At 33.7% G+C, this 288,358-nt stretch overlaps 2 long non-coding RNA genes and 1 pseudogene across 5 annotated transcripts in view; 1 reads left to right on the top strand and 2 right to left on the bottom strand.

Moving 5' to 3' along the window:
• Nucleotides 1–48,199: 48,199 nt before the first annotated feature.
• LOC134731642 (uncharacterized) lies at nt 48,200–214,894 on the bottom strand. 3 transcript variants are annotated; one of them, XR_010114090.1, is made up of 10 exons: nt 214,859–214,894; nt 191,727–191,978; nt 191,456–191,590; nt 189,668–189,767; nt 160,800–160,864; nt 98,790–98,831; nt 73,566–73,677; nt 68,384–68,453; nt 50,354–50,504; nt 48,200–48,354 (listed from the first exon to the last, which is right to left on the bottom strand). It is a non-coding gene; the product is annotated as an uncharacterized lncRNA (long non-coding RNA). The 3 variants fall into 3 exon arrangements; XR_010114089.1 differs by lacking the exons at nt 189,668–189,767; nt 191,456–191,590; nt 191,727–191,978; nt 214,859–214,894 and adding an exon at nt 180,295–180,519; XR_010114091.1 differs by lacking the exons at nt 48,200–48,354; nt 50,354–50,504; nt 68,384–68,453; ... (2 more) ...; nt 191,727–191,978; nt 214,859–214,894 and adding exons at nt 69,807–70,104; nt 180,295–180,519.
• Nucleotides 214,895–215,825: 931 nt separating this feature from the next.
• LOC129492322 (la-related protein 1B-like) lies at nt 215,826–218,106 on the top strand (annotated as a pseudogene).
• Nucleotides 218,107–229,325: 11,219 nt separating this feature from the next.
• LOC129492323 (uncharacterized) overlaps nt 229,326–288,358 on the bottom strand; it is a 126,241-nt gene continuing 67,208 nt past the window's right edge. For both annotated transcript variants that reach the window (XR_008660789.1, XR_008660788.1), the window contains 2 exons: nt 231,737–231,877; nt 229,326–230,019 (listed from right to left, as the gene is read on the bottom strand). This is a non-coding gene — a long non-coding RNA (uncharacterized lncRNA). The remainder of the gene's footprint in view (nt 230,020–231,736; nt 231,878–288,358) is intronic.

Below are 288,358 nucleotides of genomic sequence, written 5' to 3'. Positions count from 1 at the left end.
AGGTACACATGCTGGCACCTTGCCCTATTGGCAGAACACCAAACTCAGCAACACTCAGTTGATCTACTTAATCTTTCTATTGAAAAAAGATATTATTAAAACTCTTAGGAGCATTCCTGGAATCAGACTAACAAAAACAGCTTGACACTCAGTATGCATTTTTTAAAAACCCAGATATATACGTACAATGGTATTTTTATGAATACTCTGTTGCAAAAATATTAACCTAACAGATTTTCCTTACATAATAAATGCTGAAAATACAAATATATAGGATTTCAAAACTTTGTAAAAAAAGCCTATGACTGTTATATTATTTATTTGTGTATTGTAGAGGTTAACTTTGATATAGTGAAATGGAATTGAAGAGACTGTAAGACACTGATGAGTTCAGAGGTTTAGATGCTTTTTTCATAAATAGAGATATATAATGACAAGGGAATTTTGGAAATTAAGGAGGCAAGAGTTAAAGAATGTACTCCATGAAATCAGCAAGATATAATATGACATATTTCTAAGGACTGTTAAAACAAAGAAGTGGGTTGAAACAATGAGATACAATACAATGAGACAGTGTGAAAAGCACTAGGCAAAATGCCTCTGCTATTATAGAGTTTATAATCTCATAGAGAAAGGGAACACTGAAAGTAATAAATCATATATACATATATAACATATATCTGTAAATCTCTGATGAGTGTTATAAAAGAAATATAAATATGGCAATAAAAATTTTAATAAGAGTACTGATATTCATTGAGAGGTAAGATTTCAGTTAATTGAAGTGCATTGTGCAGCTTTTGTTTTCTGAGAATTTACCAAAATAAGTTACTCAAAGTTAATCCTTTCTTTAGAACATTAATTAAATTTTCCAGTCGTTATGGTAGGTGACTGATTATCATTGCTTTGAAAATATTTTAGTTAAATATATCTCTATTCATGCTCTTCAGGATAAAATATATAATAGTTAATGAAAAACTGTTCAGAAATTTCTTGTGGAAAATTATAATTGTTTCTGTTGGGACCCTTAAACCTGTGGTGCAAAAATGGCCTCTCATTAAATATCAATTCAAGCTTATTTCTTTAAGCTCCATAATAATATAGATTTGTTTCTGATCTCTAAAATTTGCTTAGATTTTCTTCTCCCTAGAATTTTAATCTCAGCAAGTCCTACCCGTTTTGGCAACAATCTAATATCTTCAAATAGATTTTTTTAAATGCCCAGCTTTTCTCAGATAATTTTGGCTTAAGATATACCCAGTATAATATTAAAGGAAAGATAACTACATAAAGTTACATTTTACAGTTTTCTCTTCTTTGTAAATTATGAAATCTTTGGGAAAAAAGGTATATGACATACTTGACTTTGAGTCTCAACGAATAATGTCAGAAACATAGAATCTCCTTAAATTTTTCTGGGGCTAAGTTAGGTATCAGACATGATAGAAAGAAAATAAAATGTTCTGATTTGGGAATGGAAAAAGTTAAAATTTATATGTATGGGTCAAGGAGAAACGATATAGTTTAGATGTTTACTGTCTACAAGAAAACATTAATTTAAAATAAAATAATTATTTTAGCACTTCAGTCCTATTAAAAGCATGATGTTGTTAAAAGACAGCCTAACAATGGCCCATTTTTTCAAGGGGCTCAGAATTTATTTAAAGCAAAAGAACCAATTAAACTTCATACAATTCTGTCATTGCTAACTGCACAGTGTATCTCGAATGGACCCTTTATGCCACTTTCACTGCTTCCACCTTAGTTCAAACTGCCATTGCTTTAGCCTAGTTTAGAGCAACAACTTCCCAGATGGTCTCTCTCTTTTCAACAAATACCATTCCCTCCAATCCATTCAAATGGAAAAGTCAGAGTGATATTTTTAAAATTGTAGATCATATCACATTGCTTTTATCTCTGCTTAAAACTTTTTATTTGATTTTTTTACTTTTGTTGGAATCTAAATTCCTTAGCCTGTAATGCCTGAATGAACTTTCTTCTGCTTTCATTTCCAACCTCTCATCTCATGAATCTTCTCATCTAGCTCAAAAGTCCACTCCATTCTGGTCTCTTTTGTCTTCTCCCATTAGTTCTGAATTATATCAAGCTCTCTCCTGCCTCAGGGCTTTTGTGCTTTCTGTTCTCTTGATGTGGACTGTTCTTACTTGCGTTTTCTCATGTGGGCCAGCTCACATGCTGCAGGACTCTGATAAAGCTATACCCTTTAGAAAAGCTTTTCTTGACTGTGCTGTCTAAAATAGGCTCCAACATATGGCTACACGGCGGCTTATCAGATCAACACCCAAGCCGGATATCTGGCCAGCAAGCTTACATCACACCCAAAACATTCCTAATTATGCTCATGCCAATTTACTTGGTAAGCCAATTTAGTATATTCTAAGAATATACGGGGTAATTCAAATATTTATTAGTTGGTTTGTTATTTCCACTAAGGTACAAGACCTGCAAGTACAGAGGATTTGTCTGTTTGGACTATATTTAATCTCTAGTGCCAACATGTTGTTAGTTAAATAGTATGTGCTAAATACATTTGTATTGAATCAATAAATGCAAACATGATGTGTAACAGCCATTCTGCTGTGCTGGGGACCCAATAATCAGCACAGATGGTTTCAACCATTAACTTCTTCCCAGTTTAGTAGAAAAGAAATATCTGGAAATAAATAATATAATAATCTAGTAATATAAATGCTACACAAGATGAAATAAATGCTCAATAAAACCATTCTGTTCTTATAAGTATTAATGTTTACCACGTATCTTTCATCAAAGCAAATTTTCTTAAGCTTTAGATCAGAAAACTTGCAAAGGCATTTAAACAACCATCATAATGGTTACCCAGTAGCAACAAATTTCTCCTTGCTTTCAGAGATGTAGAATTTGTGTAGATGTCGAATAGTGTAGAACAAAGTGCACTTATCTCTAGAATAATGTGCAGTGATTTCTGATAGCTTTGACATTAACCATTTGGGAAGTTGTTGGTGTCTCATTAAAATATTTTCATAATGTTAATATATAAAGATGTTATATATACTTTAAAATAGGCCTAAATGTATATTATAGTGTTTGAGAGTATCAACTCTCAATTAAGCCTGAATAGATTTAAATCACAGATTACTCAATTTTCATTTAAAATTTAACAAAACCGTGGGCAGATTGTTCAAATGTTCTGTGCGTTACTTTTATTAAATGAGAATTATAAGAATATCTATCTCATAAGGAGGTTTTTTTGCAACTTTAACAAGAGTGTTTATATAAATACTTGCAATATGTAATATGCATGTAGATAAAAATTGTAGGTAAAGTAATTAATTGTAATGACTTTATTTAAAATTTAGAAAGAAGAAAAATTAAAGCCCTTACTTGAGGTCAGTTGGGTAATATGCTTGAAAAGTTGGAAAAATATGCATTGCTTTGCACCAGATTTTTCACTTTGATGACAATATTATAAACATATACTTGAGTTTCCTAGCAAAGTTAGTTGCAACAAGTTTAATTAAAATATTCATAACATAGAAATAATAGTCACATCTAATAGTTTAGCACACATTAAATAAATGTGATGCATTCATTTATATTTAGTTATTCAAAGTTATGCTAGATAAACTGATTTTTAAGGAAAGTTACACTGTCAGGTTTAAACATGTTTTCAGGCAGCATGTTAACTTACTGCTGTATACATAGACTAAATTCTGTTAGGATATGCAGCAGGCGATTATTATTGAAATAAATGGTTAATAAAAGTGTTTCTTCATATTTTACTTATTTCAATTTTTATTATTTCTACAATGTACATGATTTTGGTACACTGATCTTGATTTATTTAAATGAAGAAGTTATCTTAAATGTAAAGAAGATAGCTAAGTAGGATTCTGTAACCAGGAGGCAAATTATAAAATCACTCATTTGGGTTCCTACTTATGTGCCTATTTTGGAAATAAATGAGCAGGAAACAGATTAAGAGGAGGATATCATCTGTATTAGAATGCTATCACTACTTTGTTGGTCGTGTATATGCTTTTAGTGGAATAAACAGTGTTGTTTTTCAGGTTTTTCCCAGGTCTACTAAGAGAAAAGATGTATTCTAAAATAGTAATGCTCACGTATATCTATCAGATTTTTATAGATAGAACTCTAAAAGGTTACATACAGAAGTTTCTGAAAAAATAAATAACTATACAAATAAAGTGGGTGGATCTGTTGGTAACTTATGTAAAACAGTCTGGCTGATATATTTGGAACTGATGAATAATCTGGTGCCGAACATAAAACCAGCACAGCAATAAACAAGAGTACGTGGAATCAGAAAGGAATCTAGTATAGGTGAATAAAGTTTTCAGATCTTTTATTTTCACAATACACCACACTTACATCATGAAGTACTGCATATCAAAAAAGAAAATATGATAGTATTTAAAGGACAAAACACCTTTAAGTATGTTTAAGGCTACATGTAATTTAAATTCAATAAGTTATTGTTTAAAGTCAATTGAATGGTGCTGTTAAAAGAAAATGTTTTGAGCTATACATTTTCACTACGTATTTTCCCCAGAATATACAATTTATATTTCCCATAAATATATGTCTGGTCAATATGACCTTTTTAGGCTTTGATTCACATTTTAATTGTATATTTGTTTTCTTAGCTATAACAGAATGCTCTTTCTATGCCTCTGTAACTTAAGGCATATACTGATACATGGAGCTGGTCATAATATAGTCAGGCACCATTTCATAACTGGAATACACTGAGAAATATGTCATTAGGGAATTTTATCATTGTGCAAACCACATAGAGTGGACTTACACTAACCTAGATGCTATAGCCTAGTATACACCTAGGCTATATGGTGTAGCCTATTGACCCTAGGCTACAAACCTGTAGAGCATGTTACTGTACTGAATACTATAGGCAATTGTAACACAATGTATTTGTGTATCTAAACACATCAAAAGATAGTAACGATAAATTGAAAATGCAGTATAGGTGATTTTTTAAAACTGTATAGGGCACTGGCTAGGAATGGAGCTAGAAAGGCTGAACGTTGCCCTTGGTGAGGCAGATTTTTCTGGGTGAGTGATGAGTGAGTGGTGAGTGCATGTGAAGACCTAGCACATTCCTGTACACTACTGTAGATTTCATAAGCACTGTAGAGGTAGGTTACATTAAATTTATTATTATTTTTCTTTCATAAGAAAGTAACTTTAGCTTACTATAACATTTTCACTTTTTAAACTGAATTTTTAATTTTTTTGACTTTTTTGGAATGGCACCACTTAAAACACAAATATGTTGTAAAACTGTACAAAAATATTTTCCTTATATACTTATCCTGTGAGGTTTTTTTCTATTTTTAAATATATTTTTAAACTGTTTTGGTTAAAATCTAAGTCACACCACACATACTAGCCTAGGCCTCTACAGGGTCAATATCATCAATATCACTGTATTTCACCTTCACATCTTGTCCCATTGGAAGGTCTTCAGGGACAATAACATACAGGGAGCATGAAGCTGTCATCTCCAATGATAACAATACCTTTTCTGGAATATCTGATGAAGAACCTGCCTGAGACCATCTTAGAGTTAACTTTTTTCAAAAACAATAGAGTGCACTCTAAAATAACGATAAAAACTATAGTACAGTAAATACATCAACTAGTTGCAGTCATTTACTACCATTGTCAGGTATACTCAACCCTTCATATCTATGGGTTCTGTGTCCGTGGATTCAACCAACCATGGATGGAAAGTATTCTGTAGAAGGAAAAAAAAAATCCACAAAGTCCAATAAGCAAAACTTGAATTTGCCGTGCTCCAAGCACTATGTTGAATTCATAGGAATTAAGTGATGTGTAAGCATTATATTAGGTATTACAAATAACCAGAGATGATTTAAAGTATACGGGAGTATGTGTGTAGGCGATATGCAAATACTGGATGGATTTAGGTATAGGGAGTCCTTCACGTATATAAAGGGAGAACTGTATTATATACTGTATATATTTGTATGTGCTCTACTTTTATGCAACTGGCAGCATCCCCACAAACATGTGAATAATGCATTATGCTGCAAATTTGCAATGAGTATAACTTCACTAGGGTATAGAAACATTTCAGCTCCTTTATACGCTAATGGGAGCATTGTTGTATATGTGGTCTAGCATTGACAGAAACGTTATGTGGTGCATGACTCTAGCTAAAGGTATGTTATTTGATGATATAGGGTCTGGCTACTGAAGAGTAATTTTAACATTAATTGAATATAAACTATCTGTTGTGCACCACAGGGAGTATGATTATTTTACTGTGTAATTTTAAATCCACACACTGTAAAGCAGGCTTTGTGAGCATGTGACATCTACAGTCACAAGGGCCTCATGCTCAGAAGGATCCTACACTTCATTTAATGCTCTGCTGTTGTTGTGTTGAAAGTTTTAATGATTTTTGAATAAAAGAATCCACATTTTCATTTTGCCTGACTCAAAAATTATATGCTCAATTTTGTGTAACAAAAAATCAATCAATAAATATAACTCTACCTAGTCTTACTTTAGTGGCCATAATATTCTAACACATCAATTGATTCAATCCTGCCCTTTGGCATCCTTACTATTTCCCAAAATTATATTTTCCTATTATCTATTAATGCATAACAAACTGTCTCAAGACTTGGTAGCTTAACAAAAGTACATTTGTTTTTATATCTCATGACATTTTGAGATGACTGAGGTGAGGAGTCTGGCCAGGGTTTCCATGGCTGTGACTGGGCTCATTTGGTGTTATTCAGCTGTTAGCTGAGAGGTCAAATATGGTGTCATTCGCATGCCTGTCACCTTGATGAAGAGAGTAGAAAGCTGGGCTCAGCCGGCGTCCACTATCTTCCCATTTTGTCTTAGGACTCTCCCATGTAGTCCCCTGAGCAGGTGTATCAGACTTCTACAAGCTTTCCAAAGAATGCTACTGGAGACCGGAAGTGGAAGTTGCCAGTCTCTTAGTGCCTGAGAGGATATTGGTATAACAGAATTCCCATAGTACTCTCTTATCAAAGTAGCCACAGAGCCCACACATATTTCAGAAAAGGTGTGATAGACACCATCTCCCCTGTCAAAGCATTTGCATCTTTCTTTAATCTGGGAAACTAGTATTAGGGTAATATAGACAAACAGAATTTACTCTTAAACATAAATTACTTTGTCCGCACCACTTTTAAGCCACTCATGTCATTTTATATACATATAGATACAGGCATAGACATAGATAAACAAAATAAATATATATAGATAGATGAACATAGATAAATATAATTAAATATGGATATAAATGGATATACAATATGCATGTATAATTGCCACATATTTCCTCACTAGATTGTAAATACTATCGTAGCCATATTGGTTTTATTGTTCAGTATCTCATATCTGCATCCTCAGTTCCTATAAAGCTACATGGCATCAGTTTGGACTATATATTCTGTTATATATGTAATGTATAATGTGAGTTTCTAAAATAAAAACTGGTTTATATGTGTTAGGTAATATGGACATCACGTTGGTGCGTCATGAAAGTCACAGGGCTTTACTCATTGTTAATATTTGCACCAGTAGGTAATGGCAGCTGATCACAAATTCCACGAACACAAGTGAATGCAATGAAGGTTTCAACATGGTGCATGAATGCCAGGCACCACGCATTCTCCCTACTGTCTTTATTGTGTGGTCCCTGTCAATTTTCACCTGGCGTCTATTTTAACATCTACAAGCACTCTTTACACTCTTTTCCATAATGCTGCCTTCACATTAAAAAGACACATTTTGTGTAAAACATTTATTTGATAGAAATTTAATATATAAAACATTTAAAATTACTCATTATTTTATTAGATATGTGAATGTTTTTGTGCTTTGCTGTAGAGGTTTTGAGAGGCATGTCCTCATATTACTTTTCCCTTATGCATAAAATTTGAAATTGTACTAAATATGATAAATATTGAAATGATTGCCAGTTGACTCCATAAAAGCAAGAAAGGGTTTTTATAAGTAGAGCCTGATTGAAAACAATGTGCTTTAACTTGAATTTAAATTTTTAAATTAATTATTTAATCTCCTATTTAGTAATTCTTTTAAGTAAAGAAAACCAATTATACTTTCTTTGTAAGTACCAGAAAAGCATAAAGCCAGGCCACTTTTGAGAAAAAATTAACAGATAAAGCGTATTAGGTTATCACATATTTTTGCCAAAGGAGGTCGACTATTTAATATAATTTTTCTAAAGTGTAATTTTAAATCACCTGACAAAATTTGCAATTTCTTAAAAGCATATTTGGAGGTACATTTTTAAGTCACAATATAAAAAATAATAAATTTACATCCAGGAAGTTAAAAATAAAATTAAAATAAACAGAACATAATTTAAGGAATTTATGAATTTAATCTATGTAAAAGTAAAAGTATAAATAGCATAATATGATCTACTCTGTGACTGCCAACAATAGAAATAAGAAAGCTCTTACTTTTTCATGTGCAAAAGTCTTATTACTTTTTTAAAATATAGGTGTATATTAAATGACATATTACCTATACAAACAATATAAATTCTTCAAAGATACAGGAATAAAATATGTTTATCTAACACAAGCTTTAATTCACATTATTTATTTTTTTCAAAATTAGGTTTTCAGTATTCAGTGAGCCCTAATTATTATTCTGCATTGCTGCAAAACAAAACAAAACAAAACCAAAATCTCTAGTTATTTAAGTATTGTACTTTGCATGTTGATTAACACAGGAAAGTGGACGGAAGTGTTACCATTAAAAATGATATTGAGAAAAGTAAGTTGCATCAACAGTTTCTATTAAACTTTTGTAATAAATGTAAAACAGTAAACACTTTGCCAAAACTAAATGTTTTACTGGAGGGTTGCCTTTACTTAATTACTATTAAATAATATCTTTGCCACGGAAATCAAATGTCCTTAATTACCTGGTGTGGAAGTGGAACACTCATCTTGAAAAAATAACAGAATTAAGTAAAAACAGTCATTTATTCTGTTTATTTTATTTAGAACTACAACATTGCTTTTTTTACTAAAAATTATTTAATGTTCTAGGTGAAAAATATAAACTAGTATGCGATGTAAAAAATTAACTATGACATTTCCACCAAATAATGTAAGATACATAATTTGGAAAATGGGGAATACTAATGTATCTCCATGGAACCAGTTTTCAGAAATAATATACCCGAGTCAAATACACTGAAGACTTTGAGAGTATGAATTAATGGAGTCAAACAAGCTTGTCTTTTCTATCCTAAAGTTTTTGACACCATTTTGCCATATTACACAAGTTGTTTAATTTCCAAAGTATGTAGTATACAAAAAGTCCATGTTGATAATTTAAAAGAAATGTGTGAGCAACAGGCATTATTATACAATATTTTATTAATCTATACAATTATTTGTTATGATTATTAGCTTATTTTTGAAATGAAAAATTAAACTTTTCTACTAGATTTAATTGCTTGTTAATATTAATACAATTAGTGTATTAGTCCATTTCCACGGTGCCACAAATAAATATCTAAGACTGAGTAATTTATAAAGAAAAGAGGTACTCACAGCTGGGTAAGCCTCAGGAATCTTACACACAGCTGGGAAAGCCTCAGGAATCTTACAATCATGGTGGAAGGCAAAGGGGAAGCAAGCACCTTCTTCACAAGACGGCAAGAGAGAGAGGAGAGCAGGGGAAACTGCCACTTATAAACCCACCTGATCTCATGATAATTCACTCACTATCAGGAGAACAGCATGGGGGAACCGCCCCAATGATTCAATCAGTTTCCACCAGGTCCCTCTCTTGACACGTGGGGATTATGGGGATTACAATTCAAGATGAGATTTGGGTGGGGACACAAAGCCTAATTGTATCAATTAATAAATGATACATCTTAGATTAAACACGTATTCAGCTAATTGCCCCCAATGCCTGATCACATCGTATAGTAGGGCACTATGCTATACATAGTAGATGAATATTGGTACATTGTTCCAGTGGGCAGTGTCAATAATATATATTGTAATATAGTCTCCCAAATTTTTACCTAGGTCATGAATGTCAATTCCACTTAATGTTTCGATCAACTAATTAAAACTGTAGTGACCAGAAGATAATTTATTTCTTAAATAATACTTTGAATGTTGTGCTATTTACTAGTTTTCAATTTTGCTAGGTTATTCAACAACCATACATTAAGTATCTCCTTCCTATGAACTACAAACAGCTTGGAGAGGGAAATGTGAATTAATCTTTCTGATGGCCACAATATACTCAGAGTTTATTAAAGAAAATTGAAATACAAATAAAGTTACATAATACCTTACTGTTTTACATTTATTTTAATTAATTATATAGAGATTGTATGATCAAAATGAAAAGGGTATATATAAATCTTACCCAAAATAATGCATATAATAATCTTTTGAATATTCTCCAAAACTCTGTGTTTGATTTACATTTGTTATTTGTGACGTGTTTGGAAAGGCACCTTCCAGATTAAGATGAATACTATCTATAAATTTCATCACTCAGGGAAAGACAAAACAGATGCAAAACAGAACAATAAACTTATTGTATAGGTTTGACTGCTGGGAGTGAAAACTGTTCTCTGTCACAAAGACTGAAAATCTAAACTTCAAATTTTGGTGTAAGTCATGGATATTGAGATCTAAGATGCTGACACTGACAATTCCAAACTAAGTGAATGAGATAAGCATTTTCACAGACGTTGATAGTGAGAAATGAGAGCATGGAGAGCAAGGAGCCTCCCCAACTCTGAATCACCTTGAGGAGGCTATAGAAATTCTTAAATAGGCTGAAGAATGAACCCATAAGTAGAGAGGATTCCGTTCCTCTTTGTCCATGGATAGCTACAGAATCAAATCAAAATGTCTTCCTGGGCCATTAGAGTTCCCTTGATTGAAAATGGCACATTGATGAATTGAAGCAGAAAGAGGAACAGGTATAGAGTCTCTGAGTCTCACTCCACTCTTCCACAATGAGAAAGGAATCCCACTGAAGGAGGCAAATTAATGTATAATTCACTGGGCCTGTCAAATTGTCATTGTGGTAATAAAGAATGTGGCTCCAAGACAGACACTGCAACATGGGCTACTTGGGTCAGTAATGAGTCAGAGACAGCAATGAAGACTCAGATGTGCTGGCACAGATCAAAACTAAGACTCTCATTAATCAATCAGGAGGGAATTACTTGAATCTAACAATGCTGAGAGAACTGAGCACTGCACAAAATACCAGAGTTGTACCTTGAGTGGCAGATGTCGCCATAATGTCCAGTGGGCAGTAAGATTAATAATCCCTCCTCATCACTATAAGTAAATGTAATACATTACAATAAAAAATACATAATAACAATTTTTAACCCGATTTTTTCATTTATAACCCTTTGGTATTTTTAGGATAATTGCTTGGTTACTGCTCCATTTTTAACATTTATATACCCTGTATTTTACCAATTCCCTAATCGTTGCTTTATAGACTGTTTCTACTTTTTAACTATTAAAAATGCAGGTTGGATAATTGTGCATCCACTCTTGTAGACTTATTTAATTATTTCCTTTCAGAAGTCTTGTAAGTAGAATGAATGTATCAAAGGTTTTCAGCATTTAAAATTTTTGAAATATTATGCTGGTTTTCCTCCAGAGAAATTGTTACCAATTAGTATTACTGTAAGATGTATAAATGTTTCTGAGATATACCTTTAGGTGAAGATACATTTTAATATATATATAATTTCACAATATATAAAACATACGTGGATATGTTTATATAATATTTGTATGGGTGTATTTTTTGGCTACTGTATCATTTCTATGAATTATCTATAGATTCATTATTTCCCCCATTGGCATGTATCTCATAATCATGTTTTTCATTTGTATCAACTTGTATTAGACTTTTACAAACTAAATGTTAGTTCACTTAATCAGATTAGGTAATATTAAAATAAATAAATGAATAAATAGAAAAAAACTAGCTCTCGAAAAAATTCTGAGACAAAAGAGGATGCACTGTTGAAGAAATCTAAAGCTAAACAGTGTGTCTACTTTTCTTATAAATCTGATTTTTATATGATTATCTGCAATGTGCTCCATAGTTCTTTCCAGGGTGTATTACAGATAAATATCCTCTCAGTAATAAAAGTTATAGTTAATTTAAAAATGCCAGGTTTTCTTTCTCCAAAATTTGAAGGGACACAACTCATTGGACAAAGACTACCAACAAGAAGTAAGTTTGCTCAAAAGACCACTGCTTTTGCCTAGTGACAGACAGATAATAACAATTTTTGTTGTATATGAGTGGTTTATTGCTATATTAGAATACAAAATAAAATTTCAAAAATGTAGGTATTAGGCCATTAAGATAGATTTATATTAGATTTACAGGAAAGTTTTCCCTCATGGACACGGAGCTTTTGTGGCAGATCTACACAACGGATGGAGCTTTTTCTATATATTGATAATTACTACTTCTGTGATGCTTTGAGGAATGTTAGAATAAATAATGAAAGAAGAGATAATACAATATTAGTTGTGAATTCCAAGTAACTAATACTCTGGAATGCTTTCTCATCAATACATTGGTTTGAAAAATAGTTAGATTTTTATCTGCTTAAAACTGAGGTTAAGAATACAATATTGCTAGTAATAATGTAAAATTACAAAAAGGTAATTTTAGGATCATAAGTATAAGATATGGAAAATTTGACTAGTTTTTATGAAGATCAAATCATTGTCTGTTACATTTTTTCAAAAAGTTATCTTCATGTATTCAAATAGAAAAATAATATTAATGATTTTAATTTGTATTCATCTAATGGCCTCTTGTAGAATAAATTTTGAGAAGTGATTTAATGAATTTAAATCTCTTGGTGAGTTTTTTTAATTGCAGTTGAGCAGACAAAAACATCAAGGTCACTTTCCTTTTAATTATATTTATCTATACGTGTGTGTGTGTGATTTGCAATGCAAACATAAGAAACTAAATAATGAAAAGACTTGGACTGTTGAAAATCATGAGAAGTTTAGTAAACCACAGGGATTGGAAGCTCAAAAGCAAATAGGATTTAGGATTTCTGGTAGAGAATTATCTTCTGGTTAGATGCTATTAAAAATTGAACATTTTAGGAATGTTTAAAATCTGTTAGTGAAACATATCAATTGTCTAGTAGTTACCTAGGAGATAATCTTAGTTATATAAAACAGAGAGGAACAATTTTGCAGATGCTCATAAGAACCTATATTTAATCTATTCCTGTTTATACCTTGCTTGTTTATTCCTCACTTGCCAAATCAAAGCAAAACACCAATTTAAAAGTATTGGGAGGCACACATATGAATAACAATTCTAAAACTCAGGCAGAAGATGGAGACAAAATAAAATGTTAACCATTGAACTCAGAAGATGTAACAATTTAGAGAAATATATGTAGGAAAAATAGAATTCCAGAGTAGAAATTCTTTCAGATTTCACCTTTAGTTCTCAAATAGTTGGAACATTGTAAGAATAAAAGTTAAAGGTAAGATCCCAATCTAAAGGCAGTAGTACTAGATACAGAAATTTTGAGTAACCCAAATTATCTGTGTGCAACTCGCTTTTAAATTCAACTATTTTAACATTGTTTTAGTTTTTAATTATATCATTTATATTTTTCACCCTTTGGAACTTCTTCTTCTTTGTGCTCATTCGAGTAGATTTGGAATAAGGCATTCTGGGATTGCTCTTGTTTGAGATACATTTCCCAGGAAATGAGAGCCAATATTAGTGAGTTTATTGGGGAAGGGAGAGATGAAGCTTCGGATTGGAGACTTAAAAACAGGAGTTCTCTAGTTTATCATAATATCGGGGCTATTTTATCAAGATGCTAAGGTTTCTACTTACATATATTTTATTTTTAATCTCATAGTCTTAAATATTATGTATTTGATTCTTCTTATTTAAGCGACGCATTTTTTCCTGTCTAAGCGAAAGTGCCTCGCATCATGTAAGACGGTAGGTTCAGCTCTCTCCATTAAAGATATGGCTAAAATAATACTCTCTGGGGTTAAAGCTCAGGCCAGTAACTGAGATTCATAAATCTCTAAGCTATATCAATTTTTTAAAAATGATAGTACATATATTCCAAATTTCATATGCATTGTTACTAAGAATAGTATTAGCACAGTAGTTAAAAGCATAAACAGCAAATCCAGAGGGCTTGGACTAGAATCTCAGCTCTGCTTTATTAGGTGAATGGCGTTGGTCAGGGAACTTTATGTCTGTGTATCTTGGTTCTCTTACCTATAAAATGAATAACTAGTGTAGACCTCACAGGCTTATGCTGAGGATGAAATTGGTTATACATGGGAAGTACTCAGACGGATCCCTTTCCCTATGATACTGGCTTTGTCAGTGTTAGCTGTTACCATAAACTGTTCAATTTAACTTTTCTGAAATATTCACTGACTTGTCAGATTTATAAAATACTACTTTATCATTGAAGCTATTGAGTTACATCATTTACATAGCCAAATCTTTTATTAATAACCTAATCTTTCTGAAATAACCTAAAAGGATAATAATATGAGAAAGAAAAGCTGAGCTTTCCCCACAGCTGTTTGCACGGTGTGCAATGAAAGATATGTTAATTTTGAGCAATTTATTTAAAAAGTCCATGAAGGAGAGAATAATTTTACAAGAAAATCTATTTGAGCATTTGTTTGCCAGACCCTTTGCTTTGCAACTATTTAACCCTTAACAACAAAGTTAGAGTTAAAATGCACTAATGAGGCACAGGAATAGCTCAGTTAATATCTCAAGGTCAGTCAGATTATAACATTTCAAGTTCAGTAAGTGGAAGGAACCAGGATTTCAGCACAGGCAGCTGCATTCAAGGACTCACCCTACAAGAGTCTGGAGACTTGGCAAAAGTGACAAGGAATGTGACCCTACTTATGGAGACAAGAGATATGGTAGAGAGATCAGAAGTGCCGAGAAAATCCCATCTGTTTTTCCAGAAACATAATTGACAGAAATACATATTTAAAAGACTGAGTTTGGTAGGATTTTTTTCTTGTTTAAATTTGTGTCCTGCCACCAGTTAGCTTGAGACATTTTGTACAGGACTTAAAATCTCGAAATTTCAGTTTTGGCTCTTGTAAAATAGGAAAAATACTTTGTCAATCAAAAGGTCATTTTATGGATCAAATAACGTAAAGTACAAAGTACAGTGTGGTGCATATTACACAAGGAATGCTTAACATATGATTAGATATTAGTGTTATTATTAGCTTTTTTTTGTGATTGCTAGTTTCACAGGAATTATTATAATTTTTATCATTTAAAATGCATGTATAAATGTGGAAAAGGCCTTAGATGTGATGGCAGAAGAAAGAAAGGAGAAATAAAAGGTCTTCCCAAATTATTCAGCTACTTGTTAACAGCATAATAATAAATAAAATTTGAGCCAGCCAGAGACCTAAGTTTCATTCTTGTCTTCTGCCTCATTTTAGTCTTCTACCTTTGATCACTATACTCGTTTAAGGTCTCTTGAATCTCCTAATGTACTTTAAAGAATATTTTCAGTTATTACTTTGGTTTACTGTTGTATAACTTTTCATGAGTATTAACAGGATTATTTCTTGTATCCTTGAAGCCACTCTGGACTTTTACAGTCCCTGTGTCATATTATAGCTAGGCCACTGTTTAATTAATATTTTTTTCTTAGGCCAATAAATTCAAGTACTGCCATCAGTATTTGGTCTCTGTTTCTTAACATAACTTTACATCACATCATGTCACAACACATCGCATCATGTTATAACATGACAAGATGCTGCACAGCACAATAGAAAACTTGACATTCCTTTATCTTCTTACTCTAACCTCCTATCTCACCAGTACCTGCTTAGGAATTACCTATTCCCTTCCACGAAAATATTTTTATTGTTTCCTCCTTGCTTTTGTCTTACCACTATTACTATCCCACAGCTATATTATCATTGCACCATAAGCTACTTCAGGACAAGAAGTGAATCTTGTTGAATATGGATATTCTGTTTATTTTACTATACTAGCAATTTAAATTAATTAACTATAAAAATAAAGTGTCTGATGTTTATTTTACCATACTTGCAATTTAAGTTAATTGACTGTAAGAATAAAGATATATAAATACATTTATTGAAGAAATGATACATGATGAATATGTTATCTATATAGGCATACCTAGATAAAAAAAATTGTTTCTTGCTCCAAAAGTAATTATTTTTAATGTGCCAGTCATGTTCAATAAAATCTACAGAATTCAGTTTAGTTGTTCAGGGGCCATGCCACACTTTACTGTGTGGTATTGTCTTTTAGATAAGACTAGATTCAGTTTGCTAAAATTCTGACCATGTGTTCATAAGAGAGAGAATGTCTGTCTTTCTCTCTCTCTCTCTCTCAGTGTGTGTATGTGTGTGTATATATACATATATATAGAGGAGAGCAAAGTTATCTTGAGCACATATATGACTAAAAAAAGACTTTTGTTTATATGTTGAATTTTAATGAAAATTTCTTTATTTATTCAACATTGGAAAGATATTCTCTGTGAGTATAGACCTCTAGTTTTGTCTAAAGGCAAAACTTTAAGTCTTTAAACTTTTAACTTTTAAGTCTTTGAAAACACTTAAAGATTATCATTTTATTTTTATCTGACTTTCATAATTTATTTTGGAAGTCCTCTCCAAGTCTTTCTTAGCACCTTTCAAAGTAATATATATTTCATTTTCTTTCAGTGTTTTTATTTTTCTTCAGAGAAACACCCATTGTGCTCTTGGTGAGTCATAGTATGTCAATTTAGCTTAATCCAAGAAATTCTCAAACTGACCTCATGCTAGTTTTAGTTTTTAGAAAGCTCACTAGACCTTTTTCTCCCCATTCTCCCTACTTCAGCAAGTAACTCTCCAGTAGAGCATGTTTATTACTGCCATTTTTTTTCTTTAACAGTATTAAATCCCTCAGGAACATGACATCATGGAAAGCCTCACTCTAATTTCCATTCACTTTCCGCTCATTTCTTCACATCCTTTACCTGCACAGCTTAAGAATCAATAATATTTATTATTTTATATTATTATTATTATATTATGTTATTATTATATTTATTTTCCTGTGTCTCTCTCTTGTTTGAGGGATTTTTGCCAGTAAGTCCTTGCAGGCTTGGCAGTCTTAAACTTTGATTTTCTTTAGTTATATGAAATTTTCAAATCCTCTGCTGTCTTCTCTGCCCGTTAGAGAAACTGTCTGCCTCGTTTTTCAAATATTCATTCTAGGTCAAGACTCATCAAATGTCTTCAGGGCCCAACTTTATATACATCATCTAGATTAAGCTTTCTACCCACGCTGCAAATTATAAGTTCTACTCTTATTTCACGGACATGGTCCTTGAAGCCCAAAGAGGTTACCTACCTTGCCCAAAATAGTACAGGTAGAATTAGAGGCAGTTCTCTCTCTAATCTTCACAGTCACTTCACTATGGAAGAATGCCTTCCAGATGTTGTTTAAAATAAATGAAGGAAGTTTGGTGACAAAAATGTAAGTAGAAGCTAAATTTATGAGGACGTTAGTTAATTTTAACTTCTTGAAACACTAATGTATTTTGTTCTATAACTGACAATGATAGAGATTAAGTATTTTAGAATTCTAAATATTTGGCCTCTTTGTTAAAAAATTATGATTATCACATTAGCAGTAAGCATTTTTAAAATTTACTGCAAATCATAGGACTTTATTAAGTTGTTATTCTTCTTTGATAATAGTTTTTGAAAGACAACATTTTAATATAGATAATATAAATAGAATTTTATAGAATATCATAGTAAGTAGGTAACATAAGCTACAGCTCCCATGGAAGTTTTTATAATATTGCCCACCATAATTGGTGATCACTGCACTTTTGTACCATCTCTTGACATTCCATTTTGGGACAATTTTTTTCTTATGTTAAGGAGTAAATAAATCTATATTTGTTGCTATTGGTTATTCTTTTGTATAGAGAATAGATTTTGACAAGTGAGCATGTCAGAGAAATGCCTGCACTTTGAGGAATGTAAAAACAAGCAAAGTATATTGAAAGGGTAAGATTTGCTTCAGAATAACAGGGTGATAATTTTAGCCAGAACAAATAGGAGAGAATCAGTGGGAGAGGTGATAATGCTATGCTGTCATAGTTAAGACTGCAATGCAATGAGCAAACAAATAGTTCTACTCTGGAATTTCAAAGAGAACTAAACAATCAAGCAGGTCTTTGTGAAACAGTGTAGGAGTAGTTGGTCATAAAATTTTCCATTCTAATATAGTCTGAGACTTTTTCTATAAACTATATTAAAATGCTAACAAGATACTGATATGAATATGCTAAATAACTCTGGTAACTCTAGTAACATCAGATATTGACATTATTACGGACAGAACAATACTGATATCTTGGATTTTAGAGGGTGTGGAAATAGCTAGTACTCATTATATCCAGACATTTATTCCATATTTGTTATGTTAACAAAAATCAAATAACCAAGCCAAACAGGAACTCCAGTATTACAATGCCACTGTACAATTCAAAATCTTGTTCTTGCTTGTTATTTGTTATTGACATGGCTGGTAACTCTTATCAAAAGTCTCTGTTCTTATTCTCCTGAGCAGCACCCACTCTTGGTACTTCTCTCACATCTCAAAACACTCATTGTGTTTCAACTTCTCTTCCTTGGCATGGTCCTTGGAATTACGAGTTAGATCCTCTTCTCCATCCATTTTACAAAGTCCTTATGGTAAATACCCTCTATTTTCAGAGGTTTCCATATTTATTTTATATGCCATTATCCTTTTGTAATGATTTAGAGAGTGAGGGTCTAGCTAGGGTCCAGAATCTACTGGACTTGGGTTCAATCACTGAATTGCTAATTAAATAAGATAAGTCACTTAACCATGAAAGAAAAAAAAAAAAGAGTGAAGAAGAATTGTTACTACACGATGAGGGCTTCTTCCTCTTTCCTGAGAGGAAAAAAACTAATAATCTGCCTTTGAACAGATTCTAAGACAATAACCAAACCATGGTTATCTGTGAATTGGATCACTAAACACAAAAATGAGAGATTTTTCTTTTCACCTAAGGCCAACTCATTTTGCTTTTTTGTTAACACATTTCACTGGCTTCCATTGGTCTTTCAGCCATGTCGTAGACTTTGAGAATCACCACAGAGTCATCTAGGGTTCTGGAATAAACCCTAGTTTAACTTAATCCTGTGTTACCAGTTTAAACCCACCCATTAATAAAATAATATATTGCATAATATTTGCACTGATTTTGGCAGATATATTTTACCAGAGATCTTAGAAATGGATGCAACTGGGCAAAGGTAGAATTCAGGCATTCATCTGTGTCCAAAACAAGTTCCAAGTTATAGTATCAGACCTTTAACACAAATAATAATAACACTTGCCTAACAGGTTTATTTTGACAAATAAATGATATATCTTATATAAAACACAAAATGCACTGGGTGATTCTAATTTACCACTTAGTTTGCTCACTGCTCAATGAATGCATTCATCTTTTCATGCTTAATTCTAACAGAGAAAAACATAGAGACAGGAAGTGCATTTTGTGATAAATGCTATGACAATCTAATATAGAGAAGTCCAAAAGATACAGAGATCTAACCAAGGTTGTTGATGAGGAGGGTGCTGATGCAGAGAACAACAAAGGAGTAATATGCCAGTGGTAAAATAAAGAAAGCAAGTGCCATATTAAAACTCACTTGACCTAATAGAATACTGCTGATGGGTCAAGTTAATGAAGACCAAGAATTGTCCATGGGGATTTAGCAAAAATGATGCCATCGTTGACTACAGCAAGACAATACAGCATCAGATTTCATGAAGAGATGTGGATAAAATATGGATTCAAATGAATTCATGAGAGAAAAATTTGAAAAAACTTATCAAAAGGAATAGACAAGTCTTTTCAAATGTTGATGTAAAAGGTTTTCAGAGAATGGAGCATTAAAGGGTTTTATAAGATCACAAGAGAGCTGTTTCAGTTTGTTTTTTAAGAGATAGAAAGAAAGCTGGCAAAGGAAAATGAGCTTATTTCAATGGCCTCAACTGACGCATAAGGGCTCACTTACATTCAACAATAGACCAACACTCACACTCTTATTTTGGTGCAGTAGACAAATATGGATGCAGTTGTATTGCCTACTACTCCCTTAACACCTATTTTTTAAACTTTTAATGAAAGATTAATATTAGATTGATGTTAATATTAATTAGAGATCAATAAAATATTTAGTTAATTTAATCTTTTAATAAAGCCATATATTCTTATTGTTGAAGTACTATTATTGTTATTTTTACTATTTTGGAGGGACTATTCCTTGTGGTTGGCCATGTTGGTGACTAATACTGAACTTGGCTTGACTACCATTATATCTCTATCTTTAAATGTTTATTCAAATAAAAATAATAATAACTAGGTCTTGAAAGTCATTCTAGTCCAACTAGGTGTCAAAAGTCATTCTAACAAGCAGAATTATTAAGACTGTGTCTTGTACTCCATTATGCAACGAGGAACAGAGATTTTTTTTTCTCATTGGCTCAGTTATTCTGTAGAATGTTATATCAGAAGCAGAGGCTTATTTCTTATTGGCTTAGTTTCTCTTAAGTTCCTTTCCTTGGAGGTAATGTCTTATTTCTCATTGCTTTGACTGTTTAGTATTGCACAGGTAAATAAATTCAATATCTATAGTGGCTAAAACATTCTTGCAATGTGGTCAGTATTTTTTTGTCATAGTACTTACAGTTCTTAAGCAATTTTCAATTTCTTCTATATTTCAAAGGTGAGAAACTCACCTCTTGTTCAAACTCTATGTATAACTGATCCTACAAATACCACCCCTTACATGTCTCCTAAAACTTTCAACCCTCTTTACTACTACAGCTTTCATTCTAGCATAATACGTGAGTATGTCTTATTTGGTCTATAACAATGCATTTCTACATCCCTCTCATTCTTTTTAACTTTTTTCTCTAAGTTGATAGGGTTACTTTTTAGACAACAACTATGTTCATGTCATAACTCTATAAAACTTTCATATTGTCTTTATTATAAATTCAAATTCTTAAAAATCTATTCTTTTAAAAGAAAAACTGCTTCTCCAGCTCCAGCTTTAGCAACTCCAGCTCCTCTTCATTTTTATTTTAGCAATGCCGAGATATTTTTAGATCTCTGAAATACCAGTAAATACTAGTGCTCTTCCTAGTCTCTGGGTTCTTTTCCCAATGCAAAGAATACTCTTCCATTGCCATTCTCCATTTAAGTAGTCAATTTTTGTTCAAATTCAAGTCACACCTTGAATGTGTGGGTTTTCTTCAGACAGATTAAAAATCACTTTTTAATATTTCCATAGCATACTGTAATCTTTGTTATTGTAATTGTTTAATTTGCTTTAATGTATTATTTTGCCCCTCATATTTGAGCTACATTGAAGAAGGGCTCATTCTATCTTGCTCTCTTTTATAGTCGTGGAACATAGAACTGCGCTTAGCCCTGAGTAGGCAATAAGTTGTTAGTGACTAAATGAATATGTAAATCTATCAACAAGCAAAACATCCTGAAATTATTTTTCATAGTGAGAAAATCAGTTTTTTTCCCTCTCCAGTTAGGTGAGTCAGGGAGGAAGTGGTATGCACTTATCAAATAATAAATCATAGGGAAGAATAAAAACTTTTTATATAGTGCTTTCAGAAACCTTGTGAATAAATTTTTTTTCACATATAGTTGACCCCAAGTAAATTCCTCATCAAATCTGAGACATCAAATCTGAGGCAGTATTAGATTTTTAATTCACAGTTTCTTAAAAGCCACTGGTAAAAACAAAACTACTTCAATTTTATAAAGAAAGATGAGGATAAGTATTTAAACATACATACAACATATATTGAATGTATTAGTTCAATTATTCATATTACTAATGAATATTAGTAATATTATCAAGTATAAAATATTTCCCGTACCTTGTGTCCTGTATTTTACAACACAATACTGGAAGTGAACTATTGATATGGTTTGGCCATGTCCCCACCCAAATCTCATCCTGAATTGTAACTCCCACAATTCCCATTTGTTGCAGGATGAATCTGGTGGGAGGTGATTGAATTAAGGGGGTGGGTCTTTCCAGTGCCCTTCTCGTGATAGTTAATGAGTCTCACAAGATCTCATGATTTTAAAAATGGGAGTTTCCTTGCACCAGCTGTCTCTTTGCCTACTTCCATCCATGTAAGACATGACTTGCTCCTCCTTGCTTTCTGCCAAGATTATGAGGCCTCACCAGCCATGTGTAAGTCCACTAAACCTCTTTCTTTTGGAAATTTCCCAGCCTCAAGTATGTCCTTATCAGCAGCATGAAAATGGACTAATACAGTATATTGGTACCAGTGGAGTGGGGCAGTGCTGAAAAGATACTCAAAAATGTGGAAGTGACTTTGGAACTGGGTAACAGGTAGAGGTTGGAACAGTTTGGAGGGCTTGGAAGAAGACAGGAAAATTTAGGAAAGTGTGGAACTTCCTAGAGACTTCTTAAATGGCTTTGACAAAAATGCTGATAGCAATATGGACAATAATGTCCAGGCTGAGGTGGTCTCAGATGGAAATGAGAAACTTGTTGGGAACTAGAGCAAAGGTGACTTCTTCTGTTTTAGCAAAGAGACTGGCAGCATTTTGCCCCTGCCTTAGTGATTTGTGGAACTTTCAACATGAGAGAGATGATTTAGAGTATCTGACGGAAGAAATTTCTAAGCAGCAAAGCATTCAAGAGGTCACTTGGGTACTGTAAAAGGCATTCAGTTTTATAAGGGAAGAAGAGCATAAAAGTCTGGAAAATTTGCAGCCTGACAATGTGATAGAAAAGAAAATCCCATTTTCTGAGGAGAAATTCAAGCTGGCTACAGAAATTTGCATAAGAAACAAGGAGCTGAATGTTAATCCCCAAGATGATGAGAAAAATATGTCCAGAGCATGTCAGAGGTCTTTATGGCAGCCCCTCCCATCACAGGCCCAGAGGCCTAGGAAGAAAAAATGGTTTCATGGGCTGGGCCCAGGGTCCCCATGCTGTGTGCAGCCTAGGAACTTGGTGCCATGTGTTCCAGCTGCTAGAGCCATGACTAAAAGTGGCCAAGGTACAGCTCTGGCCATGGCTTCAGAGGATGCAAATCCTGAGTCTTGACAGCTTCCAAGTGGTGTTGAGCCTGCAGGTTCACAGAAGTCAAGAATTGGTGTTTGGGAACCTCTACCTAGATTTCAGAGGATGTATGGAAATGCCTAGATGTTCAGGCAGAAGTTTGCTTCAGGGCTGGGGCTCTCATGGAGAACCTCTGCTAGGGCAGTGCAGAAGGGAAATGTGGTGTTGGAGTGTCCACACAGAGTCCCTACTGGGACACTGCCTAGTGGAGCTGTGTGAAGAGGCCACAGTCCTTTAGTCCCCAGAATAGTAGATCTAGTGACAGTTTGCTCTGTGTGCCTGGAAAAGCTGCAGACACTCAACATTAGCCCATGAAAGCAACTGGGAGGGAGGCTGTACCCTGCAAAATCACAGGGGTGGAGCCGCCCAATACCATGGGAACCCATCTCTTGCATCAGCATGACCTGGATATGAGACATGGAGTCAAAGGAGATCATTTTGGAGCTTTGAGATTTGACTGCCCCTCTGGATTTCAGATTTGCATGGTGCCTGTAGCCCCTCTGTTTTGGCCAATTTCTCCCATTTGGAATGGCTGTGTTTACCCAATGCTTGGACCCTCATTGTGTCTAGGAAGTAACATAACTTGCTTTTGATTTTATAGGCTCATAGGCAGAAGGGACTTGCCTTGTCTCAGATGAGACATCTTGCCTTGTCTCAGATGAGACATTGGACTGTGGACTTTTGAGTTATTGCTGAATGAGTTAAGACTTCGTGGGATGTTGGAAAGGTGTGATTCGCTTTGAAATGTGAGGACATGAGATTTGGGAGGGGCCACAGGTGGAATGATATGGTTTGGCTGTGTCCCCACAGAAATCTCATCTTGCATTGTAACCTCCACAATTCCCACATGTCATGGGAGGAGTTTTTTGGGATGTGATTGAATTGTGAACGCAAGTCCTTCCTGTGCTGTTCTCATGATAGTGAGTCTCACAAGATCTGATGGTTTTAAAAATGGGACTTTCCTTGCAGAAGCTCTCTCTTTGCCTCCTTCCATCCATGTAAGATGTGACTTGCTCCTCCTTGCTTTCTGCTGTGATTGTGAGGTCTTCCCAGCCATGTGGACCTCTAAGTCCACTAAACCATCTTTCTTTTGTAAATTGCCCAGTCTCGGGTATGTCTTTATCAGCAGTGTGAGAACAGACTAATACAACAATTGCCTTCAATTTGTAGGTGATCAAAATGATGCCTAAACAATCATTAATAATAAGGGAAGAGATTTATTCCTGGGTCTGTCTGATTTCAAAGCCCATGATTGTAATACAAAAATCAAGTTAGTTCCTCAGGATAAGTTTCAGTGACAATGGATTGTTGATACTCAACTACAGTGTAATTTGAGACAGATTATGTTTTTGTCTTAATTAGGAAAACTGATATAATAACCTATTCCATTATCTGAATGGAATTTACTATTCTATTTCTAATCATTGTTGCAATGCAGGCAACTTTTCATGTCTATATCTAATGTAAGAAATACAAAGTTATCACAGTGTTGAGGAAGGTAAAAGTTAGACTGATACTTGTGAAGAAGGAGAATTCCAGCAATTTATTTTTTCTTCTTCAGAGTGGCAGGTCACTCTTCCTTCTCTACTAGGGAGGGGCTGCCTACACTCCCAATTGCCTACAATGTTTCCAGGCAGGCTATGGCATATATGTAACTCCTTCTAATTTGTTGCACTTAATGTTTATTCTTTAGGAGGAATTGTGACATATGGAGTTCTTCTCTTGGAATATAACCTGTGATGAGTCCAAGTGTGCCCTGGCTCGTGAGTGCTTCTCTATGGGATTACGAAAACTCACCTGACGTTATGCCTCATCTTACCTAAGCACTGCTTTTTATAGAAAGCCTGCTCTGTGCTTACACTAAAGGTTGAGGTTGTGCTTGCCTCCCCAATTTACATGTAATAGATACATGATCATTATACAGAGATACTGACGTAATAGATTGAAGTTTACTGTGATATTATGCTTAATTTAATAGTGCTTTTATACTTGTTATGTGGCGAAATGAATGAACATTTAAACATAAAGTACCAGAAGTCCTTTTTACTTGCTTTCGGCAAATATGAGGAACATATTTTTTTTTAACCAATCGTGCATAGCATAAAGACTAGCACTTTTCAGATTGTGGCCAGACATGATGTCAAGTCATTATTATTTTTCAGGGTTGCTGATAATCCTAGTATGAAGAAATGAAATAATTTTCAGTAATTTCCTACAGTAAGGAATTTAAAACTTCGAAATTTGAAGTCTAATGTTAATAATGTATGCTTAGATCAACTTTTGAGGCACTGAGGAAAAGAGTTGTTTTAACTTGCTGAGCATATCTTCCCAAAGTTATTTATTTAGATAATTATTTTTTTCAATTTTTAGGTTCAGGGGGTACATGTACAGGCTTGTTACATGGGTATATCACATGAGCTAAGGTTTGTGGTATGATTACTCTTACCACCCAGGTAGTGAGCATAGTACCCGATAGGTAGTTTTTTCAGCTTATACCCCTCCTCTTCCTTTTACCCTCTAGTAGTCCCCAATGTCTATTGTTTCCATCTTTGGGTCCATATATACCAAATGTTTAGTTCCCACTTATAAGTTAGCACATGTAGTATTTGGTTTTCTGTTCCTGCAGTAATTCACTTAGGATAACGACCTTCAGCTGCATCCATGTTGCTGAAAAAGACACAAGTTCGCTCTTTTTCATGGCTGTGTAGTATTCCATGGTATACATGTACCACCATTACTTTATGAAATCCATCATTTTAATGGGAACCTAGGTTGATTCAATGTCTTTACTATTGTGAATAGTGGCACAATAAACATACAAGCACGTGTGTCTTTTTGGTAGAACAATTTATTTTCCTTTGGGTGTATACTCAGCAATGGGCTTTCTGGGTCAAAGGGTAGTTCTGTTTTAAGTTATTTGAGGATTCTCCACATGGCTTTCCACAGGAGCTGAATAAGTTCACATCCCCACAAACATTCATAAATGTTCCCTTTTCTCTGCAGCCTTGATGGCATTTATTATTTTTTGACTTTTTAATAGTAGCCATTCTGACTGACATGAGATGGTATCTCATTGTGGTTTTGATTTGCGTTTCTTTAATGAAACGTAATGTTGAGCATTTTTAAATGTTTGTTGGTGACCTGTACGTCTTGTTTTGAGAAGTGTCTGTCCTTTGCCTACTTTTTAATGAGGTTATTTTTGTTTTTTGCTTGTTATTTTGTATAAGTTCCTTATAGATTTTGGAAATCAGATCTCTGTTGTATGCATAGTTTGCTAATATTTTCTTTCATTCTATATGGTGTCTATTCTTTACACTTTTGAAAGTTTTTTTTTTTCTGCACAGAAGCTCTTTAGTTTAATTGGGTTTTGCTTGTCAATTTTTGTGTTTGTTGCAATTGTTTTGGGGTCTTAAGCCATACATATTTTTTGACTGTTAGCCTATTGCCAATGTCCAGAATGGTATTTCCTAAAATTCAAAATTGCTAAAATACACGCAGCCATGCTACAACTCTTATTCACACTATACTGAGGTATATAAAATAAATATCACTTTTTTTTTATTCTCATAGCTATGTTGATTACTCATAAGCCAGCACCTGGCTATTTATCAGAGAAACAAATACAATCAGTCAAACTTTGAAATATATAGGATTTTAGTGCCTCCCAGTCTCAATGGTTTCTTTTTCATGGATTCCTCTCTTTTATGTCAAAGCACTGTTTCTTAAATTCAGTGCTTTGTTTCTCTCCATCATGGTATTTTCTTAAGGGAGAAGTCAGGTTTGTGTGACATCTGGCAGTTGAGGAAGATAAAGACCATAAATCCTTGCAGTACCTTCTAAACCATTCAAGCCTTCGGTTAAAAAAAAAAAAAAAAAAAACAGACCGATATGATCTTCCCTTTGACCTAGGGATCTCTGAATTGTGACTCACCCAAGTTTGTCTTTTAGAGTGTTGTACTAACCCTGCCATTGGAATCCCTGGCCTTGACCATTGCCTTTGTCTTGAATTCCCTACAAGTAACACATTCATTGTGCATTGTGACTCAAGACATTCACTGGACCTTGACTCTGATAGGACCTTATTACATTGTCACCAGGGCATCAAAGATTTCTGAATCCTCTTCTTAGTTTACATAGTCCTTTGGGAAACCAGAATTCCTGACTCAGTCTATTTTATCCATCCATCTCCCCTCACCACTCTGGCATGGTTATCACCTCTTCAAGTTGGTTGTTCCCTTGAGGACACGTCCAGAACCCTGGCATATCCACAAGATTCTTAGAACTGTGCACTTTTAGCTCCCTCCCTCCTCCTTCCCAATATTGTTGGGCCTCCTGTGTATCTTTTTGGAATCTGAAGTGAGGAAGATAGAACAGGCTGATGTGATATCTTCTCACAACTCTCTCTGTCTCTTCTTCCCATAAGCCATCCAGGTCAGAAAGAGTAGCACGTCTTTCTTTGTCCTTATGCTGTATTCCTGTATTAGATTCTCCCACTTCTCTAAATATAATTAATCTTTCAGTCCAATTTTGTGCCATCATAGCAGATGGAATTCAGTAAAACGATGAAGAACACAGACTTTTGAGCCAGCTTGTCTGGGTTTGAATTCCAGCTTCATAATTATTGCATATATGACTTTGATAAGTCACTTAACTGGACCTCAACTTTATTTTCACTGAAATATGGATTATTACAATACCTACTACATGAAAAAGTGAAGATGAAGTGAATTGATGCAAATAAATATCAGAATAATGCCTTGTACATAAACCTCAATATATATGAGCATTTATGATTAGTGCAAATCTTATAGAAAACGATATTAAAAGAACATTTCAATTTTGCATTTCTTTTGAAGTACTCCCTAATGTGCTTGGCTTTCTCTTATACTTTCCAAACTAACTAGAATTCTAACCCTTAGCCACCTCAAACTCATCCACATGTATGATTAAAACCTCCTTAAATCCAGGAAAAACATGAGATATATCTTGTTCAGCTGCATTTGTTGAAACTTATTGGGAAGTGTCTTAGTTTCTAATCCCAATGTTATGCCATATTCTTTTTTGACTAAAAAAAATTTATAATCCAGACTCTGGTCTCAGTTGTTAGTTTAACAAAGAAATAGGTTTCAAATGAATCTGTTCTTCAGAGATAAAGGCATGGTTTTACTCTCTGAATTTTCAAAACCTTGGCCTTAAATTTTCTGATTCTGCAGAATACTGGCCTTAGATACTGCAATAAAATACTTTCTTTCTTTTAACACTTTTTTTCTTCTCCATTTCTTCTTCCTTCTTCTCTTTCACTCTCTCTCTTCTCTCTTTCTAATTATATATAAAATCTGAGGTCTTTCTCTAAAATAAGGTCATTTTATCATATCCCAAGGCAATCAGAACATTGCAGCCTGAGTTATTGCAACTGAATCTGGGCTTCAGTTCAACTTCCTTTTTTGAAAAGCGGCTCAGTTTCTTGAGAATGCCAGCCCCTTTTGCAATTGCTTTTTGAGATTTTGTCATGATGTCTTTGCCCATGACTGTGTCCTGAATGGTATTGCCTAGGTTTTCTTTTAGGGTTTTTATGGTTTTGGGTTTTACATTTAAGTCTTTAATACATCTTGAGTTAATTTTTTTGTATAAGGTGTGAAGAAGGGATCCAGTTTCAGTTTTCTGCATATGGCTAGCCAGTTTTCCCAGCACCATTTACTGAATAGGAGATCCTTTCCTCATTACTTATTTTTGTCAGATTCGTCAAAGATCAGATGGCTGTAGATGTGTGGTGTTATTTCTGAGGTCTCTGTTCTGCTCTATTGGTCTATATGTCTGTTTTGGTGCCAGTTCCATGCTCCTTAGGTTACGATAGCCTTGTAGTATACTATGAAGTCAGGTAACATGATGCCTCCAGCTTTGTTCTTTTTGCTTAGGATTGTCTTGGCTATACAGCATCTTCTTTGATGCCATATGAAATTTAAAATAGTTGTTTCTAATTCTGTGAAGAATGTCAATGTCAGTTTGATGGGAATAGCACTGAATCTGTAAATTTCTTAGGGCATTTTGGCCATTTTCACAACATTGATTCTTCCTATCCATGAGGAGGGAGTGTTTTCCCATTTGTTTGTGTCCTCTCTTACTTCCTTGAGCAGTAGTTTGTAGTTCTCCTTGAAGAGGTCCTTCACATACCTTGTTAGCTGTATTCCTAGGTATTTTACTTTTTGTAGTGATTGTGAATGGAAATTCATTTGTAATTTGGCTCTCTGCTTGTCTATTGTTGGTGTAAAAAATGCTTTTGAATTTTGCACATTGATTTTTTATGCTGAGACATTGCTGAAGTTGCTTATCAGTTTAAGGAGATTTTGGACTGAGATGATGGGGTTTTCTAAATATAAAATCATGTCATCTGCAAAGAAAGATAATTTGACTTCCTCTCTTTCTATTCAAATATGCTTTATTTCCTTATCTTGCCTGATTGCCATGGCCAGAACTTCCAATACTATGTAGAATAGGAGTGGTAAGAGAAGGCATCCTTGTCTTGTACAGGTTTTCAAGGGAAATGCTTCCAGCTTTTGCCCACTTGATATGATATCAGCTGTGGGTTTGTCATAAATAGCTCTTATTATTCTGAGATATGTTCCATCAATACTTAGTTTATTGAGAGTTTTTAACATGAAGGGATGTTAAATTTTATTGAAGGCCTTTTCTGCATCCATTGAGATAATAATGTGGTTTTGGTTTTTGGTTCTGTTTATGTGATAGATCACATGTATTCATTTGTGTTTGTTGAGCCAGCCTTGCATCCCAGGGATGATGCTGACTTGATAATGGTGGATAAGCCAAAATTGACAAATGGAATCTAATTAAACTAAAATTCTTCTGCACAGAGAAAGAAACTATCATCGGAGTGTACAGATGACCTATAGAATGGGAGAAGAATTTTGCAATCTACCCTTCTGACAAAAGTATAATATCCAGAATTTACAAGGAATGTAAACAAATTTACAAGAAAAAAAAAACAGTCCCATCCAAAAGTGAAGAAAGGATATGCACTGACACTTCTTAAAAGAAGACATTTATGATTCCAGCAAATATATATATAAAAAAAGCTCAACATCACTGATCATCAGAGAAATGCAAATCAAAACCACAATGAGATACCATCTCACACCAGACAGAGTGGCAGTTATTAGAAAGTCAGGAAACAATAGATGCTGGCAAGGCTGTGGAGAAATAGGAATGCCTTTACACTGTTGGTGGGAGTGTAAATTAGTTCAGCCATTGTAGAATACAGTATGGCGATTCCTCAAGGATCTGGAACAAGAAATACCATTTGACCCAACAATCCCATTACTGGGTATATACCCAAAGGAATATAAATCATTCTACTATAAAGACACATGCACACATATGTCTATTCCAGCACTATTTACAAGAGCAAAGACATGGAGCCAACCCAAATGCCCATCAATGATAGATTGGATTAAAAAAAAAAGTGGGACATATACACCATGGAATACTATGCAGCCATGAAAAAATGAGATCATGTCCTTTGCAGGGACATGGATGAAGCTGGAAGACATTATCCTCAGCAGACTAACACAGGAACAGAAACCCAAACACCACATGTTCTCACTTGTAAGTGGGAGCTGAACCATGAGAACACATGGATACAGGTTGTGGGGGAGGGAGATGGAGCAACATACATTGGAGACTGAAAGTAGGGTGGGGTGGAGGGAGAGCATCAGAAAGAATTGCTAATGCATGCTCGGCTTAATACCTAGGTATGGGTTGATCTATGCATCAAACCACCATGGCACATATTTACCTATATAACAAATATAAGAAATGTAATCATTAAATATGATAAGAAAATATTTCTATAAAAAGGTATTATTTTGCACTTGAATGAAATAAGAGTCATGAATTTGTGTGAAAGGTGAAACAGTATATACAAAGGTAAGGGTCAGAACATTACTGGTGTGTTTTCAGAAAGGCAAGGCCAGATTAATGGTAATAAAAAGAGAAAGGGGGAAAGTAATAGGAGATGAAGGTATGGGTGAGGATCGCGATGGAGAAGCAGATTGCAAATGGCTTTCAAGGCCAATGTAAGACTTCGGATTTTAATTTGCGAAAGGAGGATAGCCTCAGAGGCATTTGGGCTAGAAAGTGAAATGATTAGATTCATGTTTTACAAAGGTCACTCTCATGGTGTGTGTAGAATAGGGATTGTATCTGTGACACAAAAGTTAGAATAAAATACCACATAGGTGGCTATTACTAAAATTCAGTAAGATAGCATTCCAATCAGGGTCATAACTATTGGAGATAGTGAGAAGTTCTCAGATTCTGAATAGGTATTTTGCATGTAGAAAATACTAGATTATCTGACATATTGAAAAAATGCTGTCAGTAAAAGAAAACACTCTTAGGCTAATAGATTTGGCCTGGAAAGTGTGTGTTTGTGTGTGTGTGTGTGTCTATTAATGGTTTGTATCTGCTACTAAAATGTAGAGCCAAGAAGATATGAATTTTTATTTTCTTAATTGCTGAATCTTCAGAGCCTAGAATGAGCATGGCACACAAATGCTCAATAAATGAATGAACTGATGAATGAATGGGGTATACCTGAGGTGGGAAGAAATAATTAAGTTTTCAAAATGGAAGTCTGAAATACCACTGATATATCCAAATACGGAAATTGAGAAGGAAGCCCTATACATAAGACTGGATTCAAGGAAGAGATCAAATTATGGATTTAAACTTGGAGTGACCATTATATTTATTAGTGGTTTCCAACCTTGGCTGATTACTAGAATTACTCGGTGATATTTTTATATACATATGTGCCTGGATCTCTGGGTAGAATAATGTATTCAGAATTGAAAAAAGGTGATCTGTGCATTAGCGTGTATGTGTTTGTAGGTGGGTATATTTAAATAACCCATATAATTCTAACGTGGAGCTAGTATAAATGCCATTTAAAATGAAGGATTTGCATGATTTGACTTAGAGCTGTGGTTCTAAGTCTTGGCTGGAAATTAGAATCTGCTGGGGGAATTGTTTAATAATACTTATGGCCAGGTTATTCTCTAAGCCAATAAAATAAAAATCACTTATTTTTCAATATGTCAAGGTTATTCCAACATGCAGTCAGGTTGAGAAGCAATGACCTAGAGAATGGTTGTTGATAAATAAGTGGAACATGTCTGAAATCTGAGCCTGAGGCTATTTCACATTTAACAGTCAGAAAAATGGATAAGCTCCAACAAAGAAGAATGAAAAGGACCAGACAAGTAGGTTAAGGAGAAAGTGTGAGTGCACTGCCTATGCCAAGTGAAGATGATGTTAGATCAAGTGCGTTAAAATGCTGCTGACATTGAGTTTAATCATAACTACGGGTATAGGCTTGTGAAGGTTGTTGTTGAGCTACACAAAAGCACTTTTGGTGAAGTTGTAGATCGAGTATTGGAGGAGGTCAATAGGCAACAAACAAAGGAGATAGACAGTGAGTTGGTGCAAAATTTGTAGATATTGTTTCTGTGAAAGACAACAGGATATTGGGGTAGTACTTGGAGAAGGAATGATGGACAAGGGATTAATTTTTTTATTGGGATACATTATATTTGTTTGATGGGTCTGATCAGGTAGAATGTGAAAAAATTGAGAATGCAGATTAAAGAGGGAAACATTGTATGTATGGCACTTGAGTGGGAATGAGCAATGTTATCCCCATGTGCACAAGTAGAGAGATTGGTCTGAGAAAGGTGCAGAGAAGGTTATCCACTGTGACAGTAGGCAGGTTAGCATACATGGAACCAATCTAGGGAGGTTAGTAGCTTTGTTAGTGTGGAAATACAAAAGCTGTTTTCATACTGATTTCAATTCTTCACTGATCATCCAAGCAGGAGTCAGGTTATTAGAGGAAGATTGTTGGTGAGTAAAGAAGGTACGATAAAGTCATCTGTGAAATAAGAAAATAAAATGATGGCGAAATTATAAAATTTTGTCTTCTATTCACATTGTAAAGATTTTGTACACATTCAAAGTTGCTGCAGTAATTTGTAGCTACAGGTTCGGTGTGAAAAGTGCTTGCCTAATGCCATTTGTCAGTTTTAAGTTAAGATATTTAGAGGAGGCAAGAGTTATAACAATGTTTTGAGATGACCAAAGTTTTCAATATGACTTGTTAGCCTTTTCTCATCAGTAATTATCCAAGAAGAATGTCCTCTCCCAAAATGTCTCAAAATATTTCATGCAAAAAATATTTTTTTACATACCTGTTTGGGATGAAAATTTCTCTCTATGACTGTCTACTAATTAGATAAGTGTTTTAATTGAAAAATTTAAAAATATTGCTTTTCTTCACATTTGCCATGCTTTTAAAGAAGAAAGATTCTTCTTTACTGGAGGAGAGGTTATTTCAACTGATATAACAAAAGACTACCAAAATTGGATTGGTGCCTGTCTTGTCTTATGGAAGGTAGCTTGGGTTATGGAGACTATCATCTCAACAGCTCTATGTTAGGACAGCTGGTAAATATGAGAAGTAGTTTTGTGGATGGCTGTTGTGAAATCTTGGTTCTTGTCTTCTTGGTTTAAAACAATTTAAACAAGAGACACACAGCAAAGGAGATGCAGCATGGAGCAACATATTGCAAAGAAGAAAGAATATTCTGAAAGTTAGGTGCAGAAGAGACAATTCAGAATGGGTTGCTTGTAAAGATGAGACATTGTTCACTGTTGCTGGGGAAACTCCCTTTATGGTAATCTTACATGATTATTCATAAAGAGCTGCGAAGACATACTACCAGTAAGCATGTTTTGGGTGGTCCTCTGAGTGCATATGCACAGTAGCTATACATGCTTGTTCATACATCACATGTCTTATTTGCATTTTAAATCTCCCCCTGCGGTGTGTTTTTTACCATTGTTATGAGCAAAGGGTGAGTTTGAAGATAGGTAAAATCAAAATGTGCAAGCTGACTACAGGGGAAATTCCATACTGGAGGTAGCTCTGCTTTAATGAGCTTGATTATGATGTGAATGCTGAGGTTTATTGTGTGATGAGGACATGGTTACTTCCTTAACTACCTATCCTGCCTCAGTTTGGCAAAGTGCTAAAATGGAATCATAAACCAAATGCCTTTTGTAAAAAATTATATTCGTTCTGAATTGCTTTTGAATATTTAACTATGCCTTTTTTTTTTTTTCAAAGTGAGAACTTTGAAAATGAGCTATGTGCTACTGGGTTCATCAAGGTAACTGTCAGGTACCACTTAGAATATTGGGACTAAAAGCAGTTCCTAAACTTTGCAACTTTTTGTATAATGCTAAAGAATTTTAATTATTATTGTTATTTGTTTTTGGTCAGAATATATTTATTCTGACCAAAAACTTATAATTTTCAAAGGAAAATTATATTCAATTTTCCTTTGAATTTTTTTAACATTTATGATTCAGATTTGTTTACTCCTTATCTCAGCTGTTAAGATTTGGTAATTTACATATACACACACCAAAAGAACATCTGACAATGTTAGAACAAACTCTCTTCTGACTTAGAATACTAATACCAAACTTTCTACATAATAATAACATCCCTTCCATAAAATATATGATAAAGAATTAATCAGAAAAAAAATGCCTAAGATTACATTTTGAAATAAAAGAAAATACAAAGGAAAAAGTGGGAGAAAGCTAAATTTGAAACAAAAAAATCCATGAAATTATTTTAATTTCATGACAATTACTAAAATTTATTATTTTATTAATAGGCATTAATAATATATCAATAAGTTATCTCATTATTTTAAATTATTTTTATATTATAACTTTATAGTAATTTAATTAAACTTGAACAATTGAGACATTTATTTTTAAAAAATGTTTTGATGAAAAACTATGAAAAGGAAACATTTTTGTGCTCTAAGACTTACTAGATGTAAGAATGTAATTTAACAGTCATATTTGAGGAAGCTACCAATACAATCCTTATTTTCAAGATAAGTAGATAGAAAATGAGAAAGCTTCATCAACAAATTCAATTCTAAGAGGCAGAGTCTAACAATGTTTCTAATTGTAAATTTAACACTCATCTCTATGATATATAATTATAGAAAAATATTTAGGAACTTAAGTTATCATATTATGTAATATTCTACAGATAACTTTTCTGTATTATATATTTTTTGTATGTAAGAGAAATATGATAAATGTATCAGGGACCAAAGTAAGCATATTCACCACTCTAAAAACAAAGCATATCTATCTTTTTAGTTTCTAAAATTATTAACACATTAAAATTATGCATATTTATTGAGATATTTAAAGTGATATTTCAATACACGTATACAAGCTATAATTAAAACTGCATAATTAGCATATCCTCAAAGATTTCTTCAAACATTTATCATTTATTTGTGTTGGAAACATTCAAAAGCTGTTCTTGCTATTTGAAAATATATAACACTACAATGCTAAAGAACACTAGAAGTTATTCCTCATAACTAGCTATAATTTTGTACCTGTGAACCAACCTGTCCCTATACTCCTGTTCCCTCTACTCTTCCCATCCTTTAGTAAGCAGTATTCTACTCTCCACCTCTATGAGATAAACTTTTTTTAGCTTCCATTCAATATATTATGCTACAGAAAAAAGCTGGTTTTGTTATTTGCCTTTCAAAATTGTGTATGTGTGGGAAGGAGCTTCAGTAAATAGCACTCCCCAATATAAGCCACAATAATTTATTCAGCTAATGAATCAATAAAAAATTCATTAAGTTTGACACTATGCTAAGTTTTTAGACATATGTTGTCCATTATAATATTCACACTAACCCAGTGAGCTGAGCATTAATTCCTGTTAATTTCTCTGGGCTTAGGAAGCTTCAATGACATGCCCAGGTAATATTTCTAGAATGTGACAATAAAATTATAAAATATATAAGCCTAGGTCTTTCTTCCAGTTCAAGTACTGTGATGTCTCTCATATACCACATTAGTCCTAGATAGTCAGAATCAATATATGTAACAATTAGTTTATGGCTATATTTGACACTGTGATAGACAGATCAGTGCAATCATGCTAATACAGTCTGTGATGATAAAACAGGAGCTGAAATTAAAGAACAGATAATCTAAGACCTGTACTTAGGAAATAGATGGACAAGAAATAATTTGTATTTCATTCAGGGAATGAAAAAAAATGAGATAATTTCAGTCTCAAGCAGTATAAGACAACGTATATAAAGAAGATATTTAGAAAAGAGTAGTAGAAGTAAATCCATATAGTTATTGATATGGTTTGGCTCTGTGTCCCCATCCGAATCTCATCTCAAATTGTAATCCCTACATTACATGGGAGATACCTGGTGGGCAGTTATTGAGTCATGGGGGCAGACTTTCCCCTTGCTGTTCTTGTGATAGTAAGTTCTCACGAGGTGTGATGGTTTAAAAGTTAGATCTGATGGTTAAAACATCAGATTGTTTAAAAGGCACTTCCCCATTCTCTCCCTGTTTCCTGCTGCCATGTAAGACTTGCCTTGCTTCCCCATCACCTTCCACCGTGATTGTAAGTTTCCTGAGTCCTCCCCCACCATGCAGAACTGTGAGTCCTTTAAACCTCTTTTGTTTATAAATTACCAAGTCTCAGGTAGTTCTATACAGTATGAAAATGGACTAACATAGATCTATTGTTAATTTTCTAATTTCTTTATAAAAATATTTTGTGCCTCTCATTTAAGATTCCTGGCCATGATCCTGGAAATTATACTTCAATGATTGTCAAAAATGCATAGTATTATGCAACAAGGATCAATCCTGTTGTACTCTGAAAAGAATAGTACCAATATTGGCCCCTCGTACAGATACTATTCATTTATTGCACAATGATTCATCAATAACAGATGATGTAATATTTATGGAATACTTATGTTGCTTTAATTGGATTCTCTTTTTAATGACACAGACGTAGTAAAGTTAAAAAAATGTTTTTAAGGCAACAGCAACACACACTTTTTTCTTTTAAAATACTTTTACTAACTTAATATAAGACTTATACTTAGGAAATAGATGGACAAGAAAAAGTTTGTATTTGATTCAGGGAATGAAATAAAACATGAGATAATTTCAGTCTCAAGTTGTATAAGACAATGTATATAAAGAAGGTATAAATGTTACTGATTTCTTCTCACATTTACTCAACTGACCCATAGTTGTTAGGTCATAGATAGTGTATATTCTACTTTACCAAGTAGATTATTTTTCTTAATTATATGCAAATAGCTTTCTGAGCAGAGATTTTTCTGATTACCTGTGTAAAATCTATTGTCCACATTTCTTATAGCCTCTTAAGAAAAACAGCATTACCATACAAATATAATCATTTGCTTTTAAAATTTGATGAACTTATTCATTGAGAAAAATTAAGTATTAACATAGTGTGTGATATTTATAGCTGAACCATTCTTACGCGGATCATATCATTTCCCAATTGAAATATATAGCCAGAACCGTCATCTTGACAGAAAAATAAGGAAAGGAAACATTACGATGCAAAGAAACACTGCGATGTATACATGTTCAAGAATAAATAGATTACTTTCTCCACAAAAGAAATGTGTTGTCTTATGAAGCTCCTTCTTCTGGGTCATGTCTGCATCAGACAGAGATGAGCTTCTCCCCTTGTCCTTGTAGACAAGTATAGAGGTGGAACTATCCATAGTAGTTGTTATCGGTAGCTACTTATGTCTATTTAAAGTGGCTTTCTTCTTCATGTTTACTTACAATTTTTTTCTTAGTAAACATAAGGAAAATAATAAAGCAAAGAAAACACATATTAATTCATTAATTTTGGCTAAGCACTGATTTATTATAACCATAAAAAACATTATATTTTCATTTAAAAATCTTAATATGTGCAAATACAGAGGTAGAACTATCAATACTAGTTGTTATCAGTAGCTAGCTACTGATATCTATTTAAAGTAGCTGTCTTGTCCAATTCAAAAATGTTGCATAAGTAAATTCACTATAGTAAAATATATATAGGATATTCTGATCTTGGATTCACATATCTACTCTTCTACTGATGAGTATTTTTTATTAATGTAATAATGCAATTATTTATATAATAATACAATGCATTTGAAGAAAAACATACACTCTCACAAGTTATATGCATTTAACTTTCAACAACTAAGTAATTTGGTTTTAATTGAGAGATTTTTTTGAAACTAAAATATGTAAGTATAATAAAATAAAAGTCACAGTGTTATAAAATATAAACCCAACTAATAACAGTATATATAATTATTTTGTTCTATAACTCAATTAATGTATCACAAATGACTTTTTCCTTCTTAACGTGGTTTGAGAATAAACTTTTATAATTATAAATATATAAAATATACCTAGGTATTATGTAAAAAACTTATAATAGACTGCCAGAGGCTATTATTAATATAATAATGTGATGAGAAAATAATAATATTTATTTTAATCTTGACCTAGTTACATCTCTTCTCCAAGAAGACTCTGAGATTTCTAGTAGACATTTATCTCTTTTTCAATATGCAACACAAACTGAATGTATTTCTACTTCATACAAGGAAAGGTTGCACCTCCACATGTGCATCAAGCAACAGGTGCCAGATTTAAAAGATAAGACAGAACCTTTATTTGAATGCTAATCAATAAACTGAGAAACTCACCACACGTCTCCTTCAGGATGAGGCAGTGGTCTGGGCCATACTGTCACAGAAGTGAGTCCAAGGGCAGAGATACAGGGTCTTTGGGCTCTTACCTCTCAAAATAAGAAGATAGAGTTGGAAGAATATACTCATAGAAATCCTTACCTTTATTTTTATTATAAAATCCAACGTTTGAAAGTGTGTGTCAGTACTTCCAGCACTTGAGCAAATAAACAATATTTCAAGTGAAAATTCACCAGCTTTCTAACCCTATAATTTAGCTTTGTCATTTCTAGAGTTTCATATAAATGAAACCTAGAGTATAAGCTTTTATAGTTGTCTCTCACCCAGCATAATGTTTTAGACAGGCATTCTTGTTTGGGGAATGTGTCAGTCTGTTATCGCATTGCTATAAAGAACTACTTGAGACCGGGTAGTTTACGAAGACAAGAGGTTTAATTGACTCACAGTCCCACAGGCTGTACAGAAAGCATGGCTGGGGAGGCCTCAGGAGACTTACAATTGTGGCCAAAGGCAAAGAGGAAGCAGACACATCTTCACGTGGCGGAGCAGGAGAGAGAGAGCAAAGGGGGAAGTGCTACACACTTTTAAACAACCGGATCTTGTGAGAACTCTCTCACTATCATGAGAACAGCAAGGGAAAGTCTGCCCTCATTATCCAATCACCTCTCACCACGCCCCTTTTCCAACACTGGGGATTAAAATTCAACCTGAGATTTGGGTGGGTATACAGAGCCAAGCCATATTAGGGATGTATCAGTAGTTACTCCCTTACTGGTTATTGGATGGTATTTCATTCTATAAAATACCACAATTGTTTATTCATTTATCTAATAATGGACATTTGACTTGAATCCAAATGTGGCTTTCGTAAATAAATTTGTGATGAATATGCATATAACAAGGCTCTGTATGGATATATGTTTTCATTTATCTTGAGTAAGTACTTAAGAGGGAAATTCTGGGGCACCACATCAGATATGCATCAAAAAGTATGAAACTATCTCCCAAAATGTTAACTGCATCAAAAAGTCTCAAACTATTTCCCAAAATGTTTGTACATTTTTACATTATGTCAAGCAATGTGTGGAGTTTCCACTGGCTCCAAACCTTGCCAGCATTCAGTTTTGGTGGCCATTTTAATTTTAAATATTCTAGTGGGTGTGTGTGGTGTGTCATTGTGGTTCTCATTCACAATTCTTTGATAACAATGGTGTTGTGAATCCTTGCATGTACACATTGGCAATTCATTTTATTTTTGAAGATTTAAGTTATAAAAAAATGTTTAAACCATTTTGCCTTTTCATTGTTGAGTTCTAAGAATTAACTATAATTTGATTAGTTAGTCCTCTATCATGTGTACAAATTGTAAATATATTCTTTCAGCTTTTTACTTGCCTTTTTAGTTCCTTAAGACTTTTCACAGACTGGAAAACATGGATAAACCTCATCTCTAAGTAAAATATATAAAAAATATATAGCTGCATGTGGTGGCTTGAATCTATAGTCCCAGCTACCTAGGAGGCTAAGGTAGGAGGATCACTTGAGCCTGGGAGATGGAGGCTGCAATCAGCCGTGATTGTGCCACTGAACTCCAGCCTGGGTAAGTAGTGAGATCTTGTCTCAAAAAAAGCAAATCTTTTCAAGGAGAGAAATTTTTAAACTTGGTAAACCATGATTATTTTTCTCATAGCATGGGCTTGTGTTCCATTTTGGAAATATTTACCATCTTCACGTTATAAAGATGCTAAAATTTTAAAGCTGTGTTCAACAAGCAAGGAGAAATGTACAAGTGACAAAACCATAGTATGAGAACATAAAAAAAGCAAAAGGTCAGATTGGAGGGGTATAGACATGGACTCAGTTGACCTTCAGAACTACACCAATCAGTGGGAACACTATTTGCAAATTTGTTTTTGGAATCTGATCTAAGGCCAGTCATCATCAACTGCAGTCTGACATACTCATGTCTCCAAGCAAATGGAATGAAATAAAACAGTTTTCAGAGTCCCTAGGACAAAACTGAAAAAAGGCTGTATAGTTTTGAAAAACATGACTAAAACAAACTTTTTCAATGACTTCTCTCTGATAAGACGTTTTGAAATCTTTAGGACTTAGGGCCATATTAAGGGTAGATTTAATGTATATGTGACCGTTCTTGTACTATTAGCTTCTTCTCATAGATATACAATTGACCCTAGAATAACACCATTTGAACTGTTTGGATCCACTTATATGTGGATTTTTTTCAATAAGTTCTATCAGTCCTCATCAATGGTTCTGGTCTATAACTGTGGGAATTTTGGTTGAAATTCACTGTAACCCATTTTTTTCATGAAGCTGACCAACGAAAGTTCACTAGAAACATACCTGTACTCAGACAAATCTAGGTTTATTTATCTTGCTGCTGTAAGGGAGGATACACTGCCCAAAACAAATAAAAACAAAACCTGGGAACATTTTGCTAAAGAATAGTACGAAGGAGCCTTTTACTAGTTTCTATTACTGCTGTAATGAAGTACCACAAACTTCGTACTTAAAACAGAGCAAATGTATTATTTTACAATTCTGGAGATTAGAAATCCAAATGTCTCATCAAGCTAAAATCAAGGTATTGGAAGTTCTGTGTTCTTTTTCAAGTCTCTAGGAAAGCCTCCATTTACTTGCCTTTTCCAGCTTCTAGAAGTCACCTGAGTGTCTTGGCTTGTGACCCATTTCTCCATTTTCAAGGCCAGAAATCATATCATTCTAACCTCTATCCATTGTCACGTGTTCTTCTTTGACATGAATGTGCTTGCATCTTTCTAAAACATATAAACACTCTTGCAATTATACGAGGTCCACTGTGTAATACAAAGTTATTTTTCCAGTTTGTATCCTTAATTTAATCACACTGGCAAGGTAACTTTTGCTGTATAGGGTGATATGTTTATAGGTGCCAGAAATTTGAAGGAGGACATCTTCAAGTGGGCAATAATTCTGCCTACCACAAGCTTCCTACAGACCTTTTAGTTTTTGCTGGGCTAAAGAAGTATCCAGTAATTATGAGAGTTTTGGATTGAGTAATGTCTGCAAGTTTTATTCATGATGAAACCAGGAATAGGGTTATCCTTTGTAAAAGGAGATTTACATGGGAAAAAGGAATTTTTACACCTATCCCATGCATGCAGGTAAAGACTTCCTTTAAATGAGAATATGATTATTGCTGAATTTATGCAAAATATGACTCAAATGAAGAATAACAGAATGCAAAAGGAAGACTCCAAAACATTTAGAATGTAAATACAATCAATTTTTTAATGTGTTTGGGATTTATTCAGAGAAATGAAGTGTAATCCAGACATCCAAAATATTACCAGTAAAATCAGTTTAATGTATTTGTTATCTAGATCTTAATAAAGTAAATCTATAGCTATTACATTTTTTAAATATCAAAACATTTACTGTCACAGATGGTTTTCAGATGGCAATCTACTTGTAAATATTCAAGTAGATGAGACATGTTCAGGAAATAAAGAAGTAGCACAAAGGCAGTTTTAGAAAAATCATGTTTAAGAATAGATGGATATAAAGTGAATAGTGAGATTAAAAGTTTGAGATAAGATTATGCGTTGTCTGAAGTACCAGATGATGGAAAATAATTTGATCTTATAGTCCATGATAACTGAAAACTGATAACACTGAGATAGGTAGTAATTATAACAGAAGTGATACTCGGGAACACTGATCTATGAGTGTCATTTGTGATAAATTAGAATAGACTCGGATAAAACGTTTAGAACACTACTATGATTATGCAGATATGAAAAGATTAAAAACAGAGTTAGACTGGAAAGAAAGTAATAAATTTAAGTAATGTTGAAAGAAAAGTTTGTTTTTTTTTGTTTTTTTTTTTTTTAGATTTTGGTGCAAGACTCTGAATGTAGAATAGGGGAAAAGAAAATAGAAAGAAGATTTTGCATTTGGAGAATAAATTGGTAGACAAATAGACAAAAATGATTGTTAAAGTACAAAGAGAACACTTTTAGCCATGATGATTTTAGGTACATTTGAATGGACAAAAAAATGTATTTGCTTGTATGTTTGATACTCATTAGAGAAATAAGAAATAGGAATGTAGGTATTTTGTTACATATTCACATGTTCAAATATTCAGTAACAGACAATATGAGCATTGTATATACAAACACACAGAAAACTTGAGTAGTCCCTTACCAGAGGTGTCTGATGAAAGGAGACATTAAAGGGACCGTGGGGAAACATGAAGCAAAATGGAGGGCCTGGAAATATAATGGGAAAAAGATGAGTTTATCGAGAAAAAAAAAAAAACATGCATGGACATTAAATGCCTCAGTGAAGCAAAGGGAACTATGACTGCAGGAAAATGCCATTGAATATAAAACCATTATTCAGTTATTTTAAGCATCAAAAATCCATTAAAATTTTAAAAATTAGCCTCTTTTTTCTACTTTGTCTGACTAATGTTGTTTATGAATTATATTTAGGAAAATATTAAGACTGTAAAAAAGCAATGGAATAAACGCAAATTCTTGTTAAAATATGAAGTTTTTTTTTTTACTATCTAAAGAAGATTAGCTAAATTTTATTAAGCTGAAACGTTAAGAAATATTAAAAGGTATAAAGTATAAAAATTCTGATGTGTTATTTGGGTTTATTTTTTGAATTGAATAAACTATTTGTAATTGGACAGGAATTTATATTTAATTATAGACATTTTTACAGTTATTAAACATTTAGCAGCATCCAGCATAGTGATAGAAAACAAGTTATATTGGACAAGGAAAAACTTTTTAATTTTAAGTTGGCTATTCTTGTAAAAGTTTATAAACTAATGTTACTTTGAGTTTGAGCCTTTAACATTTATACTCCAAATATCCCTTTCAGGTTATTTAGGGTCTTCAGGTTATTTACAGGCTAGTGAATTAAAGTAAACTCTTTCCCAGAATGCTTTAAAAGCATGAAAAGAAAAGTTTGCATTTCTATAGAGAGACAATTATGAAGGACCGATACTTCTTTCCTTTAATTCAATCATTGCTTGAGTCTCATCACACTCTCAACAGCTGGAGCTGGACCAATAACAGTATATGTACTATGCAATCTTGGAAGATTTAATTGTTTTATTGGAAAATGATTTAAACTTCATGTTGGAAGTAATTATTAGAAGCATCATTTGAAAGTATCAAAGTAATAAAATATTTTAACTTTTAATTTTAAAATACACAATTTTAAACATGAACAACTCAAAACATGTTTCAGAGTTATCATACTAAGAAATAGTAAGACCTTAATAATAGATTTGACGTACTTTATCCTTACTAAAGTTGGACTTTACATTTTAAGGACTTCATCTGCTCCATCTACTATTCTGAAACACTTCAATGGATATTTAGCCATGATGAACAGTTACCCAGTGACTACATCTACCTTCTTATTGGGAGACAGGACTAGCTGGATTTTCCAGGCCGACTAAGAATTCCTAAGCCTATATGGGGAAGGTGACCACACCCACCTTTAAACACAGGGCTTGTAACTCAGCTCACACCTGACCAATCAGGTAGTAAATAGAACTCAATAAAATACCAATTAGGCTAAAAGCAGGAGGTGAAGAAATAGTCAATCATTTGTCACCTGAGAGCACAGGGGGCGGGATGATTATCGGGATATAAACCCAGACATTCATGCCAGCAGTGGCAGCCCCCTTAGGGTCCCCTCCCATTGTAAGGGAGCTCTGTTTTCACTCTAGTAAATCTTACAACTCCACACTCTTCTGGTCTGTGTTTGTTCCAGCTGGAGCTGAGCTTTTGCTTGCTGTCCACCACTGCCGATTGCTGCCTTCGCAGACCGCCACTGACTTCCACCCCTCCAGATCCAGCAGGGTGTCCTCTGCACTTCTGATCCTGTGAGGCACCCATTGCTGCTCCCGATTGGGCTAAAGGCTCGCCATTGTTCCTGTGCAGCTAAGTGCCCGGGTTCATCCTAATTGAGCTGAGCACTAGTCACTGGGTTCCACGGTTCTCTTCCATGACTCACAGCTTCTACTAGAGCTATAACACTCACTGCATGACCCAAGGTTCCATTCCTTGGAATCTCTGAGGCCAAGAACCCCAGGTCAGAGAACAAAGGCTTGCTGCCATCTTGGGAGCAGCCGCCGCCATCTTGGGAGCTCTGGGAGCAAAGACCCACCAGTAACATTATCTTGTCAACTTAGCATTGCATGTAATTTATTTTTATTAATCAAATAGACTGTTATTTATTACTATTTCAAAACATAGTTGATGTTTCATTACTTAAACATTCAAACTTGAACTAATGAGCTAACGTTAATTTCCAAGTTTATTTTACCCTTTGACCACTGTTTCCCTTCATAATAATACTCCCAGTATTGTTCTTAACACCTTAGTTTTTCTTCCTCCCCAGCCTATGCACCTCACACTCCATCCGACTTATTGCCCATATATTTTATGCATCATGTCTTACATGTCCCTTCTCCTGGCAGTACCAAAATCCCAGCTCTCAATATCTCAATGTAATCTCAGCAGTCTTTTTCATCAAGAAGCTATCCTTGCCAGGCGCCATGGCTCACACTTGTAATCCCAGCACTTTGGGAGGCCGAGGCGGGTGGATCACAAGGTCAGGAGATCGAGACCACGGTGAAACCCTGTCTCTACTAAAAATACAAAAAATTAGCCGGGCGTGGTGGCGGGCGCCTGTAGTCCCAGCTACTCGGAGAGGCTGAGGCAGGAGAATGGCGTGAACCCAGGAGGCAGAGCTTGCAGTGAGCCGAGATTGTGCCACTGCACTCCAGCCTGGGTGACACAGCGAGACCCCATCACAAAAAAAAAAAAAAAAAAGAAGTTATCCTTGAAAATCCTGCAAGATTATCTTCCCATAACACAGCCCTGATCATATCATTCCAGAGCTCCAGTGACCTACAGAATAAAATGTAAACCTACGGAATTTCAGGACTCAGTTGTAATCTCAAAATATAATGTTATAAAGTGATTTTGCATACTCTTTGTTTACATATCATTTACTCAAACACTTCCCCATTGATGTATGTGTTATGTAATTCTAATTTCCATCATAGATTTTTCATGCTCTTTCCTTTTTTGTAATATCCTAACTTGCGCCCTGTGTTTGTTAAGAATGGGTTCAAACAGCTGGTACTAGGTACTTGACTACAATCTTAACAACAATAGAAGTTTCATTTTACTCATTTAACAAGATGTTTTAAGGGTAATAGCATTGGGCTTGTATTAGTGCTTAAGAAAGTCAACAGAGATCTTTTTTTTTGTTTTTTTGTTTTGTTTTTTTTTTTTTTTTTTAGATGGAGTTGCACTCTGTCACCCAGGCTGGAGTTCAGCGGCACTGTATCGGCTCACTGAAACCTCTGTCTTCTGGGTTCAAGCAATTCTCCTGCCTCAGCATCCTGAGTAGCTGGGATTACAGGAGGCCACCGCCACGCCCAGCTAATTTTTAAAAAGTTTTTAGTTGAGAGAGGGTTTCACTGTGTTAGCCAGGCTGGTCTCAAACGCCTGACCTAGTGATCCACCCACCTTGGCCTCCCAAAGTGCTGGGATTACCGGCATGAGCCACCGCGCCTGACCCCAGATCCTGCTCTTTAATTCTCATGCTATTCACTCCCTATTCTTGATTGATGGTTACTGTCCTCAAGTTTGGAAGGTGGTGCCTCCATCAATCATATCTCACTCTAGGAAAAAAACACAGAGAAATAGACAAACTAGGTGTGTTTGGTCTTTTATGAAAAATGTAATAAACTTCCCGGAACTCCTATTCAGGAGAATTCCCAGAAGTCCATTCAGAGTTAGTTCCCATATGCAACCCACGCCAAAGAATTGGTGCGGCGGCTGACCGCAGGGAGTGACAGAGACTTGGACTGAGAGATTGAGCAGTAGGTTTTATTGAGCAGAGCAAGGGTACAAAGCTTCCACAGCGTGGAAGGGGTCCCAAATGGGTTGCCACTGCTGGTTCTGAGTGACTGCCTTTTAAGCTCTTTAAGGCGGGAAGTACATGAGGCGGGAAGATGTTACCAGAGCGAGAAATAAAGGCAGTACGTTATTTTGTGACATGTTTTACATTTTGAGGAAAGTCAGAATTGCGCCTTAGGTTTTATCTACTTTGTGACCTTGCAGCGGCATGGCAAAGGAGAAAGGATCTTACAGGACTTTACAAAGTATGTTTACAAGGAATTGGAATTGGGAGTATAGATAAGGTCTGCTGCTCACAGAAAAACAGGCAGGTAACATTCCTTTAACTTTAGTTTCCGGGGAAGGGGAAGGGAGAGAGGGAGAGAGGATACAGGGAAACTTAGAGCAAAATGTTCGCTGTTTATAGCTTTCTTGGGGAAGAAAATACATGCACAAATCCTGGTGTTAGGAATATTTTAAGCGTATATCTTCAATATTATTCATCCAGGTTCATCTGCTTGAACCTGGGAGGCAGAGCTTGCAGTGAGCCGAGATTGCACCATCGCACTCTCCAGCCTGGGCTACAGAGCGAGACTCCTTCTCAAAAAAAAAAAAAAAAAGAGGAACGAATGTCTGTTCAGTGGATGATGATTCAACGCGACATTCCCACCTTGCCCCACACAACTATAATTTCATTTCTTATCCATCATGTAAATTCAAATCAAGTTTTCTCCAAAGTTAATCATACCCTGATTTTACAATCCGTAATCATCATTCCATGTTCGCAAGTCTCGTAGAAATTTATTTAAATTTCTTCCAGGATACTCTCTTCTACTTGAAAATATTAATAGTATGTACTCATTCTATTCTATGCATTCATTTAAGTTTATAAATTAAAACCAATGACACTAATACATGCTCGATTCCTCTGCTGTTCTGTGAAGCGCTCCAACACTCCATTGGCTTAGTGAGTTTACAATTTCTGTGAAATACCTTACAGTTTCATCTAGGTTAAGAAGCCAAAATATCACTGCACAGAATATCCCTATAAGTTATTCAAGTGTTTTAACAAGATAAAGCAAAAAGACCAATCTTTCATGATTTTTTCTAGGGTCCGAGAGTTCTGGTATTCTATTTCTTTAGACAGGATTTGTTCACATAGGCTGATGAAGAGCTGTAAACATTTTGACCCATAAAGAGTAACTGCCCCCAAACGCCCGCAATGGGTAGTTTTCACAGGATACTTTGATGTCATTGACAGGTCCAAATTTTCTGTCTGAAGCTCTTCAGGACTCATTATCCCTCAGTAATTTTAACACCTTCCCAAGGCTGCAGTCATGTATCTGGTTGCTGAGAAGAAAAATAAAATGCTTTTTAAATCTAATTTTTTTTGGTCTGTCTCTACAAAGAGCAGCTCATTTAGAAACTAAACACAGAACATTTTCAGTCTTCTTTTTTTAGTTGTAAGTGGCCTTATTCATTCCTATGTGTAGATTTCTGTAGAAAGGGATTTTTCTTTTGGCAATGAAAGCATTTGGTGAAGATAGTAGGGAGTATAGCATAGAAATAATAGGCATACATATATGTCATCTTTACTGAATTCTCAATACATTTGTTTCTGAAGACCAGTGAATAGTACCTAAAATATATCAGTAACTATTACTAACCAAAAGCCTTAGGACTGGTAACCAAGCAGTAAATCCACTTAATATCTCTGCAAAAAATAAGTTTAAAATATGAAAGTTTGCAATATGAAAAGTCTTATACTGTAGCACAAAGAGGAATTTTTCAATATATCAAATTTTATATTTAGGGATACAATTTTGGCATTTTTTTGTATAACTAATAATTTACTGAAATATGTTATTTTAAACAAAAGAATTGATTCTACCAAGGATAATGCTTATCTCTTTGTCAACAAAAACTAAAATTATTTAACTTAAAAACAAACATCTAATTAAGAAAAAAAATCAGCCTATTTCTGATTTATCTGAAATACAGAGATATTTATGTGTAAAACGTATGCATCTCTAAATTATAAAGAAATTATGTGTTTGTTATTAGAGTAAACATATGTCCTCGTTGACCTATCTCTGATATAGTATTGATTTATGCCTGTTGTCCCTGCATAATTCTTAAGAGAACCTTCTTTCATTTTCATAATTGAAAATGCCATCATTGAATAATTTTCTTTCTTCTTAAAGAATATACTGTATGAATTAATCATGCCGTATTTTAATGTAGCCCTTGTGTATTTATGATTTTGTCTCCACTATACAAACTTAACTTTTAATTCTGTAATCGTTGATGTTGTTAATTTGTTAGCCTTAGCAATTAACGTTTATACCTATCAATAATGTACCTACTTTTATCAGTTATTTTCTAATGCATTAATTTTAACCAGCTATGGCCTGAACATTCTCTTTCTTGAGCTTAAAGGATTGCAGCAAAAAAAGATCTATGTGACAAATCCAATTTGACAATTTTTAACCCATATATCTTTAAACATTTTTAAATATTATGGGTCTTAGTATAATCAAATTGAATACATTTAGGTATTGGTTTTAATGTTAATGATCTCTAGTGTCTTGTTGGCCATAAATATTTATTAACCAAATTTTAGAGGAGAGTTTAGAAGAAATGATTAACATATTCAGATGTATCTCTCTTTCGTGAAATATATCACAATATTAGTTGAGCCATCTCTCTCTAGAACCACTTTACTCCTTTTTAATATTCTCACCTACCTAGAATGTTAGTGAGCCTGAAAAATATTCATTCATTCACTAAATTGTTTTACCTATCACTATTAGGTGCAATAAAAAATATATATATATGGATATAAATGGATATGAAATGGAGAATCTGTGGTTTCTACTTTTTAAAACTTTCATGGAATAATTGAGAAGAAAAGTATATATTATAATGTCACTGATTTTTGTCAAAGCCCTGCTTAATGCTTAACAGATGTGCATACAAGCATGTGCATACAAACAGACCACATATACATACAGATCTACTCCACTTCTATGCTATAGTCAAATACTAAGTTTGGACAACAAGCATCTCCATCCACATACATCCTTGTTGATTCACTAGGGTCCCCTAAGAGCTGCTGTGGATATTTGACTGAGAACTTTTTAGTAACTCTTAGTACGGGAGGTATAGAAAGCAATGTTGAACTGAAAGCAATACTTTATAATGTCTTTCTGGTATGCAAGAAATAATTTGTTCTGCTTAGAAGAGTATTGCATTTGGAAGTTACTGCCCTGTACTTGGCTAATCAAAAGCATTTGTACCTCCAGAAAATACAGTGACTAGAACCCCAAAGACTGTATGTTTGACTCACTGTATTGAGGATCCACATTAATGATATGTCCAGATGCGGGAGTTCTTGGCCTATGATGATTTGCAAATGTTATCTCACAAAACATGTGCATCTTTTCAGTAATTTGTCATTGTTCACTGAAAATGCATAGATTGCTTCTCTGGTCACTTAGCTGAAACAAGCAATGATTATAATACAGTATTAAATGATATAATAAGAATATGTTCAAAATATTTTGAGAGTTCAAGAGTGAGCATAATCATTTTTTTCTAAATGAACCACAAAAGACATTAGATAGAAGCAGTTATTAGAGCCATATGAGTGAGTTGCAACTCTCCAGACAGAGAAAAAGAAATAAACATTTTTAGAGAGATATTCCTAGCACTTGGCATAGCTCAGGCCACTTGAAAATGAGGTGCCATAAAATTACACAGATATACATGCAAATACTTTCATATATTCTTATTTAATAATAAATATATTTGAAAATCTGTTTCCAATATTCCAAGTGAAAATTATATTTTATTTTGAGCTGCAGTGGATTTAAAATCCTCAATCACAAATAGCATACTATATTGCATCTAAATTGGCATTTTGAATATTAGATTCAATATTTATTTATGCTTCTCTTGGCACTATTTCACATTAAATGGAAGTTTTTGAGAAATAAAATATGGCATATTTGAAAATAAAAGCTTTTCTATCTTATTTAGTGTTATTTGTATGTATTTCAACATAGCCAATATCCCATTTTAACTTCCTCTTTCTATATACAGCCCTGAGTTTTTCTTTTTATTTCTAACATATATTTTGCAATAGAGAGCAATGAATGATATAATGTTCTGAAAAATGTCATTTTATTTTATTAATGTAAAGTAACATTGATAAATCTTTTAATTTTGTTGCCAATACCTAGCACATCATCATTTGCTTTGTTATTCTTTAACCATTATAGAGTGTAATATTACTCAAGATGAAGACACTGAATTTTTTATATTTAAATATACGCATTTAAGAGGGAAAAAGGTCTTTCTTTTGCAGACAATTTTCTCACTTTCCGATATAATCAAGTGAATTGCAATTGTCTTCTCTGATTTCTGTTTATTTGTTTCCCTTTAGAGCACATATTTTCATTTTTATTTTTCCTACAAGGGAATGAGTCTAAAAATTTCCATATCTTGACTAGTTCATGAAAATACATATAAATCTAGTTATTATGTTATTAAATTTCAAAAGCACTCACAAGCAATTTAGAAACAAAGCAACCAGTTACGAAAACTTCAATAAAATAACTTTATTTCATTTCCGATAGACATATGCTAAACAGAGACATACATAGAAATCAACAGACCAAACTCCTAAAATCTTTTAGAAACATACATCATCATCTGCTTGATTAAAAAATACTTTGAATTAGATATTTTAGACTAATTTATATTACTCTTGTATGGCATAATCTTTGGCATAGCACGTCTTTATTTAATTATTATTATTATTTTTTTTTTTTTTGAGGCGGAGTCTCGCTCTGCCGCCCAGGCTGGAGTGCAGTGGCGCAATCTCGGCTCACTGCAAGCTCCGCCTCCCGGGTTCACGCCATTCTCCTGCCTCAGCCTCTCCGAGTAGCTGGGACTACAGGCGCCCGCCACCACGCCCGGCTGATATTTTTTTATATTTTTAGTAGAGACAGGGTTTCACTGTGGTCTCGATCTCCTGACCTCGTGATCCGCCCGCCTTGGCCTCCCAAAGTGCTGGGATTACAAGCGTGAGCCACCGCGCCCGGCCATTTAATTATTATTATTATTTTTTGAGATGGAGTCTCACTCTATTGCCCAGGCTGGAGTGCAGTGGCACGGTCTTGGCTCACTGCAACCTCTGCCCAACCTCCACCTCACAAGTTCAAGAGATTCTCCTGCCTCAGCCTCCCGAGTAGCTGGGATTATAGGTGCCCGCCACCATGCCCAGCTAATTCTTGCATTTTTAGTAGAGATGGATTTTCACCATGTTGGCCAGACTGGTCTTGAACTCCTGACCTCAGGTGATCTGCCCACTTAGGCCTCCCAAGGTGCCGGGTTTACAGGCATGGAGCCACTGCACCCAGCCCTATTAAGTTGTTTTTAATTGTAAAAAACAATTAAGGGAATCCAGATATAATATTATATAAATATAATTTATACATACTGGTTTACAATAACAATTTAAAATCAAAACATTTACAAAGAATAAAATTAATCAAATGTTTGACATCTGCTTAAAGTATGGCCTATGAAATGTTATTAGACTTACATATTTGTATGTGTATATATGTGTTTGTGTTTATATTCTTATCTTTTAAAGAATTAAATCTACTGAAATAAACCTATAAATGGAATGAAATTCTTTCAAATGACATTATATTTTATGTAACTTGGTAGAAGATCCTCAGGTTCATTTGAAAGAGACTATTTGAAGAGCAGACACTATTTTTTAGAGAATTATATTTTCACTTAGCAAAGCTTAGTATTTAGCCAGAGTGGTACTAGCATAAAAATGGAAACTATTTAGATCTATATAAAAGTTTACAGGATCTAGAAACTGATCCTATGTCAATTTAAAAATATACTATTCTGTCCTATAAAATATTTTTCTATAAGGATGACATTTAGCTCAGTAGAAAATGAAGATTTTTTTATTACTTGCTTGGAGGCAATTGTCATTCTACGTGGAGAATAATAAAGTCTCAATTTATACCTCACACTCTTTAGAAATCATGAATTCTAAGTAGATTGAGAACTCGATATTATAAAAAACAAACTACAAAATTGTGGCAGTACATATTTTATAAATTGAGTTTGGCCTTCCTACAAAAGACAGAAAGTGAAAAAGTTATTAAAGATAGATGGCAGATAAATGAACAGATAGACAGGCAATCATATGCATATATGTGTACAGACATAAATAGATACAGTGGCCATTCTGATATCATATATTACATGTATTCCTAAACAGTCTTGAATCCCAAAAACTCATACATTAAATTTCAGGGCTTAAGAGAAATCACACACACACACACACACACACACACACGTGTATTTATATATACATATACACATACACGCACACACAACCCAAATACTATGCAATTTTATAACAAAAGTGATGCAAAAATGCTTATACTTACCTAAAAAAAAAAGAAAATAAAAAAATAGCAATAGTAATTGAGAAGGTAATTGGACTACCGAAGAAAGCAGGAAACTGCCTCTGTAGGTATTGAAAATAAAACAGTAGAGTGAATATTCTTATCATCCTTTAACTCAAGCAGGGTAGATTCCAAGGCAAGACTGGTAGGGCTGACCCCTAAGACAGTGGGGTCATCTTTAACGTAGGCAAGGTTGGCATTGTAATTTCCAATGAATCCAAAGCTTTCTGTGTCTTCATATAAATGTCTATGAGGGAGGATTTCTGGAGACAGACATGTGTTTGTAATTTTATTTAAATATAGCACAACAGTCTGTACCACCAGTGCAGCAGTCAAGCTGTTTTTTGTTTGTTTGCTTGCTTGTTTTTATTTTCCATAGAAGAATATAATGCAATTTCTGCTATTCTGGCAGCAATTGCCCATGAAAAAGCACATATGGAAAACAGTAAGTCTGCTTATATGACATGTTTTTCATATTTTCTAATCACATGTGAGCTAATTCACATTGCAGAGGTCTCTATTGTATATGGAAAAGACCGAGAAAAGTAGTAAAGATAAAGACATAGACAGAGATAAAGAAAGAGACAGACGCCAGGTAAAGTGGCTCACGCCTCTAATCCCAGCATTTTGGGAGGCTAAGGTGGGTGGATCACTTTGAGGTCAGGAGTTCAAGACCAGCCTGGCCAACATAGTGAAACCTCATCTCTATTTAAAATACAAAAGTTAGCCGGGCCTACTGGCATGCACCTGTAGTCTCAGCTACTCGAGAGGCCGATGCCGGAGAATTGCTTGAACCTAGGAGGTGGAGGTTTTAGTGAGCCAGGATCACGCCACTACACTCCAGCCTGGGTGACAAGGTGAGACTCTGTCTGAGAAAAAAAAAAAAAAAAAAGAATAAAAGAATATAAATAGATGTAGGTGTGTAATCTACTTATGTAAGAGTCCCTGCAGGGAACAGATGACACAACAAAATGGTGTAATTGAGGATAACATAATTGAAATTCTATTTTTAAAAATATAGGAAGATTTGGGGAAAGGACAAAAAAGAGGACAGTAGCATGGTCACTAAGAGCTTTTCCCAACAGAACCCTTAAAAAGAACAATATACAAAGAGGAATCATGACAAAAATCGTGGAGATTTTCACAGAGGGAATGAACTGACCTTTGTCCACCCAGCAGAGAAGGAGCAGGGAATATAAAAACTCACCTCACCCTCTTTCTACTCTCTGATAGCTGGTAGCAGAATGCTAGTAACTGATATAATCTACGTCACTCTCATGGGTTAGAGAACAGAGTGTAGAAAGATGGACAGGCCTTCATATTAGTAAGGAAAATATAGACATGTATAGGGAGTGTGTGCATGTGTGTGTGTGATAAAATTCTTTAAGGGTGATAGTTATAGATTTGAATCTGAGAGAGTACACTTGCAGAAGAGAACTTTGCCTCTATACTCTCTATCGCATTGCATAATCGAAATTTTTATTAAAAAAGTAAATTTGTTCAACATTTAAATATGTGAATGGTTCTTTAAAAAACAAGTGCTACTGAAATATTTTATATATTCTTGTTGTTATTTCTTAGTATTGCAGTTTTCAGGGTTCGTTAACTCTTAAAATTAAAGAACAAACCATCTTTACACTAAGGCCTTTAGGAAAAAGCCTTTAAATAGGACAGAGAAAAGTTTTATATACATTATCTGAATTTGCTTTCCAAAGCTGGGAGAGAAATAATTGCATTTTTTAAGAGAGGAAGTTACTGTCTTTGTATGGTTTTATAGCTACTTGAGTGAAAAAGAAAATCTGTAATTTTACTGCTTATATTTTCAGGAGTAAATGCACATTGAAGAAACTCTTTCAGTAGAAAGGGAAGCTATAAAAATCTGTCTTACATCAAAGAAATACAGTAGGTACATCTGCCAGACTCTGACTTTCCCCAGCTCTGAGACAATAATTGTTCTAAGCACATTATTTCTAGAAGTGACATCAACAATAGAAAAATGTACATCCTTTAAAATAACATCTTGGTGTTTTATTATTTCTCCAAAAGCAAAAACAGAAATACTAACTCATTATTATTCTTACAAGTTCGTTTGTTATCATGATATGACAAGTCCATTTGTTCCAAAGGTGTTTACCCAGAATCACAAAGACATTGTTTCCCACCAAATTATCAAAATTGTGCCAAATTTTTAGCTATTTTATTTAAGAATTCTGCACGAGACAAAAGACATGTATAGCCTGAAAAATAATTGTATTTGTATGTAGTTTATTCAGCCTAGCTTACAAGATGAAAAATGTCAATTTTATGAACACAAGTTTTTATGGAATTATATTATTTAATTTGCATCACAACTTTCAGCTTTACACAACTTCTCAAGAGGATAATAAGGATTACACTATCGCAATTCCTTTTGGAGTACCCCTAAGGGTAGCACTCAGGTAGAAAATAAGAAAATGCAGATTTATTTTATTGTGTGTGTGTGTGTGTGTGTTTTCTAAAACCTTTTTTAAAGTTCATGGGTACATGTGCAAGTTTGTTACGTAAGTAAACTTGTGTTATGGGGTTTGTTGTACAGATTTTTCATCACCCAAGTTTGAAGCCTAGTACTCATTTAGATATTTTTCCTGATACTCTCCCTCATCCCACCATCCGCCCTTTAATAGGCCCCAGTGTGTGTTGTTTCCCTCTATGTGTCCATGTGTTCTCATCATTTAGCTCCCACTTACAAGTGAGAATATTTGGTACTTGGTTTTCTGTTTCTGCATTAGTTTGCTAAGAATAATGGCCTTCAGCTCCATCCATGTACCTACAAAGGACATGATCTCATTCTTTTTTATGGCTGCATAGTGTTCCATGGTGTATATATGCCACATTTTCTTTATCCAGTCTGTCATTGATGGGTATTTAGATTGATTTCGTGTCTTTGCTAGAAAATAAGCAAATACAGTTTATGTAATAAACATGTACTAAATTTAGATAATGAAAACATCTATGAATCTACAACTACATTTTTCTTTAAAAATGTCACGGACATGTTACTGTGTTCAAAAAATTCAGACTGAAACAAAAGTAAAATGTAATTTCTAAACAAATATATTGGTTTGGTGAATATTTAAAACATTTATAAAATATAGATGACCATTTTTGGAAAGAAGCACTTTAATTCATTTTCACTGAATATAATAATAGTCAAATATGAAAGTCATTTTATTATACTTTAAATTTAATTTTCCTAGCCCATGAGAAACTCAAATAATGAAAAAGCAACATTGTTTTATATCTAACTATAACAGGATATATTGAGGTTATTTTTAGAGTTTTATTATTATGCACGGTGTTTAATATGTATTATGTGTATATGTATATATACATGCAAACAGACCCGTACATATTGTTTATCAGAGATATTACTAGCTGTGTTACATACTAAGATTTCTTACCAAAAACGATTGTATATTTAACAATAATTTTGGCATTTATGAAGATAAGTTACCTTTTGTCATTTTGACTATTAAAACTGTACATTGTGATTTGTAGCCAAAATGATTTATATTGAGACATAAATGTATATAATTTACTTATTAGTACTAATATAATATCTGTAATATTGGTACAGGCATTCATAATTTGCATGATGCTTGGTCAAAAGTATATTATTTTAATATACTACTGGAGTTAATTTGCCAATCTTTTTATTACTTAAGCAGCTACAGTCAAAAGTGAGAAGAGTCTTTTTCCGTATTAATGACATTTTCATATCAAATATAAAAAATAGAAACGTATAATCTCTGATAAGGAAAATATAAAAACATGGACTTTCTGTGAATGAATATTCTGAAAATAATGCACAAAACACTCTGAGCAAGATTATTTTTTCACAAGGTCCTCATTGCATATTAATAGGATTCTCTATTTTTTCCATGGCTATCAGTCTGGATTCCTATTGTATCTTGACTCAAATTTAATGCTTCATATTACCCAAGAAAGAAATTACTTTTACACAGGTATTTAAATACATTAATATAAAATTGTGCAGCAATAAATTAAAATTAAGTATACAACATACATATGGCTATTTGACCTTTATTTCCCTTTGAGCATATATATGTGTAATTGTTGTGTTTTGTTTATGTGCTTGTTTTTTATTTAGGGCTTTTTAGCAATCTCTTGTTATCTTTATCAAGTGTCTTACTGAATATTATTTTATTGATTTGTTTAAGAAATTGCTCTAATTTCTCAATATTTAAGGGAATTTTGTTTCCATATTTATTCCTTTTCTCTGCCTTCCTTTTGATTGAATATTGATTGGATATTGGTTTTATTTGGATGAGATATTTTAATCTCTAAGGATATAATTACAAAACAGGACTTATTCTTATACCTGATCATGACTGGAGCAGATCATCACCATCTGCCCCCAAAACAGCCACAAAGGTGAGGAAAGGAGCTCCCAAGAGAATATGTTTGAAGGTCAGCTAAGGAAAAATAAGATTTTTTTGTGTGTAGTCACAGAGAAAATACTCGATAAACTTCACATAGCGAGGAAAAATAATATAAGACCCTTACTCTCATTGCACTTACAGTCTGATTTTTAAAAGAGAGAAAAAGATTGTTAAATTTCTATAAAATCTGATGCATGCTAAGGCAGAGAAAATTCATGGTTCTAGGGCAACTCCTAAAAGTTGCATCTAATCAAAACATAAAGAGCTTGAGAAAACTTTCTGAAAGTGATATCTAAATTGAGAGCTGAAAAATAAGTCGGCATTACACAGGTAAAAAGTGACAGAAAAATAAATATATATAGGAAAAGAAATAACACATTTCATGACAGAGGGACAACATAGCATAGTATATGTGATCAGTACAAATAACTTCCACACATTTGGAGCATAGATTTTGGGTGCTGGAATTTACCTAAAGAGTTTGGAAGTGGGAGAGTCTTCAAAATTACAGTAAACACTTTGAAATCTATCATGAAGACAATTTGAAGTAATTTTTTTTAAAATAGGAGAATGTAATAGTACTACTTTAATTTTATAATGGCCTAGAGTTAAAAGAGGAAGAGAGATGAGTTAGGGTGCTGTTATAATTTAGATAAACGTGCTCTGGATTAAGGTGGGGCCATTGGAAATGAAGAGAAGTAAGTGAATTCAAAGTATTTGGAGGACTTGGTGAATTATTGGACATAAATTGGGTAAAATAATGAAGTAGACTGTTATGGATTTAATTACAGTCCCCTAAAGTTCATATGTTGAGATCCCAATGACCAACACCTCAGGATGTAACCTGGTTTGGCTATAGGGACATTGCAGATATAGTTAGTAAAGACAAAGTTATTACAATGGGCCTTAATCCAGTATGATTGGTGTCCATATAAAAAGAAGATATTTGGACAAAGATACCTGCACATAGGGGGAACACCATGTGACAGGATCAGGGGTGATGCTTCTACAAGCCAAGCAATGCCAAAGATTGCCAGTAAACCACCAGAAACAGAAAGAGACACTGAAAAGATTCTTCCTCACAGTTCCTAGAAGGAACCAAATCTGGTGTTACTTTCATTGTGGACTTCCAGCCTCTAGAGCTGTGAGACAATAAATGCTTTTGTTTATGCCTTCCAGTTCATGCTACTTTGTTATGACATCCTTGGCAAACTGTTTCATACACAGAAAGCTTGAATATAATAGCCATCTTTCTAGCTTGGGAAACTGTATGAATAATGGTGCCTTTCACTTAAAGGGAATATTGAGTGGGTGAAATCAGTTCAAGGGAGGTTAAGTGTTGAGTTTGATATGTCTGTTGGTAAATCAGTTGGAAATGACACTGTGCTTTTATATATATTGGAGAATTATCAACATGTAGATATATACTCATTTCTTGGAAGTAGCTAAGGAGAATGTATGGAATTAAAAGGGAAGAATATTCAGGATTGATTTCTTATCAACACCAAGGAACGTGCTAGGCATATAAAATAAAGAGGATTATTCTGTGAATTCCAGACAAACAGAAGACTATAAAGGCATACATATAGGAAAATTAGATATTAAGGAAAACACTTTCAAATAAAATTTTTAAAAATGGTTGAGGATATATATATAAATACATAGTTTCAATAACATTAATAACTATGCATTAAACCTTTGACCCAATAATCTTCTATGAAGATTTAGATCAGTCCTGTTTTTTTACATCACAAACACACACACACACACACACACACACACAAATAGGTGATAATATTGCAGACCTTTTTAAAGTTACAAAATAAATTTAAAAAGATAAACTATTTATAATCATAAATCTAAGACCTCAAATCATATTTTGGTATAATTTCACAGGATGTATTCTATTAATAAAGTCAATATTTTTATAAAATTGGTAAAGCTCTCCATATGCTGATTAATTCATAATTTTACTTTATAATTTGATTACCTTTCCTATTATTGTATAAATTGGACATTATTATGATTTTTAGTTGTGTAATACTCCATTATTTGGATATTCAGAAGTTATATAATCATTCTGTGCTTAGAAGGTTGAGTGCAGGTTTTACATTTTGTAAAAAAAGTGATAAATATATTTTATTACCATTAATATGCAATGCTTTTTATTAAAACAAAAGTTAAAAAAGGTTTTCAAGATCAAATAATTGTGTAAGGCCTGTTATATAAACACGGCAATCCACAGTCTCACCTCCCTGCACTTTTGTCCCATTCTACTGAATTAACCTGTCCCAAATCTTTTTACTGTGTTTTTTCCTTGTTTTCTTTTTAAGTGTAAGTTTAAACAACATAATGACACGGCTCCATTTTGATCTTTCATCTTGATAAATCATCTAAATATTTCTAATTTTATTCAGGGAAATATAACTTGTAATAAGCAATCTCAAAATCTCAATGGCTTAACAATATTTTAAAGATTATTTGCTGTGTTGTGCTAAGCAGGATTTTTCAAAAATGATCCTTGGGGCTCACTGTTGATTGGTTAGACAAAGAACCAACTGGGATTTGGGGCTCTACTCTTCTTGTTGTATTCAACTTCTTATGGGAAGGAACACCGGCTAATTTTCCATGGTAGAACAGGCTGCAAAATCCGCAGGCCTCCAAGTCTTCCAAAAATGAAGCAGCTGGATAACAGCTTCAACTCCCAATAGGAGCTGGTATCTTAACCCAGACAGCTTGGATTCACATGGTCTATTTGTACTGCCAAATGACTGCTGTGCTCCTATACTTTTTCATAAAGAAGCTACAGCAAAAACAAAAACAAAAAAAAATGGAAAAAGTGAGGGAATAGGCAAAGACCCTTCACTTACCAAACATCATTCAGGTTGCCAAACCATTCTATTTCTGGGATGCATCTTCAGCTCTAGCACACCTCTGTAAAATGATATGAGTTGGGGAACTCACATGTCTTCTTGTTGACCCTTGCTTGATATATACTCGTCACCACCAAAAACAAACAAACAATAATGTATTCTTTAACCCATAACATCCAAAATATTGCAGCATATCACCTGGAGGCACACATAGTCATACTCATGCATAATCCAATCATATAATCCTAGTTGAATAGATCTCAAGGTTGGTTCTCTACTGAGATATGATCTTAAGCAAAAGCTTATAATCTGTTGCTAGATTGTCTATAAAGGCTGGTTAATGAGGGAAGGGAAGTGAGAGAAAGGGCCTTAAAGCATGGAGTATTTGTAGGGACAAGGTTGACATATGTTATTTATCACTCCAAGCCATTCTCCGATACACAGAAATAATCAAATGACCCACTTGTAGGTATAAAAATACTATATAACTGTTGTTTAGCTATTTCCCAGTAAGTAAATGCTTGAAGATCTAGCCAGCTTCTGCCAACCACGTTTGAAAAGACTGAGCACACTTACCAGTCTCTGCATATATGCACACAGATGTCAGTCACCTGAATTTTCCAGTATTTCTTGTAACAAAATAATGTCAGTAATTACATCATAGTTATAACTGATATTTACAAATGGAATAAATAAGGATGTGTATTTGTCTCCCAGGGCTGCCATAATAAGCTATCATACATTTGTTGGCTTAAAACAACAGAAAATGTATTCTCTCTCTGTTCAGGGAGTCAGTATTCTGAGTTCAAGATGTCAGCAGGGGGCTGGGCACGTTGGCTCAAGCCTGTAATCCCAGCCCCTTGGGAGGCTGAGGCGGGCGGATCATGATGTCAGGAGATCGAGACCATCCTGGCTAACACAGTGAAACCCCTTCTCTACTGAAAATACAACAATTAGCCGGGCGTGGTGGCAGACACCTGTAGTCCGAGCTACTCGGGAGGCTGAGGCAGGAGAACGGGGTGAACCCGGGAGGCGGAGCTTGCAGTGACCCGAGATCGCGCCACTGCACTCCAGCCTGGGCGACAGAGAGAGACTCCATCTCAAAAAAAAAAAAAAAAAAAAAAAAAAAGTCAGCAGGGTTGCTTTCTTCTGGAAGCTTTGAGGAAGAACCACTCCATGACTCAACCAACATCTAGAAATTTCTGGCAATCCTTGGCATTCCTTGGCTTGTAAATGTATCTCTCCAATTTCTGCCTTCATCTTCACATCACATGCTTCTCTGTGCCTCTCTGTGTGCTGTGTGTCCCTTTGTCTCCTATAAAGACATTTCCGTTGGAATCAGGGCCCAGTCTGGTCCAGTGTGATCTCATCTTAATCGTTAATTACATCTGCAAAGAGCTTATTTCCAAATACATTTTCTGAGGTTCTGAGTGGACATGAATTTTTAAGGGACAATATTCAACCCATTATAGAGATATTATTAAATTTATTTTATTATACAACTTTAATTTCTCTGAAGATAATATTGCTTTATATATTTCCTTTTAACTTTCTATGTACTCAATAATTTAGTATACAATTTTCCAGTGGTTTCTAAAACACTTCTCGACATAGTAAAACACAGGAGGGCAGAAGATCTGTTTTATATTTAGCTCCCTTTTAGAGCATCCATATCTCTGATCCAATCTGGAATGTACTTTAATCATATTGTAAAGCCACATTTCTAGAACTCTTTTCACTATATTCTAGGGAAAAATTCCTTTGATTATTTCTCCCTCTCTTCTGTACTTTCATTTTGCAAATGTGTGTCTGAGAGCAAGTATTTTCAGAATTTGAATATCTTTAAATTCCTCTATTTACCTTCGTACTTGATTGATAAGCTGGCTTAATAGGGGCTTCTAGGATGAAAATCACTTTCATTTAGATTATTTAAAACTTTGATATTAAGGTGCTAACTCTCAGTGTTGGTGTTGAATTTGTGATTCTGGCTCCTCATTTCTTCTCTCTCTCTCTCTATATATATATATATTAATTTCTGGAAGCTTGAAACGCAAAAGTCCGGCAGTTTAATTGGATTCAAATTAAATCATTGGATGTAAATTATCATCCATTTCTGGAATTACTTATGTAAACTACATTTTCATTTGTGTAATTACTGAGCAGAATCGCACTCACAATTCTGGATACCTTATTGCCACAGTACTTTTCTGAAAGACTGTAGTAATACTGAGGTTATGAAGACCACTAATCACCATGAACATTGTAACATTGAGTGATACCGTTTATTTAAATATTTTCTCATTCAACATGCCTAAAATGGTGTATAAGTTTCTTTCACTTTCTCACTGACAGCTGATTATCATTAAAGCTGAAAATTCTTTTTTTTTTTTTTTTTTTTTTTTTTGAGACGGAGTCTCGCTTTTTCACCCAGGCTGGAGTGCAGTGGCGCGATCTCGGCTCACTGCAAGCGCTGCCTCCCGGGTTCACGCCATTCTCCTGCCTCAGCCTCTCCGAGTAGCTGGGACTACAGGCGCCCGCCACCACGCCCGGCTAATTTTTTGTATTTTTAGTAGAGACGGGGTTTCACCGTGGTCTCGATCTCCTGATCTCGTGATCCGCCCGCCTCGGCCTCCCAAAGTGCTGGGATTACAAGCGTGAGCCACCGCGCCCGGCCAAAATTCTTTTGTATATTCACCTGGTCGTATTTCCACGTTTGTAGACATGGCGATTTCTTCTGTTGGGTGCCAATTTGTATGGATTTTTGGTTATTTACATTGGGTATTTGTAAATTTAATAACAAATGTCTTTCATTTATTGTCTGCTTCTTAATTTTTAAAGTTGTTTATTGTCTGCTATTATGTGCAAAGGTGTTTTGTTTGAAGTTTTCTATTTCTGCATTACCTCATATAATGGGCTTGTTGCGTCTCCTCCTTCTGTTTTGAGTCCTGCTCCTCCTCTGTGCTGAAGGGTGGCTTTTATCTCTGAGTGCTTTCTCCTAGAAAACCAGCTAGAGTCAAACGCTAGAGTCAACACTTCTAATTTGACCAGTTCCTCTACTGTGCTCTGTCAATTACTGACTATCCAAATGTTTTGATTATGGGTTCTTTAGATGGGCTCTTTTAAGATAATCAGAAGAGAAAGTTATTTTGCTTTGGGAGGGTATCTTTCTCATAAACACTACCATCTGTTATTCAAACTTACCGTATTTTGTGAGTGCCTGTGTTGACTACCCTGGTTAGATGAACAAGTGTTCCATATGATCCTTTCTACCTTTAATTCACTGTAACAGTTAGATTGAACTTGACATCATTTCCAAATTAGTTGTCCATGCAAGGCAATTTGAATAACTGACACATGGTGAGACTGAAAAATTGCTGCTGTTATTACCTTTAACTAAATGATATGGTCGCCTTTGACAGTATCTTGCCATATCTATGAGATGAGGGATGATGAATCATCATATTTAGAATGAAAGATATTGGAGTTTGGGTTTTATAATACTAGTTTTAGATGTGGGTTCTCTGTCACTTAAGAGATATAAACATGAACAAAAACTTACCTCATTACTGAAGTAAATATGGTGATATAAATCTCATAGTATTGTTTAATTAACTAATTTACCCATCCATTAATTCACAGATATTTATTAAATGTTTACTCTGTGGCAGGTACCACATTAGATAAAGATTTTACATGAGATACCTCTCTATCTTGATGAGTTCAATTGCTTTAATTTTTAGTTCTCACAAATGAGTGAGAACACGTGAAGCTTATCTTTCTGTGCCTGACTTATTTTACTTAAGGTAATGATATCCAGTTTTTTCCATGTTGTTGCAAATGACTGGATCTCGTTCCTTTTTATGGCTGAACAGTACTGCATCGTGCATATGTACCACATTTTCTTTATCCGTTAATCTGTGATGGACACTTAGGTTGCTTTCAAATCTTAGCTATGTGCATTGCGCTGCAATAAACATGGGAGTGCAGATATCTCTTTGAAATACTGATTACCTTTCTTTTGGGTATATATGTATCTTTTTTATTATTTTATTTATTTAGAGACAGGGTCTTGCTCTGTTGCCAAGGCTGTCATGCAAGAGGCGTGATCATAGCTCACTGTAGCCTTGAATGTATCAATAGGATTGCTGGATCATATGGTAACTGTATTTTGAGTTTTTTGAGAAATTGCTGTCCTGAGCAGAACAAAAATCAATTGAATACTGAGAAGATACTTTGCCAGATCTGGAAACAGTTCTCCATAGTGATTGCATTAATTTATCTGCCCACCAACAGTGTACATAGGTTCCCTTTTCTTCACATTGTCACCAGAATTTGTCTTTTGGATATAAGCCATTTTAATTGGAGTGAGATGATATGTCATTGTGTCTTTGACTTGAGTTTTGTTGATGATAAATGATGCTGAACATCTTTTCATAAACCTGATTACCATTTGTATGTCTTCCTTTCAGAAATTTCTATTCAGAACTTTTGCCCATTTTTAATTGGATCATTAGATGTTTTTTTCTATTGAGTTGAGAGCTTTATATATCCCGGTTGTCAATCCATTGTCAGATGGGTAGTTTGCAAATATTTCTCTCATTCTATGTGCTGTCTCTTCACTTCGTTGGTTGTTTCCTTTGCTGTGCAGAAGGCATTTAGATTGATGGGATCCCATCTGTCCATTTTTTGCTTTAGTTGCCTGTGCTTGTAGTGTATTACTCAAAAAATATTTACCCAGATCAATGTTCTACAGTTTCCCAAATCATTTCCTATAGTAGTTATATAGTTTGAGGTTTTATATTTAATTCTTTATTCAATTTTGATATGATCTTTGTTTATGGTGAGGGATAGAAGTCTAGTTTCATTATTCTGCATATGAATATTCAGTTTTCCCACTACAATGTACTGAACAGTACAATTTACAAACTGTCCTTTCCCTAATGTAAGTTCTAGGCACCTTAGTCAAAATGAGTCTATTATAGATGTATGGATTTACTTTTGAGTTTTCTATGCTGCTACTGTTCTATGTGTCTGTTTTTATGCCAGCACCATGCTGTTTTGGCTACTATAGCTCTGTAGTATAATTTGAAGTTATGTAATAAGATTCCTCCAGTTTTGTTCCTTTTGTTTAGGATAGCTTTGGCTATTCAGGGTCTTTGGTGGTTCTATACAAATTTTAAAGTTGTTTTTTCTATTTCTGTGAAAAATATCATTGGCATTTTGATAGAAATGGCATTGAGTCTATAGATGGCTATGGACATTTTAACAATATTGATTCTTCCAATATGTGAATATAAAATATATTTTATTTTCTTGTGTCTTCTTCAATTTCTTGATTCCATATTTTATAGCTTTCATTGTTTACATATTTCATAGAAATCTTTCACTTTATTGGTTAAGTTTATTCCCAGATATTTTATTTCACTTGTAGCTATTTAAAATGGGATTTTTCCTTGAATTCTTTTTCAGATTGTTCACTGCTGACATATAAAATTACTACTAATTTTTGTATTTTGCTTTTGTATCCTGCAACTTTACTGAATTGATCAATTCTATTAGTTTTTTGGTGGAGTTTTTAGGTTTTTCCAAATATTATATCATCTGCAAACAAGGATAATTTTATTCATTTCCAGTTTGGATTCCTTTTATTTGCTTACCTTTTCTAATTGCTCTAACTAGAACTTCCAGTACTATTTTAAATAGTAGTGGTAAAAGTGTTCATCCTTGTCTTGTTTTGGATTTCAGAGGAAAGGTTTTCAGTTATTTTCCGCTGTGAGTCTATCATATATGGCTTTTGTTGTATTGAGGTATGTTCCTTCTATACCCTTTTCTCTTGAAGTTTTTACTAAGAAGGGATATTGAATTTTATCAAATGCAATGGGATCTAAACTAAAGAGCTTTTGCACAGTGAAATAAACTATCAACAGAGTAAACAGAAAACCTACAGAATGGGAGAAAATTTTTGCAAACTACACAGCTTACAAAGATCTAATATCCAGCATCTATAAGGAACTTAAACAAATGTATGAGAAAAAAAAACTCCATTGAAAAGTAGGCAAAGGACATGAACAGACACTTAACAAAGATTTATGGACAAAAAAAGAAAATGCTATACAGAAAATGGAAGCGAGGCACACAAACACCCAGATTGGTTATAGCTTGGTGTGCTTGGTGTTTGCCTTATTTGAACATGGTTTGAAAACTTGGACACCTTTGATTGGCCAAAACTTGGTGATTGGCACAAAAGTAGACTGCGGTCTGTACAGAACTCTGTTCAGATTATATCTCACTATGTAAAGAACGACCTTTAGGCTAAAGTTAGAATATGTGAGGAGGCAGCTTTAGGCTATACTTGATTTAACAATTCCCCCCGTTTGGTCATCCTCTCAATTTTGAGAGATTGACCAAAACTTTAGTCATTGATGTCACTATCACCATTGTAAATGCACTCATTTGGTCTTGAAATCCATGGGGAAGTAGCAGAATAGTGTTTTTTTGTAATGTGGGAACAGTGATTTCAGGTTATAATTATTATTTCTTTTTGTAAGAGTTAGAGCGGAGAGTACTTCCTTATGCAGGAACGTCCTGTTTACAGGAGAAAAAACAAATCTGGTCTGGTCTAGGATCTATGTGTTTCCTTAATGTCTCAGTTTGATTATGTCACATTCAGCACAACTGACTCCATTTTAGTTTGCTCTGGTTTGTTGGGGCCTAGTGCGTGAGTTCAGTCCAAAAACAACGACCTCTCATAACTTTGTTTAAAAATTTCCCCGTTTCGGCCAGGCTCTCACTTAGGTGAAAGCATGACCAAAGCTTAGGGCTTTAGTTCCACTCTCAGTTACCATGATTTTGGGTTTCCAGTCTCAGCACATCATTCATAGTTTGTGGTGTCCTCATGGTCACACATTTCTTTCAGCTCTTCTCATTCCAGTTGAAAAGAGACCATTGGACAATTCTAGAGATGGCTGCATGCCAACATTTAAAACTTTAAAAAGAATACAGTGAAACAGGGAGATTACTATTATAACTATCAGGAAGATAATACCAAGAGTTTGGAGTATGCTGCTTAACCAGGGTCCCCACAAACAAAACCAACTAAAATAAAATAGATCAAAGAATGAGCTAGATGAAGAGTCTACTCACCTTAAGAAGTTTCTTTGTTAATTCCCTAAAAATGAGTATCTATAATTCCTGATGTGACGTATTTCTCCATTGGCAGCAAGTACCAGTTGCTGCACAGATACTTCTCTGTTTAGCCAGTAAGTAATGTAGAGCAATTATATTATTTCACCTAACTTCCACAAGAAATTTAAGTCTTTTGTGTAATGATAGTCTTTATAGTAGAATCTGCAATAGAGCCTATTATGAGGGATACATTTCTAATTATTGCTTTATTTACTCCAAACAATGAAAAAAGGACCTAACACATGATGTCCTTCTAGAAGAGTTTAGATCTTCTGGCAATATTCTCTTTAACACATGATGTATGTTAAGAGGAGTGAACCAATGTTCTGTTTCTGACTGATTATGAGGCAACATATATACCATTAAAATATCTCACCTATGTTTTGGGCCTTTATCTTCCATCTATCAAGGCATCTTTATCCATGTATAAGGCTGGCTTCTAAACCCTTTAAAAATAAAAGTATATTCCATGAGTGCACATAGCAGACGACCTTTTCACTTCTATTGTTCACAGAGGCATAAAGAAGGTAAAAAATCAAAGATAAGAGTCTCCTGACAGAGAAGTTTTGATCTGTGATTTTGGATAAAAAAGCTGTCCACATCAAGGATGCCATCCCTTTTGGGGGATAAAGTTCCCTGGTTAGCTTTATCTTAGGTTCCTTTTGGGTGTACATTTCCAAGAGTGTAGAGGGACCTTTCTGATTTGTGAGATTATGAACCCAAAGTTCAAGCTTGAAGTTTTTCTGCAGTGTGGATGGCAAGGCAGTCTTTCTCTGATGTTCTCAGAAGATCCAATCTTCCAGTTCTAGACTGTGAAGCAGCTACTTGTCCTCAGGCAGTAAATCATGAAAAGCTTTCTTTACCTTGTGAAAATCCACTATGGCATAATGAGCTACTTTAATAATATCAGTCCTCTCACATGGGGAAGCTTTTATAAAACCAGAAAACATTCATTGAAAATGACAATTGAATGAAATCCCCCTATAAATGTTTAAATGGCCCATCAGCTAGCAGAATTTACCTGAAGTTCTTATTGTCTTCCCAAGAATACGAGTTTGACAAAGCAAACATCGGCCATAAACTATTTTAGCAATTTAGAAGCACCACAAGAATATATATACTTAATTTGGATAACTTTTAATAACAAAAGCTTTAAGGACTCAGAAAGGACAAGGCAGCCTTCCTGGTTCTCCATGAATCCCTGCTTAATGTTAGACTAATGTCCTCTTGAATACCAATTGTTTCTCCAATTTAGAGGCATAGCGTTGATAGCTGATGGGTTATGATAGGTAGTTTGACATAGACCATAGAGTTCATTTCAATTGTAAATCTAAAAAAATTCAATATTGGCTGATTTAGCATGAAAATCTGGCAAGTATCTTCTCAGTATTCAATTAATTTTTGTTCTGCTCAGGTTAGCAGTTTTATACACCCTGTATACAGAAGTGCTTCTCTCAACGTCAGTAGTTTTCAACTCTTAGTAATCCTAATTTCTAGTGAAAAGCCTAGAAAGTGATTTTGGTGTATATGTCAGTATCTGTAGACAAAACCATTTTATAACTTTTAGAAAAGTAGTCTTTTAAATTATTTGTTAACAGGTCTAAATATATTTGACTTTTCTATACCATATGAAAATAACATGTCAAGATACAGAGACTTAAACTCATGTTTAATAATTAATATTTTAGTATCTTAACTTATAGATGACTTGGACATTTCATGATTATTTGTTACTTTATTTAACATAACATGACTCTAAGATTTTGAATTGCTGAAAATAATTTTGAAACCATGACCCACGTAGCTTCCTTAATATCTTTTCCCAGTAATCCTAGGTCACAAATAGCCACGCAGCACCCAGGAGGACTATGAAGTCCAGGGTCTTTCTCACTCCATCAGGGCAGAAGATAGAGCTTTGAAGACTCCATCTGGAGGACCTAACTGCTCCCAAAATAGCCAGGAGGCGAAACAGGGAAGGCAGAGGAAGATGAGGTCATATTGAGCTTGATTCTGGTTTGTAGTCTTTTGTCTAGGCACTAAGAACATGTCTCCAGACCTCATCATGGTCACCGATCTGGAACCTGGAATCCGGATACTCTAAATAAAAGATATAATCTCAGTCAATTCGAGCTTGTGTCTAATTATATTTAACTGATAATTTTGAAACCATTTCTATTTTACCAACAATTTCTAAACTAGCTTTATTTACCAAATATCACATACATACACATATAGACAAACAAACACATAGAAGCAGATCTGATAGCTCTCATAAAGGATTTTCATTTGCTGCCTTTTAAATAGTTTTCCTTTTCCCCTTTCAGTCTATCAATCTTCCAATTACTTGTTTCATTGCCCCAAGCAATTGTTAACTAGGCAATTTGCATTTCCTAAAGGAACAAGTCTTAGGTAGAACAAAAAATATACATATTTAATGAGCACAGAACTAAAATATTAGGTCTAAATAATATATCCTTATTCTTTATCATTTGCTCAAACCAAGGGGGAAAAACTGCGAAATAAAAGTTCACTTAAGACAAGATGGCCAGAAAAGCACCTTAAACAAGAGGTATGACTTATTATGTAAGTTTAAAAGAACAATAAGTATTTTTAACATACATAGGTGGATATCCTTAAAAATGGAGTTTCCCTTTATATGTGATTTTTTTTTTACAAAAGATGGTCAATATAGGCAATTTAATTTCAGAAAGGTGCATTTTAGTTCAATAGAGTGTTCTTTTTAACTTAGCTACTGTTTCTAAGCTAAAATTGCTAAATTCAGGGTAATGGGAGGAGCCCATTAAGGAACGGGCAAGAAAGCATTGTTATCATTGTTATGCCAAGACTCAGCATGGATAGATCTGGAAAACCAGCAAGCCTCTTTTACCCGAGAGCCTATCTTTTATAAACATCTTATCTAAGATAGCTTTCCACTTTTTGGATGGGATAGTAACTAAGCCAAAAGGTTAGCAGATTTAATTTTCTTTTAATCAGTTAGTCACTTAAGCTTTCTACTTGCCTTTCATAAAGTCTGCAAATAAAAATATTGAAATATTTTTAGAAGCTTCTTCAGTGTTTTTAATTTAGAATGTTCTACTGTAACTCTAATCTTCAGTAAGATTTTGCAATTTCTGTAAGACTCTGCTGCTTCCAGGGCCTAATATTTATGCATGTATAAGCCAGAAGGAGCTCAGTTCTTCAGAAATTAAGGATCCCATTTTACTTCACATGTTGGCTTTGGCTCTTAGGTTCCCTTGATCAATGTAGCCAACGATTTGTTTTCTATACCTAAGTCTGCAGGAAAAATGAAACAAAGGGGGTAGAATACAAAAATCCTTGCAAATTTCCAAAAGCCAAATTTTACACCCTTTGCAATATTGCCATTTATTACTGGTTCTTTTTGACCCAGTCAGATGTAAGAGGCCTCTAATTGAATCCGAGCCAGGAAATTATCAGATCCAATCCAATCCTGTACCTAGTCCAGTTTTAGTCATGGCTTCCAAACCCAGTTTGGATCAGAAATGTTCAGAGAGCTCAAAACTCAAATCTGTGGAGCTTCAGAATCTTAGAGAGAACTTACCACAGTCCCTAGCTGCTCCTAGAGAGCCATGGGCACAATGGGTCCAGCAGGTATCTGATCCTGGGGGTCACTGGAAGCTCTACTTCAGATCTCACTTCTAATGCCATCTTTTTTAAAAAAAAAATAGCCAAATTAAATTTAAATGAGTTTAGTTGAGCAAAGAATAATTCAAAACTTCATTAATAATGAGCTAGAGTCATCTAAGAGACTCCAGTACAGCCACATGGTGGAAGATTTATGGACAGAAAAAGGAAAGTGTCAAACAGAAAGTGGCAATGAGGCACAGAAACAGCTGGATTGGTTATAGCTTGGTGTTTGCCTTATTTGAACAAGGTTTGAACAGTTGGCCACCTTTGATTGCCCAAACCTTGGTGATTGGCCCAAGAATAGACTATAGTCCTTAGGCCATAGTTCATGATGTACAGAGAAACCTTTAGGCCAAACGTAAAATACATGAGTAAGCAGCTTTAGGCTAAACTTGATTTAACAATACCTATTGGTTTCTACTGAAGAATCTAGAACTTATCTGTAAGAAACAATTATCATGTTTCAAGAAAGACAACATATGACTTAGGTAAAAAAATAATGTGCAGTATGTTGCTTTTAATGTGCATTTTTATTATATATGTATATGTGTTTGTGTGGATTTTTATAAATAATTTCTCAAGTATTTTTAGACAAAGAATTATCATAAAAAATTCCCATTTTATTGAGCTAAAATCTTTGAAATTAACATTGAATAACGTTTTCTTTCACTCTGTATACCTAATTAATCAGAAAAGTCTGTTGTGCCTGTCATAGGAAAGTTAAAACTTTTTCCCTGAAGGTTGAGTGTAAGTCTGTTGAAATGAATTGCAAAAAGACAAATTAAGTGGAAAAAAGGTATATAAATTCATTAATGTGTACATGAACATAAGAGTCCCATAAATATGAGATTCAAAGGAAAGTCAGATGACCGAAGTATTTATATTGTACAGAAGAGAAGAGAGGTGTGGAAGATGAAGACAGGTTAGGGACAGGGGAAACCAAGAAAGGTGGGGTGAGAAAATGCTGCCTTGTTATGCAGATAAAATCTCCCATGTAATTTTCAAGGTGCCCTGAGAAAAAAAAATAGATGGTAGCTGGTAATAAAAATTTCTTTGTCATATCTTTAAAAGTGTAAGATTTTCAGTCTCTTTTTGCTGTGAGTTAATCTTTCCTAGATCCACATAAGGCAGATACGGGAAACTCAGAGAAAGCCTATTGTATCTGCTATTGACCTCACTAATATAAATTTTCTCTACAGATGCAGATCTTCCTTACAAATGAAAGCTTTTCAGAGCTATTCTTGTGGTCTGCAGCCCCTCTAAATTCCCATATCAAAATATGCCAAGGACGTATATTCTGCGGTGAAACATCCTGATTTCCATTACTATCTCCAAAATCTATCCTAAATCTGATACTTTCTCAGCAACTCCACTTCTCCCACCATCTTCTCCCACCATCATCTCTCACCTTGATCATTCCAACTATGTCCTGCTGAAACAGTTATCACTCACAGACTATTATCCAAAAAGTAGCCAAAATGAACATTTTAAATATAAATCTGATTTATGACAACCTTCTCATTCTTAACAGGCTTAGTATGTTGTATATAATCTGGTTTCTGCCTACATATCCAAACTCTCCTCCTAGGATTTCCCTCCAGCTTTCAAACTGGCTTCTTTGCCTTGAACACACAAGCATATTGCTTGGGAATAGAGAACGTTAAAGGTTTTTCTTTTTTCCAAAGTCATTTTCACTGGGATAGCTACATGACTATTTCATTTATTTAATCGTGTTCTTTGTTCAAATATTATTTCCTCTGAGAAAACAGCATTAAGCAAACTCCTTGTCATTTTCCAGCCCCTCACTATAGTTTTTCTTTGTCTTTGTTTTATTTCATTGACAGTACATGTTCCTGCCTCATCTACATAACGAAGTTTGTCATTCTACTTACCTTTTTGCAGTTTTTCTTAATTGCCTTTCTTGTCCAGTGGAACACCTATATCATGAAAATGGGAAGTTTATCTCTTCTGTTTATTGTTACATCTCTAGTGCCTAGAATGAAGCTTGACACACAGCCATTATTCAGGTTATATTTCTTGGATGAATAAGAAAATAAGTACAAATTGTAAATGTCTACTCAAACATCAAACAGATATCAGAGATACACATGACAACTCCATCATAATGATTAGAAGTTACCCTAGAACTTGTGCCATTTATATTCAGGACAGTAACACAAGGGTCGTATTCATAAAGTGTGACAATATATGGAACTTATTTTAGATAGAATAAAAATATAAATATGAATAACATGCTTTCTAGTATTTATATATAGTGCTACTGTTAGATTATTCATTATTTCCTAACTCCTAGTTTTATATACAGTTTGCTTTTGATACTGCACTTTCTGTTTGCACACAGCATGCACCCTTGGGGTTCACCTTACATGTAGTGTTTTGCCTGAAGAGCTGAGGTTGTGGAAAAACATTCAACTTTTCTCTCCTCTGATAAGCTGTATATTCCCTGTAACCTCTGTGATCCTCATTCATCAATGAACAGATAGATCTGAAGCACTGCAGGATTCAGTGCTACAGCACTGGAGCTGAGAAAACATTACCTGCATTTCCAAAAATGGACCACTTTGTTAAGGAGTGCTTTAGGGAAACAAAAAGCATGCCCCAAACTATCAACAGGTTTATAGTATTAATGACCTAATAAAATACTTTTTAAATATAACATTCCCTGTTTTGAAACATAACTATATCTTTCAAAAAATCAACAGTATAAGGAAGTATAATTTAGTGCCATTTTAAATTTATTTATTGAGTGCTTACTGGAGGCATTGTTCTATATGCTATATATTCTGGCCTTATATTGGATTAGTTAAAAATGTGAATTGTCATTTTTACATATTTCTGGTATCTTATATTATTAAGTATCTCCAAACAAAGTTGTTACAGATAAATTTTATATTACGATTCATTAGATATATTTTTTAGTTTAATAATAGGTACTTTTTCTTATGTTTGACATCTTACTGTAACTATATTATTAAAAAATAGGGAAAATAAATATTTAGATGACATGGTAATTTAATTTATTTAAAATGTACTAACTAAAGACTTAAAATATTGAAGAGACTATGCTAGTTGTATAAGATAAAATGAAAAGCATGAAACGAGATTCCTCTCATGAAGTTTGCAGTTTAAAAGAATGATAGATACTAATGAAATAATCCATAATGAGAGAAATCTAAATAAAAATAAGTGCAATGAGGAAGCTTGCAAGGTACTACATATACATTAATAGGCATCTTGCCTTAAATTGCAGCATGTGGAATGAATTGTGAATGGCACAAATGTTGTTTTTAAATATGAAGGCTAATTAGAAATTAATTACATGAAAAAATTGAGGGAGATGGACACAGTTTCAGGTACTGGAGAGAGCACTTGGAAAGCCTAAGATTTTGGAATAAGTGCTGACATTTAAAAAGTTCAAATATTGTTCTTACTGCATTATTAATGGAACATAGAGTGTTCCATAGAGAGAGGCACGGAGTGAACTGAAATGGGTCTGGAGTGATAGGCACATGCTGAGATGTGGAAGATTATACTACCTAGGCTAATCTTATTGAGAGCCCTTGTTAAGTACTCCGGTGTTTTTATCTTAAGCAGAAAGACATTAAAAGACTTATAGGAGAAAAATGACATAATCATTTCTAAAAGATCATTTTGGACCTAATATGAAAAATGTCTTTGAGTAGAAAATTGTTAATATAGTGAGGGCATTTAAAAGGCTATTTCAGTAGTTTAGACAATCAATAACCTCACAAATTTTATGTAATATAATTATTAAAACCCAGAAATGAAGAAGGCATAGAGAATTTGTATGTATATAGTCCTATTTTGACTTAACGTTAGACATAAGAAGGAAAATATGGCAGGACTGATCAATAAAGTAAAACCATTGAACAAACCATGAGGCTTTCAGATGATTTAGTGAGAATAAAAGACTTGCAATTTGTTTTAAAAGTCAAAATGATGGATACAATTTCATAGATCTCTTTCATATATTTCAGTAATAAAATGGAGACACTAAGTTCCAACAATTTCATAAGAATATTGGATTTCTAAATCAACTTTATATTACTAAATTATGACAGGCATTTATAGCCATAATATAATGAATACTTTGGAATCTAGAATCAAGGAACCGACAAAAAAAATTGATTGATTAATTCTTTTTTTTTGAGATGGAGTCTCGCTCTGTCGTCCAGGCTGGAGTGCAGTGGAACGATCTTGGCTCCCTGTAGCCTCCACCTCCGGTGTTCAGGCAATTCTCCTGCCTCAGCCCCCCAGGTAGCTGGGATTACAGGTGGGCACCACCAAGCCTGGCTAATTTTTGTATTTTTAGTAGAGATTGGGTTTCACCACATTGTCCAGGCTGGCCTTGAACGTCTGACCTCAGGTGATCTGACCGCCTCGGCCTCCCAAACTTCTGGGATTACAGGTGTAAGCAACCATGCCCGCTTGATTGATTGATTATTTTACTGTGCAATAAAAAGTCTCAGTAGTCTTTAAATAATCATTTTTGTTGAATGATACCTATAGTAGAAAACTAAACCAAATGTTGAAATAATTAAAGATATTTTCAATGAGAAAAATAACTGATTAATGATGTTTTGACAGTAGGCTACAAAAAATGGAATATATATTAAAGAGTGGTAAACTGTATTTTGGAAGAATTATGAAAATATTTTATATATATCATAATATTCTGCTGAGAAAAGTGTATCTAGTATATGGTCATTCTAAAGCAAAATATTAAGAGATGAGAAACATATAAAATGAAAAATACATTGAAATTCATTAGGGTTTACACACATTATGAGAAAGTGTTTGAAAAATACTTGTTCTGAACAAGATAAACATTCTAATTATAAAATATTTAAATAGAAATGAGCAAAAATCATCATTCTCCACAGCCCATTTCTAAAATTTATCTTTTGTATGTCAAGATCAATGAGGCCAACTGTCTGCACCTAATACACAACTGCATGGATTAAGATTTTGCACTACATGTACAAAGAATGTAAAGATAAGTTGGTGATTTCTAGAGGTTTTCTTTTAAAAAAAAATTGGCCAGCTGTGCAGACTGTTTGATAATTTATCACAACAGATATAAGCATACTAAACACATAACTAGGCAAACAAGAAATTTAATTACATTGCGAATGAATATAAGTTAAGTAGAAGAATATATCAGAATCCATATGTTGTAAAACTTAGAAATTGTTTTGTCCCCTTTTCCTTTTGTTCTATTTCATGGTAAGTGCTCATTCTGGAAAATAACTACTTACAGAGAATTCAAGGACTTGCTATCTAATGTTTACGGTTCTGTGTAAGAATGTCCATTGACTCCACTCTTCCTTATGGTTCCCAATTAAAGGAGCATTTTATTTCACCTGCTGTCAGAAGCTATTCCCAAGAACAGGTCCTGACAGTTCTCAAAAGTACCCTCTGCATCTCCATTTGTTGCTTCATTTCTATTGATTCTTCAGTACAATCTACTATAAACTGTTAGCTAGATTGCTACTAGAGTTTCCGAGTTTTGTTTCTCTGTAATCCAATTTCCATTTAGCATCAATAATGAAATTTTATGAGGGTATGTTGAGATATAACACTCTATGTTGCACAAATATTAAGAATAAAGCTGTCATTTGGTCAATTTATAGAACACGGATAGCCACCAAAGGGCTTTCATGAGTCACATCCTTTTCAAGCATTCCCAGAAGTAACCACAGCACTGACTTCTATCACGATAGGTAAATGTTCCTTGTTCTTAAAATCTACATAAATAGAATTACGTGTCACATGTCCCTTTTGCTTCATTTGCCCAATATTAGGTATATAAAGTCTACCTGTGTTTTGTGTAGTTTTTAGTTTTCATTGCAATATAGTCTTCCAATAAATATGCCACAATTAATTTATCTATTCTATTGTAAATGAACATTTGAGTTTTTTCCAGTTCAGGACTATTATGAGTAAAGATGCTATGATCATTCTTTAACATATTTGTTGGTGGCTTGAAAGTCACTCATTTTGTGGAGTTCATATCTAGGAGAAGAATTGCTAAACGACAGAATAGGGATAGGTTTGACTTTAGTGGATAACACCAAACACTTTTCCAAAATTGTCCATTTATATTCCCACTAGCAAAGTAAGATAGTTCTGATTGCTTTGCACTTTTACCAGTGCTTGGATATATCTAACGACATTAATTTTGCATATTTGATTAATTTCAGTGATTAAATTCAATGATTGGTACCTTATTGTGGTTTTATTTACACACTATAATAACTCCATGTTGAACACCTTTTCATATGCTTATTGGCTATTTGTAAAAATGCTACTATGCAGTGATCGCCCGAGATTTTTCCCCATTTTTTCTGTCTTCTTATCGATCAATAGATACTCTTTATGTGTTCTGAATAGAACTCATTTGTTGATGTAGACAGTTAGAAAATATATACACATAAATATATCTACATACATATATGTATAGCAAATACACACATCTGTATATTAATATATTTGGCAAATATGTGTTCTCAGTGTATACCTTGAATTATCATTCTTATTATGTTTCTTTTGTGAAAAAAATTTCATTAAAAAATTCAATTTTTATAGTTAATTGAAAACATAATTTATATCCTAATATTTTCTTTTTTCTTCTAGGGGTTTATTATCATCTTTCACATGTTGGGCTATGAAGCTTTGTGATTGAATTTGAGGTTTTAGTGTGGAGTTTATGATTCATTCTTTTTCCATTAGAAAATTATTTGAAATAGCTTCATTATTTAAACAAAAATCACAATTTTCCCATTGAGATAAAAAGACTTTTTAAAATTAATCATGTGGCCCATAGAAGTGCGAGTCTGTTTCCAGGCTATGTATTAGGTTTCAATGGTCTCTCTGTTTATCCTTGTGTATGCATTTTACTTATCTAGGACATCAAGTAAACTACTTAAAAGTGCTGATATTACAACCTTGTCTACTTCCGAATATATTAAATATGACATTAACTGAAAAATTTTCTAAGATACCCTTTAAGAGATTCCAGATTCTCTCTTCTATTTCTAATTAACTGAACATTTTATTTTTTATGAGAAAAGGGTATTGGATGTTATCAAATGTTTTCTTGTGTTATCAGTTAAGATAATTATATAGTTTACCTTATTTAAATGTTAATGAACAAAATTACCTTAAGTGATTTTCAAACATTAATCCAAACTTGCATTGCCAGAATAAAACCCACAATGTTATTAATTCATTTAAATTTCTGGATTTACTTTGTACATATTTGTTTGGAATTTTTGCATCCGTTATGGTAAAAGAGACATTTAATATTCCCTTCTTATGACTTGGTCCAGTGGTGCTGTGCTTACACTGACCTTGTAAAATGAGTCAGTAACTATTTTCTAGTTTTTGACAGATTTGATTTTTTGTTTAATATTGGATAGAATGTATTAGTAAAACTACCAGGATAAAGATATTTCTTTCTTATTTTTAATTTTTTTAAATTTTTAATTGACAAAAATAATTTTAGAGATTTATGGGATAGAATGCTATGTTTTATGTATGTTTATATCATTGAATAATTATATTGAGCAGATTAACATATCCAGCACCTCCCATACTTAATCTATTTTTGTGATGAGAACATTTAAAACTTAATCTTTCAACAATTTTGAGGTATACAGTGGATTATTATTAATTATAGTCAATATTCTGTGCAATAAATCACTAAAACTTAATCTTCCTGTCTAGCTGAAATTTTTTACCCCTTGATCAAAATCTCTCATTTTCCCATTCACCCTTCTCCCTCAGTCTTGGGTAACCATCCTTTTAGTCTCCACTTTTATGAGTTCAACTTTTTTAGATTCCCCATATAAGTAAGATCATGCAGTATTTGTTTCTTTGCCTGGTTTATTTCATATTATATAATGTCCTCCAAGTTCATCCATGTTGCAAATGACAGAATTTCCTTTTCTTTCAAAGCTGAATTGTATAGCTCAGCGTGTGTGTGTGTGTGTATGTGTGTGTGTGTAAGTGTGTATGTGTGTGTTGATAGGTTGATTCCATATCTTGGCTATTGTGAATAGTTCTGCAATGTACATGGAAGTGCAGCTATCCTTTTAACACACTGATATAAAATCCTTTGTATCTATACCCCAAAGTGGGATTCCTAGATTATATGGTAGCTCTATTTTTAATTGTTTGAGAAACGTTTATACTATTTTTCATAATTGACGTACTAATTTGCATTCCCATCAATGGTGTACAAGGGATCCCCTTTCTCCACATCTTTGCCAATGTTTATCATTTATCTTTTTTAATAAAAGCAATTCTAACATATGTGAGGTGATACTGTTTTAATATAAATTAATTTAAATGTTTTAATTTACATTTTCCTAATGATTAGTGGTATTGAACATCTTTTCAGGTATCTGTTGCACATTTGCATGTCTTCTTTTGAGAAAAGTCTGTTCAATATCTTTGTCTATGTTTTATTGTTGCTTTATTTCTATAGAATTCAGTTGATTATGCATTTTGGAAATTAGCCCCTGATCAGATATATGATTTGCAAATATTGTCTCCCGATTCCTGAGTTTTCTCTTCACTCTATTATTGTTTCCTTTGCAATGCTGAAGTTTTTTTTAGTTTGATGTAATCTTATTTGTTTATTTTTGTTTTTGTTTTCTATAATTTCAGGATCATATTAAAGAAATACGTTCCCAGAACAATATTGTGGAGCTTTCCCCTGTGTTTTCTTGTAGTAATTTTATATTTTGAGGTCCTATGCTAAGTCTTCATACATTTTGAGTAAATTTTTGTATATGCTTTGAGATAAGGGTTCCATTGGTTAATGTTCCACTGGCTAATGTGTCCTATTTTTATGCCAGTATCATGTCATTTCTTTTATTATAGCTTTGTAATAGATTTTGAAATCAGGTAGTGTGATGCCTTCATCTTTATTCTTTTTGTTCATTATTTCTTTGGCTATTCAGGGTATTTTGTGGATCTATATGAATTTTAGGAGCATATTTTCTAATTTTTGAAAAATCACATTGGGATTTTTGTAGGGGTTACATTGACTTTGTAGGTCACTTTGGGTTTTATGGAAGTTTTAACGTATTATTCTTCCAGTATGTGAACACAGGATATCATTACACTTGTTTACATGATCTTAATTTTTTATCAATATTGTATAGTTTTCAGTATACAAGCCTTTCAGTTCCTTGATTAAATTTAAGTATTTTAATGCTATTATAAATGGGATTAATTTCTCAATTTTTTTCTGAGAGTTTATTCTCAGTGTAAAGAAACATTACTGATTTTTGTGTGTTGACTTGTATTGGAGATGGTTAAGACTGAACAACCTTGTTTTGTTCCTAATCCTAGAGGAAAAGCTTTCAAGTTTTCACCTTTGAGTATGAGGTTAGTTGTGGGTTTTTTAATACATTTCCTTCATTATGTTGAGGTACGTTTCTCCTAGGCCTAATGCGTTAGTAGTTTTTTTCGTGAAAAGAGATTAAAGTTTGTTAAAGTCTTTTTCTGCATCTTTTGAGATGATCATCTGCTTTTTGTTCTTCATTCTGTTAATGTGGTTTATCACATTTTTTGGTTTGCATATGTGGTATCTTTCTTGCATTCCAGGGCTAAATCCCCACTGATCATGGTAAATGATATTTTCAGTGCGCTGTTTAATTTAATTTGCTAGTATTTTGTTAAGCATTTTTGTATCTATGTTTATTAGGGATGTGGGCCAGATTTTCTTTTTTAGAGGAATTGTCTGACTTTTGTATCATAGTAATGCTTGCATCGTAAAATTAGTTTGAAAGTATTTTCTCTTCTTTAACTTTTTAGAAGAGTTTGAGGATGATTGGTATTAGTTCTTTCAATCTTTGCTACAATTCTGCTGTGAAGCCATCAGCTCCTGGGCTTTTCTGAGATAGGAGATTTTTAATTATTCAACTTCCTTACTCAGTATTGGTCTGCTTAGATTCTCTGTTTCTTTATGATTTCATCTTGGTAGGTAAGTTTTTAGAAATTTATCCATTTCTTCCAGGTTATCCAATTTGTTTGTGTACATAGTTGTCTTTTATGATTCTTTGTATTTCTGTAGCATCAATTGCAATATCTCCTCCTTCATTTCCTATTTTATTTGAATCTTCTTTCTCTCTTTTTTTTAGTCTGGTTAAAGATTTGTTGATTTTGATTATATTTTCAAAGAATGAGCTATTTTTCTTTTGACCTTTTTTATTGTCTTTCTAGTATTTATTCTGTTTAGTTCTGTTTTTCTTAAATTGTTATTTCTTCCCTTCTACTAATATCAACTTGGTTTGTTCTTTTTCTAGTTTCTTGGAGTGTAGTGTTAGGTTATTTGAATTTTTTTATATATAGGCATTTATTGCTATAAACCTAGCTCTTAGAACTGCTTTTGCTACATCTCTTAAGTTTTGACATGTTGTGTTTTTATTTTCATTTATCTCCAGGTATTTTCAATCTCCCTTTTAACTTTTTCTTTGACCGATAAGCTGGTCAACAGCACATTAATTTTCAAACATCTGTGATTTTTCCAAAATTCTTCTTGATATTGATGTTCAGATTTATTCCGTTGTGGTTAAAAAAAGATACTTTATATGATTTCAACCTTCTTAAATTTGTTGAGACTTGTTTTGTGGCCTAAAATATAATTTTTCCTAAAGAATTTTTCCTGTGAACTTAAGAATGTGCATTAGGCTGCTGTTTGATTAAATGCTTTGCAAATGTCTGCTGAGTCCATTTGCACTGAAGTATAGTTCAGTTCCAATGTCTTATTAATTATCTGTCTAGATAATTTGCCTATTGTTGAAAGTGGAGTATTTAAATCTCCTGTTATTGTATTGCAGTCTATCTCGCTCTTCAGATCTATTAAGATTTGCTATATATAGTTGGTTGTTGCTCCAGTGTTGGATGTATATATATTTAAAATATTATATCCTCTTGATATATGTAACCCTTTATCATTATATAATGAGTTTATTTGTTCCTTTTTAGTTTGTTACTAAAGTCCATTTTTTATATAAGTATTTATGGGGCTTTTCCCTTATTTTCTTGATCAGTGTTAGAGTTCGTTAGTTTTATTTATTCTTCTAAAAACAACTAAAATTTTACTTTGTTTACCTAAACTTGCTTTCTATTTTACTAACTTCAGTTCTTATTTTCATTTTTCCTGTTTTCTACTTTCTTTGGCTTCCCCTGGGTATATGTTGAAGATTTTTGAAAAAATTTAGATATTTGACTTTTATGTGTTAAACATTTTTATTTCTCTAATATATTCATTAAAAATATACATTTTCTGTAAGCACTACTTTAATTTCATTCTGCTAGATTTTTTAGGTCGTACTTTAATTTTTATTCATTTCAATGTTTGCTTTTCTAATTGCTACTATTATTTTTATTTTTCTTCCTGGATGATTTACAACAATATTACTTAATATTTAAATATTTGTGGATTTAAAAATTATATTTATGTCATTAACATTTAGTTTATTTCAAACATAATCTGGATATTTATTGTTCATTTAAACTTGTTTTATGGCTAACATATGACTGACTATAATAAATAGTGCTCTTTTGGAGAATTATTTTGCATTTTTAAGGTATAGGATTATGAAATGTCCGGTTGATTTGGTTGATATGGTTATTCCAATCTTCACATACATACCATTTTTTTTGGTGATGGGGGATCTGCTTGTTCTCTGTCAAAATCTTTATGTCTATGGATTTTCTTTCAATTTTAGTTCTGCTTTTTTTTCTGTGTATAACTTAAAACTATGTCATACAAGTTTAAAATTTCCATTGGGGTAGACTTTTTGCATTACAAATTTTTCTTTTGACATTTATAACACATACCACCTAAGAATCTATTTTGATATTAATATGTTCACTCCAACTATTTTGTTTTTTAGTAGCGACTGCGTGGTATGTTCTTTTCGAGGAAGGAGAATGACTTTGGGCGACTCAGCTCTTGAATCTGAAGCAATCCCTGAAATGCTGAAAGCTGAAGGCTGTGGCCCAGTGGCACTCAGCAGTTGAAGCAATAAAGATTTCAGTTAGGGATAGAAATTGTCCGTTCCAAATATGTCAAACTCACCCTAAAACTCTAAGGGCCTAGAGCATCTTTTTTTTTCTTGGTCAATTAAATATTTTTTTTTAATAAAGCTAAAAACAAATAAATACCATGAAAGAGATTTTATTGAAGATCCTTTACATGCATTGTGAGTGGCACTTGTCCAGTATCAAATGGATTTTTTAAAAATAATTGAGTGTTCTTCTAACCCCTTAACATACTCTTTAGGTCATAATAAAAAAATTATCCATAAAAACAAACAACAACAACAACAATAAATCATCTTTATCTTTTGATGGCTGCTTCATTGTCTGAAAAGAAGGCTTTAGTCTAACTCTTAGCTAAGGGGTTTGTGCGTGTGTACAGGGTGGGGGTGGGACATCTCACAGCCATATTTTTAAAGCTAACTTCCTAAATATCACTATCTAATTGGTTGCCATTTCTCTGAACCCAGTTAACATTTCTGTGAAAGTTCTATTACATGTTGAAGATATAGTGGAAATATGTATGTTATACATTTCTACTTATAGACAAGTTGCTCTTAAATTTCATACGTGAAATCTCTGAGGAGAGAGCCATTCACAGTGGTCTCTCTATTCTTCTTACCTAGGGTAAGATTTGTGTTCAATCAGTATTAATACCTTTCTGACTCCCTCATCCCCAAATGTCTGTTTCAGCAGAAATCACTGGTCCATGAAAGAGTCCATACAGAAATTAAAGTATTAATACAATCGGAACTCTTCTGTCCTTTAATTTCTACTTAGCTCTCTCATGCAGTTGTAGACTACTTGACTAGTTCTCTCTCTCTCCCTAAAGCATTTTGAGGCTGACCTTAAAGCAAACAGGTTATTCTTTTTTAAATTATTATTACTATAAATCATGCTGCTATAAAGACACATGCACACGTATGTTTATTGCGGCACTATTCACAATAGCAAAGACTTGGAACCAACCCAAATGTCCAACAACGATAGACTGGATTAAGAAAATGTGGCACATATACACCATGGAATACTATGCAGCCATAAAAGAGGATGAGTTCATGTCCTTTGTAGGGACATGGATGAAGCTGGAAACCATCATTCTCAGTAAACTATTGCAAGGACAAACAACCAAACACCTCATTTTCTCACTCATAGGTGGAAATTGAACAATGAGAACACATGGACACAGGAAGGGGAACATCACACACTGGGGCCTGTTGTGGGGTCGAGGGAGGGGGGAGGGATAGCATTAGGAGATATATCTAATGTTAAATGATGAGTTAATGGGTGCAGCACACAAACATGGCACATGGATACACATGTAACAAACCTGCACGTTGTGCACATGTACCCTAAAACTTAAAGTAAAAAAAAAATTATAAAAAATTTAATTTTGATGTAAAATATTTTTTCAAAATTATATGAGTACATATTAATGAAGATTGAGATATGTTTTTCTATGTTATTTTCACTGCAATAATTGAAGAAACTTGCATATTTATAGGTAATTAATTGCTATCTTAAGCCAGTGATAAAATAATTATGAACCTTATGTAAGTTCCCAGTTGTACCAAAATTACTGTACTTTTTACATATTCCAATGTCATTGATTAAAAATTATTTTCTAGTGTAATTGTTATAGAAACAATGGGTAACTTCAGTGCCTTTGAATACATACTGGGCTTATAACATTTCATTTTTGTCATTTAAAGTGAAGAGGTTTACTGTTAGTAGATAAAAATAGTCAGATATTTGACAAATATACAGGTATTTCTGAAGAAGAATGTTATTTTGAAAACCAATACTATGATATTTTAAAACACAAAGGGCCACAGTTTTTCTGAAGAACCTTTTTCAATTTATCAAAATATAGTTATTGTTATTTCTGCAATGCTTTATCAAGCAATTTATGTTTTGCATACTTTTGTAGTGTTTAAATTCTGGAAATAGGAGATACTTTTAAGAACTCTGCTGTATACTTTGGTAACATTTAATCATTACTGAATTTTAAGGCATTGTCTTTAATCTGGATAAATATTTATACATTATACTAGCTTTTAAAAATATGCATACTTACAGTAAGTATACCTAAGATTAACTAACTCTTACTTCATTAAACTTTTCCTTGAACTTTGTTAAATACAACACTTTTTATTCATTGAATTACTCTTAACAGTAATCAAAAGCACATGAGGATACTAAGCAGTTGGCTTTATTTAACATTGTATATTAAGGGAATATCTTTTTAATTGGGAATTTGTAGACATTTTAAGCTGATAGTATTTTCTTTAGGAAGTAAAGACACATGTTTACATATAGAGAAACATGAATTGTAATATTCATGTGATTCCTGATATTGTTTTGTAACTTATCCTTGAAGGAAATAATATTGTATCCACTTCTTAGAAATGTGCCTGATATTTAAGAAAAGCTCTTTTCCAGCATATTAGAGTCACACATTCGTGAAAAACTAATATTTCAATTATGAAACATAGAATATTTACTATAGTTCAGGTCCAAGCTCTTGCCCTTCAAGAATCTACAGGAGTTGTAGGCAAATAAAGACAGGTGGCTGGGTGCAGTGACTCTCACGTGTAATCCCAGCACTTTGCCAGGCATAGGCAGGCAAATCATGAGGTCAGGAGTTCAAGACCAGCCTGGCCAACATGGTGAAACCTCATCTCTACTAAAAATACAAAAATTAGTCAGGGGTGGTGACAGCATGTGCCTGTAATCCCATCTACTCGGGAAGCTGAGGAAGGAGAATTGCTTGAAGCCCGGAGGCAGAAGTTGCAGTGAGCCAAGATGGTGCCACTGCACTCCAGCCTGGGTGACAGAGTGAGACTCCATCTAAAAAAAAAAAAAAAAAAAAAAGAAAAAAAAAAGAAAGGCCTCAGATAGCTCTCCTGGAAGAGAAAAGTAGCAGACATGAGGTGGAAGTATGAGACAGCCATCCTCATTTCTGGAAGTTGACACATATTAAAAACTTGCTAGCATTTAATAATTGAATTTATAAAGTTTAAATATAATAAAGTATTATAGGTATGATAGTCAAAGAATGCATTTAGTACAGTTGATACCTATGATTAAGTTAAATATTATTAAAGAGACTATTATTATTAATTAGCTATTATATCTCCTTTTGACAATAATTAGCTATTATAGTTGCAGTTGATAAAGTAGACTCACATATCCAGGTTATTTCAAACACATTTAAATGTTTTCAAATTACTGGATAAAATAGGTATAAAAGTTTAAGTTTAAATTAACTAAAATAAATAAAATTGCAAATTCAATTTTGCCACTGTTCCAGCCACACTAAGAGCTAGTCATATGATTACATGGTGAGTAACTACCATGTAAGACAGTGTAGGTTTAGAGAATATCCAGGAAAAAAAAATGTTTAAAAGAATACAGCTCCATGGCTTACTTTTGTAGAAATTATTTCCATCTCACACTAAATGACAACATAACTCTAATTTACTATTGTTAAGATAGCAATACTCTCCAGATTGATCTACAGATTCAAGACATTTCTATCAATATTCCAGATGGCTTTTTGCAGAAATTGACAATTGCATACTAAATTTATGTGGAAATGCAGGGGACTCAGAATAGCCAAAGAATCTTAAAAAAGAGTTACAAAATTGGAGAAATCGCATCTCCTCATTTCAAACCCTAGTATAAAACTAAATATTCAAGACAATGTAGTACTGACATAAGAATAGATATGCAGATCAATACGACATAATTTGGAGTTCAGAATTAAGCCCTTACATTTATAGCTAATTGATTTTCAATAAGCATGTCAAGACAATTCAATGGGGAAAAATCATCTTTTTAACATATGGTACTGTGGCAAATAGATACATGCAAAGGAATAGTTTGACTTTTACCTTACACGATACATACAAATTACTCAAAATAGATCACAGACCCAAATATAAGAGATTAAAATTATAATACTCTTAGGAGAAAAGTTACAATAATTTTTTGTGACCTTGAGTTAGACACTGAATTCTGAAATAAGACACCAGAAGCACAAAAGACAAAAGAGAAAATGAAATAGATAGAATGAATTAGTTGATATAATAAAAACAAATTTTGTGCTGTGAACAATACCATCACAAAGGTGAAAAGGCAACCAACGGAATGGGAGAGAATATTTGCAAATCCTATATCTGATAAGGGACTTCTATTCAGAATATATAAAATACTCATAATTCAGTAATAAAAATTATACAGACATGGACCAATTATATGAACAGCCATTCATCCAAAGGAGGTAAACAAATGATCAACAGCCACTTGAAAGAATGCTGAGCAATATTAGTCAATAAGAAAACCTAAATAAAAATTATAGTGGATGATCTTCACACCCAATAGAATAGCTAAATAATAATACACAAACTTTGAAAAAATTACACTAAGTGAAAGAAGCTAGTCACAAAACACCACATAGTGTATGATTCCATTTCATTTATATGAAATTTCCAAAACTGTTAGATTTTTAGAGACACAAGTTAATAAGTTGTGGCTTGAAGATGGGAACAGGGAATATGGAGGGGAGGGAATGTAATAGATGTAAGTTTTCTTTTAGAGAGCACGAAACTATGTCAGATCAGATTGTGCCATCATTTTCAGAAGTTGCAGACATACTACAATACATTGAATTAATACTTTAAATCAGTGAATTGTATGGCATATGAATTATATCTCAGTAAAGCTGCTCAAAACAACAAAAGCACAGAACTAGCACATAACGTGGTTTTCTTTAAGTCATCTTACATAACCATAGTATTGCATTAAAGCTAAGAAATTAACCTTAGTCTGATATTTTTAACAAGTTTTCAAAAGGTATTTGAATTTCCAAGTTTTTGTGCTAATGCTTTTCTCTCTCACTCTCTTCCCGGATTTCCCACTGAGTTTAATTTTCTTCCAATCTGTGACAATTCCCCAATATGTTCTTGTCCTTTATAACTCTGACAATTTTAAAGAGAACCACTGAGCTATTTTATAGAATGCTTTCTATTTGGGTTTGTCTAATGTTTTCCTATGACTGGATTAAGTTATTGATTATGAGGAAGGATATCACTTGGATGATGTGCCCTTCTCAGTGCATTATACCGCGTGGCACATTATATCACCTTGCCTGGTTATGTTCACTTTTATCACCTGGCTAATGTGGGTCTGCCTGTATTACACAAGACAAAATTATCACTTTGCCTCTTGTAAATATCAAATATTTGGGGGAAGGGAAGTCTTTGATATATGTAAATATCCTATTTCTGTTTCAACTTTTTCCCAGCAATCTTAGGATCCTAGAAGAATTTTGCTTGTGAAAATTATTATTTTAACTTAGTTGTGAAATTCTATTTCCCTTAATTCTTCTATATGTATTAATTGGTTTTTTGTAAGAAAAAGTTGACACTTTCTCCTTTAACCTATGTATTCATTTATGTATATACATGTGGACTAAGGGTTATTTATTTTTGTGGGGATTATAATCCAATACTGTATTTATTTAGTTCAAGTTGTTCTAACTTTGGCTGTTGGGGAAATGTTCAGGTTGATTCCATGTCTGGAATCCCAGCACTTTGGGAGGCCAAGACAGGCAGGTCACGAGGTCAGGAGATTGAGACTAGCCTGGCCAACATAGTGAAACTCCATCTCTACTAAAAATAGAAAACTTAGCCAGGCATTGGCCAGGTGTGGTGGCTCACACCTGTAATCCCAGCACTTTGGGATGCCGAGGATGGTGGATCACAAGGTCATGAGATCGAGACCACCCTGGCTAACACAGTGAAACCCCATCTCTACTAAAACCGAAAAAAAATCAGCCTGGCATGGTGGCAGGCACCTGTAATCCCAGCTATTCAGGAGGTTGAGGCAGGAGAATGGTGGGAACCAGGGAGGCAGAGCTTGCAGTGAGCCGAGATCACACCACTGCACTCCAGCTTGGGAGACAGAGACTCCCTTTCAAAAAAAAAAAAAAAAAAAAAAACAAAAACAAAAAGGTATGAGGGCTTTCCTCTTTGATTTGTTAAGGCAAATCGGGTTTCTTACACTTATGTTTTGGTTTTCTTTTTTGTTGCTGTTGTTACAGGTTCTTTTGGGGATTATTGAAATAGCAGTCTTTTCAAAAAAATCTAGAAGTAACCATGATATATTCTAGAAGCCTACACAGGCAAACTGTCAGGTAAAATTTAGAATCCTGTATTACAGGAAAAATTAAATGAGCTATATTTTTTCTTTTTTTAATTAAGTATTATTATTATTTTTTTTGAGATGGAGTCTCACTCTGTCACCCAGGCCGGAGTGCAGTGGCATGATCTTGGCTCACTGCAACCTCTGCCTCCCAAGTTCAAGCAATTTACCTGCCTCAGCCCCCCAAGTAGCTGTGATAACAGGTGTGCGCCAACATGCCTGGCTATTTTTTTATTTTTGTATTTTTTAGTATAGGTGGGGTTTTGCTATGTTGGGCAAGCTGGTCTTGAACTCCTGACCTCAAGTGATCTGCCCTCGTTGGTCTCCCAAAGTGCTGGGATTACAGGCATGAGCCACCGTGCCTGGCCTATTATTTCAATTTTTTCTTCTCCACGATAGCAATCCTAATTTACTATTTAAATTTTACTGCTTTAATTTTTATTTTCCAGAAATTAAAATCATCAAATTAAAACATTTTGGAAAAATCCAATATAATTACTAAGATACATACAGAGAGAGAGAGAGAGAGCATGTGAGAGAGTATATAGTATGTAATATATATTTGTATACTTATTCATGTACACACACTAGTTTGTGAAACTGAATTTGAAGACAATTGTTATATTAAGGAAGTAGTATTAAATAAATTTCAATGGACCACAAGTATACATTAACCAAAAACTCTTAAAGAAAGTTTTAAAAATTAAAATAAAAATTACTGATTATTTAGCGTTGCTCTTACAGAACATTACTCAACAATGCTACCATTAAAAAAATGCTTTGCATTTATGTATTAAAATTCATTTAAACTAAAAAAATTTATACTCAATAAATGTTAGTATTTATTTAGTAATTATTTAGTTTAAATATTTAATTTAAATACATTTAAACAATTTTTTTATTTATTTGAATGTGTCTTTAAACTAAACATTTAAAGATTCTAGGAAATTAAAATGCAATGCATATATAAATGACTTATTAAACCTAATGAGAAATAAGATACATAGAAAATAAAACTTATAGATTTAATAAAATAAAAGAATTTTTTTCAAAATACTAATAAGATAAATACATTTTATTGACTTTTAAATAAATGCTTTGAGATATTCATATTCTAATATTTCTTTTAAAAAGTTTGAATTTCAAGTGAATAAAAAAATATTAATTACAAAATATATCTTGAAAATTATAAGATAATAATTCATGCAATATTAAGCTAATAGATTTGAAAACTAAAATTAAGCTGTTACAGAAGATAAATGTTACCAAACCAGAATTAGGAGACTTTAAAAGCTTGAAGACCTCAATAACCGAATAAAACACGGATTTGGGATTCAAATATCTGCTTGCCTACCACCTGCTTTAATCCTCTACCTTCAACTCAAATATACAAGCTCAGGTCATATACTTTTTTACAGATAATCCATTTTCTGCTTATTTTATATATATATAGACATATATATAGACATATAGACATATATATATAGGCATATATATATATATATATAGGCATATACATATGTATAGACATATGCCATGGATGACTGGTAAATCATTACTGCTTGAAATTGTATTTATACATTAAAATTGTTTCAATAAAATAATTAAAAGAGTTGATGGCCTGGCCTATGCAGTGGATTAAAAAAAGTAAGTAAAATATTTAGAGAGCAGAGGATAAAATGTTTTGAACTTTCAAACAATATTTATGTATTTAGACTATCAAACAAAATTAGTGTTATAGTTTAAAAGTACTTTAGAAAGTACTCACCACTCCCCCCACACAATAGAATAGACAATTAAAAAAACATGATTCATTAAACTATATCCAGTACGACTGTACCATAAAATGCACACACACACACACACACACACACACACATACACACGCATATATAAACTACACAAACGTGCATACATACATATACATGCATAGAAAAGGGAAAGCTATTAATATCTGTAGCGTGGATACCTCTGGAGAAGACTGCCATGGAGAATGGTAATAAGCCAGGTATCTAAAATCATCCTAAAATTAGCTTGTCAAGGGGAATGATGTAATCTTTGAAAGCTGTGCCTACTTTCGTTTTCCTTATTTCCAGTGAATGAAAGAGTAATCCACTCACTTAGCCAGGGCAAAACCCAGATGTCATACTTAATTCCTCTACTTATCTCATAATCCATAAAAAAGGGTAAACTAATGCCCATAATTTGTATTATTTTCTCACAAGTCCGTTCTCTACTCCAGGACAGTGTCCTCAAAATTTCTTCGTCTTCAAACTTTTCTACACTCATTTCTCCCCTTTTAAATTTTTGTCTCTACAGAAGATGTCAGCTAATGAATAAATACTAAGTTATTTTTCATTATCTAACAGATGGTAATTTGCATCATGTCAAATCTTTAGAAGGTCACTATTATTAAACTAAAATAATCATATAAAAGAGGGGAAATACTGTGCAGGTAATTATAGAGTCAACCTAAACCTCACATGTGCTTAATTACATGACTCAATAAGCCTGAAAAGCGCAGCATCCATGTAGAGTTTGAAATAGAAATATATTATTATTATTATTTGATGACATAGCTTTAGGCAAATTATTTGGCAAGTATCTATGAAAATCAGAAGTACAAACAACTTTATCATAGTGACTTTAAAACTGTCTAAGACAACTATTTGTTCATTATGTTATTTTATACTATAACTATCATGATGTTACTTGCCTGTTGACTTAATAAATAATATATACTGCTGGTTGGGAGAATCGCTTGAACCCAGGAGGCAGAGGTTGCAGTGAGCCGAGATCACACTATTGCACTCCAGCCTGGGCAACAGAGCAAGGCTAAGTCTCCTAAAATAAATAAATAATTAAATTAAATTAAATGGAAAAGTTACTGTTAGTGGAGTAAGAGATGGCTTCTGATGGCAGATGCTGCTAGGATGGAATATAAGAGAGGGGCGATAAATTGTTCCAAGAATTCACTCTGATTCCTACTTACTCAGCCACATTAGACATATTAAACAGTTAATACTGAACATTGTTCTCTTTCCAGTTTACTTTGGAAGACAAAGAAAAGAAAAACTTTTGCCATTCTTTATGGGTAAACTAACTCCTACCAAAACTTGAAATTTGGTATTTCTACATCGTATTTTGATTACTGCAATAGCTTAAACTATACGTTGTTGCCATTCTTACAGATTGAAATGGTAATGTCAGCAGCTTCATGTGGTTCAATCTAATTTAATGTTTTTCTTTCAATTTTGCATTTCTGTATGAATAACTTCATGTGCAATATTATATATGTTTTAATGCTATTAATAATTAGCAAGTAAAATTTAGGGAATAATTATTTAACACCCTTTTGAAATGATAAATTTTATTTTCAAAGATACCCTCCTCTCTGGCCAATTAACAAAATACAGGTATATTCAGCATAAACACATTCTTAGAGGCTCTAATTATTAAAGTAAGCATTAATTCTTGACCAGATTATTACCACATGTCTTTAAAAAATTACTCGTCATATTATTTGTCCAAATAAGTGATGTAATATTTGATGCTATTTTATCATAAAATGAATTTATTTAATAAGTAAAATTCAAATTTATTTAATAGATATATTTATTGCTCATTGGAAACCAAAAAGCATTTTCAAATATGATTAGGACATGGAATATTATCATAATTTCAGATTTTTACATAGATTTTCTATTTTATCATTTTTCAAATACCAAACTTTATCTATAAGAGAAGGGAAATCAACATGTATTCTAAAAGAATATTTTTAAATATCCAAGATCAGTGGATTTATACACACAGATACTAGTGTAATGTTGTTAAACATTGCAATAATGCAAATACAAATTTTCATCATTTATGTATGATCGACATTGAAAAAATGTTAAAAATTTTTAAACGGATAAAGCTATTTTAAAGTGAACAGTGAACAATAAATAGATTATAACTTTTTAGTTGTAAAGCAGACAAGGATTTAATAGAGTATAGTCATTACTGTCATTAATAAAATTGGCTTAATTGGTGGTACAGCAATTTATGACACACTAAAAGTTCTCATAAATTAGAAATGCAATCCTATGAATAATGTAGCCATTATCCAATACTTTCTTGCTTATTTTATTCCCACAAAATTTTCTCTTTTAAAATGAAGTTAAAACTTTTGTGTTGGACTTTATAATATGAAAATTTGTTATTAGTGAAGTGCTGTTGTAAAAATATATAATGCCCTAATAAGAAATATTTTACATATGTTTATGTGTAAAAAATGAATAAAATTGATAGAGTAGAATAATATAGTTTGGATATTTGCCCCTGTTCAAATCTCACATTGAATTGTAATCCACAATGCTGAAGGTGGGGCCTGGTGGGATTATGGGGGTGCATCCTCCGTGACTTGGAGCTGTCTTTGTATAGCGACTTCTTGCAAAATCTGGCCATTTAAGAAGTGTGTGGCACTTTCCTCCATCCTCCTTCTCTCTTGCTCCTGCTTTTACCATGTGACATATTTGTTGTCTCCTCGCTTTCTGTCATGATTGTAAGCTTCCTGAGTCTTCCCAAGAAGCTGAGCAGATGTCAGTACTATGCATCTTGTAAAGCCTGAAGAACCATGAGCCAAATAAACCTCTTTTCTTTATAAATTACTCAGTCTCAGGTATTTCTTTAGAGCAATGCAAGAACAGCCTAATATATAGGACTTTAATATTTTGCTACATAATAAGTTTCATTTTAGTCACTAGTATTTATCTTCAGATGATAATCAAGTGTAGATAAAATCTCTAAGAATTAAATAACTTATTTTCATATAATTTGAATCAATATCTGTATCTATTTTCTCTAGTAACCTAGATTTCACCTTATTTTCCTATTTTTTTCTATTTTATACACTAATTCATTCCTTTTGCTAATAAAAATAAACTATTTTAAATATATTTACTGTACTTCAAAACTACAACATTGTACTTCAATATTCTTTCTTATGCAGATGGATCAATTCTGACCCAATATCAGTAGGGGAGAGTTTAAGTCATTTTTCTAATTTTGTTATATTTGCCTTCAAACAAAATGAAGGACAAATGGGACACAGTGGAAAATTGGACTTTTCTCAGGTAATGTCATTTGATACCTACAGGTTTAATTTTTTTATTTTCATAGATCAATCTCTGCTATTTCTAAGAGCCAGAATTAGGTGGTGATTGTGAGAGGAGCACAAAAGATCCAAAGCTAGAAGATAAATTCCCTCCTGTGCTCACACAAATGAGCTCATTAGATTTAATTATTCTAAATATTGGTCAATATCATATCTCAGGTCAGAATAAGCATGACTGCAGGTACTCAGCATAGAATAAGAAAAACTACACAGAGCTCTAATACAGAAATTGATGAGACTATTGCGTAACCAGAGAATGCGCTGGCAGTTGTTAACAGAAGGATCAGTGTCATATAAAAGCACCATATCAAAAAGCGTGCCCTCAACATTTGATGTGTTTTGTTGTTGTATGTCTAAAGTATGTTCTTCCATATCCTTTTTTATACATAGTCAACTTCATCAATCTTTTCATCAATGGTTTCGTAGGTATGAATCTTAATTCTATATATTTTTGCTACTCTAAAGAATTCTGTTTTCTTCTAAGACATTTTTTAAAGTTAAATTGAAATTCTAAAGTAATCATTTATCTAATGTCAAGTATGTGAAAAGAAAAAATAGGTGACAATATTAGTCATTATTTACATTTAAAATGATTAACCTTACTAATTATTTCAGAATACTAACAAAAACAAAGTAAAATCTATTTGACTGTAGCAGACAAACTTTTTAATACTATCAAGGATGTTCTAAGAGTATAAATTGTTCTTGAATGTTGTTTGAAAATATTCATTAAACATTCAAAAATAAATATAAATATTAATAAATGAATATCATTCCTTGTTATGTCACCAGTTGTCTTATATGATAATTTTTCACCAAAAGTAATCACTACCAATGGCTAACAATGATAGATGGATTGTACTAATTGTTAAGTATTTATATATGTGTAAGATGGTAGCTATTAAAATAATGATTTAGAATATTTCAGTGACATAACTTTGTTACTTATGTTACTTAAGTGAGTTGAGTTTATAGCTTCTATGCTTTCAGATACATGGATACATGTATCTAAATGCATAAACATGTATTTATTAATATATTATGTGAGTAAATATGTTAATAATGAATAACTAATACAAAAATACATTTTAAAGTTAGTTTTATTATTTATGAATTATGGAGTTATGTTTCTCATTGGTTGTTGATAACAAGAATACACTTAAACTAATTTAAGCAGAAAATTTTCAATTCAAGGAATTGGGAGGCTTACATTTATTTGAAAATCTAGTAACCTAGATTTCACCTTATTTTCCTATTTTTTTTCCATTTTCTACATTAATTCATTCCTTTTGCTGATCAAAAGAAACTATTTGCATGAGAGGACTATTTCTCCCAGAACAATAATGCAAACTTAGTCTTTCAAGGGAAAAGGGATGTAGTCCAAGATATCAAAGCTGAGTGATCAGGTAACATTGTCAAACATTCTGCCTCCAAAACCACACGACTTTTTCTACAATCTCCACAACCAAACTGTTGAACCAACTATCACATCCACAAAGCTAGCTAGTAAACTCTGAAATTCAGTTGTAACTCAGCTTCTGCATTACTTACAACACCAAAAGCATAGCCTTTATTCCAAAGTATCCATGTTGGTCTTCAAAATCTATTTCACATGTAGCTACTTGGCAGTAGCCATATCCCATGCAAGATCTGAATTATACAAAAGTTTGGGAAGCCGTCTTTAACATCCCAGTTCCATGCACAGTAAAACACATGAGAATGGGCCAATCAACAGTACTTACCATACATATATTTTCAATTGTTTCTTTTAGCTTTCATGCCTTTACCCAATAGTCTGAAACAAAGTTTTGTTTTAAATCTAAATATTCAAACACTGTCAGAGTCCTTAGAATCACACAGTACCTGTATTAGAAACATCAATAGAAATACAAATTCAGTAACATCCTCCCAGTAGGATCTCATTCTGTCACCCAGGCTGGAGTGTAATGGCATGATGACAGCTCACTGCAGCCTCTAAGTCCTAGGCTCAAGCATTGCTTCTGCCTCCCAAAGTGATGATGGGGTTATAGGCATGAGCTGCAGTGCCCAGCTGCCTCAACATTTTTTTAGCACTCTGTAATGGATTTATAATTTTCTTTAAAATGTATGCTGAAAGCATTAATCGTAAGGACTAAAAATATCTGGAACTAAATGGTCAGTAACTATTTTCAGCTATTATTCTGTGGTTAACTATATCCTACATTTTGTTTCATAGGAGTTTAAATCCGTTTTGCTTAACTTTTACTAATTGGCATACGCTATGGTATTTTATCAGTAATTTCTTAAAGAGTAGAGAAATTGGCACTTTGGGTCATGTGATTGGCTATCCTCTGATGAAAATCAAATGGCCTGGGTAAATAATGAAATTAAGGCAGAAATCAAGAAATTATTTGAAACCAATGAGAACAAAGCAGCAATATATGTACTAAACATAAGATCTTATAAAATTAAGTCACCTACAATCACCCCAAAATAAACACCATTATAATTTGCTTATATAATATTTATAGTAGAATAGTATAAATATCACATGTATGATTTTAAATTTTCTGTTATATAAAAAGACATGCAGAGACAAGTGAAATAAATTTTAACAGTATATTTTATTTTACCTAATACTTGACAAATATATAACATGTGTAATGGTTAATTTTAATCATCAACTTGCTGGGTAAGGGTGCCAAGGAATTTGGTCAAACATTAGCCTATAGTTGGGCAAAGCTATCTAGCACAAAGCCTATTTTGTAACAGTATATGAGATATTCAACACTTTATTACAATTAATTACCCAGGCGTGGTGGCGGGCGCCTGTAGTCCCAGCTACCTGGGAGGCTGAGGCCGGAGAATGGCATGAACCCGGGAGGCGGAGCTTGCAGTGAGCAGAGATCGTGCCACTGCACTCCAGCCTGGGCGACAGAGCAAGACTCCATGTTAAAAAAAAAAAAAAGAGTTTGTCTGTGTATATATATGTGTGTGTGTGTATGTGTGTATAAATATATATGAGTATAGTAAGAGACTTGGACATATTTAAGGTAGGGTAGGCTAAGCTATGATGTTTATCTGGTTAGGTATCTTAAATGCATTTTAGAATTAACAGTATTTTCAATTTACAATGAGTTTATTGGAACACAAGCCTATCATAAGTTAAGAAGTTAAGGAGCCTCTGTGTGTGCGTGTGTGTGTGTGTGTGTATCCTATTGGTTCCATTTCTCTGAAGAACAATGACTAATACAACATGTAATTAATATGTTATTAATATAAATTATTGAGTTATTTCACTTTCTTTTTTATACTAAGTCATCAAAATCCTGTGTGTATTTAAGACTTACAACACATTTTAATTTGAAGTAGCCACATTACAAGTGTTCAAAAATCACAAGGGACTAGTGATTACTATAATAAATGTCACAGGACTGTGGTATCTGAAGCTTGTCTTTTTCTCTCTTTTTCACTTTTTAATATATATATTTTTTACATTAGCATATGCTTATAAAAACATTATTTTGATATCTACCTAGTACTCATTCATCATATAAATGTAGCATAGTTTATTTTATTAATTTGTGTTTTCATTGTTTAAAGTGTTTCTCATTTTTGAATTATAAACACTTGTGACATCAAAATTTGTTTATATAAATGTTATGTTCACCTTGGTTGATTTCTTCAAGTCAAAATTTCAGTAATAGAATTCCTGGAAATAAAAGAGAATCAATATTTTAATGCTCCTAATATGCATTGGAACTGAATGTCAGTGACAATGTTCCTGTACTCTTGCTATACTAATATACAAAGGGTTCAAGGATGCTTTTCAAATGTCATATTTATTTACAGAAAAAAAATCTAAAATGGAAGGGCTTTACCCTAGTATAATTTTATTAGTATTTTTTTTAAACTAGGGGTTTGCCATTAACTTGTGACAGTTTGGTGCGCTAGCTAGAATATATTCCTTTAATTATCCCAGACTTTAGTGCCCATAAAAATAACCTGATGTTTGTATCAAACACAAATTCCTGGGATCTATTAACAAAAGACTCTCATCCAGCAGAAAGAAGGAGATCAGGAAATGGAAGGTCTGATAAGTCCCAGTTTTATTAAATGTAACAATGCTTTCTCAAACTGTGACATGGAGTCAATTTTCATTTTTCAGTGCTGTTAAATATTTTAGGTAAGCCATAGCATTTGCTTTAAGGGAAACAGTGCTGTTTCCTGATATTTTTTTTCCAATTTGAGGCCACAAAAGGAAGTATAATTCTGTATAATGGTGATGGTTCACACAAAATCACAAGATATATTTAGATATACAGGCTAAGTAATTGAAATCTATAAAAATTGGGTAATTATTTCAATTAATTACCTCTGATTTCTATCACCTTGAAAATTGTTTTTGTTTTAACTGGTAGATACTTTGCTCAGAATACATCAAAATCAAAGTTTCTTCTGATATTTTTTAATCACAAGCCAATTTTCTGTGAATTTTACATGACAAGGTAGATTTCTCAATTGCCAAGAATACGTACTTAATTAGTGAAAGGTCTGATAAATTAAGTACACATTTTTCAGTCTTTTTTTCCATTATTTAATTTCAAAGACATTCATTTATATTAGCTATTCCCAAGTTACTAGTCAAATTTAAAAATGCTTGAGTCATGTTTCCTAAAACTGTATATAATTTATGACCTGTTTCTCATATGTTAAACTTACAAGCAAAACCATGTTTTCTTGTAATTTGTAGGAGTCGTTGATGTTTTTTGGTAGGGTGGGGCAGGCCTTGTCTTTTCAAGTACCATTAAGCTGAGTAATGAGTGTAGCAATTTATAAATTTTATTTCCTCTCAATGTTTTCCTGCAGAGATACATTTTACAGCCTGATGGAAATGATGCAGAATCTCCTTTAACACCATTCTTTTGTCTGGAATCCTTTTTATTAGATAGTCTCATTTTCATGTAATCCCTCATGCATCATTCTTATACATTTATTTTCAATTTGATTTTTTTTTCTACACCGATTAGTACCAACTGGGTGCTTTGTTTGATGATTGCTTTTTGAAAACTGTCTTCCACACAGTGCAACTGTCTCTAGCAAGAAATGGGAAGGAATCCTGATTATAAAAGCATACAGCAATTTTTACTGAAGAACAGGGAACTTATTTATTCTTTCAAAAGTTTATTTTAGAACATGCAGTTGCAAAGTATTGTTGGTTCAAGCAAGCCTAAGGGACTGTGGTCTCAGGTGATAATACAAACTGCATAACGTCTCAGCCACAGATCATTTCTCAAGCTCATAAAACATAAAATATTTAAATACGTGTCAAAAAAGATTTTCCAGTTTTAAAATAACAGCTTTTATCAAGCCCTGTTTCTGAAACTTCCCAGTGCATTCTTTATATCTTTATCTAGCAAAATATGAAAGTATTAAACAAAAATTTTTTTCATCAGAAACAGAAGAGTGCCAAAACTGAAAGTTTTTAATTACAGTCTACATATATTCATATTTTAATGTGTAGAAGGAAAAGTAGCAAAAGATGAATCTGAAAATATAAGTTAAAGATCACACATATCACTAAATGACAAATAGGAAGTTAGGACTGTATTCATTAGACAATGGGAATATTTACAAGTTTTAAGCCAGAAAAGTAGCATGATTATAATTGAGTTTCAGAAATGTAACTCTGAAGACAGGTGGAGAATTCATAAGGAGAGAGTCAAGGAAGTAAGTACCTGATACACTATACTATTAGTATAAGAAAGCATGAATGAAGGACTAAAGATTATAGTCTTGAGTGTGGAAAGACAAGGAACAATATGGGAGTATATTTCATATGTTGAATAAATTTGACACAGTTTCCAAATTGTGATGCACTGAAGGAATGGAAGAACATGAACAACTAAACATCACAAAATGTTATTGTTTTAGAAAAAAGTGTGAGCAGTAACTTTTAAGAGGCATTTAAACTTAGAATGAAAAAGCTTAGAAATAAAAAAAAAGTTTACTGCAAATAAAATTGATGTCATAAATTGATCAAAATTCTTTTTCAAAAACGTTATGAGAACAATTTCATATCCTATGTAAAGCATAATATTCTAGTGTTTGAAATTAATGCCCTTTGGAAATAGATCCAACTAATACCGCCAATCTTCTCCTACTTTACAGGAACCCACAGATATAGCCATGGTATTTTTTTAAATAACTTTTTTTTGAGACACAGTCTCACTCTGTCGCCTGAGCTGGAGTGTAGTGGCATGGTCTCAGCTCACTGCAACCTCCACCTCCTGGGTTCAAGTGATGCTTCCGTGTCAGCCTCCCTAGTAGCTGGGACTACAGGTGTGCACCACCACAATTGGCTGATTTTTGTATTTTTGGTAGAGATGGGGTTTCACCATTGTTGGTCAGAACTCCTGACCTCAAGTGATCCACCCACCTTGGCCTCCCAAAGTGCTGAGATTACAGGTGTGAACCACCACACCTGGCCTCTTCTTTTTCTTTTCTTTTTTTTTTTTAGTTGAGTCAGGAGTGTGTGGAGGTTTTCTTCCAGGTAGAAAGATGTTAAATAATTTATCTTTGCTGGCCATTCTCCCCTCTACTCACATACTTCTCCCCAGTTACTGGGGAGAGACTTATCTTATTATTAAAGTTGTTAAGAGAAACTAGACTCCTACCACACAGCACCTTTCTTCTGTTAGGAGCAGACAACATATATGAAATTTGTGTTTTCTCCTTTGCTCCTATACACTGCAAAATTCAACCCCCATTCATTTTGGTCTCTGTTTAAATAAATAAGTCTGTATACCCTGGGTTTCTATATTAGGAATTTTAGAGGCTATAGCTTCTTATCTGGCCTCTATGCATTCTTCAATTCATTAATACTTCCATTTTTCACATTTTCCATAAGTATTCGTTGGGTAACTACTATGTGCCAGCACTGTTCCAGAAATGGGAGATACACAAGTGAACTTAAACAAATAATACTACTTTCTGAGTCTCATCTGATATATGTTAAAGGAGATAGATATGTTGATTCCTGTCTACCACCTTCTTATCAATTGTTATAGAATTTGAGAAAAAGAAATGTCACTTATTAAATTTAATTTCCACTCTTTTTATCTACAAAAGCAACCAATTCTGAGAATTTTATTTCCACTCTCATGTCTTAGTTCTATGTTACTCTACTTGCAATACCTTTTCTATTTAACCTTCGATTTCAGTTGACATGCCACTACCTCAATTTTGTCACGGACAGTGAAATTATATTTTCTTTTCTGTGCTTTTTACTATGTTTTTACTGTTTTACTTTGTACTTTTTACTATGTTCACTTATGCTTTCACTGTATCTTTTAGTTTATACATAATTTAGATAAGTAGATGACAGATTAAATAAGCAGATGATTTTTATTATGAAATACTTAAAAAATAAAAATTAGATGTTTGTATATTCATAATATACTGACTATATTGATATATTGAATGCTAGCTCAAAATCTTATATAATCAATATGCAACTTTAATAATTATTAACACATGGTCAATTTATTTTATACAAATCATCAATGCCTTTCCAAATATATTATTTTGAAATAAATTACAGGGACCTTATCATTTAATTAATAAATATTTTGGTATTTATCTCTGAAAGATAAGAACTTTAACACACCCACAATTTCTCATTCCTGAAAAATAAATAGAAATTTCTTCGTAGCTTCAAATATGTAATTAATGTTGCTTTGTTCAAAATTTCATTTTTCTCGTAACTTTTTATTGTTTTCAATTTAATTAAATGATTAAATAAGTCCACACATTGTGATTACTTGATATGTCTTTCAAATCACCTTAATATATGAATTCTCACTCTATTTTTTTGTAAGTTTAGTTATTGAAAACTCTGTCTCACTTGTCCTGTAGAGTTTCCCACTTTAAATATTTTGCTGGTTGCATTCCTTCCCCTACCCATATCCCAAGGTATTATTTAACATGTTATTCTCGCTTCTTTATTTATCATCAATTTTACTTGAATATAGAGGCTTAATTTAGCTTACGTTAAATTTTTTGGTGTTTTTCATAAATGGCCAGTAATACCTCCATCAATATATGTATTATGTCTACCTGTCTCCATTTAATGATAGTAGTAGTTGTTGAATATCAATGCCTAGATTCGTGAATTTATGTGCATTGCAAATAGTGATATTCTAATTCCAATATCCCTTCTCACTGTACTAGTCGAAATACTTCTCTTTACTTACTTTTAGGTTACTCAGTGATATCAAAGGTAAAATAAATGTATTCTTTCACTTAATTTACCAGTTTAGAATAAAAATTACATTTTTTTACAACCACAAAAGTGACCAACTAATGTTGTTCATTTGGTCAGCATGAAATCGTGGATACAATCATACGTGATGTGTTTTAATCTACAGCAATTATTACAGAGACTGATACTGTTTTTTGTATTTGACCAATTGCTCCTGGGAAATGTTGAGGTGATCCTGTTGGTGATTGGTTTCCTCATCATAATGTGGTATGACAATATATTATAGTTTTATATTCTACATTCCTGACTCCACCCCCATGAAGAGCCATGTTTCAAGACCACAGAATGGTCAATATGGGATTAATTGCTAATGGACTTAACATTGCTAAGTGAAAGGGGCAAGTTGGAGAGAACTGTATGTCACTATCTAGTTAAGGTCAAATATGTGAAGATACATCTGTTTATAGTTTTTTTTAAAATAGAAGAAACAATAAAATAAATTTAGATGGCTGTCTAGTTAGGGGAGAAGGGGAAACAGCTAGAGGAGATAGGGCAAAAAGCTAGACTTTTTTGAAAATAACTGATTTTAATAAAAACATGACTGTGAAACAGTGTAAATATGTTAATTTTAAAAGTATAATCAAATACAAAGGCAATACCTAAATGTCAAAATAAAAAGAAACAAATGAAGAAAAATATGCAACTAGTAAGTGGCACACTATGCAGAACGGGAATATTCCAAGGGATTCCTGAATGTAGGCATTTAGTTGTACTGTCAAAGTGAGTAGTGCACTGTGGTCAATAAATAAACAAAATAAAAATGTAAAGTAAGGTCCTAAACTATTTTCAGTAATTAGATGCTTGTTATTAGTGTATACATGGTTCTGAGAGTATTGATTATGAATAAATTATTATATAAAATAAGCAAAATATTAATTCAAAATACTACACCAAATGTTATTGACAACTGGGAACTCTAACATGGGAGAAAGAGGATATAAGATGTAAGATAGGAGAATTTAAAAAATGTTTATGGGAAAATGGGAAATTTTGTTAGAAATTCATTATATATTTTATTTATATCTGTCTATTTGACACATGTATAGTTTTTAACTCTACATTCAAAATACCTAGAAACAATTCCATGTGATTTTATTCTGATAATTATTTTCTACTCATATTTTTGTCTCCCTTTCCTTCTGCCCATCACTTTAACTTAGGATCCTGCTTCTCAAATAGTAGAGGCTCAGAAATAATCTTTTTAATGAATTGAACCTAGCTAGCATTAAATTTGAGAGACCAAATAAGCAGTCATTTGTTTTATTTTATTTTTATTTTACTTTGAGTTCTGGGATACATGTGCAGAACGTACAGTTTTGTTACATAGGTATACAGGTGCCATGGTGGTTTGCTGCACCTATCAACTGTCTTCTAGGTTTTACGCCTGGCATGCATTAGGTATTTGTCCTAATGCTCTCCCTCCTCTTGCCTCTCACCCTCGACAGGACCTGGTGTGTGATGTTTCTCTCCCTGTGTCCGTGTGTTCTCATTGTTCCACTCCCACTTTTGCATGAGAACATGCTGTGTTTGGTTTTCTGTTACTGTGTTAGTTTACTGAAGATGATGGCTTCCAGCTTCACCCAAGCCCCTGCAAAAGACATGAACTTATTCTTTTTTATGGCTCCATAGTATTCGGTGGTGTATATGTGTCACATTTTCTTTATCCAGCCTATCACTGATGGGCATTTTGGTTGGTTCCAAGTCTTTGCTATTGTAAATAGTGCTGCAGTAAACATACATGTGCATGTGTCTTTATAGTACAATGATTTATAATCCTTTGGGTATACCCAGCAGTGGGATTGCTGGATCAAATGGTATTTCTGGTTCTAGATCCTTGAGGAATCTCCACACTGTTTTCCACAATGTTCGAATTTATTTACACTCCCACCAACAGTGTAAAAGTATTCCTATTTCTCTACAGCCTTACCAGCATCTGTTGTTTCCAGACTTTTTAAGGATCACCATTCTAACTGGTGTGAGATGGTATCTTATTGTTGTTTTTATTTGCATTTCTCTAATGACCAGTGATGATGAGCTTTTTCTTCATGTTTTTTGGCCATATAAATGTCTTCTTTTGAGAAGTATCTGGTCATGTCTTTTGCCCACATTTTGATGGAGTTGTTTGATTTTTTCTTGTAAATTTGTTTAAGTTCCTTGTAGATTCTGGGTATTAGACCTTTGTCAGATGGGTAGAATGCAAAAACTTTGTCTCATCCAATAGATTGCCTGTTCACGCTGATGATAGTTTCTTTTGCTGTGCAGAAGCTCGTTAGTTTGATTAAATCCCACTTGTCAATTTTGGCTTTTGTTGCAATTGCGTTTGGTGTTTTAGTCATGATATCTTTGCTCATGCCTATGTCCTGAATGGGATTGCCTAGATTTTCGTCTATGGTTTTTATGGTTTTGGGTTTTACATTTAAGTTTTAATCTATCTTGAGTTAATTTTTGTTTAAGACGTAAGGAAGGACTCCAGTTTCAGTTTTCCGCATATGACTAGCCAGTTTTCCCAGAATGATTCATTAAGTAAGGAATCCTTTCCCCACTGCTTGTTTTTGTCAGGTTTGTCAAAGATTGGGTGGTTGTAGATGTGTGGTGTTATTTCCAAGGTCTCTGTTCTGTTCCTTTGGTTTATATATCTGTTTTGGTACCAGTACCATGCTGTTTGGGTTACTGTAGCCTTGTAGTATAGTTTGAAGTCAGGTAGCATGATGCCTCCAACTTTTGAACATCAGTGAGAAAATCCTCAATAAATTACTGGCAAACCAAACCCAGCAGCACATCAAAAAGCTTATCCACCATGATCAAGTCAGCTTCATCCCTGGGATGCAAGGGTGGTTCAACATATGCAAATCAGTAAATGTAATCCATCACATAAACAGAACCACTGACAAAAACCATGATTATCTCAATAGATGTAGAAAAGGCATTCAATAAAATTTAACATCCTTCCATGTTAAAAACTCTCAATAAGCTAGACATTGATAGAATGTGTCTCAAAATAATAAGAGCTATTTCTGAGAAACCCATAGCCAATATCATACTGAATGTGAAAAGCTGGAGGCATTCCCTTTGAAAACTGGCACAAGACGATGATGTCCTCCCTCACCACTCCTATTCAACATAGTATTGGAAGTTCTGACCAGGGCCATCAGGTAAGAGAAAGAAATAGAGGGTATTCAAATAGGAAAAGAGGAAGTCAAATCATCTCTGTTTGTAGGTGACATGTTGTGTATTTATAAAACCCCATCATCTCAGCCCCAAAACTCCTTAAGCTGATAAGCAACTTCAGCAAAATCTCGGGATACAAAATCAATATGCAAAAATCACAAGCATTCCTATACACCAACAATAGACAACCAGAGGGCCAAATCATGAGTGGACTCCCATTCACTATTGCTACAAAGAGAATAAAATACCTAGAAATACAACTTACAAGGGATGTGAAGGACCTCTTCAAGGATAACTACAAACCACTACTCAAGGAAATAAGAGAGGACACAAACAATTGAAAAACACTCCATGCTCATGGATAGGAAGAATCAATATCATGAAAATGGCCATATTGCCCAAAGTAATTGATAGATTCAATGCTATTCCCATTAAGCTACTATTGACTTTGTTCACAGAATTAGAAATAACTCCTTTAAATTTCATATAGAATCAAAACAGAACCCATACAGTCAAGACAATCCTAAGCAAAAAGAGCAGTCACTTATTTGTTAAAACTTTATTTTTCAAAATATGCCCATAATCTTGCAGGTTGCTTGGCATTTTTTGGTATATAAGGAAAAATTGCAGACACTACTCTCTCCTTCCTGCCCGTTAGAGCATCTTTCTAAAGAAACACACTATTTGCAACCTACTATTTGCAACCATATCTTAATATAATATACTTAATATAATATATTTAATATAATAAACTTTTACTGCTATCTTTCTTTTATAATTTTAAATATATTTATTGACTTTCTATTACAAAATGTAAGTACATAGTAATTTTTTTGTTTGCTTGTTTTTGAAATGGAGTTGCTCTGTGGCCCAGGCTGGAGCGCAGTGGCGCAATCTCGGCTCACCGCAAGCTCTGCCTCCCAGGTTCATGCCATTCTCCTGCCTCAGCCACCCGAGTAGCTGGGACTACAGGCGCCCGCCACCACGCCTGGCTAATATTTTTTGTATTTTTTAGTAGAATCGAGTTTTCACCGTGTTAGCCAGAATCTTCTGATATATAGTATATATTCCTATATACCCGACCTGTATATAGCAATTTTTAGACATCTGCCTCAGCCTACACATTACCATCTCTTGAACTCCCCAATATACATGGATCACAAATTTGGCTAAATCAGTTTATTTACTGCTGATTCATTCGAAAGATAATGATTGTTTTATCATTCTGTAACTCTCCCACTGGACATGGTACATGTATTCCTTTGTTTACATCATTTTCTATATACTTCTCTTTATGACTTTCAAAGTTCTCAAACAAAACTTTGAGAACTCTGCTGATTACTTTTGACATTATTAGACTTATCAGAAAATCTTTCGGATTCTTTCTTTTCCTTATAGAGATATTCCACATGAAACTTCCTGTTTCTTATCAGATCTTGTAACTATTGTATTAATTTTGATAACTTGCCTTCTGTTCTGTTTGCCTCTTTTATTTTTAGGTTGCTTTTTCCTTAGAGTGGGACTCTTCTGATACATCATGGAGAAAGACTACTTAGAGATACATTTCTTGCATTTTTACATATCTAAAATATGATGGGCTTAACATTGAAAAGACAGGTTTTCCAAGTATAAAATTTAAATTTGAAAATAATTGTCTTTACAAAATGTTGAAGATATTTATATGCTCTTTTCAACTATTGAGAAGTCTGATCACAATATGTACCTTAATCTTTGTAAGTTTTCCATGTTATCTATAATTTTTCCTCTGGTAGGTTTTAGATTTTTCTGCCTGAAATGGAGTTCTGAAAGTATATTAAGAAATGGCTGGATGTGGTGTCTGTCCCCATATGCTCATCCTAGATTTTACTTTTATAAATATCAAGTAATCATATAATTAAATTATTTGACTCTCTGGGATTTTTACTGTTTGTTTTAGAAGTTTTCATATTTTTATTTTGGAAAGTATTCTTGTCTTTTCCTTCTAAATCATTTATTCAGCTTTTGAGGCTTATAAATACCTTCTCCTTCTCTGATTGTTCCTTTTAAATCACATATTTTTTTAAAAGAGATTCAGTAACTTATTTAATATATCTTAGAATATTATATATATTAATGAAAACGGTTTCTGTCTTCTATGGTTTGTTTATATTCTTCCTTTTTCCTTCTCCTTCTCTGTCTTCTTCTTCATCACTCTGTGCGCGTGTGTGTGTGTGTGTGTGTGTGTGTGAGTGTGTGTCGGGGGGGTCTTCATTTTCTTTATATTTGTTTTCATCGAGTTCCAAAATTTATACTAGGACCTTCATTCAATATCTGGCATTCCTTTTTTGTTTTCTTCTTGAAGACAGAAGCACTAAATCAATTATTGGAAGCTCTACTATCATGGACACATTATTTTTTTTTCAATAGCTTTTGGGGAACGGGTGGTTTTGGGTTACATGAATACGTTTTTTAGTGGTGATTTCTGAGATTTTGGTGCACCTGTCACCTGAATAGTGTACACTGCACCACATGTATAGTTTTTAATGCTCACCACTTTCCACCCTTCCCCCAAGTGCCCCAAATCCATTGTATCATTCTTATGCCTCTGTATCCTCATAGCTTAGATACCACTTATAAGTGGGAACATGCAATATTTGTTTTTCCATTTCTGAGTTACTTCACTTAGAATAATGGTCTCCAGCTCCATCCAAATTGCTGCAAGTGCCATTATTTCTTTTCATCTTATGGCTGAGTAGTATTCCATGGTGTGTATATACATTTTCTTTATCCACTCATTGGTTGATGGGCATTTAGGTTGGTTCCATATTTTTGCAATTGCAAATTGTGCTACTATAAACATGTATGTGCAAGTGTCTTTTTCAAATAATGAATTATTTTCCTCTGGGTGGATAGGCAGCAGTAGGATTGCTGGATCAAATGGGAGTTCTACTTTTAGTCTTCAAAAAATCTCCACACTGTTTTTCATAGTGGTTGTACTAATTTACATTGCCATGGGCAGTATAAAAGTGTTTCCTTTTCACCACATCCACAACAACATTTATTGTTTTTTGATTTTTTAATTATGGCCATTCTTGCAAGAGTAAGGTGGTAGCTCATTGTGGTTTTAATTTGCAGTTCTCTGATAATTAGAGATGTTGAACATTTTTTTCATATGTGTTTTGGTTATTTGTATATTTTCTTCTAAGAATTTTCTATTTATGACATTTGCCCACTCTTTGAATGTCTTTTTTTTCTTTGTGATTTGTGTGGATTCCTTGTAGATTCTGGATATCAGTCCTTTGTAAGATTCGTAGTTTGCAAATACTCTCTCCAACTCTATGTGCTGTCTATTTACTCTACTAATTATTTCTTTTGCTGTGCAGAAGCTTTTTAGTTTAAACAGGTCCCATTTATTTATTTTTGTTTTGGTTGCATTTACTTTTGGGTTCTTGGTCATGAATTCTTTGCCTAAGCCAATGTCTAGAAGTTTTTCCAATGTTATTTTCTAGAATTTTTATAATTTCAGGCCTTAGATTTGTTTTTGATCCACTTTGAGTTGATTTTCATATAAGGTGAGAAATTAAGATCCAGTTTTATTATTCTATTTGTGCCTTGCCAATTATTCAAGCACCCTTTAATGAATATGGTGTCCTTTCCCCACTTTATGTTTTTGTTTGCTTTGTCAAAGATCAGTTGGCTGTAAGTATTTGGCTTTATATCTAAGTTCTCTATTCTGTTCCTTTGGTCTACATGCCTATTTTTGTACCAGTGCCATGCCTTTTTGGCAACTATAGCCTTGTAGTATAGTTTGAAGTTAGGTAATGTGATGCCTCGAGATTTGTTCTTTTTGCTTAGTCTTTCTTTGGCTATGAGGACTCTTTTTTGGTTCCATATGAATTTTAGAATTTTTTTTCTGTGAAGAATGATGATGATATTTTGATAGGCATTACATTGAATCTATATATTGCTTTGGGCAGTATAGTCATATTCATACTATTCATTCTACTCATCCATCATTATGGGATGTATTTCCATTTGCTTTTTGTTGTCTCTGATTTCTTTCAGCAATGTTTTGTACTTTTCCTTGTAGAGATCCTTCACCTCTTGGTTAAGTATATTCATATGCATATTCATATATATATATATATTTATATATATTCAACTGTTATAAAAGGGATTGAGTTCTTGATTTGATTCTAAGCTTGGTATTTGTTGGTATATAGCAGGGCTACTGATTTGTGTACTTTGATTTTGTGTCCTGAAACTTTACCAAATTTATTTACCAGATAGGAGCTTTTTGGATGAGTCTTTAGACTTTTCTATGTATATGGTCATATCATCAGCAAGCAGTGACAGTTTGACTTCCTCTTTTCCATTGTGGATGCTCTTTTTTTTTTTTCTTTTGTCTGATTGCTCTGGCTAGGACTTCCAGTAATGTGGTGAATAGAAATGGTGAAAGTGGTCATCCTTTTCTTGTTCCGGTTGTCAAGTGGAATGCTTTTAACTTTTCCCTATTCAGTGTGCTGTTGGCTATAGGTCTGGAGGTAATATTTTCTTCTCAGTTGTGTATTCAAAGTTTCAAATATTCCAGGAGAGGTTCTCTAGTTTTGTGTGGGAGAAGTAGGAAAAATAAACTCAGATATTTTATTTCGGCATAATATTATGTATGCCTCCTCTGTGTGGCTTTTTTGTTTCTTTTTAAAATCACCACTGTCAATCTTTATGCCCTTGGAGGCTTTCATTCTTATGTATTTGTCAGACACACTCTGTTGAGTACTTTACAGAAAATAAATAACAGTGCCCTACATCAGTGCCATATCTACATTTAAGTGGTGAATTCATAGGTTTGTGTATTAAATATACAAATCAAAATATAAAGACATATTTGGAATAAAGGTAGTATATTTCTGACATTATAAAAGTACAGCATTAGAATATATACTTGTAAAAGGATATGGCATTTATTTTAAAAAGTTTATCATAAAAACATTATTCTCTAGGGAAATGCTGTGTTGTCTTTGGAGCACTCAATTGTGGGCTGAATTCCCCAAAGAGATTATCTGGATCACTGGAGCTTTAAAATGTAGGCTAATCCCCTGAAAGGATTATTGAGTCCCCGGAGTTTCTAAAATGATTTGGAATAAAAGACTTAGTGTAAATACTTTCTGAGCTTCCACTGAAACAGTGATAATAATAACAATTTAACTTTCATAAAAAATAATTTCAGGTACAAATTCTGCATTAAAACCTTCAAATAAACAATTAAAATAATTATACATGTGGTTTTAGATCTGAAGTTCAGGTCAGAATTCAGTGGTAGATAACTAAAGGATTCGTGATTATCTCCACTTGGAACAAAGGGCAATGCATGTCATTCTGGATATTAGAAGACCATTGCGTATGCCTCATCCAATCACAAATAGAAGTAAGAAGGTGATTGCTATTAGGTCAATTTCCTCACAGAGATAAAATGCACAAGTTATAGAATAGATGCACTTGCCTTGAGATCCAGTAACCACTCACTGAATATATAATTTAATCAAACTATTTTGTATCTTAAGATCTGTATTTAAGTGTGCATAATAGGGACAAGAGAATCTATTTTACACATTAAAGGTGATATCCTACGTAAAATGACTAGTACAATGCCTGGAACACATGTAGATGTGGAAGCAATCCTATATTTTATTTGTTATCAGGTTATTACAAAATATCTCACCAGCAACACAACCAAGATGTTGAAAGCCTTGATAATCTGCTATACTTACAAGAGTTATGCAAATGTTTCACTAAGAAAACATTTTAGAATAATTTTTTTAAGTCTGTACCTATACTATTTCCAAGACAGAAATGTATTATTCAAAAGTGTAGTTTTGGTAAAAATCATTAAAAATGTCTTTACTATGGGAAGTAACTTTATAGCAGAGAACTGTAACAAACACACAGCTATAGAGAAAAAAAGTGTAAAATGATTACTTATTTGGGCTACATTTTTACTACATTTTTATTCAACAGGGAACCAGAGCAAGACATTTAAAAAAATGCCTTTTGGCTGTGGAGCATGACAAACTGCTTCCCCCGTTTCCCAATCCGGTTTAATACATTGCATGTAGTTTAGGAAACAATGGGAGACGGTGAACACCGCTGACACCCATATTTGTTGTGAACTTTTAAAATCTTAGAAAGTTTATAGTGTATTCTAAATGAGTCATGATGTTTATAGACATCCCACTTTACATTAAAATAAACCTTAGAGGAGTACAATTTTAATTTGTGTTTATTTTCTAATTATTGGTGCATGAATAAAACTACTGTGGTACCCATTTTCAAGTAAAGATGCATAATACAACAAAATTTTCTTTTCCTCTATCAACTCTAACCGAATTAGGCAAGAGAAATAAAAACATATGCATATTATGAAAACGTGATCTTAGCAATTTCTCTGAAGTCAGGTGGAATGAATCTGCCAAATGAAAGAATGTGAACCACAGCTGCTGCCACCAAATTGTTCTATTTAGTAGAGCATATCTGTTTAATCTTTCATGATGTATCATGACACAAAAAGCATCTTGACATGAACTAAACTTGACATTTGCCAAGTTAATTTCTCATTTTCTCTTCAGAAACAAGAAATGTTGTTAATTTGCAGCATATTCACAGCATATACCAACATTTATGTAATTATGTAACATATGACAAATGATAAAATGTTCTGTGAGACATTGTATTCAGAATGATCACTAATTCGAATAGGACTTTACTCAATTCCAGCTAAGTGCCTATATGTGATTCCGGTAAAGTACTCGGTTTTGAATATACATGTTGTTGCTCTTATTCTTCGTCTTTCTAACTTTTCATCAGAGAGGGAGGTTTGTTCAGTTTGTGTCATCAATGTTGACATAAAGTTAATGTATTTTCATATTAAAACAAATTAAAAGTGAATAAGAAATAATATAATAATTGAAAATACTTCAAAGAATCTTTTCTCTTTTTTTTTTTTTTACTTTGGAAGACATGTTAATAGATAAGAAGGAGAAAATACGAATTCATGAAGCCAGCCCTCAAATGACACTCTGTTTGGGAACAGGGATAATTATGATGCAAAATTGTATTAAACTGATATTGAATGAGAACCAAGTAAAACAGATATCTCTACATAGGTTTTTTTTCTTTTCTTTTTTTTTAAGGAAGGCAGCATATTCAAATTGTAGTTTAATTCTCAATGGTATGTGTATTAAAGATCTAAAACAAATAAGCATAAAGCAGATAAACCAGTAAGAAAGCTATTTGGTGAGGTCAAGTGGAAGATGATAATGTATTCTGCCAATGTGACAGCAATAAAAATAGGAATAAATTTACAAAAAGGGAAGTTTTCAAAATAAATAATGAGTTAAGGCTTAGATATGTTGATTTTCAGATACCTAAATTTAACTCTACAAATGAGTATAATTTATCATGGCTACAAGAGCCTCTGTCTGAAGTTAGTGTGAATCTCAAAGGAAAAACAGCATGAGAGTCTTAATTGTCTAGTGCAAGATTTAAGTCACTGAGCACAGGTGAGATCACTTCAGAAAAAAAAGACACTCTCTTTTATACTGGGTGAATCATTTTTCATTAGTAGTGCAGCTGCTATCAGCTTATAGCTCATAGGCATTCTGCAACATTATTTTATTGGGAATTCGGTACGCTGATCTAGTTAAATAAAATAATTGCCTTTCTTTAAAGACTTTGCTTCCAAGAGACTATACTTGAAAACCTCATCTTGGAAAATGCGAGTTGGATCCCATGTACTTTATCTTACACATTTGCTGCTGCTTAACAATATACAAGTTAGCTTGTCTTAAAATTATACGAAAGAAGCATTATTTCAGTATATCAAAATATTTCAATCATTCTCTCTCTGATAGTACTTAATTAGGTTTTACCAGACCAAGCTTTATCTATAAAATAATTATAAATTTGGATAAATATTTTGGAAAACAGCTATTTGTAGGCATTTTTTTTCAGAAACAAATGGGCAAATCTAGAGGAAAAAATATGATTAAAGAAGAGAACTAAAATTTATACTTAATGAGAATTTTTACTTGAGTACTTCCTAAACCATAGGTATCAGAGAGTTTTGGGAACTCAAGCAAAATACCATTTTTTTCTTCCTAAATAGTAAAATATTAATAGTTTGGGATTACCAGAGCAACTGAAAGGTGAAGATGAAAGTCACAGAAAGGAAGGACTTGCAAATGGAGAATCTACAAGTTTTCATATAACTCTGCATAAATCCATGGATGACCTCATAAACTGTGCATTTACTGAAAGAATCCAGGGAGCTATTAATAGTAGAAAGTGTGTGTGTGTGTGTGTGTGTGTGTGTGTTTATGGGTATATAAATACACACACAATTCTGTATATGTATTAGTCTGTTTTTATGATCCTGATAAAGACATACCTGAGACACAGAAGAAAAGGAGGTTTAATTGGACTTACAGTTCCACATGGCTGGGACGGCCTCCGAATCAAGGTAGGAGGTGAAAGGCACATCTTACATGGCAGTGGCAAGAGAAAATGAGGAAAAAGCTAAAGCAGAAACTCCTGATAAACCCATCAGATCTTGTGAGACTTATTTACTATCACAAGAATAGCATGGGAAAGATTGGCCCCCACGATTCAGTTGCCTCCCCATGTGTTCCTCCCTCAATACTTGGGAATTCTGGGAGATACAATTCAAGTTGAGATTTGGGCGGGGACACAGTCAAACCACATTTATATATTTCATATATATATATATATATATAATACACACACACATAATTCTCTTCTTAGAAGAATAACGAGACAGAAGTGGCAGAAAAAATGTATGTGAAGAAATATTGACTGAATATTTCCCAAATTTGATTTTAAAATAATTTAATTTACAAGTCCAAGAATTTCAGGATGCTCTAAACGGGAATAAAAGAAGCAAACAAACCGAAAGCACACCTAAGCTTATCATAGACAAACTGCTGAATACAAACAAAAAGTCATTGAAGAGTTTGTGGTATATATATAAATATATGACGAAGAGTTTATTGTGGTATATTAATATACATCAAAAAGAGTTTAATGACTTTTGTGTGTCTTTCGTCTGGTAGGTTCAGGGTGGGGCTGGTCACCAGAAAGACCAAAGCAAGATTAGAAGGTTGGGACTTGCTGCTCCAACCACCGCAACTGCCTGGGAGAGAGAGACGCTGAAGGTCACATTGATCACCAGTAGCTAATGGCGTATTCTATGATGCCTATGTAATGAAACCTTTACAAAAACTCAAGAGGACAGGGTTCAGAGCTTCTGAATAATTGGAAATGTGGAGGTTTCTTGAGGGTGTTGCATCCAGGGAGGGCATGGAAGCTCTGCACCCCCTCCCTCATTCATCATCCTACACGTATCTTCATCTGTATCATTTGCAATGTTCTTTATAATAAACCGCTAAACATTAAGTGCTTCCCTGAGTTCTGTGAACCATTCCAGCAAGTTAATTGAACCCAAAGACAAAGCCATTGGAATATCAACTTGAAGCTGGTCAGTCAGAATTTCTAGAAGCCCATACCTGCTACTGGTGTCTGAAGTGGGAAGCACAATGTTCGGTACTGAGCCCTCAATTTGTGGGATCTGTGACACTATCTACAGGTAAATAGTGTTGAAATTGAATTGGTTGACACTCAGCTGATGCCCCTGTTTGGTGTGTGAGAAGGATCCCACACACATTTGGTCACAGATGTCTTCTGCGTCAATAATTGCTGGTGAGAGGTGAGGAAAAATGTGGTTTTGGATAGAGATGTTTTTCTGACACATTCTTGTATACTGACAGAAAGCAAAGAAAAAAAATCATATTACCTTCACGGGAATGACCGCATTAATGAGGCTGACTTCTAATCAAAATAATGGAAGCTAGAAGTCAAAGGAATGAAATATTTTAAGTACTGAATTAAGAAAAAAAATCAACCCAGTGTTGTATATCTAGTGAAATCATCCTTCAAAGATAAAAGTAAAATAAAAACATTGTCATATGCCAGGTGGAGTGGTGCATGCCTGTAATACCAGCTACTTGGGAGGCTGAAGCAGGAGCATCACTTGTGTACAGGAGTTCAAGTATGCCATGAGCTATGATTGTGCCAGTGTATAGCCACTATATTCCAGCTAGGGCAACATAGCGAGACCCTATCTCTTAAAAAACAAAAACAAAATTGTCATGTAATTCGTAACAGTAAGAATTCATCACCAGCAAATTTGTGTACTGTAAGATATGCCAAAGGAAGTTTTTTAGACTTTGGGAAAATAACATCAGACAGAAACAGATCTTCAAGAAGGAATGAATAATAGACATGGAAAATTAAAAATCATTATACCATATTGTGATTTTAAAAATATATGTAAAGGTAATGTACATGACATTAACTACACAAAAAATAGGGTGGTAAATGAAATTGTATTACTAAAAAGTTCTTAAATTTTTTGTGAGGTAGTAAAATATTAACTCTAGGCAAGCTGCATAGGTTAATGATGAATATTATAATATACCTAAATCAAGCACTGAAAATAAAGCAAATAGGAGTAGCTTCAAGTTAAATAGAGTAATTAAAATGCAGTATTATTTTATTAACATACAAGAAAAAAGGAAAGAGTAATTAGGAACTCGTACTCTGTTCGGAACAAAATAATGAAAAAATAAAATACAAGTAGCAAAAACAGTAAATTTAAATCATTATATTAATAATTATATTATATTTAAATGCATTAAACTTTCTAAATGAAAACATAGAAGGCATGTTGGGAAAGGACAACTTCTCTGTTCTTCTTAGTGTTTACTTTATGTCAGTTCTTATTATTGATCAAAGGATCTTTCCTTCTTACTCTTATGGCTGTACCATGCCATGCCAAATCATACTTGTTTAATGAATTTTATCACTGAAGGCCACTCAGAGACTTTGTTTTAATATTGATCTTTGAATTTAATAGCTCATGGAAATTCCTCACAGATTCATGGTCTTTTTCAGTCTGAGAATGCTCGTTGTAGTAGGAGTTTTTACATTTTCCATTGTTATATTTTTATAAAGATTTTAATAAGAATTTGGAATTAATTGCAATACAATTCTATGTGTTCCATTTTCATTCAAATATTACAGTATATTATTATTATATTTATTATAATTTACATAATCAGCATATTTGTAGCTATTACAGACAAAGGATGGTTTACCAAATACTTTCCTAAGTTTTCTTGCAATTCTTTTAGAGTATGATTTTCTCTGAATTTAGATTGCAATAATCTGAATTTTATTAGAAAAAGTAAATTATTTAGCACCCATAAGTACTATTAATATTAGTGTTACTTTCTGTTTATGGTACATAATTTTAATTTAACTTACAATTGTATGAAGAGGGAATAACCAGACAGAGGTTTGGAAATTGACTCTGTTTATTGATTCTACTTTTTCCCCTTAGTGTTTTACAAAAAATTATAAAAATTTTTCTGTGCATCTGAAGCCAGATTGCATATCAATGTAGACAGATTACAATAATGGTGAGATACACATACTCTAAAACCAAAACGCTACTACCTAAATCTCAACTATACTGTTTGCTGTTAATGCAGGCAAATTACCAGTTTTTTGCATTGGTACAAAATGATAAAACAGTACCTGTTTCATAGGATGAATTTAAGAATTAATTATGTTAACACACATGAAGCTCTTTGAAAATTAGGTGGCACAGATTGAGTCACTTTTGTTTGCTAATATTATTAAAATATTAATGTATTAGGGTTCTTCAGAGAAACAGAACTAATAAGATGTGAATATGTAGTTGGCCCTTGAATAACACAAGTTTGATATGAACAGGTCCACTTATATGTGGATTTTTTTCCAATAAATACATTTGTCTCTCTATATCCTTGCATTCACAAGGAAACATAAATAGAAAGAACAGTATTATTAACAGAAGAAACCCATGAATACAGAGGGCTGACTTTTCATATACATGGGTTCCTCAGGACCTAATGCAAGACCTGAGTATGCATGGATTTTGGTATATGCGGGGGTCCTGGGACCAATCCTTCGATCCTTTGGATATAACAAAGGATAATTTTTCTGTGTGTGTGTGTGTGCATGTGTGTATGTGTGTATGTGTGTGTGGAGAGAGAGAGAGAGATTTATTTTAAGGAATTGGCTCATACAAACATGGAGGCTAGTAAATCTAAAATCAGAAAGATAGAACAACAGGCTGGAGACACAGGGAAGAACCAATGTTTCAGTTCAAGTTTAAAGGCAGTCAGCTGACAGAATTCTTTCTTGCTGAGGGGAGGTCAGGCTTTGTTTCAGTAAAGCCTCAACAAATCGGATGAAGCCCATTCATGTTATGAAGGTAATCTGCTTTGCTCAAAGTTCACCTGACTTAAATGTTAATCTCATCCAAAAACTCCTTACTAGAATCATCAAGAATAATGTTTGATCAAATATCTGGACATTGTGGCCAAGTCCTGTTGACATAGAAAATTAACTATGTCAATTATCACAATTACTAACATAGCATTCCCTTAAATGAAATAGTTCTCCTGACAAAGAAAAAACCTCCATCTTTTGCATTTTATCCTCTAATAAGGAAGCACTTGATGCATTTAATTATTTTGCTAATAGAGGTATATAAGGAGTAAAATTTCTTTATTTCACTACACTTAAGTTTGGCCGTTCAGTTAATTCACTCCTCAGAATTACTTTGTATCTCATTAATAATTGTGTTTTTTCCACACTATCATGAAATTAAAATATAAATTTTATTTGACAATATGGGTAGCAGAGTGAATATAGAGTTAAAACTTGAACAACACTGGGATGAGGTGTTTTGACCTACTCCGTCATAGTTGAAAATCTATGTATAACTTTTGTCTCCCCCAAACTGTAACAACTCATAGCCTCCTGCTGACATTATTGATAATTTAACAGTCCATTAACACATGGTTTATGGGTTATGTATACTGTATACTGTATTCTTACAATCCAGTAAGCAAAATAAAAGAAAACGTTATTGAGAAAATCATAATGAAGATAAGATATGTTTATCATTTATTAAGTAGAAGTGAGTCATTGGAAAGGTTTTCATCCTCATAGTCTTTACACTGATTAGGCTGAGGAGAGTCAAGAGAAGGTTGTCCTGCTGCTTCAGGTGTGGCAGAAGCAAAAGAAGTGAAGGAGGAAGCAGGAGAGGCAGTCACACTCAACTCACTGTAATTTTATTGAAAAATAATCTGCATATAAGTGGACCTGCTCAGTTCAAACCCATGTTGTTTAAGGGCCAACTGTATTTGCAAAATATAAGATCATTCCAGACCTAATTATTTTATTGTTAAAACTGTGAAGGGAAAATATCTTGTGTCCCCAAAGTCACTAAGGAAAACTCAAGCTGGCAACTGCTTAGGGTAAACCTGCCTGCCATTAGATTCAAAGTCACTCCTCTGCCCACTGAGATAGATGCATATCTGATTTGCCTCCTGTGGAAAGGCTAATCAGAAACTCCAAAGAATGTAACCACTTGTGTACCACCTGTCTGTGCTTCCCTCCCAGCTTTGAGTCTTCCTGCGTTTGCTTAAAGTTGGCCCATCTTCCCAGACCGAACTTCTTACATATATTGATTCATGATTCATGTACTTCTTACATATATTGTACTTCTTACATATATTGATTAATGTACTTCTTACATATGTTGATTCATGTACTTCTTACATATATTGATTCATGATTCATGTCTCCCTAAAATGTATAAAACAAAGCTGTGCCCCAACCACCTTGGGCACATCATCAGAACTTCCTGAGGCTGTGTCACGGAGTGTCCTCAGTTTTGGCAAAATCAACTTTCTAAATTGACAGAAATCTATCTCAGATATTCTAGGTTCACAAAACACTGAAATGTATTGGGTGAGTCCTACTATGTACAGGGTTTAGGCATACGTTTATTAAGCAACAAGGCACATATGCTAGCTATAGAGGAAAGGATGACTATCCTGGATATATATATTTTTTAACAACATGCTTAGTATTTAGACAAATGACTTTGTGGAAAATGTAGATTCATATAAGAAGAAAATTTTTAAAAACTACAATAAAAACAATTATATCATACTGGTGTTTAAAATTGTTTTTAATTATAAAATACAGCAAGTTTAATTAGAGCAGACAAGTTTTTTAAGTTCTATACGTCAGTTAAGCAAATCATTGTTAATGTAAATATTGATTTATATTTTGATTTATCTTGTTTTAGTGTATGCTTTCTAAGTTTTATTTATTCGCAAGCAAGTTTGTAATTATTATCCATAGTTTACAGAATATCTATTAGTGCTCATATCATTTATTCAATAAAATTCATAATTCCAGTGAAAATACATCAGTAGAAATAAAGGAAGTTTTTTTGTTTTTCGTTCCAAATGTTTTAGTACAGGAACTACCACATTATATCAGGAAAATATTTGAAGAAATTGTTATTACATTTAAAACATGTAAGTTTAATAACCTGTACCAAAATTAAATGTAAAGCTAGCTTCCCCTAATATGATATTTGTATGGTTTAGAGTTTTGTTTTCAGCAGGTTGTACTTAACTTTTTTATTTCATCTTTGCTCAACAGTCTGCTTACGTTGCCACTCCCCTTCCCACAAAAAACTGGGTCTTTACCAACTTAACCTACCATCCTCATTATGAAGGAAAAGACCCTTTCTGACTTCTAAATATGCAATTGTTAGCTGACTTTCCCATCTCTGATAGGACCAAGAATACCCTAAAATGACATGCAATCCAACTTTTACGTTCTTACATTTCCAACCTCACCTACTACACAAGCAACGAAAAGCCCATACATGGCCCTGTAACTATAAATACCATCTTAACTTTTCAAGCTCCTTTATTCATCCAATGCAACCTGTTATCAGTCCTGCCCCTGGGGCACCTGCTATCCCATCAGTGTAATTACACCCTACAACTTCGAGCCCCACCTGATCATAGTAACTTCCGAGTCACCCAAAGAGCTCCATTCAGACGGTTTGTCTGCTTCTCAGGGCCCCCCAAAATCATCACCTCCTCCCTGCTTAACAAACAGTCCAGGTTTTGTAATGGCAAACATACTCCCTGCATGGCCATTCACCCCTGGACTGCCTGCAGCAGTGCCCCCACCACTAGTGAATGCCTTCTCATCCCCTCTTTCAATCACTTTCTTGAATGGTTCCTAGTAGATACAAAACGTTTTTTTCTCCAATGGGAAAATAGAACACAGGGAGCCACTCAGTTTGCTCCCAACACCCCTTTCCAGCTACTCACTGGAGCTACCTTGGCAAGTACTCCAGGAGTATGGGAAAATGAAAACAACAAATTCGTACACCTTTTTAACATACACAATCAGTTCTGTCTACCCAGCCAAGCTATATTCTTCTTATGTGGAGCATCAACCTGTATCTTCCTTCCCACTAACTGGACAGGCACCTGCACCTTAGTCTTTCTAAGTCCCAACCTTAACACTGCCCCAGTAAATCAGACCTTATCAGTACCCCTCAAAGCTCAAGTCCCTCAGTGTAGAGCCATACAGCTAATCCCCCTACTTATAGGATTAGGAATGGCTACTGCTACAGGAACCGGAATAGCCAGTTTATCTACTTCATTATCCTACTACCCCACACTCTCAACGGATTTCTCAGACAGTTTGCAAGAAATAATGAAATCTATCCTTACTCTACAATCCCAAATAGACTCTGGCAGCAGTGACTCACCAAAACCACCAAGGCCTAGACCTCCTCACTGCTGAGAGAGGAGGACTCTGCACCTTCTTAGGGGAAGAGTGTTGTTTTTACACTAACCAGTCAGGGATAGTATGAGATGACACCTGGCATTTACAGGAAAAGGCTTCTGAAATCAGACAACGCCTTTCAAACTCTTATACCAACCTCTGGAGTTGGGCATCATGGCTTCTCCCCTTTCTAGGTCCCGTGGCAGCCATCTTGCTGTTACTTGCCTTTGGGCCCTGTATTTTTAGCCTTCTTGTCAGATTTGTTTCCTCTACAATCGAGGCCATCAAGCTACAGATGGTCTTACAAATGGAACCCCAAATGAGCACAAAAACTTCTGCTGAGGACCCCTGGACCAACACACTGGCCCTTTCACTGTCCTAAAGGGTTCTCCTCTGGAGGACACTACAACTGCAGGGCCCTTTCTTCATCCTTATCCAGCAGGAAGTAGCTAGAGCAGTCATCAGCCAATTCCCAACAGCAGTTGGGGTGTCCTATTTAGAAGGGGGATTGAGAGGTGAAGCCAGCTGGGCTTCTGGGTCAGGTGGGTCTTGGGGAACTTTTCTGTCTAGCTAAAGGATTGTAAATGCACCAATCAGTGCTCTGTGTCAAGCTAAAGGTTTGCAAATGCACCAATCAGCACTCAGTGTCTAGCTAATAGGGTGGGGACTTGAAGAACTTTTGTGTCTAGCTAAAGGTTTGTAAATGCACCAATCAGCACTCTGTCAAAATGGACCAATCAGCTCTCTGTAAAATGGACCAATCAGCAGGATGTGGGTGGGGCCAGAAAAGGGAATAAAAGCAGGCCACCCCAGCCAGCAGTGGCAATCCACTCGGGTCCCCTTCCATGCGTGGAAGCTTTGTTCTTTCACTCTTCACAATAAATCTTGCTGCTGCTCACTCTTTGGGTCCATGCCACCTTTATGAGCAGTAACACTCACCGCAAAGGTCTCCAGCTTCACTCCCGAAGCCAGCAAGACCACAAACCCACTGGGAGCAATGAACAACTCTGGATGTGACTCCTTTATGAGCTGTAACACTCATTGTGAGGGTCCATGGCTTCATTCTTGAAGTCAGCAAGACCAAGAAGCCACCGGAAGGAACCAATTCCGGACACATCAGCAGTTTGGGAGGCTGAGGCAGGAGAATTGCTTGAACCTGGGAGGTGGAGGTTGCAGTGAGCCAAGATCACGCCATTGCACTCCAGCCTGGGCAACAGAGCAAGACTGCATCTCAAAAAATAAAAATAAATACATAATAAACTGATAGAAAATTGGAGAAATTTGGAATTTTGCTAATTAACATTGCTCATAGTTAACAGTCTTAGTTTTGATGAAGATAAAAAATAAATATTATAAAGAAGTACGTTGAGAGTTTGGCAATTCTTTTTTTTTTTTTTTTTTTTTTTTTTTTTTTTTTTTTTGAGAGGGATTCTCACTCTGTTGCCCAGGCTGGAGTACAGTGGCAAGATGTTGGCTCACTGCAACCTCCACCTCTGAAGCAATTCTCCTGCCTCAGCCTCCTGAGTAGCTGGGATTACAGGTGCCCACCACCATGCCCAGATAATTTTTCTATTTTAGTAGAGGTGGCATTTCACCATGTTGGCCAGGCTGTTTTTGAACACCTGACCTTAAGTGATCTGCCTGCTTTTGCCTTCCAAAGTGCTTCAATTAAAGGCACGGGCCAGCACACCCTGCCTGGCAATTTGTTTTTAATGTAGTTAAGCATGAAGCCAAATTTCACTCACATGCTTGTATTGCTTTAAGCTATATTTGCTATATTGCATAGATGGTCTACCACTAAAGTAATTACTGGTCATGTATCTAAGTAAATTTTTTAATTGCACAAAATGGATAGTGTTATCAGTGGATTTAAAGACATTAATTTGTATACCAGGAACAAAATATCTACTATGTGTTCTTTTAGGCTCTAGATAATACTCTAGTCTCCAAAGTAATTTGAGTAGGAGAAAAATTGGAGGTGGGTTTTCTGTTTGTTTTTGTTTTAATTGTTATTTATTTGCTGTATGATCTTTTTTGGGTTTTATTTTTGTATGCATATGTTAAAACTATTTTTTTTTTTAGTTTCTAATCGAAGGTTTTTATTTGGTTCTATGGATAGTCATTATGTTTATTATGCATTTCCAACAATTCATTATTTGTTCTTTTTATTTAGAATCCTAAGCTACCTTTGTCAAACTTGAAAAAATGATATAGGACACCAGCCATTTAAAATTTGGTTGGTTATGCTTACTTCTGCTGCTCTAGCAAGCTACAAAAGCTTTAGGAGTCCTGGCCAAAAAAATCCCCAAAAACCTATTTTACAAGCTCTGAGCAGAGATAGTACACTATTTTCTTGTTTAAAAAACAAGGGAGAATAAAAATGTTTAAGTAGTGTCTATCTCCAAGGTAATTCAACTTAATCAATGATTTGTGTTGGTTTCAGATCTTTCCCATTGGGTAATGAAGAAAAACTGTGATGTGGGTACAAAATTATAATGTTAAAGAATTATTGGCCTTATATTTAAGGAAGTTACATTGATTGAGAATTTTCTCAAACTACTTTAGTTGTGCTTACTATTATTAAAATTAAATTACATTCATTAGCATTATGTAGTGCTAAAACTGTGAGACTTTCTAGTGACCTTTGATCCTGAGCCATTTATCACTGATGGACCTTCATGTGTGTACTTGAAAACAAAAGTATTCAAGTGTGACACTGGTTTGAAGATTTTAGTGATGAAAGTGACCTAATCAGTTGTCAGTATTGTATCTAGAAACCAATTTTGGAAATGCATGATGATGCTCTTTTAAATAGTTGAAAAGGAATTACTGTGTGCTTTTGTTCTTAGTTTTTCCTTGTTTTATAGTATAATATTTAAATGAAAGGAGATTATTTATCCTTATATTGAACTTTCAAAACTAAAACTTGCATTTACTTTTTTTTTAATGATGGAGAGAAAAGTTTAGTTGTCTTACTTAAAGTTTGGCATAGATAGGACTTAGTACGTTTTCAGTGCTCTTGATCAGAGTTCTGTCACTAGAATGTCAGCAATTGGACATATGCAGTGAGTAATCAAATTACTTAAATACAGTGGTTTGAAATGCTAAAGACAGTAATTCATAGACACCAAATTACAGTGTTTTAATTTGTGACATGTTAGAGAATATGATAGAACTTTCTGTAGTATAATTGTTCTTTTAAATAATTATTGTGCTGTTAAGTTACTGGGCTTTGACTCTCTGGATCTGAAGAAGGCACCAATCCCTGCTAAACTGTGAGTATTGAAACCAGCTGCAGCATGGTCTTCAGACTCAGGAGAAGCTGACAATCAAAATGAACTGCTTTTGTGAGACACGGGGCCAGAAATTGAAACTATTAAATCATTATTAAATCCCTCTAGGACCAGGGAGTATTGGGGAAATGTGAGCACATGTGATTGTAAGGGCTGATTTTGAGGGATAAAATTCACAGTTTTTCTATAAATTAAACATTAATATCAAAAGTACCTTGATGCAAGTCTAGCATCTGAGCCTGTGTGTCAGAATAATGGGGTTCTTTTGGAAAATTAATCTAATTTTTTGTTTTATTGATCTTCTTTTTAATAGAAAATCATAAAAAGTTATAAAAAGTTTATGGAAATCTTACCTATGGTCGATCTGATTTAAATTAGATTTGTTTAAAATATTTTATTAAAATTAGCTTTAACATTAATAATATACCATACAAAGGTAAAATTTGGTTTTCTCTTTTGAAGAAAATTTTTATGTAAAAGAGGATACAAGATTTGTGTTTACCTTTTGAGTAAATTGCAGGAAAACAATGGAGGGGGGAGATACAAATTTAGTTGGCCTATGCCTTCTTAAGTATGATGTCTTATTGTTTGGGAAACAATCTCCTTTCTATCAAAAGATAAATGTTTTGTTTCATCATATTGGCTAAATGAATGACCATTATATAGTGACCTGTTATTCTATTTTGTCATATCAAGTGTCTTAAAACTGACATTTTCAGGCGGGCATGGTGGCTCATGCCTGTAATCCCAGCACTTTGGGAGGCTGACGCGGGTGGATCACGAGGTCAGAGGATCAAGACCATCCTGGCTAATACTATGAAACACCGTCTCTACTAAAAATACAAAAAAATGAGCCGGGCGTGGTGGTGGGTGCCTGTAGTACCAGCTACTCAGGAGGCTGAGGCAGGAGAATGGCATGAACCTGGGGGTGCGGAGCTTGCAGTGAGCAGAGATCACGCTACTGCACTCCAGCCTGGGCAACAGAGCCAGACTCCGTCTAAAAAAAAAAACAAACAACAACAAAAAAAAACCTGATATTTTCAAGAGCAATATTTCAAGTTCTAAATTCAGTCTTTTTGATGTCAAACTAACTTTCTGGATATGAGGTTCCCTGAAGTCCAAGAGACACATATTAGGTTTACTAAGCTTGTGTGTTATGATAGAATTATGCAGGAAGCCTTGTTAAAATTCAGGTGGTGTTTAGCTTCCTTGTATGTTGCAGGATTGTATGAGATTTCTAGAATTCTGGTATGTCTTAGTAATAATTATGATTATTATGTCAACTTGTGGTATGCTACAGAAATAACCAAATTTCCTTGTCAACTGTGTCTTTAACTATGGCTATCTTAAGATTTTTGTTATCCAAATTTTATGTTTTGCTTTGATCCTTCTCAAAATAATGGCATAATCAGCTACAGTCCAGGGCTTGCTTTATGGAGGGAATTCATGAAAAGGACTCTTTAATGCAGGTTTCTGATAACTTTGGATATTGTGCCATTACATTAGGGAAAAAACATCCTCTGCACTAATTGAAAGGCTGAGGTGTTTATAAAGATTACTAATCCAATATGAAACAGGAGCTGATTGCATGGACTGAACTATTAGAGGAGTGAAGTAATTTTTATGTCTTTTTTTTTTTGCTTGGAATATTGCTGATTCCTTTTTTTTTTAGGATCTGTAGATTTTTTTCCTTTGAGCTATTTATAGCCTTGATATATACTTTAAGTGTATTGAGTATACATTTTCTTTTCCTTTCTTTTCTTTTTTTTTTTTCAGATGGAGTCTCACCCTGTACCCCAGGCTGGAGTGCAGTGGCCTGATCTTGTCTTACTGCAACCTCCGCCACCTCAGTTCAAGTGATTCTCCTGCCTCAGCCTCCTGAGTAGCTGGGATTACAGGCATCCGCCACCATGCCTGGCTAATTTTTGTATTTTCAGTAGAGACGGGGTTTCGACACTTTGGCCAGCCTGGTCTCAACCTAGGATTGCAGATATGAGCCACCACACCCGGCCTTCAGTATACATTTGTAAACAAAATTTGAGTCATATTTCTCTCTCTCTCTGTGCCTCAATGCCCCAGAATTTAAAAACTATTTGTGAATATTCATAATTCATAGCAATATGTTTGTTTGCATACATTTAATAAGAAACTGTTTCTTTTATAATGAGACTGAGTTAAGTTAAGAGACCTGGTTATTTTTCCAGGGCTTAGACTAAGATGACCTTGTGAGAGGTTCCAGCAAAATCAGTTTAGGAAAACCTAAATGGGCAATTCTTATTGTACACTGAGTGGGCAATCAGGCCAAGTATACGGTACCATTGCTATTTTGCAGGTAGATTGGTCCTGCTGTGATTTGTTTTTGGTGGAAGTAGGGGATCGGAGAGAAACATTGTGTTTCAGAAGAAAATTCTAACATTGGATTAACTTTTGATTCCTGGGTAGCCACATGGTCACCCATTGTATGGAGCTCCCTATGATAGTCCTCCTCAGCATGAAGCAGTCAGGAAGATTGATGACCAGATTCCCCATGCTGGAGTGCAGTGGTGAGATCTCGGCTCACTGCAAGCTCCACCTCCCGGGTTCACACCATTCTCCTGCCTCAGCCTCCTGAGTAGCTGGGACTACAGGCGCCCGCAACAACACCCGGCTAAATTTTTGTATTTTTAGTAGAGACGGGGTTTCACCGTGTTAGCCAGGATGGTCTCAAACTCCTGACCTCGTGATCCACCTGCCTCGGCCTCCCAAAGTGCTGGGATTACAGGTGTAAGCCACAGCGCCCGGCCTATAGTTGTTTCATCTAAGTTCCTTCCTCAGGAAAGGAACTTCAGGCCTCTCAAAAAAGCACTAAAGAACCAAAACTCACCAAATCACCACATCCAGACAGTGAGATGGCTACCCCTCTTTCATCATGATTGCCTTCTTGCCGCTCATTTGTTCCTGTTTGGTTATACATTGTTTCATTTTTTTTTTCTGCTACATAAACTACTAGTTTTAGTTTTTCAGGGCGATGGATTTGAGATTGAGTTCTCATCTCCTCAGCTGCAACGACCAATTAAAGCCTTTTTCCTTGGCAATACCCCTCATCTCAGTCGTTCGATTTCTGTGCAGAGAGCAGCAAGACCCACATCAAACTCTCATGTTTTGGTAACAAAATCACCACAGATTTTTCATTTATAATTAAATTATCTTTTCTCTACAGTCATGATGTTCCATGTGTCAAGTGTAACAATGAAAATTATAAATTAAACATTAAGAATATGATAAAAGACTGTAACACTTTAAAACTAATATTAAAAGTAAAAGAGCACAAACCAAATTTATGAATTTAAATAAATACTAGGATTAAAAATAATATATAACTGTAAATAAAAATTATATAAAGAAGATGAACAAAAATGACATAATATTTTCTCACAAAACTAGAGATAAGATTGTTAGTATATCTAAAAGAAATGCATCTTTAGTGAGGTTAAGTTACTATATTAAATAGTTTAAAGAAATTATAGTTTCTAAAGGTTATAATTTATTTATTTATTTTTATTTTTACATTTATTTTATTTATTTTTCAGACTAAGTCTCTCTGTTGCCCAAGCTGGAGTGCAGTGACAGCAACCTCAGCTAACTGCAACTTCTGCCTCCTGGCTTCAAGCGATTCTCCTGCCTCAGCTTCTCGAGTAGCTGAGATTACAGGTATCTGCCACCATGCCTGGCTAATTTTTGTATTTTTAGTAGATACGGGCCTTCACCATGTTGGCCAGGCTGGTCTCAAGCTCCTGACCTTAAGTGATCAGGCTGCCTTGGCCTCCAACAGTGCTGGGATTACAGGTGTGAGCCACTGCACCTGGCCTAAAGGTGATAATTTAATTAATCTAATCTTCCAGTGGGAAGTTCCTAGCATAGGGCCATCAGCATGTGGAGTGTGGGCCTTTGCAGTATTAAGCCTTCAGCATGGTCTCATTAAATATTACCTTTAGGGAATACATATTCTCCTTTCACAAACACACTTCAAGCTCCTATATCAAAATAAATATTGCTTGCCAGATTATTTATTGTTTTTTAATTGAACACCTACTAAAATTATTTAACATAGTTGTTACTAAAGTTTATTACAAATTAAAAGATTTAAGTAAGTATTTAACCTGGAATTTTTTAGTAAAATTAGTTTTCTAGAGGTAATGTTTTAATATATTTGGAATAATTGAGGGACAACTCAAAATAATATGCCAGGGGGAGAAAAGTGCATAGTGTTTTTAATCCATATTCTTTACATAAAACTTTAAAAATATTGTTATATTTTTGGGATTATTTATAATACAATTGACCCTTGGACAACACGAGTTTGAACTGAACAGGTCCACTTATACATGGGATTTTTTTCCCAATATGTATAGTGAAACATTTTTGGAGATTTGCAACAATTTAAAAAATCTTACAAAGAAATGTTATAGCCCAGAAATATTATTTTAAAAAAGAGAAAGTTTGCTGTTTATGTATGCATGCAATAGTTAGAATTATGTCTATTTTATCATTTCCTAATATAAGATATACACAAATCTATTATAATAAGTAATTTATCAAAACTTATACACACAGACTGTACATGGCATCACTCACAGAGAAATGTAAACAAATGTAAAGATGCAGTATGGAATTATAACTGCATTACATTAACTGTAGTACATATTGTACCACTGTAACAATTTTGCAGCAATCTCCTGTTGCTATTGAAGTGAGCTCAAGTGTTCCTAGCATCTGCTTAAAACACTGTGTGATGCTAATCATCTCTTCATGAACAGTTGTCTCTACAGTAAATTGCATATCCCAGTAAAAAGAGTCTATTGCTCTTGTGTATTTTTTTATCGTGTTTAGTGCAATACTGTAAACTTTGACTAACACTGTGGGACCCATACAAAGTGCCACTGGTGATGCTGGAAGTACTCCAAAGAAGCAGAGAAAAGTTATGACATTACAAGAAAAAGTTTAATTGCCTAATATGTACCATATGTGCACGTGTCCCATAGAGTGAAGTCTGCAGTTGCTGTTTCCCACTATTCAGGCAGAGGATTCACTTCACAAACAGATGACAAAAATAAACTTACATTCATAGAAATTTCTAGAGATTGAGTCTATGAAACACTTAAATCTTGATAATCATATATTAAGGTATTGAGCAACCAGGTTGTGCTGGTCTACCCTATATACTAAACTTAAAACACTGCTATGATTGTTAATACTAAGTATCAATTTGATTGGATTGAAGGATACAAAGTATTGATCCTGAGTGTGTCTGTGAGGGTGCTGCCAAAAGAGATTAACATTTGAGTCAGTGGCCTGGAGGAGGCAGATCCACCCTTAATCTGGTGGGCACAATATAATCAGCAGCCAGTGAATGTATAGCAGGCAGGAAAACATAAAAATGAGAGACTCTGGAGGCTGAGACAGGAAAATGGCATGAACCCGGGAGGTGGAGCTTGCAGTGAGCCGAGTTCATGCCACTGCACTCCAGCCTGCTGGGCGACAGAGCAAGATTCCATCTCCAAAAAAAAAAAAAAAAGGGAGAGACTGGCCTAGCCTCCCAGCCTATATCTTTTTCCCATGCTGGATGCTTCCTGCCCTCAAAATTGCACTCCAAGTTCTTCAATTTTGGAACTTTGACTTGCACTGGTTCTCTTTGCTCCTCAGGTTGCAGACAGCCTATTTTGGGACCTTGTGATTGTGTAAGTTAATACTTAATAAACTCCTATATATATAGGAGTTTATATATAGGACTTATAAATCGGTTTCTATATAGGATTTAATAAACTCCTATATATATGTATATATAGGAGTTTACTATATATAGGTATGTAAGTATATATTATATACTATATATCTATATATAGGATGTAAGTATATATATACTATAGATAGTATATAAGTATATATATATATAGTGTATATATATTGTATGTATATATATATACTTATATACATATATATGTAGGATATATAGTATATATACACTATATATGATACTATATATATGATACTCGTGTATATATAGGATATATAGTGTATGTATATACCTATATACTACATATATTATATAAACTCCCATAGATATATAGTTCCTATTAGTTCTGTCCCTCTAGAGAATCCTAATACAAGTGTATATATATATGTATATAAGTATATATATATACACACACTAGATATCCTATATATAGGATATATTCACTATATATCCTACATATATATGTAGGATATATACACTATATATGCTACATATACACTATATATAGTATCATATATAGTGTATATATATACTATATATCCTACATACATATGTATGTAAGTATGTATATAAGTATATATATACACACATATATATATCCTACATATATATGTACATATATATAGTGTATATATCCTACATATATATGTAGGATATATAGTATCCTACATATATATGTAGGATATATAGTATATATATCCTATATATAGGATATCTAGTGTGTGTGTATATATATATACTTATATACATATATATGTAGGATATATATAGTATATATATACACTATAAGATACTATATATAGTGTATATGTAGGATATATAGTATATATATATATACTTATATACTATATATATTATATAAACTCCTATATATATATAGTTCCTATTAGTTCTGTCCCTCTAGAGAACCCTAATACAACTGCCTTTTATCTCTTTAGTTCAGAATATGTTGTCAATATGCATTGAAATAACCATTTCTTTTTAACTTCAATTCCACATTAAAAAAAATAATTTTGTATCTATCCCAATGTGGTCAGTTTGAGAAATATTAGTAGAAACAATATTTTTTTTTCTGGTTGTATGGTTTCTACATATGTGGGTTTAATAAAAAAAATATATTTATTTGGGGAGAGATTAAAATTACAAATATTAAAAATCAGAAAAAATAATCTATTATATCTTTTTAATTTGTAAATGCCTTTCCAATGTCATTTTTAGTATACTATAATGGTATTTTAGATAATTTTAATCAAGCTACTTTTTTACATTTTTACCTCCATTATCTCAGAATGTAAGAATGTAAAAGCAACTTTTAATGACAATAATGCTGTACTGTACTTGTGCTGCTTTTCCTCCTGCTTTGTGCAAGACATAAACCATGAGTGCACATTTTATTAAAAAGAATGTAAGAAAAAAATTGCATTCAGATTTTAATTTGGGTGAGATTGACTTTTATGAAATTAACTTTTCAGAATCCTTTTAAATTTCCTTAAAACTTCTCTATGAATTCTCCTTCTCAAAATTTAATTATAATTTATATATATATACATATATATAACGTACATGCTGTAATCCCAGCACTTTGGGAGGCCGAGGCGGGCTGATCATGAGATCAAGAGATTGAGACCATCATGGCCAACATGGTGAAACTCCGTCTCTACTAAAAATACAAAAATTATCTGGGTGTGGTGGCACGTGCCTGTAATCCCAGCTACTCAGGAGACTGAGGCAAGAGAATCGCTTGAACCTAGGAGACTGACACTGCAGTGAGCCGAGATTGCACCACTGCACTCTAGCCTGGTGACAGAGTGAGATTCCGACTCAAAAAAAAAAAAAATTCATTTGGAGTTAATGCTTTACAATAAGAAATTGCTAAATTTCATACAGAAATAAATTATTTAAATTATATTATTATAATTTATAAAATTTAAAAAGTTTATTTTAAACATAGGTATATTTTTAAAATTCTCAAATGTTACATTCAGTGAGAAATTGAGATAGGTTTCTCATTTTTATGAAGGTAATTATATCTTCCCTTGATTATTTTATTTTTTAATTACAGAATAAGATTTGATTTGTTTTTATTTTTACAATTGGAACATTTAGTTTGTTAAAAAGTTGTGTTGAAAATTAGCATAGGTTTTTTTCTATCATTATTTTTAATAAAATATAGTTAACTTGCATTTTTACTTCAGGCTTCAATTAGGGACCTACTATAAAACCATTTATCTACCAGGGAATTCTAAAATATCCCTAGGAAGTTTCATTAAGATTATTCATTTTAAATGAATAGGATTTATATTTAAAGATGATAATACATATTGTGTAACCAATATCTTTATTTTCCAACCTCATCCCCTAATATACAGAAAGGCTTGCACAAACCCAATAATTGTCTTGTATGCTTTTGTATTTTCTAAGACAGCTGGAAATATCTTCAGCTTTGCTTATGCAGAATGGGTGTACGTGGTGAGATCAGTTTTAAAAAAATCGCAAGGAGTCTCTTGCCTTGCACATCACTCATTGTGTTGCACTTACCCTCTTCATATATATTAATATCTCTATCTGTACCTATATGGTCAATTCAAATGTTTCTGTTTCATCAGATTTTAAAATTTACAAATATTACTACCATTTAGGCAATAGTAACACAGTTCATTTAAATTGTTTCTTGAATAGTCCATATAAATTGAACTATTATTAAGACACTACTTACTAAGTGAGTCTCTGCATGAATGGCTGTTGAGGGAAACCCACACTAATATACATTGCTCACCCACTCTGCCGTCTTCATCTGAGAGCATACTTTGTATAATTTCTATTGCTCTTTATACATTTTAGGGTTTCTCTTATGGCCCAGAATGTGGCCTATCTTAGTGAACATCTGTGTGAGCTTAAGATAAATGTGAATTATGCTACTGCAGGATGGAATAGTCTGTATTTTATAACTGTCAATTACATCAAGTTCATTGATTGCGTTTTCGTGGTCAATTTTATCCTCACTGGTTTTCTGCCTGCTTGATCTGCTAGCCACTGAAAGAGGAGTGTCCAATTCTCTACTGTGTAATAGTAGACTTGACTATTTCTCCTGTTAGTTGTACCAAATCCTAGCTCATATATATTGATCTTTTGTCATGTGCATACACGTTTAAGACTTTTATGTCTTCTTGGAGAATTATTCCAGTCATTATCATGTAGTGCCATTTTTTTAAATCCCAAATAACTTTTATTGTTTTGAATTTCACTTTGTCTGAATGTATTACGCTAGGTTGTTAATTTTTGGTTTTGTTTTTGGTTAAAGTTAACATTATGTATCTTTGTACATTCCTTTACTTTGAACCATTTAGAGTTTTTACATGTTGAGTGTCATTTAAGAGAATATATATACTTGCATCTTCTTCCATTATTATAATTATTTCTGACATTGCCTATCTTATAAATGCTACGTATAGACCATTCATACTAGCATGATTTGATTATTGAGATATAAGAATGAATATCTACCATGTGTGTAACTTTTTTTTTTTTTTTTTGACACAGTCTTCCTCTGTTGGCCAGGCTGGAGTGCAATGGCGTGATCTCGGCTCACTGCAACCTCCGCCTCCCGGGTTCAAGTGATTCTCCTGGCTTAGCCTCCCGAGTAGTTAGGATTATAGGCACGTGCCATCACACCTGGCTAATTTTTGTATTTTTAGTAGAGATGGGGTTTCACCATGTTGGCCTGGCCGGTCTCGAACTCCTGACCTCAGGTGATCTGCCTGCCTCAGCCTCCCAAAGTGCTAGGATTACAGGCTTGAGCCAGTGCGCCTGGCCCCATGTGTTTAACTATTTGCTATGCGTTGCATTATTAACTGTTCTATTTCTTCTTTTGCGTTTGTCTTCTCTACTTTTAACTGAGAAATATATATAATTTTATATTTTATGTCTGACAATATCAAAGTCTATGTCATATTGGAATATGATTATGATGAGAGGTTTGTTTCTTCAGACTGTCTTCTCTGACTTTAAACATCCTCTGTGATTTTTTTTGGTTGAAAGTTGAACATAATATTAATATATCCAAAAATAACTGATATAAATAAGTTGCAGTGTGTTATTTTATATAAACTTTTATAGGAGTTATTAATGTTTGTGGATAATTGTAGCTGTGTGTGCTAGAGGCTTCAAACCCTCTATTGTCTGTTTTATCCTCCCCTCTGTTTTTGATATAGTTTGGATGTTTTCTTCCCTCCAAATCTCATTATAAACCTCTTTTTTATAGATTACCCAGTATTGGGTATTCTTTCATAGCAACACAAATGGGTTAACACAGAAAGTTGGTACCAAGAAGTGGGGTATTTCTACAAAGTTACTTGAAGATGTAGAAGCAGTTTTGGAACTGGGAAATGGACAGAGGTTGGAAGAGTTTGGAAATCTCAGAAGACAAGAAAAAAAAGAGTAAATTGGAGTTCCTTCGACACTTGTTAAGATGCTTTGATAAAAAATGTTGATCAAAATATGGACAATAAAGGCCAGGCTAAGGGGATCTCAACTGGGACATAAGAAACTTATTGGGAACTGAAACAAAGGTCACCCTGTTACTCCTTAGCAATGACATTGGCTGAATTGTGATTGGATACTAGGGATCTGTGAAAGTTTGAACTTAAAAGTGATGACTTATGATATCTGAGGAAATACATTTCTAAATGGCAAAGCATTGAATAATTGGCCTGGCTGCTTCTAATTGCCTAGTATCAGATACAGCAGCAAATTAATGACTTAAAGTTCGAAATTATAATGAAAAGAGAAGTAGAGTGTAAAAGTTTGAAAAATTTGCAGCCTAACCATGTGAGAGAGAAGAAAAAAGCATTTTCAGAAGAGAAATAAAAGCAGAGTATGGAGAAACCTCCTGCTAAAGAGATTAATATTACTAAAAGGGTGCCAAGTGCTAATGGCCAGGACAATGGAAAAAAGTCTCAAAGGTATTTCCGAAGCCACTGGGACAGTCCCTCTTAACACCAGCTCAGAAGCCTGGGAAGAAAGAATAGTTTGGGCGCCCAAGCCTAGGGTTTCACTGCCCTTCACAGCCTTGGAACACTATTTCCTGCATCCCAGCTCTAGCTCCATTCATGGCTCAAATGTCCCCAAGTACCACTCCAGCTGCTACTTCAGAGGATGCAAGCAGTAAGTCTTGGCAGCTTCCATAAGATGCTAAGTCTGCAGGCATGTAGGATGCAAGAGTAAAGGAGACTTGGCAGCTTCCACCTACATTTCAAAGGATGCATGAGAAAGCCTGGGTGCCCAGGCGAAAGACTGCCAGAGAGGTGGAGTCCTTGAAAACAGACTCTCATAGGGCAGTGTGAAGGGGAAAAAGTAGTTGGAGTCCCCACACAGAGTTTCTACTTGGGTACTGCCTGGTGAAGCAGTGGGAAAAGGGCTACTGCCCTACGGGCCTGAGAAAGGTATAGCCACTGGCCGCTTGCACTCTGAGTCCGGAAGAGCCACAGGCATGCAACTCTAACCCACGAAAGCAGCCATGCAGGCTGCCCCCTGCAATGCCACAGAGGCAGGGCTGCCCAAGGACCTGGGAGTCCACCCCTAGCCGTAGTCCCAGTGTGCCCTGGATGTGGGACATGGAGTCAAAGGAGATTATCTTGGAACTTTAGGATTTAATGACTGCTCTGCTTGGTTTCAGACTTGTGTGGGGAATTTTGCCCCTATCTTTTGTCTGATCTCTCCCTTTTGGAATGGGAATGTCTACCCACGCCTATACCAGCATTTTATATTTAAGTAAATAACTTATTGATCTTACAGGCTCATAGGTGGAAGGGAATTGCCTTGAGTCTCAGATGAGATTTTGGACTTACGAGTTAATGCTGGAATGAGTTAAGACTTTGGGGACTATGGGGAAGAGATGATTATATTTCACAATGAGAGGAGGGCATGAGATTTGTGGGGCCAGGGGTGGAATGATATTGTTTGGATGTTTTGTTCCTTTCAGGCCGTATTTTGAAATGTGAGCTCCAATATTGCCTGGGAGACATGGTGGGAGGTGTTTGGGTCATGAGGGCAGATTCCTCATGAATGTCTTGGCCTCATCCTCATGGTAATGAGAGAACTCTCACTCTAAGAGTTCACATAAGATCCGATTGTTTAAAAGATCCTAGAACTTACTCCTTTCTCTCTTGCTTCATCTCTCATCATGTGATGTGCTGGCTCCTCTTCCCTTTGGCCATGACTAAAAGCTTCCTAGGTCTTACCAGAAGCCAAGAAGATGGTGGTAGCATGCTAGTACAGCCGGCAGAATCGTAAGCCAAATAAGCTTTTCTTTATAAATTAGCTAGTTTCAGATACTATTTTCTAGCAATGTAAGTGGACTGACACAATTGTTGTTGGGTTTCCCTAAGAGCTCCTTTTCAAGTAAAGCCTATGTTTTAAGCTTTGACAGCTATAATGCACTTTATTATAATAGAGCCCTGTTAGTGTGTTGGTAAGGGGTGTGGGAAGGGGAATATTCTATAATGTTATGATTAAGTTTCTATATTTATTTGCACTTGTGTCCAAGCTATTATTTTCACAAGTTTTTTTTTTTCCTTCTTCTCTTAGATGAGAAAAATAAAGATACAGGGAGCTAGATTCAGAGAAACATCCTCAGCCCACATTTGATAAGATTAAGTCTTTTACCATGCAAAGTTGACTCTGTTAATGGAGAACTCTCTGGTATATTTCAACATGGGTACATTTTTCTTATTGTTTTCCAGAGCCACTGGGAAATTATTCTTGGCTCTTCACAGTGAGAATCTTGTGGGATTGCTAAAGGATACATCCATAAATGTGTGCCCCCCTCCCCCCAAGGCTGAAGTCACCTGTAGTTTTTCACTTTCAATGCAGTCCACAAGAAGTCTGTAGAAACTTATCAGAATTACCATTTAAGTATTCTAACCAGTTTATGCCTCTAGCTGATGGAACTTCTGCTTCAGGTAAGACCTTGGCCATGACTCTTGATTTGCCTGTCTGTCCAGGTTTCATAATGGTGGTTTACCCTACAAGCTCTGTTATCTAATGGGTACGAAAAATATGTTGATATTCAGTTTGTTCTAACATTAGTTTTTGTAATGATGGAAGTGACAAGTTTCAAGTTCTTTATATATTGAAGCTGAAATGAAACTCCAATTATGTGATTTATAATTTGGAATTTATAGGAATCTGTCAAAATTAGCAAGACATAAAAGAAGACACAACAATACAACCAAACCAAATAAAAAGAGAGGAAATAAAAGCTACAGTAGATCTAAATAACTAGATTCATTCGTCATGGACTTTCAAATAACTATGCTTTATATAAGGAGAACATTGAAATAAATGATTGATAATTTTTTTGAGTAGCTGAGCTGAGATTTAATGGAAAACAGGAAACAATAATAAAGAAAAAAACAAATTATAGAAGTGAAAAAATAATAACAGGGTAAATTACTCAACTGATTGGTTTAGCACTAGTTTAACTCATGAAAAGTTTGAACTGAAGAAAAAGTCAAAAAAATATGCAGAATGACACATGAAAATAAGAAATGTTGAAAAACATAAAAGCATTGTAGCAAAGTATTTTTATGGTGAAAAAGCTTGCGTATGTGCATTTTAAGTCTCAAAAAATGATGAGAACTAATAAAGGCAAAAGCAGCAAATAAATAAATAATTGCTGAGTGATTTTGAATATTAAAAATTAATACAAATTAATCCACAGATTCAAGAAGAGTCACAATTCCCAAACAAGTATATACCATTGTCTCATAACAGGAAAAAGTGCTGAAAATCAAAGGCAAAAATATCTTAAAGCAGTCTGAAGAGATAAAGGAGAGATTATGTTTTAAAGGATTAACAGTAAAATTGACTTTTACTTCTTACAAAAAAAAACCCCAACAAAACAGAATAAGCCAGAAGACAATTAGTTTATATATTTAATTTCTAAAGATTACAAGTGCAATGTAACAATTTAAAATACATTTCATGGCATATGCTGTATTTTCCTTGTTTGCAATCACATAAATACATTATTTTAATTCACCTAAAAATCATTAAAATATTTATTGTAGGATCAAATAAAGAGAAGATGAATATATAGACAATTATTTGTAATTTTGATTCTGTATTTTCAAACATAAAGCTATCTTCAGCAAGCTCATTCCCACCCACTTTAATTTTCACCTGTTGTAACAGGATAGTATTTAAAGTATTTAAATAGTATTGAATTTATTACTATTAAATGGAGTATAATTGGCCAGGTGTGGTGGCTCATGCCTGTAATTCCAGCACTTTGGGAGGCCGAGGCGGGTGGATCACGAGCTCAGGAGATTGAGTCCCTCCTGGCTAACAGGGTGAAACCCCATCTCTACTACAAATACAAAAAAAATTAGCCAGGCATGGTGGTGGGAGCCTGTAGTCCCAGTTACTCGGGAGGCTGACTCAGGAGAATGGTGTGAACCCAGGAGGCGGAGCTTGCAGTGAGCCGAGATTGCACCACTACACTCCAGCCTAGGCGACAGAGTGAGACTCCGTCTAAAAAAAGTAAATAAATAAATAAATAAGAAGTATAATTTCCCCTTAAAATAGATTAAAAGTATATATATATACACACACACATATATATATGTATACATATATACATATCTATGTGAGTATATATATATATATACACACACAGGCACACAGCTTAAATGTGTATATATATTTGTGTATATATAATGTATATATATTTTAAGGTAAATTGTGACAAAATGAAATGTAAACTATATTTTTTATGTTGCATTATTTAATTAGAAACAGCTGTTTGAAGTTTACAGAAAAGCTAATAAGCATGAAGTTTTGGGAGATACTTAGAATACATTGATTAGTTACGAGAAGCTAGGAAATTGCTGTTTTAGTATCCATTATCCATTTTAACATCTTGCTTATTTTATGGGACCTTTAATTACGCAACACAACGTCTCACAGTATTATAAAATCGTCCTAAGATTACAAAGTTTTTTACTTTTAAATGACAATTAAAACTTTATATAGTTGATGATTATAGCCTCTCTCTTAAGAAAATTGTAGATTCAGTAAGATACGGATGAGATCTCATGGCTCTGAGAGCGCCAGAATAAGATCGTTAGCCCAAGCAACCTCCAAAGTTGCAGCTTCATATTTTCCCACACTAAGACTGTACTATAGATAATATTATCCTGAAATATACATACTATTTTCTTTTACTGAAAAGGACAAATAATTCAAAAGTTTTAGATAATTAAATTAAGGAAAGATGACTTATCAAAAGACTTGAGGGTCTGTGTACCTCCCTCTACACTTCCATTTAATTGCGTTTTCCTTTACTTCCTGAAATTGTTTTAATTCCTTGGATAGCCTAGGATACTCTAGTATATCTGGAGTTAGGGTAATTAATCCCTTTACTTGAATGACTCAGAGAGGTTTAGACAAATATAGATAAAGTAGAAAACTTGTTTTAAATATCTTTTCAATAAATAAATAATTAAATGTCTGTTAAAGTAAACTTTGAGGCCAACACACTTATTGCTGCCCTCAACAGCCTCTCTCAGTCTCCTGAATCTTAATGCTGCTTTCATCATTTTGCATGTAATCTGACTAAAGAGTCAAAAGTTTGCGAGGAAACACCTTTCAACAGATGCAATGACCTTTTTCTCTGCCTAGAATAGTGAATCTCAAAGCATGACCAACTTACCACCTGCCTCGGGATGTTTGTTTAAATTCCTTGAAGAAAGATGCAGAAATCTGTACCTATGGAATCTTTTAGGGTAGGTATTACGCATACTAAGAATTTAGAGCCTTTGGTCTCAAATAACCCATTTATTTATTCTATTTTCCTATAGGTACCAAAGACTTGAACTTAAAACCATAGCCTGGATCTTTTTCTTTGTCAGTCTCGATGATCACAAATATTCACGAATCCTCACGTCACAAGAAAAAACAAGTTTTGAATTGTTCTCATCACCTTGATGTTTATATTTATGGTGTTTGGAGTTACCACTTCATATAAATGTGCCATGGGAAGTGATTATCGTTCTTTAATTTACCCTTTAGTTTTTGTTTTGCTTATCCTAGTAAGCATTATCATATTGCTATGGGTTTATGTGATTGGGGTTTCAATATAATATTTTCATTTATATATTTCTGTTGGAGTGAGTTGGCCCAGTTACTCATAAATTTAGCTGCTGTCTGGAAACATTTTCTGAAAAGAATGAACTAAAAGAAACTAGAGTTGCATCTTGAACAATGTGGGTGTGAGGAATGCCAAAATCCTGTGTAGCTGGAAACTTGCATACAATTTTCGAGTTTTAAGAAGTTTAATTACTAACAGCCTAATGTTAAGTAGAAGGCTTACCAACATCATAAACAGTCAATTAGCACATATTTTATATGTTTTATTAATATGTATTGTATACTGTATTCTTACAATAAAATAAGCTAGGGAAAAGAAAACGAAAAAAAAAGAAGTGATAAAGCAATCAGAAGACCAAGAGGTTTACTGTTGATGCTTGGGGTCCTCTGACCTTGGCTGGCCAATAGACCTACACGGCCAAATTAATTTACAAGAGTAATAATTTTTCAAAAGCCAATTTTTTTTCTGTATTTTCTGTATGAAACTGCCAATATCATGAATAGAAAGGGAGAACCATAAAGGAGAAAGAACGTGATGTTCAGTGATGTTAGTGTGGACCTAAAGTAACAATGTGGAGGCAGGCGCGATCAGCCCAACCCTAGGGACTTGATGGTGTTGCTTGGAAGGCATCCATACCTGCATTTTGCATTCTTCGTGTGCAATCATATTGCCAAAGACAAACTATTTCATCATTTATTGTAAATAACACTGTTCCCCAGACCTACCATAAAGTTTCTGTGATGTATTGTCTTCCAGTTGCAATAAAAATTACTGAGTTGCATCAATTGAAGAAAAAAAAACCATAAGGGAGAGAAAACATATTTACTATTTACTATGTGGAAGTAGATCATTGTAAAGGTGTTCATCATCATAATTTTTATCTTCACATTCAGTAGGGAGAGGATGGGGAGGGACGAGGGGAAAGCATTGGTATTGTCTTCGGGGGGCAGAAGTGGAAGAGGTGGAGGAGGTCGGAGGGAAAGCAGTAGAGGCAGGTACACATAATGTAACTTTATGCAAAAATATCAACATTCCTGTATAAACTTTGCTTTTTCATGTCTCTAAAAATATTTCTATAAGGTATCAATCCTTCTACTGTTTGCATTATTGCCATCAAAAGGAGTCTTGAATAATCAGAACTCTTCTGTCAGATTGTCTAATGTTAATTTGTTTCCATTTGTTTTCTGGAAATTGCTTCTTCTACATCTTCTTCCTTATTGTCTGGCACTGGTTCAGAAGTACTCATCTCCATCAGGTTAGATCCTGGTGCTTGCTTCTCTTCCTTACTAATAAGCGTCTTTTGTAGCCTTTTTGCTGTTGTGGTGGTAGTGGTTATTGTTGCAGAGTAGAGAGCACTTTAATCTGTATTAAAGATACCTGTTCAGGTAGATACCTTTTCTCTTCAATAATTTTCTTAATTGTGTCTGGAAACTCGTCTGCTCCCTCTTGGTTGGTAGAAGCTGCTTCTCCTTTATCTTGACTTTTTTTTTTTTTAAGCCAAACCTATTTCTGAAATTATCAAACCATCCTTTGATGTCATTAAACTCTCCAGCTTTAGATCTTTCACTTTTCTTTTGCTTTAAGTTGTCATGTAATGATTAATGATTGCTTTTTCTCAAGTCATAGTAAAGTCTATAGGTATGCCTTTCTTACCACAATCCTGAACCCACATAAAAGCTGCATTTTTGATACAAGATAAAGAGGCATTTTACAAAAAGTGCCAGGTTTTTATGCATTGTAGCATAGCTATAGCAACAGATTTACAAATTTTATTTTCTTTTTAGTTATAGCCCTTATATTGGACTCATTTATTTTGAAATGGTGAGCAAGTACAGCTACAGACCTCAATCTACAGTATGTATCAAATACTTCAATTTTTTTCTTGTAATATTATGACTTTGCTTCCTTGAAACACTTTCGTCCAACTAGTGGTACTTCATATGGGTTCCATGGTGTTATCTGAAGTTTATAGTACTGCAGTAAAAATCATGAAAAATACTCAAAAACTATGAGAAGTCCCTTTTTACTGTGATACGCAATTTCCTAGGGAGAGGGATTGCTCGAACAGAGACGATTAGTGTCAAAGAGTGTTGTAAGCAGATACTTGCAACACTTGAGCTCACTGCAATAGCAACAGGAGGTATCCACAAAAGTATTGCAGCAGTACAGTATGTAACGTAGTTAATTTTATACAGTTATGACTGAATATTGGCTCAAGTTTTGTTTACATTTCCGTAGATTGTAAGTGGCTCCCTTTGTAGTCTACAATTGTGTGGGTGAGTTTTGATTAGCTTTTTATGATAGATTTGTGTATATTTTGTGGTAGTAAAAAATAGACTAGTATCTTTAAATATTTTATGTATTCCTGTCATACCTCCATTTTTCTTTTTTATTTTTTATTTTTTTTTTTATTATTATACTTTAGGTTTTAGGGTACATGTGCACAATGTACAGGTTTGTTACATATGTATCCATGTGCCATGTTGTTTTGCTGCACCCATTAACTCGTCATTTAGCATTAGGTATATCTCCTAATGCTGTCCCTCCCCCTCCCCTCACCCCACAACAGTCCCTGGAGTGTGATGTTCCCCTTCCTGTGTCCATGAATTCTCATTTTTCAATTCCCACCTATGAGTGAGAACATGCGGTGTTTGGTTTTTTGTCCTTGTGATAGTTTACTGAGAATGATGTTTTCCAGTTTCATCCATGTCCCTACAAAGGATATGAACTCATCATTTTTTATGGCTGCATAGTATTCCATGGTGTATATGTGCCACATTTTCTTAATCCAGTCTCTCGTTGTTGGACATTTGGGTTGGTTCCAACTCTTTGCTATTGTGAATAGTGCCGCAATAAACATACGTGTGCATGTGTCTTTATAGCAGCATGATTTATAGTCCTTTGGGTATATACCCAGTAATGGGATGGCTGGGTCAAATGGTATTTCTAGTTCTAGATCCCTGAGGAATCGCCACACTGACATCCACAATGGTTGAACTAGTTTACAGTCCCACCAACAGTGTAAAAGTGTTCCTATTTCTCCACATCCTCTCCAGCACCTATTGTTTCCTGACTTTTGAATGACGGCCATTCTAACTGGTGTGAAATGGTATCTCACTGTGGTTTTGATTTGCATTTCTCTGAAGGCCAGTGATGATGAGCATTTTTTCATGTGTTTTTTGGCTGCATAAATGTCTTCTTTTGAGAAGTGTCTGTTCATGTCCTTCGCTCACTTTTTGATGGGGTCGTTTGCTTTTTTCTTGTAAATTTGTTTGAGTTCATTGTAGATTCTGGATATTAGCCCTTTGTCAGATGAGTAGGTTGCAAAAATTTTCTCCCATTCTGTAGGCTGCCTGTTCACTCTGATGGTAGTTTCTTTTGCTGTGCAGAAGCTCTTTAGTTTAATGAGATCCCATTTGTCAATTTTGGCTTTTGTTGCCATTGCTTTTGGTGTTTTAGACATGAAGTCCTTGCCCACGCCTATGTCCTGAATGGTATTGCCTAGGTTTTCTTGCAGGATTTTAATGGTTTTAGGTCTAACATGTAAGTCTTTAATCCATCTTGAATTAATTTTTGTATAAGTTGTAAGGAAGGGATCCAGTTTCAGCTTTCTACATATGGCTAGCCAGTTTTCCCAGCACCATTTATTAAATAGGGAATCCTTTCCCCATTTCTTGTTTTTGTCAGGTTTGTCAAAGATCAGATAGTTGTAGATATGCAGCATCATTTCTGAGGACTCTGTTCTGTTCCATTGATCTATGTCTCTGTTGTGGTACCAGTACCATGCTGTTTTGGTTACTGTAGCCTTGTAGTATAGTTTGAAGTCAGGTAGCACGATGCCTCCAGCTTTGTTCTTTTGGCTTAGGATTGACTTGGCGATGTGGGCTCTTTTTTGGTTCCATATGAACTTTAAAGTAGTTTTTTTCAATTCTGTGAGGAAAGTCATTCGTAGCTTAATGGGGATGGCATTGAATCTATAAATTACCTTACGCAATATGGCCATTTTCATGATATTGATTCTTCCAACCCATGAGCATGGAATGTTCTTCCATTTGTTTGTATCCTCTTTTATTTCATTGAGCAGTGGTTTGTAGTTCTCCTTGAAGAGGTCCTTCACATCCCTTGTAAGTTGGATTCCTAGGTATTTTATTCTCTTTGAAGCAATTGTGAATGGGAGTTCACTCATGATTTGGCTCTCTGTTTGTCCGTGATTGGTGTACAAGAATGCTTATGATTTTTGTACATTGATTTTGTATCCTGAGACTTTGCTGAAGTTGCTAATCAGCTTAAGGAGATTTTGGGCTGAGACGATGGGGTTTTCTAGATATACAATCATGTCATCTGCAAACAGGGACAATTTGACTTCCTCTTTTCCTAATTGAATACCCTTTATTTCTTATTTTAAAAAATATTTCTAGACTACACTGTTCGTCTGCAAGTTTTTCGAATTTTTGCTAATCTCCGAAAACTTTTCCAATATATTTATTTGAAAAAATACCTGTACGTGTTGACCTAACCATGTTTTTCAAGGGCCAACTATACTGGCTTATCTAACTTTCTTTATATTCCATCTTTTTTGCTCCTAATTCTGTGTCTTATTCAAAATATTGTTCTTCACAAATACTAAAAGTGGATAAGACCAATTCTGAATACATCACAACCTCTAAATGCTAAATAAGACACTGTTTGCTACTGTTCTGATGGGTTAATTTTAAGGTATTTCAGTGCCCTGGTTGCCCAATCCAAATATCTCCCATACTCACTGCTCCTGATTTCTACCTTTCCAGAAAATCTCTTGGTTGAGATGGCAATCATTTTGTCAATCTCTCATAGAGAGATTAAATTTAGAAAGCCAGATTCCCAAATAGTTGTACAATACGTATCTTTGTTTAGAAATACAGAGTTCCAGTGCTATGCACATACACCCCCTACCACACACACACACACGCACACACACACACACACAGACACTCACACACAGAGAGAGAGAGACATAGAGGAAATCAATTTTCACTTTAGATAATTTGTGAGCTTACCATTTGTGTTACCTATGATCATAATGACAGGCACAGAGAGGTGACATCTACAAGGTTCATGGATTAGTTTTAGTAACTTGATGTGCTCTTATTTATAAGATGGCATAGATATCACTTTCCTAATTAGCTTAGTAGTCCTATAATAGAATGTTATATATTTTTCATCTTAATTCCAGGTACATAAATAAGGTTAAATGTTTTCAGCAAGTAATTCTCCTTATTCTCACTGATTTCCATCAAATATAATCAATCACAACACAGAAAAGAAAGAAAAATGTTATTCTATAGCTAATCTGAAGCTCTGTACCAAATTCATTAAGCAGGATTATTGATATATTTCCCATAACTATAAAATGTAACAAATCTACAAATATTTTATGAATATGGCTTTAAAGAATCATTATTCTCTCCTAGTTTAATACTTATTATCTAAAAATTAGAATTTTGAATATGTATATGTGGTTCTAAATGTATGTACCGCTCAATTCAAGAAACATTTAGAAATTCTAAGTATATCTGTCTTGCTAAAAGACAGAAATTGATAGTTTTGTTTCTTGAGAGGAATGCCAGATATTCTTGCTGCATATATCAGTGATGATGGGCTAGTCAGTGGCCTATCACTAGAATAATTTTAATTTCAAAGCAGACTAATAAGAGTTGACTGAAGTCTGCCTGTGCACATTCTTAACTGATAATAAGTATAGAATTACTCATTTGTAGAGGCTTATGTCATAAGCTTACTGTCTAAATGATGAATACATAATTAAATTAAACAGAATTGAGACAGATGGTTCTAGCTTTTGATAAATGTGCATATCTTCATAATCAGATAATAAGTCTGCTGCCTGTAAGATCAATTGGGATATAATAACTTTGAAAACTAAATCATTTCATTGTTTGGCATTTATGAGACATGGTAAAAAGCAAATTCCATTTTAATTTACTTAAAATACTGCTTATTGTCTTCCAAAGCACTTATTTAAAAATGAGAAAGCAGATATTGTTATTTTGTTTCCTTCCCATACAGAATTGTTTATTTTGCTATATAGCCTTCAGAAAATTATTTCAAAATAAAATGGTTTGTATTGGTATCTTCTCCTGGGTAATAAAGAGAAAATAAAGCAAAATATAAAGTATTTTAAGTAAAATATTAGATATTAATAGTATAGAAAATGAGAATAAAACTATTGAATGTAGGCCAGGCACAGTTGCTCAAGCCTGTAATCCCAGCACTTTGGGAGGCCGAGGCAGGTAGATCACTTGAGGTCAGGAGTTTGAGACCAGCCTGGCCAACATGGTGAAACCTCGTCTCTACTAAAAATACAAAAAAAAAAAATTAGCCAGGCATGGTGGTGCACGCCTGTAATTCCAGCTACTGGTGAGGCTAAGGCAGGAGAATCACTTGGACATGGGAGGCAGAGGTTGCAGTGAGCCAATATCCCACCACTGTACTCCAGCCTGGGTGACAGATGGAGACTCCATCTAAAATAAATAAATAAATAAATAAAACCTATTGAATGTATTTTCTTTATGTATATTTATAAAGTAAAAACAGATTAGTATGTTCGCTTATTCTGAGAAAGTGCTTGGCTATTTGGTACATTAATATTTGCTTTTCTATGCTTATTAAGCATTTTCAAATAAAATGCACATATGAAATTTTAGTAAGAATATATTTGAAATTTACTATATGTGTGTGGTTGGGAAATCTAAGTGATAAGTTTATTTTTTAGGAAAATTCATTTTGCTTTTAGGCTAATTACTTATAATGTATTATTTTAATTTTTATGTATCAGTAATGCTATAAGCAACTTGCAAAGACAAGTTAGTGTAATAATTCAGTGTTATTATTGATGATATTTAATATTATCCTATTAATACAGATTTACTTTTGAGGATGTTTTGGGGTTGTAAGAGTTAGTTACCTGCTTCTTTTGCCCAGTACTTTATTTAAAAATCTACTTTATTTAGTTATTTTCAATTTAAAGAACAATACTATTTAGAAATGCTAGTTTTTCAAGTGAGTTTTATCTAAGCTATTCTGTTTTCAGCAACTAGACTGGCAAACAGTGTAAATTAACCTCAGTTATTTCTAATGACTGTCAAATTGACAAGATCTATGTGAAATTTTATTATTCTAAAACGTTTTACTTTGTTGGTATCTTTTATTCTCAGAATCGAAATTCTAATATTTGAAATGTTCTTATTAAATCCTAGTAATTCAAACCAAAGAAATTCCTCCTTTATTCAGATAACAAACATTTTTAGAACAAAGTAATAGATGTGAATATTTAGTTTTAATTGATGAAATTTAAAACTCTAGGATTATAGTCTTTCTTAAGTTAGGAAACATAAATTATCTTGATAGCAGGAAAAGTAATACAAAATATAAAAACACCCTTTGCATTTAGTAAGTCTGATGGCAATGGTAGACATTAGACAGAATTGGGAGGTCAGAGGGGTTAATATTTACAGGTATGTTACGTTACAGAATTATAGAAAATGTGCTTCACTACAAATTTGTGAAGACAATCCTGTTTCAGACTATCTTTTGGTTTCTGAAAAGCCATTTTGTTTCTGATTGCTCATGACTTTTTTGGAAGTTCTAAGTAGTTATTTCATATTTCCCAAGATCTTGTGATTTGCATTTGGAATTCTATGAACTGATTTTGTTTTAATCAAAATCTTAAAGCTGTTGGCATCTGTATTAGTTTGCTAGGGTAGTAATGACTGGGTGACTTAGCAATTTATTATCTCACAAGTCTGGAGGCTAGAAATATGACATCAAAATATAGGCAAGGCCATTCTATCTCAAAAACCCATAAGGAAATTCTTTCTTCCCTCTTCCTAGTTTCTGGTAGCCCCAGACTTTATTGGATTGTAACAGCATAACTCCAATTCTGACATGGCATTCTCTCTATATCTATTGACCTGGTCCTTCCTCTGTGAATGTTTGAATCTGTGTTTAAACTGGTGCCCTTTTTGTAAGGACACTAGTCTTATTGGATTAAGTCCCACCCTAATGACCTCATCTTTACCTTGACTACATTTACAAAGACTTCATTTTCAAATAAGGTCAGTTTATGAAGCACTGGTGGTTAGAACCTCAACATACAGCATCCAATAATTTTATTATAGAAATATTATCCTCCCCTTTATTTCTTCCCATTCACTATTCTACTTCTGACTTTATGCATTTACTAGATTCTCTGCCCCATCCCAGATGATGGAATTGATATTGATAAGCCTCAGGGTAAATGCAATATAGTACGACTTCTCATTTGTTCCATCACATCATTTTCCTGATTTCTGATGCTGAGTTATCTAAAAGATGATGAAGGGGCAGAAATCTCCTTGGATTATTTCAGATCTAAAACTTTATTTATTATCAAGAATATACACATTGATATTTTTAATTTTCAGACGAAAACTATGTACTATACTGTACTCATCAATTAATTTATGTAAAATATATTGAGTGTCTATATTCTAAGTATCAAAAATGTGCTAAATAAGGAAGAAAAGGTGTAGCCCATGGAGATTACATACTAATCTTACATATCAAGAAAAGTCTAAAAACAAATGTATTAGATTGAAAAGTGAATGTGATGAATGGTGAAGGGAGAATTTCCAGCTTTTCTTTCTAAAAATTACTGAAAAACCATAAAAGAGAGGCACTAATGAAAACAAACTCAATATGAGCAAACTTTATGGAATTACAAATTACAAATTCAGTGAAAGCATTGATAAAAGCGGATTTTTTTGTGTGTGTGAAGGATTGAACAAGAAATAAAGTAAAAAAGAGTGTTCATGATTTTAGATCTCAGAAAAAATCTGCTAGGGTAACTGAAAGTCATAATTAAAATATCAACTATTAAAAAAGAAAGTAAAGGCAAGAAGAAATAAACACCATCAAAACCTGAGAATTGTTAAATAATGAAAATACTATGCAACTTGGTAAATACCTGACTATAAATAGAGTAGCTGTAATCTTTGCAAGCCACTATGTTCTAGACTTTAAATTTGGTCACTAAAATAAGGCCATGACTAGATATTTTATAAAATATTTAATTCTAAGACAGAGTATTATTTTAGAATACACAGACACTACCTTTGGAATTCAAAAGCTATTCTAACCCAAGCCTCTTCTATGATCCAGCATGCATGGCCTGCCTTATTTCAGACACCTTAATTTCTGTGTATTCATTCAGCATTATTTTTCTATCACGGACTCTCTCTACTTGTTGCTATGTTCTTTTCCATCATAACTTTGGCTTTTACCTAGCCTATTATAATCTGTGCTGTTCAATTTCACACCAAAATCTTTTAAATCCTGGTGTCAATACTTCCTGTTTTATATTCTAAGAATTTATTAATTCAAACTAATGACAAATGACTAGATCTCTCAGGTTATATTTGCTGAGGCAAAAGACATTGTAATTTACTGGGCAATTTATTGATTTCTTGCTCCTTGGATGGGTATTATTCCTGGTTAATCCAACTGCTCTTAATGTGGACAAGAGTCATATACCATTAAATAAACACAGAAGGAAGCTTAAGCATGTCTATTAACAATGTATGTTTACTTAGAAGCATATATACTTTTCTTCCAGTACTTAGAATGTACACAAATTAAGCATTGCTAGTATATCTGCAAATTGCCATAACTTTCTGAGTTTGGCAATATATGCTAAAATTCCAAATGTATATACTCTTTGATCCAGCATTTCTACTTCATGGAGTCTCTATAAGTAAAATATCACATGTGAAAAATAATACATACAAGTTTGAAGCATAGTCTGTAAGGTCAAAGATTGGAAGAAATCTAAATTTTTAAAATCAGGCTCTCATTTAATATTATGCTACAGACATTTAACAAAATAGTCTGCTTACATAAAACATATTAGGGATTATCTTAAATTTTTATATGGTATTTTCTCCAATAAGAATCACTAAATTAAAAAATACAGACAGATTATTATGCATATTATAAAAAGATATATATTTTTGCTTATATATTCAAAATATTTCAGATATAAAGAAAACTAATATTTTGCTCATGGTTGGCTCTTCAGGTGACTCAAGTTTAGGAGACAGATGCTTGGAGAATTTTTATGTTTAATTGTGAAACTTATGACTGTTAGGCCATTAGATTATAACTACTTATCGAAACACTATATTCATTAAAATAATCCAAAATTACCATAGCTTATAAGAAGAATAAATTATAGGACGTTAAGTTCAAAGACCATTTAGAAACCTCTTCAAATCTTGAGGGATGATGTTGTTTTGGATTAGTACTAAGGCAGATTTAAGAGATGTAGTAAGTTAAATGGATACCATTTGCTGTAAGAGTGAATATGGGGGAAGAGTGAGGAAATATGAGGAACCAAGTGTAACTCCCAGACCTTTGACTTGATCAGCTGGATTGATGATGACGCCTTGTAGACATTAGAGAAATTTTACGGAGATAAGTATGGTGGAGGGGTAAAATAAGAATAATGTGCATTCCTCTTGGGAGATTAGAAGCAGCCTATGAAAGAAATTACATTCAACTGTGACTGTCCCATCAGACAATAAGTGCATAAGTGAGTGAACACTCTAGGATACTATGCCAAAAAACAAAACAAAACAAAACAAAACAAAACAAAACAAAACAAAACAAAACAAAACAAAGAAACAGAGCAAGAGCAGTCATGTTCCTGCTTTCGTGGTAACTGCGGCTTTATGGAATGGGGCTAAGGAGTGGTTGCCTGTGAAATCTCCATGGGGAAGATATGTTGGCTAAGAGATAATGAGGAATACAAATTGACTAGAATAAATGGGAACTGTGTATAAAGAGGAGTTAAGGAAAAAAAACAACAAGAAAGGAAACAGTTATGTTTGAAGTAAAGAGATATACAGAAGCTAAAACATAAATGGTTGATAAGTATCATTAAAGGTATTAAGGCTGGGTTTTAGCAAATACTGTAGAAAATGAACCAATTCTAATAGATTCCTAGGGGATACATAGCAAACGAAAAATTGTGCTTTTTAATGAAATTTTACTATTTAACTAAGCTTTTTAAGTATTTTATTTTTGTACTTTATAGGCTGGATTTCTTTGGCTAACCACTTAACAGGAAAAATTACTTCACAAATAGGTACAGTTAGGGCAGTTTTATAGCACAGCACTTCTCTCAACATGTTTATCATTGAAACATTAAGCTTCTAATGGTAACATGAATTTTAAATTAATATGGCACATGACAGATGAATTAAATTGTCTATAGGAAATTTCCAAATACAGTTGGTATTAAAGTGATGGTCATAAGGACAAAAAAGTAATTTAGTTAAGAAAACAGAACATGCCCTTTATGATATAAATGATAGAATGGAATGTCTAATGCTCATGCTGTGTGCTTTATAAAGGTATTTCCTCTTAATGCCAAACAATAGCGCAAACAAGGCATTTTTATTAGATTGTTCTACCCTTTTTCACACAGTGGCAATTTGTGTCTATTTGTAATTAAAATGACATTAAGCAGCCCTATTTTCAGTTATATAATATCTCATAGTAAAGGTTTCATATAAAAGTCTTCACTGTTTTTATAGATTCAATTATATAATAGGTATTACTGTGTTCCAGTGTAAAAATAGTGATACACTGTCTAAACACTTTCAAAAGAAGACCTGTTTGGAACTTAATCATATACCACCTTTCATTGTTTCTTAATTGATTCATTTGTGTTTGTCTGAACAACTCTGAAAACATATGGAGCAGAAAGATTACAAATATTTATACCAATGATATGTTTAGACAATATATTTAGAAATACTTATAAAAAGGCAGAATGAATCTGTCTTCCTTTTCTCTCTCTTTCCTCACCCCTTGAACTGTATATGTCTCTTGTTTATACAATAAATAAGTTGAATATTTTCTCCAAGATTTTGACTATTAGTCATCTCCTTAGCTAATCATCACTTCATATACAATGTATATACTTTCCTAGGGCTGCTGGAACAAAGTACTACAAACTGGGTGGCTTATGACAACAGAAATTTATTCTCTTTCAGTTTATAGTGGAGGCTGGCGGTTTGAAATTGAGGTGCTGGCAGGCCATGCTGTCTCTGAAGCATCTGGAAGAGGATCATTCCTCCCCCACCAGCCCTAGCATCTGGTAGCTCCAGGCATTCCTAGGTTTATAGTACCATAATTTCAATTTCTTCTGCCATCTACATATGACTGCCTTTCAATTGTGTCTGTACCTAAATTTTCCCCTTCTTTAAGGATACCATTTATATTGGTTTACAGACCCATTCTACTCCAGTATGACTTCATCTTAACTAATTGAATCTACAATGACCCCATTCTCAAATAAGGTAATACTCACAGGTGATGGGGGTTAGGGTTCAACTTTTTTGGTAGGGAAAACAATTCAACCCATAACATACACTAAGATACATACGAAACAAAACAAAATAATAATACATTAGCTAAATTAGGATAAGACTGACAGAAATATTTATTGCCTGAGGAGGGATGGGATTTTCATTACATGTAGTACTGCATGTGCTATGATAACACTGCATGTGTTTTTATATGCATTTCATTACATGTAGCACTGCATGTGTAGTACTGTAATACTGCAAGTGTTATTACATATATTGGCTTAAGCTACTTTAGTCTATTGTTACAAAATAGAGAACCGATCTCATGCTTTAAACAATATGAAGGTTCTTTCCTGTCAGGGAAAGCCTCAGATACTCTTAAAATGGAAATTTTTGTGCCTCAGAATTTGTACTGGCAACAATAAGTATTATGTGCTCCATACATTCTAAATGAGTACCCTATAATTTATGTAACGTTGACTAAAATATCAAGAAACTATGTCTCTTACAACATTACAATCTATTGTATATTACATATACATACACACACAATATAATATGTAAGATATATAATTGTATATTACATACATAATTTATCTGAAAATCACAAGTTTGTTGAGAGCATATTTTTGAGAATAAATGTTAGTTGTATTCTTTTTTCCTTTTCTCTCCCTCTATAGCAAGTGAAAGGGTGTTGGTAAGACATTCCTAGAATATTTGTCACCTATTTCCTGAAGTATGGAAGACAGGAAGTAGTACCTGATACTCATCTAAGAAAATTTAGTATCAGATAGTTGATTAGAGGTCCCCTGAGGCAGAGCTAGGAGTATCCTGCACTTTCATTTATAAAGAGACAACATATTAAATGTTTCCTAGGGGACAGAATAGATGTTTCAGAAGGTGTTTGAACACGCTTTATAAGACTTTTTGACATATGGATTCTAACAGAGTTTTTTGGGATTCATGTGCAGAAGTCAAAATTGATGAGCAATGCATGAGCAATGAAATGGTCAATCATCAGTGCCAAGGAAGAAGACATCATTTGTTTCCAAGCATAGATTGTAACAACAAAATAATTACACTACAAGAATAAAAGTGACATGTGCCCTCTTGTTAAAAAAAGATATCAATACCATATTAAAATTGGTCTTTCCAGGAAATATGCCCTGCACCCTCTACTCATCTTATCACCCCTACCCGAGTCCTGACATGTCTACTTGAGCAAACTTAAAGTAAGAAGAGATCGTATGAGAATAAAAAAGACAAACCATACCTATCTTTCCCTGCTGTAGGTTTCCAAGATTAAGTCATTACAGTAGCTACAGAAAAAAGATGAAAGCTTAAATTTAATTGAAAGTTCTATTTAGATTGTGCTTTACTTTTAAATCTGAAAATTAGCTCCTTAGTAACTGAAAAGTTAAAGATCTGACTGAAATATATAGAACAGAGGAGCAAGCATTTGAAAGAGAATGTAAGAGAAATATATATTTTAAAATCTATTTTGTAATTTAACTTGAGATTATTTTTAAATGGGTAAAATATACATAAGTTGGTGAGCATGAATGCCAAGGATTTACTGTACTGGCTTTACCATGAGAACCTATGTGAATCTGACTACCCAAAAGAACTATAAATATATTTTTTTTACTTCTCTGTGAAAAAATCCCACATAGTTGATGGCCTTCTTCTGTTATATTAAGGTGAGAGGCTGAGTGCTCTTTAGGTAAGCTGTCACATACCACCGCTATGATTTTCTTCAGGCAATACACTTCTCTAAATGTTTGGTAAGCTTTGGTGTAATTTGAATTTAACTAATCCCTATGTCCTACAACAAAAAGATCTATCTTTAGTTTTCAACCTATCCTAAATTCAGGGGATAAAAACTAGTATGATGTTATACTGTCAAAGTGATTTGATACACTCTCTTCCTTTCTTTGCTTGACACTGTACTGGAAATTTTTTTAAAACATTTGAATGGAGATTTACATTGAGCACAGGTCATGCCCAATTATTTAATTACAGTAATGGGAATATTTTCTAGTGAACTCATAGCATTTGCTCTAGAGGTTTTGTCTTGTATAAAGGGTTCCTAATAATCTAAAGCGATTGAAGTTTGATGAATGGCTAGACTGGCATGACATATAAAAACTTTCCTGATTTCAAAGAATAAGGCTCATTGAAGATCATCATAGAAAGTAAAGACACAACAAGAAGTGGAGGAGTTTTTTTCTATGTGAAATTTTATGACACTTGGAATATACATTGCAATCTTTAAGACTTTTGTTGGTGATTTGCAAAAATGGAAGATAAGAAAGAAGAAAAAATAAGTAATACTCCCTGTCTTTGTATTAAACACAACACGGATTTTTAACTAAGAAGTTTTTCTGTCATGAACTACAGATGGATATATAGAAAAAACAATAACTTTAAAAATAAGTGACTTAGCAGCAGCCCCAATGGATGGCTGGTGGAAAAAGATGAAACCCAGAAGATATGGCCTTAGCCATCAGAGGTATGTCTCCAAGGGAAATGAACTCAATTATGAATAAGTAACCAGTGTCCCTCCATGTTAGTTTTAATGTGATTCCATAATTACTTCTAGAATGGTGAGAACTGGTGAAGAAGTAAGATTGCATACAAATTTATGTGGCAAAAACGATGTGGCTCCATAGCTGAGGAAAAGTGGAAAATGATAAGTTACAATAAATTAAGAAACACTTATATACTAATGAGGACCCAGAAGCAAAGGGAGACTTTGCCCGAGAATAAAATAAAAGCACATTAGAGATCTAGATGCATACTTTACTCCACATGAATTTTTTTATTATTATTATTTTTTTCAGACAAAGTCTTGCTCTGTCACCCAGGCTGGAGTGCAGTGGCACAATCTTGGCTCACCACAACTTCTGCCTCCCAGGTTCAAGAGATTCTCCTGCCTTAGCCTCCTGAGTAGCTGGGATTACAGGTGCCCGCCACCATGCCCAGCTAATTTTGTATTTTTAGTAGAGATGGGACTTCGCCATGTTGGCCAGGCTGGTCTCAAACTCCTGACCTTGTGACCCGTCTGCCTCGGCCTTCCAAAGTGCTGGGATTACAGGCATGAGCCACTGCGCCCGGCACAACTGAATGTTTTCTAGCTATGTGTATTGGGATTTAATAATCAAACCATAGTCGTCACTATGTTATTTCTAATATAATGACCTCTTAGTTCATTTAACTTTATCTGTTACCATTTTTACCTTTATTTAGCCATTTCTCTCCTTTTGTCATCATACTATGCAAGTATATATGCTTTATATTTTGTGAACATGGTTGTCCTGAGAGTCATTATTGTCATACTTACATATTTATTTTTAAGGGCATGCCTTGCCTTGGCGATAGAGTATGATTAAAATAAACTATCATTACATTTTGAAAACATTTCTTTATATGCACTTATCAATGTTCAGCATTATGAAATTTTACAAAACCACAACAAAGCAGAGTTGTGTAGACAGGAATAATATGGTTTGGATCTGTGTCCCTACCCAAATCTCACATTCAATTGTAATCCTCAGTTTTGGAGGTGGGGCCTGGTGGGAGGTGATTGGATCATGGGGGTGGTTTCTAATGGTTTAACAGCATTGTTTTAGGTGCCGTTCTCATTATATTGAGTGATTTCTCATGAGATCTGGTTGATTAAAACTGTGTAGCACCTCCCCATCTTTCTCTTCCTCCTGCTCTGGCCATGTAAGATGTACCCACCTCTTGCATTAGCATGACCTGAATATGAGACCTGGAGTCAAAGGAGATCGTTTTGGAACTTTAAAATTTGACTGCCCCACTGGATTTTGAACTTGCATGGGCCCTGTTACCCTTAGTTTTGGCCAATTTCTCCCACTTGGAATGACTGTATTTACCCAATACCTGTACACTCATTGTATCTAGGAGGTAACTAGCTTGCTTTTGAGTTTACAGGCTCATAGAGGGAAGGGAATTGCCTTCTCTCAGATGAGACTTTGGATTGCGGACTTTTGGGTTAATGCTGAAATGAGTTAAGACTTCAATTGGTATTAAAATGTAAGGACATGAAATTTGGAGGGGTCAGGGGCAAAATGATATGGCTTGGTTGTGTCCTCATCTAAATCTCAACTTGAATTGTGTCTCCCAGAAGTTCCAAGTGTTGTGGGAGGGACCCAGTGGGAGGTAATTGAATCATGGGGGCTAGTCTTTCCTATGCTATTCTCATGGTATTGAATAAGTCTCACAATATCTGATGGGTTTATCAGGGGTTTCTGCTTTTGCTTCTTCCTCATTTTTCTCTTGCCGCTGCCATGCAAGAAATGCCTTTCACCTCCCGCCATGATTCTGAGGCATCCCCAGCCATGTGGAACTATAAGACAAATTGAACAACTATTTTTTCCCAGTTTCGGGTATGTCTTTATCAGCAGCACGAAAACAAACGAATACAGATTTGCATGGCACTAATCACTGCTAATGTTGAACATCTTTTCATGTACTTATTTGCCATTTACATATCATTTTTGAAGAAATGTGTATTTAAATGTTTTGCTTATATTTTACTCATATTTTTCTTTTTGCTTTTAAGTTTTAAAAGTTATTTAAATATTGTGGATATTAATATCTTATACATGATTGGCAAATATTTTCTCCTGTTATGTATTTAGGTTGTTGTTTTACTTGCTTGATGCTTTATTTTGATTTATAAAAATTGGTAATTTTGACAAAGTTTAACTTGTCTATTTGTCCTTTTGTTACTCATACTTTTGGTTTCATATCTAAGGATCCATTGCCATATTTAAGATTATGAAATCACACTTCTATGCTTTCTTCTAAGAGTTTCATTGTTTTAATTTATATGTTTCGGTCATTAATTTATTTTGTATTAATTTTTATATGCGAAGTAAAATAAAACAATAAAACACCTAAGGCTAATTTTTGTATTTTTAGTAGAGACAGGATTTCTCCATGTTGGCCAGGCTAGTCTCATACTCCTGACCTCAAGTGATCCACCCGCCTCGGCCTCCCAAAGTGGTGGGATTACAGGCGTGAGCCACCATGCCTGGCCCAATTAGATTATTATATAAAGTATAATATTTAAATTCTTTGGTTCCCATTCCCTAGAAAATTTGGAGCTCCTCTTAAGTATGTTTCAACTAAAGCAATGACTACCCAGGATCTGGATGAAACTTGAGATTGCAAAGGAAATAAAGTGGAATGTAATACAAAAGCTGCTCTACTTTATTTATAGCTAGAAGAAATATTATTCTCTTTTATCTTTGCCTAGAAACTGCTATTTTTTTAGAACTATATGTAATAACAATTATTGAAGGAACTTCATATTGAGTTATTCTTTAGATTAGTTAATGTCTAGCAAATTATAGTCTTTTTTCTCAACAAACAATATTATATTTATATTTAGCGAAAACTTATTTCACTTTCTTTTAAAATATTTACTTTAAATATATTATTATGATTGTTATTTTTAAAAATAATTTTCATATATCTTCATAAGTAATTTCACGGAAAATAAGAAATGAGACCATCATTAGTGGCTGGTAAAATAGCTCTGCTTCTAATCTGAAATAAATTTTCTCTTATTTTTATGGGGTATATTCATTAGTATTTTAATTTTTAAAATAAAATTCATATCAAAATGGTTGTATGTACTTTGATCATCTTTGATTCAGATACATTGCTCACTTTCCTTTTGTTATTCTGTTTCATAAGCTAGAGTCTTAGCCTCCAGCTCCCACATCCTCATGTATAGATTCAGTTTGGATTTAAACAATGGGTAGTATTGGAGAAGACTTGAAAAGCAAGATGCAAAGGAGGGAAAAATCAGGATATTTGTCTCTGACTTTCTGCCCTTAGCGGTGTCTGTCTCAAACAATGGATACACGTGTCTTCCATGGTTCCATATACCTCAGGTACCTACCATTTTTTTTTTTGTTCCCAGCTTTATTTATGATTTAATTACTAACTGATGGTCAGGTTTTCATCATTTTAATCAGATTATTGCATTGACTTTTCTTTCTTTGAACTAGTCGTAAATGTTTTTGTTTTTCTGTTTAGGCTCTGACATATATTGGACTAGTTGATTTATACAAATGTATTTAAACATCTCTAAACATAAAACAACTTCTTTGTGCACACGTTTAAAACAGTTCTGAATAACAGATAACCTCTTATTTCAACAACAAGAATATTTTTAAACATTGTTTTACTTGAAGAGGACAAATGAACAATGTAAAATATTAAAAATATAGATGAACTATTTAATTACATAATTTTAAGATCAAACATATTAATGTGTACATATTTAAAGTATGCAGTACAAAAATATATTTACACTGAAATATTTTTGTTTATACTCTCATTTCATGAAATGTTTTCAGTTAAAATTTCTAATATACATCTTTCACATTAGTGATTTTGTCATTACTAAAGATGCATTTTGGGAATACTAATGTTTTTTTATAATGCAGCATCCTCATGTGGTGTAATTGTTTGAGGTAGATTTTTTTCACCTTGGGATGATGGGAATTTAATCCTATGCCACAAAAAGATATTTGCATAAAATTTTGGCAGACATCTTTCCTCTTATTCTGCTGGTGTGTGACTATAATTCAACCACATTTTTAAAGGTCTTTGAAATGATTTGTAATAAAATTCAACTCTTGCATTCATATTATTATGAATAATTATTGAATTTGTGTTGTAACTGCAGACTTTCCATTATAAAAATTGCAACAGGTGTTCTTAGCAAGCAATCAATGCAAGCAATTCACTCACCTTCAAATAGAACTTGGATGATTTATTATATTTATTTAATTTTTTCCAGCTTCATAAGGGTATACCTGATGAAAAAAAGTGGTATAAATTTAAGGTATACAACATGATGATTTACATATTACACCTGTGTGAACACATAGTAGTATGTATATAATATATATAGTGAAATGATTACCACAGTCTAGTTACCTTTTTCTTTTGTGTTGAGAACACTTAAGATCTACTTTATTAGCATATTTTAAGTATACAATACAGTATTTTTAACTATTTTCATCATGGTATACATTAGATCCCCATAACTTACTCATTTTAAAAGTAAAATTTTGTAATCTTTAGCCAACATTTCTCTATTTTCCCCACTTCCAGTCCCTGGAAACAATCATTCCACTCTTGCTTTCTGTGAGTTCAACGTTTGTAGGTTTCACATATATAGTGATATCATACAGTATTCGTCTTTTTCTGTCTGACTGCTTTCACTTAGCATAATGCCCTCAAGTTTCACCTATATTGCCCCAAATGGCAGAAATTTCTTTTTTATGTCAAAATAATACTACATTTTACCTAGTCATCAAATTAATTAATTAATCCAACAGACATTTAGGTTTTTTTCATATCTTGTCTATTATGAATAATGCTGCAATAAACACGAGAGTGCAGATATCTCTTCAATGTCCTGATTTTGTTTTCTTTGAATATATACCCTCAGATAGGATATTTTTAATTTTTTGAATAACCTCCATACTGTTTTCCATAATGACTGTAATCAATTTACATTCCCACCAATACTGTAGAAGCATTCCCTCTTCTTCACATCTTTGCTACTTGTATCTTTCAACATTTTTGTAATAAAACATTTTACCAGATGTAATTAAAATTTAAACTATTAATTCAAATAAAGTTTATTTCTCTTATAATTCTATTAGTGGGAAAGAATAAAAAAATGAGAACAAATAGTATGATTCAGTTATGTAAAGGCATTGATTTTTTTTTAATTTTATGTGTTATATTAACAGAAAACTTACATTTACTGTGTATAACATGATGTTTTGAATTATATAAACATTGTGAAATGACTAAATCTGGCTTTTTACCATATGTATTACCTCACATAGCTGCTGTTTTTGTAGTGAGTACTCTTTACATACCCTCTCTTAGCACTTTTCAAGAATATAATACATTACTAACAGTGGTCCCCAAGTTGTACAATTGATCTCTTGAACCTATTGTTTCTGTTTGCTATTTTGTACACATTGACCAATATCTCTATAGTCCCCTCAATCATCCCAGCCTTTGGTAACCACCATTCTACTCTCCACTTCTTTGAGATTAACTTTCTTACATTCCACATATGAGTGATATCCTGTGGTATTTGTCTTACTATCCCTGGCTTATTTCACTTAACATAATGTCTTCCTAGGATCATCCATGTTGTCGCAAATGACAGGATTTCATTCTTTTTAAGGCTGAATGTGGTACACATACCACATTTTCCTCATTCATCCATTGATGGACACTTAGGTGTACTCCATATCCTGTCTATTGTAAGCAATGCTGCAATAAACATGTGAGTGCAGCTGTCTCTTTGCATACTGATTCTATTTGTTTTTATATATACCCAATAGTGAAATTGCTGGGTTATATGGTAGTTCTGTTCTTGTTTTTGAAGAACCTCCATACTATTTTTCATAATGGCTACACCAATTTATATCACCACCAATATGCAAGTGCTCTCTTTTCTCAACACGCTTGATAAAGCTTGTTATATTTTGTCTTTTTGATAATAGCCATTCTAGTAGATGTTGGGTTATAGCTCATTGTGGTTTTAATTTGCATTTCACTGATAATTAGTAATGTTGAGGATTTTTCATATACCTGTTGACCATTTGTATGTCTTCTTTTGAGAAATGTCTATTAAGATTATTTGCCCAGATATATTATAGAATAATTTTGTTCTCCCTTCTTAAATATTGGCTCATTTATTCACTTTCATGTGCCTTTAATCAGCTGTTCTGTATGCTTATCTATACAAACACATGTTCTATCTTTTCCTAATAAACTCCCTTTCTATGGCTATTAATTTGATTGTATCTGTTTATTGAAACATTGTATTAAGTGTTTTAATGATTTACTTTACTTCATATATATGTGCATTCACATACATACAAACATAAAATAATTCGTCACTTTAACAAGCACCTTCCATGTCCAGATGTCATTCTCTATCTACACTGTCCAGTGTGATGTCTATTAGCCTTATGAGGCAATTCAAGTACTTTGATTATGGCCAGTTAGAATTGATAACGTGCTGCAAGGCAGTAAACAAAACAAAACAAAAAACAGATTTTCAAGAATTAGATTTTTAAATATAAAACACCTTGCTAATATTTAATATTGATTATATGCTGAAATTATATGTTGGATATATTAAGTAAAACATATCATTAAAATTAACTCAACTTTGTTTTTACCTTATTTAATGTTGTTCCTACAAAATGTAAAATTATATATTTGGCTTACTTTTATGGCTTACTTTTACTTCTATTGTACAATATTCTAGATAAGGTTGAGGACATGTTCTATTCTCAAAGAATATGTAGCACATTAAGTAATTATTTGAATAATAAAAATAATTTCATAATGTGAGCATCCCATATTACAAATATAATGGATAATATATTCATACATTTAATAATGAAAATTAAATTTGTGTTGAAATTTAAAGAATGAATAGGAATTTATCACCAAAAGCTAGGGAAAAACATATGCCACATATGATGGCTTGGCTAAGTGATACTCTAAGAGATTAATGCAGATGGTCCTTGACTTATACAATGGGGTTACAACCAGATAAAATCTTTGCAAAGTTGAAAAACCATAAGTTGAACCATCATAAACTGGGGACCATTTGTATATAGAATGATTTTAAGAAGCGCAGGAGGCTAGAGATACGTAACAAGGTTGGTGGAATACCACATACATATCTAACAAAACGTCAGTCTTTTAGGTATTACTTGAAGGGGCAAAATAGTTCAAGGTGACTCTCTCCAGAGAGATCTGAAAGATATTTTTAAGAATCAAAACATTGACTAAGAGTTGTATTTTATTATCAAATTTAATCTAGTGGATAAATCCAATTTGCTTAACTCCTTGGAAAATTCACACAATCCATTTTTATTCACAAATTTATATTTTTTTGGCTATTTTTCAATGTTTTCAAGTTTCTTAAAGAAAAGTTTGAGCATTGGCTGTATATGAAACATAAATGAAGCATGGTTGCTTAGGAATTGTACAATTTCAATCCTGCTTAGACTTTTCAGAGCATTTAATTTTGAACTTAAATAGCAAAAGAAAAAGAAAATAATTTAGCTGGTGATTTCATGGTCCTGTTTTACTTCATTATCCCTTGTCGAGTCTCCTACTGTTTATAAAATTGGAAAATCATGCTGAGCTGAATGTCCAATGGACTGAATAAAGTTGATTTTAACATTGTGTTTCCCAATGAACAAAAAAGTAATTATAGTCCATATTTACTTTATGAGCTACCTATGTAACTACTGTTTGTTTATGTTGTGAATGTACCTTTTTATGATGACTCAGACTGATAGAATTAGAGATTACAATCAGCATTCAATAAACCAAGATTAAGAAAATTGTCAACCCTTTCATTAAAATAGCAGTCAAAAGAACGCACAAAATTTTAGAATAAAGCAAATTTTAGATTAATTTCTTTAGATTCTAAAATTTTATTATTTAAGTTTAAAGAGGATAGCAAAACATAAAACATTTTCATTATTTTTCTTATTAGAAATTCACATGATAATTTAAAAATATTTTATTAAGATTGAAGCTATCAGAGATGATGTGGCACATTAAGCTACAGAAAGTAACTTTAGCCCTTACCTGTTCACTTTAAATATATCTGAAAAATGTGAAAAACATTGTTTCTACAAGGTCAATAAGAACAGGAGAAAATGAATTTGTTTTATTTTTCAATCAGCACCAATCTGAAGTAAACTATAATTGCTGTATGTTTGACCAGTTCATTATTATATTTTGCCTTGAACAATCATATATAAATTCATTAAAATGTTATGACTTTCATTACCAGAGTCTTGGGGCAGGATTTTATTTTTAAACCAAAGTTCAAAAACCCTGTTCTCTTGATGCTAATCAGATGATGTTTGTTTTCTTGACTCAATACTTTAATTTAATTAAAGGTTCCTGCTGTTTGGAAACCATTGTTCTAGAATTTTGTTTTGTACTAGGAAAATAAAAATTACTACAAGATTTTCAGTCATTTAGAGGATGATCCACTGGGAAGTTAGATCCCAGTGACCCAGAGGCTGTTAAATATAAGAGTAGCTTGGCACTGATCCACCTTAGAACGACTGCTAGAAAATTAGTTCACATTAAGCTGCATTTAAGTAATTTAGGGCAGCAATACCCTTGTCTTAAAACGTCTCTAAATATATGCGAAATGTAAACATGATGTCCACACATCCAACTGTCCCTAGGAGACTTTGATTGTCCTCCTGATTCCATGAGGTTAATTAAACTACAAATGTCAATTTAAAAACTACTAATTGCAACAGATTTTGTAGCTTGTTGATATTGTTGCTTGTTTTAACAATATTTACCAGGAAGTTGACAAAATTATAAGCTTAGGAATCATTATTTATCTTGTTTGTGTTACACGCATCTTCTGCTCATCAAAAGAAAATAACTGTTTTTTAAATAGCCTCTTTGGTCTTCATAATACAGATAGGATAGGAGTAAGTAGTAGGGGTGTTAGATGAGCAATTAAGTAGAAAATACTTTGACAATTTAAAAAAGGTTGTACAAAATCTAGTTATTTTCAAGTATATGAGGATAATATTGCATGACTACTGCTTATACAATTATGCTGTAAGCCAATTCATGCCCATTGCTGATTGGTGGAAAAAAAAGTCTGCTTTTTGTATTTTCTTAGAGATAAATATTATTACAATTTGAAAAATTAACATAATCTCATTTCCCTTTTAATATTTTTGTAAAGATTTTTTTCCAGGAATCGGTTTCTGGTATAATTTGTTCTCTTCAAGCTTGAAATAAATATGATTTTTCATCAACAGAATATACTCTTAGAAGTAGAGTGTCATTTCTTACTCTTAAAAGTGCCATTCAGCGGCACTAAGTAAAAACGATCCACTAGTTCAGATGTGCAATTTCTTAATGTTGCTTAGTAGCACATCCTCTGCTTACACGCTGTTTGGTGGGGAGTGGGAGTTTTGTTATGGATACTGATTTGTCATCTATTTTAAGATCCCTGCTCTTTGTTACTTATTCATGTAGAGATATATGCAAATGATATAAAGGACTAATAACGTCATAGATGTTATAAATTAATGGGACAATTAAATGTGGTAATTTTAATTATGATACAAGACCAGTGGAAGTAGAGTACTTTTGTGCAGAATGTTCTCCCTAGGCTCTTGTCTAGCCATTTCTGTTATAAAAACAGCCAGCCAGCTAAACAGTAAAATAAACTAAATAACTCAACATTATGCTAGGCAGAACTTGTTGGTTTAATTTAGTTTGTGGCCTAAGGAAGGGACTGAATGAAACTATTTTATTAAAGACTCTCTGCTTCAGGAATCTGACTGACTGAATTCTATCTAAACTGTCAAAAGCTGACCATATGTCTGGACAGATTAGGGAATTTTTCCTCCTCCTCTCTATAACTGGTAGTAATAATTTCTTAAACAACATAGTTATTGCAAGAATCAAATATGACAAATTTTCAAAAATGCTTAGACTGATGCCTTACTTAAAGTAGGCAAGAAATGAATACTTCACTCCCTAAACAGAAGTTCCAAAGCATGTGGCTAGGGAAAGCAGTGCTGTTCTCCATGTCCCCCCTTTATGCAGGTGTGCTGTGGACAGAGTAGGCTTATTTATTTTGAGCTAGAAACTGAAAATTATCCAGAGACCTTTCTTATCTTGTAGTCTATAAATTGGACCTCACCAGAGAAAGAAGAAAGTACGAATTATATTAAGTATATAATTTGGTAAGTAGAGACAAATCAATTTAGCTTAAAAAGGTATTTACTGTATGGAATTGTGACATCAATATTTTCAAATTACTTCAAATTGTTGGGAACAAAGAAAATATTATCTGACCTATTTATCATTCAAGTGTCAGACAATTCATGAAAAAATATTTATTGTTACAAAAGGAGATACAACACTGTTAAACAATAAAACATTATTTTCTTGTATTATTGTTTTAAATTTAAAAAGTAAAAATATATATATTTTTAACTCTACAAACAGCATCATAATAAATTGTCAATATGTTCAATAATAGTTAACAGTTAGGTCCTTAGCATTAAGAACCTATTAAAGCTCAAAACGGCTGTAACGTGTCTTGATGAATGGTATAAATTTTAAATGTTCTTGTTAATTTGAACTTCTCATTTTACTAAATAATGTAAGAAAAAATGAGCCATTGTAACTAGGACAATATTTGGGTTACGTTAGTCACTGATTCAATATATTGCCACAGTAGGCATTCAAAAATGATTTGAAATGATTTTAAATTCATACATATACGTTGAATAATATTATGACTGAAGAATTGTACTAGATAGTATAGGGCACGTAAAGAAGATGATACATGTTATTAAGGAGCACATCCAAGCAGGTCATACACATTATATAAGCACTATGTGTTCTTTTTCAACCTTTCAGTGAAAATATAGACATTCTTAGAGAACAAATATAAAAAAAATTCCAAATAATTGAAGATGCACTGAAGGAGCCCTGATTCTCCATAGACAATTAGAGAACAATTTGCTTTTGAATGTAAGTGGCAAATGAAGAAGGAAAGCAGACTGAATAAGATATGCTTAAAACCTAAATTTAAAATCCATTACTTAGAGAATAATAGACTTGATAATTGTTGAAACTTTCCATTTAGGTTATGCATTTTGTTCTCTTTTAAGCAGGCACCTGATTATTTTTTTCTACATGAAATATAGTTAATAATAGTCTGTAACATATGGATAGATAATTCTACCAAATGATGATGACAATAATAAGATTAACAGAATATTGCATGATTATTAAACAGTTCTAAATGCAAGTTTGTTTTCTAGCTTGCTACTATGGCTAAAAGGCACATTTAATATTTTTAAATGGTGGAATACTTTACATTTTATATTTAATATAAGTTTTATATTTAATTTTTTAAAATAGTAGAATACTTCAAGAGGTGTAATACATTATTTTAATCTTTCTCATCTTTTCATTTTTTTATAGTGATTAGATTTGTGATTTTTTTTTAACTTTAAGACTGTAAGAATAAAGATTCAGAATCAATGGAAATGTCAGGAATTCATGGCAGTGTGGTTAACTATAGTGTCGTTCAACATCTTCAGTTTAAAGATAATGTTTTAATATAAAGTTTCACCACTATTCTTGGTGTATTGGAACACTATTATGTTATATACTATTATCACTTGTTTTTTTTTTCATTTATTCCAAAATGTCCCATATCACACAGTTGATATAAATACATTTGCCAGTTTTTTGAAAAAGCAGTTCATTTCCAATATTGAACACAACAATACTAAAATGCATCTCATTTGAATGCAGTTCAAAGAAAGACATGATCATAATACCTGTGCATTTTGAAATGCATTGTACTCAAACTTTATAATCTTTAAGGCACAAAAAAAATTACTCTCAGTGAGGATATTATTGGCATTAAAACATCTTTCTTTCTACCAGCACTATATATATATAGTTTTCAAAATTGACCTTACTTCCAAAACATGACAAATTCACATCACAAAGAAATAGTGAATTTGAGATTATTTATTCGAGTTTACTTTTTATAAGTATGATTGTGTGAAAATAATAGAAAATCTCTAATTGGAGTCTGTAAATATTGGCATAATTTTCCAAGTGCTTACTTGTTCCTATCAATATAATTAGATTTTCACAAGCTTGACTACAAACATGTTTGATGACTTGCAAATTTAGATATTAATATTCGTTTGTGGTTTGAATGATGTAAAAAAAGTTTTGCCACATATTCCAAAATATTTAAAATACTGGAATATTATTTAAACTGTCAAATGTTCCTTACATCAAGATGATTAAATATTTTCATTATTTGTCAAGCTATTTCCATAACTTTTCAACAAGCTTTCAATAACCTTTCTCAGCTTATTATTACAACATTAAATGTATCCAAAACTAACTGAGAATGTACATATTAGGCATTTTTTAAAAAATAAGTTTTAAAAGCTTTTTCAATTTCAATTCAGTGAGACTGTCAATTAGGAACTGACATTTACAAATATTTAGCTAATTTCAATCATTATGTTTGCTTTTAGATAATTTTCTTTTTTAAATTTAAAACATACCTTTCAACATTTTATGAAACAAGATTATAAAAAGAAGGAAGAATTGGTTATTCAGCCCTAGAATACAAATTAAAACTGGTTACATATGATATTTCTCTTGAAATTTTAGGTGTTATTTTGATGGCTGGCCATCACACTTTACAAAAAGGAAAGTTTAAAATGCCATTAATAATGAAAATAAAATTTTCTGTTTATTTATCAATTAATTTTGGACCTTGGAAGAAAAGATGGTAATATTTATTGAGATTCTCCCAAGACACTAATCTCTAAGACTATTATTTTCTTTATATAAATTTATAGCTTCAGAATTGACCATTCTCATGAGATACACACTGCAACATTCAGCTACCTGATTGACATATCTCCTTGTTTTATTCATAGACTTCTAATGTTAGTATGTCAAAATCAGAATTCTTGATTTATTGCTGTCCAAATCTCCAGTCTTCACCATCTCTTTAAAAAGTACCACCATTTACTCACCGTTTAATCAACCTTTGTATTCTCCCATTTCTTGTCTTCTTTCCAATTTATAACTCGTTTAATCCTGTCTTTTTTATATTTAAAAACTAAGTTTAAGATATACTCTTGTCCTGCCTAACACTGGCAATAACTATATACTTCATTTCACATTTACTCTCTCAAAAGACATTCCCTTCATGATATTCAGAATGATCTCTTTAAACCTTAATACATTCTAAGGCTTATATGGTTTCTCATGGACTTCAGATAAAATCCCAGTCGCTTAATGTGGCCCAGAATTCCCTGTATTCTATTATTCCTTTATCCGTCTATTCTTATTTATTAGCAGTGATGCATTGCAAAAAAAATGCAAGAAGTGAAGGATGGAATTGGGAAATAAATAAGGAAGTTATTACAATAATCATTATGACAGAGAATGTTGACTTGGACCAAGCTGCTAATAATAGAATGAAAAGTTGTCACATTTTATTGTGTTTTGAAAGAAGAGACAACAAGATATTCTGGTTGATTGAAATAAGGAGAGAGTGAAAGAAAGATACTGAGAATGACCCACAAATTTTGTCCTGAAAAATAGGAAAAAATGGGTTTGCAATGTAACAATATAGACAAAACTGTAGGATAACCTGAATTGACGTGGTGCTTCAGAGATTAGGCATTTCTGTTAACAAATAATTTGACAAGTTTATGACATCAAAATGAAGATGTCAAAAGGCATTTGAATATATGTGCTAGTTCAGAGAAGAAATGTGTATTATAGACATAAAGTTGGGGGCTGTCTGCATAGGGATGGTGTTTAAAACTTGAGATGAGACTTACAAAGGAGTCAGTCAGTAGACAGAAAATAGACAAAGAGAAAGAAATACATCCTATTAGATGTAAGATCTAACCTACGGCCCTGAATATTTATCATTGTGTTTGGTAGAGCTAATAGAGCAAATGCTTTATTTATTTAAAAGATATAACATAATTATTTATTAACTATATGAATAAAATGTATTTTAATATATAAAATTATTGTACAAATTTTGGGAAAACAATGAATAAAGCTGTTTGTTTCTTATGCCTTGAATGCACTTTAAATAATTTAAAGATTTCCCACATCTGAGAAACACTATTTAGGGAACACTCAAAAATCCTTTTTCAATTTATTGAGGAGTTTTGATATATATCAAAGGCAAAATAATACAAAATGTGTTTATTGTATTCTAGGAGAGGAGTGGAGGAACAGAGCAGAAAGGTGGCAAAGTCATTCTTCCTGGGAGCTTTTTCTCTGGGAACTCTTCTTACAGCTTCACTGTAGTACAGCTTGACTATATTAGTTTAGAATTTAAAATTTTCTTAATGGCTCTTCTTATGGACCAGATTATTATGAAGATATGTTTGTCTACCTTTAGTGATATTTCTCTTTTATCTTTCATATAACTGGACTGAAAAGAAAGGTATGGAGCTGCCACTGTGTGGAGGTAATTACCCAGCTTTTGAAAGTAAGCAAAGTTGGTCATGGAAAGAAGGCACCTCATGGATAACTGTTCAAACACTTGTGCTTCCAAGTAATGACAACTGCTTACAATTAAAAAAAAAAGATGTTTTGATTAATAGATAAAATAATATAAAACAAATTATATTTAAAACTATTTCTATGTTATTTTGAAAACTTATACTATAAAATATGAACATGATGTAATTTCAATCCTTTGAAATGCGTTGAGGATTTCTTCATCTAGAGTATGGTCAATTTTGATAAAAGTTAACGTTTCTGAAAATAATGCATTTTTTGTTTTTTTGCCAAATAAGTTGCATTTGTAATTTGTGTAGTTAAAAAAATGTACATGTATCTGGTGATTTTTCCACTGTTCCTGCTAAAAGCTATTGAGAAAAGTGTATTAAAGTCTTACTCTATAACATTTTTATTTACATATTTTTAAATTGCCAAATGAAATTATATGTATTTACCATGTACAACATATTGTTGTGAAGTATATATATATTGTGGAATAACTAAATCTAGCTAATTAACATTATGTTTTACCCCAGAGTCATCATTTTTGAGATAAGAACACTTTAAATCCTATTTCCTAGCATTTTTCAAGAATACAACATGCTGTTAACTATAGTCATCACATGTACAATAGATTACTTGAACTTATTCTTCCTATCTAACTGAAATTTTGTATTCTTTGATAAACGTCTCACCAATTCACCCTCTACCAACCACCCTGCCCCAGCTAACCACCATTCTACTTTCTGTTTGTACTATCATCTTATAGTTATCTATCTTTTTTTAGTTTTGTCAAGTTTTACTTTCTATATTTTGAAGCGATATTACTGACTCTACTAGTTTAGAATTGTTTAGAATTTAGAATCTTCTCGATGGATAGGCCAGGTTATTATTAAGAGATATTTGTCTATCTTTAGTAATGCTTCTTGCCTTAAAGTATACTTTTTATACTATTAGTATTAAAAAACACTTATTTTATTAGTATATCAATGGTATACATTTCATTCATTATTTTAATTTTCACCTTACTCCATTCATACCTTTAAAGTGCATCTCCTATTGAAGAGTGCACACAGTTTTTATTTTTAGTTCTAGTTTTTCAACATTAGTCTTTGTATTGGAGTCTTTAAAATAGTTTCATTTAATGTAATTAGTGAAGGTTTTGGAATTATACATACTGTGTAATTTTTTTTGATTTAGCAATGTAATTTGTTCTTTCTTCCCTCCTTTCTGGCTTCCTTAGGGGTTAACCAAATGCATACATCTTCTATCATACATTTGATTATAAAATTATTAAAGTAAAGCTCCAAAAGATATTAAACTTCTAGCTTTTACTTTTATGTCTACAAAACTTATTTCTTGTGCCAGGTTTTTCCATTGCTAGGGTATTGGAATATTTTAGTAATATTTACCTTTATGTAAAGTGTTGTTATTTTAAGGAAAGATTTTAATTTCACATATGTATTTAAACCACTGAATATTGTTTTGTACATTCCACATTTATATATATGTACCCACATACAATATTTTCTATTGTTCTTCATAATTTCCTGAATTTCTGTGTTCCCATTTGAGAATATTTTTCTCTCTGAATTCTTTTTAATATTTATTTTTGAGAAAATAAATATGCTGCTGGAATACATCTTTCTTGATCATCTTTTTTTTTTTTTTTTTTTTTTTTGAAATGGAGTCTCACACTGTCCCCCAGGCTGGAGTGCACTGGCGCAATCTCGGCTCACTGCAAGCTCCACCTCCCAGGTTCACACCATTCTCCTGCCTCAGCCTCCCGAGTAGCTGGGACTACAGGCACCTGCCACCACGCCCAGCTAATTTTTGTGTATTTTTAGTAGAGATGGGGTTTCACCATGTTAGCCAGGATGGTCTTGATCTCTTGACCTTGTGATCCACCCGCCTCGGCCTCCCAAAACGCTGGGATTGCAGGCGTGAGCCACCGCGCCTGGCCTTGACCATCGTTTTTGAAGAAATGTTTAGGATTCATAGTTGTCTTTATTCTCTTTCGAAATTATACATATTTCATTTTATTGTCCTCTGTTTTCCACCATTTTTTGTTCAGAAATCAGTCACTCTTAATTATACTATTTTAAAAGCAAATAGTTTACAATTTGGCTGTTTTTAAGATTTTATCTAGGTCTTTCTAAATCAATATAGGTTGATTACCTCTAATCGAAAATCCATAATCTCAAATGTTCCAAAATTTGAAACTTTTGGAGCACTGACATGATGCTCAAAGAAAATGCTCATTGGAGCATTTTAGATTACAGATTTTCAGATTAGAGATGTTCAGCCAATAAGTATCATGAAAATATTTGAAAATCCAAAAAAATTCAAAATGCAAACACTTCTTGTTCCAAGCATTTTAGAAAATGAATTGTTTTTATTTATTTATTTATTTTTAATACTTTAAGTTTTGGGTACATGTGTACAACGTGCAGGTTTGTTACATATGTATACATGTGCCATGTTGGTGTGCTGCACCCATTAACTCGTCATTTAACATTAGGTATATCTCCTAATGCTATCCTTCCCCACTCCCCCGACCCCACAACAGTCCCCAGACTGTGATGTTCCCCTTCCTGTGTCCACGTGTTCTCATTGTTCAGTTCCCACCTATGAGTGATAATGTGTGGTGTTTGGTTTTTTGTCCTTCTGATAGTTTGCTGAGAATGATGGTTTCCAGCTTCATCTATGTCCCTACAAAGGACATGAACTCATTTTTTATGGCTGCATAGTATTCCATGGTGTATATGTGCCACATTTTCTTAATCCAGTCTATCATTGTTGGACATTTGGGTTGGTTCCAAGTCTTTGCTATTGTGAATAGTGCTGCAATAAACATACGTGTGCATGTGTCTTTATAGCAGCATGATTCATAATCCTTTGGGTATATACCCAGTAATGGGATGGCAGGCTCAAATGGTATTTCTAGTTCTAGATCCCTGAAGAATCGCCACACTGACTTCCACAATGGTTGAACTAGTTTATGGTCCCACCAACAGTGTAAAAGTGTTCCTATTTCTCCACATCCTCTCCAGCACATGTTGTTCCCTGAATTTTTAATGATCGCCATTCTAATGGGTGTGAGATGATAGCTCATTGTGGTTTTGATTTACATTTCTCTGATGACCAGTGATGATGAGCATTTTTTCATGTATCTGTTGGCTGCATAAATGTCTTCTTTTGCGAAGTGTCTGTTCATCTCCTTTGCCCACTTTTTGATGGGGTTGTTTTTTTTTTTCTTGTAAATTTGTTGGAGTTCATTGTAGATTCTGGATATTAGCCCTTTGTCAAATGAGTAGATTGCAAAAATTTTCTCCCATTCTGTAGGTTGCCTGTTCACTCTGATGGTAGTTTCTTTTGCTTTGCAGAAACTCTTTAGCTTAATTAGATCCCATTTGTCAATTTTGGCTTTTGTTGCCATTGCTTTTGGTGTTTTAGACATGAAGTCCTTGCCCATGCCTATGTCCTGAGTGGTATTGCCTAGGTTTTCTTCTAGGATTTTTATGGTTTTAGGTCTAACATGTAAGTCTTTAATCCATCTTGATTTAATTTTTGTATAAGTTGTAAGGAGGGGATCCAGTTTCAGCTTTCTACATATGGCTAGCCAGTTTTCCCAGCACCATTTATTAAATAGGGAATCCTTTCCCCATTTCTTGTTTTTGTCAGGTTTGTCAAAGATCAGGTAGTTGTAGATATGTGGCACTATTTCTGAGGTCTCTGTTCCATTCCATTGGTCTATATCTCTGTTTTGGTACCAGTACCATGCTGTTTTGGTTACTGCGGCCTTGTAGTATAGTTTGAAGTCAGGTAACGTGATGCCTCCGGCTTTGTTCTTTTCACTGAGGATTGACTTGCCAGTGCAGGCTCATTTTTGGTTCCATATGAACTTTGAAGTAGTTTTTTCCAATTCTGTGAAGAAAGTCATTGGTAGCTTGATGGGGATGGTATTGAATCTATAAATGACCTCGGGCAGTATAGCCATTTTCATGATATTGATTCTTCCTACCCATGACCACAGAATGTTCTTCCATTTTTTTGTATCCTCTTTTATTTCATTGAGCAGTGGTTTGTAGTTCTCCTTGAAGAGGTCCTTCACATCCCTTGTAAGTTGGATTCCTAGGTATTTTATTCTCTTTGAAGCAATTGTGAATGGGAGTTCACTCACGATTTGGCTCTCTGTCTGTTATCAGTGTATAAGAATGCTTGTGATTTTTGCACATTGATTTTGTATCCTGAGACTTTGCTGAAGCTGCTTATCAGCTTAAGGAGATTTTGGGCTGAGATGATGGGGTTTTCTAGATATGCAATAATGTCATCTGCAAACAGGGACAATTTGACTTCCTCTTTTCCTAATTGAATACCCTTTATTTCCTTCTCCTGCCTGATTGCCCTGGCCAGAACTTCCAACACTATGTTGAATAGCAGTGGTGAAAGAGGGCATCTCTGTCTTGTGCCAGTTTTCAAAGGAAATGCTTCCAATTTTTGCCCATTCAGTATGATATTGGCTGTGGGCTTGTCATAGATAGCTCTTATTATTTTGAGATACATCCCATCAATACCTAATTTGTTGAGAGTTTTTAGCATGAAGAGTTGTTGAATTTTGTCAAAGGCCTTTTCTGCATCTTTTGATATAATTATGTGTTTTTTGTTGTTGGTTCTGTTTATATGCTGGATTACGTTTATTGTTTTGCTAATGTTGAAACCAAGCGGACCTAATAGACATCTACAGAACTCTCTCCACCCCAAATCAACACAATATACATTCTTTTCAGCACCACACCCTACCTATTCCAAAATTGACCACACAGTTGGAAGTAAAGCACTCCTCAGCAAATATAAAAGAACAGAAATTATAACAAACTGTCTCTCAGACCACAGTGCAATCAAACTAGAACTCAGGATTAAGAAACTCACTCAAACCGCTCAACTACATGGAAACTGAACAACCTGCTCTTGAGTGACTACTGGGTGCATAACAAAATTAAGGCAGAAATAAAGATGTTCTTTAAAATCAAGGAGAATAAAGACACAACATACCAAAATCTCTGGGACACATTCAAAGCAGTGTGTAGGGGGAGATTTATCACACTAAATGCCCACATGAGAAAGCAGGAAAGATCTAAAACTGACACCCTAACATCACAATTAAAAGACCTAGAGAAGCAAGAGCAAACACATTCAAAAGCTAGCAGAAGGCAAGAAATAACTAAGATCAGAGCAGAATTGAAGGAAATAGAGACATAAAAAACCCTTCAAAAAAATCAATGAATCCAGGAACTGGTTTTTTGAAAAGATCAACAAAATTGATAGACCGCTAGCAAGTCCAATAAAGAAGAAAAGAGAGAAGAATCAAATAGACGCAATAAAAAATGACAAAGGGGATATCACCGCTGATCCCACAGAAATACAAACTACCATCAGAGAATACTACAAACACCTCTACGCAAATAAACTAGAAAATCTAGAAGAAATGGATAAATTCCTTGACACGTACACCCTCCCAAGACTAAACCAGGAAGAATTTGAATCTCTGAATAGATCAATAACAGGCTCTGAAATTGAGGCAATAATTAATAGCTTACCAACCAAAAAAAGTCCAGGACCAGATGGATTCACAGACGAATTCTACCAGAGGTACAAGGAGGAGCTGGTACCATTCCTTCTGAAACTATTCCAATCAACAGAAAAAGAGGGAATCCTCCCTAACTCATTTTATGAGGCCAGCATCATCCTGATACCAAAGCCTGGCAGAGACACAACAAAAGAGAATTTTAGACCAATATCCCTGATGAACATCGATGCAAACATCCTCAATAAAATACTGGCAAACCGAATCCAGCAGCACATCAAAAAGCTTATCCACCATGATCAAGTGGGCTTCATCTCTGGGAAAATGAATTCTTAATATGTCCTTACTATTATATTTATTTTGTGTCTGTAGAGCTTCTTGATTTGTAGTGTAATGTTTGAAAATACATAAATCTCTCAGTTTTGTTTTCAGTAATTATCATTTATAATTTTTCCATAACTTATTCTCTTCCTTGTCTCCTTTGGAATCTCCAATTTCCTACACTTAGATATATATATTTATAAAACCTGGCATATCGGATAAATATTTGTTAAATTAGAGAATCATTAATGAAATGTTGGAAAGGGTCAAAATGCTATTATCTTCATTCAAAGAGGGTTCCTGTATTTTTACTAGGCTGACAACATTAATGACATGATGCAGTGAGCCCACTAAGACTGGGTTTCAGGTTTGATAAGTCAGCATCTGTGTCTGTGATGCTCTCTGTTTTTTAGGGTATAGACCTTCAGGTGTCCTAGCTGAGGGTGTTGGTTTGGGAACAAGATTGCTTGTCCATAATGTTATAATTCTAACCCTTGTCTTCTGAGTAAAGCAAATTTGTCGAAAACTTAAGGATTTCTGTGTAGTTTTTTATTGTCCATCCACCACAGAGCTGCATAATCACCAAATTAGCTGTTAGTTTCTTCAATTTCTTCATAGCATTCCTTTCTTCACCTCTTTCTAGCAACTCAAATTGGCAAATACGTCCAGGCAATAAAGCAACTACAGCATGGGTCTTATTCTTCATGTCTCCCTCATTTCCCTAGATTCAGGCCACTAGATCCTGTCTGTCCTGCTTATAAGTGTTCAGTGCCTTCAAACACCTCTGATTTGCATTCTATCTCACCATTTCCATTCAATCTCAGTGGACATTGCTTGTTAACAATTAATTATATCATAGTTGTCAGTAAATCTAACACAGGAAGGATAAATACATTCTCCATGGCATTGTTCCTTTTAGTTTACAAACTAATTTTAGCATTTTTATTTCTTAAAAAAATGAGCTTGCAACCCTATTTCTGTCATACAAAACCATGTCAACATTGTTAATTGTGTACTTTACTTTGCCATATCCTTGTGAAATTCTTTTAGATTTAGTTTATAGTTGGTTTTACTAATTTACTGAAATATATATTTTTAAACTATTGACATGGGTAGATATCATCACTTTCTAAATAATGCTTACTCAGTAGCAGGCATTTAAAGAAACTTTACACATATTAATTATCTCAGTATTATGATAGATATCTGAAGTAATCATTATTCTCTTCATGTTAATGATGAGAATATAGAGAAATGAGAAGAGGGAATAGATATTCAAGGTTACACAACTACTAAATGATAGAGCATTGATTTGAGCCAGTATCATAAGGAAGTCAGTGTTCAAAGCCACCATGCTATGCTTTTATTCCTAAAATCAAATAAAGAATATATCTCATTGTTAGATTTAATATGTGGCAACAAGATATCTTGACGTATGCTATTTTTATAAATTTTTTAAAATAGTATTGAAAATTTTGATTACTGTTTAAAAGTCAGTTGGCCTCTGTTTGAATCTCACCACTGTCAGTAATAAATAAGAAAATCTTGCAGAAACTTTGAAGATAAATAAAAAATTTTGAAGATTTTTTTTCTCCTCAAGCGTCAGTTTCCTCAACTTTCATATAAGGTAACAATAGTGAACAAGAGAAATTTTATGAAACATACTGAGTTAATAGTTGTTAAGTGCTTAAAGGAATTCCAAAATTTATAGACTATGTATTTGCTAAAAAACAATATTTATCAAGATATAATTTTATGAGGACAAAAATAATCTAAATTAATTTTAAGTTATATTCCCAATATAAATTCAAAGGAATAAAGATATTTATTTATAAATAACATAACATAACGTGCAGACTCAGTCAAAAATACATTTCTTTAGCTACACAATATTAATATTTAAGAAACACTTAAATGTTACAATCTGCAAAAATATTTAGCATTATTATATAGAACAAAATAATTACATTATAAAATCATTTACTCCTCAAAGGCTGTTTATTCCCTTTTCATCAAATTTACTGCTGATTATGCAGTATATACTCATTTGTGTATTTCCTAAACTTATGTTAATTTTTGTTCCACAGTAGCCCTTTTCTAAATTTAAAATGAATTCCTCATGCGTTTTTTTCTTCTCTGTCATATGATTTTGTTTAATTTCAGATGTTTTTCATAATCTTTCTATTTCCTGTTTTTTCTTGACTAATAAAATTTATTGAAACATTACTTTTACTTTATTCTTCTCTGATTCAGAGAGCTAGCATTACTGAGAACTATTTTGTCCTTATTAGAGAGATTTTCTCTCAAATGGAAACCTGGAATAGATAAATTGCACATATTTTCTATTATTACTTAACATTTATTCTTTTCTGTTCAGATTTTGTATTAGCATACCTTTAAGTCATACACTATAGATAACACAAGATATGATTTACAATATAAATAATTAAAGCCTAATATTTTGTTTTATGACCTAAAAAGAATCTTGGCTATAAGACAAATCTGTATTTACATAATAGCTCCACTAAATATTACCTTCATTTGCCCTTATTATAAAATTGAACATATGTTGACTTCTTTTTTTAATTTCCTGGAGCAAAGAAATTATTCAATGTGCATTTTATGGAACTGAAACAAACATAATATGAGTTTTCAAGTAACAGTATGGATTACCAAAACTAAATCAATGTCAGCATATCAAGGATAAAATGCAGTGAATAAATTTTGGGAAAAAATATAAAGGAGGTTATTCATCTTTGTAAACTACTCCCTACTTAGAAAATCAAAATTGTTTACATGATTTTAGATAAGAGGGTTTATATTATTTTCTTTCTATATATATATGTGTGTGTGTGTATGTAATCATAATTTGTCAAAAACATTTTAATTTTTCTATCAGAATACAGAGTTGATGATCAGCACTTTTTTAAAAAAAATCAATGAGTTGGGGAGTGATAGAGAAATTGAGTACAATCAGTCTGTCTGAATTGTTCCACAATGGAAGTTTCAAATTATGCTAAAGAATTTCATTTGCCTATTCATTATTTGCTCTTTAGAATTCATGTACATGTTCCAACACATTAATTGTTAGAGATCAGTATGAAGCAGGCTCACTGAGCACTGGTTACTAACTTGTTTGTATGCGGTGGGACAGAATATCCATACACGCAAGTTATATGAAGCAGATTTCTTACTTACAGATAGAATACAAGGGACAACAGAAGCCTAAGGTGCATCGTGAGCCAGTTCCCCAAGAAGCAAAAAGCTACTTCAGGCAGATGGAGTTTCATCGGCATGCGCGCCACTTGCACTGTAGCTGTGATATCCCAGAATTCTGTCTGCCTTGGGTTTTATAGCCTGGGGCTACAAGACAAGTGGGTTACAGGGTTGAAGAATACTTCTAGGTGGAAACTGGAACAGAGCCTAGGCTTTCCAAGCCAGTTTTTTTTCCTATCGGAATGTTACATTGCCAGCACATTCTACAATTATGATTCAGAACTACAGATGAGAAAAGGAGTAGAACTGCGTCAGTCCTAGGCCACCCAGACAACAGTCCTGTAATCAAGAACTCCATCTACAGATGTACAAGGACACACTACTATGTAGCATCTTCTGCAAACCACACATGTCAGAAAAGTGGTAAATAGGATGTGGGTGTCTGGATTGTTATTTTATTGTGTCTGTTAGAAGCTTGTAGTCCTTATAGCTATATATTTATCTCTTCCACTCTCTCTTGCTCTTTCTATCAACATGTATTATTACCACTGTATTCCTTAGAGTAAAATATATTTTATTCTCATTCATGATGTTTCCACACACCATTGCTTTTACATCAAATAGTCTCCTGTCTTCTTTTCCGCTATTCCACATCTATCTTTCCTTCTTCGTATTTATTGCTTCTTTTTGGGAGACACTTCAGTTTTCATCGAAGGACTGACTAGAATCTTCTGAAGAATAAGGCAAAATTTTATTCTTATGTTCTATAACTTAGGAGCTCAGGAAATACTTGGTTAATGGCTAAATTTAGCTCTATATTTTAAGGGAGGATTGCATAAACATTAACCAAATGAGCTACGGAAAAGCCAAGAAACTATTTGGAAATCGCTTCTTGATGGTGTAAGGATAATTAACAATATTTATTATGTACCACACTTGGAATAGTGGTGTAGAGGAGCGCAGCTAAAGAGATTCAAAAGAAAAACATGACAAACCCTAGAAACATAAATCGCGGTCAGTCACATCTTAATTTAAAAAATGATGTAATATCAATGGATTCTACAATTCTGGGCTTTCTGATTCAAGAGTGTGGGACTGATCTGCAGTCTATGGGAAAGCAAAAATTATTGGGCCTAATATAAATGTTTAAACTGTGGATGTCAATTCTATATGAAGTGAAGGAAATTGGGATAGTCCATAAACTTGCCAAGCTTGAGAAACAAGAATCACAGTCATGTATCAAGAAAGCAGACTTTAGTCACTCTCCAGTTTTCCCAGTGGTTCCTGTATCCAGAACGACATATTAAAAGTATAACAAAATTGGGTAAAAATAAAAAACAATCACACAAAACAGGTATCATTGGGATAGCAAAGGTGTATTTCTGCCACGTATATTCTTAGGCACTAAATTCCATTCATATTATTATTATTATTATTATTATTATTATTTTGCTTTGCATCCCAGTATTGGAGCAGTAGAACACTATATTGAAACTCCTTCTTAAAATGAAGATTGTGAATAGTATAGTCTAATATTTTACTCTATTTACAGGTTAATAAGACAACCCGTAACTACTTCATGGCTGCTGGCAGAAAACACTAGACTATGGGATAGAGACAAATGAGTTTATTATTAATGAAAAAAGCAATGGCCATGTCTTCATATTGTTTGCATCAGTTTCCTTTATTCCAATTCAATTCCCAGTGACGTTAGTCAAAGGGGCCTATGAAAGAGGGCTCTACACGCAGTAGGTTTTATTACAGGAAAGGAACAATGTACTTGGGGGACACACTGCTTTTACCATGAGCAGAACCAAGCCTGCTTTCTGTCCAGGGGAAGACATAAACTTATTCCTTAAGACTGTTCATTGCAAATGCAACTCTGAAAAATATCCAAGATAATGAACAGACAGGGCCTTGCATTTTTGGAAGAGTTCACAACTTGCATGGAATCTTGGCCCATGGTGGATTGCTTCTGGACCCTTAGCAGCTGTTGTTAGCCTTTCAGGTACAGCACCAACTCAAGCTAGGAAAAATCAAAGCCTGAAAGAAGTGTGGATGATAAAGACTCAGTTTGAATAAACATCATTACCACTGAGAGAAACAAAAGTGATTGTACACTCAAGCTAATTCACTATATAAAAGGAGGTCACAGGTATAACATCATATTCAAAGTGATGTCATTTGAATATGTCACAAGTTAAAAACCAAATTTACTCTATTTTATAATCTATTCTTTATGTTTCTATATGTGTCCATCAGAGAAATGCAAATCAAAACCACAATGAGATACCATCTCACACCAGTTAGAATGGCAATCATTAAAAAGTCAGGAAACAACAGGTGCTGGAGAGGATGTGGAGAAATAGGAACACTTTTACACTGTTGGTGGGACTGTAAATTAGTTCAACCATTGTGGAAGTCAGTGTGGCGATTCCTCAGGGATCTAGAACTAGAAATACCATTTGACCCAGCCATCCCATTACTGGGTATATACCCAAAGGACTATAAATCATGGTGCTATAAAGACGCATGCACATGTATGTTTATTGCGGCACTATTCACAATAGCAAAGACTTGGAACCAACCCAAATGTCCAACAATGATAGACTAGATTAAGAAAATGTGGCACATATACACCATGGAATAGTATGCAGCCATAAAAATGATGAGTTCATGTCCTTTGTAGGGACATGGATGAAACTGGAAATCATCATTCTCAGTAAACTATTGCAAGGACAAAAAACCAAACACCGCATGTTCTCACTCATAGGTGAGAATTGAACAATGAGAACACATGGACACAGGAAGGGGAACATCACACTCCGGGGACTGTTGTGGGGTGGGGGGGGAGTGGGGAGGGACAGCATTAGGAGATATACCTAATGCTAAATGACGAGTTAATGGGTGCAGCACAACAACATGGCACATGGATACATATGTAACAAACCTGCACATTGTGCACATGTACCCTAAAACTTAAAGTATAATAATAATAATAAATAAATAAATCCATATTTCTAAAGCATCATAAATCTTCCTCATATGCTCTATATTACTTTGTTACAAAAGTACTTTGGGAAATTTTTCAGAGTTGTTGTCTGGGAATTAACTTGCACTTAGCAGATCAAAACCTAAAATGCAATTTAGAAACACTTCAAAATGAATAATAGCTTTTTCATGTTGGAATGTAATATAGAAACACATTCAACCCAAGGTATTTTTTGTTATACTGTAATGCTGTCAATTGACAAAGATAACCAGTTCATTATTTTCAAAGCAACATTAAAATATGCAAAATCTAACATTCCATCTCCAGTACGCAGTTGTCAGAATCAGCTTTTAAAGAACAGTTTTCAATTTGACCTGCCAAACCTGTCTGCACAAAAGTATAAAGTTCATCATAAGGTTTTCACACAAACAAGAAATGAGAAGCAGTGAGATTTTCTTTATTAACTTATTATATTTATATTTATTCCACATTGTGGCTTGTCATTTTACTTTATTCATGGTGCCCTTTGTGGCACATAGTTTGTAATTTTGATATTATCCAATTTACTTTTCTTTTGTTGTTTGTGCTTTTGCTATCCTATTTAAGAATTGTTTTTTAAATACAGGGTCATGAAGATGTATCCCTCTGTTTTCTCTTAAGAGATTTACAGTTTTAGATATTACATTAGGTTTGTGACCCATTTGGAGTTAATTTTCATATACACTATGAGATCCCAATGTTCTGTATTTTTTTTGTTTGTTTGTTTGCTTGTAGAGTTCTAGTTGCCACAGTAGCATTTGTTGTAAACACACTTCCTTTCCCATGGAACGGTCTTTACACTCGTGTCAATAAAATCATTTGACCTAAGTGTATCAATTTATTTTTGGACTCTCAATTTTCTACCATTGGGCTATATGTCTATCCTTGTGCCAGTAAAACACTTTCTTGATTAAGGTTGTTTTGTAAATAAGTTTTGAAATGTGGAAGTATTAGTCTTCTTACCTTTTTCTTTTTTTAATGGGATTTTTATGGCTTTCTAGTTCCTCTGAAATGCTACACAAATTCTAAAAGCAGATCTTTAATTTCTACAAAAATCCAGCTGGAATTGTTAGAAAGAACATCTAATTTGTATATAGGTTTGGAAGTATGGTCATTTAATAATGTTAAGTTTTTTGACCCATGAACATTTATATTTATTTAGATATTCTTAATTTTTTGAATGTTTTATACCTTTTACAATATTAACTTTAACACTTTTTGTTAAAATTATTCTTTAGTACAGCAGATCCTTGAATAACATTACTTTGTTTAGCATCACTTTGTTATAATGTTGAAGAGAAAAGAAGTTGATTTCTCGTAGAGGTGAATGTCTGTGTGGAGTTTGCATGTTCTCCCCACGCCTTCATGAGGTTTCTAAAGTTTCTCCAGTTTCCTCCCACATCCCAGAGATGTGGCATTAGGCTTATTGACATGTCTAAATTGTCCCAGAATGAGTGAGTGTAAGATATATATATATATGAGTGCACTCTGTGATGAAATGGCATCCTGTCCAGTGTTGGTAACCAGTTGGTGCACTGAACTGCTGGGTTAGGCTCTGGCCCTTAGTGACCCTGAACTGAAATAAGTGGGTTGAAAAATGCATGCATGAATGAAAACAAATTATTGTAATATAGAAGTGTGTAAAGTTTGCGAAAATTATATAAATACATGCAATAAATGATATGATACCTAAGTGCTCAGCAAGACTGCCACGTTTGTTATTGTTTTTGGTCTGCATGGTGTTATGAGGTACTGCTTACAATTTTCACTTTGCAAACACTTATTCCTTAATTTAACTCACACCGTTACGAACACCATCATCCACTAAGTGACCAAAAATTGAGTAAATAATTACTTGTTTCTATTAATCTTTCTTAATTGTAGATATGGCTCACGTTTATTGTAATGTTTAATATTAGAAGTGTTTTTATTCATTATTTAGAATTTTGATGATGTTGCTGTGATCAGATATACACTGTATCAACTTACCTCTTGTTTACATTAATTTGCCTATGGTGAAACTGGTTTCATTGTATGTTTACTTAATGTCACGGTTGCTACTAACCTATTGACTACATTAGTTGTGGATTTATTGCATTTATTTTTATGCTACTGTGAGTGGAACTGTCTTCTAAACTTTATTTTTTGGATTATTCATTGCAAGCATATAAAAATATCATTGATTTTTGTGTATTTATTCTGTGTCCTGCAAACTTTTGTATGCATTTAAAGTTCTATAGCTTTTGGCAGATTTCTTAGAATTGTCTATATAAAAGTTAAAGTCATCCAAGTATAGCGATAGTTTTTGTTTTCCCCCTTGTCTCCTTTTACTTTATTTTTTCTGCTTAATTGTCCTGGATAAAATCTCAAGTACAATGTTAAGAGAGAAGTCATCAAAGTAGACATCCTTGTCTTGTTCTCAATCTTAGAAAGCATCTGGTTTACATCATTAAATAAAATATTAGCTGTTGGTTTTTCATAGATGCTCTTTATCAGATTGAGGAATACTTTTATTGCTAGTTTGGGTCAGATTTTGTCAAATGCTTTTTCTCTGTCTATTGAGATAATTATGTAATTGTTTTTTATAATGTTGATGAGATATATTAATTGATTTTCAGATGTTAGATAATCTTTGCATCCCTGGGATACATTATATTTGATCATGACATAATTATTGTTAGAAGTTCTTTTATTTCTTTTGATGGTATTTTGTTGAAGATTGTGTGTGTTTACTTGAAGTTCATTGAACTCGCTGGATGTGTAGACTTATGTTTTAAGTAAATTTTAAAAGTTTGCGGTCATGTTTTTGAATAATTTTAATACATCCTTTCTCTTTTCTCTCATGTTGGTACTCCCATTGCATATATGTTGGTACGGTTAATGCTGTCCTACCTTTTTCTGAGGCTCTGCTTATTTTTCATTTTTTCTCTTAGTACACAGCCTGCATAATCTCTATTATCTTTGTTCAAGTTCACTAATTTTTTTCCTAACAGTCCAAACTAACTGTCTTAGTTTGAACTCAGTTATTATTCACAAAGTTCCTCTCAGTTAATATTTTTAAATTTCAGTTATTGTATTTTTGAACCCTAAGGTTTCCATTTTATTTTTATTTTTAATATCTCTTTTGTATTGATATTTTATATTTAATGTTACATTATCATCATATCTTCATTTATTTCTTTAATCATACTTATCTTTAGTTATGTAAACATATTTATATGGTTACTTTGAAATCTAACATCTGGTTACTCCAACAAGTAGTTTCTGTTAACTGCTCTTATTTCATTGTGTGATCTTGCTTTCCTGTTTATTTGCATGCCTTGTAATTTCTTGTTGGAAATTTGGTACAGGTTGAGTATTCCTAATCCAAAAATTCAAAATTCAAAATGCCCCAAAATCGGAACTTTTTCACTCCCACCATACCACTAGTGGAAAATGACACACCTGACCTTATGTGACAGGCAGAGTAAAAACATAATAAAAACCTTTTTTGTGTGGACAAAATTATTTAAAATTTTGTATACAATTATCTTCAGGCTATGTGTATAAGGCATATATAAAACATAAGTGAATTTTATGTTTAGATTTGGGTCCCATCCCCAAGATATCTCATTATGTATATGCAAATATTCCAAAATCCAAAACATTTTCCATCTTAAGCATTTCAGGTAAGAGATATTCAAACTGTATTATAGCTACTCTGGTTAAAGTTTTCCACCCTTCCCTGACCCCCTCATGCTTCTTATTGTTATTTGCTTATTATTTGACTGCCTGAACTACTTTAGTGAAGTTTATTCCTTGCTCTACTCTAGCCTTCACCCCACCCTCAGTGTTAAGACTCTGATGTTTCTCCTCAGTGAGACATAGTTTTGTAGTGTCCATTGCCATTCTGTGATTACAGTGGTAGAGGTCTCTTTCTGTCTTTCCTAACCACCATGCAGTTGTCAAGTTCCATCAGTTGCCAAGGGATTGCTTTACTGTTGTTAACAATGTCTGGGACATAAATTCCCCTACAAACTAATTCAATGAAATTTTAGCTGCTTTGAAGGATATTTTCTGAGGTTAGTCTTTTATATATTCTGAAATTAGCAGAGCTCTTTCCAGTTCTTATCCCTGGGTTCTTTCCTATAAACTAGCTGGCTTAAATTATAGGCTGTAGCTATTTTAGACCCATGGATCTCTTCCCAAATGCCTATTACAGCAACCTTCATAGTTGTTGAGAGAGATTTTAGGTTAAAATTTTCCTAAGCTCTTTTGCAAATGAAGTCAGTTTTTTTTTTTTTTTTTTTTCCATAAATGTTTAAAGGTTATCTATTTTGTGGCCTTTTTCTTCTCCTGCCCCAGGCAAAATCTGATCTAGGGCTCTTGAGCTGGTGGCAGGGTATGTTTCTTCTGAGTCACCCTTCAACTCTAGGACCGGAGTAGAGGGCAGGGGCAGCCACTTAGGCAACTTTTGGCTTACTTCTCATGGAATAAAACCACCATCTCATAAGCTGGGCAAGACCTATTTTAGCCCCAATATTCTCAGTGTGCCACATCTGAGGTAGAGCCTTCACTACAAGAATGAAGATTGGGCAGAAGAAGGAAACCTCCACATCTCCATCCGCTTGCCTCTGACAGCTTCAGCAACAGGCAGCTTAGAGTAGGATGACAAATGGCTCAGGTTCTGCTCCTCAGGGGAAGAAGGCATGGTGGCTGGAAGCTGGGGTAAGAGGGAGCCCTGTGTTTCTGGCTGCAAGCAGTCTAGGATGGCATCTCTATCTCACTGAGCCGGGATTTGGAGGAGGGAGAAATCTTGGTTAGAATGCTGCCAACTCTCATCTTTCTTACTGAATTTTTTTTTCTATTTTTTTATTTTTTGAAATGGAGTTTTGCTCTATTTCCCAAGCTGGAGTGAAGTGGCGCGATCTCGGCTCATCGCAACCTCCACCCCATGAGTTCAAGCAATTCTCCTGCCTCAACCTCCCCAGTAGCTGGGATTACAGACACACACCACCACGCCTGGCTAATTTTTGCATTTTTAGTAGAGACAGGTTTTCGCCATCTTGGCCCGGCTGGTCTTGAACTCCTGACCTCAGGTGATCCACCCGCCTCAGCCTCCCAAAGTGCTGGGATTACAAGTGTGAGCCACCGTGCTTGATCTACTGAATGTTTTATATATTGGCTTGATACCTGTTTCTTCATTTGCTTTTAACCCTTACGACCATTTCCAAAGGCTTTGAGTGTTTTAATGATTTTTTAACAATAATTTTTACTAATTCCACTGGAGAATTTAGCTCTTTATGTTGTCACCACAGAATAGCAGGTTGAGTTCTTATCACATTTTATTACTCTGGCTTCCTCTTCTGCTTCCCTCTTTCATTTCTAAGGACCCTCATCATTACATTGGGCCCACTTGCACAGGTCAAGATAATCTGTATTTTAAAGTCTGACAATTAAACAATTATAATTCCTCTTTCACATCTAACATAATATATGTATAGATTCCAGAAATTAGAACATAAATTTCTTTGGGAAACCATTATTTTACCTACCAAATACAGCCAATCGGGATACACATTTACTTATGCTGAATGAAAATCATAGGAATGGGCATGAATCTCAAGCTGATCTTAATTCCTGAAATCCAGAAATTTTCTATCAAATCAATGGAAAATTCTCATTTTTTAAATTACAAGCTTTTAGACCATAAAGAAAGCAATTGTAGGTGACCATTTTTAACATTAAAAACTGGTGGCTCACGCCTGTAATCTCAACACTTTGGGAGGCCGAGGCGGTCGGATCACAAGGTCAGGAGATAGAGACCATCCTGGCCAACACGAAGAAATCCCGTCTCTACTAAAAATACAAAAAATTAGCCGGGCGTGGTGGCGGGCACCTGTAGTCCCAGCTACTTGGGAGGCTGAGGCAGAACGGTGTGAACCCAGGAGGCAGAGCTTGCAGTGAGCCAAGATTGTGCTACTGCACTCCAGCCTGGGGGACAGAGCAAGACTCCATGTCAGAAAAAAAAAAAAAAAAAAATGAAGTATTTCTGAAAATAAGGACAATGGTAAGAAAAGCCTAGCTAAGAGGTAATAAAAAGTGATAGGGTCTGGACAGTATTATTTGAGTGCCTACTTCCAATCATCTGTGAAATCACATTTATTCCTCAACTTTTCTTACAGGTTAGATATAAGCTAAAGTATTATACACACATTCTCACACAGAAACATATATGTGTCTATGCCTATGGATTGAACTAGTTTGAATTGTGAGGGCTTTTTTAAAAATCATGAAATACAAAGAAACCTAAGTAAATGAGCCAATTGTATTTTAATTACTTACAATTATATTGCTGGTCCTTTCTTAAAGGGAGAGGTATACACTTGAAGATATATTCTTCATTTAAATTAACTTCTTCATATGCTCTTTCCCACGTCATAATCTATGAATAAATAGATTATCAAAGTATTCTGGCTTACTTATATGAAAATCTATAATCATCCTTTCACGTTTAATGTCAGTAATTTGTTTGTGGTTGTTTTTAAAATTTTCCCAAATAGGCTAAGATTTAAATATACAAAATGAGGGGAGGATTAAGCAATGAATAAGAGACAGCAGATGTAGATACGACACAGGTTTTAAACATATATTTACGAGCTTATACTATAATGTGTTGATGAGTCAGGACTCATTACCCCAATATATGGCACCTTGGTATTTAAGGAAACAGAAGAAACAGGAAGGTCTCTCTCATTTCTTCTCCCCTTTTGTGTCTTTTTATGTCTGCCCTAAAGCGGGACATGAAAAATATCCTCTGACGTTCCTGTGAGGTCATAAGACCTTCATTGAAGAAGTACCCTTTCTATACTCAGAAAAAAGGAATGTCCCTGTCTCTAAAAATACATGAACACAGAGAATAATGTGAACAAAGAGGCCTTGATAAGCTCCCCGTCCCCAGTTTACTACCATTAGATCATACACGTTTTGTACAGTCATATATCTGCATAACTGTCTACTTCTTCATCTGCTTCTTTCGGTATAGGCTGAAAAATACACAGGTTGTCCTATTTCCTTGGATCTTCATTTCTGAAAGCTCTTGTGCCATGTGAAATTTATATTAAATAAGTTTGTATGCTTTCCTTTGTTAATCTGTCTTTTATTATAGGTGCCTCTGCCATGAACCTTGAGTGAGCTGAGGAAAATATATGACATTTTTGCCCCTACAATGTGTAGGAGAGGCAGGATACTGGATTGTGGAAACAAACTGCCCATATTAAATTCTCAGCTGTGCATGTTAGCTGTAGGACTTTTGATATATTACTTAACCGAAACTAAAATATAAAATTATATTTTTTAAGAATGACAGAACAAGTAATGGCATCAGAAACATGCAAATGATAATATACTCATGCCTCATAGTTATTAAGAAAATATATATTATCTCCAAAGAATAGTATATGCCTGGAATATGGAAAGAACTCATAAGGATTGTAAGACTGTAAGAGAGTGTCCTTAAATTTTGTGCCTCAGGTAGCTCACTTGCATCACACTAGTCTTGATTCTGGTGCTTAATCAAAGAAACTGAAATTAAAGACTAAATAAATAAGAATTAACTAACTTGAGAGCACTTTCTTAGAAAACAAGGTAACACTACATAGGATACAGATAGTTTATGCTTTGACTGAAAAAGCTCTAGTTTTAACTCTGGGAAAGTTTTGATAGGAGTATATGAATTTGAATCTTGCCTAAGGTAAAGGCATTAGCATTCAATAAATGATATACAAAGTTTGGAATTTTCCTGGAAAACACCAGAGTGAGTTTGTTTACTGATGGTTTCAACTGGCATAACCAGTAAGAATGGCTTACTTACAAAACCCAGAAAGATGTTAACAACACCTACTGTGTACTTTTGCCTTGAGTTCTCAGTAAGCCAAGATTTCAGGTGAATCTTGACAAACATACTGTTTGGAGTTAAAGATTACCATAAAGGAGGATTAAAGGAATGCCCTTGAATTTAAACCATGTATGTAGTGATAGGACACATATGACCAACCTGCAATTGATAATGCCTGTACATCTGTAAGTATAATCATTACTGGGCTACTTGTATTATAGAAGACAATTACTTACTTTTGTTGATATTTTTGACAGATATATGCCAATTGAAATTCTCCGATTTTTTTGATGACACAACTTGCCATTATATTGAATAAAACAATATATGACCTGAACACTGAATCCAAAATTTAGGCTGCAAGAATAAATCTAAGAAATTAAAGAAAACAAAAAAAGCAAATTGTTTCCTATTTATAACATATAGTTTTCCACAACACAATTATTTTTATTTTCTACCACTAATTCAATAATAATAATAATAATAATAATAATTAATATATCTCACCCTGTCGCCCAAGCTGAAGTGCAGTGGTGTGATGTCGGCTCACTGCAGTCTCTGTTTCCTGAGTTCAAGCACTTTTCCTGCCTCAGCCTCCTGAGTAGCTGGGATTACAGGCATGTGCCACCACACTCAGCTAATTTTTTTGTATTTTTAGTAGAGACGAGGTTTCTCCATGTTGGCCAGACTGGTCTCGAACTCCTGCCGCCTGGGCCTCCCAAAGTGCTGGGATTACAGGTGTCAGCCACTGCGCCTGGCCTCAATTATAATATTTTTAAAATTTCAGTATGGTATGTTATGTTATTAAAACAGATAACAAAAACAATTTAATCTAGAACTGGCCATATTATAAATATCTGTAATATAACTTACTTTGTTTATATTTTTATTCCTTAAGGAAAAAGTAATTTACCATTAAGCTTCATTCAGTGATTTTGCTATTTTACACTGAGACATATGCTCTTTCTTTAGTGTGGATATGATAGATGATTTCTTTCACATATTTGAAGTTGATTCCACAAACAACTTTGGATGTAAAGCAGCTGGTATTCAAATTTAAAAAATCTAAACTCTGCATTAAAATATTCATTTAAGATTTATAGATTGTGAAAATCACCCTTTCCACACAGAGTAAAAAATGATAACTAAAACAAAACTACTTTAAAATAAGTCATTTGATGGCAAATGCAATTTGCAGAGGAAGCAAGAGAGTTCTTAGGGCACAGTGGAAAGTCAGAACTGTTCATTAATTTACAAAAAGTCATAGATGACTTAAAATTCTATGCTGGGTATAAAGCACTTTAGAATCACAGAGGTATTTCACTTGTTAGTTACTACGCCCAGCTTGTTTGATAAAGCAGTTAAGGGATTCTATCACTTACGTAAGGCATTTTTAAAAATCTGCTTTAGATACCTGAAATTAAAATATAAAATTATATTTTTTAAGCATGACAGGACAACATTTTATTTTAACTCAGACTTTCATTACAGGATTTTTAAATACAAATTTGTTTTACTATTAAATGATTCCACATGTTTCTCTGTTTGGAATTAGGATAGCTAAGTAGTGCTCCTGTTATCCTTTGTTGATAGCTCAGTCATTTAATACTGCTTATCTCTGTGTATTCGATTAAAATTATCCTATTATTGCTTGGGGCTTCTGCAGTAGTTAGCCACTGTGCTGTTCATCATTCATATTACCGATTCAGACAAAAGTACATAAATTGGAAGGCTTGTTGTTAATCATATGTATTTATCTTTGTATGAATTTGGGATGAGCAGCATACATTTGTAGGTTGAATGACTAGAATTTAATACAGCCACATAGCATAGCATTCAATAAACTGCCTTATGTCAGTGACCTTATGATTAAAACAATAACAACAAAAAAAACCACTGAACTAAATATATAATTATCTATGTGTGGTGTTAAGTCACTAAATAAAAATCGAATGGAAACCCTGTTCTGTGAAAATTATAATCCAAAAATAAAGAAGAAACCATTAAATCAATACTTGACCAAAGTTATTCCATTAATAAATGAATAAACATTTATTTAAAATCCCTTAGCCAAACAAAGGCCATACTTCACGATTATTGCTTCTTTACCTTCATTGATAAATCGTAATATCTCTTGAGATCTCCGTATGCTGGATTACTTAGTTTTTTTCTAATAAACTCTGTTCTCTTTCACTTTTTTGTTTTGTTTTGTTTTGTTTAGTACGTGGGTCCTTTCTCTGTGTGGAATGTTTTCCATCATTTCTCTCCTTTTGAAACATACCCCTATGCTTTCCCACTTGCACCTTCTTGACTTTTACTTATCAATCACTTCACATGAAACTTCTCTTTAGGTAACCAGAGGACTGGCTAAATGGCTTTACTAATGTGCCGCCAGGTGTTCTGTGTATATATCATTATAACACTTATCATTTAGTATCGCACCTGCAGCTATTGCATCCTTTCCCATGATTACTGAGAGCAGAGAATATACTCTTTCAATATTGTATCCTCAAGGACTAACAACATACCCAGGAAGAGTATTTAGCTGCCTGATAAATATTTCTAGAAAAATATTCATAGTTAAATGAATGAATAATGAAGGAAAAGTTTGAGTTTGAAATTAACTCTTTGATTTAAAGATGTATTACTGGGGCCTAATGTCTCATTATATTACAGTATTATTATTTTATATCAAATTTATTTCAATTAAACATAGAAAATCTATAGAGGACAGTAAATCCTCTGAAATATTTAGGCAGTATATTTTAGATTTCTACTTTTCCTTCTTTCTGTACAAGAAATAAAAATTCAGTATGTCTGTAATTCTACGTCATATCCACTATATTTCTGCTGATGTATTTGTGATAGAAACTCTTCAGTTTAAATTAATTAATAAACTGTATCAAATATGTTGATTCAATATCAAGTAATTACTTTTATAAGACAGGTAGAATTATTAAGTATCTGACCTCAGACGATACTGTGAAAGACAACACATTCAGGTAGAAATAATTAATTAACACATGGCTTCTATAAAATTTGTCAGCCAAGATTTGATACATGAAAAATCTGTGACTAGCAAAATTGTTCCAGTAAGTTTTAGCTTTAGAAATATATATATTTGCAAATATATTTTCATCTTTTACAGTAGTGCTACAAGAAATTTTCAGTGCAGAGGATTTAATAACAAAGTAAAATAATATATAATTTCTATGCAAATATTTAAATAGACATTTTGCTTATAGAGTTGATTATACTCCCTTAAACAACCCACATTATTCATTAATTTTAATGAAACTCTGACTATATCATTTCATTAAATGCAGTGACTAAACTTCTTTGCATTCTACATAATCTGTCTTGTCTTTAGGCTAAAAGTCCCATTTAATTTGATTTCCATTTCAAGTCACATAATTCCATTTTCCTTGTTTTCCAAAACATTGTCTCCTCCATCTTCTGCCTTAACTAGATAAGACCTTGTCAGGGGTACAGAATCCAAAGGTCAAGAAAAAAAAGCCTGGGAATTAAATCTTTTGATATCATTTATCAATTCACATCACCTAGGAATATTTTCTTTTCTACTAGATGTGTTGATGCCTAGGATGAGATTTTTCATTTAATGTGTATTCATTTACATATAATCCTAGATCTTATAAAAATTGTTAATAATCTCAAAGGAAAAATACTGAGAAATTTTAAATAATAAATGTAATGTCATTTAAGAACAGTTTTTCACAGTGTAACTGTACTCTTATTGGCTAATTTTCTGGCATAAAAATTTTGTCCTTTACTCAAATTTTATAAAAATTATTCAAGTAATCAGAAAGTTAATTCAATAATTGATGTTTTTAATAAAAACTGAATTATTAAAAAGCAATCACTTTGAAAATAAATTATTCATATTTAGGGCTTTTGTAACATTGCCTACTTTTAAATATTTTCTTTGAATTTTTTTTAATCTAACTGATTTTAGTCAATTAAAAAGAATATCTAGATTAATTCACATTTTCTTGTTTCTGGTGATTTATTTTGTGTATCATACACATCAAATTTAATATAAAATGAGGGCTATCTTCTCTAGTCCATCATATATATCTATATCATTTTTAAAACTTTTGTTTTAGTTTTTGGAGTAGGTGTGAAGATTTGTTATATAGGCAAATGTGTGTCTCAGGCATTTGTTGTACAGATTATTTTGTCACTGAAGTATCAAGTCCAGTACCCAATAGTTATTTTTTCTGCTCCTCTCCCTCCTCCCACCTTCCACCATCAAGTAGACCCCGATGTCTGTTGTTCCCTTTTTGCATTCATGAAAGAACACACTTTCATGTGTTTCGGCTCCCACTTACAAGTGAAAACGTGGAATTTGGCTTTCTGTTCTTACGTTAGTTTGCTAAGGATAATAGCCTACAGCTCCATCCATGTTTCTGCAAAAGACATGATCTCATTCTTTCTTATGGCTGCATAGTATTCCATTGTGTATATATACCATATATTTTTAATCCAATCTGTCATTGGTGGGCATTTAGGTTGATACTCTGTGTTTGTTATTCTTAATATTACTGCAATGAACATTCACATGTGTATGTTTTTATGATAAAATGATTTATATTCCTCTGGGTATATACCCAGTAATGGGATTTCTGGGTTGAATGGTAGTCCTGCTTTAAGCTTTTTGAAAAATTGCCATTTTGCCTTCCCCAGTGGTTGAACTGATGCATACTCCCACCAGCAGTGTGTAAATGTTCCCTTTTCTCTGCAACCTTGTCAGCACCTGTTATTATTTGACTTTTTAATAATAGCCATTCTGACTGGTGTGAGATGGTATCTCATTGTGGTTTCGATTTGCACTTCTCTAATGCTCAGTGATACTGAGTTTTTTACATGTGCTTGTTGCATGCATGTTTGTCTTCTTTTGAAAAATGCCTGTTCATGTTTTTTTTTGCCCACTTTTGAATGGGTTTTTTCTCTTGTAAATTTATTTAAGTTCCTCATAGATACTGGATATTAGACCTTTGTCAGATGCAAAGATTGCAAATATTTTCTCCCATTCTGTATATCGTCCGTTTAATCTGTTGATAGTTTATCTTGTTGTGTAGAAGTTACATTTAACTATCTATATCTGCATGTATGTATCTTCTAAAATTTAATATTGCAATATATTGTGTCTATGAGTGTATACGTTTTGCAAATTAATTGTAACAGTATCCTATCTAGAATATGTGTTTAGAATAATGTTTAAATATTTTGATAAAAATTGTGAGGCATTTTTGATGCTAATGTGGCAGTGTACCAGAAGTGGGTTGTTAAAAACAGCTTCATGAAGATGTGAATATCTTGGGATAGGTTTAAAACTAAAAATTGCTTTGAAAGAACAGTGACTGTTATACAAGAAAAAGGAGAATAAAACTGATAAAAATCAAAGGCTTAACATTAATTCTTTGAACACACGTTTGAGCACACAGGGGTGGATTCTGTAAAGAATATATTAAAATTAAGACAAGTTCAATGTTCAGAGAATGCAACAGTAACTACAAAGCAGAATGAAGGTAAGATTATAAAACTGACAAATAAAAAAGTACTGAGAGTCAGCTGGTCTAAACATACTCACCTTTTAAGACTCAATAAAGAATATTCTCCTTCTCTAATAGCTTTCCTTAAACACCCAAGGTTAATGGGGGACCCCTCATAAGATTCCCCATAGAACTCTACACAAGGTGCTAAGTGTTTAAGTCTCACCCAGATCCTTTCTAGCAGTGGTGTGTGCATTCTCACCTCCAGCCCCCCGAGTACCCTGCAAGGCATACCTGCAAGACTGAGTATTGCCTTTTGGCTGGACACCACTTCACTTCTCCAGAGAAGGTTGTTCGTGTCTAGCATTCTGTCCTTGCACCCCCATATTTTCTTCCTCAAACTCCCAGGTGACCAGTGACCTCTAACTGCTGTGGGAGTACAAAAGCTCAGCTCTTTTACCTCCAGGTGGAGTGAAATTTTGAGTTGTTATTTATACTTCAGATCTTCTTGGATTAGCCTATGTCTAGGACTTTAACACAAATGCAACCCTTGCTACACTTCCCCTGTTCCATCCCGCTTCTTCCACACTCTTTCTGGGTTCTCCTGAGAGTTCTTCCTTAATACATTTTTCCCACCCGGATCTTTAGCCTATAGTGTGCTTCTCAGAGAACGTCACATAAGCCAAACACCTATCTTTATGCTTACCAAACTGCATTATACTAGCTGTTTACTGGTCAATTTAGGACCATGTACTCTTCATTTTTGTGTGAGATCCTAAGGAGAGCAGAAAACAGCACTCCTACTGTATATTGGTTTTCTAGAACTTTGGTAACAAAGCACCACAAACTGGTTGCCTTAGAACAAAATAAACTTATTGTCTTATGGTTCTGATGTCTAAGGAATTAAAAATTCTGGTGCAGGCAGGCCCATGCTCCCTCAAGGATTTAGGAAAGATCTGCCCTAGGCCTCTCCCCTAACTCCTGACACCTTAAATTCAGTTTTCACATGGTCTGGTCTTCTTCCTGTGTGTGTCTGTCTCTTCATAGGCATTCTTTTTATAAAAACATCAGTCATATTAGATTAGGAGTTCGGCTAAAGATGGGTATGACTTCATCTTAATTTAACTAACTATATTTGCAATGACACTATTTAAAAATTAGGCCAAATTCTGAGACATTGCTGCTTAGAACCTCAGCATATGAACTGTGGGGGACAAAATTAATCTCATATTGCTAATTAACCTATTTTATAGGGTATTAAAGTATTATTAAAAATCATTGCATCTTCCTTTTTGTAAATTTGACTTACATTTGGGAAGAATACTAGAAGAGACCATTAAATTTAGAAGAATTTGCAGTCTTCAGAATAATTCTGAATCTGTCTCCGAATAATTTTGGATAAACAAAAGGAAGTTCTCTCTGAAAACAAACTAGTAGTATTTGGCTTTTCAAGCATTTGCTAATATAGGAGAAAAATCACTTAGAATAAAAAAAATTAATCACAAAATATGTTCCCTAATCGAATGTGTATTCCATGTTTAAACATGTTGGAACCCTGAGATTCATTATGCTTTACAAATCCTGGGTTTGATTTTATTTATCTTTAATTACTAAACCTGAGTACTCATAATAATAGGAGTATTGCAAGCATTTTCATGTTCGCACTGTAACTGACATAGTGAAGAAATGGCAGAAAATATAATCTTTCTCCAACTCTTAATTATTGAAACAGAATTTTAAAACTTACTCTTATCTCTTTATTGCATGTTTATTCTATACCAGACTACTCTCAGTGTATTATGAGTTAGTCCATTTAATCCTCATTAAAAAAATAAAATGAGAGGACAAAAAGATCAAATAGCTTTCCACCAAGGCATAGACTCTAGAATCTGGGTTATTAAGCTCCATTGTTTACTACTGACTCATGAAGATAATCTCATCACATTAGAATAAATGTGGAAAAAAAACAGTATTTAACAATAATATACTTCAGGTGCTTTGTATACCTTACATCCATTATATTTCATAAGAGTTTTCTGACAGATAATTCCATTGTATAGTTGGAAAAAACAGAATCATGTAGCAGTTAAACAACTTGCTAAATTTTTGTAATTCTTTATTAATGGAATTCAAACCTGTTTGTCCAATTACAAACCTTTAGGCATTGCAATACACTGAATTTCAGTCTGGCCAATTTGAGTCTTGAGGGAAAATAAAGTTCTTATAAATTCCTTAAGTCAACAAACTATCTTGTTCCAAACTAATATATTAAATAGCACAATAAAGCCAGAGTTAAACTTCACTTATAAAACTCGATTTCAAATTAAAAAATCACAAGTTATATAAACAAAAGTATTATTAAAATTAAAGATAACATTAATTTAATGTGAAATAGCATCACATTACAAGTAAATCAATCATTATTTGTATGATTTAATTGGTTTTACGATCTAGCTTCAAATATAGCCCATTTCCCTGGCAGTCAGTATATTAAAGTGTTAATATTTTTGCAATATGTTCACTAGAGTATGCTTTTGATGGTAGCCATGAGTCTGATATATTTCAGACCATTGTATAGTGATTTAATTTTCCCAAAACATTTCTTCTTTTGAATGATTTCAAAGTGATTTTCCCAGAAGTGCATTTGACTTCAATAAACTATCTTTGTTACCAATTATTAATCTATGAGACAAGTAAAATATAAGTTGCTGCACTCTTTTATGATTGCAAACAATATTTTAATATTTAAATTAATTAGTTAAATATATAAACAAATGTAAGTTTTAGTCTTTAAAACTTTATTCCAATTGCAATTTAGCTGAGTGAATAAAAAATATGTCTGTATATATAAGTATAATCATTAATGATCTTTCAATTAATATATATTATTAATATATCAATTAATAATATCTATTAATAGATATTCAGTGTTCCATAAAATTTCAGGTTCTAGTCTAAGTGCTTAAGACACATCAGTAAGAGAAAATAATACAAAATATTTGCTTATGGAGTTTACCCAACATGAGGTTATGGATGTCACTGTGTACAATATTAACACATAGCAAAGTAGATGAGTCATATACACTTATCATTGCATTGAGTGTTAATATCTGTTTTTATAGATTTGTACTTGTAAGCAAAGATATTCTAACCTAAAAGTAATCTTCAGCTATAAAGATTATAATTGTCTGTTAAACTTGTTTATAAGGTTATAATCTAGCTAGATTATTATGGTTACTAAAATACTATTATTTTAATGTATTTTGTAATGTTATATTTTAAAATTACAATGGAAATAGAAATTTAAATTTCAAACATATTGTATAAAACTATTTGATAATGACCTCACAACACATTTGAGGAACTACAAGGATCCAGAAAACCCACATTTGGTGAAAAGATGATGATTCTAACATGGTCATGTTGAGTTTGAATTGTCCATAATGCTAACAACATATATGCTTTTCTTATTATTCTTAAGATATAACAATCATCTCTAAAGATGTTCAGCTTACATATAATAGAAAACATACACATTAAAATAAAAAAATTTTAAAAAATCCTCAAATTGATGGTGATATCTCTCTTTCTCTCATCCATCTTTCTGTGTACTTAAATATTTATATTCTAATTTGGCAAATATATAAGACTGCATCGGTATTAGCAACATATATTGATTTTAATATTTCTGGAAAAAACTGACAATATTTGTCTCTTTGTAATTGACTTCTCAACTTATTTAATATAGATTTATCCTAAAGGGATATTTAGATATAACTGGAAATATTCATAGTATCTGAATATAGAAGTATACATAGAGAATAAATATCACAAACATGACTATATAAATGTAAATATTATTTAAAATGTTTAGCAGTAGCCAAATAAGTTATAAGACAGAGTACAATATAGTCATTAACATAATTCTCCAGAAATATATGTAATAATGTCTTATCCATTTATTGTATACTTTATATAAATTTATGGCTCCTATATCTCCTATATGCTAGACTATATTAAATATTGGTTATGCAGCACTGAGCAACATATATTTGGTTAACATTCTTTCCAAATTATATATGTCAGGTGGAAAACAAATAAACATCAGATAAATAAACATAAATAAAAATATTCATGGGTATGCTACATAAAGAATAATCAAATCTTGAAGCTTATGAAAAGCATAATATAAATATTTTTAAAAGTCTATATTAACATATTTTTAGAAGATAGACTGTAAGGCAAGGTGAAATAGATGTAACTGCAGGAAATACCTTGCCTTTTCTTATAGTATGGTACCATTATGTGAATGCACACATATACGTATAATAACATACATACGCACACACATACATTATCTGGGAATCAGCACTGTTCCTTGAAATATAATGTGAGTACCAAAGGTGAGCCACATATGTAACTTAGAATTTCTCATAGCCAATAAAAGTATATAAAATTAAATTTAATATCTTTTTAAACCAGTCTATCCAACATATTACTATTTCAACATTAATATAAAGATAATTAAAGAGGTTTTTTACATTTTTTGTACTACAGCCTCAAAATCTGGTATGTTACACTTATAGCATCTCTTAATTTGAACAAGCCAGATTTTACACATTCAATATAATGTGACTAATTGCTATCATTTTGGACAATGAAGAAAATATATAAATAAATATAATTTTAAAAATATATTTATATATATTATATATTTATACATGCTAAGGAAGCATAATTTGAAGGAGAGAGAATTGAATTGAGTTAGATCTGGACTGGCACTTGTTGTATCGTGGGCTCATAGGAAATAATTTACTTTTACCTAATCTGATAATTCTGGTACTTCTGTTGCATATAATGTCACAAATTAAATGTATTATAAAGTTACAAATTAATTTTGAAGTTACATAATATGTGTATGTTCAAAATAACATTAATACTTGAAATGTGTGCTATGTCATTTAGAAGTCGCTTATAGTTTAAAATTTATTTAAAAATTTGTTTTAATAATTTTCCTCTAAAAGTATTTTAACTGAAATAATTGCCAATTAAAATTTTTAAGTCCTTATACACTTATAAAAGCATGATTCCATTTGATTGTATTTCTTCTTTAGTCTCTATAAAAATGAAAACATTATTACTTACTGCTTACTACCAAGCTTACCTGACAGAAATATTTACATAAAGTGTTTCAATAATGCTTATATTTATTGGACAATCAATATGCCAGCATTGTTCTAAGTACTTTCTATATTATGTCATATCATTTTCATTATTCTCTTACAAGATAGGTGATATCCGTAATTATGAGAAATATAAAACAGAGCAATACAAATTGTTTCTGTAGTTGTTTTTCTTGGAATATGTAAGTAGAAACACCAAAAAGACTAATTTCATACACATGATAGTTCTGGTTATGCTGTACTTTTCTAATTTTGACGTTTAAATTTGGAATATATGCCTAAAAATGTCTACGATATGAATCCAAATTACACTCTAATTATAGAATTTTGAGGCTACCACTTTAGCATAGCTTGTAGCTAGATTGCCTGTCATAAAATAATTGAGTTAAATACTAATTATAAGGCCACGTGTATTTAATTTTTATGTATCAAAAAAAGCAGTTTACATTTAAAATTTAGAAATATTAACACAGTTGTTTTATTTATTTAGATTCATAGATATTAATATTATGCTAAATCTAACCTGGTCTCTTGAATGACAAGTTTTATCCCTACAGAAAATAATACTAAGAGGCAAAACAGTAGCTATATTAAGACTAAACAGAGATGGAAATGACAGAGTTGTACTAGACTCTTGGTTAACTTCTTTCTAGACATGTGACCAAAGCAGATCAGTTGATCTCTATCCTGTATTGTACTCACCAGTAAAATGTGGATAGTAGTCCTGACCTCTTGAAGTAGATGGGAGAATTAAATTAGACACTGTTTTGTAAAGTGCTTAGCTCATTAGGAGTGAAGTATATAGTTCTTATTTGGTAGACGTAATGACTTTTTGGAAATAATCATTATAAGAATAGAAAGTATATTTTAGTGGTAAATAAATATGGTGCCTACAAAAGCATCCAGGTGAATCCTTTTTTAATAACTTAAAGATAATCTCAATTGACCCTGCTTTTCTATTCATTAGGTGTGAATTAGTAAGGTTTACTTCAGATGGGTTTGCCTATGTAATCATTATTTTAGTCTGAGTTCATTTTTAGTTAATGTAGCCTGAAATGTGAATCTAGCGAGTAATGTATTTTAGTTACATTGCCAAAAATTTGGAGAAATTCTCAAATTTGTTTGTCAAATGGAGTGTGTCTCTGTAAGGTAACAAATTTAACATTTTGTTTAAAAATGAAAAAAGTATATAATCATAAAATTTTTAATTATTCTAAACCTTACAGGTGCCATATGGTGATATCTTTATTTTTTAATTACAAATGTAAATATTTAAATGTTTATTTTAGTATCATATTTATATTATATACAAAAGAAAACTAAACTTAATCTCTGCATTTGAAAAATAAGTGCACTTCCTATAAGAATATAAAAACATGGGCCTTGCAGTTTTCTTCAAAACATATTAATGCATAATATATCATTATTAATATTTTAAAGGGATTAAGTTGAACACTTCCTTTTTTCTTGTGACATTTTGTGCTAGGAACTTTCTGCACTGGTGCAGGTAGATACTCTTTTGAATATTATAAAATCAATAAAATCACTGGAATTTATTTAACTAATATAGTTGTAATAAACTAAGAATTAGAAATGACAGATTCCGTGGAGAAGGTTTACTCAACTTTCCATAAGTTGTGGATCAGCCCAAGAATATTTAAGCTTAAGTACTTAGTAGTTTAAACTTCAGCATATTTGTCAAAACTAATGCTTTATTTATACACCACTGACTTTTCTTGTCAGGCCACAGGATTTAGTGATTTGGAAACACATGAAATGATGAATTAAAATTTTATGTCAGAATAGGAAAAAAAAGCATCTAATGTATAGTCATCTCTTTTTGTTTTAAATGTCCTGTAAATCGTTGAAAAAGAAGATGAAACCTGAATGGAATGTTTTGTATGCTTTCAATAATAACAAATGGATGACTCCCTGATACAATTTTTCTTTCTACTACAACCTATTTTTCTTTCTTTTGCAGGCAGGGCCTAAGCAGTAGTAGTGAAAGCTCTCATGAGTTACTAGCAACAACCACAAATAAGGATAAGCTTTCAAATATTTTATTTTTGTAACTTTTTAAGTCTAGCTTTAAGAAATATTTGAAGCCCAGCTTTAAGAAATATTTTTCAACTATATTTCCACTTTTGTGAAGCAGCGTGATTGACATTTAACCTTCCATGATGCAATACAGCACAGTACTTTGGCTGAAACATCTTAAAATACCTGTTCTCAAAAATCAAATTGGAAACTGAGAATGAAAAATATAATCAACACTTGCTGAAGAAATTATATTTATCTGTGGAGCCTATAATTTGCAAAAATTTTGAGACAGTTTCTATTTCCACAAATACACCTTCGGGGAAATGTCCAAATAATGACATATTGTATTTTAAGACAAATTGGTAAATTTATATGAATTTACTGGGTTATGTTTTTTCCCTTGTGATCACCTGGAAACAATGAGGAGTTTAGCAGTATGTATTTCGTGGACAGAAAAACAAAGTTTTTCTCTAGGGATATTCTTTCATATTAAAAAACCAGATTAGTACTATAGATTAAACTATATCATATGACCTCTTTAGAAATGTAATTAGCTGACAGTCAGTGATTATGGTCAAAGGTAATGAAATAACATGGAGCCAGATGATGATATCTGGGACAAATTCCATGACACTTGTACCTAGGAACAGGGGTACTACCCTGGGCCATACGTATTGGAGTGCTTCACATATATGAACACTGAAACACAAATATAAATGTAATTTATATAGTGTATTAAATAAAAATGCAAATACATATATCATTATAATTTTTAAGAATTCTCTTAAGAAAGTTTGTCAAATATTTGTACTTAAGCAAATTAAATGTTCTGGAGATGGACTTTGGAGGAGAACTTTGCTTGTCAGGCCAAAGGATTTAGTGATACAACACAAATAGATGATGAGAGGAAAGAACTCAGGTCACCTACAGAAAGTGCCTAAGGAACTCGGTTCCAAAGATAAATGGTGCTTCATTTCTCCCCTCTGTTGTGTGGTGGTGTTTTGGGAAGTGCTGAGTACAGTATAGTGTGAGGGACAAGAACTCTGAATAATACGTGGTATGAGAAAGGGAACCAGCCTGTCCTGATTTGCTGGAGAGTTTGACCTTGTCAATCTCCAGTCTGGTTTGAAATGGTCCAGTGATGGCCCAGGCATCATGGGATTCAGGCGCAACTTTGAAAACCCTGTCCTTTCTAGGATTTTTTTGCTGACTCCAGCTGGCTCACAAGCAGCGAGCCTGGCTAGAAGAAAAAAGAAAGCAGCTCCTTTGTTTCCCTGGTTGTAGAAGAGTCCCTGAGGAGGAACTAGATGGATCCTGTTACAGGAAAGCAGTTCAGGCTGTGAGTACAGCTACATTTATTGTGTGTGTGTGTGTGTGTGTGTGTGTGTGTGTGTGTGTAGACTCCATTTTCCTTCTGCTCTGGACCCCACAAGTGTTATGGGAAAAAATGTTTATACCAAAATGGTTGTGATAGAGCCTGTGAGAATGGCTCAGATACAAAGACCTGGGAGTCTTGATTGATTTCACACAGTATGTGAAAGAGAATTGTCAAGAATGGCTGTGTTCACAATGTATAGAATACTGGGAAATTAGCAGGATTTAAGAAAACAAAGGTTTTTACTTGTTAATTTTGACACATATTACATATTAAAGAAAAAATATTAAGTAGACTTAGTTTTTCCGGTGTTGTGGAGAAAGTCAGATTATAGATAATATTTAAAACTGTGGGACTACTTGTGATTTCCTAGCAATTGAGTGTAGATATCAAAGCCCTGGGAAATGCCAACATTTAGAGATTAGAAAGAAAAGAAAAGAAAACCGTTAAGTATCCAATGAGGAAAGAGAAAAATATTGTTTTCATCAAGAATGAAGAAGGGATAAATGATATCAAATACTACTGAATGATGATCTAAAATGAAGATGGAGAAATGACAATTGGATTGGCAATTAAAAGGTTATTGATGACAATCACAAAATAATTTCAGTGGAGTTGTGGAGATGAAGTCTTAATCATAATTGGTTGGGGAATAAATGAGTGGTTAGGAAGTAGGAGCAGGGAATTTAGTTAGCAGAACTTTAATTTACAATCTTGAAAGCTGGAATTTGAACATCTCATCTGAATAAGACTAGCAGAAACAAGAATTACTTAATACCAATACTCCTCTGACATTAATCTAATGGTGATGTTTGTCTCGTGTCATGTTGATTTTCCTCCTGAAACTGTGCATTTACAGAGAGCATGTTCAATAATACCAGCTTTAAAAATAACGAATGCATAGGCAAGAAGCTGGATCTGTCTCTCAATTCTGAACCACTATTCAAAAGAAACTACAATGCTTTATCTGCAAGTATTTGGAAGTTTTAACTTTGTTTTTAATTTCAATAGTGTTATATGAAGCAATTTTATTAATTTTTTGCCACTAGGCATTAACATTTTTAATAAATCTGCTTTCCAAATAGTAATGATTTCAAAAGGACATTAGAGATAATGAGTTTTACATTAGAGATAAATGAGTTTTACAAAGAACAGATGTAACTTGATTAGGAACAGAAAGAGACTGAGTCACCGAATCAAAGATTGCCTATTGGGTGTGGACAACTATAACAATCAGAAAACTGGGTAAAGCAAAACCTACAAACAAATAGTAACTAAAAAAAATGTCATTTATAAAGTTATAACAATTTTTGGAAAGTTTCTGAAGCCTAAGGATAATACTTTCAATTTGATACAGTAGAATCATTCGAGGATACTTACTAAAATGCCATTGCTAGAAATATAAAAAGTGATAGAAATAAGCATAAAACAAGGCAAGGAGTGGAATAAAACTAAGTTAAAAAGAGAGATATAGATAATTGGATTACAAGATTAGGAAGTTTTAAACTGTGGTTAGTTGTAAAGAAAGAAAGGCAGAGAGTGAACAAAATGCTAAGGCATTTTGAAGAGGGTTTAAATATATATACATACACACACACACACACATATATATATGCTACAGTGTGTGAAATACCAAGTATCTTTTCCTACCACAATGGTATGAAACTAGAAATCAATAATAGACAAGATTTTAGAAAATTTACACATATGTGGAAATTACACAATATGCACTTAAGCAAAAGGTAAGTATAAAATAAAATAAGCCAAAGGTAAGTATAAAATAAAATTTTAAAATATCATAAACAAAAATGGATCACCATGTACCAAAACTTATGGAATGTAGCAAAAGCTGTTATAAGAGGGAGGTTATGTCAATAAATGACTACATCAAAAAAAGAAGAAAGCTCTCAAATAAATGAGCTAATGTTACACCACAGGATCTAAAAAAAAACAAACTATGCCCATAGTTAGTAGAAGGAATGAAATAATAAAGACTACAGCAGAAATAAATGAAATATATGAAATGATGCAGATTGGGAAAATGATACAAAAGATCAATGACACTAAGACTTTTTTTAAAGATTAAGAAAATAACAATCCTTTACAAAGAGTGAGAAAAAATCTTAGACTCAAAATCAGAAATGAAAGAGGAAAGATTACAACTAATACCATAGAACTACACAGGTTCACAAGAGACTATGGTGGGCAATTATACACCAATAAATTGGATAACTTAGAAGAAATTAATAAATTTCTAGACACATACAACCTGCTAAGACTAAATCATGAAGAAATAGAAAAGCTGAACAAATCAATTCTGAGTAAAGAGATTAGTAATAAAAAGCCTCCCATCCAAAAAGAAAAAAAAAAGCCCAGGACCTGATAACAGTGTCACTGCTGAATACTATCAAACACTGAAGGAAGATCTAATACCAATATTTCTCAAACTTCCAAAAATTGAAAAGGAGGTAACACTTAATTTTTTTCCCACAGACCCAAGAAAACTTCTAATGGGAACACTGTCAAACTTATTTTATAAGGCCAGCACTACTGTGATATTAAAGCCAGACAAGGACACTACAAGAAAAGAACATTACAGGCCAATATGCCTGATTAACACAGAAGCAAAAATTCTTAATAAAATACTAGCAAACAAAATTCATCCAAATGTTAAAAGGATGATTCACCATAATCAAGTGGGATTTATCCCTGCAATGCAAGGATAGTTCAATATATGCAAATCTATAAATGTTATGTTCCACATTAACTGAATGGACAAAAACCACATGACCACTTCAATACATGCAAAAAAGGCATTTGACTAAATTTTATATTCTTTCATGAAAAATGCTATCAATAAATTAGATGTAAAAGTAATGTACCTCAACACAATAAAGGTTGTATATGACAAAACCATAGCTAACAACACACTTGACAGTGAGAAATTGAAAACCTTTTCTCTAAGATTGGGAATAAGACAATTCCTAGGTATTTCAAAATTTTTGTGACTAATAAATGGATTGTGTTCTTGATTTGAATCTCAGCTTGAATGTCATTGATGTATAGAAACTCTATTGATATTTATATTGATTTTCTTCCTGATCTCATACTGAAGTTATTTATCATTTCTAGAAAGGTTTTATGGAGATTTCAAGGTGAAAGTATAGAGTCATATTGTTTATGAAGAGAGATAGTTTGAGTTCTTCTTTTCTTATTGGATGCCTTTTATTTCTTTCTTTTGCCTGATTGCTCCAGCTAGAATTTCCAGTGCTAGGGACATGCTTGTCTTGTTCCAATTCTCAATGGCAATGGTTCAAGCTTTTTCTCATTCATCATGATTTTGGCTGTGAGTTTTTTATGGATGGCTCTTACTATTTTTAGGTATGTTCCATTTTTGTGACAAAGGCACCTAGTTTGTTAAGGGTTTCCTTTTTTGAGGGTTTTTTTATATATAAAAATAGTGATTCCTGATCTTTTTATTTTCTATTTGCAAGATCAATCTTTCTTAATCCTTTGACTTTGTGCCTTTGGGTGTCATTACATGTGAGATGGGTCTGTTGAAAAGAGTAGATGGTGGGGCTTTGTCTTTTTATCCATCTTTCCACTCTATGTCTTATAAGTAGGATGTTTAGCCTATTTATATCCAGGGTTACTACTGATATGTGAGATTTTGATCTTGTTGTTAGCTTGTTGCTATGAAGACTTGATGATGTAGTTGCTTTACAATGTCTGGATATGTGCTTAATTGTGTTTTTGTGGTAACAGTTGTCATTTTCTTATTCCATGTTTAACACCCTTTCCTAGGCCTCTTGTAAGGCTGGTCTAGTGGTAATGAATTCCATCAGTGTTTGTCTGAGAAGAATTTTATTTCTCTTTTGCTTATGAGGCCTTGTTTGATAAGATAAAAAATCTTTGGTGAATCTTTTTAAAGGATTCTGAAAATATGCCTACAACCTCTTCTGACTTGTGAGATTTCTGTAAGAGGTCCACTGCTACCCTGAAGGGGTTCCCTTTGTATGTGTACTGATTCTTCTCTTTAGCTGCCTTAAGATTTTTTCCTTCACATTGATCTTGATGAATCAGATGACTGTGTGCCCTGTGGATGGTCATCTTGTATAGTATCTAGGTAGTTGTATTAGTTCATTCTCATGCTCCTATAAAGAACTACCTGAGACTGGCTAGTTTATAAAGAAAAGGGGGATAATTGACTCCCAGTTCCACAAACTTAATGGGAAGCGTAACTGAGAGGACTCAGGAAATTTACAGTCATGGCTGCAGTTGAAGGGAAAGCAAAGACCTACTTCACATGGTGGCAGGAAAGACAGAATGCAAAGTGAGAAGTGCAACATGTCTTTAAATCATGCATAGGATCTTGTGATAATTCAATCACTATCATAACAGCAGCAAAGAGTAACTTTGCCCCCTAAGATCCAATCTCCTCTCATCAAGAACCTCCTCCAATCTGACATGAGATTTGGTCAGGAACACAAATCCAAGCCTGTGTTTCCAACCTACTGAATTAAAAGAAAAGTTTAACTCTGTGAGATGAATCCACATATCACAAAGTGTTTTCACAGATAGCTTCCTTCTGGTTTTTAGTTTGGGATATTTGCTTCTTCAGTATAGGCCTCAATGGGCACCCAAATGATCCTTTGCAGATTCTACAAAAAGAGGGTTTCCAATCTTTTGAATCAAAAGAAAGGTTTAACTCTGTACAATGAATCCACACATCACAAAGCATTTTCACAAATGGCTTATTTTTAGTTTTTATCACAAGATATTCAATTTTTCATGAATTACCTCAATGGGCTCCCAAATGTCCCTTCACAGATTCTACAGAAAGAGTGTTTCCAACCTGCTGATTCGAATGAAAGGATTAACTCTGTGAGATGAAACCAAACACCACAAAGCCTTTTCACAGATAGTTTCTAGTTTTTATTGCAGGATATTTCTTTTCCACTATAGGCCACAATGGGCACCCAAATACACCCTGCACAGATACTACAGAAAGAGTTTTTCCAACCTGCTGAATCAAAAGAAAGGTTTAACTCTATGAGATGCATCCACACATTGCAAAGCATTTTTACAGATAGCTTCTTTCTATATTTTATCACAGGATTTTGGTTTTTCATTATAAGCCTCAATGAGCTCCTAAATGTCCCTTTGCAGATTCTACAGAAAAAGTGTTTCCAACCTGCCAAATCAAATGAAGGTTTTTACTCTGTGAGATGAATCCAACCATTGCAAAACCTTTTCACAGACAGCTTCTTTCTAGTTTTTAATTGTGGGATATCGGTTTCACTATAGGCCTCAGTGGGCTCCCAAATGTCCCTGCGCAGTATCTACAGAAAGAGTGCTTCCAACTTGCAAAATCAAAAGAAAGTTCTAACTCTGTGAGATGAATCCACACATTGCAAAGTGTGTAAAGCATAGCTTTTTTCTAGTTTTTTTCACGGATTTTGTTTTTTTCTCTATAGGCTGCTATGGCCTCCCAAATGTCCCTGTGCAGATTCTACAGAAAGAATGTTTTCAACTTGCTGAATCAAAAGAAAGGTTTAATTCTGTGAGCTGAATCCCCACATTGCAAAGCATTTTTACAGATAGCTTCTTTGTAGTTTTTATCATGGGAATTTGGTTTTTTACTCTAGTCTCAATGGGCTCCCAAATGTCCTTGCACAGATTCTACAGAAAGAGTGCTTCCAACCTGCAAAATCAAAAGAAAATTTTAAGTCTGTGAGATGAATCTGCACATTGCAAAGCATGTAAAAGATAGCTTTTCTTTTATAGTGGATTATGTTTTTTCTCTATATGCTGCTATTGGCTCCCAAATGTCCCCATGCAGATTCTACAGAAAGAGTGTTTCCAACATGCTGAATTAAGAGAAAGGTTTAACTCTGTGAGATGAATCCAAATATTGCAAAGCCTTTTCACAGATAGGTTTTTTTGTTGGTTTGTTTTGGTTTTATTGCAGGTATTGGTTTTCCACTATAGGCCTCACTGGGCTCCCAAATATCCCTGCATAGATTCCACAGAAAGAGTGTTTCCAACCTGTTGAATCAAAAAAAAGGTTTAACTCTGTGAGATGAATCCACACATCACAAAGCATTTTCACAGACAGCTTTCTTTCTCATTTTTATCATGGGATATCAGTTTTTCACTATAGTCCTCATGGGCTACCAATTATACTGTGCAGATTCTACAGAAGATAGTTTCCAATGTCCTCAATCAAAAGAAAGGTTTAAATCTGTGAGATGAATCCAGACATTGAAAAGCATTTTTGCAGATAGCTTCTTTTTAGTTTTTATAGCAGGATATCTATTTTCACTACATGACACAATGGGCTCCCAAATGTCAATTTTACTCATAACTTCTTTCTTGTTTTCATCCTGAGATATCGGTTTTTCACTATAGGCCTCTGTTGACTCCCAAATGTCACTGCACAGATTCTAAAGAGTGGTTCCAAACTGCAGAATCAACACAAGGGTTTAACTCAGTGAGATGAATCCACATGCCACAAAGGATTTTCACAGATACCCTGATTAAATTTTTCTCCCAGGATATTGGTTTTTCTGTATAGGCCTCAATGGGCTTCAAAATATCCCTGTGCAGATTCTACAGAAAGAGTGTTTCCAACCTGCTTAATCAAAATAAAGGATTAAATCTGTGAGATGAATCCACACATTGCCGCAAAGCATTTTCACTGAAAGTTTCTTTCTCCTTTTTATTGTGGGATATTGGTTTTTCACTATAGGCTTCTATGGGCTCCTAATGTCCCTGCACAGATTGTACAGAAAGAGTATTTCAACCTGCTGAAACAAAATAAAGGTTTAACTCTGTGAGATTAATCCAGACATTGCAAAACATTTTCACAGATAACTTCTTTCTAGTTTTTATCACGTGATATCTGTTTTCACTATAAGACTCAATGAGCTCACAAATGTCCTTGTGCAGATTCTACAGAAAGGATGTTTCCAACCTGGTGAATCAAAAGATAGGTTTAAATCTGTGAGATGAATCCACACATCTCACAGCATTTTCACAGATAGCTTCTTTCTTGTTTTCATCATGAGATATTGGGTTTTAATATAGGCCTTAATGGCCTCCATAATGTCCCTGCGCAGATTCTACAGAAAGAGTGTTTTCAGCCTGCTGAATCAAAACAAAGGTTTAACTCTGTGAGATTATTCCACGTATTGCAAAGCATATTCACAGATAACTTCTTCCTAGTATTTATACTGGGATATCTTGTTTTCACTATAGGCCTCAATGGGCTCCCAAATACCCCGGCACAGATTCTAAAGAAACAGTGTTTCCAACCTGCTGAATCAAAAAAAAGTTTTAACTCTTTGGGATGAGTCCACACATCGCAAAGCTTTTTCACGGATAGCTGTTTTCACCATAGGACCCAATGGGCTCCCAAATGTCCTTGCACAGATTCTACAGAAAGAGTGTCTCCAACTTGCTGAATCGAAAGATAAGAATAACTCTGTGAGATGAATCCACACATCGCAAAGCATTTTCACCCATAGCTTCCTTCTATTTTTTATAGCAGGATATTTGGTTTTTTACCATAGGCCTCAATTGGCTCCCAATGTCCCTGGGCAGATTCTACAGTAAGAGTGTTTCCAACCTGCAGAATCAAAAGAAAGATTTGAGTCTGTGAGATAAGTCCATATGTTACAAAGTGTTTTCACAGACAGCTTCTTTCTAGTTTTTATCGTGGGATGTCTGTTTTCACTATAGGACTAAACAGGCTTCCAAATGTCCTTGCACAGATTCTACAGAAAAAGTGTTTTCAACCTGCTGAATCAAAAGAAAGTTTAAACTCTGTGAGATGAATCCACACATCACACAGCATTTTAAAGAGCTAGATTCTTTATCATTTTTATTGTGGGATATTGGTTTTTCACTATAGGCCTCAATCGGCTCCCAAATATCCCTGCGCAGATTCTACAGAGTGTTTCCAACTAGCTGAATCAAAAGAAAGTTTAACTCTGTGAGTTGAATCCACACATTGCAAAGCTTTCACACAGATAGCTTCTTTCCAGTTTTATCACAGGGTATTCGGTTTTTTACTGTAGGACTCACAGGCTCCCAAACATACCTTTGCAGATTCTGCAAAACAGTATTTCCAAGTTGCTGAAACAAAAGAAGGGTTTATCTCTGTGAAATGAATCCACACATCCCAAAGCATTTTCACAGATGGCTTCTTTCTAGTTTTTATTGCAGGATATCATTTTTCATTACAGGCCTCAATGGGCTCCCAAATGTCCCTGAGCAGATTCTTCAAAAAGAGTGTTTCCGGGGAGGCCAAGTGGCGGGGGTGGGCTGGGGGTGAGAGGTGACAGCATGCTGGCAGTCCTCATAGCCCTTGCTCGCTCTCGGTGCCTCCTCTGCCTAGGCTCCCACTTGGGCGGCACTTGAGGAGCCCTTCAGCCCACCGCTGCACTGTGGGAGCCCCTTTCTGGGCTGGCCAAGGTGGAAGCCAGCTCCCTCAGTTTGCAGGGAGTATGGAGGGAGAGGCGCGAGTGGGAACCGGGGCTGTGCGCGGCACTTGTGGGCTGGCGGGAGTTCTGGGTGGCTGTGGGCTTGGTGGGCCCCTCACTCAGAGCAGCTGGGCAGCCCTGCTGGCCCCGGGCAATGAGGGGCTTAGCACCCAGGCCGGCGGCTGCGGAGGGTGTGCTGGGTCCCCCAGCAGTGCTGAACCACTGGCGCTGTGCTCGATTTCTCACCGGACCTTGGCTGCCTTCCCCCGGGGCAGGGCTTGGGAACTGCAGCCCGCCATGCCTGAGCCTCCCACCCCCTCCACGGGCTCCTGTGTGGCCCGAGCCTCCCCGATGAGCGCTGCCCCCTGCTCTACAGCGCCTAGTCCCATCGACCACCCAAGGGCTGAGGAGTGTGAGCGCACGGCACGAGACTGGCAGGCAGCTCCACCTGCAGCCCTGGTGCAGGATCCACTGGGTGAAGCCAGCTGGGCTCCTGAGTCTGGTAGAGATGTGGAGAACCTTTAAGTCTAGCTCAGGGATTGTAAATACACCAATCAGCACCCTGTGTCTAGCTCAGGGTCTGTGAATGCACCAATCGACACTCTGTATCTAGCTGCTCTGGTGGGGCCTTGGAGAACCTTTGTGTCGATACTTTGTATCTAACTGATCTGATGGAGTCGTGGAGAACTTTTATGTCTAGCTCAGGGATGGTAAACGCACCAATCAGCACCCTGTCAGAACAGACCACTCGGCTCTACCAATCAGCAGGACGTGGGTGGGGCCAGATAAGAAAATAAAAGCAGGGTGCCCCAGCCAGCAGTGGCAACCCGCTCGGGTCCCTATCCACACCGTGGAAGCTTTGTTCTTTCGCTCTTTGCAATAAACCTTGCTACTGCTCACTCTTTGGGTCCACACTGCTTTTATGAGCTGTAACACTCACCACGAAGGTCTGCAGCTTCACTCCTGAAGCCAGCGAGACCACGAGCCCACCTGGAGGAACAAACAACTCCAGACGCGCCGCCTTAAGAACTGTAACACTCACCGTGAAGGTCTGCAGCTTCACTCTTGAGCCAGCCAGACCACGAACCCACCAGAAGGAAAAAACTCCGAACACATCTGAACATCAGAAGGAACAAACTCCAGACGTGCCACCTTAAGAGCTGTAACAGTCACTGCGAGGGTCCACAGCTTCATTCTTGAAGTCAGTGAGACCAAGAACCCACCAATTCTAGACACAGGAGGATGGGGGTGGGGTAGGGGGTGAGGGTGGGGGTTGGGGGTGGTGAGGAGCACAATTCACTTGGCAGCCCCCCAGGTCAGGGGTGGACTCCGTGTCCCCTCCCTTAGCCTAGGTGAAACCTGGCTTTAGGATCCAAGGGCAAAGTGAGTGCCTGTTCTCCAGGTGCCATGTGCGTGGACTGCCCAGGCCCCTGGCTGCTGTTGCCCTGTGGGCAGGGCAGGAGGCTGCAGCCAGCCACAGAGGCCTGGTGTGTGCTCCACCCCTGAGCCCACAGTAGGGGTGGCCTCTGCCCCGGAGTCAGGAGTCATCCCCTTTGTTCTTCCTCGCCCTGGGAGGGCCGCTGGGAGGGGGTAGGCCCTCGGCTGGGCGGGGCCCGTGGGCACCTGGGCGGGCGAATCCGTCAACTCCCGCGAGAGGCCCTGCGAGGGCTGCAGCCAGTGAGTAGCCATATCAAGCTCCTCAGGGAGGCTCCGCCCAGTCCTCTGGGGCCGCCCTTCCTCGGCATCCACGCCTGGAGGGCAGTTACCTGTTCTAGGTGTTTAAGCCCCTCCGACTCCGGTAAAGGTCCTCGGCCCCGAACTGCTGCTCCGTCTCAGCTGCTGCCCGCGCCAGGTGAGGGCTCGGGGCTACTGGTTGGGGCTCCTGGCGCGTGGTGTCTGGCTCTGGGCGTGCGCTGCCGAGAGGACGGGGCCGGCGGGCGGTTGGCCCTCCGTTCGGTTCCAGGAGGGGGCGGCCTAGGCTGGCGGCGGCGGCGACGGCGGCTGTCTCTCTCGGGTTCTCTTTCCCCAGCCGGAGCGGTCGGTGCCCCGGCGGAGAGACGGGCAGTCGGGCTCCCTGGCCTCGGGGCCACCCCCACTGGGGCGGCTGGGGCAGAGGGACAATATTTGCTCACGCCCGGGTGTCCGCCGCTCATTCTTGGGAGGATCCGCCCGCGGTGACTGCTGAGAGGGATTCGCTGTTGGCCAAGGCGAACCGGCTGGCCGAGCATCAGCCCCTGGCCGAACGTGAGGGCAAAGAGGCAGCGAGGGAGGAGAAAGCGGGAAGCCGTCCCCCCGCGGTGGTGCCTGCACGCAGCGTGCCCCAGGCGGCTGTCCCCGTGAGGCCCCTGGCGCTGCATCTGGCGCACAAGGCGCGTGGGCCCGGGGGCCCCTTCAGCGGGGAGCCGCGGTCGCCAGTGCCGCCCTTGCTGCGGGATCCGTCGGCCGAGGACGCCATGGAGGAGGCGGCAGCTGGCCCTAAGGAAAAGCGGCAGCCGCCTAAGGGAAATCCCTGGAACAAAAAGCCTTCACGGCACCTGTCCCCAACCACGACAGGTCGGCCGCAGCCAGCGCTGGAAACCTTGGAGGCAGAGTTCGGTTCCCTCAAAATTATAAAAGCAGGAAAACTCAAGAAACAGAAATCCAACAAGGCTAGTGATTTCAACGATATGGAGAACTGGCGAACACCAAGTGAATTAGTGAACACTGGATATCAGAACGTCCTCAGCCAAGGAAATAAAAAGCCACAAGATAGAAAAGAAAAAAGAAGAGGTTGAAAAGAGAAGTAAAAGAGCAAACAAAACCGGGAAACAAAATTAAATGGTCGTGGTGAAAACGTCATTGAGGATGAGGCTTAGTCAAGTAATCAACGAAAGAAAGCTAATAAGCACACGTGGGTACCACTCACTCACTTACATCTTCTTACTCAGATGATGTAAGACCAGAGAGTCAAGAAAGACCTGGATCCTGGCACAGCTCAAGATGTCAACCTGAAGCAAGTAAACCAACACATAACAATAGGAGAAATGATACATGAAATTGGAGGTGAGATAAAGAAAAAAGAGATGATCAATATCAAGTTTCCAGTGTGAGAAGTGAGGGAGGTAATATCCGAGTTTCCTTTAGAGGCCAAGGTGGAGGCCGAGGACCGGGAAGAGGACGAGGCAGAGCAAATCCTCAGTTGAACTTTGATTATTTATATGGTTATCAAGAACATGGTGAAAGGACTGTTCAGCCATTTCAAACAGAACTTAATACCAGTATGATGTATTACTATGATGATGGTACAGGGGTGCAGGTGTATCCTGTGGAAGAAGCATTGCTTAAAGAGTGTATTAAGCGTCAAATTGAATATTACTTCAATGCAGAAAATTTGGAACGAGACTACTTTCTTCGAGGAAAGAGGGGTGAACAAGGTTCCTTGCCTATTTTCCTGATTGCTGGTTTCCAACGTCTTCAGGGTCTCACTACAAACCTTATCTCAGAGGCACTGAAGGATAGCACAGAAGTAGAAATTGTGAATGAGAAAATGAGAAAAAAGATAGAACCAGAAAAATGACCAATTCCAGGCCCTCCTCCACGCAACGTGCCACGAACAGACTTTTCTCAACTGATTGATTGTCCAGAGTTTGTACCAGGCCAAGTCTTTTGATCCCATACAGAGTCTGCCCCAAATTCTCCAAGAAATGGAAGCCCATTGACCCCAAAGAAAAATAGTGAAACAAGTATTCTTCAAGCAATGTCTAGAGATTTGCCAGTTTGCCTGACTTGGACTCAGAACCTTGGATAGAAGTAAAAAAGAGACATCAGCCAGCCCCAGTGAAATTGAGGGAATCAGTGTCTGTGCCTGAGGGGTCATTAAGTCAGCTACGTTTTTCAGAAGAAACAGAACAAGGAAAACTTGATTTTTGTTTGGTGAAGAGACTGAACAAATAGGATGAAAAAACATATTAACTGATTGGTCTGATGATGATTCAGATTATGAAATTGATGACCAAAACTTAAACAAGATTTTGATTGTAACTCAGACACCACCTTATGTGAAAAAACATCCTGGAGGAGATTGAAGAGGCAACCACATGTGTCAGGCGAAAATCACATCTGAACTTACTAAAGTTATCAATGATGGCTTATATTATTAGGAACAGGATCTATAGATAGAAAAAAATGAAAACAAACATACAGCCATAAAGGTGAAAATATTAAGAACGCCCTTTCTCATATGAAGGATAAAAACAAAGTTACTATGGAAAAAAAAGTAATTCTATTAAATAAAATGTTATATTAAACTTACATAGCATTTATGTTTGTAAGTAGCTAAACTGTTGTTAAGGGCAGAATTACTTCATGTTTTTGAAAAGAATGAAGATATTTTTAAAAGTTTCAACAATTTTTCAATTTTATCATTAGATGTTTCATATTTTATATTTTATTTTATTTTCCCATCGGATCCATGTGATATTTATTGCCATTCTCATTTTAAAAATAAGGAAACAGAGTAGATAATATAACATGTGCAATATCATGGAAATTCTATGTATGAGAACAGATTTTCATACCTAACTCTGATGGGTTCAAAGGCTCCATATACTTAAAATTCCATCTGCTTCTTAATTATGGTGTTTAGATTTTAATTATGAATTAAATCTTGGACATTCACTATGTAGTAAAGATTCTGAACAAAGAAACTTAGTTTTCTTCCTTATTAATCTTCAACTTCCTGAGTTTAATGAAAATTAAAAAGTGTATAGAGTTTATTTATAATATAGGGATTGGGAGAGTATCATTCTTAACTACTTAATATTTTTGTAATGCTATATTCACACTATGTTAAAAAGGGGAAAGTGTTTTAAATAATATTTCATGAAAATATTTCTTGTTTTTTGAGGAAACATGAATACTTTAATAGGTTGTAAGTCTTTATTCCTTTACAGTGTGTTTGAGTTTTTAAAATGATGAAAAATCATCTAAGCATACACCTTCTTAATAGACTGAAAGTTATAACTTGCATACTAAACTTTGATTTAAGAAATATGCTAACATAATGTGAGATATTTTCTTCTATGTTTCATAATCTTTCTCTGGAGAAATCCTAAAATAGAAGCACCAAATATTTTAAAAAATTGTGAGAACTTAGGTTTGGTGTTAGATTTTTGGATTTAGATTTTAGTTTGGAACTTAGATTTTTCACATTTACATTAATTTTACTCATGTGGTCCTAGGATAAATAATTTTTGTATTTTCCTGCACTTCAGTGGTATCTTCGTCACAATCCAAATACATTGATCATGAAATGTTTAAATCTTTGAAATCTTTATTCTAACGGAGCATAGGGTAGTTATATAATCTATCCTAAATTATTGATAATGATCACTGAAGTTCTGAATTTTCCTTGGTAGAATCTTGTCAAATGTTTGATTATTTAGTTCAATTGACACCACGTTGCTGAGATTTATTGAAACACTAGTAATTGCTAATATTCAAATGAAAAGAACACACAGAATACAAAGAATTAGGCACTGATATTCTTGTCCCTACCCCTCATTTCCTCTATAACATCCCTGAGCAATGAAACCCAGCCAATTAAGAAGTTAATACCAGGTCAGGAAAAGAGAAATAAATGATGTCTTCATAAAGACTTAGCAAAAATGTTTGGTTTTGGATGATTTCAGAAATAGTTAATAAAATTCTTCTCTCGCTATGCTGATCCAACTCTATATGGGCGTCCTGCTTCTACATACTTCAACTTCCTTCTTTTCTCTCTGTTCTCTCTTCTCTGTCTGTAGCATCTGAACCTCCCCTTTTCTCTTTCATGCACTGGCCTGTTCTAAACATACCCTATTCCTTGGATATTAAAATAATATCTTATAGTGTAGTTAATAATAATGACCAAATTCTCTGTTTTATTTTAACTTAAAATCTTATTTAATTTCACATTTGCATAATTTAGTTGTTACAAGGAAAGGCTGAAAGTTCACTGAAGGATTTAAGATTGCTTTATCAACTCTTACTTTAGATTCCCTAATCTCCATCCATTAGTTTATATCCTTGTAGGTCCTGGCGATGTGAAAACTTGGTTAGAAAAGAGCAGGAAGGATTGATTTTCAAAATACTATCAAGTATATTATAGAAAGTTGACCGTCAATGGATACTAAATGAGTCCAAGAATAAAAAAATTCATCTTAGCAGTTATGTCTGATGTCTTTCAAACTGAATGATCAAAAATTCAGTCTGATAAACAGACTAAAAAGCATTCATTTCAAAGATGACTTAACTGGCACCTTCTGGGAATATGCTGCTCTGAATGAATGTAAAAATACCATAAAACCCATATCTACTTTCCTTGTCGATGATTTTAAACCTGTTAGAAACAAAAGATAAGCTGGCAGACTTCCTCCCTTTCCTGAATTACAAGAGCTCACTGGGCACATCGAAGACATTTTGACCAAGAAAAAAATGCATACCAAATTAATGACTCTTAAGATTACGCAATTAGCTAAACCATAGTTAAGGAAATGACTATGTCTAAACTAGAAAAAAACCCATTGCCAAAATTGTAAGAAAAAGGAATACCACAGGAAAAATTGCCCTCTCCGACCTTAAAATATAAAATCTATTAAATAAACAAAAGACAAACATCGTCCAATAAAATGTTGACTCTCAAAAAAAGAAGTCACTCCCATCTGTCCCCAAATGCCCTTAACACCAAAACACTGTTTCTGGGTTGTATCAGTGCCATATTGTCATTCATAAAATCTCCCGTTTTCCATAATTTCTTTCTTAGAATAATGAAAAACTTTCAGTGGCAGGAATCTTGAATGACCTTCTGATTTGGCCTTCTATCTCAGCCACTTCTTCTCTCTGTAGACCCTCTATTAATCAAAACATTTGTTTCGTTTTGTGATTGTATTCTGATGATTTTGTGGGGAAGAGACCTACATTTTCAATGTGGTGATACAGTTTTAAATTGTGAAGAAAACTCTTCCTGGAAATTCACGAAAAATAAAAAAGAAAAATCAATAGCATAGAATTTGATAATGAACCAGATTGATTACTGTATTGATTTTCTTTTGCTCTGTTGCAAATTTACACAGATTTAGTGACTTAGAATAGTATATCTATTATCTTACAGTCCTGGAGGTAAGACTTCCAGAATGAATCTGAAGGGACCAAATCAAAGTATCTGTAGTACTGCATTTATTTGGAAGGCTTCAGGGAAGAATCTGTTTCCTTGCCTTTTCTAGCTTCTAAAAGTTGCCCAAATTTCTTGATTTACGACCACTTTTCTTTTTCTTCGAAGTAATTTACTCTAACCTCTTGGTTCATTGGCACATCTCCTTTTCCTCAGTTTGACACTTTTGACTCTTTCTTATAGGGATCTTTTATTTTATTACACTGGGCCCACCTGCACAGTACAGAATAATCTCTCCATGAATCTCAGGGATCTTAACATAATTTCATCTGCAAAGTTATATTTGTTACGTGAGCTAACAAATTTATTGGTGTTTATGACATAGATGTCTTTGGTGGGCCATTGGCCTACCGCAGTTACCCTCCACTATTATCTTTGAAGTTGAATCTGTTTCTGATTGTTTCTCTCCCAAAGAAAATTTATACGTGGGACAAATAGCACTGAAATTTCTCAAGTGACCTGGCTATAATCTTAAAAAATTGTCCTAGGAGGAGAGAAAGCGGCTTTATGAAGACCGGTGTCTATTGCAATTGCATACTTCCAGAAAGGATTTATTAACACTTTTAATAGACATTTTAATATGTTTCCCAACCAAAATCACTAATGCTTGGGGCTACAGTTTTGATTAAAATAAGAACTGAGAATATTTTACAAGTTTAGATATTAAAAGAACTCACAAGAATGCACAAATCATACTCTGGTAAAGCTTTTGGCTGGGCGCTGTGGCTCACACCTGTAATCCCAGAACTTTGGGAGGCTGAGGCATGTGGATCATGAGGTCAGGAGTTCGAGACCAGCCTGGCCAACAGAGTGAAACCCCGTCTCTACTAAAAATACAAAAATTAGCCAGGCATGGTGGCGCACGCCTGTAGTCCCAGCTACTCGGGAGGCTGAGGCAGGAGAATTGCTTGAACCTGGGAGGTGAAGGTTGTGGTGAGTCGAGATCAGGCCACTGCACTCCAGCCTGGGCAACAGAGCAAGACTCTGTCTCAAATAAATAAATAAATAAATAAAGCTTGTATTTAAAGGCTAATATATGGTGCAGCCAAAGATACAGCATAGGCAAGCACAAGGATTCTGAGAGTCTTTCAGGAGTAAAATTTCCACAGTCCTTTTGTGTACATATAGACATGTTTTGTTTCTAATGTAAATCACCATCTGTGTCATGAATCTTAACTTTGGGAGATCCTGAGACAGATGTTCCTAGTCTAATTGCTGGTTTTCTAGTCATATCAGGCTACTTAATCTGTTATGCCCTTCAAAACTATCAATGAACAAATGAACTCTGGCAGTGGTCAGGTAGACTTTGTACTTTAAGTACTGAATTCCCCTGACCTTATCTTGGCCAACAGCCAAAACCATATAAGTTGGCATCTCCCAAGATAAAGATAGAATTTATCAGTTCATTTGTAAATTAACTCTATCTTATAAAGTCAACCATCTGATGATCTAGCAACACTTTTTAATTGAAATTGCTTGTGATAATTTCTTCTCATGCATCTATTGCAATATTTATAGAACAAAATGCTAGTGGAAAACTGTCAAATATTATTTTTTCATCATGAAATGAGGTATGGGAAATAAGTCAAATTATTCTTACCAATTACACCAGTATTACACTAAATATTACATTATGAAAATAAAATTACTATGCAAGAAGTCATTTTGGATTACAGTAGTATTTTGTAGAGCTTCCTAACAAAAGCAGTCATTACATAAATATTAAATGTCATAGGCCATGGTGTAAATCAAGGGTCAAGTTTTAGTTAAATCTGAAATCTCAGTGCCTTGTGGGGCACAGCCATATGAACTTTTATACTATAGGGTTGTACTGACTAGATTTCATCATGAGCCTTGTATTTAAATCATACTTACTCTCTCTCAGGTAAATCCTTATTTAGGTTTAATGGGCTTCCATTTGCAGCCAACTACGAAACATTTTGTTACCACAGAATATTTATTTCATAGTTACAAATTGGGCATATAATTTATATCCACAAATGTTGAATTTCCCAGTGCAATATCATTTGGGCTGTAGTCATCTATAATTTAAGTATGGCAGAAAGCTTCTTGTGGGAATCCCTCATTGACACTGGAACTATCAGACTCAAGTATATGTGCTATCACGTTGCCTCTGAACTGATGTTAGTTTCTACTTTCCACGTATATATATATATTTTTTACCTCAGCAGTTACCTTTCTGAAAAAAAAATATATATATATATACATCCTCTCCATGCACTAAGACACGCAATACTCTGATGAGTTGGATCACAGTACATATTTTAATACAACAGGTATTTTGGTCTTAAAGCAATTTGGTATTCCTCCGTAATAGAAACAGTTACTACAAAACCCCAATAACAAGTTGTCAAATGTTTTTTGAATGACATATACTTCGAAGTGACATCAACAAACTTATCCCAAATCCCAGTGGTTTCCACTGGATAAGAGTAAGAAGTTTTTGTGTGGTGGCCATATGTTTCAGACACTTCCAAAATTATTTGAGCATGGGAAGTGTTAATGTTGGGTTGTCTGTTTTTGAAGCTCTAAGAAAGCTTGCTTTTAGAAAAAAGATAATCAAATTTGACTGTTTTCCTTTTAATTTTGTGAATAAGTGCTAGCAATATTTCAAAATGTGGTATGAAAAACTAAATAATCCAATCAATTAGTGAACCCCTTGATTGATTTTGGAGCTGACCTAGAGAGTAACTTAACTTTGGTTGTCTGAGTAATATCTTTATGACCCTTGCTCAAGTGATGACAAGAAATTTTATCATTTTTTTCTGAGCTTTACCATATCTGGCTTAATTAGCTTTACTCTGGTGGTCACAGAATTGATAAGCATTTGTAATTATGACTTGGTCTTCAGATTAAGTTATCAACATTATATAACAAATAACAGTACTTTCCCACCAAATCAAATCTATATGTATTTATTTTCACTAGGTTGTGGTAATTAATTAACAGGAGAAATTAAATATTCTTGTAGGAACACAGTGAATGCATGTTGAAGCCCATCCCAAGTAAATGCAAATTGGTTTTCTCTTCTAACTAGAGTTGAAAAAGAAGGCAAGTGCCAAACCAATAAAGGTATGAAAATCTTAATCATTTTGTGGCATGTCTTGAATTTCTACCATATAGGGTATAGCTGATGCTTTTGGTGGAACCATTGTACCAGTTGACTTTCAGAACCAATCCTTTATCTATGGCCCATAATGAATTATTAAACAAGTGATTTTAGGGTTCTAGTATGCTTGTATATAAAACAGACCTTTTGTTAATTTAAATATTTATATTCCTTATGAATCTTATATTGTTTTAAATTAAGCACTTGCATACATTTAGATGATTCTGAATGATTCACTATGTATTGCCCAATTAAAACAGGTGAAAAACAGATTTGTATAACTTTCCTTTTCCTGTATTTTGGGTAAGTGAAAACTTTCCCATTCAGACAAAACATATATTTCAATAATAACATTCTGGCAATTAGGAGGCAACAACAATAAAAAACTTTTGTTCATAAATTTCTACTTGAACCTTACTTTCACCTGCAAATCTCTTATAATTGTATCACCATATCTTAGTGTGAGAATGTAGTGAGAAGACCCACACTAGATACTGGTGCCTTGATCTTGGACTTCTCAGCCTCTACTGTGAGGGAATAAGTTTCTGCTCTTTATAAATTACTCAGTCTGTGATATTTTGTTATAGTACCACAAAATAGACTAAGACAATCAATGACCAGCAATCCTAATAAATTTCTTTACCAGACCCAGGCCGTTTTACCCATCCTTGAGTAAATTACCTTGAGTCTCCTACTGGGATATACTAAGAGACATTAACAATTTTGTCATGCAGAGTCCTAATCCTCTCCTGTGTTAGCTGACACTGACTCTTACAGGATTATAGACTATAATTCTCTGTAATAATCTTTTTTTTTAAAAAAAAAATTAAGTATTGGATAAATTAAGTGAATTTTTCATTGTCCTTTTCCAGACAAAGTAGTTGGTAGAGGAGCTAGACAATCTAATTTCTCATAGTGATCTGTGAAAATTTTAGTAGCTATTCCATCTATTTCTTCCTTTTTAAAATATTTGAATTAAGCTTATGAAGATTTCCACAGAGTTAAACTGTCTTCAGATTTTTCACCATTTTTTTTTCTTATTGCTCTCTTTCTTGGTATAATCCTGAAATTTCTCATATTATATTTCACTCCATTCAGGGGCCTGAAATTTATAGCAGCTTCCTACAGATCTTGCTTCTCTCTAAGAATAAAGTCACATAAGGAACTCAAACAATTAGAGTCCTTTATCATGAGAGCATCAATCATTACTGGGTAAGAATCATAGAATTAGTGGAAGTCTTAATACTATACGGGAAGTAATTTTGCAGCTCTAGCAGCCTCTGGCTGCTTATCTGTCAGCGTCAGTTGTACCAGAACATACTTTAAAAATCAATACAAAAAGAATGACAAACACAACCACACTCAAACCCAGTCACACACACGCGCTCACACACACAACATTGCGTTGTTCGTGGACTTATTTTTTTAAGACATACATATATTTACACACACACACACATATACATACACACACACACTCCCATATATATTTATGTAATGTAACACATTTAGATGTCCATCCAAATATAGACCCATGAATTTTTGGTCTCATAATTTTCTGCCTGTCAGTGGATGCAGTACTTGTGCAGCTTAAGCCCAGAAATGGCCAGTAAGTCAACCTGAAGACAATGATTTCTCTCTCCCTCATTTTTATTTCTCTCAAACCATGTCTTAGACATTGTTATTTACATTATATTGTCAGGAATAGTTTAAAATATCCCATCTCATTGCCATAAATTATTGTTAAGTTTGAATATTTTAAAGGTCACACAAGTTGTACAGAGCATCCTTACATAAGGCTTAATGTATAACCAGAGAAAAATAAAGTATAGAAAATAATTGGGAAATCCAAGGGAGCTCCAGGTGCAAGCTCCCAGCATCCTTATTGAAACAGAAGTGCTTTCTATCTTTGAATTCAACCACCAAGAGTTTTATAATAAATATTGCCTTCAGAAATATTCAGAAAAGCTCAATGCAAAATGTCTCTGTGAAGTTTTCATGTTGTTCTGGTCACTTAGTTAAGCTAGGCTACATGTCAATTGAAAATCATCTGTAAAACATTAGACCTGAAGTTCCTGGTGGCCAAGGGCAATGCCCAGTCAGGACTGGTTATGTCCTGGGATCAATATATATTTCATCTTGCTTAAAAATCAGAAGAATAGCTGTTATTTGTTTAGTGTTCTTATGTGGCAGATATGATGCTAAGGGCTTTACACTTATCTCCACTTTTAGAAAAGTAACGATTAGTTTCGTTTTACAGATGATGACACTAAGGTTCAAAAACAGACTGGCAGAATCTTGCCCCAGGCCACCTAGCTAGTTAAGTGGCCCAGCTAGTTTTTGATACTGTATGTGGCTCATTTGATCCCCAGTTCACCTAAAAGCACATGAAGCACATCCTAAGGATGCTTAGAAGAACATTACTGTGAACAAACATCAATCTGACACTGCAAGATTCTTGGTTCTCAAGGAAACATAAGATTATATTTAGCAAATTCTGCTTCTAAAATAGGAAAAGGGGTTCAAAGTCAATTGATGAGATATTAAACAAGGCCTGATATGAAAAAGCACTTTTCAGGGCTCAAGAGTGACTGAGTATATAGAAATTAAATTGAACTTAATTACATTTTAATTCCATATTTTAAAAATAAAAAATTAATAAAATAGTAAAAAGTAAATAGCCCTCAGAAGTTGAGAAGTCACCAGGGGAGGTTCAGACTTTAAAGGGCACGTCATAAATGCCTCCTGATACAAAGACAGAATTTTCCCAATCCACCTGTGAATTTACTCTATCTGCAACAAAAATACTTAAAAAAGCTATATGAAAACCAAACACAGTCTGTTTATCTGAACACAGTATAAAAGTGAATAAACAATCTAAATATAAATGATGTTAGAAATAAAACTGAAACAGTGATAATATTCATAATATAAATAGGATGCCTACAAATAAGAAAAAACCTAAACAACCTTATTTGGATAAGAATAAGAAAAAAATGAATAGGTTATTAATTCAAGAGGAATCTTAAATATACAATAGGCAGATTAAAAGATGCTTTTGATCATCATTGGAAATACGTGAAATAAAAATAAAATAACTAATAACAATTTTCACTATTTGATAAAATTTAAAAGTTTGAGAGTAACAAACTGTCAGGATTTGAAGACAACTAGAATTTTAAACACCATTGGTATAAAGGTAGAAGTTGTTGTCACTAGTTTGGACCACAATGTGGCCTTTTCTAATGAACTAAAAATTTTTATAATAGATTATTCTGCAATTCAACCACTGGACATATGCACCAGAGCAGAATTTTTCAAAATTTAATGGCGACTTACAATAACAAAGATATTTGATACTGTGACATTATAAATACATATTTTTAAATATTTGTGTCCATGCACATATAAGCAAAAGAATAATAAAATCATTTCTTATAATATTTATATGTATATAAACAAAAGTTAAATGAAACAATATTTGCCCCAACGATTTGAGATGAACAATGAAACTAATGCATTCTGTTTAATTCTTCCTGTTTCTTTCTGTTGTGGCTGAGAAAACATTACCCCAAAGTATGGCACTTTGGCATGCTGAGTACTTTGAGCTGAAGGATATTGGAAAGACCTCAGAAACAAAGTCTACTTCTGACCTTTCTTGGCCTTCATTCTCCTACTTTGTTTTCTCTCTTGAGGCAGGCCATAAAATCTGGAATTCTTCCCAAAGGCTGGTCATACAAGCCAAAAATATTACTTTAAATTTCCTGCACTTTTTTGTGTAGAAGCCGGCCATAAAGAAATTCTCTGACCTACTTTGTCTGATTGTATCATAGGACCCTCATTCCAAAAGGGTTCTTGCCCTATTCCCAGGAAGAAGAAATACCACACAGAAAGACCAAGAAGAATCTGAACAGACAGGCCTTGCTGTGTTTAGCCAATCAGTCTATGACCATTAGATCACTCCCTTTTTGACACATTTCTACATGGCTGTCCATTCTTTATTGAACCTAAGCATAACAATAGACATTTTTCCCTAAGTCTTTGGGTCTTCATTCTGGTCTCTGTGTCACATAAAATTTTATTAAATACATCTGTTATACTTTCCTTTTGTTAACCTGTCTTTTGTTGTAAGAGTATTGGCTGTAACCTCCATGATGAGAATAGTTATGACATACTTTCCACTTCTACAGTTCTGATCTATCACATTACACTCACAAATAGAGGTCATAACTCTCTGAAATACCTTTATGATACTGAAGTGTTGTGACTCACAGATTGAAAAAGGCTGTTCTGTACATGTGAATAGGGTCTTTTCTTCTTGTACATGTGTAACAAGAGTTACATATAAGAATATTTGAATGAATACTGCTGGTTATTCTAAAATGGGAAAGAATAATATACTCTACAGTAATGAAGATAAACTGGAATTAAACATTATATAACAATAGGTATGAATTTCACATACATAATGTTCAGCAAAAAATCAAGTTGCAGAAGTAAATAGAAAATGTAATTCCATTTATAATTACAAACATATGAAACAAATTATTAATATTTGTGTGTGCATTAAAGAGAGACATAGATATAGAAAGAGCTGTATAAAATAAAAAAAAGATGGCTAGACACAATATTTGATACATTGGTTGTTATTTGCTGCCATCACATAAAGGGCGTATAGGTGGTTTAGAAGGTAAGGTATTCTCTTGTCAAATTTTGATGTAATCAATATATTGATGTGACTTTTTACTTTTTACATATGATTTATATGTCTAATGTTTTAGATTTAATATTGAATACTTTTAAATATATAATAATTATAAATATATACTTTCAGATAGAGATATATAATTTTTTAAATAAAAGTAATAAAAGACCTAAAAGGAGATGTTTCTACTTAGTATTCTCTTCACTCTGAATATTAAAAGTATCTTGGCCTCAACATTATAACGGCGGCCAGGTGCAGAGGCCAGAGTGAGCTTTTTGTGCTCCTGCCCTGTGGTAGTGTCTAGGGGTGTGTGCCTGCAACCCCAATGTTACAATGCTCTTAGCCTCGCCATCCACAGAGGACTTTAAGTGTCAACCAGCTCAATGAACTTTCTGACTTTTTGCAAGGGCAGAGGTCGAGTGTGACAGCTTTCTGTATCCAAAGTTCTTGTCCAGCATCCCTGAAGAATCTGGTCACACACGGGCTTGATGGATAAATGCAAGGTTTTATTGAGTGGTGGAGGTGGCTGTCAGTGGGATTGATGGGGAGCCAGAAGCGGGGGATGAAGTGGAAAGATGATCTAGGCTGTCTAGCAGCCAAACTCCTCTTCAACCACAGCAACCTAAACTCCTCTTTACGTTCAGACCTTCCTCCTCTTCTCTCTTTCTCTGCTGTGTTGTTCTGCCATTCGTCTGCTTGTCTTATGCTAGTCTGCTTCTGGAGCCTGGGGTTGGGGGTTTACATGGATAAAGGATAGGGGGCATATTGGGCCAAAAGGCAACTTTTTGGGCACAAAAACAGGAATATCTGTCCTCATTTAGGGCTTTGTGTCTTCAGGCTTGAGGGTGGGGCCTTTTCCAGGGAACTGCTATCTTCAAACAGTGATTCCCTGTCTCCTATCCATATCACTTTTCCTTTTTATTTGTCTTTATGTGGATTTACCTATTTCAGTTCTACCTCATCCTGCCTCCTGAAGTACTGGAACCCTATAATTCCCGCTCCTGTCTGGAGTTCTTCAGGGTGAATTGTCTTGATTCATAAGGCATCCATGATAGCCAGAATTCAGATTTCATCTTTTTCTGCTCTTCTAGATGAGTTATGGATTCTTTCTTCTAGTTTTATCCTTCAAAAACTGTGTTTATATTTCTCATCAGCTATTGTGTCCTTCAGTACTCTGTGCTTTATGGTGAAATTCAGGGAAAAAAAAAGGAGATACATGTATTAGCTTTTCTGTTTAAATAGACATTTGTACATATTACTCTAATTACTGTTATCCCTGAGCTATAACTCTGAAGACCACGAAAATGCCGCAGTGACTTTTAGTCCTACACAGAATGATATCACATAATACATTTTAGTTTTTGTGTCTTGATATAAGAGTCATAAGAAAGAATGAAGATTCTAGAAGTCTTTATTTCTTTAAGTATTGAATTATCCTATTAAATACCAGTGTTTGCTACTCACTGGCTGAAATTCTAACACTGAGCAATATTGTTGGAAGTAAAGCCTTTAAAATAAATTTCCTCTTTGTTTGTTTATTTATTTATTTATTTTACTTATTTTTGTTTGAGATGGAGTCTGGCTCTGTCACCTAGGCTGGAGTGCAGTGGCACGATCTTGGCTTGCTGCAACCTCTGCCTCCCTGGTTCAAGGGATTCTCCTACCTCATCCTCCCGGTTAGCTGGGACTACAGGTGCACGCTGTTACACCCAGCCAATTTTTGTATTTTTAGTAGAGACGGAGTTTCACTCTGTTGGCCAGGCTGGTCGCGAACTCTTGACCTCAAATGATCTGCCTGCCTCGGCCTCCCAAAGTGCTGGGATTACAGGCATGAGCCAAAGCACCTGGCCAAATTTTCTCTTTATAATGGGAGAGGTTTTTAATTTTTTTTTTCTTTTTCATTCTAAAGGGATGTAAGGCATTCACTGATACATCACTGCTTAAGAAAAAATGCTGTACTTGGGAGTTCAATTGAATCACTGTGACGTATTCAAGTTGCCATATTTACAACCAATAACATTCACACTTTTTATTCTGAAAGTAACATAAAAACCTCCCTGGCTGCTCTATATTCAAGCAGAAAATCAGTTATTTCAATATCACAAAAACTACACTATGACTATTCATATTAATTACAGTTGAATATCCTGTTACTGACTATAAACAATTTAAATTATAAGTAAAAATGAATTTATTTAAAACTACAGTTTATATGAAAATGGACTCCTGAAATTAATGGCCTTGGAAAAAATTAAAAAATCATCTTTCTAAGAATAAATTGATATATAAGATTACTTTTTAGGTGAGGTTTACCAAAAATCCTTTACTGTTTAATTACTGGGATATTAGGGTATTTATTTTACATGGAATTACTATAACTACCCTATTCTAGTACTAGAACTGACATAAAATGTTTGATCAGAGCTATCAAACATTCTAAATAATTAACAGAACATACTAACTTATTTTTGGCTTTTAACTGCTTACACTGATGTCAACACTATCCAAAGTCATCACATAATCAGTGTTCTGTGAAATAATGTCAAATGCATCATTAAATGTGTTGATCAGCAACTCTTAGTGTGAACTGAGAGCAGTTTTACAGGAGAAAGACCAGCTGCTTTCTCAGAGAGAGAGATACGGAGAGTGAAAGAGACAGACAAAGAGAGATTGACAGTGAAAGAGAGAGAGAGAACAAAGCAGGTCTATTTATTGAACATATGGCAATCCCAGGAGGATCCTAAAAACATAACTTAATATGTAAATATCCTAGTGCTTATAAATATTCTAATAAAATGAGCTTTTGCGTAGTACATATAAATGTTAATTTTAGATCAAAGATGATTCGTGATGACCCAATGAATTCATTAGTTTACTGTTATCCTCAGAGTCTCACCTTGTTATAGGCTTGCTTCTTGAAGTTAATCACCCAAGATTTACTAGCTTGAAATTCTTCTCCTCATTTACATCAGCCTTTTGAATTCTCACTTGAGAGGTGATATTTCATTCTCGTTTCTGTGTCAATCTGGAAGATTTTCTGAAACAAATTAAAATTACAAAGCCTTATTGAATAAAATAATTTATGGTGTATTCATTGTTTCCAATTAATATTAAACTGTGTTTATCTTTTGCAAATATTATAATTGAGCACTTTGTTCCCTAGGATTTTAAAAATCAAAATTATCCCTGTACTTTTAAAATCAGAACAAGAAAGAGAAATGTTAACAATATATTACTGTATGAAATCAAATTTTACCTATGGGAGAAAAATTATGTTGATGACCTTTGTGAATCGGCTATATCTAACATTAAAATAATTTTTGGAATTTAAATGTAGTGTTTCATCCACTGAAATTGTATCATATATTGATGTTCAAACTTTTTTCAAATGTCAACCTTAATTGGTACTTTGTCTGGCAAAGATAATGTTGGGCATTGGCATTCACAAAACCATTTTCTTCTTCCCCTCACCATACAGAGAACTACATTTTCTACACTTCGTGACTCTCTGGCAGGACCATGTGACAGAGTTCTGAACATTTGAATGTGGATATACATGATATATGACTATTCTAAGCTCTAAAATCTCCATGAAATTATTTATGACAGATAATAATGGATTTAGATCATAATCTCAAAATCACAATCCCAAACCCTGTTATTCCAAATGTTGAAATAATAAATTGTCAAAATTCATTAAGTCTAAATCCTTAATGTCTAAAATCCCCAAAAGCATAATCATAGGATAGTTGCATCGTGGAACTATTACCTTGTTATTGTCTTTATTTAGAAATTAAGTATGGCTTAAGGAGATGTATATGGATTCCTAATTGACAAGGAGTAGATTTGTGACCTTAATTTTAAGTGTCAGCTTGACAAAATTAAGGAATACCCAAAAATGGTAATGCATTATTCTGGACGTGTCTGTGAGAATGTTCCAGAGGAGATTAGTGAGTGAGTCTGAGTGGACAAGGCGAGGAAAACTTGCCCTCAATATTGGTGGAAACCATGTAATCAGCTGGGGAACCAGAGAGAGCAGGTACAGAAAGGCAACTGGTCCCTCTCTGACAACTAGAGTAGACTTTTCTTTTGCTGCTTTGAACATCAGAACTCCAAGATTTTCAGCATTTGTACTCCAAGACTTACACCAGAGGTCCCCAGGTCCTGAGGCTTACAGCCACAGTCTGAGAGTTACATCGTCTGCTTCTCTGGTTTTCATGTAAAAATATTGACATTTCCTTAGTAAATGAAGATATGTTCTTTTTGTGCACCTGGATTGGTGAAATTTCTTGAGCTCTCAACTCTTTGGGTTACTGCATATGCAGTGGTGACCCATTGTGATTTTTATTCCATTTTCTCAAAGATTTAGGTTGTTCCTAACAGTATTTTAGATGACGAGTTATGAGTGTACATTATTACCAACCATACTGATTTGTGCTTATACATTTTGGTCTTGACCTATTTCTTTGTGAATACATTTCATCTGCTTGTAACTTGTATACACATGTGATTGTCGTTAGTATAATTAGTGCTTATGCTTGCAAAAATACTTATATCATTATTGCCTATATTATTGTTCAAATTGGCCTATGAAATGTCATAATTTTATGTTTCTCAAATAAATTTGCTTTTAAAAATGTAAGTAAATATTTATAAAATGATTTTGAAACTATTTTTTCAAGAATTATATTTTTCAGATTTTGATTTTTTTTAGGATTGTGATTTTTGAGTTTATTTAGACTTTGAGGATATTGATATTCTTATGTTTCAATATTTGAGATTATGGTGTATGGTGTTTGCAATTGTGTCTTTCAGGATTATTATTGGCTTGTGATGATAGCAGGGAAACTGATAGTTTGGAAGTGTGTCTCCTCCAAATCTCATGTGAAAGGTGAAACCAGTGTTGGAGGTTGGCCTCGTGGGAGGTGTTTGGATCATGTGGCAAATCCCTCATGAATGGCTTGGGACCCTCCTCACAGTAATGAGTGAGTTTTGACTCTTTCAGTTACTAAGAAATTTGATTGTTAAAAGAGCCTGGTACCTCTTCCTTTCCCTCTTGCCATGTGACGTGTCTGCTTCCCCTTCACTTTCTGCTATGAGTAAATGCTTCCTGAGGCCTCACCAGAAACTGACCAGTTGCTGGTATCCTGCTTAATAAACCACACTACCATGAGCCAGATAAACCTCTTTATTTTGTAAATTACCCAGCACTTGGTGTTCCTTTCTAGTAATGCAAAACATAATACAGTAACCTTAAAGCCAAGTGATGATAATGACAGATTGCAGGCTGGCAGAGATCTTGTGAATAGCTGCCTGTAGAAGAGCACTCTTTTTGTATTCCCCACCAACCACCCACAAACTCCAATGTGCTGTGAGCTTAGTAAGTAATAAACTTTCGTTGTACAAAGAACCTTGAAACATCTAGCTTTAACAGGTAGAATAGCTAGCATTAAATACTATGAGGTTTCTAATTCGAACATATGCAGATGGTAGTTTGCTGAATTATAGTATAATTGATTGGCAATACAAAAATATTAGTAATAATAATAGTAATAAATTTGTGGATAACATTAACCTTTGCATGAAATTTATTAGAAATTTCTGAAATAGAGAGAGTATATTTTTATTTAATCAATAGAAAAACTAAAGTGCAAGATAATATTTTACAATATAGCAAAAATACTAATATACTATCAGAACTTAGTGACATTAATATATTTATATATTTTATATCTAGTGGCATATATATAGTCACTAAGTTCTGATAGTATAATAGTATTTTGAATATGTAAATAATAAAATATAAATATATTAAATGCTCTATATATACATTGTTATATAGAGCATTTAATATTGCATTTAATATAGTTTTCTAAACAAATGATAATATATTTGTCCTTCAAACTGTCGAAGTCTTTGTACCTATTATCTATTTTTTCTGGTATTCATTTCCTATCAACTTGGTCTGTGAATATTGTAATCATCATTCAAAGTTAACATCAATTATCATTTACTTTTTTGCTACTTCTAGTCAGAGACCCCTTGTCCTTTCATGGTCTTGTCCATATTTTTCTTTATGAAACATTAGATAAAAATGCCACTTTTTCCTAACGATTTTTTTATTTAACTCTTTCTTTTTAAATTGTTCAAGGGAGAGCTTAAGTATCCAGGTATTCCAACTCAATAATGGTATATTGACTTGTGAAACTTTTATTAAATACCTATAACCTCGTCATGTACTGATAAAAGAGAAAATGAATAGTTGATCTAAAGGCTAATACTACACATAGGGTGACTCTGCTCATGTTAGAATATGAATTTAAAGTGAAAAAGGTAGAAACTGACTTGGATACTTATTTACAAATTATTTTAAAGTATTTATAATATTATGTCTTATTTCTCAATCACTGTTACTTAATATTACTTTTTACAACATATTATTGTAAAGTTAAATGTACTTCATTACCCCTAAACTTGTGTAATTTTTAAATTTTATTTCATCTTTCTTTATCCTAATATGTCTCTGTGACATTAAGTGGGCATATAATATAGATCTAATTTTAATGAAGTATATTTTCCTTTTCCTTCCTCTTCCACAATTAATTGAGTTATATTTCCCTAAGAGTCTTACAACTTTTACAAGTATGTTGCTTAAAATGTCAGATACAAAATTGATCGCTAGGAAATGTAATAGATGTCAGTTATAAAGCTGTAAGATAAAATTCAAATTCTCAGTTGCTAATATCAATAATCTTTATTTTAGTGAATCAAATCAATGAAAAATATAATTTTCCAAAAGTAAAAATAATGTTTAAAAAAGTTGTGAATAGCATTTCAAACTATCTGGGTTGAAGGATCAGAAGTTTTGTTTTTTTTTCTTTTTCCTTGCAAAATAGTATTACAATATAAACAAATTATTTAAAAAATTCAATAAAGTTAACAAATGAAAAATAAAATCCCAACTTTTAAAATACTAACTTAAAGACATAAGCTATACTTTAAAAATGGAGAGAAATGCAGTGAATGTGCTGTGTTCACTTGAGAAGAATGTTGCATTCTGCTGTTGTTTGGTAGATTATTCTGTAAATATATTAGTCTTATTCAGGCCATCTATATCCTTATGCTTTTCTGCCTGTATGTTCTTTTTTTTCAATGACTCAGTGAGGAGTGTTGAAATCTAAATGTATACTATATTGTGGATTTATATATTTCTATTTTCAAATGTATTTTTTAACAAAGTATGGATATTTTTCTTTTAGCACATTGAAAATATCACTGCACTATCTTTTTTGCTGGCGTGAGTTCTGCTAAGAATTCTGCTGTAATACTTATCTTTGATTGTGTTGGGTATTTTGTCACTAATATTGAAAAATCCTTTGCCATTATTTCTTCAAAATTTCTTTTGCTCCTTTCTCTTTTCCCCCTTTTTATGGGATTCTGATTATAAATGTTTGGTATTGTCTCGTATATCTTGTATGATTTTACCTGTTATTTAATACTTTTTTCCCTTTGTTTTTGTTTGACTTTCTACTGACCTGCCTTCACATTAACTGATTCTTTTATTTGCTGTGTTGAGATTACTGGTGAACCTGTCAGAGGCATTCTTTTTATTTCTACAACTTCTGTTTGTTATATTTTAATGTTTCCATCTATCTATTAAAATATACATTTTATATTGCTTGTAATGCTTTTCCATTAAAACCTATATTAGATTGGTCATATTTATTTTAAATTTACTGTCTGTACCAACATCTGTGTCACATAGTGTTGTTCTGAGGACTGTTTTTCATCTTCAGACTGTTTCTGTTTTTTGTTTTTTTGCATGCCTTATAATTTTTGTATTTGCATGCCTTGTAATTGCTGTATTGAATTCTGAACGTTATATAGCACAGAAGATACTGAGTCACATATTTGTTGTAGTTAGGGATGAGCACATCTTTCCTTTCTCTGAGTCTTTAGTTTGGGGTTTTGCATTAGTCTGGTAAGGAATAGGGCTGAGTTTGAGATTTATCTTTTCTCTAGTTACCCTTTGTGAAGTTGAAGGCTCGAACCCTTCAGAAATTCCTTTCATGTATTGTATGGGCCCATTTGCAAGACATATTTTCTCAATATCTACTCCACACTTGGCTTTAGGCCCCATGCTTTACTTTACATCTTCCCTTTGTACTGCTTCCCAGAAAGAATTTATTTCCTGCAGCTCTCCATATTATACTCCATTATTATTTTTATTTTACACCTTTTATTGTGGTCATGGAGAGCTGGAGAAGACGAATGTTTTCTGATGTTTTAACTAAGCCTCTTTCTTACATAGGCACTGCAAATTTAGGCCCATTCACATCACTCACATTGAATGTGATTATTTTTATAATTGAATTAAAACGTACCATATTGCTGTTTTCTATTTGTTTGTTTGGTTATTTTTTCCTATTGTTTTTCAGCTTCTTTTCTTATTGTTTTTTATTTTTTCTCACTTTTTATTATTATTTAATTCTTTAGTGGTTACCCTATTTTTACAAGACAGATTTTTAATTAAAAATGTTATATTCTCAAGTAATACTTTACTACTTCATGTATAGTGGAAGGACTTTCAGTTGTAGATTATATTTTCTATTTCTCTCTCCCAATTTTTGTATTTTGTTATGACATTACTTTTTATCTGCTTTATACAATATATTACTATTATTTTTGCTTTACATGGTTAACTATAAGTAATTAAAAATGAAAAAAAATCTTTCCAACATTCTTCTTTGATTTAATGGATTTATATTTCTGTCTGATCTGATATTTCTCTACTGGAAGAAATTTATTTAATAATTTTTACAGCATAGTGCTTTTTGTCTGAGAAAGACTTTGTCTCTCTTTCAATGTTGAGACATACTTTGTAGATCAAAGTCCATTGTGTTTTGGGATTGCATGTTTTTTTATTGTTAGTTTTATTTCTATGTATTTAATATAGATATCTTCAAGATTTCCCATTTATCTTTTGTCTTCGGGTGCTTAAATATTATGGGCCTTATTTTTCTTTTGTTGTTGTTACTTAATTTGGTTTGGTTTGACATTTCTTCTGCTTGGTGTTCTCTGAGCTTCTTGAATTTATAGATCTCTTTATCAATAATTGCAGAAATTTCTCAATCATCAGTCTTAAATATTTCTCCTGTTCTGTATTATCTCTCTTTTCCTCTGGCATTCCATGGGTCCTGTTTCATAAGATTATTTGATATTTTTTCTCAGCGATCTGATGTTATTTCAGTAATTTCCATTGACTTATATTCAAAGTCACTGGTTACATCTTCAGTTGTGTCAAGTTTATGCATTAGTCCATTGCTGATATTATTTATATCTATTATGTGTTTTTTATTTCTAAAATTTTCTTTTGATTTTTTAGATTGTTTTCTTTTCTCTGCTGGAATTATCCATCTCATTTTGCACATTGTCCAACTTTCATAGTAGAGAATCTACTTTTCCGTGGCCCTGAACTATGTAACACTGCAATGGTGTCAGTTTATTTAATCAACTACAATCCAATCAAGTCTATAAAATGCTATCAGATTATACTTGACTATAGTCATTACCCGCAGACTAAAATATTTATAGATAGTTCCCCACGAATATAGGATAAAGTCCTAGATAATTTGTCCAGATGTAAGTCATTCTATATATTTCCATTTTCTATGTATCAAATATTATCGCACTCTCCTGCATAAACTTTGTACCTTTATTAAATTGATCGAATAAATATTCTCCACTCTCTGCATATTTTCTGTCTACAGACCTTCATCTACAGGCCCTCTGTCTACAGGCTTTCATTCTAAATTATTAGAATAATTTTATATTCTTCTTTAATATTCAATGTCCATCTTATGTCTGACCTCTCTATGAACTCAGCCCATCTCAACAGTCCATCACTAAAGTTTAACCTTCAAAAGAATTTATTTTCTACCAAAGGTATATCATTGGGCCATGTATATCTTGCCTCCTTATGACTTAGAGTTTTGGTGTATTCAGTGATTAAAATAATTTTCATTTGATGATAGTGCTTATAATGGTGTTGATAAAGATGATTAAGATGATTGTGATGGCAACAGAAACCTTAAAATTGTTCTTCGCAGATATGTTTGTTCACATATACATGTCATATCAGAGTCCAATGAGACAAGGGGCTTATTATGATTTATTTTCTCCAGACAGCTGATGAATTTTATGTCACATAGGAGGTTAAAATCCTAATTTTATCTAAACTTATAAATCAATTTGATTGTTAAACTGAAGAGACAAAATAAGAGAAATAAAGAGAGAATGTCTAACACTATAGCATTGGTAGTATAAAAATCTCTGTATCCGAACATTTAATTTTAATCTTCTTTGATATCTAATTACATCTACAAAATGTTGTGACCTATGCCATTATATTTATTCCAAATGCCAGTGAAGGTTTCTAGTCAACTAAACTGTATATTTTTGCATGAAGATATCTGTATATTCATGATCACTTAAAATTTTAAATCTATAAGTGCTGAATTAAAAAGATTCAAAGGGCCAGGCGCGGTGGCTCATGGCTATAATCCCAGCATTTTGGGAGGCCAAGGCGGGTGGATCACCTGAGGTCATGAGTTCTAGACCAGCTTGACCAACATGGTGAAACCCCATCTCTACTAAAAATACAAAAAATTAGCTGGGCATGGTGTCATACGCCTGTAATCCCAGCATTCGGGAGGCCAAGGCAGGTGAATCACTTGAACCTGGGAGGTAGAGGTTGTTGTGAGCTGAGATTGCGCCATTGCACTCCAGCCTGGATAACAAGAGCGAAACTCATCTCAAAAAAAAAAAAAAAAAAAAAAAAAAAGAAGAGAAGATTCAGAAATAGTTAAGGAAATATTTTGTATGCTTTTATGATTGTAGAAGCTTTTCCTAAAAATAAATCAAGAGGGAACATGCAGAAATAATTATAATACCACAATAATAGAATTGGAAATAGTAGAACTTGCATTTCCATTGCACTACACATTATGTAAAGCAATTATATAAACATTACACTGTGTAATTCATCATGTATTAGTACACTAGATTTTATCCTCTCAGCAACGTTTGGAGCAAAAACGATATTGTACATTCTTGGTCCTCAGGTATATGTTAATTGCTTTAAGCAAGGGGTTGAATCATGGTCTCTTAAAATAAATTCAGTATTATATTAGAAATTATTCTAATTTCAAAAGTGTCTCATTTTAATAGAAATTGCTGTTTGATATAAAATCAACATTGAACTTTAGAACTAATTTGAGATTATCAAAATGTATTTTGCTCTTTTGATACAAAGTTAAAAATGGCTTGAAAGAACAGTGAGGTGAAATTCTCCTATGGGTAGAGATTTTAGCATATGGTTAACTGCATAATGATGGGATTGAAAAAAATAATATTTGAAGATTAGACATCAAGAGGTGGGAGGAAGCAGACTACTGTATTAGTTCATTTTCATGTTGCTGATAAAGACATACCTGAGAGTGGGTAATTTATGAAGAAAAGGAAGTTTAATGGATTCACAGTTCCACGTGGCTGGGGAGGCCTCACAATCTTGGTGAAAGACAAGAGGCCCTTCTTACATGTGGCAGACAAGATAGAATGAAAACTGAGCAAAAGGGGTTTCCCCTTATAAAACAATAAGATCTCATGAAACTTATTCACTACCACAAGAACAGTCTGGGGGAAGCACCCCCGTGATTCACATATCTCCCACTGGGTCTCTCCCACAACACATGAGAATTATGGGAGCTACAATTCAAGATGAGATTTGAGTGGGGACACAGCTAAACCATATCAGATGTATATTTAAGAAATGTGCACAGAGTTTGGAGGGCTTTGACTCTCTCATTAATACCAAGCCAAGGAGTCTCAAAGCAACCATGTGACAGGATATCTTTTTCAGTGGAAATAAAAAGACCTCTTGTCTCAAAGTGGGTTCATAAACTTGTAAGCCATGGAAGAAGGGATGGTAGCTATACAAGGTCCCAGTAGCATAGGTGAAAACAATTTAAGAAGGATAGTAGAGACAGTGGTCATTAATTTTAATTATGACATTAAGACCAACTATAGCAGTGAGTACTGTATCTTGTGCTATTAACTGTCCTTTGTGCTTTGGGAAGTCTTTTTCTTGCTTTTTTTCTTTTTAATAATTATAACTCATTGCCAACTTTGAGAATTATTGAGAGTTCATAATGGACCAAATATGTTGTGCAAATGGATCTGAATTGTATAAATCATAATCAGAGGAAACACTGTGTGTGTCCCACTTACATCCCTTTGACCTAATCTGAAGGTCACCTGCAGAGTTACCATAAAGCTCTCTGTGTCTCTGCCTGAGAGCAATTTCTAGCTACTATTGTCAATTTGAACCATGCATAGCAGGTCAACATTTTTAGAAAGTTGATATTCCTTGGGAAACTTTCAAATGATGAAATAGTTGCTAAACAACTATCTCACTCTCTGTTCCCTCAGAGGGATAGCTCTAAGTTACATTCTACATAGTCTCAGAAAAATCAAGTCCCAGTTACCCTCAAGTGGAAAATGCTCACTAGTGTTCCCTTTATTGATTTCTATCCCTTCCCTCTATCACTTTCCCTTGACCTTACCGTGCTACCCAATATCCTCTTTCTAACAAATTACTTATACCCAAATTAATAAATCAGGGTCTGCCTCTAGGGAAATAAAAAATAAAATATTTATTTTGGTCACTTAGGAGTGATGCCTGCCTGAGAACTTTATTAAGTTTATTAGAATTGCTTAGTAGTCAACTGTCTTGCTAAAGTAATAAAAATGTGTTGAGTGTGATCTGTGAACCAAGAAAGGATTGGGATAGATAATCTGGACTGGGAAATCCATTACAGGCATTTTTCTGGTTACACTGAATAGAGCAAACTAGATCCACAACAGTTCTCCCTAAAGATTATCACCTGGAAAATGGTGAAACTCTCAATGTATTTCAGTATTAATATTTTTATTCTATTCAGTAAAAAATGATACTGGAAAAAGTTTAGCAACTTTCCCTTGTTTGTCTACTGAGTGCTGACTTTCAACCTCAGTCTTACCTAATCTCAAATTTACTGGAGTTCTAAAAAGAGTTTTGTTTTATTTATATCATTAAAAACATTTCATGAAAATAATTTTTAGTTGCAATGTCATTTTCAGCACAAGAAGCCAAAGAGTTTACCTTGGTTAGGTGTATATGTTTTCTCTTCTATTCAAGATAATTCTTATTATATTCACAGAGGAAATGGAGTTTCTAATGATAAATAAATAACTATGTTAACACTAATTAATTGATTGGGAGCTTAGAAAATGCTAACATTTAATAAGGCTTTATTGACAAAATGAATTTTGAATTTCATTTTATAGATCCCTTAGTAATAATAAGAAAAAAGGTAAATACTAGGCAAAACTATAGCAACTTGAAGAAATATCATTAATTCCTATTTTTGTCTTGTGCTTTATTTTTTAAATTTCCCCGATATTATTACATATGTGGTTATATTTTTCTTATGCTTTATTGATTACCTGTAAAATGCCACAGTTATTTTGGAAAGTAAAAAAAATTACATAAATAAATAAATACTTTTTGCTCTCTAAATATATAACATTTCTTATTTACTCTTCCTGGAAGAAGTATACCATAGGGGTAAGATTTAAAATTTAAATGTGTCATTTATGTCAGAATACCATTACTATTCATGTACTTTTTCCACATGATAATCCTAAAGGAATTAATTTGTTAAAATAAGATATAACAGTTCACATTGTAAAATTCATAACTTTATTGAAAACATCATGCCATTTAAAAAGCTGAGCTTACTATGAAATTAGTCACCATAGTTAGTATTCTGCTGCAGATAAAATATTTTTATTTAAGCTCCTGTGAGATTCACTCAAAGATTTGAGAAGTGAATTTAGTTCCTACTAATAGAAAACAAAGTGAAATCTACTAACCATGATTCACAAAGGCTAGAAAAGAGTTTTTAGAAGGCATTATAAAAAGTTTTCTGTTTTCAAATTATCTCATTTTTATCCTCCTCTAAGTCTCATATACCTGTTTGACTTTTCTTAAAAAGTTTTCAGTCTTACAACTTTAAAATTAGTTAAGGGTAAATAAAGGGGAAAAAAATGACTTGATATACTTAAGGAAAATGTCAATGGGATATAGAAGATATTGAAAAAAAGATAAGGAAATCAATTTTTAAAACAATTTTCAAATATATAATCAGAACTGACTTTTAAAACATAATTCTCTGAAAACTTTAGTTTTATATCATTTTTGGTAGAATTTATATTTGAATAATATACAGGTTTATCACTGCTGTGTTAGAACAATGCATATTCCAATTTTTTTCACCAATTTTTTTAAATGTTTCCATCAACAGTATTTGTAAGTGTCTTTAGGATAATTGCTTATTTGCTAGCTTCTGACACCACTAAATTAGAAAAAAATTTGTCCACTTGTAATCTATGTTTCCAATAATTGCCAAGTTTTAAGCCACATGTGTTTAATAGGGAAAATCAAAGTTTAAATATACTATAATTTTATTTCTAAAGAGGGTCTTAATATAAAGAGGGTGATGAGAATGGTGAGTTAGAATGAAATAAATAATAAAGAGGGTCATGAGAATGGTCAGTTAGAAGGAAAAGAAGCATGTGAGGTAATAATGTTATTTCATGATATAAGGAATAGTGTTTGGTTAAGAATGAAACTCTTCTAATTAAGTAATGGAAATTGACAGGCCCAGCTGGCTGTATATAATAGAAAAATGGCAAGAAAAAATACTATATGGTGAGCCACAGTAGCTAAAGATAAAAGATCATTAAATATGCAGCATTAACATAGAAGTTTTAAACTGTCAGATAAAGAGGTTATAAAAATGACCAAGACATAGATCGAAGACAAAGAACTAAGTAAGAAATACTATATAAATTATTCAATTATCAGGAAATGCAAAAAGATCCAATATCCTCTCCTGGTCCATTTAACATAACCAACACCTCCTAGTCTAACTGTAGGACCTCTTCTCCTACAAGATGACACATTGTATGTTACATGCAGGGATGGCAAAATACACATTCTGTCCAAATACAGCTACTCTAAAATTGTAACTATGGATGGGAATTTTCTGGACACAGCAAGAATCTGGGATATTAGGATAAAACATAAAACCTTGTTTCAATTTCTCAGCTCAGTGGTGACTTATGAATACTATCTACACTGGTAATATTTTATTTCATTTTCACCTTCTCATCTCTATTTTTTCCCTTACAATAAACGTTTTCCTTCTTATTGGTATAAACGCCATCTATCAATAAAAGATTTTTTTTTTTTTTTTGATGATAAAGCTTACATTTATTCCCACAGCCTAAAACATGACTTCCAGATTCAAGGTGCTATTAAAACTGTTGCTGCCACAAACAGTATAATTGACTCCATTTTTAGCAGATGATAACTGTTTTTTTTTTTTTTTTTTTTTATACTTTAGGGTTTTAGGGTACATGTGCACAATGTGCAGGTTTGTTACATATGTATCCATGTGCCATGTTGATTTCCTGCACCCATTAACTCGTCATTTAGCATTAGGTGTATCTCCTAATGCTGTCCCTCCCCCCTCCCCCCACCCCACAACAGTCCCCGGAGCGTGATGTTCCCCTTCCTGTGTCCATGAGTTCTCATTGTTCAATTCCCACCTATGAGTGAGAACATGCGGTGTTTGGCTTTTTGTCCTTGCGATAGTTTACTGAGAATGATGTTCACATGAAGAAATGCTCCTCATCACTGGCCATCAGAGAAATGCAAATCAAAACCACAGTGAGATACCATCTCACACCAGTTAGAATGGCCATCATTAAAAAATCAGGAAACAACAGGTGCTGGAGAGGATGTGGAGAAATAGGAACATTTTTACACTGTTGGTGGAACTGTAAACTAGTTCAACCATTGTGGAAGTCAGTGTGGCGATTCCTCAGGGATCTCGAACTAGAAATACCATTTGACCCAGCCATCCCATTACTGGGTATATACCCAAAGGACTATAAATCATGCTGCTATAAAGACACATGCACACGTATGTTTATTGCGGCACTATTCACAATAGCAAAGAGTTGGAACCAACCCAAATGTCCAACAACGATAGACTGGATTAAGAAAATGTGGCACATATACACCATGGAATACTATGCAGCCATAAAAAATGATGAGTTTGTGTCCTTTGTAGGGACATGGATGAAGCTGGAAATAAAAGATACTAGGTATTAATTACATGCCTCATGTTTATAAAACAAATGTGTCATTTATAAGCAGGATGTGTATGCACCTATAACAGTGATTTTTAGAATGCATTAGTAACACTGTTCTCACTACATCTTCCCTATGTGTCCTCCCCAATACTTTAAATTCAGAAGAAAGAGAATACCTTGATGAAAAATATATTAAAATGCAATGTTCAACGGGATAAACAACTTAATTGTGCTTCTGTCCCCATTCCTTGACTTGATCAGTTTGTTCCATCAGGATTACTTAATACTTATTAAATAATTAAGCTACTTTATAATTTAACATCACATCTATTTTTGACACATTTATTCATTTGCCCAGTTTTCCTCCCACTTCAAATGTGACTTTCAAAGGTTTGTGCTCCTTTTCTATGCAATTTCTCAATTTTGGAAAACTTCAGCTTTCGGCTTTAAATCCTCTTCTCTTTTTACTGCAGTTCTCACTCCACTCAAGAGATTTAATCTAAACATATGGTCTAAAAACACTCTTATTTGCCAAATATTTCTAAGTGTTTATTTCTAGCTCTGGTTGGTAAACTGAAATTTTTATTGGTATAACCAAAATTCTACTCAAAATATCAACCTGATTTCTTAGAAATCTATCAAACTAAATGTAGATAAAAAAGACCTTGCGACTTCTCAATGTCTTCCCAAACATTTCTTACCTGGATATTCCCATCCTAGCAAAGGGCACCGCCATTCACCCAACTGCTAAAGCCAAAAACTTAAGTCATCATTGATTTTTCACTTTCTTTAACATTCAATATACAGTACACCTCTAAGCCCAATTGATAGTGGCAAGAGGCAGGCAAATTCCTGGGCAGATAAGTGGAGATCCCTGGTGAGTCCCACCCTTCAAGCCAGGAATAGCCCCAGGCCTGAAAAACCTGCTGCCAGTTCCAGGTGGAGTCCACTACCCCAAGTGAGAACTTCCTTGATGCCTTTCAGCCGGTGGGATGATGCTTTTTCTGGGCCCACCCATGGACCAATCAGCATGCACTTCCTCCATTTGGAGCCCATAAAAACCCCAGATGCAGCCAAACTCAGACACAGCTTGGGACCACATGCCTATAAGGAGGAGCTACCCACGTTGTGTCTTCTCTCTGCTGAGAGCTGTTCTGCCCCTCAATAAAACCATCTCCACCTTGCTCACCCTTCAGTTGTTCACATAACCTCATTCTTCCTGGACACTGGACAAGAACTGGGGACCTGCCAAACTGTGGTTCGGAAAGGGCTATAACACTTTCCTGCCTAGCTTGCCAAGCTGAAGACAGTGACCTGCTCCCATTCACCAGACTGTTGGAGTGAAGAGCGGTAACCCTTCTGGAGGCCCAGACCTCAGGATTCCCTGAGCCAGAGCTGTAACACCTATAGCCCTCCCATGTTCTGCCTGCATCAGGAGGCATTCCCACGTGACGTGAAGTGGCAGCCTTGCTGGACCAGCCCAGGATCCGTGGGCTACAGTTGGCAATGGGACTGAAAGAGCTGTTAACACATCCTCATTCACCAAGCTGTGGGCAGTGGAAATGAGGGAGCTATAGCACACATCCCCTGCTCCTTGGGGCTTGGCAGTTGCTGGCATCTCTGAGTTTTTGGGTGCCACCATATTCCCCTCCTTCAGATGCTGGGGCTCACAGTGGAAGCCACTTGTGGTACGCCTGGTCCAGCTGCAGTCTCACACAGAGCCAGCGCCTGTGTCAGCACCAGGATCTGCCCACCAGCTGGCATAATTGGCTGTGAGCAGTGGCCAGACCCTGCATTAGCTCACACAACCCTCACCAATCAGTGCCTGGCTCACCCTTGATGGGCATGGGATCCAAGCTGGTAGCATGAGCCAAGCACAGCATGCCAGTCCAAGCTAGCAGAATACCAGCAGGTGCAAGCAAAACTCAAGCAGAGGTGCCACCAGCCATAGAGGTTTCCAGTTGGCAAAGTGACACCCAAAGATCCTGTGAAACTTACCTCTAGCCACAGCATATATTCCAATTACACCAATTTGTACATGTTATATAAATTATACATATAAATATATTGAATGTGTATATATACAAATTATAATTATAGTATATAATATACAATATACAAATATATAAATCATGTATATATTTAGTGTAATACATTTTGGATATATATTTATGTTTTACAAATTCATATCTATATCTCTGCATATAAACTACACTGAGACCTATTATCTATCACCTTTTATACTGTTAAAGGAGTTGGAAATCTGTCTCTCTGGCATATTGACTATTTAAGTTAAAGACCTATGAAAAACAGCAGGTGCAAAAACTTCACGCTGAACTTTGTTTTGTTTCTTCAGAGAAGAAGATGAAATTACCACGTGAATTTATTCTCAAGGACAAAATTTAGGAGCAAGATTTCTTATAGATATGTATAGATTTCTTAAAATAACTTACCTTTTAAGCATCCTCCAGAATTGAGCTGCTTCTTAACAACTTACCATTTTTTATCCAATTCAGTATTTAAGTTACTGACTCTATCTACTTTTTTGGGTCTTCATTTTCTTATGATGTCTCCCATGCCATGCAAAACTTGTATTAAATGTGTAATTTTCTTCTGTTGATCTGTCTTATGTCAGTTAAATCTCTGGCCCAACCAGGACCCTAAACGGAAATTTGCTGCCACTTACTGCAATAGTCTCTTAACTGGTCTCATTACTTCCAATCTTGCCTCTCTTCAATCGACTACATTCTCTTTTAAAAACCTGTAATAGCATTCCTATATTCTTAAAATAAATTCCAAGCTTGTTGCTATGGCTTTTAAATATCTCTAACACTGCATCTCAGAACCACACTGATCTTTGTTCACTAACATCCACCCATGTTAATCTTTTGTATATCTTACTGGTAAAGCAATTTTTTCCCTTTGAGTATCATTTGTCCTTACTGTTACCTAAATATAGAAGGCAAAACTTTGAATGAGTACCTCCTTTTTGTAATTCATGTGCTTGCAGATATTTGATTAAATATAGGACATCCACACACTGTTTATTTGCTATTATATTCCCTCAGTTTTGTTATTCTTGTGGCATTCAATGACTTTACATGAACTCTTAATTTTTGTTGTTGTTAATTGTCAATCTCCTTTCAGTAAAAACTATTCCAAATCATTTTCTCATAATCACAGAAACTTTGAGCATTCTGGCACAGAAGATGAACTATAAAATACTTTATGAATGGAGGAATAAATAAATTACCACCATTTACTTTTTTATTTGGCTAATATTCCTATAAAACAAAGTTATGTTATTAAATAAAATACTGTATATTGCTTCAAAGAGAATAAAATACCTATGAATCCAACTTACAAGGGATGTGAAGGAACTCTTCAAGGAGAACTACAAACCACTGCTCAACAAAATAAAAGAGGACACAAACAAATGGAAGAACATTCCATGCTCATGGATAGGAAGAATCAATATCATGAAAATGGCCATACTGCCCAAGATAATTTATAGATTCAATGCCATCCTCATCAAGCTACCAATGAATTTCTTCACAGAATTAGAAAAAACTACTTTAAAGTTCATACGTAACCAAAAAAGAGCCCGCATTGCCAAGACAATCCTAAGCCAAAAGAACAAAGCTGGAGGTATCATGCTACCTGACTTCAAACTATACTACAAGGCTATAGTAACCAAAACAGCATGGTACTGGTACCAAAACAGAGATATGGACCAATGGAACAGAACAGAGCCCTCAAAAATAATACCACACTTCTACAACCATCTGATCTTTGACAAACATGACAAAAACAAGAATGGGGAAAGGAGTCCCTATTTAATAAATGGTGCTGGGAAAACTGGCTAGCCATATGTAGAAAGCTGAAACTGGATCCCTTCCTTACACCTTATACACAAATTAATTCAAGATGGATTAAAGACTTAAATGTTAGACCTAAAACCATAAAAACCCTAGAAGAAAACCTAGGCAATACCATTCAGGACATAGGCATAGGCAAAGACTTCATGACTAAAACACCAAAAGCAATAACAACAAAAGCCAAAATTGACAAATGGGGTCTAATTAAACTAAAGAGTTTCTGCACAGCAAAAGAAACTATCATCAGAGTGAACAGGCAACCTACAGAATGGGAGAAAATTTTGCAATCTACCCATCTGACAAAGGGCTAATATCCAGAATCTTCAAAGAACTCAAATAAATTTACAAGAAAACAAACAAACCCATCAAAAAGTGGGCAAAGGATATGAACAGACACTTCTCAAAAGAAGACATTTATGCAGCCAACAGATACATGAAAAAATGCTCATCATCACTGGCTATCAGAGAAATGCAAATCAGAACCACAGTGAGATACCATCTCACTCACACCAGTTAGAATGGTGATTATTGAAAAGTCAAGAAACAACAGGTGCTGGAGAGGATGTGGAGAAATAGGAACACTTTTACACTGTTGGTGGGACTGTAAACTAGTTCAACCATTGTGGAAGTCAGTGTGATGATTCCTTAAGGATCTAGAACTAGAAATACCATTTGACCCAGCCATCCCATTACTGGGTATATACCCAAAGGATTATAAATCATGCTGCTATAAAGGCACATGCACACGTATGTTTATTGTGGCACTATTCACAATAGCGAAGACTTAGAACCAACCCAAATGTCCATCAATGATAGACTGGATTAAGAAAATGTGGCACATATACACCATAGAATACTATGCAGCCATAAAAAAGGATGAGTTCATGTCTTTTGTAGGGACTTAGATGAAGCTGGAAACCATCATTCTCAGCAAACTCTCGCAAGGACAAAAATCAAACACTGCATGTTCTCACTCATAGATGGGAATTGAACAATGAGAACACTTGGACACAGGAAGGGGAACATCACACACCAGGGCCTGTCATAGGCTGGGGGGAGAGGGGAGGGATAGCATTAGGAGATATACCTAATGTAAATGACAAGTTAATGGGTGCAGCACACCAACATGGCACATGTATACATATGTAACAAACCTGCACGTTGTGCACATGTACCCTAGAACTTAAAGTATAATAAAAAAAAAATTAGCTGTCACAAAAAAAAAGTGTTCCTTGGTTAAAATAATGCAAACTTATTTGGTTATTGCACATAACAAGATTCTTTGTCATAGGCATTCTGACAACTTTTACAATACTATTATACTGCCAATATTCAAGGGGAAAGGTAACATCTATGTTTTCCCATGGTAGTTTAACCTTATTTTCATGAGGCACATCCCAATTTAGGGGAAATAATAACATGTTATTATGGTTTTTTTTAATCTACAGATTTTAAAGTTGTATTACATTGAAGAAACTTAATAATTAAAGACAGAAAGATTCTCATTATATAAATTAAATATCTTAGCTTTTGTGATACTTCTGAAATTTTTAGATTTTAGAGCTATAATGAACTTTTCAGAAAGATATCTACAAATGAACAACATACTTTCTTCTAAATTATAACTGAAATATTATTTTTGTATATGTGCTTTTGAATTAAGGAAATAAATGAAAGTATCAATATATAATGAAATCTGGAAAATAGAGAACTAGCATCAAAATAATCATATTTTGTGTAATCCAATTACATATTTCCTGGCTATCTCCAAAGAACCTTGTAATCTATTGAAGCTTACCATAAAACAAAATCAAATTAATAAACAGAATTTTATTATCAATCCTTTAAAGTTACACATTTGACTTCTCTCTATATAAGAATTTACTAGAAGTGTTGATATTTGCCTAAAAGGGAAAAGAAATTCTTGAGTATTGGGAGTCTTTTTGCTTCAGCATTTAGGCAGAGTTGATTAAATTGTTTTTTTTAAATCGACTTTTTACAGAAGAGACATATGTTGAAAATTTGTGCCAAAATAATTTAGGTTGGTATATTAACTTTGAGCAAGCTAAACATTTGCAAAGAAGAAATTGAAGGGTTGTCTAGATTAGTATTTTTTTAATAGTAGAACTGTTTTTAGCCCATATGAAATTATGAAAGTACAAATTAATATATTTCTAACATATCAAAAACACTGGCCATCAGAGAAATGCAAATCAAAACCACAATGAGATACCATCTCACACCAGTTAGAATGGCCATCATTAAAAAGGCAGGAAACAACAGGTGCTGGAGAGGATGTGGAGAAATAGGAACACTTTTACACTGTTGGTGGGACTGTAAACTAGTTCAACCATTGTGGAAGTCAGTGTGGCAATTCCTCAGGGATACAGAACTAGAAATACCATTTGACTCAGCCATCCCATTACTGGGTATATACCCAAAGGACTATAAATCATGCTGCTGTAAAGACACATGCACACGTATGTTTATTGCGGCACTATTCACAATAGCAAAGACTTGGAATCAACCCAAATGTCCATCAATGATAGACTAGATTAAGAAAATGTGGCACATATACACCATGGAATACTATGCAGCCATAAAAATGATGAGTTCATGTCGTTTGTAGGGACATGGATGAAGCTGGAAGCCATCATTCTCAGCAAACTATCGCAAGGACACAAAACCAAACACTGCATGTTCTCACTCATAGGTGGGAATTGAACAATGAGAACACATGGACACAGGAAGGGGAACATCACACACCGGGGACTGTTGTGGGGTGAGACTAGCGGGGAGGGACAGCATTAGGAGATATACCTTATGCTAAATGACAAGTTAATGGGTGCAGCAAACCAACATCGCACATGTATATATATGTTACAAACCTACATGTTGTGCACATGTACCCTAAAACTTAAAGTATAATAATAAAATTAAAAATAAAAAATAAAAGAATTATTCCATATTAACATTTTTTGAAATGCAACATAAAAAGCTAAGAAATTATTTATTAGCTATCATATTTCATTTGATATTTCATTGGATTTTTGTGAATTTACTTCTTATTTTTTTCCTATGACTTTTGAGATAATCTTCTTTTCTTGAATAGTGTGGAGACTCCTGTGCTACCACATATTATTACAAACATAATTCAAGATGGTCCCCAGGCCTCTGGTATATTAGAGATAAAATTATTTTGTAGAATTAAAAATAAGATCCAAAAGATTTTTTGAATAAGTAATTTATTTTAAATATGCCATACTAGTTTACTTTTAGCATTTTCTATAACAGGTGCATATAAGTGAAAGAAAATATTATGTGTACATCATATACATTTTTGTGTCAAAAATTTTAAATAGAACACACGGTGAATTAATTTCCATGACAATTAGTTGTGAAACAATTCTCCCACTTCAACAGAGACTAAAATCGTAAATAGTATATGGTAAAGGAGGCATTTAAATTTTTTAATAATTATAATAAAATAATAAATAACATGTATCTTAATGTGATGAACATTATAAATTATTATCCTGAAAGATTAATTGCAGAGTTAAATTACATATTCTAATTAAGGATCTGCTAAATGGCTTGGAAATAAATGCCAAGCACCATCTTTGTGAATATAGAAAAGTATATTTTAAAAAACCCTATCATACTTGCAAGTTATGTTTTAAAATGGATTCAAGAAGAATTAGGCAAAATGTAAAAGCATGTTCTTTATATAAAATTAAATGACCAATCTAATATAAAGTGCTTTCCTAAGATAAAGTTAAGATATACTAAATATATCAGGTACACTTGAAATTGCACATATTGATACTGTCCAAATCATAAGAACTTAACTTCTATGAAAAGTAGCAACATGTATCATTTCAAATATTTTTAACACTTCTGGAAAATCCTAATACAGATGGTTGAGAAGGAAACAAAGACAATTAAGTAAATGAATTAAAACATAAATTTTACTTGATGGAATTCAGGTCTAAATTTCACAGTGAGAAATATACCCCTGGCACTAGAAGATAAAATGTCAGACATTTAAATGATCGCTGAATAAAATTAGTGCATATATAGTCAACAATACTTCATTTCTGGCTAGGTATCCTAATAAAAATATTGCATTATATTACCTTTCAATAATCTTAGAGAGTTTTCAAAACCATATAGGTAAATGTGATTACCAGAAATGTGATAAAGTAATATGAGCTATTGAATTATTTAACTATTCTTCAAATTATCAAAATTAATATAAAGTAGATATGTAGTTTAGAGAACTATTCTAATCAAAAAATAAAAACTGAATGTACATATATATCTAGAAACTACATAAAATGAACTTAAGGACTTGAAACTACACAACATTAGTTATTTTAAGGAAAAGACAGGAACACAATTAGAGTAAGCACTGCATTCAGTGGAAAAATCATTAGCAGTAATAACAAAGTATGATTTCACTTCTTCATTCTTTACTAGTTTTATTGAAATGACAAAATCCAGCTAAAACACAAGACACAGGAAAGATAAAATTAAAAAGTGTTATGCAAAAAGTTATGCAAAAATATAACAATATTTGATTAAGTTCATATGATTACAAAATTCATCAATGTTTATATGTTGAGACCCAGGAGTAATGGTTAACATCAGTTTAAATTAAATGCTATCACTTTACCAGAGCTTTTAGGAAATAGCATGACTGTAATAAAAGGAATCATAACAAACGGGATGTTATGGAATTTAACTTCGGCAAATAAAATAAAACTATCATGTTGACAATAGTAACTCTTTTACTATTTTATATGAAAAAATATGAATTGTCAGAGTTATTGATATGTTTCGGAGAGTATCAATCTTTCCAGGGCAAAGGAACATAATATGACTCAAAGGACAATGGAAAATCACGTTTTTGAGAGTTAATTTTAGTCAGATACTGAAAGGTTTTGAATGTCATGCAAGAAAAATTTTTATTTTCTTTTGAAGGCAATCAGGATCCATGGAATTATTTTAAACATGAAATACTCATTTAAAAATTAGAACAAATATTTCCACGGAAGGATGGCTAGTACATTGAAACAGTAAGAGAAATAGGCACAGATGTTTTTTAGTACAGTAGGGTAGACCTGAATAGGTTGGGTTAACAAATTTAGGATAACAGAAAACTAATAGTCCATAGTACATACATTTTTGAACCAAGTTTAATTTATTACTTCATCAAACACTTTAGTAGCTAGTTTGTTGTAGAAAATAGGCACTATGTGTTAAAGATACAATAAGGAGGGCATTATTGCCCTTGCTTCAAATTTGCTTACAGAAAAGGAGGAAAATAATGTACTGATTGCTGTTGTGTTGTCATTGAGAAATGTTATGGGATAATAGATGTATTAGTCTGCTCGGGCTGCCCTAACACTGTATCACAGATTGGGTGACTTAAACAAACGAAGTTCATTTTCTCACAATTCCAGAGGTTGAAAAATCCACGATCAAGTCTCCATCTGCATTTGGTTTCCAATGAGAGTTCTCTTCTTGGCTTGCAGATAGCTGCCTTCTCTCTGTGTCCTCATATGGTAGAAGGAAGGAACAGAGCTCTTTCGTGTCTCTTCTTAAATGGACATAAATCCTGTTAGATCAGAACTTTGCCCTTATGACATCATTTAACCTAAATCACCTCCTTATAGGTCCAGCCTCCAAATACCCTCATATTGTACTTTAGGGCTTTAACACATGAATTTGTGAGGGACAGAGTTCAGTCAATAGCACTAGCTATCTATAAGCACCATACCTGAATAGTTTTCTTATTTAATTAAGTGGAGAATAACAAGATGGGCTAAAAATCCACGATTTGCCATGAGTCACAGAGGCTATTTACAGAGTAGACTTTCCTTAGAAATATAAAGAAATTAGAAACTTTAGTTATCATCTATCCTTTAAGAGAGGAGTATTTTCATATACTAAGGGGGAAAAGAATGTTAGCACTTCAAAGATTCTGGAGTGAGGGAAGGTGCTTCAAATAATAATAACAACAGTAATAATAATAACAAGAATAATCATAATTTAATCATTATAGATGCAACAAAACTTTAGTTCTTAAATTGTTTCCTATCAGGCATTATTTATAGTCTTAGAAAGTATTGAGAGTCCAAAAATTTGTATTCATGTTAGACCTATTAAAATTTATAATATTATAAATTCAATCTGAAAAAATATTAAATACTACTAATTAATTCACTTTAAATAATAATAAACCATTATATAAATAACACTATTTATTAAAATAGATATGTATTTTATATAACTACTTTTAATTATGTAAAATACCTAAAGAAAGTAGATAGTGAAAACAGTGACATTGTTTTACATAATAGTGCTGCAAATCTCTTAAATAGCTTGCTTAATGAGACCATCTGGATCCATACACATCCTTTTGTATTCAATCTATTGCAGTATCGCCCACCTGGTAGCCTGTAGAAAACTCTACATTTATGGGGGAATGTGAATGAAAAAGTATCATCATGACAGTAATTTGATTTCTGGAGCCCCTAGAAGTTTCTTGGAAAATCCTGTTAGTGCTGGTACCATAAAATCTGCAATAGCGATACTATGATAGTTTAACTGTTCAGTAGATAGTTTAACTGCTTTGTAGCTAACATGGAGACAGAAACAATGAGTATACTTAGAGTCAATGTCAGTTGATATATTGGACTACCCCTTGGTGCTTATCATAATATTCTGTAACCTCCATGTTTGATATTGACAAAATTTTTCTCTCTTGTCTGAAGCAAGGGCATGATTCATTACCTCGACTGTGAATCCTCTTCAAGAACCTTCCCTACATGGGTGGGGATAGTTAAATATAAGTTTAAAGAATACTGTAACCTATTTTCTTCATACAGAGGTGATTAAGATTCTATTAACAGAATTCAAGGCTTTACAATATGACTAGCTGAACCGTAATCTGTCCTGTTTCTCACAGCTCTGCGTATTTAATGAAAGCAGATTTTGTAAAAGTCATCCTTTAAAGTACCCTCTTTAAGAAGAGTTTTGTAGGAGAACCTCAAAAGTACCACTTTCTTTTTAAAGATGATGTTAAGTATTCTTGAAACTTTTAGTGCTCATTTTTCATAGAATTGTTAGTAAAAATCATTCAGCCTTATTGACACATTAAATAGATACCTATAATTCAGTTATTTCTCAACCATGTTCTTTAATTAATTGTTTTCTTAATAGTTTTTAAGCTGATAATGTTTTGGCAATAAATGTTGTGGTTTGTTATTTTTGTACATGCCTACTCGTTCTACTAGTATAAGTTAACTTTATTAAACATATCATTTATTTGGAAAAGATCTGTTGACCAAGACTAAAAATATCAATAATAAACATAGTATGGCACTTTACCCATTGTAATAAATTAAAACATTTAGCTTATGAAGTACATTTGCTGTTTACATTTTCATAAATGTATTTTACAATAATATGAATCAGAAGAATGTTTGGCATCTCTAGACTGGTAGAAGTTGAAAATTTGAGACCAATTATTCTTAGAAATAATAATATGAATAAAAACTCGTTACTGATATATGGAGACAATTAAGCCTATTTTAAATAATTTCATTAATAATGTAAAATGACTTCTGTTCATTCCTATCCTATTACATCATTAAATATTATTGAGTTAGGTCCTGACATTTTATTCAAAATTATGTTTCTGGCATTTAAGTATTCAGCTCTAAATGTTAAGGATGTCAATTATGTGAGCATCCATCATTTCACTATGGTCTCCCATCAAACATTAATGGTGGAAGTGTTAATTCATTTCAAGTAGTCTGAAATATCTGCCCTGAAGAAGGCTGACACTCTACAAGTGCTCTGACAACCTCTGGTAAGTAATGACTCTTAAAAATATCTCAGTAAATTCAACTCACTCCTAGAGGCATTTTAAATTATGTGTCATTAAAATGTAATGCCTTCTCAAATGACAAGGTCATGCCAAAAAGCAAAACTACGCTGTATTTTTTTCTGAAACATACCCACACCAATAAAAATGTTACAACTTACACTTCAAAACAGGAAAGATAAGTCGTGCCACATTTAGAGGCATGTAGTAATCAAGGTAAATTGTTATTTATACCAAACATAAATTTATACTACGATACCACTCTATGTGAGAAAATAATCCATTTGCATGAAGACTAGAATGCCGCACATCTTAATATAATTTGGGACAAAAATGGAATCACAAAATTGTCTGCACCTAATGTTCGTCTTGACTTTCCAACATTTTCCTTCTCCTTTTGGATAGTATGAAAACACAGTTATATGTAATTTTGCTTTTGGGTTTCAAGAAATATACCAATGAGGGCATGACTTACAAAGCAAACTGATCATTCATTATGAATTTTTGCCCCTAATGGCACAATAATAAATATATAATAATTTGGGAAAAAACTGTAAATAAAAAATCTAACACAGCGGTGAGACAAAGTGACCTAATTCCACTTTTACTCTACAAGTAGAAACAATATTTTGACATAAAATTATTTTGATAATGTAGGAATAGAGATGGGGTAAATATGTTTTCTAAACTGTGACAGGATATTGACTAAGTAGAACCTATTTTATCATCTTTCTCAATTCAATATATAGGAAAATATAATCATATCTATGAAGTTGTAGCTTACATAACAATGATTAAAACATACTTTCACTTAAAGCTTTCCCTTTATAAGAAGCTGATTTCAGATTTTAAGAAGAAAATATACTGATATATAATAAGCTAGTCAGTTGCTATTCTATATTAAATATGAATAAAAGTATAGAAAATGATGTTTTTAATCCAGATGATATTTTAAAAGTTTATCTAATACACTACTTGAGTAAATGACTTATAATACCTCTTCTGAATTAGAGAATCTTAATAAAAATGAAATAAAGTAATAGCAATCCCACATAAACTCCTCCAAAGTAGAAAAAGGGAAAATTTCTGAAGATATTTAAGCAAAATAATCTTGATAGAAAAGCATATCAGGGACATTTAAAGTAAGGCAAATTATGGATCATTTATTCTTATGAGCTTAGATAAAAAATATTAAACAACATATCATGAATTAAATAGAACAAAATATAAAACACCAATCAAATAAAGATTATTTCAGGTGTGGCAGATTTTTTGTTTTTGTTTTTCCTTGACATTCAAGATAATCTGTTTGAACACATAATAAGAAATGAAAAAATCATATAATAATTTTTAAACCTGCAGGAAAGCATTTTACAAAATAAAACACCAAGTCATCATAATAAAATATTTAAAAGTAGGATAAAAAATTTAGTAGATTAAACAAATCAAGAGAAAACCTAGAACAGGCATCCTACTCATATGCATTATTGACAGTTTTATGCCTCAAATCAGAAACAAGAAAGGCCACCATAACCACTTATATTGTATTTACATCGTGACCATAAATAAGACAATAGAAACATTACAAGAAATATTAAGCATAAGTTTCACAAAGAGGAAATAAATCCAACACCTGCCACAGATGACGTGGTTGTGTATGATGAAAATCCAAAATAATATAAAGAAAAACAACAGAATCGATAAGTAAACTTATCAATATAGTGTATAGCAAATCAATACTATCGACAAATCTGTTTTATTTTTATATACTGGCAATAAGCAATTGAAAAATGAAGTAAGAGTGAGTTTTACAGTAACCTTAAAACTTATCAAATTCCTGGCAGTATAACTTAAGATGTGTAATACCTCTATAATAAGATATTCAAAACACTGCTTTGGAAAATAAATAATGTTCTAAATAAATGTATAAATATATGATTATGAATCAGAAAACTAAATATTGTAAAGCAGGATTTCTGATCCTTGACAACATGGATACTTTGGTTTATTTTTTGGTGGGGTGGGGGTGGTAGCTGTGTTGTGTATTGTAGGATGTTTAGTAGGATTCTGGGCCTCCATCCTACTGGATGCAAGTGGTATCCCCCAGCTATGACAACCAAGTATGTCTCAGGACATTGACAGATATCTCTTTGGAGTCAAAATCTCCTTCATTTGAGAACTGCTATTGTAAAGATTTCCGTTTCTTTAATATATAGATTCAATGCAATCTCAGTCAAAATCCTATTTATGTTTTTAAATTCATAATTTGATTCTAAATTTCATGTGGCAAGACAAAGGACCAAGAATAGTCAAGGCAGGATTGACAGACAAGTAAGCGACACTGGACGCTTGCACTACCCAATATCAGTACATACTATAGTTATGGCAATTAAGGCAGTATAATTTTGTCAAAAGGCAGATAGATAGACCAAGGGATTAGTACATGGTGATCAGACAGATATGCAGTTATATAATCATTTGACTTAAGACAAAGATGATACACACTCTGCAAATAAAATAGGATGGCTTTTCTGAAAAATGGTCCTGGATAATTTAATTCCCATAAGAAAAGGTTGAATGATGTGAGGTCCACTACTTCAGACCGTTAGCAATGAAAGACACATCATAGAAGAAAATATAGACTATTTTTATGTCCTTGCGTTAGCTAAACATTTCTTTAAAAAGTACATAGAGCTTACAAATAATATATTTTATTGTACTAAAATATTGAAACTGTGCTTACAAACACAATGAAACGTCAAACACAGAGTGGGTCAACATATTTTCAATACTTAAATACAACAAATAATTCATATCTAGAATATCAATCAGTAAGAAAAAGATAGACAACTCAACAAAAGTTTATACAAACATCCAATAAACTCATAAAATGTCACTCAACGTCATTAGGCATCTAGGAAATGCAAATTTTAATGAAAATGGTGTACAATTACATATCATGAGAATGGCAAAAAAATTTTTAAATACAAAATTTAAGTATTGTTCAGAGTGTGGAGGGAAAATAATTCTTATGCACCTTTGGTAAAAATGTAATTTTGTAACTAGTTTGAAAAACTTCTTGGCAGCATCTATTGAGCTTAAACATGTATATTATATTATGTAACCAGCAACTGCACTTAAGAGACGGCTTATGGATATTTACCAGGATATATGTGCAAAAAATATGAATATCAACCTCTATTGTAGGACTCCCAAACAGGAAACAATTCAACTGTTTATCAGTGGTAGAATGGATAAATAAATGTTTTAATATTTGTACAATGAATCACTGTGTGACAATGAGAATGAACAAATTGCAACCACATGCAACAACTTGGATGAAACTCACAAACATAATGTGAAAAACAGAAACTAGATGCATACAATGAGAGTCAAATTCCTTTTGAATATAAAATTCAAAAGACAAATAAAATAAATATTTGTGTTAAAAGTCAGGATAATAGCTACCCTTTTAGGACAAGTGGTGACTAGAAGGACTATAAGAAATGCTTCCAGGAGTTACGGTTGCATAACCATAAGTTATAGTTGTTGATTTGAGGGCTGGTTGCGTGAGTATGTCTAATTTGTAAAAATTAATGTGTATTCTTGTGATTTGTGCATTCCTTGTATAAGTTACTCTAAGCAGATTTATGAAATATTAGTATATAGTTTGACAAATAAAAAATATAATATATCAATGTACATTTTTTGAGAAATGTGATAGAAATAGAAATAATTGTAAATGAATATATCTCATTTCTGCAAGTATTTGAAAGTAGAATTGAACAGCACAGCAATAACTAGGAAATGTTTTTATTTAATAATTTATGTAATAGCTGCATTTTCTTGATATTTTTAAGTTAATAATGACAAAGAATTTTCTGTAGACCACTAGAGACTCTTCAGAAAATATGTTTAAACAAAGGGACATAATAGCAGAAGAATCTGTATAATAAATTATTTTTATTTAGTTTTGTAGCTATCTGAGACAATGTAGAGCAGAAAATATCTAAAAACTATTCACCTTTTTTCTACCTCTGAAGCGATTATTGCAGATATGCTCTTGCATGTGATATTATTTTAAGGTAATATCTAAAAAAATCTAGACAAGCTAATGTTGGAGAGTTATCAGAAACATTTTTTTGATTACATATTTTTTACTTAAATATTACATAAACTAATGTAGGTGTGTATATTAATGAAGTGTGTTCATTAAGAAAAATGAGAAATTGCTTCAAAGCAATGTGAAAATTATTTTATAGAATAAAATTAAAAGTTAATATTATAGGAAAGTCTCTGAACCTATTTATTATTGAATATGCAGATGGGATTCTTAAAGCTAATGTTGACTGCTATTTTTTTTCTTGGCTAATGAATATAGCATCATACCGAAACTGTTAAATTACATGCATTTTTTTCAATTTAAATTGTTCTTAAATACACATAACGTAAAATACATTTCTACCATTTTAAGAAGTGAAAGTAAGGACTCGAATAGATATTTAAATATTCATGTTATTCAGTGTTATTTACAATAGCCAAAAGGTAGAAACATACCACATGTCTGATGATGGATGAATGTACAAATAAAATGTGGAATATGTATAAAACCAAGTATCATTCAGCCTTAAAATAGAAAGAAATTTTGACACAGGCTATAACATAGTTCAAACTTGGAGACATTATTCAAAGTGAAATAAACCAGTGACAGAAGGCCAAATATTGTGTCGTTCCACTTATATGAAGTTCCTAGAGTAGTCAGATTCATAGCGACAGAAAGTAGAGGGGTGGTTGCCAGGGGCTCGTAGTTGGGGCAATGGGGAGTTAGTGTATAATTGGTAAAAGTTTCATTTGGAGAAGGTAAAAAAGTCTGGAAATAGTGATAATAGTTGCACACCAATGTAAATGTACTTAATGACAAAGAATTATATAATTAAAAATATTTAAAATGGCAAAGTCTATAGTGTGTGTATGTATATATATGTACATATAAACACAATTAAGACAAAAATAGCTTTCAACAATTGTTAAAATATTAAAAAATTAAATATTAAATCCATTAAATAACTCGTTTGCTTGCTTCTGCTAGCCCCTAGTAATAACTATCTTTATAATTTACTTTTATCATTCCATCTATATACCTACCTATCAGCTATGCATGTAGGTATGTGTGTACCTATTATCTATCTTATCTATCTATCTATCTATCTATCTATCATCAATCATTTTCTATTTGTTTCTGATAGTGAAAGGAAACATACAGATTCCTAGTCAGGCAGGGACAGGTCCCCAGTGAAACCCAACCTTTAAACCAAGGACAGCCTGAAGCCTGAAAACTGAGCTGCCAGTTCTGCGTGGGTCCACAACCAGAGTGAGAACTTCCTTGATGCCTTTTAGCCAATCGAATTGTGCTTTTGCCTGTTTGTGGACTAATTGGCATGCACTCCCCCATTCTGAGCCCATAAAGACCTCAGACAGCCTCACAGGCAGGCCCCTGCTTTTGGGCCCCCTCTCAAACAGAGGGCTACCCACTGAGGTCCCCTCTCATGTTGAGAGATTTTCTGTCACTCAGTAAAACTCTTCTCTGCCTAGCTTACTCTCCAGTGTCTGTGTAACTCATTCTTCTTGGTTGTGGGACAAGAACCTGGAACCCACCAAATGGCAGGTGCAAAAAGAGCTGCAATACTGAAAGCCTCCATTCCACTTGCTCAGCAGCAGAGGAGAAAAAGCCACTGGTCACCACATGACTTTGTTTGCCAGGCTGTAGGCAGCAGAACCAAATGAGCTGTGACACATCCTCATTCACTGAAGCTGTGGGCATCAGGAACAAATGAGAGTTGTAACACTTCCTGGAGGCTTAGACCTTGGGAGGCCTGGAGCAAAAACTATAACACCCTTTGGGGCTCTGCAGTTGCTGTCACCTCCCAGTTTGCGGGTGCCACTACATCCTCCTCATCCAGACTTGGGTGGCTCATTCCACCCAAGGTGGGAGCCAGTCTTACCACTCCTGGACCAGCTGTGGGCTGAGCACAGAGCCATGGCAGGCATGGGATCTGGGCCAGTAGCATGAGCTAAGTGCAGCCCATGGGGACAAGTGGGCAGAGCAAGCCCAGTGGGCCTGAGCCAAGTTCGGGAGAAGTGCCACCAGCTGTGGAGATTTCTGGCTGGTGAAGGTGCACCAAGAGAATCCTGTGTCACCTCTTCAACACCGGGAAACATTATTTTGGTTTACACTGTAAATATTTCAATGGACATGCACATTCATTACTTTCCTTTTCATTCCTTACTGTCTTACATTTTTACTGTATTATCTAATTAGTTTTCTTCTGATTGCAGGAAGAGCCTTTAATTTGCTCTTCAGTGCTGGTATTCTCATATCAAATTCTCTGTATTTTTATTTTCATTATTTTTTAGACTGGGCATATTACTTCACCATCATTCTCAAAATATACTTTGCTAGCTTTTAAATTTTATGTTTGTTCTTATTTTTGTGGCACATTTTTTTAAAAATTCAACTTTTAATACAGAGGGTGCATGTGAATATTTGTTCCATGGGAATATTGCATGATTCTGAGGTTTGGAGTATGGATCCTGTTACCCTGGTGAGTATAGTGTCTAATAGTTTTTTAATCCACCTCCCTTCCCTCCACTTTCCAATAGTCCACAGTGTCTATTGTTCCCATATTTATGACCACATGTGCTCAATGCTCAGCTTCCACTTCTCTGCGAGAACATGTAATATTTCATTTTCTGTTCCTGAATTAATTTGCTTAGGATTATTTTCTCCAGTTCTATCTATGTTGCTGCAAAGGACATGATTTCATTCTTTTTTATGGCTGCATAGTATTCCAAGGTGTATATGTATCACCTTTTTTTTATCCAATCTTTTTGGTGAAATGATTTATTTTCTTTTGGGTGTGTGCCCAGTGGTGGGATTGCTAGGTAAAATGGCAGCTTTAAATACTTTGAAAAATGTCCAGACTCCTTTCCACCATTGCTGGAATAATTTAAATTCCCACCAACAGTGTGTAAGAATTCTCTTTTCTCTGCAACCTCATCCCCATTTGTTGTTTTTTGGCTTTTTAATAGTAGCCATTCCGACTGATGTGAGATGGTATCTCATAGCAGTTTTGATTTGTGCATTTTTGATCATTAGTGATGCTTTTAGCATTTAAAAAATAAATTGTATTTAAATTCTATTTGTTTCCATTGTTTGTGTTAAGAAGTTAGCTGTTAGTTTAAGGCTCCTAAGAAGGTACTCTGTTTCTGCCTTTTCCTTTTGCTTTAATATTTAGATATCTTTTATAATATGCCTAGAGGAGAATATTTTTATTATTTATTAGGTTTGAGATTTGTTAATATTCTTGAATTTGTAACATGATATATTGTGTATCTTTTAGCAAATTTTAAGCCACCATTTCCTCAAATATTGGTTTCTACCACTCTCTGTACCCTATCTTTTTGGAAATTTAGTTACAAATAAAAACTATGCATAGTAGCTTCTCTTTAATATTTCCATCTTTATGACTTTACATATTTTAATACAAATAGTTTCTTTTAGGATGCTTTCCTGTTAACATACATCTTTTGTTTTAGTATAATTGTTTTAAAAAAAAACTTTAGATCCACAGGGTACATTTTCAGGTCTGCTACATGGGTATATTGTGTAATGCTGGGATTTGGGCCCCTATTGAACCCATGATCCAAATGGTGAACATAGTACCCAACAGGTAGTTTTTCAACCTTTACCCCCCTCCCATTCTCCACCCTTTTTGGAGTCCCCAGTGTTTATTGTTTCCATCTTTATGTCCATGTATACCTACTGTTTTGCTCTTACCTATAAGTAAAAATATGCAGTATTTGATTTTCTGTTTCTAGCCAAATCTTTTTGTTCAATTGCCTTACCTTGGTTTACAATAGAAAAACACCCCCAGGGCACACACATGATTTCAATTACATCTTAATTATTATTGAGTTCATCTTTGTGAAGTAGAGGAAGGGCTCATGAAACTAAAATGACATTAAATCCCAGAACCAATATTTGTATCCCATATATTTTAAACAAGTTATTGATGTCATTACTAGTTAAAAATGCAAGTAATACCTACCTATTTATTTATAAGAGGAAGTTGCAAATTTATACATATTTACATATGTATATATACATGTATATGTAGATAATATATATAAAGATATACATGTAGACACAAATATATGTATATATTTGCAAATGTGTACTATTCATTAAAATAGTGTATATATTTACTATTACATAAATATAATGTATACTCTATAAATATATATTTATAAACTTTTTTAGTATAATAAATCTTGACTATGACTTTTTCTGAGATTCTGCTACAAAAATATAAATAAGAAAAATGGAATATTTAATAAATAACTATATGGCATGTGTATCGGTCAATATATAAATATTATCACTTTTTTCAGAATATATGTTTTACACATTATATTTTTGCTTCAATAACATGGATGTTTTGACCTGGAAATTAGTCAAATTTTTATTAATACATGTTTTCATAATTTTCCTCTGCTTTGCTTGTGTAAAGCAGGTTCTTTAAAATTTCTAGTTCAAATATGACTGAATCTGACAATAGTACTTGTCATAAATTTATTTTTATTGCTATTGAATTCATAGGTTGAATAGTTGATAAAAGTATGCTTTCTGAAGAAGCACTAAGTATATATTTTGTACAGACATTTAAATCACCATGACTTCTCATTCATCAATATTTCTAACCAAGATGATTTATGTGAAATATTTAATGCACACCTAAGAAATTTAGACCATGGTAATTTATCTACTTAAAACACTAGTTCAACTATCCAAAGCAATTGCTTTCTTTTTTAGTTGGGACTGGGCTTACACAATTAGGAAATAATATTGATAATATTCATATTACATCTGAACAATATAATGTCACAAACCGGTAGTGTTTAAAATGGGATTCTCCAAGAGTTAATATTGACCTAAAATAATTTGACATAGAATGATAATATTACATTTTTATACTTAATTTTAAAGAACAGTACTCTGCTGTTTTGGTAGTAAACTTCTGAATTTTACAATCTGTACCAAAATGTTCAAATGCATGCTGATATCTTTACTATGTAATGTCTTTTAGAGAAAAATTATTACATTTAAAAGAATTACATTATATAATCCTTAATCACTTTCCTTAATGACCCATCTACTACAAAACAACTAATAATATAATTTTAATAGTTCTTAAACTAGTTTCCTGAAAGCCAACTTCTTTCATAGAATTTAATAGTGTGTTGAACATCAGTTCCTCTTGACACAGAATTTTATATGAGAATGACTTGATTTCAAATGCTTTCTTTATAAATTATATGCTTAAGGATAGTAATTTCATTTTTTGAGCTTCCCATTGGTTATCTTAATATTGGAAATAATAATAAAATCCAAATAACATGGTTGGTAAAGTAGTTTGTTTAAATAATAACTGTAAGGCACTTAGCTTGGTGCTTGGAAGAGAAGCAGCATTCAAAAATTATTTATTACCATTATTAAGGATAATTATTAGCAAGGCACTCAAACTTGATAGATTATTCTGGAGAGAATATATTTTTATATTAAAATTGTATCTAAATCTAAGTATTTGGCTAAATTTTTAGAAAGTATATTCAAAGGCCTATACTATACTATGTAGCTCCGAGCAGTTACTTTTTTCAATTTACCTATCATTCATTTTCAAAAATGAATTAGTGTTTTGTCAACTACTAAATTTTAGTAATTTAGAGCAGAACTACATGACTTAATTCATTCTTATTTCTCTTTTATATATTAAATTGTATTTTTATTGTGAAATATTTTTAAAATATGTTCAAATATCTCCTTTTAGCAATATGCAGAAAAATAAGAAAAGCGACCTATAATCCAAAACACCAATTATTGTCTTTCTTCTTCTATTTCACATACTTTTCCTTGTACATACTCATTTTCAGAATTTTCTAATGCGACATTAGAAATAAACTTTGTGATGTATCTAAAATAAATATGAGATGGATTAAATTTTCCAAATCCAGGTTGAAAATAGATAATGATAAATAAATTGGAGCATTGAATGTTTTGTGGTGTGACACATATAGCAAGTAAGCAATGCATAAACTAGAAAGAAAATTTAATTTTATTTAATCATTTTGTTATACTTAGAGCTGCTCATTTACCCCCCTGCAAAAAAAAAAAAATCATGGAAAAGAAGGTCAGACAATATAGATGCAAATTTCTTGGGACTGACAAGAGTGGTCAAATGCATACAGTTAGGATAGAAGAAAGGGACAGAGGAGGAAACACAACAACAACTTCAAGTGTTCAATTCTATTGGACTTGGAAGAATATAAGACTGAGAAGAGAGAGTCAAAGAGATTGAGTTGGCTATTGTTTGTGTCTTAATAGCACAAGGGTAAATTAAAAGGAAGATAACGAGATACCTAATCGAAAAGTGGGCCTTTTGAAAAACAATAATAAATCATGGGAGGACTATAGCTTTTAAATATATTATTATAATTAGATCTAGTAACCAAAATCACATTTTATTTTTAAACTTTCTCTTCATCTGCCTCAAAGATGAGAGTATGTATTTATCACATTAGTAGTTTTTAAATGTTCAGATTATGTTTTCTTATATTTTACTATCTTCTAAGTCGAGTAGTTATAAAATAATATCTGAGAAATTTTTTGCAAATCATGACATAAGCCATTGCTATGGTTATTCAGGTATTTTTTCTTTAAAACATCATCCTTATTTACTATGGCCTATCTTTTGATATGTAAACTGATATGACATTTTTCAGAAAGAATTTTTGTGCAGATATTGTGTTGGTAGCTTAAGTAGGGTTCCTCATATATCATGAGTCTTATTTTCAATAGATATATAAAAAACGTGACAGAAAATTTAGCCCAAAACAATGCTAAGTACAAGAAATAACGTTGTACACAGTATCTTTCCCATGCTTCAACCACTCACCGCTGGCATTCCTGCCCCCATCAATAACCTGACTTAATGTGAATCTGAGACCATCATACCTGAGTGGAGATAGAGGGGAAAAAACATGCGGTGTTTGTTGGATGGCTTGTGATTTTACTTTGTCACTCAAGCTGTTATGTGAGTTACTAATTTGTTGTGATGATTGTTTCTGTAAATTTAAATTTATTTTCATGGTATGCTTTTATTTATCTTAAAAATTATATCACCTTGGTCCAGTTGGTATTTTTTCCATACTGTGTTGTTTCATTTTTTAACATATTGTTTATACTGCCTTAGAATAAATTCCCTCATCAGCAGATTGTTGTCAAAAATAATTTGTGGGCTATTTTTAACACATTTTATGTCATTAAGTTATAATATTAAGTCCTATATTTCTTATCACTTCCGTCTTGCATCACAGTTAGAAGGACAGTAGGAAACAACTAGTTAAAGAGACACTAGTGCATGAACCTCTGGAAACTCACATCACTCTCTCACACTCACACACACACATCAAAACAATAGAGGAAAACTCTTGGGAACATAATGCAAGCACAAACTTAAATAGTCCATATTTTTAAAGTTGCCTGGGCTCAAAAATATATAACAGAGATACAGAAAGGCAATGAGATTAACTGAGGGTGAATGGGGTTCATGCTTCTACAGGACAGAGAAATAATCTAGATCTATACTTATGAATGTCACAAGCTCACCTACTATAGGACTTTGGTAAATTATGTATTTTCTTTGTAACTTGTTTGTGTTATCCACAAAAGTAAAGTAATAATAACAAATAATGCTCTAGGAAAGGATCCAATAAGTTTTTGTAGGTAAACCATTTGCACAATTTTATATACATTAAACACAAATACTTAAACTAATGAGAAACTTTATAAAGCTCTCGTGCATTGCAATTGTTTAGTCTTCTAACAGTATATAATAGTCCATTATTTCTTGTTTGTAATAGTCTATTATTTCTTGTTTATTTATTCATCTGTTTGTTCATCACCTTGATTTAAATATAAATTTCATTAGATATGTACCTATCTCATTCCCTATTTTATTTCCAGTGCCTGGGACAATATGTTTCTCAATGGAGTATTGAGAAATGACAGAAAGATGAATACATGATTATTAGATTAAAAGAGCAAAGTGATGGCAAATTAGATGAAGCTGTAGCACTGAGAGTAAAAATGCATTTTAAAAATATTAACAAATGCTTTGAGGTAAGATGATTAAATAAAAAGAAAACTTGGTGACTGATTTGATATTATCACCAAAGTGAACAAATGAGGCAAAAAATAAATGGCTTCAGTGACATGAGAAATGGCTGCAACATTGAAAGAGAAGGGGAAGTTCAAAGGGAAGCAAATCAGAAGGATACAAAGTAGAATGTTTTAGATTACATTTTTAAGAGACACCTAAATAAAAAATGTTATATGACAAGTTACTAATAAGTAATTGAACTGAGGTTAAGATTAATAACAGAAAGGTGAATGTGGATGTCAAAAAATAATAAGGCAGAAGAATGGTAGTTATGGCTGGAAAGATAATCTAATATCTGACCAATTAAAATCCTGTTTAAGAGTTTTGGAATATCTTCTAAGAGCAATCTAAAGTCCCTGTAGGATTTTAAATAAGAACGTTGAAAGACCATTTTGTATTTTTTGAAAGGGTGCTCTGAGTACAATGATAAAAATAGTAAGAATTGATATGGACAAACTGGTAGGAAAGTATTTCCTTGGCAATTGGTAAGTAAAATAAAAAGAACAAAAGATTAAAACGGTGAAAAATTGGAGTAAGGTTTTACTTATATATATGTATATAACAATGACTGTATATTTTATGTTTTGAAGGTAACTTCAGTTGACAAATTCAACACATTAATAAATTCTTTATGAACAAAATAAATTGTGATATTTTGTGGTCTCATTAGTGCCATTAATGAAAAAGTTTTGAAGCTATCTTATTATGAAAGATTTAATCAAATTTTTAACAATGTTCAGTTTTTAGAAAGCATTTAACGATGTTATATAAGTTAATAATGTAAGTTTAAGATGCCTGTCCTTATTAAAAAAATGTTCATTGTGCATAACAGAGAAGGCTTTGCAGAGCACTGACTGCACATTACTAATGTTAAGATTGTGAAAACTTTTAAATATGAAGATAAATAACCGTAACTTTCAGGACATTAATATGCATTAGACATTCAAACAATATATCTTGCTAAAATGTGATTAATCTTACCATACTCATGACTTTTAAAGCAGAAGCATTACTGAAATTAATTTTGTCTTGAGAGAGCAAGTGTTCAATGAATCTGATGGTGTACTTATAATTTCAATTTCTGGATGGCATACTGAAATTTTAGCATTTATGATATTCCAAATATTGGGCTAGGTTAGCCGTTTTTCTATAATTGAGTTTATTTTGTTTTATAAAACTCCATAGAATAACAATTCATTTGAAAATGGAGGAATATATAAAGCATTGGGAAATGCTTTTTATATATAAATATAAATATTATATATATTTATAATTAATATATTATACGATAATGACAACAAATCAATACATTGTCTTTCCTGGTAAAGAAACTTTGGTAATGGAAAAACAACCTTGATATAGAGCTCCACACACCTGCAGTGTGAAAATGCCTCCCAGCATATCAAACTGAGTAATGAGAAATTATTTCTTTTTATTTATTTGTAATAGTTAATCATATTACAAAATTATACTATGTGCATGGTGAAATAGCTTATCTATAAAAATATGAAAACTAAAAGGACGTTTTCTCATCAGACACCAGTTTTCCAGACTATTAAATGTGAAAAGTTTATTGTATGTTTTGTAGAAGCATACGTGAATGTAATTTTTTATAAAATAATATTTGTATATATACATTATCCTGAAACATGAATTACTAACTTAACAATATACTTCCTATATGTTTATTCATCACTGAATATAGATGGTCCTTGATTTATGATGGGGCTAACATCCCAATAAAACCATAATAAGTTGAAAATACTGAAGTCAAAAATGCATTTAATATGCCTAACCTACTGAACGTTATAGCTTAGCCTATCCTGCATTTAACATGCTTAGAATACATACATTAACCTACAGGTGGGCAAAGTTATCTAACACAAAGCTAATTTTATAATAAAGTGTTGACTATCTCAAGCAATTTTAAGGTAACAGTAGCCTCCCCTTATCTACTGTTTGCATTCCATGGTTTCAGTTACCTATGGTCAACCACGGACTCAAAATAGGTAAATACAGTACAATAAGATATTTTGAGAAAGTGAGACAGGCTATATTAATATGACTTTTATTACAGGATATTTTTATATTTTTTCTATTTTATTATTAACTATTGTTGTTAATCTCCTAGTGTGCCTAATTTGTAAATTAAACTTTATCTTAGGTATTTATGTATGTAGAGGGGAAAACCTGGTATACATATAGGGTTTGGAGCTATCTGTGGTTTCAAGCTTCCATGGGGGTTATTGGAGATTTTATCCCATGGATAAAGAGGAAGTGCTGTACTATTTTAAAAGTGAATATTAGCATGATTTCAAAGGTACCTGAAGTATGGTTTCTACTGAATGCATATCACTTTTGCACCATTATAAAACTGAAAAATTTTGTCAAATTATGGTAAGTTGAGGACCATCTATAAATATTTATTACTACTGTTTTAATAACTGTGTAATATTCTAACAAATGTTAATTTTCCTGGAATGAAGTGAGTGAGTCTCATGGCTTAAATAAAATTGGAGAGTTGGCTGGGCTCAGTGTCTCACGCCTGTAATCCCAGCATTTTTGGAGGTTGAGGCGGGCGGATTAGGAGTTCAGGACCAGCTTGACCAACATGGAGAAACACTAGTCTCTCCTAAAAATACAAAAATTAGCCGGGCGTGGTGGCACACACCTGTGGTCCCAGCTACTCCTGACGCTGAGGCACGAGAATTGCTTGAGCCCAGGAGGCAGTTGCAGTGAGCCGAGATCGCGCCACTGCACTCCAGCCTGGGCAACAGAGTGAGACTGTCTCAAGGAAAAAAAAAAAAAAATAGAGTTATATAAGAACTCAGCAAATGCAAATGCCATAAAATGGACCATGCTTGAAGTCTTTGAGGAAAAGAGAGGAGGCTGAGGTGACTGAACTGAGAGAAAAGCAGTAAGAAATAAGGCACAGACTCGAATGATGGAGACAGATCATTTAAAGACTTGCAGTCCGTGGAAAGTGTTTTGTTTAGAGTGATAGGGAAAGTCTCTTGCAAAAAAAAAAAAAAAGTAAATGACTGGATAGAGGAATAGAGCACATATCTAGCTTAGAACAGAGTGTATTGGGGAAAATGACATATTGCTGAAAGAATTTATATGAAAATGAAAATGGACAAGAAAAAACGATTTCAAATTTCAAAATGGAAAGGCGTAACCTAGTGGATAGCAGAACACATTTAAAATTACAGTAATTTGGCCGGACGCGGTGGCTCACGCCTGTAATCCCAGCACTTTGGGAAGCCGAGGCGGGAGGATCACGAGGTCAGGAGATGGAGACCATCCTGACTCACGTGGTGAAACCTCGTCTCTACTAAAAATAGAAAAAATTTAGCCGGGAGTGGTGGCAGGCACCTGTAGTCCCAGCTATCTCTGGAGGCTGAGGCAGGAGAATGGCATGAACCCAGGAGGTGGAGATTGCAGTGAGCCAAGATTGCACCACTGCACTCCAGCCTGGGCGACAGAGTGAGACTCCGTCTCAAAAAAAAAAAAAAAAAAAAAAAAAATACAGTAATTTAAGCACAGTTAAAAATTCACATGTAACTATTGACTCTCCCTAAATTTAACTACTAATAGCCTACTGCTGACCAGAAAAGTGTTACAAATAACATAAACATTTGGTTACCACATATTTTGTATGTTATATGTATTATATACTGTGTTCTTACAATGAAGTAACCTATAGAAATATAATGTTATTAAGAAAATCATAAAGAAGAGGAAATATATTTACTACTAATTAAGTGGAAGTGGATCATCATAAAAGCACTCATTCTTACCATCTTCAGGTTGAGCAGGCCGAGAGGAAGAGAAAGGGTCACATGGAGAAGCACCAGAATCTGTCAGGAGGTAGAAAGAGTGAGGGTAACAGCTTTTATGGTGGTTTCCATGGAAAAGACAAGGCAAGGCAGAGTGAACAGACTTAGAGAATTTGAATAAGTTCAGCAGGCTCTCAGGTAGACAGGCTATCTCTAGTTGTGTTGTACCTGGCCCTAGGATGATTAGGGCAGAGAAATACTACCTCCTGGGGTGTATAGGTAAGGTAGATCAAGGTATTTCAGAGTCTGGTCTCTGAATTGTTTATAACTCCAGGTGGAGTTATTTCCTATCTTTAATAATTGGCTATCAGTCTCTCCTCTCTCATCAAGAGAAGAAAGCATTGAGAACACAAACATTGAGAGTATATTTGATGAAGTGAGAATATAATTTATGCAATGGCTTATTAGCTCTATAAGGTAGGATTTTTATTGTTGATTATTTGGGATTTCTAAGATAGGCAATCATATGATGTGTAAACAAAGATAGCTTTACTTCTTCCTTCTGATTCTGTATTTCTCCCATTTCCTTTTATTGTCTTATTACATTATCTAGGACTTTCAGTATGATATTGAATAGGAATGGGGAAAGAAGACATCCTTGCCTTGCTCCTGACCTTAGTGAGGAAGCAATTAGCTTCTCAACATTACATCTGATTTTAGCTCTAGGATCAGTAGATTCTTAAACATCAAATTGATAAATGTTCTTCTATTTCTAGTTAGGTTTGTCTATTTAATAGATAACACTGTGTTAATTACATATCCATATTAAGAAAATAAATTTTGACCCAGAAATTTCACTAAACACAGCTGATAGTTCCAGATAAATTATAGACCAAAAGAATGAAGATTCCAGAAACAAGAAAGAATGTTTTCATGAGTTTTATGCTAGAAAATTTCTTAAACAAAACACCACTAAAAAAAATTGACAATTTGGATTACATTAAAGTCCACAAATTTTGTATATTAAAAGAAATGATTCCAAAATAGGAAAGGATGCTCACTCAAGCCTGTAATCTCAGAATTTTGGGAGGCTGTGGCAGAAAGATCACTTGAGTCTAGGAGTTTGAGATCAACCTGGGCAAAATGGTGATACCTTGTCTCTACAGAAAAAAATAAAATAAAAATGAGCTAGGTGTGGTGGTGCACCCCTGTACTCCCTGATGCTCTGGAGGCTGAGGTGAGAGGATGGCTGGAGCCCAGGAAACCAATGCGGCAGTGAGCCGTGATCATGTCACAGCACTCCATCCTGGGGGACAGAATGTGACTACATCTCAAAAGAAAAAAAAAAAAAAAACTGAAGTCATTGTATGGGATACACAGTTTTCAAAATATTTATTTGGCAATAGACTGGGAGACATAATCTATAAATAAACTGGCACATTTCCTTTAGAATAAACAGACAAGCTCTGCCCTCTCATAGGCAAATGATTGAAAATGCACTTCCCAACAGAATACATTTAAATGGGTAAAAGACTATTAAACTTGTTCTGAAAATCATATTATCATAAGGAAAATGTAAATCAAGACAGATTGAGAAAATGAACTGGCAACAGAAGCCTAAAAAATCAACAATACAAATAAAAACATGGCAATATCATGTGTTGACTAAGGTATGTAGCAAGAATAATTCACTTATCTCACTATTCTGATCACAGTAGAACCTTTAATTCAACAATTTGCTGCTAAGTGTATACCTAACAGGACTGCTGACGTATGAGCACCAAAGTACACTTTAATCAGGAGAATGTATACTGTATGATTGTCTAGGTATTATATTGTAAAACAGGCCCAATTAAAAGACTGTTTATGTGCCTTCCCATATTTATCTTTCCTAACTTAAAACTGCATGCAGAATCTTGCTCAAAGAAGATACATAGAAGAGCTTCATCTACTCTGCCTCTTCATATGGCCAACTTAGGTTTGAGTGCATACATGAAATTTGACCAGAAATGCTGGGTACCAAAACAAGGTACTGCAGAGTAATTAATGCCCCATGGGAAGAACTGAGATCAATGAGAAATAGGAAAAATAAAGGATAAAAAGATAACTTCCTTTTTCTTTTTTTTTTTAAACAGTAGACTTTCTATCTTGCACATAATTCCACATACCTTGTGGAAAAGGCACAAGTGTACAAGAACAAGCTGTGCTTTTTGTAGCGTTAGCCAGCCGAGTAAGATACTACCTTTATCTGACTTTCCTGTCTCTCTGGCTACTTTTGCTTTCCTCCTGTTATTTTGGCATCCTGAATTACAAATTTTCAGTAAGGCATAATCACATAATATTTGTTTGTTGTTCTGCTTGATAGAGAACATGAGATAAGAAAATAGGTGAAGAAGAAAAAGAAATGTGTTACTATTAATTAAATCTCAATTTCTATACATAACATTTCTACCATTAGGTATAGGCTTTTTAATACATGTGGAGATAAGGCTAGAGGGATAAATAGATTGGCATAAATTGGGGGGAGGTGATAATAAATTGAGAGATAAAGACAAGCTTATTTTCATGAAATGTGATCAATTATGAACTTACTTTAATAATTTGTTAACATTATTATTTGTATTTGAATTTAGCACATTGAAATAAAGTAGCATTAAAGAATTTTAAAAATTAGGTGAATTTTTCTACCTGACAATTATAATATTTCTTATAATATCCCTATAGAGTTACAAAACAAAGATTATGAAAAGCATGGATTTAGATTTATTATAAACTACTATAAATAAATAAATAATTTATTATAAAATAAATAATAAAAGACTTTCTGTACCTTCTCTTTATTGAAATTTGAAAATAAGTTATTTCTAAAATAGAGTTGGAATAGTTGCTATGGAAATGATACAAATAATATGAATAATTCCATTACAGTTATTTTCTATGTTGCAGAACATAAAATATTTTTCTACTTTTTCATAATTTTATTTCTATATGAAATCATATTGCATTTTCCTATTCCCCTTGCATAACATTTGCACATCAACCACTTGTAAAAATTTTGACCAACTCAACTTAATTTCTACTCGGTCATGTGTAATCTAGCACCCCACCAGACTGTACCACCATTTCTTATCCTTCTCTTTTGCATGAATGGAGCTTACCAAAAATTACTCTCTTATTCACTTTTGCAGACATCATTATTATGTTATGCGGTTTGTGTGTTGTGTTTTTTGTAAATCTAATATTATTTCATTTACTTATTTTAGCCGGTGTTTATTTCATGTCATGTTTTTTGATTTTGAGGAAATGGTATAAACTGTCAGAAAGAATTGAATTTTGTTTCCAAAGCTAACAGTACACTTTATTAGAAGCAGAAGCTACTTTATTACAAGTTAACTTGCTGTTTTTGCAAGTTAAGTTAGGGGCATTAATGCATTTGAGAGGATATATGTCAAGGTTTCTGAGAAAAATAAAATGAGTGTCAGAGTACCGTGTCAACACAAACTATCACACACACAAAAAGCACTACTGCTTCTATAAAATATCATTTTTGAGATTCGTATAGAATAAAGTGGTACAGTTACCCATGAACATTAGAGAAAAAGAAAATAGGCCGGGCGCAGTGGCTCATGCCTGTAATCCCAGCACTTTGGAGGCCGAGGTGGACGGATCGTGAGGTCAGGAGATAGGGACCATCCTGGCTAACACGGTGAAACCCCGTCTCTACTAAAAATTAAAAAAAAAAAAAAATTAGCCGGGAGTGGTGGCAGATGCCTGTGGTCCCAGCTAATCAGGAGGCTGGTGAGGTAGGAGAATGGCGTGAACCCAGGAGGTGGAGCTTGCAGTGAGCTGAGATCTTGCCACTGCACTCCAGCCTGGGCGACAGAGCGAGACTTCATCTCAAAAAAAAAAAAAAGAAAACAAGAAAATATTATTATGCCCAATTCATTAAACAGGTTTTACTTTACTTAACTCTTAATAGATTAGCTGCCTATTTAATACCTGGAATGTTCTACTTAAAATAAATAATGACCTTGCAACTTACATATGCTGAATATATTCTGACAAAAAAAATTTAACGGTTCATTACTCTATTGACTCTAGTGATAATAAATTCCTGGCATTTGCAAACAAGTTTTTTTTTTCTGTATTTCTGTGGAGAATAACATTATGTCCTCTCCAGCACACATGAAGTGAGACAATTCAGTTGTCATCAATTTCTTATAATAGATAAGTCATTTTTTTCCTAAGAAATGACAAACTGTAGTTCAATATACTCTCACGCTAAAGGTTCATTGCTCAAAGTACAGGCTTGATTTAACCTTTGGGAATCAGTGCTGGAATAGGCCTTCCTTCAGAATTTTCTGCAAGTTAAATGAAAAGTCTCAGAACTGAAATGTTATTGAAACATGCTCAAACTTTAAAGACACATTTCAAAATCTCTTTTCATGCTGGTATGTCAGAGCTGTTTAGTTTAATTAGATCCCACTTGTCTATTTTGGCTTTTGTTGCCATTGCTTTTGGTGTTTTAGTCATAGTCCTTGCCCATGCCTATGTCCTGAATGGTATGGCCTAGGTTTTCTTCTAGGGTTTTTATGGTTTTAGGTCTAACATTTAAGTCTTTAATACATCTTGAATTAATTTTTGTATAAGGTGTAAAGAAGGGATCCAGTTTCAACTTTCCACATGTGGCTAGCCAGTTTTCCCAGCACCATTTATTAAATAGGGAATCTTTTCCCAATTTCTTGTTTTTGTCAGGTTTGTCAAAGATCAGATGGTTGCAGATGTGTGGCATTATTTCTGAGGCCTCTGTTCTGTTCCATTGGTCTATATCTCTGTTTTGGTACTAGCACCATGCTGTTTTGGTTACTGTAGCCTGGTAGTATAGTTTGAAGTCAGGTAGTGTTATGCCTCCAGCTTTGTTCTTTTTGCTTAGGATTGTCTTGGAAATGTGGGCTGTTGCTACAAAGAGAATAAAATACCTAGGAATCCAACTTACAAGGGATGTGAAGGACCTTTTCAGGGAGAACTACAAACTACTGCTCAACAAAATAAAAGAGGACACAAACAAATGGAAGAATATTCCATGCTCATGGATAGGAAGAATCAGTATCGTGAAAATGGCCATACTGCCCAACGTAATTTATAGATTCAATGCCATCCCCATCAAGCTACCAATGACTTTCTTCACAGAATCAGAAAAACTACATTATTTTCATTATTCTAACCATAGTAACACCATCGGATATAAAACAGATGAATTCATATAAACATTTAAATCCATTGAGAAGATACATCGCACCAAAGAGACTCTTATGATGGCTGTTAGGAGGATAACAGAGAGAGACTCCATCTCAATAAAAGAATAAATAAATAAATAAATAAATAAATAATAAATAACAATAATAAATAAAATAACTTTGTAAGAATTCTTCTTCTACAAACTTTCTGCAACTTTCTCGTATGTATTCAATTTTATATTCTGTACTTTTCCCTTTTCTTATTTTGAAACAACCTATCACTTCATTTTAAGAAAAAGTTACTCTCTTTTTCCCCTCATAAAACAGAACAATTTCACACCTTCTACCTTTTTCTTAACAAAAAACACATCCTACTTTTCTTGCATATTTGCATATAGATAATTTTAAAATTATTTCTAGTAATATTAAATATATTAATTAGAATTTTTAACCCTTAGTGACCTTAATTTCCAGTCAATGCTTGGAAGCAAGCAATTATGAACTGTCACACCAGAAATATACAGATTAACAAATCTATCTATGAACCATAATTTCTAGATGCGTACTCTTTCTCATAGTAAAATTTGTCAGTGTGGCAAAGAACAGTTTACTATGTTTAGTCTCTCTGTAATAAGAAACTGTAGAGGAGGAACATTTTTTTAGGGTTTTCTTTAGCTAGATGATAATTAAATAATTTATTTATGTATTTTTCTCAACTTTCCTCTCTTTACAATAAAAATAGTAAAACCTTCTTGTATAGGGAGGACATCATTCATACAGAAATTGTATCTTACATCTATTTAGCTCACTTGTTTTTCAACAAATATGCTTGATTTGCTTATGAAAATGAGACATTATCAGCTAGCCAGTAACAAAAGCTATTTTTCTTGCTGACAAATTTTGCAATGTAGAGATAACAAAAGCTTAATTTACCACTAGGCCTAGATAGGGAATCATGTGTCTGTATTATATTTAATGCTGACCAATCTGAAGATATGCCTGTTTTAGTCAAACCAATAGTATCTCTATTTACCAAAGATTACCCAAGTCATGTAAACTTGAAATGAATTTGAGTTATGTCTTATTTTTCTGAGAGAATACTTAACTTATGTAAGTGCACATTTTAAGGCAATTAGAGCGTTTTTTACAGTTTGAAATTTTCAATATCATACAGAGAAAAACGAAATCACACGAATATGTCATACATACAGTTATATAAAAACATTTACCCCGAAACAAATCTTACTAGCCTTCATTCTAAAAGTTTGGCCATGTGCCAGATAGTGTAATACAACCATTTTGTAGGCTTGTACTCAGCACATAAAGGAGAGGTTTTATCGTCAGAAACAGGTTCAATCTTTTTTTGTTTTCAGGATTGAATGACAGACCAATCATGTTTTTTTTGTTTGTTTGTTTTGTTTTTGAAAGAGTTTTTGGGCATAGCAAAGATCATGACAACAGAAAAGAAGCAGAGTTGGTAGAGGATTTAGTCATAAGTGGTTTGAAAAAAGGGGATTTAGTTGACTGAAGGGTTCCCATAGGAGAAACAGTATCAAATAGAGATAAGAGAAAGGACTAATTGTTAGAAATATATATATATATATATTTGTTGTTTTTGTTGTTGTTTAATGGGCCAAATGTCAGTTGAGTTCAGACATGTAGACTTTTTGGACTTGATTTGAAACCCCATAAAAAATCTTTTTTTTTCTTTCTGAGAAATTAGTTGATTATTGTCTTAGAAGTAAAATCTTTGGCTATTTCCTCCAGTAGGAAAAGAATCCAAGCCAAAAGGATGGTCTATCAGATGGCAGGTTTAAAAATGAATCATTTCTTTTCCAATGGCTGGGCTATTTCCAAAAAAGGCAGGCATTTCAGGACACTGGATTTATTAGTTTGGGCTACCTTGGTTTAGGTTTAAAGAGGAGGTCCTCATGGTCCCTGTAGCTACTGTAGTTTTTTGTAAGAAGTCCTCCTTCCCATGACCACTGTAGCTTTAAAGTTACCTTTGGGAAGGCTCACCCATTTTTCTAGAAAAGCATGGGTTTTGAATCAATAGTTCTTGTACTTGAAATTGGCTGAAGCTCTACATAGAGAAGTTCTAGACTCTTTGGGTCCAGATGAAGCCACAATTCCCTGTCTTCTAGTAGCCTTGACTACCTATTGAACCCAGTCCAGTCTCTCTTGGACCTACTCAGACACTGAAGGCCTCCCTGAAAGACCTAGTTATATTTGTGTTGCAATATATGAACCTAAAAAATATAAAAATGTTTAAATAAACTCAGAGAGCTGATAACACAGGTTTGTGCAGCTTGAATCTGAGACAGATCTCATTCACAACCTCTAAGTGCTGCGAGAGAGCAGTGGACACTGTATTTCCAGCAGGTACCTTGACTTGGTCACTCACTGCTCCTGGGGATGGCTGGAGGTCTACTCTAGATCCCACTTCTGATTTGAAACTATTAAAAGAAAAACTCTAGACAACTAAATTTAGGAGCATTTATTTAATGAAAAAAATTCATAAATAAGCCTCACTCAGAACCAGAAGAGATTCAGAGAGCTCCACCCAGCAATGGGCAGGCAGTATTTATATACTTAAAAGGAATGTGGTGACATAGAGAAACCACTTGGTTCATTACAGCTCAGCCCTTGGTTTATTTGGGCATGGTGTGATGTTGCATTTGCTTTGTATGACATGGTCTGATCAGTTGGTAGCCATTAATTGGCTGAAGTTTGGCTGCTATGATTGGCCGAGACTCAGCTACTTGTTAGGAGAATACACTCCTAAATTACATTGCAGTTTGTTTACATAGTATGTTAAATTGCAATTTGTTACATATGGTTTCAAAGTACAGAGAAATCGTTAGGCTAAATATAATGTAATGTACCAATTTATGTTATTACAATGCTAAGAATGACGAATACCTTCAATAGATGTTTAAAACACTGAACTAATATAACACTCTCAGAAATTGATTGTAGAATTCTAAATTAAACAAAAACACCTTGAACAAAATTTCCTGTTATTTATTTATACCTTAAATATAAACATAACATAGAATCCAACAATTCTACGGTTAATGATATACACTCAATTTACTCTTCACCTGTGCACAAATATCACGATTACATTGAAAAAAGCAAGTCTTACAAGATACATACAGTATAATTGTATAAATACAAAATTTAGAGGCAAGACAAATAAAACACACATACCCTAGATATAGAATGAAACTCTAATATTTATAAGGAATTGAGAAACACATTATGTAGAATAAGAGTTATCTTTTGAAGCGAGGATGGTATGAGAAATACTAGCATCGTTTAAAATATTGGCAACACTTTATTTCTTAACTAAAATAATGGGTAAAATTTGTTTTATTTGTCAGTTACTATAGAAAATCTCTACAAACCATTCAAAGATAAATGATATATATGGAAAAAATACTATATATGTGTATACACACACATATATATGACAAACTTTTATATTCTTTACCATCCTAAAGATCATATAGGTCAATAAGAAAAAGCTGAATCTCTAGAAATAACAAAGGTCTGAAGGCAAAGATATGTGCTGCTTTAAAAAGAAATGTAAATGGCCAATAAATGTTCAAAAAAACTATAAAATTCTGCTACGGGAAATGTATTATTTTGAAATCCTGACAAAACTAAGCAAAGATCATGCCTCTCACACATGTTCTCTCTCTTTCACCACCTTATATACCCCTTCCCTGTCTCTGGCTCTGTCTCTCTGTCTCTGTCTGTCTCTCTCTCTTTCTCTCTCTCTCTCTCAAACACACACACAGACACACACACACACAGGCACCCAAAGAAAGGAGAACAATAACAATATGTCTAATAAAAACATTGGAAGCACTCTAAATATTTATTGTCAGGGAATTGTTTAAATAAAATATAAGACAATGCAATATATTATTTTGAAGACTTAAAAAAACAGTTTTATTGACAAAGACTTCATGTACCATAAAATTCAATACTGTAAACTGTGAAATTCTGTAGAATTTAGTATATTCAGAGTTTCGCAACCATCGTTACTATCTAATTTTAGAACATTTTCATCACTTTAAAAAAGAAACTCCATACTACTTTGCAGTCACTTATTCCCCCCTCTCCCCAGGTGCTGGCAACCAATAAGTTACCTGCTGTCTCTATAAATTTTCCTATTCTGTATATTTGGTATAAATAGAATTATACAATATGTGGCCTTTGTGGCTGACTTACTTCACTTAGTTTAATGTAATCAATATTCATTCGTGTTGTAGTATGAATAAATACTTCATTCTTTTTATTGCCAAATAATATTGCATTCTATAGATATATTGAATTTTATCTATTCATCATTTTCTGAAAACTTGTGTTTTTTCTACACTTTGCTTATTATCAATAGCAATGCCATAGACATTTATGTCTAAATTTTTGTCTGCATAGATGTTTCAATTCTCTTGGATACATAATAGGATGTGGAATTGCAGAGTCCTGTCATAACTCTGTTTAGGGAAGAACTTTCAAACTGTTTCACAAACCACTTGAATGATTTTATGTTTCTACCAACAATGTATAATTATTTTAAGCTCTCCATGTACTTACTAACACTTCTCATTGTCTACCTTTGGATTATAGTCATCACAGTATGTAATGTATCCCCTTTTGGTTTTCATTTGCAATTTCATAATCACTAATAATGTTGGGCATATTTTCATGTTTACTTTGGCTATTTGTATATCTTCTTTAAATATTTATTGCAATTATTTGAACAATTTTAATTGGCATATTGTCTTTTAATTATTGAAGTTTAAGTGTTGTTTATATGTTTTTAATGCAAGTCTTTTTTTAGATAAATAATTTGCAGTTATTTTCTCCCATTCTGTGCTTGTTTTTTCACTTTTTAATTGTGTTATTAAAAACTCTTATATTTTTATTTGTATAGAGTCCAATTAATCTGTTTAAATATTATTGAAGATCTTTCTTTCCATTTTGTAGATTGTCTTTTCACTTTTTAACAGCATCCTTAGAAGCACTTACGTTTTTCATTTGTATTTAATTTAATTAATTTATTTTTTCTTTTGTTTCTTGTTCATGTAATATGATATGCTTTGATAAGCAAAGAAGTCTCCAGTTTATTTGTGGCTGCAAAATACAAGTTACAACGTATTTAGATAAACATACGGGGTAAAAAAAGAAAAGCTTTTTATAGGTAAGCATACAGGAAGCTTTTATGACATTGTAGTAGAATAAACAGTACACCAAGAAAATGCCTAACATCAAATTCAATTCATTGAACTGTATTAAAATTTAAAACTGCTATGCAAGAGGTACCATTAGGAAATGAAAAATGAAATCACTAGAATGGGAGAAGATATTTGCATCACATGTAATCAATAAGAGGCATATAATAAAAATATGTAAGGGATTTCTACAAATTCTTTGTCAAAATATGGACAATTCAATGGTATAATGAGAGAGAAAAGTGACCAGGAACTTTATAACATAGAGTATAAAAAAGGCCAACAAGCACAAAGAAATGTAGTGAAAAATATACAACTCCACCACACACCCATCAGAATGACCATAAAAATAAAAGAAAATCTATAAAGCAAGGATATGTTGATATCAGAACTCTCATATGTTGATGAAAAGAGGAAATTTGTAGAATCGTTTTGGGAGAATATTAGGTATTATGTACTAAAGCTGAACATACACAAACTGTGACTCAGAATTTTCATTTGTAGCTATAGAGCCATCAGAACAGGTTTATATATATATATATACACACACACATACACATATATACACACACACACATATATATATAGCAACACAATAAATGGAAAATATGGATGCATAAATCATAGTATAATCACATACTGGAATATTATGAGGTAATGAGAGTTAATGATCTACAACTACATTTGGCTATATATATATCTCACAAACATAAAGGTGAGATAAAGCAGCCAGATCAAAAAAGAGTACACTTTTTATAATTTCATTTATATAAAGCACAATGCAATTCAGGTAATATAGTCTGTAATACTGTAGTCCCCAATATTTTTGACACCGGGGACTGGTTTTGTAGAAGACAGTTTTCCCACAGACTGGTGGTGTGGTGGGGATGGTATCAGGATGATTCAAGCACATTACATTTATTGTGTACTTCATTTATATTATGCCCTGAGCTTGTTTACATGCAACTAGATGGTCCCATCTGGGAGTCATGGGAGACAGTAACAGATCATCAGACATTAGATTTTCATAAGGAACTCACTACCTAGATCACTCACATGTGCAGTTCACAATAGGGTTTGCACTCCTATGAGAATCTAATGCTGCCACTGATCTGACAGGAGGCAGAGCTCAGGCAGTGATGTGAGTGACGTGAGTGGCTGTAAATACAGATGAAGCTTCTAACTTGCCTGCTGCTCAGCACCTGCTGTGTGGCCTGGTTCCTGTAGGCCACAGACCCATACCAGTCCATGGCCTGGGGCTTGGGGACCTTTGCTATAAGAAGTCAGAAATAGTGGTTCCCTAGGAAGGGGGTGAGGTAGTAGCTTTGAAACTGACCCAATAGTCCCATAACTACTTTTTTTAAAGATAAACATAGAAATTGATCCTTTTAGTCTTAAAACTTCAAACTTACATTTATTTTATGAGAGTTCATTCCTCAAGAAGCGATCATCAGGCTTCCCCACCACCAAAAAAGAAAAAAATCAAAGAACTGAAACTCACCATATCACATCCAGAAAATTAGATGCCGGACCCCTCATTCATTATAATGCTTCCTATCAACTTCTAGTTTTAGTCATAAAGATGGATTTGAGACTGAGGTCCCATCTCCTCAGCTGCAGCCCCCAAAAAAGCCTTCTTCCTTGGGAATACTTGTCATCTCAGTCATTGTCTTTCTGTGTGGTGAGCAGTAGGAACTAGACCCAGTCGCTGGTGTTTCAGTCACAGCTTGAAGGAAACATAGGAAGGCTACCTGTGTGCTAGCAGTATCTCTCTCATGATTGGGGTTTTCATTTCATAACTGCTCCTTGTAATTTGTGCAAATTCCTTCAACTATATATTCTTAGGTTCTGTTTTCTATAACGTACTTAAAAAGTCTTGTTATAGAATTAAATATTAGCATTTTTAATCTAATTTTCATATATATTATATACATATATATGTGTGTATACAACTATCTATAAGAATATATCCAAATACTGTGATTACCTCTGAGAAGTAGTACAGAAAAAGCATTGTGGAAAGCCTTCAATTTTTCCTTTTTTTCTTTTACTTTGATAGAATATAAATTTCACTGTAATGTTAAACCACAACTTTAATACTATAATATATTGCAATTGAAATACAATCAATGACTTCACAAAGCTATAAAAATGTCAGCAGGTGAATATTTCATTCAAGGTTTTATCACTTGTGCTCTGCTGGACCACTAAATTTGTTTCTTTAATAGTTCCTCCCTACAATGCTTCTTACACTAATTCTCTCCGTATGGCTTTGTAAACTTGGGCTGTTATAACAAATTACCATAGATTAGAAGTCTGAGACAAGGGTGCCAGTATGGTGAGGTTATGGTGAGGGCAGATGACCATCTTTTTATATCTTCATAGAGCCAAAAAAGGGCTAGCAGCTCTCTGGGGTCTCTTCTACAAGGTCATTAATCCCATTCATAAAGGCTTCACTCTCATGGCTTAATCATCTCCCAAAGATCCTACCCCCTAATATCATCATCTTAGGAGTTAGGACTTCAATATATGAATTGGCATTGGAGGACATAAACTTTCAGGCCATAACACTATGTTATTGCTATTACTCCTTTTATCATGTTAAAAATATGGCAAACAAATTTAAATCTAAATCGCTCACAATACTACCACCTAACATAATATACTTTTAAATATAGTATATTCACTTTTGTTTATATACTTACTCCAAAGTTGCAGTCATAATCTATATATCCATTAGAAATTTACTCTAACTTGAATTCATTTTTTATGTTTGTGTATGAAATTCAAAATTCCATCTTCATTACTTCATATTATTTGAACTAGCAAATATGCCAGAGCATAAACATTTGTTTAATATTGGTCATTTTGTAACCACCTGATGAATAAAGCCAATTGTACTGAAAACAATAGGTATTGAAGCAAAGAGAGTTTTATTATCGCAGTGTTAGCCAAGCAAAGAGAACAAGGAGAAACTTTCCAAACCCATCTATATCTGAGAATTTGTAAGCTAGGGCTTTTTAAGGGTGCTTTGGCAGCCAGGGTACAGGGAAACTGAAATGATTGCTGAAATCACAGGGGTGTCTAAAGCTGTCTTCACTTAACTAAGTCAGATCCTGGCAGAGTCCCCCAAAACCAGGTGGTGGCTCTTGGTCTGCCCAAGTGCTAAGTCTGAAATATCTCAAAGACAAGTTCTTTAGGTTTCACAATGATGACGTTATCTATTGAAGTAGGTGGGGGAATTATAAATCTTGCGACCTCCAGTTATGTGACTCTGTGGCAGTAAACAACTGATAGGAAAACAAGCTAAGTGATGACAGGTCATTGTTAAACTATGCCTATTCTTTAGCAAAGTTTAAGCCTGTATCACACATTTAGCCTTGCCTTATGAATGCAGAGTTTTCTAACAAGGAGTTTTCCTTGCCTCACACTTTAACTACAAATTAAATTCTTCTCATAGTAATCTTGGCCTCTGTGTTAGAATAAGCAAAACAACCTATTTAGACTTTAAGGTTAGAAACAAGATGGAGTAAATCATGTTAGATTTCTCTCATTATTTATAATTCTGGAAAGGCAGTTTCAATTTTGTCTACTTCCTTTGTTCCTTCCCTTTTCTTCCTTCTTTCCTCCTTTCCTCCTTTCATTCCTTTCATTCCATTATTTCCCCTTTCCTTCCTTTTGTTATTTCTTCTTTTTCTGTCTTCCTTTTTTCTTTTGTAGATATGTAGCAATGCTATAAATGTCTATCTTCTAGATAAATATGTATTTCTATAATGAATTTTTACATGAGAATAAAATGTTAGAGTCATATCTTAAAAGTAACAGGTCAAAAGGTATGTATATTCTTAGTTATCTTGAAGTGTTGTTGCTTTTTAAATTTCCATCCAGCATTGTGCATTCGGTAGCATTTACTCATCTAAATTATTGTTTTTTTCACTATTCATAGGAAATTAATGCCCAAAGGATGTCCTTTGCACCTCAATCTTAGCCAGTCTCCAAACATTATTATTATCAACGGCATCATTATTACCATTTCCTTTCCTCCTACCTACCCTACTTTTAAAATATTACACCACAGACCCAGTCCTCTCTGCTGATCAAGAATGTGCAACCCACAATGCATTTTTCACTATCTCCACTTGTGCTCAATACATTTCCTTTGCCTGGAATGATTTTCCTCAATTATTTGAATTCTTTCCATCCTCAACACCCATTTTTAGTTTTTATCTAGACTGAAATATTTCCATTTCCTACAAGCCAGAATAATTAACATCACCTTCCATGCTACTCTAATATTTATTATATTGCTCTATGCCTAATTAATTAAATGTAATTTACAGGGTTCTTTGCATAGTCTTTGGCCCATAATAAGTTCTTAATACAAGTAAAATAGGGAAACAACATATCATGTTGAATATTAAAAATAATAAATACAATATTGTTACAACTTATAAAAATATATTTTTCTCTCTATTAATGTTGAAATCATTAAAAATACAAATAACGCTTTATGTATTATTGCATATAGACATATATATTAATATAGAAGCGCACACATACACAAACACACACATGCATATTTTACAGAGTTTCTAGAATATAGGATATAATATTTTTTAAATTCCATTGAAATAAAATGTAAGAATGCCCTTCTTTCCTCTTTCATAATATTGGAAATTTATTTTCCTAAAGGCTAAGTTTTAAGATAAAAATTCTCTGTCAAGTATTTCTTGAGTAAGTTCATTATGAATTTTTCGTCAAGTATTTCTTCAGTAAGTTCATTATGAATTTTTCCAGCCTGTGCCTCTAGCTTTGAATATATAAATTTATTATCACACTCAACACATTTGATAATAATAAGCAAATATGTTATATCTCTTTTGCTAATTGTGAGCAATCTTAAATCAAGTAGTTTTTATATATTATATTTGGTGTCCTCATTC

This window comes from Symphalangus syndactylus, chromosome 10 (genome assembly GCF_028878055.3).
Source record: "Symphalangus syndactylus isolate Jambi chromosome 10, NHGRI_mSymSyn1-v2.1_pri, whole genome shotgun sequence".
In the NCBI taxonomy this organism is placed as follows: domain Eukaryota; kingdom Metazoa; phylum Chordata; class Mammalia; order Primates; family Hylobatidae; genus Symphalangus; species Symphalangus syndactylus.
This window is presented reverse-complemented; position numbering and strand designations above follow the sequence as displayed.